General features: G+C 41.7%; 3 protein-coding genes across 6 annotated transcripts; 1 reads left to right on the top strand and 2 right to left on the bottom strand.

Moving 5' to 3' along the window:
* Positions 1-105,535: 105,535 nt before the first annotated feature.
* USP24 (ubiquitin specific peptidase 24) lies at positions 105,536-234,764 on the top strand. 2 transcript variants are annotated; one of them, XM_019742818.2, is made up of 68 exons: positions 105,536-106,191; positions 134,790-134,955; positions 136,285-136,352; positions 139,713-139,856; positions 140,522-140,644; positions 141,663-141,698; positions 142,053-142,118; positions 145,796-145,861; positions 148,058-148,132; positions 148,716-148,874; positions 150,073-150,187; positions 150,385-150,488; positions 153,903-154,010; positions 154,224-154,319; positions 154,415-154,576; positions 154,775-154,822; positions 160,127-160,234; positions 160,768-160,917; positions 161,538-161,669; positions 162,586-162,697; positions 164,391-164,467; positions 165,424-165,564; positions 165,739-165,792; positions 166,850-166,965; positions 170,113-170,179; positions 170,310-170,420; positions 171,133-171,231; positions 171,326-171,499; positions 173,381-173,466; positions 173,617-173,710; positions 174,634-174,789; positions 177,877-177,974; positions 180,759-180,854; positions 180,973-181,201; positions 181,932-182,091; positions 182,899-183,054; positions 185,337-185,407; positions 186,055-186,215; positions 192,512-192,573; positions 194,764-194,955; positions 195,931-196,048; positions 198,240-198,384; positions 199,410-199,529; positions 200,174-200,299; positions 200,928-201,026; positions 201,946-202,028; positions 202,401-202,542; positions 202,771-202,890; positions 203,294-203,514; positions 203,861-203,985; positions 205,053-205,194; positions 205,671-205,821; positions 206,786-206,881; positions 207,528-207,631; positions 209,176-209,289; positions 213,204-213,300; positions 215,596-215,712; positions 216,154-216,246; positions 217,826-217,928; positions 219,704-219,825; positions 220,685-220,798; positions 223,049-223,114; positions 224,924-224,990; positions 226,238-226,316; positions 228,590-228,665; positions 229,074-229,160; positions 229,531-229,641; positions 232,015-234,764. In XM_019742818.2, the coding sequence occupies exons 1-68, from the start codon at positions 105,868-105,870 to the stop codon at positions 232,075-232,077; spliced, it is 7,863 nt and encodes a 2,620-aa protein (XP_019598377.2). In that variant the 5' UTR covers positions 105,536-105,867; the 3' UTR covers positions 232,078-234,764. The 2 variants fall into 2 exon arrangements, with proteins under 2 accessions (XP_019598377.2, XP_019598375.2); XM_019742816.2 differs by having other exon boundaries at positions 105,726-106,191; positions 134,793-134,955.
* A 13,956-nt stretch (positions 234,765-248,720) lies between these two features.
* On the bottom strand, positions 248,721-260,313 carry BSND (barttin CLCNK type accessory subunit beta). Of its 2 annotated transcripts, XM_019742773.2 has the most exons (5): positions 260,268-260,313; positions 259,839-260,126; positions 253,901-253,995; positions 251,934-252,203; positions 248,721-250,985 (listed from the first exon to the last, which is right to left on the bottom strand). In XM_019742773.2, the coding sequence occupies exons 2-5, from the start codon at positions 260,013-260,015 to the stop codon at positions 250,574-250,576; spliced, it is 954 nt and encodes a 317-aa protein (XP_019598332.1). In that variant the 5' UTR covers positions 260,016-260,126; positions 260,268-260,313; the 3' UTR covers positions 248,721-250,573. The 2 variants fall into 2 exon arrangements, with proteins under 2 accessions (XP_019598332.1, XP_019598331.1); XM_019742772.2 differs by lacking the exon at positions 260,268-260,313 and having other exon boundaries at positions 259,839-260,261.
* A 5,319-nt stretch (positions 260,314-265,632) lies between these two features.
* TMEM61 (transmembrane protein 61) lies at positions 265,633-278,252 on the bottom strand. 2 transcript variants are annotated; one of them, XM_019742900.2, is made up of 4 exons: positions 278,062-278,252; positions 277,564-277,750; positions 272,944-273,293; positions 265,633-266,065 (listed from the first exon to the last, which is right to left on the bottom strand). In XM_019742900.2, exons 2-4 carry the CDS (start codon positions 277,609-277,611, stop codon positions 265,780-265,782), a joined length of 684 nt encoding a protein of 227 aa, XP_019598459.2. In that variant the 5' UTR covers positions 277,612-277,750; positions 278,062-278,252; the 3' UTR covers positions 265,633-265,779. The 2 variants fall into 2 exon arrangements, with proteins under 2 accessions (XP_019598459.2, XP_074190866.1); XM_074334765.1 differs by lacking the exons at positions 277,564-277,750; positions 278,062-278,252 and adding an exon at positions 275,344-275,565.
* Between the last annotated feature and the right edge of the window lie 10,106 nt (positions 278,253-288,358).

Raw genomic sequence — 288,358 nt, 5'->3', positions numbered from 1 at the left:
GGCAACCTTGTTGTTGAGAGCTTGCACTCTAACCCACTGAGCCATCCAGCCACCCTATGCACATTTCTAAATTTCTCTGAGCGCATTTCTAAATCCCTCTGATGAGGACAACCCCGTTAGTGCACTCATCAATAAAATAGGAGCGGGACCTATTTCCCAGAGTCACTAGGAAGATTAAACAAATGAGATAACAGGTGTAAAGATGGGGATTAAACCAATGAAATGACAAGTATAGAGATGGTGTGCAAACTGTCACGCACTGGACAAAAGTTTAGGATGTTCTGCACATCTTGCTTGTGCTGCGTAAATGCTTCACTGATGTCCACAGGGACAGGAAGCCAAGCACATTTGCTCCCCTGGAGACCAAGGGAGGAAAACTAGTATCTCCTGATGATGTTCCCAGCATGTGAAATCCCAGAAGTCCACATGCCTGAGCACTGGACCCTCTGACCTTCCTCCAAGCCAATGTCAAATGGCAGATGTACACAGCTTTGTGGGCCTCCACAAGCACGCTGTTGACATCAACAACCCTTTAAGTATAAGTGGCATTTTAGAGTCTACAGAGTAGTTTCACAGCCGCAAATTCTTTGGGCCAACGTGGAACCAGCAAGGTTGGCTGGGCAATTTGCATATGAAGTAAGTGGGGTGCTGAGATTCTGGGAAGTGCCACGACTTGCCCAAGGAGCTACATTATTTACAGGCAGGGTCCATACAACCCATATCTCTGGCCTCTATCTGGACCTAAAGTTTTTTCCGTTTCCCTGTTATACACCACCTGCAACCGAGGAAAATCCACTCGTGTGGGGCCCATGCTACAAAGCATAGCTCTGACACCTATTCATTCATTCATTCATTCATTCATTCAATAAACACACTCACAGAGGATCTATCTGTGCCTGCCCGTTCCCATGCTGGGCCCTGTAGAGACCAACAGGCCAGATGCAGAACCTGCGTTCAGGGACTCAGTCTGCTGCACCACAAGACCATGGAGTGAGGATCTACCATGCGAGGCACTTCACCTAAGCAATCTCTACTTCTTACAACGTCATGGGAAAGTGTATGGTTTCCCCCAAATTTTAGGATGGGCAATGGGGCTCGAGACACTGAGTGATTTGCTCAGTCTCTACGTGGCAGAAGTGGGATGAGATTTCAAGTCTGTTGGGTGCCGAAGCTCAGGCTCTTTCCCCAAGAATACAAAGGACTCCTCTTCAGTATAGAAGGTCCAGGACAGCATGACCAGCACCACTGCAACCCACTGCGTTTAATTACTAATACGTGACGTCCAGTGACCACTTCAACCAATTTATTTCTCCTGTTGATTTCCCGATTGGTAACTTTATATAATCATAGAATGTTAGAGAGAAAAAGATCATCTAGTTAAACCTCCTCCTCGTACAGATGAGGGAGCTAAAGACCAGAAAGCACGTCTTGCCTGAGATCACACAGTGACTTAATATCAGAGCTGGTATTGGAGCAAACGCGTGGCCAAATTTAAAGCCCCAGTTCACTTCCACTTCACCGTGCTCTGCATGCCTAGCCTGGGGCTTGGCATTTACTTTTGCATTATTTTTTACCTACAGAATACCACCTGTCTGAGGTAGGCAGCAGTTGTGGTTTATCTTTGTGTCGCCCGTGCCTGGCACTCTGAACAATGCCCTCAATGAGTGTATGATGATTGACAGATAAAGCAACAATCATTACCCCATTATACAGATGAGGAAACTGAAATTCAAAGCAAATAGAATCTCTGTCCACGGTTACATGGCTCCTGGTGGCCAAGTCAAGATTCAAACCTGCTCTTTTTGGCTCTAGAAGCCATACTCGGCGGCTGGCAGGGGGACCTCTGTAGGTACCAACATCACAGCAACCTGAAAAACAGGCACAGCATCCTTCAGTCTCAAACAAGGGCCCTGAGCTTCCTCCTCTTCGTGTTGGAAAGAGCCCTGGGGGTCAGGGTCCTGCAGGAGGACCAGGCACGTAGACGCAGCTGGAAGCTGTGACAAGTGTGCAGGGTGGAGAAAGGCCCATCCCAGCAAGACCCCCCTCACAGAGGAGCCTCAGGCTCAGATGGCCAAACCAGTCACACATGTTTGGAAGTCAGTGAAGAGCTTTGCTGGGGGCCAGGAGAAATATCCGTTCTGGGGGTTCTGCCAGGCCTAGCGATGAGGCTGCCAGAGGGAGGTCAGGACAGGGGGAGGACAGATGTGGCCCAGGCCCTGCCAAAGGCCATGCTGGCCCTAGTGAATCAATCCTCTAACCAGAGCCATAACTCTATTCCAAGCTCAGAGCGTTCCGGTTCCCAGATTAGACCATGGAAAAGTGATTCCATGTGGACTATTCAACTTGGTCGCTTATTCAACCCCCACCCCCACCTCCAGCCCAGAATCGCAGGGCGGCCATTTCGTGTCAACACGACGAGGCTGCTCTTTATTTTCTTCTCTCTTGAACACATAAAAATAACTCTGCCAGACCCAAGTATCCATGTGAGCGCTCAGAAGCTGGGCTTAAACATGTTTGCATGTCAGGACCAAAGCAATCCCACATGTGGCTGCTAAAATGGTGTGTCCTCTACGTGGCAAGTGGCTGCCTCCTCCAATCTCAGGGTTGCTAATGGAAGGAAGAAGGACCACATGTGCACCCTTTTCTCTGTTCTTTAAAAGGGTCTTCTCATTTAATTTATAATCTTAATTTTGCAGATGAAAAACCTAAGGCTCAGAGCAATGTGACTAGTTCAAGGTCACTCATTCACTCAACATTTATCATTTCCACCAATGTGCTCCGTATGGATTTGGACAGAAAAAAAAAAATTTTTTTTCTGCTATGTAAAAGGATTCACTAATAGAGTCCCTCGTGTTTTCCATGCAAAGTTTCCCAAAGTGCATAAAGTAAAAGACTATCTCTAGAAGAGCTTAATAGGTATTTGGGAAACATGAGTTTTATGTACTAATTAGCCTGGAATCGTTGATTAAACAATTACTTAGGAAAACACTGATTAAAGAAACTAAACAATGCAGGATTTTTCAAAGCTTTTAATTGGCTAAAGTGTATTTGACTCCCCCAGCAGAGTATAAAGTATGCAGTATTTTCCCCAACTTATAAGTTAGAGTTCTAAGAAAAACTGTTTTGAAGCACTTCGCCAATATATTAGGTTGAATAATATGAAATTGCTAACATTCAACTCTTTCTTTATCTATAAAACAGCAATTCCATATGGTTGAAACTAATATGCACAATAGGGGATTTTCACATGTTTCATGCCTCCTTTAACATATTTCATAATGTGATGTGGTTAATAGGCCCTGAGCTCCTTAAAGCAGACTTCATGTACAGCCTTTTATGTGCTCACTGTTACGGCTGGAAATAGCCCCGGGATGGAGGTTGGGGGCGGGGGAGACACAGATGGCTACTCTCTACTAAAAGTCATGCTTGTCTTTCCATAGTGTAGAGCTGTCATGGGAAGCAGCTGCCTATCCAGACGTTGCCCAGTCTCCTTTACATCCAGATGGCTGTGGACAGGGGGTGGGGGGCGGGGGTGAAGGAGAGGGTAGTGTCCACTATGGAATGTACTAGTGATAACATGCCACAGCCAAGCAAAGGCAGGTAAGAATCAGGTATGTCTTCTCCACCCTCTCCTTTTCCCATCTTCTGGCTGAATACAGAGGACTCCATGGTCCCAGAGATTGGAAGATCCCCAAGATGGAAGGGGAATCAGCTCTGATTCACCACCTGGTTAAAGCCCCCCACCAACCAGGAACACCCACATTGAACTATTAGGTGAGGGAGAAAGAAACTGATTACCTCAAGCCATCGAAGTTGTTTTTGTTTGTTTGTTTTGTTTTTGGTGGGGGGAATGTTGCTGGCATCACAGGAGAAAATAATATCCTAACTAATGCTGGGAGCAAGTGGTAAGAGTGGCTCTCCAGGACCATGAAGGTGGTGACATGCAGAACAAAAGAAAATCCACCTCAAAGGCTCACAGGACAAAGGGATTCCCTGGTCAGGATAGCCAGGCCTGGCTCACGTGCTTGGAAGCAGTCTTGGTCCATTTGGGCTGCTGTAACAAAACGCCATAGACTGAGTAGCTTATAAACAACAGAAATTTATTTCTCACAGTTCTAGGGGCTAGGAAGTTTAAGATCAAGGCTCCAGCCATATCTGATGTCTGGTAAGAGCCCACCTCTTGGATCATACGTGGATGGCTTTTCACTGAGTCCTCACATGGTGGAAGGGATACAGGGATCTCTCTGGGGTCTCTTTTATAAGGGCACTAAGGGCCTTCATGACCTAATGACTTCCCAAAGGCCCATCATCAAATACCATCGCATTGGGGATTAGGTTGTAACCTGTGACTAGTAGGGGGGAGGGGGCCGGGGAGAGGGGACATGAACATTCAGTCCATAGCAAAAGCCAATGCCATTTGTAGAAAGTATAATATGAATGAAGAACTGACTGATTATAAGAGCTGTTATTCAAAACACGAATCATTTGGTTGAGATGTACCTGGTGCCTTTCTCCCACTCGCATCCCCCATGTCCCATCAATCCTCACTACATGCTATTGATTCTACAGCCTCTGTCCCATGATCCTAACTCCTCCTTATCACCTCTGCCCTCGATACACTGTCTCCTTCAGATTTCCTGCATGTCAGTCTCACACCAACCCCTCCAAAGCCACACACAGGAGGCTCAAAGGGATTTTCTTAATACTGAAAATCTAACTGTATCTTTCCCTGTGTAAACCTTTAAGTGGCTCCCAATATGCTCAAGTAGGGTCCAAACTCCTCAGCCAGAGAATTGGACAGGTGAGTCCCCATCTTCTGAGCTGAGCTTACTGAGTGAAGTGAGAAGAGGGAGAATTTTAGAGACAGACGACTCTGGGTTTGCACCTTGACTTCACCCCCTCCTACCTGCCTGGCCACGCACACAGACCTTATACTTTTGACCTTCCATTTCTTCACCAATGAAATAGAATAGCACCCCATTGCCTTGTATGCAGAACGCGCTCCATGGTAATCAGCTTTCATCTTTTCACATGAATAAAGCCAAGGGCACTAGAGGTGAAGGTGGGAAGGCTGGCTCTTCTGCCAGGCTGACCACTAGCACGATAGTTGGCACAGAGTAGGTGTTCCATGCATGCATGCATGCCTGCCAGATAGTCAGTGCTAGGACCCTGACCCCCAGTCAGGCATTCTTCTGCTCTCATTGCTGTACCTGGGTTCAGTTCCAAGCATGAGGAGGTGTTTGTTCCCAGATAATGTGCTACATTTTGATGTTTCCACCAGGCAGAATGAGAGCGAAGCTCTAGAGGGGCAGAAGAGACTCTGCCCCCACCACACCAGATGTCCCCCAGAGAAACATCTTTGCACATCAGACAAGAAGACAGAGAAACAATGCTCATGCTAGTCCTGGGGTCTACCAGCAAATTAGCCTCTAAATTAAGCCGGCAAAATCTTGCATCCTTTCTGCTGATCTTTGAAAGCAAGGCAGAAGGGCAAATATTTATCTCCCCAAAGCAAACATCTGCTTTGCAGTTTGTGAGGGCAAGTCCGTGGAGAGAGCTCTCTGTCCATGAGGGCTCCCAGGAGAGGCCCACGATGTGTGGGGCATGTTCCCATAACGGAAGGGTGACATTCCCAGAGATGCCCCCCAGCCACTTCCCCCTCAAGGGTAATATTAAGACCCTCTTTACCCACCTGCTCTCCCTTCTGTGGGCCTGGGACAAATGCTATCTCTAAGGTGGCTCATCTCATTGCTGATCTCATTTTATGAAATTAGTGTTATATGTTCATTTCAGTCTCAGGGTTCCTAGAGTACAGTGGCCCCTTTATTCTATGTACTCTGCAGCTAAAATAAACTATAGGACAAGGGCAAGGGAAGGAAGTGGTTCTCATACGCATACCAAGTGCTCACAGGAACGGTGGTGGTTATATACTCGTACAGCAGAAAGCATCCTGATACACTGTGTGTTGGCAAATCATAAAATTATGACATCTCAAAGTTCAAAGTAACCATATTTAGCTTGAACTTCTACCATGTAATTCAACAACTTCCCAAGGTCTGTGTGAGAATTAAATAAAGGAAATGCCTCCATTACGCACTGGAGACCACATTAAAAGATAATTATCTGCTAACAATCTATCATGTATGATAGAAGCTATTGTTTAACTACCCAATAGACATTTCCGTCCCACTTTTTTATAGTGACATACACACACACCCACACACAGAGAGAGAGAGAGAGAGAGAGAGAGAGAGAGAGAGAGAGAGAGAGGAGAGATTAATGTTTTCCTAGCCTTCCTTGCAATGAGGCGTGACCATGTGACGAAGTTCAACTCGATGTATACAGAGGAATTTACCGGAAAGACGTCTCCCCTGATAAAGAGAGAGATGCCACTCTGGCATTTCTGACTATCCCTTGGCTTCCTGCCTTTGAAAATAGCCATTGAGGACTAATGCTGAAGTAGCCCTATTTAAATCATGCGGCAATAAGCCTAAATACAAAAGACAGCGTTTTGAGGAAAGAGGACTGGAAGGGTAGAAAGAAACTGGTTTGGTTTGGCAGGGGGAGGGTTGGTTTTTGTTTTTTGAACCACTGGACCAGCTTAGAACTGCCTACTTCTTAAGCCACTGTTAGTCAGGTATTCTATTACTGCACTCAAAGTATCTTAGCTGAGGCCTCATGCATTATCAACCCATCGTACAATAATATCTTGGGACATGGCGAGACCACATGGGGAGTAGATATTTCAGGGGTTACAAGTAGAAAATAAACCTTTACAAGAACTGGAAATATATATAAGTGAATATTTAATATTATTAATATATCCCCATGTGAATGCCTCTATTTGTAAAACAGGAATGATAATATCAACCTCATGGGATTATTCTAAGGATTTAGATGAGTTAGCACATACCAAGTAAAGTTAAAAGTGCTAGGCGCATAGCGAGTACTAGCTAATTACAGCTGTCATGTTAATCACTAAAACATAACTTTCTTTAATAAAGACTCTGAGTCCGGGCAGGACAATGGATTTGGCATCAGAAAACCTGGCTTCTGGACAAATACTTCTCTTTGATCATGTATCAATGCTTGTAGCTGTTTTAGGACAATGAAATCTCCGTAGAATATAGTCCCTGTGTCAAAGGGTGTTGAAAGTTTGATGAATCAGATGAATTTTGAGTTATTGCATATTGCCAATTGACTAATGAAATAAAGGTATTGCTGGAAGTCTTAAAAGACAAAAAATACGCTTGTAAATAAAATGGAACATTTGGTTGTGCAACTAAGCAAGAGCCTGGATGTTTTTAAATAATTTCATATGAAATTTGTTTTCCTTTACTAAAATAATAGCTGGACAATAACAAGTATGACCAGGAAAGTGGAGTAGGAGATGGACAGAGATCTAGTTTGGGCCCTATCACTAACCTGCTGATATGCTTCTGGGCAGGTCCTTTCCCATCTCTGGACCTCTTTTTCCTCGTTTGTAAATTGAAGGAGAGATCCTGGAGATAGAGTAGGACACTGGAGTCCTTCTCCAAGCTCCACTCCTCAGCTATGAGACTTGAGAAACAAGTCACTGTCTCTGAGCCCCATCTCTAAAATGGGGATAAAAAAATAGTAACCTCACAGGAATGTTTTGAAGGTCAAATGTCAGAGCATATGAAAATATTGGGGGCACAGGGTAGACCCTTAATATATGCTGGTCGGAGCATTTCCTATCCCAGTTCTAACATTCTACAATTCTATATAGAGTGTGGCCTGGAAGATGCAAAGCACCAAAAGAGAGGATGTGTTCTTTATCCTATAAGAATATACCCCAAATAGGGTGCCTTGGGCCCCACTAGGAGGCCAGGGCTGTAAACGATCAAAGGCTCTTGGCCAACCTTTAGCATGAGGCACATTTATTAGATTTAGGAGACAAAGAGGGTCCATGTGGGCCCCCTGGGTTCCAGTGTAAGGAATGTTGGACAATAAACATGGGGATGGTACAAGCTCTAAGAAATAGACTTCCATAGGATGTCTTTCGTGGCTCAGTTTCCATTACCAGAATTCTCCCAGGTATGAGGTCAGGCAGGGAAGCAAAGATTGAATGTGAAAACATTCACTAATGTACTCACCACCTATAAAAATAACCCTCATTCAAAGAGCAACACACACACACACACACACACACACACACACATACAGTTTGACACTAAAGATTATGACATATGAAGAAGTGAATAAGATGGGCACAAGCCCTTTCTTTCATGGCCAAATGTGCCACATCTAATAATACAAGGAATATACAATGCAAATGCTCTACAAAGTAGGCCTGCAACTTACAAAAGATGCCACGTACCATGAGTCAATGCAAAGGATGCTAAAGAACGGCGTGAATCACAGCAGAGTCGGTGAGAAACGATCATCTGACAAGTAGACCAGTTAGCCATTGAAGACAAGCAAGTCAAAAAGGATAATGACAGCATAGGTACTTGGAAGGGGAACATTTCTAATATAAAGCTCAAGGAAAAATGCATAAGACTTCTATTAGTTTTACACCAATCCCCTGCTTTTGCTCATGCTACAAAAATCACAAATAAACATATGGACATCTTGTGGTAGCGATTCAATGCTACCAGGAAAACTATACCAAAGAAACAATATTTGATTCATTCTTGGTTCGCTGTAAACCATTTGCTTGTAATTGCAATGCAATCTAAATTTCATTAAATAGAAGAGAAAATAAGCACATGATAAGTTTTCATAATAATTTCCCACCAAACCTTTGCCCTCTTTTACTCTTTACTATGGCCATAGTCCTTATTTTGTTTACTCATTTTAAGTGGCTAATTTCAAACATCAGGACCTTTTTTATATGGTCAGACAAATAACAGCCAACCGTACACCGAATTCAGCCCTTCCTGGTCTAGGCTCTGAGGATCTGGGAGTTGGGGCATGAGTATATCAGACAAAGGAAAGAACTTGGATGAAGGCCTTGGGCAGAAAAGGTTTTGATGCACTGGAAGATGTGAGGAAATGAGTAAAAGGAACAGTGGGACAGTATAAATGAAAGGGGTTCGCAGGGACCATCTCAGTCAGGTATGTCGGGTCTGTGTCGGGGAGTGAGAATAAAAACTAAAAGTACCCTGCTAAGTGACAAAAGAGTTTCAAGCAGATGTTCTTCCCTGAGCATTTGGTGGACAGAGGTGCTACTCCAGGAGATGGGGAGGCAGGCGCAGTAGATCTGGAAGGAGAAGCTGAGTTTATTGTGGGAGGGACGGTTTGAGGTGCCTGGAGATTTGTATGTGGACGTGCCAATGTGTTCAAATCAGAGAGGTATAACCGAAAACCAAGGTTCAGAAATTACTTGTTTGGAGGACACAGCTGAAACCATGCTTAGAGACGCAGTTCCCCAAAGAGAATATGTAAATGAGAAGAGAAACCCACAAATGGAAACTCCTGAGAGAGCTGACAAAGAGACTGTAGCCTGCCCAGATGACACTGGCTGGAATATTGTTACCAGATCCCGGAGCAGTGACAGCAAGAAATTGTAGATGCAAATGAGGCATCCAAGGGGACACTTTTATGACAATGGAGTATCAGTTCTATGCCCTCTCCCTGTCAGAAGGTTAATGTTATTAATGAGCTTGACTTAGTCCACGTTGCCAATTCAGTAATGAAATAAAAGCACTAACTTGATCTTTAAGAAATAACTTGAATTGGCCAAAATAACCTTTTCTCCTTGTAAACAAAAGAAAGTTATCTGATTGTGCAACTGGGTACAAGGCCAGACAACGTTAAATAATTTCACATGGAACCACCCCATCCCCACTTTTGCTCTAAATTAATATGTGGTCAGACAATTAAGTTCATGAACTCATCCTAAAAAAAGTGCTACATACCTCATTGCTGAATATCATTACGGTCACCTTTGAAGTTCTCCCCTTGGGAAGCTATGCACTGATGCCAGCATCTAATCCACCTTTCAAAGCAATTTGGGAACTCTTTTTTAGAATGGCCATCAGAACTGTCATTGTATTACCCTTGATGTCCTGAATGTCATCAAAATGTCTTCCTTTCAATATTTCCTTTATCTTCGGTTAAAGAAAGAAGTCATTGGGGGCCAGATCAGGCGAGTAGGGAGGGTGTTCCAATACAGTGATTTGTTTACTGGCTAAAAACTCCCTCACAGACAGTGCCGTGTGAGCTGGTGCATTGTCATGATGCAAGAGCCATGAATTGTTGGCGAAAAGTTCAGGTCGTCTAACTTTTTCATGCAGTCTTTCAGCACTTCCAAATAGTAAACTTGGTTAACTGTTTGTCTAGTTGGTACAAATTCACAATGAATAATCCCTCTCATATTAAAAAAAAAAAGGGTTGCAACAAGTTCACGAATTTAATTGTCAGACCTTATAGATCAAATGCAAGGTGTCAGAGTTGAGTAAGAAGAGAAATAAAAGAGGTGTTAGGAGGCCTGGGACCTAATTATTGCTCTGCCACTAATAGGTGTTGAGACCTGAGATAAATCATTTCTCTCTGTCCCTCAGTTTTGTCATCTGTGCAATTAGAAAAATGGGTTTGATGTTGACTTCAGTCTCTTACAGTGTTATGATCCTGCAATTCTATAAACAGAGAGGCTAGTAGACAGCTAACTTTCATTGACCATCTGTCATGCCCCAGACTCATACCTTGTCTTACTACACACAGCATCCCTATGAGACCAGCATTGTTGTTGCCAGTTTAGAAACAGGAAAACTGAAGGTCAAAAAAGGTTGTCAGTGTTCAGGTAGAAAGAATTTGGTCTTTGGTGTCAGACAAACCTGGGTAAGTGTTAACGGGTAATACTTTTTATTTATTGCTTCTCAGCTCCATACTCACCCTTCATTGCCTGGCTTTGTGATGCTGAGCTGGATCCTGTGAACACTTCTCCTTTGCCAGCTGGCATAATGTTACACTTTGTCCATAGAGGGCACTACAGGAGGGAGGGTCTTTTCTTCCCGGTTCCATGTGCTTTCTTTCTTCTTGTTCCTGTGGTGAATAGCAACCAGTGGGCAAAGGATACCCAATTTCAATGGTGCACACATCTCAGCAAGTTTCACTGGCACCCCAGAAGCTCCCCAGGGGGTCTTCATCACATTCCAGAAGACAGAGTCTTAGAGAGTTTTGTCGGCACCCCAGGGGCTGGTTTTCCACGTGTGGCACCTCAGCAAACCTCTCCGCCATCCAGGGGACTACCATCACACCCTCTCCAATGAGGTCTGAATCCTAACCAAGGAGTGAAGGTCCTCTTCCAAATGTGTTCCTCCCTTGCATACTGAAAGAAAATCTCTTGTTTTCCTCTACTCACAACGCATCTGACACCACATGGGGGGGAGGTGGCATTTCCCTACACCAACAAATTCTCCCACTCTCAGACACCAACTAAGTGTCCTCCCATTCATTCATGACATCAACTACCTGGAGTTAGCACGGACCCACAGGGCTCAGGCCCACAAGACTGCCTGTGACTTCAGATGCCAGTCACAAGTCCCAGCTTGTCACCTGGACGTCTGACTACCAGCCCTTTCCTCAAGTTTGACAATGTGCTATAATGGCTCACAGAACTCAGGGAAACACATTTACTGGTTTATTATTATAAAGGATATATAATCACTGTGTTGTACACCTGAAACTATTTTAATATTGTATGTCAACCGTAATTGAAAAATAAATTAAATTAAAGGATACAATAAAGGCTACAGATGAACAGCCAGGTGAATAGCTATATAGGGTGAGATCTGGAAGGGTTCTAAGCACAGGCGCTTCTGTCCCCATGGAGATGAGGTGTGCCCCCTCTTGACATCAACCTGGACGTTCTCTGAACCCCATAGTTTAGGCACTTTTTTCTGCAGGCTTTATCACATAGGCATGGTCAATTATCAACTGAAGCTTCCGCTCCTCTCCGCTCCCCAGAGGATGGGAGGTGGAGCTGAAAGTTCCAAGGTTGTAATCATGCTCTGTCTGTCTGGGGAGCAGGCCCCATGCAGGAGCCTACCAAGAGTCGCATCATTAGAACAAAAAATGTTCCCATCACCCAGAAAATTCCAAGAGATTTGGGAACTCTGTATAAGGCACTCCTATCTCCTCCATCACTCGGGAAATTATAGGGCGTAGGAGATTCAGGGGCAGAGGACCGTATATATATATTTCTTATTATTTCACAGGTACCCTGCTTCAACCCTAAAGGTAGAGACTGCAACTTAATCCTCTATTCCTGCATTCTTTAGTGTTATCTTTACCCTTTAGTTAATATTCTCTGTAACTAGTTTACAATTCTTTATATTAGACTTTCTTTATTCAAATTACTGCGTGGTTTCTAGCTTCTAACTAAACCCTGACTGATACACTTAAAGAAAGTTACTTAACTTCTCTAAGCTTCAACTCTTTCTTCAGTAAAATGGAATAATAATACCTCTTTGCCTGGATTAGAAAGACAAAAATTAGAGCTGCTGTAACATATACCATTTAGAAGAGCGTTAGTTACAGTGCTCAATAGTTGACTTCTTTTTTTTTTTTTTTTTTTGTTTCATTAATTTATACTAGTAAATGGTGGATCTGGGATTGACTCTGGATCTAAGTGATTCTAAAGAGCACTTTCGTTCCGCAGCTAAATGTTAAAACATCCATCTCTTAAGAAACATGAGCCCTCAGAAGGCAGTGTAGTGGTTAAGAGCCTAGGTCTGGGAAGCCAACACATCCGAATCTGGTGCCAACATTTCTCAATTGTGTATCCTCCAGCAAGTGACTTAACCTCTCTATGCCTCAGCTTCCTGGTCTGTACCAAGGGAATAATAGTAGCACCTACCTCACAGGGCTGCTTACGGATGGGAAGGGTTATTATGCAAAGTGCTCTGCTGCCTTGCCCAGAGTCATAACTCACCAGTCATTACTACGAATCTTGCTTCCCTTGCACTCATCATGCTTCCGGGAGCATAAGAAGCACTTAGTAGATGTTGTTGGCCTTGGTGCTAGTGTTGTCGTATATATTCAGCAAGTTTTTTGAATAAATAAATGAACGCACGAGGAAGAGCCAACTGATACAGAAATTTGCTTGTAACATGTTTGGGGCCAGAAAACATGCCGAAGAACTATTTTAATTGTCCACCCCTTGCATGCAGCCAATGGGGAGCAGCCCAAGAACCTGGAACTTTTCTCCTGGAAGGCAGGAGGCCACAAAGGCAGTGTGGCCAAGGCAGCCCAAGCCAGGAACACACAAACAGAGCAACCTGACCTTGGCAGAGAGAGATCAGATTCTGCTTAAGGATGTGTGAAGCGGTGCCTCTAGTGAGGGAGGGCAATGACACAGGGCAAGTGATCAGCAAACTTTTGAGGAGCAGCTACCCAGATCCACAGCCCACCTGGGCTCAAAATAACAGTCATCACTGTTTGCCAAGCCCCTGCCTGTGCCACTACTGCTCTAGGCCCTTGACCCATGTTGCTCATTTTTCACGCTCCTGAGAGATGGGTACTAAATCTGGCAGCTTCTACTCCAAACAGCTCTGCGCTGTGATTGAGGCTGGCTCGGTGACCTTGGATAAGGCACTTGACCTCTCTGAGGTGTTTTGTAAAACACAGGTGGAGGAAGATAGGCAACGTTAAATAGTAAACTGCAGCCTCCCTTCATAGAGGTTCCTGAATCTAAGTAAAACCTGGGGTAGGAGGTGGAATCTCACCCAAGACAATATGGCCTCCGTACAGAAGCTCTGAGTTCAGATTTCTTGAGGAAAACACTTAGGCCTAAACAGATTCAAGAATATTCTCTGGATAAAAATGGCTCTTCACCAAATTATGGAGGGGTGCGTGGGGGTGGGGAATAGCAGATAATTTTTATTGCCTACTGACTTTGTACCTGGCCAAGCATGTCACATGAAATAACTTATTTATCATCATAATAACCCTAGCCTACCCCCACTGATAATATTTATGTAATACCACATATCTGGGTAGTCCTTTTCAGTTAAAAGCAAACTTTCACATTCATAATTTTCTTTTATCCTCACAAGCCTAGGGGGTGGAAATTATTATTACCCCCCAATCTACAGATGTGGGAAGGAGCCCAGAAAGGTGAGGCGACTTGCTTTTGGTTGCAAAGAGAGTCAGTGACAGAACCAGAGAATGCAGGTCTTCATTTTTGGGAACCAGTACATTTTCAACTACAGGACACTTCTCTGTTCTTTTTTAACTTTTATTAACTGCTAACACAGTTTTATTAATTGCAATAGATATCATTTCCAATATATACCATTCACACACAAGCCTTTTTTATGTGCTTCAGTAAGACATGGGAGAATTTGGCTTAAGACTTTCCGGTTCTCTTTTGCAGTCAATGACTTGGAGAATGTGTCACAAAAAGCCTCCTAGCCTTTTTTTTTTTTTAATCTCTACTCACCTCAAATTCCCTTTGTGGTAATATGCATTTTGGGGGGTTCTACCATTTTTGGCTGCTTTTTCCAAACAGTGACAAAGTTTAATTCTCATTTTCCACTACAATGGCCTCTGCTGGCTCCATTGAATTGTTTTCATCCTCTAACTTGCTTTTCTTCTTTGCTTTTCATTCTAGGTTAAACTGAGAGATCCCTTCCTTTTTCTCTGTGATGTGTCTTAGCAGTGAATTACTCCTCCTGGCTAAGATCTTCACATCTTCATTGTTCATTGTTCTTCATTCCCTTGTTTGTCGATAAGAGAATTGCTACGACTGGTTGGCCCCCTCCTCTCCCTCCATCACAGTGGCTGATCCAGACAGGCACATGAGTACATAGTGGGGGCCACTGGGACGGCAAAGTCAGATTTTCCCACCACAGCCAACTCTTCTCTCTTCTTGACCCCCATCCTCTTCCCACAGATTCTGCTTCACCCCACCCCTGCTGCTGCTCTCTTGAGCAGTGCACTCCCTTTGCCTCTACTCCCTGCCATAACCCTCCTCACAGACTGTGTGCTCATTGACAGAATCTCAGGTCAAAGGTAGGCTCTGCCACCATTTCTGCTCTCTGACTCTCAGTAGCCTCATCTGTAAAACAAGGAGAGGGATTGTACTAAATTATTTCTAAGGGCCCTTCCAGTAATACTGGTCTGTGTAGAACACTGCCCATCAACTCATTTACACTAAGATGTGGCTGATTGATAAGGGGACTCGCTGTGTCATCTCATCAAAGAGAAGTTGCTTTAAGCAGGGATTACTAAAGGGGATATTATTTAGCCAAAGGAATGACTCTGTAACTATATAGAATGAAAGATAACTGGGGCTACCCAGTTGCAGCATTTTAGACAATTTGGGGAAGGGATATTCCTGAAATTTTTCAGTTCTGACCTGCCTCTGTATTCCTGTGAGATTCTGGGACTCTCACTTACACCCAGCTGTCATATCAGCATCCTTCGAGCACTGCAGAAGTCATATCTAATCTATGCTTAAGATTCTCTAAAACTCCCTAGAGGTGACAGCATAAACATCCCTTGCTTGCTCCAACCCCCCTTTTCCAGCTATATCCCACTATATGCCTTCGTGTTTTCTCTCAAGCCAAAGTGAATCCCATTCTTGTTCAACCATGAGCTGGCATTTCCCAACTCTTCATCTTTGCCACATGCTGTCCTCCTCCAGAATGCAGTTCCCTCCCTTCCCTTCCCTCTGTCGAACTCCACGTATAAAGAATCAATAACATCTAACATATCTGATCACCTTCACGAGAGTTAAGATCCTTGAGGACTGAGTCTGGCTTTTCTTTTGAGTTTGTACAGAAAATGTACCTGTAGACCTTCAATAAATGCCAGGTGAATTGGATTAAATAACTCTAAATGCCAATGAGCATTCGGAAGAGGCAATATGAAGTCATGCACCCCCAGAATTGGTTTGGAGCCACATCCCCCTGCCTCTTCAGGCCATTTAGAGGTCATAGCAATGTACCATCGATCTCCTTCAGGAGGCCCTATGAGGTGATCACCCCTGCTGCTGCCTTCTGCACCCACCACCATATGTGTGCTGAGGCCAGGCTTCCCTCAGCAGCTGCTAGCCAATGACTGGGTACAGCAGGATACTAGTGCCCTCCCACCCCTATCAGATACAGTGAATGACTGGGTGCAGCAGACAGGTTAGTGCCCGCCCACCACTAACAGATGCAACCAATGATTGGACACAGCAGAGTTGCTAGTGCCTGCCAGCCCCTGCGAGATGCAGGGCTCCTCCAGTGGGTGACTTGGTTCAAGAACCATTATATAAGCCTGGCCAAACTTTTTCAGAAGTTAGCTGCAGTCTGAGAATTTCTTACTCACCCCTTCTTCCTTCCTTTTCTGTTTACCCTGGTGATCAACATGTGTCACGTCTGCAGGCTCACCCTGCCTATTGCTGCTATCTCCCCTTTATCTTTCACAAGCATTTCCTCAATAAATCTCTTGAACATCCAACCTTGTCTTAGCATTTGCCTCTCAAAGGACCAGAGCTACCATTTCCTCATAGCTGAAGATATATTCACAGATAATCAGCAAGACTTGTGTTCGTCACCACTCACTGAAAAGAAGCAATCAGGGAGGACCCATATCTGTATACCATCAGCACTCCATCAGGCCTCACGTGGCTCTATTATCACACTGACCTTGGCTTACTTGCCATCCAGGCCACTCCCTCCCATAATCAGATTCCCTGCCTCACCCATCTCCCTCCCAGCCTCCAACCCAACTTCACTTCCTGTCACTGAACTCATCTTTCTCCCTCAGCTCCTGAAACAGGCTGAGCCATGATCCATCAGACCCATCCCTATGGCCTCTTCCACAAGTGAACTGTTTGAGGGACAGCTCCCCCCAATGCTGCATCCCCCACTTCAGTGGTGGGGTCCCTGGTGGGCCAGACCAGCCACCTATACCATAGTCTCCATCAGCTTCCTTCCCTCAAGGCAGAGCCTGGGGGACCCCAATGAGGTACCATCTGAGGGACCTTCACAGAAACCCAAAACAACGACATAAACCAGGATGGGAGAAGTCCATGGGTCTGAACAAACACCAATTCCAAGCATGGCAGAGGTGTCCCAACTGCAATAAGGAATCAGAAGCTCAAAACTAGAGGGAGGGCTCTAGAATGAGCAGGCTGGGATCACGCAGGAGAGAATGGGTTTCTGAAAGACTATCTCAGGCAGAGCTGGGACTGCTGTAGGGTCTAGAGAATGTCTCAGGGACAACGCCAGCCTGACTTAGAGGGCAGCTGGATAGTTTAATCAGTCACTGAGCCCCACCACCCAAGCCACAGCCCTTGGGTTACTCTGGAGAACATTGTGCTGCCCAGTGGCCCAGTGAAGCCTAGATGGACCTTTGTCTGCCACATTCACCCCATTTGCTCTACAGAACTGCCACTTCAATTTCCTGTTTGCCCTCTGTTTCTTGCCACAAGCTTCTCTCTGACTCTTCCTAGATGCTGCAGAGATCTGGACAATGACCCCCACAACCCCTGGCCCCAGTTAGTAAGTGCTGCTTTGTTCCTGCCAGCCCCTCCCCCCTACCCCCATCCCACCAGATGGGCGACAGTGGACACAGTACCACGTGTACGAGCATGCACTGAACCATTGCCTCCATGGCCACCTAAATCCTTCCCAGTCACACAGCCTCAATCCTTTCCAGCCATGGTTTCCCCCTGTTTTCTAGTCCAAGCCTCTGAGATCTCTGTAGGGCTCAAGGTCAAGTCTATGTGAGGTAAATGAGGTAAATGACTTTCCCCCTCTTGACCTCAGGCCCCATCTTATGTTGAGGAAGTAGGTCCTCTCTAGATCATCCCTCAGAGCCTTCCCAATTTAGGAATCCCACAGCCACTTGGTTCCATAATCTCATATCCACTTGGTTCCCATTATCTCTTGTGCAAACACTGCATCTCTTATCCTTCCTTGTTCCCATAGAGGGAAACGGACCAGGAGGTCAGGCCACATCACCCATCTCCTGGCATCTGTTGCTACCCAATTGCTCCATAAAGGGACTTTCTATCCAGATATAAAGAGGACTTCTCCCTGCCCCCACCCCACTCTACATCCCAGCAGCTGGGACTGTGTCCTCCTCGACCAGATCCACAGAGAGGAGATGAAAGAAATCCTACACAGTCATCCCTACTCACACGAAGACCACAGCATGCATTGGCAATGACACATTTACTGCACAGCTGCTCGTTCACGCTCACACAGACATACACTGACTCCCTCACACACATTCTCACACTCATTGCCTAATACATCGAACCGCTTCCATCTTCTGACACATACAAACTCTTACACAAGCCTCTCCCTCACATTCCTTCTCTCTCTCTCTCCCCCCACATACACACACATAGTTGGGTCATATTATATTATATATAAATCTGTATATTGCCTTTTCAGTTAACATTATTACATAAGAATTGTCCTATATGTAACTAGTATGACGAACAAATAGGACTTAGAGGATGCACTACCTTTGTTCTTTTTTGGGTTTTTTTTTGTTTTTTGTTTTTTTTATTAGTTTCAGGTGCACAAGACAAAGCAATACTTAGACGTTTATCATTTATATCCCTCACACTGTGTCAAGCCCCCTCCCCATATCCACTATCCCTCTGACATTGCAGAGCCATTACATTTCCACTGTCTGCATTCCTAATGCTGTATTCTGCTTCCTGTAACCATATACATACATATATATACATATATATGTGTATATATATGTATATATATGTGTGTGTGTATATATATATATATGTATATGTATATATATATATATAATTATAGTTGGCATTCATTATTGTTCAGCTTTAGGTATACAAGTACCTTTGTTTTTATTTCCTATAGCACTTAAAATTTATTCAACGTGGAAAATTCCTCCCCATCCTCTGGGTGAAAACTATGGCAGTTTTCATTAATCTTCTGATCACACTTATTTCATTTTTATTTTCAATACCCTATAGGTTTTTTAAATCACAAATTTAGTCTCCATTTGATCATTAAAAGTCCCATGGAATAATCAAAGCTCCAAACTTGATTCAAAGGGTGTTACTCCCTGCTCCCCATAACTAAGGACCTGCTTCTAGCAAAAGGTTTGCCTGAGCGGGGTGGGGAAAAGTAGACAAAACACATGATTCTTCTTCCTTTCTTCTCCACTTTATACTTCCACGTTTCCTCACCTTTCTCACTAAATGTGTTTTCTGACCCCACCAGGGTTGAAGAGAGACGCAAACAAGGCAAGATAAGAAAGGCAGGGACATTCTTAATGGACTGACACTGTCGTAAGATAACTTTATCACACTCTCAGCTCAGCAGTGTTTAAAGCTCACTCTTTAAACACGATTTCATTGCTTCTCAGAGACCCCACACCTGCAGTTTCCCTGATATTGCATTTCCCTCCGGCTTGTGGTTTACTAGTTCTACAGCTCCTAAGAATCCAGAAATTCACCTCTTGCCTCGTTCTGTTGAGTCTGTTCTCAGCTCTAGGCAGTCACCCCCACCAGCTCCCTTTTACCTTTGGCCCACACTTAATCCATGGGAAATACTCTTACATCTTTTGCTCCAACAAACTCTAGGAATGTAGGTATATTTTACCTGAGGCATAAGGTCAGTAAATGTCAGATACCAAAGTAAATTGTAAGACAGGACACCCTAGAGGTATTCATATTTGTAATTTTAATAACTAAATATGTCTCCAAATATTTATTTTCCTTTTCTTCCATACTTAACAGTACCCCAATTTTTTTGGGGGGACCCATTGTTGTGACTTTTTTTTTTTTTTTGCTTAGGTGCATTTTATTGGTTTTCTTTCAGAATCCTTCTACTAAAGAGCAAAGTTAAAATCTAAGTCCTAGAAGGGGGATGGTAGATGAGGGTAAAGGAGATCAAATATATGATGATGGAAGGAGAACTGACTCTGGGTGGTGAACACACAATGGAATTTACAGATGATGTAATACAGAATTGTACACCTGAAATCTATGCAACTTTACTAATAATTGTCACCCCAATAAACTTTAATTAAAAAAAAAAATCTAAGTCCCTAGCAAGAGGGTGAGAACGCTTCCCCTTTCCCCCCGAGCCCTCCACCCCCTCCTCATGTTCATGGGGTAGAGGGCTGGTTACTTTCATTCCCTTGATTCAGCTTTTACCATTGATACATAAACTAAGTGCTGCGTGAGGACGTCTAAGATGTCTCTTTAAAGTAATGGTGTACATGCTTCTTTGCTCCTTCTTCCATTGTATTGCTTAAAACCCGGATGTAATGGCTTGTGCTCCAGCACTCATCTTGAACCATGAAGACAGGGACCTCACTCTACAGTTATAGAGGGTCAATGCTGACATAGATCAGAAACAAGAAGGAATGCTTAAAATTCTCCTCCCACCCCCTGTCAGAGCTAAGGATCTCATAGTTGTCACATATGCAGAAGAGTTTGCGTGCTCAAATCTTGTGAAGGTAAGTGGCCTTCACATCTGACTTCCTGGATTCAAATCCTGGGTCTACTATCTTCTAATTGTGCAACCTTAGCTAGGTATGTAGCCTATCCTTGGCTCAGTTTCACCATCTGTGAAATAGAACAATGAGATTATATATTTTTTATGAAGGGTTAGTGAAATAACACACCCAAATTTCTTAAAACAGTACCAGGCACATAGAAAGTGCTTCATTAAATGTTTGTTGCATGAGGGTACAACATTTAACTCCTATGGAAACAGATTGCCCAAGAACATGTGGCTTCTTTATATTGTCTTTTCCTCCTAACCAGTTGAGTGTTTTGTATTTTTTCCAATGTTTACTCATTTCAAAGAAGCACATGTAGGACACTCATTTTATCTTACATTTGGGTGGATAATTAACGAGATTAACTTTTTTTGTCATATGTTTATCAGCTAGAATATGTTTAGAAGCCTTTCAGTAATAGCTAATCTTTGTCCTGTGAGTGGATTTGATTTTTGGAAATAGCCAAAAATCATTCAAAAGGACAACCTGATTACTTCCATGTCTAATTATGTTTGAACCTTAGTTATAACATAATAATATAAATGATCCCTTCAAAGAATGTTTACTTTCTAAGGGAAAATAAGGGTTTAGTCTCTCAAACATATCATTTTGACTCCCTTTCTGGTTCCTCTCCAAGATGACATCTGGGTATAAGGAGGGAGATGTGGGGCTTCAATAATCTCACGGGAGGTGAAGAATCATACCTCTAACTGCTCTGGATCCTCTGGCCAGGTTGCGTGAGTGTCCCCGCTGGGGTTCACAGCCAAAGTCTGTATCTATGAGCGCTGACAATTAAATTCACGAACTTGTTGCACCGATGTTGCCAAACTTTTTTGATATCAGAGGGATTATTCATTATGAATTTGTACCAACTGGACAAACAGTTAACCAAGTTTACTATTTGGAAGTGCTGAAAAGGCAGCATGAAAAAGTTAGACGAAAACAACCTGAACGTTTTGCCAACAATTCATGGCTTTTGCACCATCACAATTCACCAGCTCACACGGCACTGGCTGTGAAGGAGTTTTTAGCCAGTAAACAAATAACTGTATTGGAACTCCCTCCCTACTCACCTGATCTGGCCCCCAGTGACTTCTTTCTTTACCTGAAGATAAAGGAAATATTGAAAGGAAGACATTTTGATGACATTCAGGACATCAAGGGTAATACAATGACAGCTCTGATGGCCATTCCAGAAAAAGAATTCCCAAATTGCTCTGAAGGGTGGATGAGGTGCTGGCATCGGTGCATAGCTTCCCAAGGGGAGTACTTTGAAGGTGACCGTAGTGATATTCAGCAATGAGGTATGTGGCACTTTTTCTAGGATGAGGTCGTGAACTTCATTGTCCGACCTCGCACACTAGATTAACTTGTAGTCTAGGCTTTCCTCAGCGGGTCAGGGCCAGGGGATGCCTGGCTGGCTCTTCCTCATCCCAGCCCTCCCTGGTAATTCAGACTCCTCCATTGGCTCTAGACCCCCTCCCGTTTGCCTCGCCTCCAATTTGGCCTGGTCTGCGCAGTCTACCGTGCAGCCCTGGCTCCCGAGCACCTTGACCCTGACAACCATGGTGACCCCTACCGGCAACGCTCCCCAGACAAATTCCTACCATTTTCACTGGAAATAAGGATGGTTCAGAAAAGTTAAACCTTGAGGTCCTTCTGCCTGGCCACACCACGCTGCCATAGGGATGTGCTTACACCCCAGGATGACAATCTATTCCCCAGAGTCTGAAGTGGTGAAAAGGACAAGAACCCCCTCTGTTCTTGGTGAGAACCCCAATTATCCAATGTGCCTCCCCTTTCTGGGCCAAAGCTAAGAGAACACCCAATCTAAATTGATCTCTCACCTCCTCATTCCTCCTTTCTCATTTTCTCTCCGTCTCACTATCTCATGGGACCCCAAAAGGTCAGCTGTCCTTCCAACCACTATATCATGCCCTCCTTTTTCTCCAGACTCTTGGAGATGCCTTCATGGGTACAGGGGTATTTTTGTACACACTGGGGGAATTCCATAAGTTGAGTTAATTGTGCTTGATGCATTTTTCAAAAGCTAATGAGAAAGATTCAAGGAAGGTAGAATTAAATCCTCTTTCAAGATAACACCTGGCTTGTGAGGTTATATTCTTGCCAAATAATTCTATTTTATATGTTAGAGGAGGAATATTAATTTGTTCTTTCTTTTTGCATTCCTTCTGCTATAAATAATGATCTTCCCCCAGGATGAGGGATGCCTCAATTCAGCTAGAATAAAGGTTAAGAAAGGAAGGAAGTAAAATAGAAAAGTACATTAAGTTTTCAAAACACTACCTCCATTAAGCCATTTCAATTAGCGATAATTATAATTATCCTTTCCTTTCTTCCTCTAATTTGGCTTAGAGCTTCTCAACTCTATTATTATACATAAGAATTAGAGTGACTGTGTGGGCCTTGTTGGAATTCTGATTTAAACAAACCCACTGGAGAAAGATACTTTTTAGAAAATAAAGGAAACCTGTTTTTAGATGATATCAATAAATTATTATTAGTTTTGTTGGGTGTGATAATGGCATTACGGTTAGGTTAGAAAAAACTTCACTTTTTTAATGTAGACAAATTTCTAGGGCATAATGACATGGCATCTATGATTTGCTTTAAAATACTGTAGCAAAATAAAAGGTGGGGAGGCTCGTTGATAGGTGAACCAACTATGGGAAGACAATGATAGTTATTGAAGCTGAGTGATAGCTACTGAGAGATTTTCCCATATATAATTTATTTCTGTGAGTGATAGACATTTTCAAAACAAAAAAATTTTATATCAATTAGTATGGGGAATTATAAAACACAAATCACATGTGCTATACAAAAGGTCAGTTCAAGGAGGATGTGGATTACATGCAATTTTCACCTTACAGAATCAAGGGTAACTCCCATGGCAATGTCCATCTCACCATCCCATTGTCAGTACTGAGTTTTATCTGTTTCCCAACATCGACTAATTTCAAAAAATACAGTTGAGTTGTTTTAATTCACATTTGGGAGGTTTTAATGAGGTTAAATTCTTTTCATATATTTCTTACCCAGCACATTTTTAGAAGGTCTTTCAAAATGGCTAATCTTTGCTCTCCAGGAGTAGATTTTATTTTTAGAAATCATCAAAGCCCTTCATAACTACCTGGCTGATTTAACAGGAATAAGAGTCAGACCTCCTTTTGAATCCCCAAATCTTTAAAAGAATTGGCTCTGATTCTCTCCTAGGATTTCCAAACAAATGTGAGGGCTCTGCTCAACCAGAAGATGCAAATATCTGCCTCTGACAATGTCAACTCTTTAAAATACATGAAAAACCTCTCTAATGTGACAGACATAACACTCCTTTGGATGATACTAACAATATTGATGATGACAATTACAGAGGGTGCCAAAAAAATGTATACACATTTTAAGAAAGGAAAACTGTATTAAAATTGTAATACTCAACATATACAAAATAATAAAAGATGAATACAAGTGACGTTTGACTTCTGCCATTACAAGAGGTGCTCAAAGTGGTTACCATCAGCGTCCAGACACTTCTGATTATGGTAAACTACTGCTTGAGCAACATTGACCAAAGTGTCCACGTGTATACATTTTTTGGCACCCCCTGTATAATGTATTTTATACCAACTATGTGCCAGGCACTGTAGACACACGGTGCCTCTCAAATTTTTCTTGAAAAGTGTCCCTGATATACAGAATGAACATGAGAACCCAGCCAGATCTGAAAATATAGCCCAAAGACAAATGCAGCAAGTTTGAAAACTTGTTGAAGTCTCCTGTTTTATTTTTTAAATGAATGTGATATTTACCTTTTGTTCCACATAATAGTACTTACTAACATTTACTGAGTACATAAAAGAGATGTTGTTTTAAGCTTTTTACATGTATTAATTCTTCAATGTTTATGGTGTTCCTATGAAGCTGGTGCCGTTATTACCTCCATTCTGCAAGTAAGAAAACTGAGATCTAAAGAGATTAAGTAAGTTACCTGAGTTTGCACAGCCAGCAAGTGTTGGAGCCAGAATTTTGACCCAGATAGTCTGGCTCCGGAGATCGTGTCCTTAACCACTATGAAACATTTCCTCCCTAGTGTGTTCATGCTCTCTGTAAATTAAAAAATCAATTCTATCTTCCAATTAACTGTGCATCCACAGTGTAGAACATAATATCCATCCTGTGCCTTCTTGAGACCCTGACAGGTATGACTATGTAATCAGAGTTATGACTACCTAGCTAGAGAAGCACAAACATGTACTATTATCTTGTCTTCACAATGACAGAGCAAAAAGAACATTATTGTCCTGTGTAGAGCTTTACCAAATTCAGGAATGAGTCCTTTGTCTGGGACAGGCCTTTGATTCATTATAAAAATGAATGAAAATAAAGGAGTGAGAGATCAGGCAAAGGTTTATGCCACTATCCCCTTTGGTCATTACCAAGGGCAAACCTACAATGTTGCTGCTTCTCAGGTCTCTCGGATTCCAATGTCTCGCACGTGCACACGGGCACACACACACACATGTGCACACATACTCTAAGCTTAGGTCAGTTGGACCTAAGAGCAAGCCCCAGCCATGTTCCATGGGAACCAGCACAACTTCTGCAGATGACCATTAATAAATGGACACTGGACCCATGAATGAGCCCTGAGCCCCAATGAGTCAACTCTGCCCCAGATTTTCTCTTGAGTTTCTAATTATAGTTTTAAGCATCAAGAGCCCATTTTGGACCTTCTGAAGTCAAATTAGGACATTCACAGAAAGCATCTTCCCAATAAGCATTAAAGAGGCGGCATGAGGTAGTGGGAAGTCTGCCCCCTCGAAGTCAGTCAGACATGATTTGACACCCATCTCCTCTCGTCTTCAGTTCTTTGCCTGTGGGTGATGGTGTAGCTTCCCTCCCCAAGCCTCCTTTCCCTCATCTGTATAACAATCAAAGTGACAGACAACCAACAGACACCACACAAGGTTGCTACAGGACTAAATGAGAAAACGCATGTGACCATACTAGCATTTGACTGTGCTTGGTAAATCATAAGAACTCAGTAAACAATAGCTAAATAAAATGAATTTGAGGTGCATAATAGCATGAATATTGTACACATACCACACACACACACACATACACACACACACACACACACACACACACTTGTGTATATAAGGACTATTTTAGGAAACTATCCTCCTAAAGAGAAGGTTCTGGAGTCAGATGAAAATCGGATTTTCACACTATACCTTTTATACTGTTTAAATCCTGGGGGTGCCAAAAAAGTGTATACAAGTGGACACTTTGGTCACTTTGCTCAAGCAGGAGTTCGCCATAATCAGAAGTGTCTGGACGCTGATGGTAACCACTTTGAGCACCTCTTGTAATTGCAGAGGTCAAACGTGACTTGTATTCATCTTTTGTTATTACAATTTTAATACAGTTTTCCTTTCTTAAAATGTGTTTACTTTTTTTGGCACCCTCTGTATTTAGAACAATATCATATATTCCTCTCTCAGAAATATTTTTAATGTTTATTGTTGTTATTTGTTTATTAGGGAGCTTTTGAAAGACCAGATTTTGTTCTCTGTAGCCTGTTTCTTGATCCTCTTACCTCCATCTTCTCACTAGCAGATCCCCTGAAGGCCCAATTGTAGGATTAGACTATATCCACCTTGAATGTATAACCATTGATTGGCACATACGGTAACAGACGTGTAATGAAAGCTGATACTTATGTTCTAAGTGCCCAGCCAGGCTAAGCAATTTGCCTAGGGTTATACAGTTGGGAAGTGGTAGAGTTGAGATTTCAACCCTGGTAGTCTGGCTCCAGTTCCTGCCCCTAACCACCAGGCCACACTGCTGTCTCACCAAATAACAGTCACTGCTCCATGGTCTGACATGTCCCCATAGCCCTGCCTTGTCCTTTAGACTAACACGTTCCCTGATTCTGAGCCCATCAGCCCGAGCCCAGGGCTCTAGCTCACCCTCCCAGGGGCCTGGAGGTAGTTTTCATGGCCCTGCTCCCTCCTTCTCCCACCCCAGCCTGGCCTGCTGCAGAGTCCAGTCAGAGCTCCCCCTGGCAGCTCAGCCCAGTGCCAGCTGCTGGTTGCTCCAAGCCCACTCCCCCACCCAACAAGTTCTGGAATCAAGACTGATCCTATTACATCCTTGCGGAACCTCAGCCGGCTGTCAGAACAAAGGAGGTGACATTAACAATTCAGATGTTACTGGCTCAGAGCCCTCACCTGCTGATGGCGCTCAGTCTTCCTCAAAGTTTGCCCCTGGGATTTGCTGAGACATCTCACAAACTCTGGGCTCTGGGCTCCCCTCCATGGTACTGCGCTTGCAAGCTGCTAGCAGAGGGGTCCTCCCTGCTACCATTCTCACCTTCAGTCCCTTCCGCAGCCCTGAGTGGTTCCACATTCTATGCATCACTGGCGAAGGGGCCTTCTCCCCCAAAACCTGAGTCTCACTTTGCTAGCTGGGCTCCAAAGCAGCCCTTCTTGGAACCCAAACCTCACAAAGCGCTTTGTAAAAATCGTATCTTTAGCCTCTGCCTTGGACCCCTCTATTCAGAAGACTAGGGTACCTACACCTTGGACTTGGACTAGGAAATAGAAACAGCAGTGTGGTTTCATCAACTTCTCCTCACACTCTTTCGCCCGCCCCTCATCTCTGACTCCAGAGATGTGTGAACAAAACCTCCCCCTCAGCAGCTCCCGCTCTCTGGGCAGCAGTGGCTGCTGGCTCAGCTGGCTTGGATGTTCTAGGCTCCACTGGGCTGTACTAGATCCATTATGACAATAGGTGTTAATAACAGAAGTCATTACTGAGGGCCAGACACTGGGCTGGATAATTTACAGAAAACTGTCATTTAACCCCTTTCTGCAAATTAGGTAACAGTATCCCCAATTACACACAAAGAAACAGGCACAGAGAGATTTGGTGATGACTCCAGGGCCAGGAGGTCAGAAAGTGAACTTGAGATTCAAGCCCAGTTGCTGCCCTCCCCCCATCCAAACCCAGGCTCTTCCCGGCTTCCCTCTCCTATCCATTCTGCAGTCTCTACCTGAGAGTGTCTCCTCAGCCCCCATTCTATGCCTGGAACCAGGACGGGGATGGGGGCAGGCGTGGTGGGGGGAGGCCAGTCTGAGAGCATGGGTTTCTAGCTAGCTGATGTTTCAGTCCCTATGTTATCATAGGGACTTTTCCTTAGGCTGCGGGAAGTGTGAGGGGGAGGGGGCATAATTCTGAATTGAATCTTAAGAAATTCAAAATAGCCCCTCTCCCTAGGGACCAAGAAAGCATTTGGATTTCAAGGGATCCCAGAGGAGGCATTTGTCCGTTTATGAGATGCCGAGTGAGTTTTGATGTGTGAGGTTTATTTTAGTCAAAGAGAAGAAAAGGAAGAGGCAAGTGTGAGAGGGTCATGGGGAACCTAATGGGGGGGAGAACATTTTGGACTCTTGCCACCCCCTACAGTACCAGGCAGGCACTCCCCAAAACAGCTTTTCCAAGTATCAGGACGTGATAGCAGAAATCACTGCTCTCCAACCTAGGATTACAGGTTAGAGGGCGGCACCCAGGATGTCAGTAGGGTCAGGCTCTCAGGAAGGCTCGGTTTGAAATCATCTACTCATTAAACATTGATCAACATGTGCGGGGCACTTTAATAATACAGTTGAGTCCTCGCTTAATGTCATCAATGGGTTCTGTGACTTTGAGTGAAATTATATATAATGAAACAAATTTTACTATAGCCTACTTGATATAAACAAGACTGAAGGTTCTACAGCATCTCATCAGTGATGTAACAAAACAATTGCAAATGAAACGACATTACTCAAGGACCTTTTGTATCATGAACCATATGACCACGATCATATAATCATACAGGGCATGGTTATCCCTATTTTAAAAATGAGAAAACTGAGCTTTAGAAAAATGAAGTGCCAAGGTCACATAACTAGGAAATGTCAACATTGTAGTTCAGCCAGTTTTCTGTGGCTCCATATTTAATGTCTCCCAACACCTAGGGCCCTTCCCTCAGGGAGATCACATTCTAGTGAGGACACTGATATCATGGACAAGTATCATACCACGTGATAAGGGGGCCAGGGAAGCAGAGAAGTTTAGACAACAGACTTTGAACTTGGACAAGTTATCCCCAGTTCTGTGGCCTACTAGCTGTGTACATTTTTCTCACCTGTAACATGGAGATATCAAGTTCCAGTTAATAGGGTTGGTGAGGGTTAAACAAAATATGAAAATCACTTTGCCCAATACTTGGCATCTAGTAGTAGTTCAGGAAGTGGGAGCTGCTATATCACCATGAAATGGGGCATGTGCAGCGGGAGCATGTGAGACAGACATGTTGGACCCAAAGCCAGATCCCGCCGTAGTTATTCCTGTGCATTTGAAGTCCCAGTGGGATGGGGCCCCTAGTCTAGGGGTTGACAGGAATGTACAAACACCTGAGAAAAGAGGTAGCTATTGCTCTTTCTAGCTCCCACCTTCTGCTTGGAAGAGGGGACTCCAGGAACCTAAGCCTGAGCAGGACCTGGAGCCGGGCAGTGGGAAGGATGGAGCAGGTATCCCATCAAGGAGACCCTTTCAATGTACTCACACCCAGGCACATCAGAGTTGTGTCCCCCTTCACTCCATTCCTAGCTATGTGGCCTTGAGAAGGCGCTTAGACCCTCTGAGCCTCCATTTCCTCCTCTGTAAATTGTGAAGAATAAGGCCTATCTCACTATTAAAACAAAAAAATGCATACAAACCACCCAGTGCAGTGGCTGGCACGCAGACGTGCTGGAGAGACAGCAGTATATTAGCTGCCCGCTTCATGCTCTCTTGGCAAGCTCTGACCTCCCCACACCAAAGCATTCCCAGCCCCAGGTGACAGACGATGTCCTTCAGAAGCCTCCACACCTCTGTGCACACGCACCCACATACACACATGCAGAAGAAAAGATTCAGTCTGAAACAATCTCAGCAGATTTCTAAGGTCTGTAAGGTCGTAGGAAAATTATGCCTCAAAAAACAATGTACGCTTAAGACCAGACCAGCTCTACCTTCTGTCTCACAGCCAGTGCTGTGAGAAGTGTTGCTACACAGAATCTTCACATTGTCCCCTCTTCCTCCATTCAATCCCTACCCCAGCCCCCCACAAAAAAAAATAAAAACCTCTTCCTGATGGCCCTGGACACTGTCCAGTTTGGATAGTCCTGAGAAATGTTTTCACTTTGGCCAATTAAAGCACTTCCTATACAAGGTTCCTTTCTAATCTGTGGGAGAAGCTGGTTCCACCGCAGTTGTGCGGTGACGAGGGTCTGAGTTGGGAAAGGGATCAGGAAGAGGGTTCAAGGTGTCAGATAAAAGGAGGCGACAGGAGGCCACTTACTCAGGAGCCTGAGTAAAAGCCTTCCCATGCTCACCTAACATCAGCAGTTCGAGTGAATTCCTTTCCCTTCCTTGTGGTTATAGGACAACTGAGAGAGGGCCTTTCAGGTTCCCATCTCTTTTCTTGCCTTTGAGCCAGGCATTGTGTTCCCTGTCTTATAGACGGAGGCGCTAAGTTCAGAGAAGGGAAATCACTTGCCCCTGCCCGTATAAATAGTGAGAAACACAGTCATAGACCCAAATCTCCTGATTCCTATTCCAGGGCTCTCATACCAGGAGGTTTCCCCTTATGACGCTACAACAAAATAATAATGATAATAACAGCAACAACAATATCACAGAACTAGCATAAATTAAGAACATAAAACTTAGCTAATGGTTGTTAACTATCGTACTTTCTCCTACATCAGCCGAGGGAGGAAAGTATTATTATCTCCATTTGTGGATAAGGAAACTGAGACTCAAACAGTCAGGGTCAGCAAACTGACCCACAGCCTATTTTTATAAATAAAGTTTTATTGGAACACAGCCATTCTAACTCGTCTGTAGTCTGTCTGTGGCTGTTTTTGCACTACAACAGAGAAGTTAGTGGTTGCAACAAAGAATGTATGACACAAAATACCTCAAATATTTACTACCTGGCTCCTTAAAGAAAAGAAAAAATCTGCCAACCGCCGGGAAATTTGGACATGGACACACACAGAGAGACCATGTGAAGACACAAGAAGGCAGCCATCTACAAGCCAAGGAGAGAGGGCTCAGAAGAAACCAACCCTGCCAACATCTTGATTTTGAACTTCTGGCCTCCAGAACTGTGAGAAAATAAATGTCTGTTGTGTAAGCCACCCCAGTCAGGCACTTGGTGACAGCAGCCCTACCAAAGTCACACCGTTACCCACTCAATGCCAGACACTGTTCTGGATGTGAGGGAAAGATAAAAGGGCCTGGCACATTGTACTCAATAAACACCAGTTATTTATATCATTATCTAAACACTTGCTTATTTTGAGACATTTAATCCTCACAGAATGCCTGGTGGCTGAGTACTCTTTTATCCCCATTTTACAGATGAGGCATTTGAAGCCCAGAGAGGTTATATACTCACCCAAAATCACACAGCTAAGAGGAAAAGAATAAGACACAGCCTATCTTCCAGTAGGATTGGTATACTGGACAGTAAATAAATGTCCAGCAGGGAAATTTTAGAAGCCACTAGTGATGGCCACTGCCCCCTTGACTGGTTCAATGAAGCCCCTCTGTGCAGTAGGCCAACCAGAGGATAGAACCCATGAGATGTACCCTGTGCTTCAGTCCCCACCATCAATACCCTACGCTGTTCTAGTGACATGAGGCCAACTGGAATTTAAATTACTAGCTGGGCTCTGGATGCCTCTAAGTATCATTACCACCCCCATTCCCTGTTCATGGCACTACCTCCTGGCTTCTAAAATAATTAAATTAGAAATTAAATTTAAAAACCAGTTTCCCGACTCTGTCTCCTTCTGCAGATCAACCAGGCACTCAGGCTGCTAGAAGATCCACTAAGGTCACCTGCAACAATCTCCCCATTTAGTGCCTGGCACAGAGGGGACTCTGAATGGAACCACTTCCTACTCCCTTGTTCCTCGCTTCCCAAAGTGCTCAGATGCACTGCAAGGACAGGAGTCGGTGGCATGTAGCATTTAGTCTTCCAACAACTATTTACCGCGGACCTTCTCAGCTGGAGATAGAGCAATCAAGATGGAACGGGCTCCTGCCCTCATGGGGCTTACAATCTAATGCATGAGAGAAAGAGATTTAAAAACAGATGTGATGAGTGTTACCAAACAGGAAGCTTAAAGAGCAAGAGAGTTTAAAACAGGCCTTACCCTAGTGTGTATGAGTGTGTGGGAGGGCAGATCACTGAGGAAAGACTCCTCTACGGACATGTCATTTAAATGGGAAGGAGGGGACGGAATCAGCTACAAAAGGGGAGGAAAATCTGAAACGTGGACTGTGCTCCTGCTCTACCAACAAAGAGTAGTGTGACCTCAGACACTTGTTTCCCCTCTCTGGACAACCACTTTCCCACTCATACAATATAGGGGTAGCTTGGGTCCTACTAAGAGCTTCCTTCAAGTTCTAAAAGCCTTTGACATCAAATTCAGGCAAGAGAATAAAACGGTTCCCATCTCGCTTTCATACCCTAGAAAAGTACACATTACATTATCCAAAATAAAATTGGTGTATCTCTGTCCTTAGCAAGATTCTGAGCTCCCTAAGGTCAGTGTGGGGACAGAGCCCCAGAAAGCAGTTTCCAGGCTCTCGGCCTCACGTGGAAAGGTGCTGGCTCAGGTAGTAAATGGCCATCAACTGTGCTTGGATGGCCATCAGCTGTGGCTAGTTGGGCGTCAGCTGTAAGCAGTGAGCCATTGGCCACTAATATAACTGCTGTGGCTACGCTGGCAGGAAATGGGGGCTAGCAAGAAGATGGTGGCTGAGCTAGCAAGCGCGGATTGCAGTTAGCAGGGCGGATTGCAGCTAGCGAGGGGAGTCAGTCAGTTGGTAGAAAAGCAGACAGCAGGTAGCACGTCATGTGAATCCAGCCTCCAGTGAGACTATAGTGGTGTGACTCCCCTATCTATGGCTCCGTGGATGTTCCTTTTTGGCCTCACCATATCCTGTATTCTTATGTGGGGAGCGGGACCAGAGACCCCGCAGGTCACCCTACACGACAGTCAGGAATGGAGTCTATCCAACATGTGTGCCTTCCATGCCCAGGACAGAGCATGGCACACAGTGGGGACTCAAAGCCCCTTTGATCTATGTCTTTTAGAGACTTCAAGGTCACCTTGTAAAGTCAGAGGCATTAAAAGGGACCATATGGGAATCCTAAGGAAATTAAATGATTATTAAGATCCCTGCCCCATTTCCATGTTAGCACATGTACTTATGAGCACAGCCCTATGGGGATGTGGATTATCACCCCCACCTTCCCCCTTAAAGAAGAGGATTTAACATTTATAGAGCAACAGTTATGTACTTGCTGCTATGCTAAATCGTTACCTCATTTTATCTTTACTCTTCACCCCAAAAGCCAAGTAGAGACTATTAACCCCATGTTAGAGATAAAGAAACTGAGGCTTGAAGCAGGAAGATGACTTGCTCATGGTCCTGAGTAATAACTACTCCTCCTTAATCCCAAAGCTGGTGTTAATTCCAAGGCCCATGCCCTCCACTCATTCATGTAAAACACAGTGCCTGGCACTCAATAGGTGCTGCATCCCACCTCATGGCATTCTAACCCTGAAAGATCCAGAAGCAGAAAAGTACGGAGTAAAGGAGGGGTAAAAAGGCAGATGCATCCCTTCCCCACTCCAGGTCCCTTCAGGCCAAAGCCTGGCACGAACCAGGGAGCAAATAAATTCTATGCTGGAAATGAGATTGAAGTTCAAATGGATTAACTAGCTGAAAAATGCTCAGAGCTGAGGATAAAGGGACATTCCATCAAACACATCTGAAGACAATGATGAGAAGGAAAATAACACTGCTCCCTGCTGGTGTCTCACCCAGATCTACTGTTCAGTGTACTAATTATAAAAGCATGGGGCCCATTGTGACAGGAGAAGCACAGGGTTCGAGAGAGAAACAGAGCAGAGGATCAAAGCCCAGCCATCTGGGGTCAGACACCTCCTTGAGGAGACTCACAGGATGAAAAGTCAGGAAAGCCTTCTGGGCAGAGACCTGGTATAAAAACAGAGAGACATCTAATACGAGTCTGTGACAAAAGTGGGTATAAAAGGCTGGAGAAGTGGGGGTGGAAGGAACCAGAACAAAAAGGCCCTCATAGGTCAAGGTGAGGAATCTGGACTTTAGTCTAAGGACAAAAGAGAGCCTTTACTGGGTTTGACGCAGGGGAATAACAATCTGATTTGCATTTATAAAACATCGTCTAGATGTAGCATGGAGTAGAGATTGGGAAAGTGAAGATGCCAAATCCAGAAGCTTATGAAGAAAGCTAAGAGGTCACAGTGGCTTAGACCAAGGACAATGGACCTGGGACAGGAGAGGTGTGGAAAGGATTTCAAGGAGCTCAGCAGTCATCTATAGTGAAAGTTTCATCATTTATAATTTCTCTAGAGGAAATTCAGATATCAGGATAAATCTGTGTCACATTTGATTCAAAGACACTTGACTAAGGGGACCCTGGGCAAGCAGCTAGACTTTGCCCCTGACCAGGGACACTGGAAGCTTTGGAACACGGAGCTGGCAGGGAAAAGAAGTATCCCAATGACTGGAGAAAGGGTGGTATCTGGCACAGGCAAGATCAAGTAATAGATGTATAAAAATGTGAAAATGTAAAGATCCCTCATTTTATAGCTGAGGATATTAAGACTGATGTGTACTGGCTAAAGCATAGTCTCCAATATCCAACCGACCTGAGTTTCATCCTGACTTTACCACTGGTGAGCTGGAGAAGCCACCTGATGTCTGTGAGCCTAGATTTTTCCAGTGGATACAGTAAGACCTCTCTCATACAAGTCTTGCTGAGGCCTTGCAAAGTTTATATAAATTACTGGTAACTCACAAGTCCTGTCCATTTCCTTAGGCATTGGAGATGAGAGATGTGGACAGACCTGGAAGATACTCAGAAGTTAGGAAGAAGGGAAATTGGTGATTGTTCAGATACGGGGGGCAAGAGAAAGGGCAGAGGCCAGGACGATACTCAGATGTAGGGTGCAGGATCCCTCCTGCAGTTACCCCAGCCCGCTGGCCCCATGTGCAGGAAGCCGAGCAATATACTCCACTCCTCCCTCCCTCATCACCAGAAATTCCCTAGAAGGCTGGGCTCCCATAAAAATGAAAATACGTAAAACAAACATTCATCAAGCATTTGCTATATGCCCGCTGAGGACTTTACATGCATGTATGTCATTGAAGCCTCACAACCACCTGTGAGGAGGCAAGCAGTATTATCCCATTTTATAAGTGAAGAAACTGAGTCTCCGACAGGGAACGCAGCTCGCCCCAGCCCTCCTGGAGAAGAAGTACTAGCAGATCCCTGTTTCAAAGCCAGCCCTGACTCCGGCCCACCTGAGCAGCTAAGGTTGCAGACGCCCTTGCTGTGGGCACCCGGCCCTGCTGCTCCACACCTACACCGGGAGGTCTAGCCAGTTCTGTCAGGTGACTGATTTAGTGGGGAGGCTCGTCAGGAACAGCTGGGCGCCTGGGTGAATGTGTGACCCCACAACCAGGTGTTCCTGCTGCCTGTTGACAGCACCTGGATTACGTGTGGCAGGAAGAGGAACAGACCCCCAGGCTTTCGACACGGAATCATGGCACCAACCTGCTTCAGCTCTCAGGGATCACCTGCTCTCAAAAGTTTGTGGTCCCCAACAGCCTTGCCCCGTAAAGGCGGGCCATAGACCGACAGCCTTGGCTCATTAGAAATGCAGAACCTCGGGCTCCATTGGACCTTCTGAATCAGAATCTGCATTTGAACAAGATCTATAGGTGACTAGTATACGGGTCGACACAGCAGAAGGAGCACTGGCCCACAAGTGCGGAGTCCTGACCAGACCCTGGGAGGCTCTGCGACCTTGGTCAAGTCCCTTCTACTCTCTGGGCCTCAGTTTCTTCATCTGAAGGTGCTTAGATGAGATACTCTCTGAGAAGATGTAAGCCATTGGAGGGCACAGAGGCCTGGGAAGTCACATTCAAGCTCCATAAACATTTGAACTAAGTAATTAACATCACAGATTTGTACTGAGCACTTACTATGTGCCAGGCATTCTAAGCCCTGTTGATAACAAGTCTCTACTCTGATGAAGCTTATATTAATTGATTCTCTAGTTAATGACTTGGGGATAAAACACCACCTCTACTCCCTGAAGTTATATGACTTTAGTAACACGAGTTAACTCACCAATATCTACCTTTCTCACCTGTGAAATAATAAGAGCAGACAACATTTATTGAGCATTTATTATTTAATGTCAGGTGCTATTCTAAACACGGATTACAAGGATTCCCTGGGAGGCAATAGAGCATGAATTCTAATCCCCTTTAAAACTGTGTGACTTTGGGGCAGCTACTTGACCTCTCTGGCCTGGGTTCCTGTGGTGGATGCTGTGATGTACCTCCAGGTGCCCTTCAAGGAACGAAGAACTTAGTGCCCCCAGTAGCTGGGAGTGCTCCCCGAGACAGCCCACAACTGTCAACCCTCTTTTGGAATCGTCTTAACTGAAGAAAACTGCCTCTCCCAAGTTCGTGCTCACATCCAAGGTCCAATCAACACACAGTTACAAAGCTCAGTACCCTCAACCCAACTTGGACCAACTAAAAGACTATCCACATTCCAAAATGACAAATGGGGGAAGCTGAGGTCACAGCTCAAATTCACCCCCAGACCCTCCTGCCTCCTCCCCTTCCACAGGTGCTGGTCACAAAAATGCTCCCTGCATGCCCATCGCCATCTCAGAGTTGGCTTCCTGAGCTGACTGGGTTGCTTCCTGAGCAACCCAGCCTGCTATTTTCCCACCCATCCATCACCTGTCTAGTAGGACGTATGTGCTCACATCCAGCTCATTCATTCAAGAAAGAGCCACTCCACCAGAATATCCATCCTATGTCCAAAATAAATGTTTGTGTAGCAAAGAAAGGCAATAAGATTGGCTTGGAAAAATGTTTAGAACAGGTATGCATGGAGGTGAAAAAAGAGAAAATTTGAAGTCTTTTTTCTTTGGGCCTGGTTCAGTAATTAAGATTCAAGTGGGCTAACTTTCAGAATGCTACAAATGTATGTATCCTATGTCCCAGCAATTGCACTCCTAAAAATTTTTCCTACAGTTAAACCAGACTTATCATGAGGTTATTCATTACAATAATGTTTGTAATAATAAAATATTAGAAACAATCCAAAGGACAATCAATGAGGAACTGAGTAAAAAATTGATACATCTCTATAATGAAATATTGTAAAAGAAAAAGAATAATTAATTTTATTATGTGCTTTTATGGAAAAATCTCAGGAGATCCAAGATGGCATAGTAGAAAAATGCTGTGCTTGCCTCATCCCATGAACACATCAAAATTACAACTAAATTATTTTAAAAAGCAACCTAGAGAACCATTTGAACTCTAGCTCAACAGAAGTTTTATAACCAAGGATATAAAAATTAATATAAGACCCAGTCTTATTTTCGGGGAAACATGGTAGTTACCTACAAGGGAGTTCCCATAAGACTGTCTGCTGATTTTTCAACAGAAACTTTGCAGGCCAAAAGGATTGGCACAAAATATTCAAAGTTATAAAAAAAAAAAACAAGGACCTACAATCAAGGGTCTCCATGACAAGGCTATCATTTAAAATCAAAGGACAGATGAAGAGCTTCCAAAACAAGAAAAGACTAAAGGAGTCCATCACCAACAAACCAGTACTGCAAAGAATATTACAGGGACTTCTTTAAGATGGGGAAGAAAAAATGAGATAAAAAACACAAATAATAAAATGGCAATAACTACATATCTATCAACAATTGCTTTCAATGTAAGTGGATTAAATGCTCCAATCAAAAAATAGATAAATGGATAAATGGCTGAATGGATAAAAAAAACAAAGCCCTTACATATGCTGCCTACAGGAGACTCACTTCAGATTGAAAGACACTCACAGACAGAAAGTAAAGTGATGGAAAAGATTATTTCATGAAAATGGAAATGAAAACAAAAATAAAAGCTGGGGTAGCAATATTTATACCAGACAAAACAGACTTTAAAACAAAGGCTATACCAAGAGACAAAGAAGGACCCAGTAATACCACTTCCTAGTATTTATCCAAAGAAACCCAAAATGCTACTTCAAGGGTACATGTACCTCCATATGTTCATTGCAACATTGTTTACAATGGCCAAGATATAGAGGCAGCCTGGTTGTTCATCAACAGAAGAATGGTTAAAGAGAAGAAATATTGCTCGGCCATGGAAGGGAATGGGTTCTTGCCATCTGCAGAGGCATGGATGGGCCTAAAGGGTATTTTGCTGAGTGAAGTATGTCAGACAGAGAAAGACAGATGCAATGTGATTTCACTTATATGTAGAATCTAAAGAACAAAATAAACAAAACAGAAACAGACTCACAGATACATAAAACATTTTGATGGTTGCCAGATGGGAGGGGGCTGGGGGTGTGCATTTAAAAGGGGAAGGGATAAAGAAGTACAAATTGGTTGTTATACAGTAGTCATGGGGATATAGGGTATAGCATAGGGATTATAGTCAATAATATTATAATATCTATATTAGTGTCAGATGGGTACTAGATTTATCAGGGTTATAGTTGGGAGGGGGCTGGGGGGACAGGGTGAAAAAGGTGAAGGGATTAAGAAGTACAAATTGGTAGTTACAAAATAGTCATGAGGATACAAAGTAAAGCATGGGGACTATAATCAATAATATGGTCATAACTATGCATAGTGCCAGGTGGGTACTGGACTAGTCAGGGGGATCACTTCTTAAATTATATAAATGTCTAACCATATGCTGTACACCTGAAATTAATATAAAATAATATTGAATGTCAACTGTAACTAAACAATTTCGAAGGGGAGCAAAAGTAAAGGGGAATAAGAGGTCCAAATTTCCAGGTATAAAATAAGTCATGGGGATGTAATGTACAGCATGGGGAATATAATCAATAATATTGTGATAGCGTGTCTCGGTAGCGTGTCTCGGTGTCAGATGGTTGCTGGACTTATCATGGTGCTCACTTCTTCAGGTATATAAATGTTGAATAACTATTGTGTACACCTGAAACTAATATAATATTGTATGCAAACTATATTTTAACAAAAATCTTTTTTAAAAAAGAAAAATCTCAAGATATACTGCCAAGTGAAAAATAACTAAAATGCAGAACAATGGCGAACTGGGCTCTTTAACTAAAAAAATGGGGGGAGGGGAGACTAATACTCTGTGTTTGTGTCCTCCATGCTTATATGTACATAAAACATCTCTGGGGGGAAACTAGAAACAAGCAGCAGTGGTTGCTTGTTGGGAGTGCTGAGGAGCAGCATGAATTAGCAGATGAGAGGAGGAGGTGGATAGGAAATTTTTACCTTCTGTCATTCTATAGTTTTTTTTTTCATTCCTTTAAAAGCCCACTTCTGGTGAATAAAAAATAATGTATGTGACCAGATCAATTGAGGAAAGACATTATGACACGAGGCAGAGTGTACCACTCCTGTTTGTTTGCAGCTTGGTAAGAAAGCAGCTTCTCCCCAGGTGAGTGAAACCGAGCCTCCTGCCTCACGGAACCCTCATTCTATACTTTCTGATATTTAAATCTACAGAGCAGAAGTCTGGGAGCAAGGGGACATTCTATTGGTTAATTTGGTTCAGGGGCGGGAAGATGCCATCAAGATTCAGGTACCTGCCATCCTCAGCACATTGCAATTTCTCCTGTCGTCACCAAATGGCTGCAGCAGGGGTCGCTTAGAGACACATCATCCAAAAAAGAGGGCTTTTTTAATCCTGTGACTCTTTTCTATAACAATGAAATCCTTTCCCAGAAGCCCCAAATCAGGTTTCCTCTCAGGTCCTATTGATCATATGTTTGGTTGTGTATATGTCGATACCCAAACTAATCTCTGATAAAGAGTTTGAAACCTCCATGGATGGCTTAAGCCAATCATGATTCATCCTCCCGGGCCTGAGGGTAGAGCCATCTCCCCTAAGCACATGATACCCCCAAACTGGAGTGTCCTTAGCAAGGGGGGACTAAGGAATAACTGTTACGTGAGTATATGCACTCAACAATGTCTGTCCAGGTAGCAAATGATGTTATCTCAAAACAAAGTTGGACATAACCTGATTAAGATCATTAACAAAACTCGTTACTCGGTAAACCACTGCTGAGTGCCTACTGCGTGCAGGTAATATACATACAAGGTAGCAGGGGTTCTGAAATAAAAGGTGCGATCCATTAAGGCCCTTCCCACTGTAACGAGGAAAACAAGTAAAGAAACGAGTCCAACCCAGCCTGAATGGAACCGTGAGGAAAGGAGGCTCAGGGAACTGGGGGAAAGGGAAGAGGCAACTGGCCAATCCAAAAGCTTAAGGGCAGAATTTCAAGAGAAGGGACCCGTGAGCTGTGAACTAAAGGAGCTAAAGTTACAAAGTACCAGTCAGGGAAGGTAGTCCTGGCAGACTGAACAGGCCTGTGCAAAATACTGGAGATGGAAAAGAGCTGATTATATCTGGGAAACTCTGTGGGTGGGCCCGGGTGGAGAAGAAAGTGCTCCTGTGGACGGGGTTGGGAAGAGTGCAATAAGCAAGCGGCCCTGATGAGCCTTATACATTAAACCTTTATCCAAAAAGGTGAGGAATTCAGATAATCTCTAGTAGTGGACTGATGTCATCAGGTTTACATTTTTAAAAGAAAATGGACAAGAAAGAGGAAGAAGAGAAGAAGCAATGAATGGAGAAAGATTGATTAATTCCAAAAGTAACAGGGCCAGACTCTGTTGTAGGCACAGAGGGTCCAGCATGAATTGGGCAGAAACAGCCCTGCCCTCACAGTCCCATCAGGAAAACAGATGTTGACAACATGCTCAAAACCTGTAAACACTGATAACCACGGTGTCAGGGGAAGCTCTAAGGAGGAAATAAGCTTTAGGCTGAGATCCAAAAGGTGAGTAGGACTTACCTAATAAGAAAAAGGATGGAGAGGTATTCCAAGCAGGGGAACAGCACGTGCCAAGTCCCTGATGTGTGAAAAACTGGGCATGATCAAGGAACGGAGGCCCCCAGAGTAACTGGAGCTCAGAAAGCAAGGACTGCACGGGCAATGACAGCTCCCAATGACATGGGAGACAGTTCGAAGCCAGCACCCGTGGTTGTACTAAGGGGCTTACATTTTATTGAGAGAAAGGAATAGAAGAAACAAAAAGAGGAAGCAGGAAAAGAGAATTGGAAGGCAAATTTCCTGAGTTGGTCATTTGAGATCATATTGGCAGTTGAAAACCCCAAAATGGGATTTCAGAGCATTAAATGACCTTGGGCCATCCTAGCCAGCCAAGGATGCTGTAACAGCCTCCTAAAGGCAGGCATCAGGCCTTCAGAGGTGAGAGATTTGCCCTGAGGACCAGCAGCAAAGGGCATGCCCCTTCCCTTGGCAGCTTCCAGGAGATCCACTGCAGGTGGGGGTCATCAGAAAGATATTACCACAAGACCCTGAGACACCTGCAGGAGAGGAGCCTTACAGGTCTCCTAACTGGGAACTCCTCCAGCGGACGCTAAGGGAAGTAACCTGAGCTTTCTTTGGCTGGAGCCAGAGGCTCTGGAAACACATTTCCCTTTTGGGGGGTCTTTGCAAAATCTGTGATGGACTTGGGAGTTGCAGAATTTAAAATTTTCTAGCCAAAATATGTCTTCGGAAGTTTTGGATCCAACCCTTTAATTTTAGAAGAGATACCAGTAAACTAAAGCCAAGGAGGGAGAGTGAATTGCCCAAGGTCACAAAGCAAATCCCGGCAGAGCAAGTACTGGTATATGTCTGAAGATTCTGTTCAGTGTGCTTGCCATTTATATTAACAATAATAGCAGTATGATTAAATATCGAGCACTTACTATGTACTAGATTCTCAGTGTTTTGAATGTTTTAACTCATTTAATCTGTGCCACTCTCCCATCAGACTGGTAATAGTACGATTTCCATTTTACAGATGAAGAAACAGACGAAGAAGGTTTAAGTATCATTCCCAAGCTAGTGCAGCTGGTAGAGTTAGAAATGGAACTCAAGCAGCCTGTATTTTTAAAGACCACTAAGAACTGCAGATAGATGCCCAACCCATGAATTCCAATCCCACCTCCTCCAAAAGCCAGAATCTATTCACTGATGGGGACCCCACTTTTTTTTTAATTTGGTTTGTTTTGAACCTGAGTGGGTTCACCTCTCTTCTCCCGCTCAGAGCCCTCCCTCAGTTTGGAACAGCAAGTGGTCTGCACTGACAATATACCAAGGCAGCATACTAGCATTTTTTTCTCTATGCTAAATTAGCTCCCATCTCCAATAACAACAAGGTCACATGCCAATATGTCCGCTGAGCCCCTTCCACCACTCACCACCTCCCTGCATTTGGCTCGCTCTCTATCCCTACTGGTTAACTTGGATGGACTGCATCACAGGGCATGCTTGCCTTCTGGCCACTGGAAACAATGGGAAATATGATCAGGAGATTAGAAAAAGAGAAAAGAGAGATTGGGGTATTCCCCCAGTTTCCTCCCTTTCTGGTCACCCCAGGCTGGCTGTATCCCTCACCTGCAGGTCTAGCTGTTGTAGGGGTGCCCTTCCATACAGCCCTCTCTTCTAGGCTCCAGGAACCACTCCCTCCCCACACCGCTGCCGGCCTAGGAATGATAAGAAAGCCCCTCTATTTATTTACTCCAGGGTTCTACAACATCCCTGGTGATTTCCCTACACCCTGCCTTAGCGCCATGAGTGGTTCCTCTAACTTCTTGATGTACCCTCATTTGACAGCGTTGTTCATTTTCTGTCTGATGCATAGACGAGTCCCTGAACTTTTGGATTGTCCACTCTGCCATAACCCAGGTGAGCTGGGATGGACACAGGGCAGCTGGTCACTCACTGGCGACACGCCTCCTAAAAAGCTAACCATGATCACCATGTGAACCAGCTAACTTCAGGATCATCATTCGGGATGATTCGAAAGTCCAAAGTCTAGTCTCCAGAGCCATTAGCCTTGGTTACTGATAGTTTCCACAAAAATGGCCTGACTTCTCAGGCACCGAAACTGGTTGGAGTACACGTTCTCTAATCCTCACAGCCACCGTGAAAAGTTTGTGATATTACCCCCATTTTATGGACAAGAAACTGGGGCCCAAACAGACGGAGGTCAGAACTATAGTGGATGAGGCTCTTTTCTGTCCTACCTGCTCCTTTCTAGCACACCTGCACTAGGTCGGTAGGCTGCAGCAGGATGATCTGAGTGGCAAAACTCAAAGTCTGGAGAGACCAGCTTGAATGGGGGCATTCTGCAAATACGGTAAACTGCCCCTGCCAGTATGGAGCAATATGACATACAGTTCTTAGGCAGAAGGGGCTGGCAAGGGTTATACAGGGTTTTAGGGCCCAGGCATTGGAGTAGTGACCCAGAGCAGGTACTGGAAACACTTGGCAGTTTCACCTGCCTGGCATCCATTTCTCCTCCTGTCCTTACAGCATCCTTATTTCCCTTTGAGGAACCTTGACCTCTAACCACTTCCAGTCCAAGTGGTTCAAATAGGACTCCACCCTGACTCGGGGACTCTGCCATTGGAATCCTTAGGAGGGAATGGTCCTTTCCTGGTGATGGGTTCAGGACATGACTGGAGTTAGTACAAACAGAACCAGCATGAGGGCTTCTCTTCAAGCGAGGGCAGGAAGCTCCAGCTGGCAGAACATGAGCCAGGACCTGCTGGAGGCCATCTTGCCCTCGCTGGGGAAGCACCTGACTGAGAATGCAGTGAATACAAAGGAGCATGGAAGTTGAAAGAGAGGAAAAAGGGAAATTCTGACTCGAGCACCTAGTTTCAGTCCTGTTTTAATTCAGCACAAACCCTGGACTTTTCAGTGAAGGAGGCCGATCCAGTTCCTTTTGTGCTTAAACCAATTTGAGTTTCTGACACATGCAGTTAAGAGTCCTCACTAACGTAGAAGGTCTTAAACTCCATCAAAGATTTGAGGTACAGATCAGGGAAACTGAGGCAAAAGCCTAGGTGTGTAGGACAACTGAAAGAGGGCTGAAATTCTCAGCACACCTAAAAGTTAAATACATGGTCTCTGAAATCATGCTGTCTGACTTTGAACCCTGGCTAGGCTATTTCTTGGCTATGGGAGGCACCTTCTCTGCCTCAGTTTCCTCACCTGTATGACACAGGTATTCAAAACAGTACCTTCCTACTACAGATGTTGAGAGGATTCAATAGATTATCCCATGTGAAACACTTACAACAATGCCTGGTAGACTGTAAACTCTCAGTAAACATAGGTTTTGCCATCACCCTAAAGCAGACGGACAGCCTGGGGGACAGCCCCAGGCTCATTCCGGGGAGCAAGACTCCTTCCACACCCACAGAGGTGAGATAACAGCAAAGACCCAGGAGCTGGACATGCACCGCAGTCAGAATGCCTCAGGGACTCTGGGACGGAGCCTGTAGGAGACGCCTCAACACTGACCAGTTCCTCTGGGATTAGGGCAATGGGGGCCCCAGGCTGGCAATCTCATGAGGTCCCTGGACTGTCCAGTGCACACCTCAGATCTGGCTGCTACCGTTGCAGAGCCTGCTGGGAGACCACTCCCCTCCCCCACCATGATGACTGCAATTGTTGTGATGATACTTTCATACTCACTAGCAGCCCCAGTAAGGCAGGCAACAGGCCAGGGCCTAGCCCATATCCCCGCCTGGGAGAGAACATTGCCAGGTTGCCAATCAGTTTGTAGTTGTGGTGTTATGCCCAAAGATAGAACAGGATGTCTTTGGTTAGAAAGGAAATTGGGGATTTTGTTTGATTAAATTAAGAGTGCCCCTGACCAAGAAAAAGAACAAATGTGTAGTGAGAAAAATGCCTGGAGCAGATGTCCGGAGGCCCAGGCTCCAGTCCCGGTCTGTCACTGGCTCACTGTGGGACCTTGGCTGGTCCCTTCTCCTCTCTGGACCCCGGTTCCCTCAACTGTACACCCCTGGATGGGAATCAGCTGGAGGGGAGAGAGAAAAGGCAATTCAGTTAAACGGTCTTAGTGGCCTCCTTTCCATCCCACGGTTAAGAAATTCCCTTTTGTCACAGAGGCGAGTAACCGCAGTTTGAGAAAATGAACCTCCTTGGATCCTGGCACGGGTTTACCCTGCCCTGTGCTTTCTCACCATTTCCTTTCACCTCCCTGTGAGTCTCTCATGAACCCACCGTGATGCCCTTTCCTCCTTTCCTTTTGTGTCCTTTGAGATCTCATTGATAATTTTAATAAAGGACCAACATTTGCATTAGCCCTTTGCTATATAAAGCTAACTTCACATCGATTGCTTTGTTTATCCTGAGACGAATGGATGCCTATCGTGGTGCCGTTCTAGCCTAAGACTTACCCTTCTCTATTGTAATTGCTTGTTTCATTGTTTTCCTTGTGAAGTAGACTCCCCAGGAGTATGGGGACTGCTTCTACCTGGCTCACCACTGTACCCCCCAATGTTAAAACATGGCAGGCTCTCAATAAATATGTGTTGAACAAATCAGCCAGGCCTGTAGCTGGTTGAATATGGAGCTTAAGAAAGAAAGAGGAGTCCAGGATGGATGCAGAATCCCTCTCCTAGTGAGTGGCACCACTGATCCCCGTCCCTTCAGGAACAGCAGATTTAGAGAGAGGCAGGGAATCACAGTGGCTAAAGGACCCCATCAGGGATCATTGTGGCTTCTCCAAACTGATGACACGAAGATCAATGCCCAAGTAATGCTTTTGTGAGAAGTCCTGGGGGTGACTTTTATTGAACGTGATCATTCTGCAGCCTGTAACACCAAATCAGACAGGCCTACAGTACTTTGTTGCCAAAAAATCATCTGTGACAACAAAGGCAAGTCAGGGGAATATTTGGGTTCAGAACAATCTGGAAAAAAAAATTTTTTTTCATAGAAGTTTCAAGGAGAAAAAAAAAAAAAAAGAGCCCCATTGAAGCAAAGGTTTCTGACCCAGGTCAGACTCTTAAAGAAAACCACATGAATGTTCAGACATGTTGGTCAATTAGCTTAAAGGAACATTTGCCACACCTTCCAAATGCTTTCTCCTTTTGAGAGGACTTTAATTAAAAGGCCAGAGGAGATCTGGCATAGAGAATGACAAATAGGAAGGGATCACCTTAGAGAAGCCACTGGCACAGAAACAGAAAAATTGGGCTGGCTGGGATGTTCAGCATTTATTAAAATTCCCAAAGTGTGAACTCACGCCTGAGTCAGACTGTCAGTGGGCTGGCTGGGGAGGAGAGTGGGGCCCATAATAAATTCTGCAGCCAGAGGCTTTGCCACAACTCCAATTCCAAGAACAGGGCAGAATCAGGGAAGGCAGGAAACCAAAGCTTGCATAGAGAGCCTTAGGACAGCAGAATCCTAATACAGAACAGGACTTGCCTTGGTGGGTCATGCTACCTTGGGTGGGCTCAGAAAAGGGGCATATTTGGGCCTCGGCCGATAGCTAATCTAAGGAGAAATAGAGGCTGAAGAAACCATCCAGGTGTTGCATGGTTGAGTCCTAAGCGGAAGGAAGGCTTGTTATTGGGAGCCAGGGGACACGTAAAGGACCTTCATATGCTCTCCTTTGTCCATCCCATAAATGTTGGTGTTCTCCAGCATCAGTCTTGGCCTGCTTCTTCCCTCGCTTACTCCTCTCCAACCTCGCTCATGAGACCCAGACTCATATTTCCATCTGCCTGCTAGACTTTCCTTCCTGGGTATCTCAGAGGCCCTGCATACTCAAGATTCCCCAAACCAGACTCATCTTCCTACTTACTAAGCACTGCTCATCCCCAGAGTAGTGAGTGAATGGCAATACCATCTACTCAAACACCTGAGCCAAAAGCTGAGTATTGGCCTCAGCTCCTCTCCTCCCACTAGTCACCAAATCTAGTTCTGCCTCGTAAATGGGTCTCAAACCCATCACCCCTCACCACTCCTACCTAGAATGCCTCAGTGCATATAGGTATTTCCATGCACATCCTGTGGTAGGTCCAGCCCACTGACAATAACTCAAAGACTGTGGATGGTTCTGTTTGCTTCACCTCTTGTTGAATTACAAATGCCCTTCTCGAGCCTTGAATCTTAAATCCAACCCAATCCAGTCAGCTCTTATAGGACTCAAGATCTTAACTCTTTGCCCTAAGAATCCTTGCTTCTCCTTCAGATGGGACTCCTGACTTGGCCTTGGCCGGGAACCCCAATCCATCCCACTTTGCCCTAGATCCTCAGGCACGTGCTCGCCTCTTACCCTGGTCCTCAGCCTCCCCCTCCCCCACCTGACACTCTGAGCTGCTCTGCAGAGCCTCTCCTCAATGAGCCTCCAAGCCTGGGCTAGGAGGCTTCTCCATGTCCTCATGGCCATCTGCACGTCCCTATCACCACATTCATCTCACTGTATGAAAGTTTCCTTGTCACTTGTATAATTGGCTCCTTGGGAAGGGCCACTTAAAATGAGGTCAGTTTCTATTACATCTAGAGATGGAGGCAGTAAATCACTTTAGAGAAAATCACTTGAGTGCCTAAATTAGAGTTAACACTTTTAATGTGTTAAATTTCTCCTTAATGCCATAGCCCAGTGCAGGTTTTTTGGGGGGCGGGGGGTGCTCTATGTGTTATTCAGGAATCCAGACACCTTCCATGTAGGTCTTTGGAGTCCTTTCCATATAGCAAGTGGGTGAAAAAAAAGAGTAAGGATCACCCATGGGCCAGTTCCAGAGGTGATGCAATCACTTCCACTCACGTTCCCCTGGCTAGAGTCATTCCCAGTCACATAACCACACCTAGCTTCAAGGAAATCTGGAAATGGAGTTGAACTCCCTGCCCGGGAAGAAGAAAACAACATGAATATTGGTGAGTGCTAGGATTTTCTGCCATGCTTGGCAATGTTTATCAAACAAAATTTTGTCCATTTGACTTGTCACCAAGTTTAACCTTGGGACAGAGACTTAGCCACCCTTGAAGAAAGCTGGTCAGTAGCAGCAAGAAAAATAAAAAGAAAGGCCCCTTTGGAGTCCCTTCACCGCAAGCTGTTACACCAGCTCCGCTCTCCAAGCACTTGGCAGCCATCAGACCACGTCAAAGCAAGCCACCTCCTATGGAAGGTGGGCACTTCCTGCCTTAGAGAACAGGGTTTGAAGCCTGGTTTCTTGTGATGACCTAGGAGACAGCAGAACCAGACCTCCCCATATACACAGTAGTGGGTATCCAGGAGTCTAATGGGGTTACTGGAGGAGAAGGAATGGGTTTCTTTTAATAAGGGCAAGAGGAAGCAGCCAGATAACTCAGTTGGTTAGAGTACGAGCTCTGAACAACAGGGTCGTCGGTTCGATTCCCACATGGGCCAGTGAGCTGTGCCCTCCACAACTAGATTGAAGACAATGAGCTGCAGCTGAGATTCCAGAGGGGCAGCCGGATGGCTCAGTTGGTTAGAGCGCAAGCTCTCAGCAACAAGGTTGCCGGTTCAGTTTCCACATGGGATGGTGGGCTTGCAGCTGATGGGCCCTGGAGAATCACACTGTTCCCCAATATTCCCCAATAAAATGTATTTTTAAAAGAATAAATGAAAGCAAGAGGGAGTTAGAGAGAAAGAAGCTTGTACTCTGAGACACCCCGGGAAAGAGGGGGTGCATATCTACAGCCCAAACTGTAAAGTCAATCCCTTTCATTATATTAGTTGGTCTTTTCCGCTAAACTCTTACCTATTCAGAGGCAGAATCTCCATGTTTTTGTCATGTAGCCACAGGACCTGGGCAGAATCTGGCATGGGGTGGCTGTGAATCCAGCTCCTTCCTGAACCACATCACACCAGAATCTGCTCTGGGAAAGCCAGCTCTGGTGGTCTATACCAAGCAGGCCTCAAGGACAGGCCAGCAGAATACTCATTCAGTACCTGGCTCCATTTCCTAGATAAGGCACAATCCTCGAGGTGTCTCTATATTCAGTCCTTTTGATGATTGCCTGCTAAAGGTGGGTAGAAACCAGTCACTGGCCAAACTACAACTTGGGACATGATTACATATTCCTGGATGAAGGGGAAAGATATCTCGTAAGCCCTGGACTGGGTATATTTCATTCATTAAGTCATTTAATCTCATAAGGACTGTATAAAGTAGATATTTGGTTGCCCAAATATTTTGCAAGTAAATAATTTGCAAGTAAGAAAACAGAAGCTCAGCAAGCGTTTAAGTAAATTTTGCAGGTCACCCAGACAGTGAACGGTTGCACCAAGAGCGGAACTCAGATCCTGCTTCTTAAAACCTGCTGTCTTCGCACTCACTGTGATGCTGGCTTCCTCCCACCAACAGAAGCAGCTAAGAGTGAACCCCAGCTGAGTGGTCAGCACTACTGAGAAAAGCAAGGGGGTGCGAGCATTGCTTAAAGGAAAACCAATCTGCAAGGATGGCAGGAGGGGAAGGCAAAAGGAAAGAGCATTTGTCAAGGGCCAGCAGTGTGCCAGGCACTGGCTTAACACTCCTGCTACGTATCCTCTCATCTAATCCTCACAACAGCCTCCAAAAGAAGGACACTTATCTCCATTTTGCAGAGCAGGAAACTGCGCACAGAAAAGTTAAGTAACTTAGTCAAAGTTGCAAACTTAACAGAGCTGAGATTGAAACGTTATCTACCTAATTCAAAATGCACTGAAGATTCCATTGTCTGGGCCCACATCTGCTGCTGCTCTCAGCCAACTGTATAAAATCCAAGACACTGGCTGCTGACCCAGAAGGATCTATGAAGGCAAAATTCAGAGTGTGTCTGGCTAGAGCCCAGCCCTCCTCAGCAGCTCTGGACTCCAAGATGGTGTGTCCCTGTTAACACTCAGAACAATGGTATTGGGAGCTAGAAGCTTTGGGGAAAAGGCAGGACAGATCCAGGCCCCTCTCCTGGTCCCAGGCCCAGCCCCTGGGGAAGCCATATGGAAGCACTTGAACTGTCCCAGCGCCAATCCACGGGTGTGTTGTACTTTAAGAGGAAAACGCTTCAAAGACAAACAAGGAATAAAATTCAACAACACATAATACTCCAAGTGACAAGAATTGCTGTCATTAAGAATACTGCCTGTCATCTAGGATGCTGACTGGCTAAAATCTTTCTTCTCTTGCTAGTTGTGGTTCAAATGCCACCTCCTTTTGAAAACAGCTCCCTGGAAGGAATCCGTCTCTCCCTTGCCTGCACTCTGTTGTATGATTAGTTTAGAAATTATCATATTCATCCCCAAAACACATTATAGTTCTTAAACTAAATTGTAATCATATTGAAAGCAAGGACCCTGCTTTCTTTGCAGTAATAAAAATAAAGTAAAAGACACCATTTGTTGGGTGCTCACTACACCCCATATGTTTTACAATCATTATCTCCAATAATTCTCATGATACTCTATATTTGTTTCACCAGTTTGGAAGCTCATGTTCAGAAAGGTTACCCACAGGGTCAGGATCCAAACCCAGATCCAAGGCAGGACTCTTTCCCATATATGACAATGCACAAAGTACTTATTGAAAAAAAAATTGTTCAATATTTGTGAATTCATGGGTTTCAACCCTGTCACTTGGTGTGTCAACTAAAACTGAAATGATAGTACATCAGTTTTCTATTGCTGCATAACAAACAAAACACCCCAATTCTTAGTGACATAAAACAACAGTCACTTCTGTTCTTTGATTCTGAGGCTCTGGAATTTGGGCAGTGCTCAGTGGGGACCACTCCTCTCTGCTTTACGTAGTGTCTGTTTCCTCCTCGTGGCCTCTCTCTCCATATGGATTCTCTGGGCTTCTTTATATGGCAAATATGTTTCCCTCTGAGTGAAAGCAAAAGGTTTCTTAAAAGGCTTCTTAAATCTCGGGATGTCAATTCTGCCGCTATCTACAGGCCAAAGCAAATCACAGGTACAACGTAGATTTCAGAGGGTTGAGCAATGGACCCACCCCTTGTTGGGAGGAGTAGGTGAGGTCCCATTGCAAAGAACCATAGACCTAAGAGGAAAAATCCACTGGAGGGCCTTCTTTAACCACCTGCCAGATACAAATGATAGATTCTGATCAGAGCATAGAGCTGTGGGGTTAACTGTCCGTCCCTTAAAGAAATGGAGATAATTTCAGTTCTGATCTGGAAACCCAAGCAGCGCTGCATCAGACGAAGAACTTTCCATGGATTTGTATCGTTTCTCTATTTTGTCCAGGGTTTGCTATGATAGCCACCACAACCACTTTACAAAGGTATCCACAAGCATTATCACTTATACAGAATTGAACAGGCTCTGTGTTAGATCCTCTCGCCAACCAGGGTCTTTGTTGTAGCAGGAACAATCTGAGGAGGGCATAGCTGCTACCACTTCTGGACCCTGAAAACCATCACCGGCACCGCAATAGCCCTCACTAGACACAAGGCACAAAGCAGGCACCTCTTGTCACCAGAATAACTTGCCCCTGAGTCACTCTCTCCAGATTCAGAGCATTTAAAGTGGATGTTTCATTATCTGGAAACTTTCCTGTGTGGAAAATGCCTGACTGGGCAGGAACTGGAGGAGAAAGAGGCTAATAGGGAGATGCTTCAGATCCTGCAATGAGTGCTAGGAGAGAAAGAGCCTGTTCTTACCCAATCCACAGATCAATAGCAGACATTTGCATTCAATGCCCTTTTTAATGCATGTGACAAACAGCCTTACCAAGGTAGTTTATTACCTGTATAGTGAGTTACATGAGTTCTCGGCAGATGCAGGCAGTACAAGAAATCTGCAATGGGGGTAGGGAGTGAATAAAGATGTGAGCAGAAATTAAGAAAACCAACAAGGGATAGTACAGTGCCCTGGAGTTAGCAACATTTGGGCTGCCTAGAACTTAGCCAACCCTTGTCCTCCTGGCTGGCAGAGTACCCTGCGATATTCCTCCCACCCCAATCTCCTGTCGATGTGAACCATGGACTGAACCCAACCAGAAGCCAGAGGACAATGGCACCCATAGGAGCAGTCTGTCAGCGTCAGCTTCTGAGGGCACTGAGCGAGGTGGAGAAGAGAATGGAGGTGGAAAGACAAAGGACAGATAACCAGCGTACAGCCCCTCTGCTAAGCAGCTCACCATGGGGTGTTCCTAAAGATTGTTCCCCCTCACTCCTGACTTGGTAATCTTTGAAATCCAGTTTCACCAGATTATACATTTGTAGGGGAAAGAAGGAGGACAGTACACTGAGATTTGTCCAAGACGCATCCTCTAAGGCTCAGTGCTTGCCTTGTAAATTTCAGATAATAACTTTTAGTTTTTGAGGTTGCTGTGTGAGAATTCAAAGAGCTCATGTATGCATACGTTCCTTATAAAGTATAAAAAATATACAGACATGATCTGCTATATCTTATGGGGGGTTAGAAGGGCCACAGATATAAAGCCACGCCTACACAGTGAAGGACACATCCGGGCACATCTTCAACCAGGCCAATCCAGTACCATCACAGCACATCAATATCACATCACTCCTCCACGGAAGGGCCAGGCCAGCTCCCAGATTCCCTCACAGCTGACGTACTAAGCCAGCGAGGCATCCAGGCCAGGCCGCTGTAGCATCAGAGATGACAGCCTATATGGGCAGTCAGGGAGTCAATCCCTCGTCAGCAGGACTGATGAGTTGGAGATGCATGAACGTCATCTGAGTTTTGGTGTCAGGAATACTCTTCCCTCCAGAGATGCCTCCTGGGAGCATTTAAATCCACAAGGTTTATTTAGGGGCATATGAAGTACGTTGGGGATGCCAAAGAGTGCATTCCCCAGGGAACAGCCTTACAGAGGCCGCTGGCCAGAGAGATGCAAGAGTTGGCTGGGCCCAAGGCTGTCCCGCTGCATCCTCACAGGACCTCGCCAAACTCTCAGCAAGAATGGCTCCAGAATTTATGAGGCCAAAAGAGGCTCTTAAATGATTTTTATTTTATTTTTAAAAGAAATTGGAAGTGTGTAGTGGGAACGATGATACCCTTTTCAGAGGGGGTGAAACAGCATGAGAGCCAAGGAAGTGGCACCAAAGCAATTACCATGTGTGTGCCCACTTGACTAACCAGTAAAATTTCCATTTTACTCAGGAAGGAGGGCAGACTTCCGCTCTGCTTTCCCATCTAGTGGCTCCCCGCTGCCCACAAGACAATGCCCAGAGCTCCTTACTCTGGCGTCTCAGAGCCTCCCCATCGGGCTCCAGCCTACTTTTACAAGTTTATTTCCCAATACTGTACCTCATGGACTCACAATTCTGGTGTCCTGGGGTGGTCAGATGCATGGGCTTCAGAGCTGACGCACCAGACTTCTGTTCCGGACTCTGTGCTTCCTAAATGGTGTGACTTTGGGCAAGATGTCCAGCCTTCCTGACTCAGGTTTCACATCCTAAAAATAATAGTGTTTGGTACAAATTAAAAGAGGTCATGCACATAAAGCCTTAACACACTGTCCAAAACCCAAGTAAAAACGGGATCAGTAGCAGCGGATACCAGACCAATCTCCTGGTTCTGCTATGTCCTTCACCCCTAGAATCTGGCCTGCCCAGCTCCCCACCAACACAAGCCCACCCGAGTTCAACATCTCTGGCTGCTCCAACCACATGTGTCTCTGCCCCCCGACCTTGACCTTCACTCCTCCCTTAGGACCCCAGGGAACCACATTCACCTGCAAAGGCCCCTGCCACAAAATGGAAATATTGCTGGGTTCAGTGCCCAAAGACCCCAATTCAAGCCCCAGACGCTCCAATAACCTTCCACCAGTCACTGGGTCTCTCTAGATTTCTGTTTCCTCTTCTCTAAATTAGAGAGAACAACCCCATCCACTTGTTGTAGAAAGTCAACAGGATGATATATGTGAAAGGACTTTGTAAACTCTGAAATGCCATGGAGTGTTCAAAAAAAAAAAAAAAACCTATTAACCTTCAGGGCAATAGTAATACTAAACCATAAAAACTTACTTTTTTATGATCTGGTTCTACATTTATGGTCTATTACGTTTCCATTAGAAAACCTAGTGTACTGATTCAATTATCCAGGCCACTCCAGTTCACTGTCACTGATAAGCAAAATTTGCACGGACTCCCTATACTTCCCCCAGGCCCCTCTCTAAAAAGGCCAGTCACATTTGTTGTTGTTCAGATAATGGGAGTTCTAGTTCTCATTTGCAAGGTAATTTACAGTTTACAAACTGTTCATCTATCCCGGGGCCTAAGAACACTGCAGTTGACCTGAAGAGCCAGGCAGATTTCTTGCATCAGCCTGGGTCACTGTTCTACTTCTACAACTGAGAACTTAATGATTACTTGAAAACCTGAGAGCAACCCAGCCTCAGCCATAAAGGGCCAAATGCCTGTGGGAAATGGGATTCTTTCAAATGCCCGGTCACATGTAAAAAACCAAGCTAAAGTTCTCTGACCTGACAGGTAAAAGCGTTGTGTCTTTTGTTTTATTTCTTGCAAAGTGTAAATCTAGCCATTCTTCGTTCCTCTCCAGTTTACAGTCTTGAAACACACTCAGAGCCCAACTTGCCAACTCAAGCTGCCTGCCATGCTCTCTGCATATTCTAGGCAACAGTGTTTCTTTCATTTTAAACTTCTTGGCCAGCATTTCTTAGGCAACATCTAGTTCATAATGCTTGCACTTTCCATTTTCTTTGAGATAAGGAGAAATATATAGGGGAAGCAGATTAATCTGTAAGCACAAAAAGATTAGCCAACTTTAATGCTACCTAATGGAACCTATGGTCTTTAAAGTTCTAGGCTGCCTCAATGATTTCCATTTAAACAATGGAAATCCTGCCTAGATAAGAAAAAGGACATTTAAATAGTTAAGTCTGATTGGTGGTCTTGGGAGCTGGACTATAAGTGAGAAAAATCATTAGTCCCAGTTTTGCCCCTAGTTTATTGTGCATTTCTTTGCTGGTTAAATGACAGAGTTGGATTAAATGAGGGTAGAGCAAGTGCATGCCACACATACTCACCCACCCAAAGCCCATGCAGACGTTACTAATCAATGACAGCATCCTTCCCCGGTAAGCAGGATACAACACAGTACTTCAGGCAATGGCTGTAGGCCAGGGCTGGCACGTGAAGTAAATAAAACCTATTTGCCATCTCTAAGCTAGAAGATTTCTAAGGATTTTTTTACCAATTTTGACATTGTGTGATCTCTGATGGGAAAAAGAAAAAAGCAACAAAGCAGAAATTGGGAAACCTGGGGCCTAGTACTTACCCTGCCATGGGCTTTTAATGCCACTGAGAAAGTAACACAAAATCTTGATCTCTGTTTTCTCATCTATATATGTAGCGTAACAATTTTATTCTTATTATTTTCAGGATCTCTGTGAATGTAAAGATTAAAATCAAAAACATGTGAAAGAGCTTTCCAAACTGAAAGTCTGCTAATAACTGTATTACACTAACAACTTATGAAGTGCCATGCTAGGTACCTTCAGTTTATTTCTTGTCTCATTTAATTCTCACAGCACCACTGCAAAGTTGGGTTTCTGGCCCTCGCAATGAAAGAAGCTCTTATTAATACATGGTGAACTCCTCCAGAACATGACAGCTTCTTTCATATCTTCCTCCCAATGCTCAGCCTGGAGCCTTCAATAAATATATATTGATTTTATATGTTTCCCTGGAAGAAATTGTGTGGCATCTGAAGGAATAATGAGGGACATATTTTGGAAGATGACGCATGACAATTAGGATGCACAGATCTGACCTAACAGTGGTTTCAAATCCTATTTGAGGGTGTGATGTATCGACGTTCACCTCATGATCCCAAAATGACTGCTGCAGCCCTGAGCATCACATTCTCTCAGTGGTTTCCAAAGAAAGAAATCAAGGAGCTGGGCGAGGCAGTGAGCGATAGCTCTCAATGAATACTTACCTTCTTTTATCAGGGAGAGAGACTCTTTCCCCAACTGACTTCTCCTCATGACTCACTGGGTCATGTGGTCATTCTTGAGTACAAAGGAGGCTGGGAACATAAGCACCTGGGAAGAAGGCAAGCGAGGAAGGGTTAGGAATGGCTATTAAGTAGCCAAGCAGTAATGTCTGCCATAGGGAGTATCTCAGGTATTCTTCATGTATTAATTTCATATTGCTGCTGTAACAAATTAGCACAGACTTAGTGGTTAAAACAACCCACTTTATGATCTTACAGATCTGGAGGTCAGAAGTCCAAAATGAGCAGAATCAAGGTGTCAGCAGGGCTGTGTTTCTTTTGGAAGCTCTAGGGGAAAACACACTTCCAGCTTCTGCAAGCTGCCTTCATCCTGTGACTTGTGGCCCCTTCCTTCCTGTTTAAAGCCAGCAGCGTAGCATCTTCAAATCTCTCTCTGACTCTGGCTCCTGCTTCCATCCTTACATCTTCTCTGATTTAATGTTCTGCTCTCTCTTCCAGTTTTTAAGGACCCTTGTGATTGCATTGGGTCCACAAAGACAATCCAGGCTAATCTCCCTATTTCATCGTATCTACAAAGTCCCATTTACCGTGTAAAGTAGCATAGTCACAGGTTCTGGGGCTCAGGACGTGGGTCCCACATAAGTCCTTGCAAGCCTCTTCTTCCTGAACACAGACTAGCTGCTCTTGCAACAAGGTTGAAAACAAAGTGAAACTGCAGCCTCACCAGACACTTTATACATCTGCCTACTTAAATGTCAATAGTTACCCATTCAAAAGAGCACAGAAAGGGTAGTTCAGGCCATTGTCATCTTCTCAAGTTCTCCAAGTCCTTGAGAGGAGATACACAAAACCAATCTGAAAACCAAAAGAAACGTCAGTCCTGGGTGGAGGAAAATACTACTTTTTAGACTATCCAACAGCACCCCCTAGTGCCAAGAAACAGAAAGAGGAAACAAGGTGCTAGAAGTTTGCCAAAGAAGAATATTTAGTCCAATGGGTTCCGCTTGGCTGTGCCTCAGAATTACAAAGCACAGATGCCCACACCCCATCCTCAGAGATTCAGAAGCAAATGATCTAAGGCTGGGTCCAGGCATTAGAAGCTTAACACCCTAAGTGATTGTATGTTCAGCTAGAACCCCTGAGTTCAGCATAGCAATAAATATGGCCTGAAAGCCTACTAGGCCCTGGGTTTTCAAAAATAAATGTGATAAAGCTCCTCCTCTCAAATAGCTTCTAGTCTTGATAGACTACGAGAGCTGGAAGAGACATTGGCCACGACTGGGTGATGTAAGGCAAATTACTTAACTTCTCTGCCAGAGTCCTCGTCTGTAAAATGAGGGTAATAAGAGTCTCTGCCTTATAGAGTTATTGAGAGTTAAATGATATAATATGGTGTCTGGTACAACATAATCACACAAGTATTAGGAACTCCTAGCAAGTGCCAGGGATAGAAAATATGGGGCCCACATGCTGCCACTCCCCTGTCACTCAGAGCAGACACCCCTGATTGATCTGAACACTCATTCCTAGTGAATCTGGACAAAGCTTTTGAATTCCTCTCAATCTAGTTCTTCACTGGAGGTGGGGAGGAGGGGTGATCCAATTTGCTAAGCAAACTCCCTCTTTATTTTTCATTTAAGAAAACTGAGACTCAGGAAGGCCAAGCTCATTGGATGAGCCTATGCAGAGCTCTGAGGAGGGTCCAAATTTTCTGGGCCAGGTCCTCTGCGCACGTGGCTTTTCAGCACTCACCAGCTTGCTGGGCGCTGCCTAAGCCGCAGCATGCGATGCTCACAGGTTCATTCTGGTCAGGCCTCCTGGCTGTCTCTGTTCTCTCCACCTGCTGCCTCCCGGGTGTTCTGCCATCATAGCATGACTTCAGAGTCCCTTTGTGGGCTAGACACCCAGTTTGATATTATAAGAGGACACCTGCCTTTGCTGACTGCTTGATTATATCTGATGTTTCTCAGGTAACTTCATGTCAATCCTGCCAGTCAGGTATTTTTTAATCCCCATTGTATAGATAAGGAAACTAAGGCTTAAAGAAGTTTACTGTCTAGCCCAAGGTTATTAAGAAGCAAACAGGGATTCTAAACCAGGGCTGATAGCAAAGAGCTGAACCATTGCAGCATATGTGTTAACTTTACATACCCATAATTTCATGAAGCAGACCCATTAAACTTTGTTGTGCTCCTAAAGTTCCAAGGCTTCCCCCTCCATCGTAACATTTACCACGTGACATTGAACCTGTCCCGTCCATGTAAGGGTCTCTCTCCCATAAGACTGAGGTCCTTTAGTCACTGACCCCTGGCACACACACACGCATAGCATACACGCCTTCTCTACCTGTTGTCGTACTCATCTTTCAGTTTTATGCTTATAAGTCACTCCTCCTCCAAGAAGACTGCCTAGACTGTCAGGTGTCCCTGCCATGTGCACCAGTATCAAGCTGTATTTCCTTTGTCTCAACAATTGTCAAACTATATGGAATATATTCTCTGATTGCAGTGCAATTAACTATAGTTATTATAGTAAGTCCTCATGATATGTGAAAATTAAGAAACTAACAAATACTGCATGCCCTCACTTATATGTAGTCAAACTCATAGTAACAGAGAGTAGGTTGTTGGTCACCAGGGGCTAGGTGGTAGGGGAAATAGGGAAATGCTGGTCAAAGGGTACAAGCTTTCAGTTAAAAGATGAATACATTCTGGAGAGCTAATGCCCAGAATGCTGCCTAAGTTAATAATACTGTACTGAACATTTTAAATTTGCTAAGAAAGTAACTCTAAAGTGTCTTCACCACACACGTGAGCACGTGTGCTCATCAGCTTCATTGTAGTAATCATTTCACAACGTATATTTATATCAAAAGGTGTATTTGTATCATGTACACCTTAAATATATGTAATTTGTATTTGTCAGTGATACCTCAATAAGTGATACCTCAGGAGAGAAACACTAAATCATGTTTAGTAAAAACAGCTACCATTTATTGAGCTTTGTGTCAGGGCCTCACTATACTAAACATTATATATGTAGACACACATACCACATACCATGTTTCCCCGAAAATAAGATCTAGGCGGACCATCAGCTCTAATGCATCTTTTGGAGCAAAAATTAATATAAAACCCAGTATTATATTACATTATATTATATTATTTTATTTTATTTTATGTAAGACCCAGTCTTATATTATAGTAAAACAAGACTGGGTCTTATATTAACTTTTGCTCCAAAAGACTCATTAGAGCTGATGGTTTGGCTAGGTCTTATTTCCGGGGAAACACGGTACATTATATATAACCTCATTTAATGATTACTCCAAGCCTCTTAAGTGATTCATATCCCCTCATTCTATGGGAGGTAGGGGTGGGAGCTGGCAGAGAATGAGCCACAGAGAGGCTAAGTGACCTGCCCAAAGCAGTGCAGATATATATATATATATATATACACCTTTGTGGCAAAACCAGAATTTGGACCCAGGTCTGGAGTCTGAAGAGTCCGAGCTGTGGACCCCCAGGCTATACTGCCTCGATGCTGCATGACTTACGCTCGCACCTTTGTTCAAGAGCCAGCAGACCTCTGAGAACTCGCATAAGCCTGGAAAGTCGCCTCCTTTCCTCCTCTTCTTACCATGACTTCAACGACTAGAAAAGCTACCGGGTTGTGGACGGTTCACTGAACTCAGTCATTAGAATTTGCTGATAAATAGCAAAGTATTCCCAAAAATTAATCTGAAAGAGATCCTATGTTGGAGATGGTGAAAGAAAAGGAGCTGAGGGCTTGTTCCCAGTTCCAAAATTCGAGAAGGAGCTATTGAAGCCAGTAAAGTAAGATCCAACCCATTAGACTATATCTATAACTATACTATACATTCACCTCCCATCAGAATCTGGGCTTGATAAGAAACAAGACAGTTTTGTTCCTTGCTGATTCCCCAGAACTTGGAACAAAATAGGTACTCAAGAAAAACCACTATTCTAACCACTATGCTGTACACCTGAGATTAATATAAAATAATATTCAATGTCAAAATACATAAAGTGTTAAAAAAAGAAAGAAAAGAAAAACCACTATTGAATAAGTGAGTGAACTCATATTAACCCAGATGATGGCAGCACAGGAATGGTGGTAGAGATCATGGGTGACCCAAAATTACTGTTAAAAGTTGTCAGATGGGCACTTGTCTTATTAGGGAGATCATTTCATGGACGGTGTAGATGTCTGACCACTGCAGTGTACACCTGAGGCTTAAGCTGAATAATACTGAATGTCAACTATAATTTAATATATATGTATAGTCACAGGATGTGGAGTACAGCATAGGGAATAGAGTCAATGGAATTATAACAGCTATATGTGATGTCAGTGGGGTAGTAGATTGAGGGGTTATCACTTTGTGAGAGGTGTAAATGTCAAACTATTACATTGTTTTGTACACCTGAAACTAAAAAAAAAAAATTGTCCAAATATAGCACAAAAAGTTTTTTCGTGTAAATTTAAATGGTCAAAATTATATCCACTTTTTAGGAACACCTTTATCCTTTTTTCTTATCTCTCCCCTAACAAAAATGATAAAAATTGTTTAATATAAAAATATACTGATAATGCACAATACCTTCCTCTTATATTATCCCTAACAATAGTAATAGGGTATAAAATATACATATAATACACAATATATCACATACATTGTTTGGTGAAAATCAGCAAACAGATTGCTACCATCTTTTTTATGAAAAGGCAAGTGAAAGTCTGCTGAACGAAAGCAGACAAAGGAGCAGGTGTGGTAGGAAACAGGCCAGGAGGGTGCTCAGAGGAAGGAACTGAGAGAAGGCTCAGAGATGGGGGCAAGAGGAGGCTGAAGCCAGAGGAGGGAATTTCCAGCAGGTGGCAAGTTAGAAGAGATTTAGAAGGGGTGTCTATGGGGAGGGCAGGGGGGACGTTCTCAGCAGCTCAGCTGGATGCAGAAACTTTGCTCCCTTGTTCCCAGGACCTGGCCACTCTGCTCTTCTGGTTCTGCCTCCTAGGGGCTAATTTGTGGCCTTTTAAATTGTTTCCTACATGCTCTGCCTCATTTTTAATCATGGTTATTCTGCAAAGCAATTAATTTACCCCTCTCCCCTCATCATGGAGAGCTAATTCTAAACAAATTAATGAACTCAAAATAAGAATGCACAGGAGCTAGGAGGAGGTCTTCACTGAGGGCTGTTAGGGGAAAGGAGATGGCCATCATCTTCTGAGAATGGAAAAGTGCAGCTTTTCCTACGCTTGATTAAACCGCCTCTCAAAGCTTCATTCAATCCCTGCAGTAGGTGACAGGGAAGAAAAACTACAGAGACCAGGAAGTGACATTTCAGCCACGGTCAAAGCTGTGCTCATGTCCACAAGAGGGCAGTGGTGCATACAGCCAAAACCAAAGACCTCAGGCTGAAATCAGTATTAGGAATAGCAGTAGAAGATTCAGTCAGAGAGCCAGAGAACACACACACACACACACACACACACACACACGTATACATACACGTATAAACACACACATATGCATGCACAGGTCCTCAATATACACATGCACACATACATGTGTGTACATATACATATACATGACGCATACACACATACATGCACATACACACACAAGCAAGTTACAGATGGGGCACTGAGCCCAGGGACAGGACTCACCCACAGTCTCACAGAAACTAGTTGCAGAGCCAGACTTCCTGCTTCAGCGGTTTCCAGGTGGAATTCCTGCTAATGCAATGCTGGGTCCCACCCAGACCCAGTGATCAGATTCTCCAAGTGGGGCTCAGACATCAGTGATTTGCAAAGCACCCTAGGGTGAAGAAGTTTTACTCATTGCTGCCTCTCGACACAGGGATGCAAAAGAAAGAAAAATGTGAGTCTTCTATACTTCAACAGGTGTCACCACACTAAATGGAAAAAAAAGGCAAGAACATGTGTGATATTATGAGAAAATGTATATGAAACAGCACATAAGTGAAGGTGCCAGAAGAAAACAGATGTCTCATTCAAAATGGGTAACTTGGGGAGAGCTAATACAGGAATTACAAAAGTATAATCAGGCGGTAGAGAAACCACCAGGAACGGTGAGGGTCAGTACCTACAGGGACATTTACACCAGGCCAAAGCTAAAGAATGGACTGGTTCTCAGAACCTAGAGACAAAGCAGGCCAGAGGGAAGAGCTGCATGACTGGAGCTGTGGCTCTCAGAGGGAGGCAGCCAAGGGAATAAGCACCCAAACCCACTCCCCTCCATCCTCTGAGCTCCTGCTAGTGCTTCTCATTGGGCTAAACTCAACCCAAAACCCAAAGGCAAGGAAGCCATCGAGAGAGTCCTAGAAGCCAGCTTCCAGGATGTAGAGTGGGTCTGTGAGTCCAACCAAACACACTATTCAAGCATTTGTCTGTTCAACGGAAGCTGAATGAGCAGTGCTATATACAGACACCGTTGGATGTCAAACACCATGACTTTAAAACTCTATGGATGAGGAATAGATATTCTTTGCTGGTTTGAGTGCAATCTAGGCCATAGCATTCCTAGGAAAACAATAATTATATTTTAGTTGGGCATAAAGGAGGAATTCCTAAACAGTCTTACTTCTCTCTCTATTTTTTATATGGTAATCAGCAACTTTTCTTGGAATTGGACAACAGGAAAAGGTTTTCATTAAATTACAATAAATGGGTTTGGTAACTTCCCGGCTGGAATGATAGGCTCTCCTTTCTGAAGCTTAGAAAGAAAAAGAAAGAAATTCCTTGTATTTATTACACAATATCTGCCTTTCCAAAGAAGTGTCATGTATTAAGTCATTTCTAAAGTAGTATCCTTATTTACCATCTTGCAGGTGAGAAAGCTCAAATACAGAGAAGTCAAACCATTCTCAAAAGGCCAGCAGTGAACCAGGGGGAAAGAGACAAGGCCAGACCCTTTGATGTCACACCCCAGGCCCCATAGGCCCCCTGTACTGGGGTGTTTACCTGACCTGGGAGGTAGGGTCAGGGGGTTACAGTTCAGAACGCAGCAAAACTGAGTTCCAGCTCTAACATGACCTCACTGGGTAACTTTGAGTCAGTAACTTCCCTTCTTTGGGTCTCAGTTTTCCTGATCATAAAATGAGAGAGTTGGATTAGACTTGTAGTTTTTCAAACATTTTTAGCAGGAAAGTTTTTTCAAAGGGAGTCTTACATGGCAACTAACAATATAATAGATTTAGTAACTCTATTCTTTTTAAAGCAGACCCCCCCTTACCCTGTCACTGAAATCCCTGAGGAAATTCTAGAGGACTTTTCTAAGTCCTTCCGGGTCTGTGTTCTATGAAATATTAGTTTCATGAGATAACAGTATAAGCATTTGGGGGAACCCCTTTTCCCCAAACCTAAGGTCGCCACTTAATCAGAAAGTTCAACAGATTTCTTTACTGCAGGAATTTTCAGGGCCTTCAATATGATAACATTTTGTCACTCTCCAAGCTGGAGATTTAATATATAGTTGGGGAAACAGTAATCTGGACAAGTGTTTCTTAATCTTTTTTACTACAATCCACAGTCAGAAATACAATTTATACCATGAACATGCACACACACACAAACACACAGAAACAAAAGTTGTACAAAACAATATTTATCTGCTGCACTCTGATACTGTCTAGTCTATTTTATTTCCTTTTACAAATGTTCAAATTATGTATAAAAGCGTACATGAATGTGTCTGTGTGTGTCACCGGGTCATGATGCAAAATTTATTTCTCACTATAGACTGTAGTCAAAATGTTTGAAAACTGCTATCTTGGCAACTCTCAGCTCCACAACTCCAGCCGTGCAGGCTGCAGGCTGTTTGTAGGTCTTCCAGACACAAATTAACTGATTCTTTTTAGGGCTTAAAACATGGGAGCCTCTGTGCCTCTCCTCACAGCTGAGTTGGGCTAGAGGCTGTGGATGGGGTGGAGTGAAAAAAGCTGGCACTGCTCCTGTCTGGGAGGTACAGCTTGGGGACAAAGAGGGAGTTTGTCTTAAGGGCTGCCAATCCCGCCTCATTCACAGGCACTAAATTCATCCAGCCTCCGCTGGCCTGCAGGCATCCCCTCTCACCCTGTGGGCCTGCCAGCCACTTCTACAAGGGGTTAGTGTCAGGTCTGGGCAGCTCTCCCTGCCTGATGTGATGGGCATTCAGATCGCCTGTGAGAATCGGAAACGAACTCACTAGGGTCAGTTGAAAAAAAAAAAAAATCCCTCCCCCAAAACCCCATGTGCTCCCATCCTCACCCTGAAGGGAACCTAGAAACAAACATATCTTGGGATGTACATCAGTCATGGGAAAGGGCTTTGGCTGGTCTGGCTGTTGTGTGCAGGTCACCAAGGGCCATCAGTCTCCACTCTCTTTCCCTTACCCTATCTCCTTACTTCTTACTCGGAAAGGGCCACCTTTCCTATTGTTCACTCTAAGCAACAAGATTGGGAGAGGAAGGAGGAAAGGGAAGAAAGCCTACCTGTGCCAGGAAGTGCCCTGGGTACCTTCCATCATAATCTTAAGATATTCCCCCTTTTTATACAGATGAGGAAAATGAGGCTTCAAGAGGTTGTCACTCAAGTCTGTCTGGTTTCTAGGTTTAAGACCTACTAAGCCATGGGGAAGAGAGAGGTACCAGGGACAGCAGATCAAACCTGAGTGAGTCCAGGGTGCCTCAGACACAGGCACAATGGCCAGCTGCTCCCAGAATGAGGCCCCGAGGAGTCTACATGTGGGCAGCTGAAACAGACACAATGTGAGCCATGAGCTGAACGCTAGTGATGGTGACAATGGAGTCAGAGCACTCATTTTGCAACCACACAGATTCAGGTTGGTTTGTTGTTGTTGTTGTTGTGTTTTTTAATTAATAGACAATATTCTGGAGAAGTTTTAGGTTCACAGCAAAATTGAGCAGAAAGTACAGAGTTCCCATATATCCCAGCCCTCCCCCCACACCCAGCCTACCCCACCCCCCTTACCAACATCCCCACCAGAGTGGTCCATGTTATAGTTGATGAACCTACACTAACCCATCATTATCACCCAGAGTCCATAGTTTTCATTAGGATTCACTTCTAGTGTTGTACATTCTGTGGGTTTTGACAAACGTATAATAACATGTATCCACCATTATTGTATCAGATACAATAGTTCTACTGCCCTAAAATCCCTCTGTCATCTCTCCCTTCCTTCCCCTGAAACTCTGACAACCAACCAGTCTTTACACTGTCTCCATAATTTTGTCTATTAATGACATTAAATTCATTTATACTCTCCAAAAGCAAATATCCAGGCCCAGATGTTTTCACTGAACAATTCTACCGAATGTTTAAAAAAGATTTAACACTAGTTCTACACAATCTCTTCTAGAAAAATGGAAGAGAAGGGAACACCTCTCAGTTCATTTTATGAAGCTAAGATTACTCTATTACCAAAACAAGACAAAAACCAAAAAAAAACACAGAAAACCACCGACCAATATTCCTCATGAATATAGATGCAAAAATCCTTGACAAAATATTAGCAAATATAACTCAGTAACATATAAAAAAGAATTATGTGCCATGACCAAGTAAGATTTATTCCAGGGATGCAAGGCTGGTTCAATATTCAAAAATCTACCATAATCACAGGCTAAAGAAGAAAACTCACATGATTATATCGATCGATGAAAAAAAACTTTTGACAAAATTCAACACTCATTCATGATTAAAAAAAAATCTTCAAAAACTAGGAATAGAGGAAAACATTTCAACAAGAGCAACTATTAAAAACCTACAGCTAACATTATACTTAGTGGTGAAAGTTTGAATGCTTTCTCCCAAAGATCAAAATCAGGGCAAGGATGTACATTCTTATCACTCTTATTCAACACCATCCTGGAAGTTTTAGCCAGTACAATACGGCAAAAAGAAAAGAAAAGACATATAGATAAAAAAGGAAGAAGTAAAACTGTCCCTAATGACCGATGACATAATTATCTATGTAGAAAATCCCAAGGAGTCTACCAAAATAAATTTTTTTTTAACTCCTCGAACTAAAAAGTAAGTTCAGAAAGGTCATAAAATATAAGATAAACGTACAAAAAATTGATTATATTTGTATTAACTAATAAATTTAAAATAAAATTCCATTTATAATCACTCAAAAAATGAAATATTTAGGTGTAAATCTAACAAAACAAGTATAAGACTTATGTACTGAAAGAAATCAAAGAAGACTTATGTACTGAAAGAAATCAAAATGTGAGATATACAGTGTTCATGGATTGAAAGACTCATTGTAAATAAAGATATCAGTTCTTCATAAATTGATCTATAGATTTAATGTGATTCTTATCTAAGACTTTTTGTAAACATGGAGAAGCTTATTCTAAAATTTATATGGAAAGGCGAAGGAACTAGAAAAACCAAGACACTTTGAAAAAGAATAATATGGGAGGAATCAGACTGCTTTTGAGACTTACAGCTGCAGCAATCAAGACTGTGTGGTATATATAGGCTGAGGGATAGATACATAGATCAGGGGAACAGAATACAGAACCCAGAAACTGACCCACATAAATATACCCAAATGCAAAAGTAATCCAATGGAGGAAAAACAGTGTTTTCAACAAATGGTGCTGGAGTAATTGAATGTCCAAAGGAGAGGAAAAAATAAACCTCGACCCAAGTCTCACATCGTATACAAAAATTAATTTAAAATGGATTGCACACTTTAATGTAAAATGTTAAGCTATAAAACTTTGAGGAAAAACATCGGAGAAAAACTTCAAGATCCATAAAAGGGAAAATGTGTTAAAATGTGTTTTACCAATATTAACAGCCATTGCTCTGTGAATGACCCTGTGAAGAAAATGAAAAGACAAACTACAGACGGGGAGGAAATGTTTGCAAACCACACATCTGAAAAAGGGCTAGAATATGTAAATATCACTCAAAATTCAACAGTTAAAATAAAAAACAAACAATTCAATTAGAAAGTGGCTAAAGGATATGTAGAGACTTTTAACTGAAAAGAATATACAGACGGTAAATAAGCCTATGAAAAGATGCTTAAATTGTAAGGCAGTAGAGAGATGCAAGAGCACAGTGTGCTATCACTACACATCTATTCGAATGGCTGAAATTAAAAAAAAATGTGACAACACCAAATGCTGGTGAGGACATGGAGAAACTGAATCCCTCACACATTGTCGGTCAGACTGTAAAATAGTACACCCACTCTAGAAAATATTTTGGCAATTTCTTTTAAATTTAAACATGAAATTACCATACAAACCAGCAATAGTATTCCTGGGCGTTTATTCCAGAAAAATGAACACTTATGTTCATGTAAAAACATAAGTACAAAATTGTCTTTCAGCGGTGTAATCGTAGTAATAAAAAACTAGAAACAACCCAGAGGTCATTCTAAATGTTTTACAAATGCTAACAATGCCACTGTAATGACCATTCTTGTGACATGTCTCCCTGCACGCACATGAGAGCTTGGCAGACACTGCTGGATGCCTTTCCATAATCCATCCTCACCTTCTAAGGTTATTTTAATGAATGAAACAGACATGATCCCTGCTAGTATAGGGCTCACAGTTTGGGGGAGAGAGAGAGAGAGACAAGTAAACAAGTATTTACAATTGATTGCTTCCGTACCAGGTTGTTGTTACAAACCCATCAGTTCACTGCTACCCCCACCCAAAAATGTGCCAAACTCGGTAGCTGACTTCACCATTTTGCACAGGGCAGCCTAGGAGCGTGTTATATTTTTATGTAAAACTCATCACAAAACTTTCCAAAGGATTAGGTGGTTGCCCCAGGAACCCTAATTAAATTTATCTGACTTAATTAGAAATCCAAATGCTGCTAAAGTTCTCTGATCAACGGAGCAAGGAAAAGTTTGCCCAATTTAATTATTTTGTAAAAAGGCTGCTTTTCACCCTCTTCTTGGATCCATGTTTCAGTGAGCCCATAGAATAAATAAAATTATTAAGGGTCCCCACACTAGAGCCAGATAATGCCAGTTTCCCCACATAAGTGCCTTAAGCCTCAGTTTCTTCTCTTGTAAAAAGAGACTTCATGAACGTACCAGTCTCATAAGGCAATTGTATACATTAAATTAAATAACATATGTTAATGTACTTAGTACAAAGCACATAGCAATTTCTCTATGCTTTATATGATAATAGTGAATCATTTGGGTTATTTCCTTAGCATAATTCTTAGGAGTAGAAGTACAAATCAAAGACTGCAAACATTTTTAAAACTCCCTAAACATACTATAAATCATTTTCTAAGAATAGCTAGGCTAGTCTACATTCCCACCACCAGGGTAGACAGCACCCATCTCTCCTTACCCTTGCCAGCTTTGTGTGCTCTTATTTTAAAGCCTTTGTCACTTGCTAGATGAAAATGTGTATATTCCTTTCCTTTGTGTTTCTTTGATTATCAGCAAGGTTGAATGATTTTTTTTTTAATGTCTGTCAGCTATTGCTATTTCCTTCTGAGTGGATTGTTGGTTAATATCCTCTATTTATTAACTATCAGGGTCTAGTTTTTATTGATTTGCAGCAGTTCTTTGAATATGAAGGATGTTAATTCTGTGTTGGCAGTGTGAAATTTAATAAATATGTTTGGAAGGGGTGAGAGCAGTTCTACAGCTATGTCACTAGAATGTTGAGTCACGTTTATGAGTTCATGTATGTGATCTTAATGTCTTTTAATTCTTTATGAATAATAAGGCTACCTTTTTTTTTAAACTACCTATACATCATTTTCCATCCTTCATAGACCCGAAGATACAATTTCTGTTAATTTTCTCTAGGGCAGCCATAGTGATCCTGTCTATGCCCCTTTTCCTACCCAGTAAACGTGAGTATTGCTGACAAAATTCTCCTGCCCTCTTCTAGACAGAATGCCCTGGACCAAACAAGACCACCCTCACCAGACAGGTTACATCACTCCCTTCTCCACCTCACCTGTTCACAGGCCTCAGCCAATAACTGATTGGCATTTGGGTACAAAGGCCCACTCTCTTTCTCTGACATGAGAGTAACCCTGTGACACACTTTGTGCTCAGAGCTTCCTCCTAGGAGCAGACCAAAGCCCACTCTCTAGCTCAGTTTTTCTCCCCTGCCCTAGGCCACTTCCCTCCCTCTCCTTCTCCTGAGAGCATTCTCTCAGGAAATCTCTTGAACAAGAATCCCTGTCTCAAGTTCTGCTTCCAGAGAACCCAACCTAAGCCATCAACTTTTCCAGGACTAAATATTTCTGTTTGTACTTTTCTTCCCCCAACCATTCTGAGTCACACTGCTTCGTGGGTCACTCTGAATATGTAACTACTTGCTTTTCCTTGATGGTGGAGTAAACCAAGTGGTGAATGGTTTCAGTAGCTTGTCTAAGGTCATCCACTATGTTGGTTGATATTTACTGAGACCCCAGAGGCAAAGTAAACCTGAATGTGAATTTTTGGCCCATAGCAGCAGGGACCTATTGCCCCTGGTCCTGATGCTCTGAAATCTCACATCTCATTCCCAACCCCAGGGTTAGTTCCTTTTAAGCAGAAAATGATTCACACCAGCTGAGCAGTTCCAATACAGAAGTACAGAAATTGCTTCACCCAGAGGCCGAAGTCTGGGACGTACTGGTCTGCGTAATCATACATAGGTAGAGCTGAAAAACCCCATAGTCATTAGGTAACCTGACAGATGGGGAAACTGAGGCCCAGAAAGGTAAAATTACTTATTCAAGGCCAAGCAACATGGTAGTACTGCCACTGGAGGCCATTCCAGCACAGGGGATAAATATGGGTGTCACTGTAATTTCTTTGCCTTTGATTCCCCCATGATCTCCTAACCTAGCAGCCCCATTTTTATTCCTTCCTTGTTATCCAAGCTCAGCCCATGGTTGGTTGTCCTGAAAGAGACTGCTCCACTTCCTCATCAACCTTGCACTCCTGCCTCACCTACCTCACCTGCCTCATGTTCTTCTTGGTTCCTGCACCCAGCTCCCCAAGCGCTATTGGAGAAATGGCACTGGCAGACTGGTACCAGGCCTCCCCCTCAACTGACCCGGGGTTTGACAGCCTTTTGATAATTTGTAGTTGGCTCTCCCTGTCATTACCATCATTGCCCAATCCCTAATACACATGCTCTGAAGAACTTCTTTGAGAAAACAGAAGAGGCAACGTATGCACCCCTGAGCTTTCTCTCCTGCTGCAAAAGAATTCTCATCTGCACCAAGACATGTCATCTTTCGTCACCCCTTTTCCTTGTTACCCTGTCAACTCCTGCTCCCGAGAGACCTAAACCCTTGGAGTATACCGTCTTCTCTCCAGTATTCAACCTTGCTTTCTCACCTGTACCTTAAAGAAGCCTATACGCTTGCTCAAGAGCCTCCCATCCTAAAAACAAACCAACCAACAAATGCACGCTTGCTGAAAAACCCCTCACTCGAGTCAGTGGCCCAGAGGCCTGATCAGGTCCGAGTGGTTCTGACCAGTCCCTGTCTCTTCCCCGGCCCCATTAGCTCCCACTTCCCACTTCAGGCTTGCTCTTCTGGTCCCACTGACTTACTTGTAGTTCCCCATGCACACTACGCTATTTCTTGCCTTACAGTCTTTGCCTATACAGGTGCCTTTTTCTGGAACATTTTCCCCTTCCTGCCTTCTCTCTTGGTTCAGCTGCTTTTTCCTCCAGGAAGCCTTGTTTGACAGCCTAAGTCCCTCCATTTCCAAGCAAAGTGGAGGTCCTCCCTGCCTGCGTTTCCTGCTGGGTAGACCATCACTTACTGCATTCTAGCAGAACTGTTTATTTCTGTGTCTGTTTCACTAAGTGAGAAGCTCCAGGCGGGCCAGGGCTGTGATTTCTCCCTGTTTGAATAAGGTTCCAGCACATTGCACATGGTCAGTTCTTAGTACTTGGTTATTCTCCTTGCCCTCCCTGTGCAGGTGGTTTCTAGGACACCCCTGCCTTGCTTCTATCACCCCCTGACTGTGACAATGCTGTGGCAATACAAGTGAAATCATGACCCCAACCCTGCTACAAAGTGCTGCCACTGTCACTGACACTGAGCTCAGCCACCAGAAAGTGATTTCTAAAGAACTCAAGCCTTTTGTATTCTCTGACACCATGAAGGGGATTCTTAGAGTAAGAATGTCTTAAAATAATTTCCCTTCTTCTGTCTTCCATTTCCCTGATACGTCACAGTTGCTTCCATACCAGTGTCTTCAACACTCCTGCTTCATCTTTACTCTCACTTCCTTGTCGTTTTGACTTCACAGTGGCCTAAAAGCACAAGACTGGCAAAGCCAGAACCTCTGCATGGGGAAGAGAAAGAGAGGAAGGTGGCATTCTTTTTCTGGGGCTGGGGGCAGGAAACAAGTTGAGGGCACTCATTTAGTTTTGTAAGTGTGTCTTAACTTACCTACCTATTTGCCTCCTACTTTGGGTGTTCTGATGTTTTGCTACTATTAAATCTGTTTCAAAGAACATCTTGAAATAGAGATGTTTGCCCCAGCACCTCCACTAACTAGCTTTTTGATCTGGAACAAGTTCCTTATCCTCTCTGTGCCTCATTTTCCTCAACTGTAAAATGGGAATAATAATTCCCACCTCATAGGATTGTGTGAGGATCAAATGAAAAGTACTTAGAATGGTTTTTTGTGAGGTGGTGGTTGTGATTGTTCTTTTGTTGTTACCAAGCCTTTCTCTGCTGCCTTGACATTTTATCTGACCAGCAGGCTGTTATCGTGACTGGACTATCCCACGGGCATCTCAAATACATGATATTCAAGATTCTGTGATCACCAAGCACCAGCTCCCTTTCCACTTAATCACCCATTAGCCACCTCCTTCTGTGTCTTTCCTCTCAGTGACTGCCAGGGCCAAGCCCCTCCTCTCCCAAGTAAGAAGCCCAGGAGATGTCCAACCACCCCCAAGTTCCGTGGGACAGAAGAGCTTCTCAGAACATAGGACCTTCAGTTTTAAAACCAGTAAAGTTCCAGGCAAACCAGACCAAGCTGGTCACCCTAATTCTTGACCTTCTCTCCCAGTTCGCATATCCATTGGCCACTAACTTCTGTAAGCTCAGCCTCCAGAATCCATACCCCCATTCCTCTGCCACTGACAATGCCTTCTGCTAGAATTTCCTGTCTCCTGCCTCTGGTTTTCTTGCATTCACTTTTGCCTCCCTCCTGTCACTTCCCCTATGGCTACTAGAGTGACCTTCTTAAAAGACATAAGTCTATTGGCATAAATCTCCTACTAAGATTCTTCAATGGCTCCACCATTGTCTTACTATTGGTCTCAACTCTTTGCCACCACTGGGGTTCTAATTTGTCAAAACTCTACGGATAGACCACTGCTTATAAGCATTCTTATATGTTTTATAATTACATAGTTCTATAAGCGCTCCTTTTGTATAAAATGATATTCACAAATGTTGTACTGTCCTAGTATTCATAACTATAATGTGAATGAGAAAACATTTTCAGAATTCCTCTTAAGATGGATAAACGATCTTTGCTGGAAAAATACAGTATGCGCTTGGGTTGGGGTTGGCTTGTCTCCCTCATGTGAGACAGGGGAGGAATGTATATGTGGGCCAGAGGGAACGGGGGGTGGGGGGGGGAGAAATGGAGGAAATAGAATGAGAGGAGGCAGGATATGACCCTGACCTGCGATATCTGCCGCTGCCCATCTTCAGTAACATTGCTAAGTTTATGAAAGAATCAGTGTGTGTGGATTGTGAAACTTGGTGGAAGGGCTGGGCTTTGTCTCTGCATTGGCTTGGGCCAGCACAAAGCAGGAAGTGGAGGAAGAGGTCAGAGCTATAGAGAAACCATGTGGAAGCCTTGTGATGTCATGGGCCGTGGAATTTGGGTTCAGGTCAAGGTTACCCAGACTTCCCAGGGATGGAGAGCCCCAGCTGCATCCAGGTTGCACAACCCCCTTCTGAAACACATTTTCACCTCTGCACGTCTTGGTTCAAATGGCGCAATCCACAATCCAACCACAGCACAAAGAGCAGAGGACAACGACCTAAAAAAGGTCAGGCCTCAACAAAACTTGACCCTCTCTCTTTGATTCGGGTGAGAGCCTATGGTGTGTGCAGCTTTCACCTCTGTGCTCTGCTCAGGCCTTCCATTCCCCTCGCTCTTGTCAAAACTTATCTATCTTGTGTATTCATCCTCAGATTTCATCACCAAGGATCCCTGTCACTTCTGCTCCCCTCTCTCCCGCCTCTCACCCATATTTTAAAAGATTTTATTGACCAAAATGAATTTACTCACAGTTTATCTCTTTTCGCATATTTTGGCAATCAGAAGTTTGTACAATTGTCAATCAAGACTTCAGATTTGCTTGAGATAACAAAGTTAGTGTTGAACCGATACAACCTCAGATCAAAGCAAAGAAGCTTCATAGTTTAATAATAGCTCACGTTTACAGAAATATTACCATGTTCCAGGCAGTGACCCATTGAAGTTGGTGATATTATTAACCCTTCTTACACACAAGGAAACAAGAGATTAGCCTGTCCACCGTCACTTAGCAAGTAGGTCACAAAGCTGGGATTCAAACTCAGGAGATCTGATAACAGAGCCGAGGCTATTACATCCTTAACTATTACCAAGATAATTAACGTGCAGTTAAAATATACAATTTCCACCATGTTTTGTGAATTACAGCACAGATTGGGAGCCCCTCTATCACTATTCCTAAGAGTCCTCAAATTCGAGGTGAGAAAACCCTGTAATAAATAAATCTTCCTTGAGATAGTAATCACTTTTTGTTTCAGTGTTTTCCAGAAGCTAGTATTACCAATTAGTGGACATTTGGTCCTGTCCAAAACATCTTGGACAGAACCTTTTGGCATGGACCAAATGTCTCCATGGATGTTTTGGACAGGACTAACTGTCCTACAAAGGTTTTACCACTTAAATCTAGATCGTTTAAAAAGAAATCTATGTCCTTTTTAAAAAAATAAACAACAACAACTCAGTTCGATATTCTTTCTTTCTTTCTTTCTTTCTTTCTTTCTTTCTTTCTTTCTTTCTTTCTTTTTAATTGAACAGAATATTTAAACCATTTCTGCACAAAAGTACAACAAAGAAGCTTCATACACTAAACATTTGCATAACTATTTCTGAGGCTTAATGGTGACAGATACCAATTTCCTCTAACTTTGAGAAGTGCGTATATACACTTTGTGGTACTATTTTGCATCCCATGCTTTTTGCTAAATATAATTTCAGATGGTCTCTATGGACATGATTCAGGAATTTGTCTTTTGAAGTCTGCTCCATTGTGTTAATGTGTGGCAGCTTGGCTCTCCACCTTCCAATGTGGGGTCCTATGGCTATGTGATGAATATAAGCTATAGATTTTCTTTAACAATTGACCTTCTTTTCTTTCTTTACTTAGGATCTTTTCCCAAAAGTGGAACTGCCAGATCCAAGAATAGAAAGACCTAATAGGGAAAGTATGGCTATTGGAGTTAGGCTGTACTTGAGTCCTTTCCCCCACCACTGACTCTCAGGTGGCCTCAGACATGTTGCTTAATCTCTTCCTAAACCTCATCAATCAAGTGATAATAATACCATCTCCACAGGGTAGTCACCAGGATTAACAATAAAAGACATCAAATGCATAATAGACCCTAACTAACTGGAGGCAGCTGTTGTTAATGTTACTAATGTAAGGCTTTTTTTTTTTTTTTTTTTTTTTTTTTTTGCAAGTTACCACCTTACTTTCCAGCCTGCACAATAAATAGCTTAATTATTAATTAAGGCTTAATAATTTAGATTGATCATGTTTAATGTGTTTTCTCTTTAAGGTATTTTCTTTTTAATTGGGCCTCCCAGAGATAGCACACCTTAGCTCAAATGTTAACAGTGGAATTTATGAGCTAATAATAAAATACAGAAGAGAGACTAATAGTAATATTTGGGACTTCCCTTCACATCAATGCCTAGTAAAAGCTACCATTTATTTGTCACTATAGACATGCCAGGCACAGAAGCTTTTGTATGTTTTCTGACTTAATCTTCACAGCTCTATGAGTTATGAGTCACAACCACCATTTTAGGGATGAGAAAACTGAGTCACAATGAGGTTATATAAACTGCACTGGGTCGTACAGATAGAAGAAGCTGAGTTCAGTTTCAAACTCAGGTCTAAGTTCATGTTCCCTCTTTTACCCCAGGCTGCATTCCAGTGAACTGGAATAAACATCTAAAAAGTCATCATTGACATGTGGACACTTGGGGACTATCCTGGGCCATGCTTGGATCTCTCTAGAATCTGCTATTTTGATTATTACTCTTTACTGGTCCTCTGCACTGGAAACCATAGTGTAATTTGATATTCTCATCCCCAAGACAAAAATTTCAGCATGGGCTCTCCTATCCTCAGCGATAAGCCCATCTCTGCTATTTATTGACCTTGGGCAAATTTCTTAACCTCCTCGAGCCTCAACTTTCTAATCTATAAAGTGGGGATAATAAAAAATCTAACTCAGAGGGCTATAATTAAGAAAATTAAATGAGCTAATATAGGCACAAATTCCTAGTACAATACCGAGGACCTAAAAGATGTTAAGTAAATGTTATCTAGTTTTATAAAAATAACATATTATTATTAAATGAAGAACTAACTTATTCCCACCTAGATGTCCTTGCCCTGATCTCTTCCCTCCCCTGCATGGTTTCCCCATCCTATCCTGCACGGCACAAAAGCTGTTTGGAGACTATTTCTGCCCGAGGATAGGAATTTGGGAAGAAAACATAATTAAACTAATCAGGCTACAAAAATTCCTCTTTGCCAAGATGGCTTTGAGCCAAGCCTGCTGGCAGTCAGAATGTATGAACCAAGGGGAAATGAAGGGTACAATTCCCTTCAGGAAATGCCCCTGCCAGGATCAATCTCTGGCATGGAGTCAGAGCGTGCCTCTTCTGTGACAGGCGAGCTGGACTGGACAAGTGGCTTTTGTTGCCCCAGCGGCCCCTGCAGAGGTCAGGCCCAGATCCCCAAGTGTCAACCAGCCTGGTTTTCCCATCAAGAGAGTGAGGGCACAGCCAGGGCCACCAGGTGGATCACCTATCACAGGGCTGGGCAGGCCTGGCAGCGTGTAATACATCCATTCCCAAGCAGGTCAAAGGGGTGCTTCCCCCACGTACCCAGAGGCCATGTAACAAGGGTAGGTCATCAGAATAGTCATGACCAGAGCCAAGGTCAAGGTGGGGAAAGAGAACCCAGCCTTCCAGGCAGAGGGAAAGCAGGGGAAAGTCCTGAAGAGTCAGGTGGGTAGAAGAGTGGACAGAAATCCTCTATGAGCTGGACAGCAGGGAGCTCAGGGGAGAGCGGTAGCAGGTGAGGCTAATGGGGTGGGGGGCTCAGCCCGTGCAACCTATGGACTGTGCTGAGGATTTTAGTTTCTATCCTCCAGTAAATGGAACGTTTTAAGCAGAGGAGAGTCATGATCAGATTTGCATTTTTAAATAATTCACTCGACAAATATTCTTGAGCACCTACAAAAATTGCTCAGGATACTGAGAAGATTACTGTGAAAAAAATGACACTTACTAAGCACTCAGTTTAGCAAGGCAGTAAGACTACTAACCACCTGAATATACTATCACGTGGAAAGACAACGTGTCTTTAGAGAAGCTTTGTAAATGGAGTATATGGGATTCAAAGGCAGAAGAGGGTATTTCTAAGTGAGGGATCTGGAAAGCTTCATGAAGAAGGTGGAAGAAGCACTTATACATGTAGGTATAACATAGCTGAATGTTGTCGTGTAGGCACTGCAGAGTGTAGACACTGGTGTCTAATGGCCTGAGCCCAAAGCCTGGCTCTACCGCTTACGTAAGAGTTGTGAGGCCTTGAGCAAATTGCTTAACCTCTTTGTTCACTAGTTTCAGTTTCAGTTTTATTTGAGGCAGACCTTAAAAGAAATAGGATTTGGATATGCTGAGATGGGGGGGCAGTGGGAGCAAAGATGGAGGGGCACGAGGGAGAACAACATCAGTAAAGAAGCAGAGGGCTTGAAAGTGGAAGCAAAGCAGCTTCATTTGGCTGAGACACTGTACATTCAAGAATCGTGGAGTAGAGAAGGGTATTAACACCTTTTAAACTTTACCAGGTGCCAGAACTCTACACACATTAATACATTTAATCTTCACAACAACCCCACAAGGAAGGTGGGATTTCCTTCATTTTACACACAAAAAGTCTGTTGCTCTGAGATGTTGAGACGCTTGACCTAGCTTGTGACTGTGAGAGAGAGGATCTAAACCCAAATTGCCTTGCTCCAAAGCTCACACCCGCTCACTCGAATGACACTTTGGCCTCCCCACCCCCACCTCCAGAGTGGGACAGCATCTTCTCCTGAGCTAACACCCCACACTCCCCAAGCACATAGCGCTGCTCTCACTGGGGACATTTGAGAGCCTGATCCACACCTGGGAAAGTAGGTCTGGAAAACATATTCCAAAAAATGCTTTGAACAAAAAGATACTGTCAGGCCAAACACAGTGCCTTCCAAAGAGGAGCTCCGCGTTCATTTGGAAGTGTAAGATCTCTAACGGTTTTTAAAGCATCAGTCACATTACTTTATATTCACACCTCTATGTGACCTTGGGGTAGTAACACATTAAGCCGGAATCAGCTATTCACACTGAATGATTTTATAAAGCTGGCTTTGTTCCCACAGCTTGGCTACTTTAAATGCAAGCTACTTGCCTAAGGAAGCTGATATGGTTGAAACTGCATTAAAAGAAGGTGCACAAATCACTCCAAGATCCTGAATCGTTTACTTCCAGAATTCTTTTCTGACCAATTCTCCCAGCTCTCAGTCAACTAAAAAGAAGCAAGTATGGGCAAGAAAATGAATGTCACTTCTGTCTGAAAAGACCCATTAATAACTGAAGTGTGCCTTTTACATTGCAGAGTGAATTCTGCCAGGAAAAACAAAACAAACACACCAGCATGTCTTTGAGAACGGAATTGGGCAGTTGAGAGAGAATTGACATTTGGCAAGTTTAAAAATAGATATTCCAATAGAAAGAGCATCTGCCCGCTAAAAATATGAATCAACACAGGGGCCTGCTGCTCTCTGAGGGCTCTGACCAGGTTATTAGACTATTCAATAATGCCCTATTTTTAGAGCTGTGAAGCCAAGAAAAATAGTCTGGTTTCAGTGGCTCAAATAAACTTGTAACGTGAGGAGGACATGGAAGGCGGAGTACGTCTCCAGAGTACCTAGAAAGAAGGACTTGTAACACAGAACGGAGTTTCTGTGGCAAAGCGACGATGTGGTAGCTTTTGTAAGTTGCTGTGGTTCATAAAAAGGGGGTTGAGTTGATGACGGTACCCACTATCGTTTTGCTGGTGGACACATGGATTGTCAGCATTGGAGGGACCTTACAGACTGCCTAGGGCTGGACATTTGATGTTGATCGGCTTCTCAGGATGTGAACCCTCTGATTCCTACAATGGGGAACACTCCATTTTAAGAGGGCTGATGGTCAACAGAAGCTGCCTCCCTCTCTAGGAAGCTCTTTTTTCCCAGTCTTCCCCAGCAGCTTGGGCTCTCACATATGACTGAGCTCGGCGTGTCAGATGCATCTGCTCAGGTTTTTGAGTCAGAAGTAAGGAGAAGGGAGAATTCTTTCTGAGGGTAGCAGCAAAGGCAGCAACATCCAGTTCCCAAGGACAGCACGGCCAGTGGTGCCAACAGGGTGTCCAGTGCCCACTCCCGGCAGGGGAGCAAGCTGTGATGCTCCCCGTTCAATGGCACAGTGGCTGCAGTGGCCTCAGGGGAGTCTAGCCCCACAATGAGATTCTGGCCTGGGTTTTGCCTGTGCCACGTTCCTCATTCTTGCCCGTTCTCTACGTCTGGTTCTTCTGGCTTCCTGGTACTCCTGTGAGCCAGCCAGTACCCTTTTAATCAGTTCATTTTCTGTCTGTTTAAATTACCCTGAGGCGATGTTTGTTCTTTGCAGCTAAGAATCCTGACTGCGGTAACAATCCAACACTGTTATTTTACAGATGAAATTAAGAATGAAAGGGGAAAACTCACAGCTAATTAGCATCAAATCTAGGCCTTGAAAGCAGTGCACTGACATAGTTTAGTGCACTTTCCCTCACATGGCACCACCTTACAGAAGCATAGAGGGTGTCTATGAACTTTCCCTCTGTCCATGACATGTCCTTTCCATTCTCTCCTGCCCAGAGGTCACCACTGTCGTGGCTCACCCACCAAATCGTCTCCATCTTTCCCAAGTCATTTCAAATAACCTACCTACCCTCAGTCATGTTTTCTCTGGGCCCTTTCAGGTTACAAAGTCTCTTTTTATACATATATATATACATTCATTGAGAGCCTACTGTGTGCCTGACACTACACCAAGCACAAGGGATCCTATAGTGAGGAAAACAGAAATGGACTCATACATCATGAATATTACAGCATAGAATGAAAGACAGATATGAATCAAATAATCACACAAGCATATAATTACAAATTGACAACAGCTAAGAAAGAAAAGTATAGCCTGTTATGACAGCGTGTAACTGAGGGCCTTATCTAGCCTAGAGTTTAAGAAAGACTCCCTAAGGAAGTAACATTTGAGCTGAGATCTGAAAGTCCATGAAGCTAATTTGGTGAAAAGAGGGGAGGGAGATTTCTAGATCTTGAAGCAGAAGCACAAAAGTAGGAACAACTGAAAGAAACCCAGTGTGTCTGAGCAAGAGGAAGACTGAAAAGCGTTGGGCTGAAATGTGGGCAGGCGAAGCTAGATCATTGGGGGCCCATCAGCCTTGTTAAAGATTTTGATCATAACAACAGGCAACTACTAAATGATTTCAAGCACTAGAGTGACAAAATCATGCTGTATTTTGAAAAGATGGCTGTGCCTGCCCTATGGAGAATGAATTGGAGAAGAGGCAAGAGTGGACATATGCAAATAAATTAGCAAGCCACTGACATAGTTCAAGGGAGAAGTGATGGCAGCATAAGAGTTAGGAGACTGCAATGGAGAAGGAGAGATTGATCAGACTGGAGAGATACTCCAATAAATTCAACAGGACTTAGTGTTTGGGAGACTGGAGATAAATTGTTAAGAATGATGCTACATTTCTGGATGTATAGTAGCGTTACTGACAGAATAGACATTGTAGAAAGGCCAGATCTGAAATGGGACACCATGAGTTCGGTTTTAAATACACTGAGTTGGAGATGCCTTTTAGACATTTCAATGGAAATGTCAAGATATATGGACCTGAGTCTCAGGAGAGGATTGAACTAAAGATGTATATTTGAGTGTTATTATCGCATAGGTGATCACTGAAGCCATGAGTTCAGATGAATTCACTTAGGGAGAAAGTACAGAGGGACAAGAGAAAGAGGCTTAGGAAAAAGCCTTTAGGAATTACATTTAAAGATCATATCGGGGATGGAAATCCAGCAAACAGTACTAAGAAGGAGTAACCAAATGAGGAGGAGGAAAACCAGGAGAAAGTTTCACGAATGCCAAATTAGGAGGGGAGCTAGTGTCCATCGCATCAAACGTTACTGAGAGGTCGCGTGAGCTGAGGATTGACAGGATGCAAATTGGCTCAAACAACATGGAGGCCATCGCTAAACAGTGTGGATCATTCTGATTGCGCAACGAGAGTGGGAGTCAGGAAGTGAGCTGGGAAATGGGAAATGACTGGGAGGTGAGAAAATGATGATGGTGAAGAAAACGACAATTCTTTTGAGAAGTTTTACAAGGAAAGGGGAAACACGGAGTGGTAGAGGAAAGTGGGCTTTGGGGAGAATTCTTTCGGATGTATGGGCTTGAGCACCCTAAAATGCTGAAGAGAAGCATACATAGGAAGAAAGAAGTTGACCATTTTCTGAAAATTGATCTGGAAATTGTGAATGGGTAAAATTAACATCACCCACTTCCCCCAAAATATTGTTCTTATATAGGTGTTTGATGACTTAATCCAAGTAATAGATGACATGGGATTTGCTAGAGTCATTACACTGCCCCCAGCAAAGTTAACTGCTCTATCCTCTATACTAATACTTGATTTGTGCCTGCTACAATACTCCCAATGTGGCAGTGTGATTTATTGCCTGTCTCTCCCACTCATTGTATATTTCTAATTTTGTATGTTGTGCATTGTATGTTCTGTATTTTGCTCAGCTTTATACCCCTGGGCCAAGAATACAGGTTAACAGGGCTATGGCATTGCACACGTCAGGGTGTGATATGGTGGCCCTGCCTGACCCGTTGAATTCAATAAATATTTATTGAAAAAATGAATGGATAAATAACAACAAAAACAAGATAGAAATGGGTCTCTGAATGACAACACTGCCGTTCAGAAGGTAGCTTTCACCTTCCATGAAATCTCACCCACCTATACCAACTCTAACTGCATCCACACAGCTAGCCCTAATGGCAAGATAATTCCTAAGCAGTATAACATCTGATCAGCACACAGAGACAATGTCTGCCCATCAGACTTTGTCAGGAGCAAACCAGGAGGAGGACGCCACAAGGCTTGTCCTCGGGGATGGATGACCTAGTCAGCTAAGTCAGCTCTTCTTTGGCCAGGACAATATCTCAGAGAACCCAGGGCTCTTAAATCAAATCTTGCCTGAATTCCTTGCAGAACGGAGCAATATTTTGGCAGGAACAAGCCAGAAATTATCCCAAATCTGGTCCAATTTCTTTACATCTGGACTGCCTGCTGCCTCCGGAGACCAGTCTACAGTGTGCCATCTTCTCCTCCTTTTTCATTCCTCACATAGCCCAGATCTGGACAATTTCATTGCTCTTTATGAAAAAGAAAAAAAAAATTTTCTCATCCATTTTTTGAAGAGTACAAATATTTACAATAATTACTAAAAATTATTAGTTATTTGCCTTTGTGGATATAAAGTGAGCAGTATTTTATCAAAACATGAGATTATGAAAATACTGGGAGTATCAGTCTGAAATTTAAAAGATTACACTTTCTAATCTAAACTCTGGCAATTTTCACTTTAAACAGGAAATTGTTATAGAACTTCTTGTGAAATATCACTTGATTTTCAATAAAAATTATTTCACACAATACAGAAAATGCAACATAGCATCCTGTAACAATATTTTTGCATATTAAATTCTCATCTAAAATGTGTTTGAACAAAAAAAATACTTTTAATAAATTCCAAACTCTTATTTAAAAAACAAAAACAGAACTCTCTTGAATAGTCCTATCCAGAGGGAATCTGCTAAGTCAAACTTTTCTTTCACCTGGAATACCAAGCACACTGATATTATTTGGCAAGCTTCACTTACTTTGCCACCCCACTCCCACACCAAGTACACTCATGACCCTCCTGGGTGCTCTGTGCCCCAAGGAGCTAGCTACTACATATGGGCCTTATGCCTAGGGCTCCCTTGCCCTCTGGGTTCCACTTGGGTTTGGCTAATAGGAGGCACTGGGGGGAGATTGAAAGCTAGAGAAATGTGAGGTCAACATATTTTCCCTCATCCCTCCATATTCCACACATGGTTCTAGTAATGGTTGTGTCCTTCCACAACCTCAGCCCTCCTTGGGAGCCCTCCTTCTCAACTCCAGCTCCCATGGGGCCTACGGAGTGGCAGAGACTTCTGACTGTGGCTAAACCTGGGAGGCCTCACCAGCCCTTGTGTCTCCCTTAACCTGCCCTTACCTCTCTAAATCATCCCTTTGTACAATTCTCTTTCCAATTCCATCTGAGTGTGCTTCTGCTTCCTGCCAGGACCCTGACAGACATTGTTCCCCTAATAAAAAGGGGGAAAGGGGCTAAACAGTTTAAAATTAAATGGCAATATGAGTCCAACAATAAAAAATACATGAGAAAATATTAAACACCTGTCAACCAGGTGTTCCTTCGTCCTAACTTATGGAAGTGGATTCCCAAAATCTGTCTCAAAAATATTTTCTTGTGGGTTATAGGGGGTCATGCATGTTTTTCACCAATGTGGGTAAATTTCTGACTAAAAGCCATTTTCAAATGTCAGTTGACTTAGAATTTTTTTTCCTGCAACACTAAGCAACATTGATTAACACAGAGCGCTCTGTGAATTTTTAATGAATTGGTTTCTATAAATAGGCATTAAGTAAAATTCTCAAGTAAGTAAAAATCTGTGTTTGCCTTCCCTCCCCTCCTTTCATTCTACTCTGGGTCTCTGGAGCTCTTCTTCCACAGGAAAGCAAGGAGAAAAACTAACGCAGCAAGCTGTTAGTGACTCGTGACAGCTCTTCAGAATCCCAAAAGGATGCCAAACAGTGCCTCTGGTTTTTTCATATAGCAACCTCTCAGTCCTCTATTCTCCCACTCAGTCTCTCTCTCTCTCTCTCTCTCTCTCTCTCTCTCTCTCTCTCTCTCTCTCTCTCTCAGACACACACAGACACACACAGGTTAGCTTAACCTTGCCCAGCAGGCACAAACCAAACCAGAGAGACAAGAAAAATACATATATACATATATTTTTTATACCTTAGTAACAGTGTTTTCAAGTTTCAAAGTGTTTGGTTGGGTGTGAGCTACGGTTGAGAGAAGGTGTATTTTAAAGTGTGCTGCAAATCATCCTCCCCCATGACAACACTCTGTGTCACACATTGCCCCTGGTAACAGCAATTTCTGTCAAATAAAAACATTACGATGTGTCCTCATCCACCTTATTCACCGGATCTGGCACTGTGCAACTCCTGGCTCTTCCCTAAAATCAAAATGACTATGAAAGGTAAACATTTTGAATCAATTCGGAACATCGAGGCAGCCATGACAGTGCACCTAAAGACACTCACGAAAGAGGACTTCCAGAACTGCTTCAGAAAGTGGCAAGAATGATGGGATAAGTGTGTTCAAAGTGAGGGGGAGTATTTCAAGGAGGATTAATGGCAATGTATCTTTTACATAATATTTTTTTAATGTAAACATTCACCATAATTTTTGATCACACCACAGAGAGAATACGAGAGAGAGAAGGAAATAATGGGGAAAGCATCAAGAGAAAGCTGGATGTATCTGTTCAGCAATATTTGGTCAATGTGATAATTTGGTTATTGAGGTTCAGAAAAGAGACATGGTTTCAACTTAAAGGTTTTCTTTTTCAAGACTGCAGGAGTTAGGGGTACTGTTTATCCCTCATACTTTTGTATAATCATATTCCATCTAACCCATATTCCTTTCCTCTGATTCTGCTGACAATTACCTTTTTGTGTCTTTTATTCATAGCTGTAGCTAGACTGCTCCAGGCAATATATCTATTTGGCTCCCCAAAACTCTCATTTTCCATTAAAGAAAATGCTGTGGTGGTGCTTTGAAACTCATGGGTTATCTTTTTCTTTTTCCAATTCCACTTTTGATTAATATGGCACCTTACAGTAGGCATGTTAGGTGTGCTTTTATTATTTTTGAAACAAGAGAGTTGTGGTAAAGACATAAACTCTATTAAGGCTGATGGATTGCTTAATACTGTAACTGTGTTGAGTACCAAGGTGAGTTTAGTCATAGAAAAAGCAATCATTCATACCTCTCCCAAATAATGAAAATAGCACCTAGGGAAATGAGCAGATGAAGGTAGATTTAAAAAGGTGTTCAACTGCCCCCAACTTCACCTTGAACAGTTTCCCAATGCCTTGGCCTGGCATTTGAGATTTTCTATACACTGCCTCCTCCCTGCGTCTCTAACTTTACGACATTCTCCATCTGAGCCCTATACCCTTAGATCAGCAGGCCTACCTCTCTGTGCCTTCTTCCCAAATCCAATATGAAGAGGACTCACGAATTCATCACAGCCTTTATTTCTTCCCTCTTTAGTTCACAAAATATTTAGCATGCACATATGTTCCAGACATTGGAGAAGGAGGGGCTAATCCAGTCCAGAGCTGACTGGGACCCAATGGGTAAGGCTGCCTAATTCCATACCCGGTTAGTATTGCCTAAGCTCCACTTCCAAATCAGTCCCTATTGGAAATAGAGGTAGTATTTTCACTTCTGTCTTTGCCCTTTTATTTTATTTCTTGAAATTATTCAGGATCTAACAGGGGAAGAGAGCTGCTAGTTATTGTGAGTGTGGAGAGGGGAGATTTCCCTTGGAGCCCAGCACCAAGCACTGTCTAAATTACTAGAGAGAATGCTATGAATAAGACAGCACGGCCCTAGTGCTAAGAGTTTACATTGTAATAGAGGAAGACAGTTGATGAACACAGATAAAAGGTAAATTCAGATAGTGACTGGTGGTAGGAAGAAAGTGAACTGTTTGATGGCGAGTAACAGAACAGGGGGTAAAGGGAAGCTACTCTGAGGAGGTGACATTGAGGTGAGGCTGAACAACAAGACATGCAGATGAGATACACGAGGAGCTTTTCAGAAAGGAAATAGCAAGTGACACATCTCAGAGGTGAGAGAGCACGAAGAGCACAGCATGTACAAGAGAACATTGGTGTGGCTTCAGCTTAATAAGATGAAGAATGAGATGAGGTCGGTGAAAAAGAGGCAGGGAGCAGAAGCCATAAGTAAGGATCCAAGATATGCATTTAAAATTTTTTTTTCATTTTGAAGTAATTACAGATTCACAGGAAGTTACACAAAAATATACAAACAGGACAGATCTCATGAACCTTTCACTCCTCCTCACTCAACGTTAGCCTCTTATGTGACTATAGTGCTGTACCAACACCATGACCTTGACACTGTCACAATCCCCGGAGCTTATCCAGAGTTCACCAGTTATGCATAGTCTCACTTGTGTGTGTCTACAGTTCTAGGCAACTTTATAACACGTGTGGCTTTGCATAACCACCACCACAATGATGATACATAACTATTCCACCATGTTACCTCTTTGCAACACTCCTTCCTCCCGCCAACCCCTAGCCCCTGGCAACCACTATTCTGTTTCCATCTCTACAATTATAACACTTCAAGAATATTAAATGGAATCATACAGTATGTAACCATTTGAAATTGGTGTTTTTCACTCAGTATAATTCCCTTGAGATCCATCCAAGTTGTTGCTGTGTCAATAGTTCATTCCTTTTTATTGTGGAGCAGTATTCCATAGCAGTAAGGATATATCGGTTTGTTTATCACCTACTGACCAATATCTGGGCTGTCTCCAGTTTTTTTGGGTGTTATGAATAATACAAACATTAGTGTGCAGGTTTTTACATGAATGTAAATTTTCATTTCTCTGGAATAAATGCCCAGGAGTACAATGGCTGCATTGTATGGTAAGTGCTTTTTCAGCTTGAAAAGAAGCTGCGGTTTTCTAGAATGGTTATTTTACATTCACACCAGCAATGTGTTAGTAGTAAGCCATACCTTATTTATGCCCTGCCCTTTCTTCAAGATTCTACTCAAGTCCTAGCCCCTCCTTAAAGTTTTTCCAACCATTCCAGTCATTGATAAGTGTTCCCTCCTCTCACCTCATACAGCTGTTATTGTCCATGCTACTATTTCACTTCATTGATTCATTTATGCATTCAACAAATATTAGTTGAATGCCTACTATCTTCCAGGCACTGTGTAGATATGGGGACACAGCTGTGAACAAAAGAAATGCAGTTGCCTTCCCCAATGGAACTTACAGCCTAGTGGAGGACACAGCATTAAACAAAGGTTTACACAAGAATATATATTTGTGCATGTGTAGTATATGTGTGTATATATGTGTATATATATATATATATATATATATATATATATATATATATATACATATTACTTATATACACAATATGTCATATATATATACATATATATGTATATATATAAACACAGAGAGAGAGAGAGAGAGATACAAGTCAGGATAACTGCTGTGAACAGAAAGTATAGAGCATTCAGAATAGACTGCTCTCTCATTTTAATATTTGTGTGGATATTCCAGTTTAATCATAAGCTCCTTAAGAATAGAGACCATAGTTGATGTTACTTGGTGAAACACAGAATTTAACCCATAGTAGGTATACAATGGGTGTTTATTAATGATGTTAGTGCCAATAAAAGAGAACAGTATTGTTTGAGGAGACTCTTAAGTACCAGATGCTGAGGAAATTACACTTCTCTTTGCATCCCTGCAAAATAAAACCAACCTACAGAATGCATTTTTTATTATGTTGGTTTAAAACACAGGAAACCATCTCTTAATGTGTTCTATCTCTGAAAAGGCTCTGAAAATTGTTTTGAAATGCCTATCTACTTGACTCAACTACACACGGCATTTCCATCCTCTCTCCAAATTATTGTTTTCTAGGATTATGCATAGTGGTGTGGTGGTAAATATTTCACAACTAACTCACTCTCAAAAAAAAACTTGTAGCATTTGCCAATGCTCCCACCATGGCCAATTTAAAGCTATCAACATGCTGTCACAAAACACAGAGATGGGAAGAAATGCACAGTAGCACATTTTTTAAATACCACACAGATACAGTAGTCTTAAATAAACTCAAGAGCACAGTTAGTAATAAAATGAAATAAAATATTAAGAAGTGTGGGGAAAGAGCCAGGAGTGCAGTTTCCAGGCTCTCACCCTCACGTGGAAAGGTGCTCACTTGGGTAGTAAATGGCCATCAACTGTGATTGGATGGCCATCAGCTGTGGCTAGTTGGGCGTCAGCTATAACCAGTGAGCCATTAGCCACTGATGTAACTGCCGTGGCTACGCTAGTGGCAAATGGGGGCTAGAAAGGGCGGATTGTGGATTGCGGATTGCAGAGAGGCAGATGCCGCCGGCGAGAATATAGTGGTATGACTCCCCTATCTATGGCTCAGTGGGTGTTCCTTTTTGGCCTCACCATATCCTGTGTTCTTTTGTGGGGGGCGGGAGCTGAGACCCTGCCTGACACCATGCGTGACAGGAAGTAATGAGTTTTAAGTATTTATTACCTTTTTTGATGTAATTTTTTGAAATATAATTTTATATAATTCAATTTTTAGTGATGGCTGTATTTATCAACTGGTTCACAACATTCTTAAAATTTTAACAATTGGCTCTCATGAGATGGTAGAAGCCAACTCTAGCACACCATTGACTGTGCAGCTTTACAGACCCATATATGTTCCAGTTGGGATCTAGCTATCTTAAATTGGGCCTTTACTTAGACAACAGGGAGAAAGCAAAGTTGGATCTGGTTAACTGACCTCTAACTCCTTCCCCCAGCTCTGCAGTATAGCTGAAAGCCTCAGTGTGGCAATACTTCAAGTTAGCTGACCAAAGACCCATTCCTGACCACCTCATATGACAAGGGTTTCTTCCTCTACTGCAAAGGCTGGAAAAGTTAAACACTCATGTTCTCAATTTCCCGTGAGGGTGAGTAGCCAATAAGACATGAGAACCGCAGAGGGTAGATAGTTGTCTGGAAAAGCTTTCTGCTTTCCCGATAAAAGAATTAGATGGGTCTCTTACCCTTCCTTCCTGTCTTAGATCTGCATATGACATTTAGAGCTAAAGCAGCCATGTTGGAGGCAATATGCGTAAGGAAAAGGCCAAGAGAATTGAAAGCTATTAGCTGTGGGTTTAACGAGCTCCCAAACTAAAACCAAACCAGCAGATTCCATTAGACTTAATGTTATGTGAGGAAAAAGGCTCTTATTTCCTTAAGCTCTTATGTTTAATTCTCTGTTATTTACAGCCAAAACCATTCCTAGCCCATACACATAGGAATTTCATCTGTTCTGGCTTCCATTACCCTAAGAGCTGGAAAGGGAGTAAGAGAAAAGGCAACTGGTGCGCCAAGCATGGTGCTGGGTGGTTTCCACACATTCTCTTTAAGTTTCATAACAACACTATGAGAGATGACATTTATAAAAATTTAACATCGCTAAACACACTTTATGTTTTAAAGGAAGATCTGACAGAGCTGCAGTTATGTGGACTTTGAAAAATTAATTTCAGTGTAAATTTACAAAGGTTTAAACACTTATTCTTCTTCAGTAAATTAAAAGTACATCACATAGACATTTCCTTTGGATAAATTAGACACAAAGTGCCTACTAACTATACTTACTAGCTATAGCATGGCATCCATACCTACCTCCTGCCAAGGGAATAAGGATATTTGGTTTGATTAACAAACTTCAAGGAACACTCCCTTTTATCAAAGTTGGCCTAGCTTTCAAAGAGATTAAGAAAAGGTGTATCTCCCTTGGGACTGGGTGGTGACATTCACCAAGGATGGGGAGAAGTGGTGCTTTCTGTGGTATGGGCTGCTCCACTGTTAGGCAGGCCAGAGGCTTAAGTTTCCCAGGGATCTAGAACTCTCCCCATGAGTCCAGAGGGAAATGGAGGAAAGAACTGTACTTCCAGGGCTCAATTAGCCAGTCAACTGGGAGTTAGAAGTCCCTGGGCCTTCGTTACATATGGAAGCTGGAGACTTCCCTGGTATGAGTCAGGATGTCTGATGAGCTGCAGAAAGTGCCAAAGGAGAAAAAGGAAAAAACAGAGTGTCAGAAGCCACATTAGAAATTATGTAAACAGCAAAGGGTATATCCTATCTCGAGTAGTAGAATTCCTGCTGTTCAGTTATTCTTCAGTCATTCAGAGGAGGGAGGTGTTATTGAGCATCTACAATGAGCTAGTTCTTGGGAATGTACCAGTGAATTATTAAGCAGTTAGTGAATTATTAAGCAGACATAGGTCCTGATCTCATGGAGTTTATAGTCTGGTTCAGAAAACAGACAGTTAAAACAAGTTATAATAAAGTGAAATGAGTTTTACAATGCATGAATGTTATCATTTATATATATCCTCTTCCCTGTTTATGGTGTTACTATGTGATGACATGTAATGAAGAAAGAGCCCTGGACAAGACCATCCAGTGAGTCCTGGTTAGGGCACTTAACAGATATTCTACAGTTATATGTCCTCAGGTAAATCTCTTCTTCCACGTTTCTTTTTACCTTGTCAAACTAGATGGTTATGATTCTATTATTTATACTAAAAATAGTAGTGATAACTTCTAAGAGTAGCTCCTACCCTGTTCGTCAATGCCTTATTTTAACAAGTACCATTTATTTGTTTATTAGTGTGTCCCAAAGTTTGTTCCAAGGTCACACTATTTCCTGAGCCTTTTCTCTCTCCACGTGGCTCTGACTTGGGCTTCCTTGCCAAAACTGAAAGATCCACATCTGAGATTGATCAGTTTCTTGCTGGCAATACCAACATTCCACAGCAAAGCTAGATCTTTTGAACTGGTTCTTCTAGAGAAGTACCTTTTTGAAGCAGAATTCTTAATTCAAATTCTTAAGTAACTTGGAGAAACATGAACATCTTTAAAAGGCAAGCAAAAAAAAAAAAAAAGCATGCAAAATTTAGTGTGTGTGTATGTGTATGTCTATATTTGGGAGATAAAGAGTTCACAGGGTTCATCAGATCTTCATAGGTGCTGATAACCCAAAAGAATTAGGAGCCTGGCTCTCAAGATTATGGTAAAGTCACGATATGATCTCTCTGTCCTCTGAATGCCACGGCACTTGTACCTTTTACCACCTACTACAGGGTTGTGCATCTTTTCTACCAGACTATTCTTCCCTTAAGAGTGGAGATTGTATCTTATTAAAACAGCAAACTATAGAGGAAGAAATATATATATACTTCGGGGTCAGACAAACCCGGGTTCAAACCCCTATCCTGCCATTTTTCTGGCTATGTGGCCTGACACAGGTTATTTAACTTTCAGATTGACTTGTTTTATCTTAGTCTCTTTCTGCTCTTCTTCTGAGAACATATCATCTTTGTCCATAGGAGAGGGCATGAGACTCAGTCTGAACCAATCACAGTGCCCGATTTCCTTCCCATAGAGATGGGCAGCAGCAGGGCACATGACCTCTGCTGACCAGTGGACTCCCTCTCCAGTAACTTGCTATGTGGTGTTGGAAGAAAGGAAAAATCCTTTCCTTGCTGGCTGCAGAGTGGTTGGGACATGAACCTAAGCTGTGCACAGCCACGTCTCCATTCTTGTGAGGACATCTGTCGTTGAAGGGAATGACTAGACTTGGCAAGCGGAGGAAACCAGAGGTAGGAGAAAGAGAGACTTGCAGGTTTCAATGTTCCAAGCTTCTCAGTTACATGAACTGATAAACACCCCGTTTCACTCAAGCAAGTGTGAATTCAATCTGTCACATGCAACCAGTCTTGAGCTCATCTGTAAGTAAGGATAGTAATACCTACAGCTAAGGTTTTGTGAAGATAAAGTAATATGTGGTGAAGAACCTAGCAGTAAGCCTTCTCCCTGCTGTGACTGCCCCACTTCAACAGGTACCTTTTAATAGTATTTGCTCTTCAGCGTGTTCCAAGGAACACTAATGACACAGGCTGTTTCTGAATTTTGTTCAAGTTGAAAAAATGATGAAATAATTTGAGAAATGCTTGGTTAAACAAAATTCGTTCCCAAGGCACTTTCCAGCCTCCAGTCTTCTACTTTGCCTCATGAATTCCCCACTGGGCGAAGTAATATGACCACAGAAGCCTATGACAAGGAGAATATCTGGGCACATTTTGGGAACTGCGCTGTCTGTGGCTACTTCAGTAATCGTACTGTGGCAAACACTGCTCAGTGAGAGTTTGGCTGTCATCATCTGGTTCCTTTTCTTCCTGAGCAAAAGTCCAGCAGCACCCCCGTTCTGACAATTACTATCTGTAGGACTTGGAAAAGTGACTTTAATCCCAAGTCTCGGCTTCTTCATCTTCAATTGACAATATTGGACTCCATGACCTTTCAGAGCCTTCCAACTGTACAATTCTGTGCTTGCGGGATTATAAAAGGCTTTGGGAAGATTCCATGTAGAAGGGCCTATAAAATACAGAAAAGTACCAGGTTGTTGAGTGGGGAAAAGTGAGGGGACATGATGTACTGCAAGGAAGGTTCACAGCAGTCACCAGCACTACCTCCACATTTGGGAGATTTTATTCCAACATTTTAGTATAAGCAATCTTTGTATTATCTCAACTTCTTAAATGAGGTTTCTAATGCCACTAGATTCTATGAGTTCATACATTTTAGGTTTAGGTGGAACAAATCTAAAGCCTCATAAAACAAAAGGAGTCTTGCAACAGAATGTCTATCCCATGGAACCTCAAATGCCGAGAAAACCTAACAGAAAAAGATGGAGAGCAAAGATGGTACAATTCAAACTCTGACTCCTGAACAACTTCGGGTGTTTTATTTTCTTATTCAGTGCAAATGTAACCAAGACTGCTGGGAATGAAACCTCCTTCTCTTCTGCTATCCTCAACTAACCAACAGGAATCCTTCTTAGGGAAGCTTAGGAAGTGTAAATAAAATGACAGCGGAGAAGATCCTTTGAAAACTGCAAAGTACTCTGCAAATATGATATTTTTATTATTATTCATTACATTTTAAAGTGTAATTTTGGCTTTACCACAGACATGACTTCAGGCAAGTAATTCATCATCTCCTGCCTTCATATAAAACAAATGCAGTAGTGGATGGGAAAGATTAACTAGAAAATGATGGTTGGACACCTTTAAAAATTGAGGGTCACAGCAGTTCTTACTAATTAATAGTCACCGTACAATTGTGAAGCTATAAATAGCTCTGCATCGGAGCAGAATCCAGAGTTTTCTGCTCCTTTTTCACTTGTTGCCATTTTGATTGAGTCTACTAGCTCCACTAGCCTATAATTAGCACAACACCCTGGAAAATTAATGCAGCCTGGTGAGTCAACATCGGGGAAATTAAACAGACTTCTAAATAATGTTGAAGTTAAGCTGCAGCCTGAGAGCTACGTCCTCCTGCTTTCAGAAGTAACTAAAAGCCTCAAATCCTGCATTTGCAGCTAAAAATAGGGGAGTCTATATTTCTCTTTTCAACAGCTGAGTTTCAACACTGCTATCAAGATAAACAGAGTCCTCATCAGAATTTTCGATCAATCGGAGAATTGCAAGCTGTTACATTATGATTTATAAAATGTGGCCTTGGAGAAACTAAGCCTGCTAATATAATTAAGACAAATTGCCCAGATCTCTAGTATCGCCTGACAGAGATACCAGAGTCAGCCTGAGCAGGAGGGTTCTGAGGGACTGAGCTGTCAGAGGAAGCCTTTTATAAGGTAACGCGAGATTGCTGAAATTTGCAAGACCATGGGAAAAGGTATCCAACATGCAGGAAGGGGAATCACATGTTACAGGCAAGAGGCCACAAGCAGATTAAAAGCAGTATGGAAAGCTCGAGTATGGAACCAGCTACCCAGGAGCAGGGAGATGAAAATGAGGAACAGTGGGGCTAAAACGGGAATATATGCTTAGGGGCATGTCTCCCAGAAAGAGATGCTTTGCTTTTTTCAACTGGAATGTCGTGTCATGCGTAGGTGAGTATCCTGAGTTAAAGACCAGTTAAAGGCCAGGTCATCAGAGAAATAAACGAGTCCTTTCATCTATTTCTTTTTGTAAAATCTTTTCACTTTCCAAATTAAATAGCCCCAGTGTGTCCTTTCCTTGTAAATGCTTATCAGCTTTAACTGTTTTATTTCCAATTGTATTTACGTGATATAATTAGGTTAGTCTGCAGACAAACTCTCCTAGTTAAATGTCAACTCACCTAAAGCCAAAGTCATCATTTTCCCTTCCTGTCATACACTGACTTCAGATCATCCAGCATTAAAGAAAAGGAGTCTTCTCTTTTCCTTGATCATCAAATCCAATATCTTCAATCATGCCATTCCCTGACTCAAAACATTTAATGGCTGCCCACTGCCTAACAAATTAAGGAAAACTCCTCAGTTTGGCAGTCAAAACCTTGGCCTCCCCTCCCATGTCTCCTGTCCACTTGACAATCTAATAGCATGTGTTTTCTTTATGCTGGGGCCTGATGGAGTCATAGCTCATGTACTACAAGTGGAGCTCATGTACTACAAGCCTTCCAAAGTGGAGGCAGTGGAACAAATTTGCATGCCCAAGGGATAGCTTTACGCGTTAGTCATGGGGGCTCAGGAAAACCCATTGCTGCTGCTGGAAAAATACCCAAAAGCTAATAATGTCATCAGTTCAATTGCATCATCTTCTTAAGAGAAGAATGATACCACATTAACTTTTAAATGACACCCCATTTGGCAATATACTGTCTTTATTAAGGGAGGGAGGAACCTTGGACTTAAAAATTATCTTTTCCTCTTCCTTCTTCTAGCTTTCTCCATTTTTTCATACTGATTTTTTTGCAGTAAATAATCAGAATCTAGATTCTTCTAAAAGTAATTGCTTTCCTTCTCCAATATTATCACTGTTATTTTAAACAATACTAAGAAACTGACTCCAGTAACATATATAAAGTATTATATACCATGACCAAATGGGATTTATTTCAGAATGCTAGTTGGTTTAACATCTGAAAATCAATTGAAGCCATACACCATATCAATGGAATAAAAACCAAAAACCACATAATCATTTCAATATACAAAGAAAAAGCATTTGACACACTTTCATGAAAAACCACTCAACAACCTAGGAATAGAAAAAAACTATCTCAACATAATAAAAGCCATATATGAAAAACCCACAGTAAGCATCATGCTTAATGTTGAAAGACTGGATGCTTTCCTCATAAGCTCAAGAACAAGACAAAGATGGCTGATATTGCCATCAACACTGATGGCTGATATTGATATCAACACTGTACTGGAGGGTCTAACCAGGGCAATTAGGCAAGGAGAATAAACAAAAGAGATCAGACTGGGGTGGGGGGGTGGAGTAAAACTATTTCTATTCACAGATAGCATGACCTCACACACAGAAAATCCTAAGAAATCCACTAAAACAACTATTAGATTTAATAATCAAGTTCAGCAAGGTTGTAGACCACAAAATCAATATATAAATTTAAATACTATTGAAATAAAATTCATTTGCAAGCAAACAACCCAAATATGAAATTAAGAAAACAACTCCATTTCCAGTAGCATCAAAAAGAGTAAAATATTTATGAATACATTTAGCAAAATAAATATAAGACTTGTACTCTGAAAAGTACAAAACACTGCTGAAAGAAATTAAAGAAGATCTAAATAAATGGAAAGAGGAGAAGAACCAAGATGGCAGAGTAGATAAACACTGTGTTTGCCTCATCCTATGAACACATTAAAATTACAACTGAATTATAGAACAATCAGCATGGAGAACCATCTGAAGTCTAGCTGAACAGAAGTTTTATAACCAGGGATGTAAGGAAGAAGGTACATCAAGACTGGCAAGAGGGGAGGAGTTGCTAAAATGGGCTGGGTGCACACCTACGTGTGGTGGTTGAAAATCAGGAGCAATATCTCAGCCACATAGGTTCCCCACGAAGGAGTGAGGGACCTCAGCTCCCACACCAGGCTCCCCAACCTGGAGTACTGGTGTGGGGAAGAGGAGAACCCACACTTCTGGCTGTGAAAAACGGGGGATTCCAACCATCCATGTGGTACAGAGGCTTCAAAATACCCAAACATCCTATTAAAGGGCCCGTGTAGGCACTCACCCTGGGGTCTGGCGGAGGGACAGTGACTTTGGGGACATCGGAGACAAATGGGGAGAGACTTAGTTGTGCAACTTCAGAGCAAGGACTGAAGGGACAGTCCCCATTTTCCCTGTGTAGGGCCATCTTCTCGTGCAGCCAGCAGGCAGGCACCATCTTTCCTGTGTTGAGCCTACCCCCACAGGCCAAATCTGAATTTGATTGGCCTAGTGAGCTCCACTGCTCACCCTGCTGACTCACTGGGACCCTGCCTCACCCAACTTGCTTACCGCAGGAGGCTTTATCAGTAGCTGAACCATACGGAAGCCAGCAGGTGGCAGCAGGCCTCAGAGTGTCCTGGCTTTTTACAGAGCTACCTCAGACCCAGTACTGGTGGCAGCTGTCCCTGATTCACAGCATGTCCTCTCCCACTTGCCTCCAAGTACAGCACAGGTAGCAACTAACCATGGATAGCTTTGTAGCTCCTATCAGGTACTCCCCAGCCAGTCACAGGCAGTGACTGACCTGGGCCTGCACCAGAACCCCTCCCAAGAGGCCCCAGAACCAACATACTTGGAGGTTGGCTTCAGAGCACCACCCAATTAGCCCCACAAGCGGCACACCCAAAGGGCAATCTCAACAGGCACCAGAGCCCACTGGGGGAAATCCTGCTCCCTGCACAGCAGCCCATAAGCTGTGGATGTGGCAAAACCCCACAGCCAGTCAGCCTGATGGTCAATACCACCACCTGACATGCTAACAGCAGTCAAGGCTCAACTATAATAGGAGGGCACACACAACCCACACAAGGGACACTCTTGGAGCACCCGGCTCTGGTGATCAGGGCCCCACAGGACTTCTACTACATAAGGCCATCAGGCAAGACTGGGAGACAGAGCAGCCCTACCTAATACATAGAAACAAACAAAGAGAGGCAGCAACAATGAGGAAACAAATATGCTCCAAATGAAAGAACAGGAGAAAATTCCAGAAAAAGAACTAAGCAAAATGAAGGCAAGCAACCTACCAGAGACAGAGTTCAAAACAGTGGTTACACAAATGCTCAAGGAACTTAGTGAGAACTTCAACAAAGAGATAGCAAGCATAAAAAAGGACATAGAAACACATAAGAAAGAACCAGTCAGAAGTGAAGAATACAATAACTGAAATGAAGAGTACACTAAATGAATCACCAGCAGATTAGATGAAGCAGAGAATCGCATCAGCCATTTGGGAGACAAGGTAGCAGAACACACCCAATCAGAACAGCAGAAATAAAAAAGAATCCAAAAAAATTAGGAGAGTTTAAGAGACCTCTGGGACAACATCAAGCATAACAACATTTGTGTCATATGGGGTACCAGAATGAGAAGAGAGAAACCAAGGTGATTGAGAACCTATTTGATGAAATAATGACTGAGAAGTTTCCTAACCTGGTGAAGGAAATAAACATACAAACCCAGGAATTTCAGGGAGTTCCAAACAAGATGAACCCAAACAGGCCCACACCAAGACACATTATAATTAAAATGGCAAAGATTAAAGACAAAGAGAGAATCCTAAAAGCAGCAAGAGAAAAGTAGTTAGTTACCTACAAGGGAGTTCCCATAAGACTGTCAGCTGATTTCTCAATAGAAACTCTGAAGGCCATTGGCAGAAGGGATTGGCACAAAATATTTAAAGCTATGAAAAATAAGGACCTACAACCAAGAGTCCTCTACCCAGCAAGGGTATCATTTAAAATCAAAGGACAGATAAAGAGCTTTCCAGACAAGAAAAAACTAAGGGAGTTCATCACCACCAAACCAGTAATACAAGGAATGTTAGAGGGACTTCTTTAAGATGGGGAAAAAACATAAAAAAATGAATAATAAAATGGCAATAACAACATATCTATCAACAATTGCTTTCAATGTAAGTGGATTAAATGCTCCAATCAAAAACATAGGGTTGCTGAATGGATAAAAACAAAGCCCTTACATATGCTGCCAACAAGAGACTCACTTCAGATTGAAAGATACACACAGACTGAAAATAAAGGGATGGAAAAGCTTATTTCATGAAAATGGGAGGAAAAAAAGCTGGGGTAGCAATACTTACAGACAAAACAGACTTTAAAATAAAGGCTATAACAAGAGACAAAGAAGGACCCAGTAATCCCACTTCCTGGTATTTATCCGAAGAAATCCAAAACGCTATTTCTAGGGGACGTGTGCATCCATACGTTCACTGCAGCATTGTTTACAGTGGCCAAGATGTGGAGGCAGCCTGGGTGTTCATCAATAGAAGAATGGATAAAGAGGAGGTGGTACATATATACAGTGGTGATCACTTCTTTAGGTATATAAATGTTGAATGACTATTGTGTATACCTGAAACTAATATAATATTGTATGCTTACTATATTTTTATAAAAACCTTAAAAATAAATAAATGGAAAGAGATCTCATGTTTATGGATCAAAAGATATTTCATGTTTATGGATCAAAATATTAAGATACTGTTAAGATGGTAATACTCCCCAAACTTGTCTCCAGATTCAATGCAATCTCTATGATGTCCTCGTATAAACTGACAAGGTGATTCTGAAATTCAAATATAATTACAAGGGACCCGAAATGGCCAAAACAATCTTGAAAAAAGGGACAAAGTTGGAGGATTCACACTTTTACAACTTATTACAAAAGAACAGCAATCAAGACAGTGTGGTATAGGCATAAAGATAGACATATAGGTCATTGGAATAGAATTGAATCTCTAAAAGTAAACCCATGTTTCTATGTTTAATTGATGTTTGACAACAGTGCAAGGCCATACAATGGGGCAAAGAATACTCTTTTCAAAAATACTATTGGGACAACTAGATAGCCAAATGCAAAAGAATAAAATTGGACCTTTACCTCACTCCACATACAAGAATTAACTCAAAATGGATCAAAGACCTAAACGTAAGAACTAGACCTATAAAACTGTTAGAAGAAAACATAGGTTAAAAAACTCCATGATATTGGATTTGGCAATGATTTCTTCAATATGACACCAAGAGCACAAGCAACAAAAGAAAGAAAAAGATTGGATTTCATCAAAACTAAAAACTTTTGTGTTTCAAAGGACACTACCAAAAAATGAAAATACCACCCACAGAATGGGAGAAAATGTTTGCAAATCATACATCTGTAAAGGAATTGGACCTAGATTATAAAAACACTCACACAACTTAATAAAAAGACACACAATCCAATTGAAAAAGCAGCAAAGGACTTGCATAGACATTTTTCCAAAGAAGATAAACAAATGACTAATAAGCACATGAATTGATGCTCACCATCATTGGCAGGGAAATGCAAATCAAAAACCATGAGAAACCACTTCACACCCATTAGGATGGCTATAATCAAAACATCAGCTTATAATAAGTATTAGAGAACATGTGGTGAAATCAGAATCCTCATACACTGCTGGTGGGAATGTAAAATGGTTAGGCCACTTCGGAAACATTTGGCATTTCCTCAAAAGGTTAAACATAGAGTTGACATTTTACCCAGTAATTCCACTCTTAGGTATATACCCAAGAGAAATTAAAACATATGTCCACACAAAAACATTTTCATTTGTGGTTATAGTAGCATTCTTCACAATACCCAAATGGTAGAAACAACTCAACTGTCTATCATTAATGGATAAACAAAAGTGGTATATCCACATAGTGAAATGTTATTCAGCCATAAATTGAAATAAAGTACTGATCCATGCTACACAACATGTATGAAGCTTGAAAACAGTATATTAAGTAAAAGAAGCCAGACAAAAAAGATCACATATTATAAAATTCCACTTACATGAAATTTGTAGAATCGGCAAATCTACAGAGACAGAAAGTGGATTAGTGGTAGCACTGGAGGTAATGAAGAGAAAGAAGAGGGATAGCTCAAAGTTAAGGGCATTCTTTTTTTTTTATTATTGTGACAGCTCATTTATTAATTTTTAATTACTTCATCATCAGTATTATAATAGGAATAATAAAGGAATAATGAATTGGATTAGGCAATATATATTTCAGTTGAATAAGCAAAACAGAGTGCAAATTTATGTGAAGTATATACATTTCCCTCTGGGGCTAGACAGGGTGTTCCTGTTTTTTTTTTCTGCTTTTTTTTTTTTTATTAGTTTCAGGTGCACAAGACAAAGCAAAACTTAGACGTTTATCATTTATATCCCTCACACTGTGTGAACTCCCCTCCCCCCATCCATTATCCCTCTGTACATTCAAGGGCATTCTTTCTCAAGTGATAAAAATGTTCTAAAATTGTAATAATTGCACGTATCTATGAATATACTAAAAAAAAATCACTGTACACTTTAAATGAGTGGACTGTACTCATATATATAGTATATGAATTACAGCTCAATAAACCTGTACCAAAAAAAAGAAATCAATGCCCAAGTAGAGTATTTAAAGTATGGCCATTGATGTCAATTTTCTGGTGGCTATTTTTGTTTTAACATATATGGGTATGAATTTGCATCTATCAAAATTTGGTACATTAAATATCATTTTACTTAACTTTTTGAAACAAATTAAAGCTCACCTCACCGCCCCCCCCCATTTGCCAAAGTATTGTGATATTAAATTACAGTCATAATTAGGGCTCCATCCCCTGCAGTTGGGGGTGGGGGATTTATACAAGCTGCAGGGGTGTTCTGCAGTCTAAAGCATCAGGAAGGACTTCTAGTCCTTGGTCTATACTTTTTTTTTTATTGGGGAATATTGGGGGACAGTGTTTCTCCAGGGCCATCAGCTCCAAGTCATTGTCCTTCAATCTAGTTGTGGAGGGCACAGCTCAGCTCCAAGTCCAGTTGCCATTTTCAATCTTTAGTTGCAGGGGGCACAGCCCACCATCCCATGTGAGAATTGAACTGGCAACCTTGTTGTTGAGAGCTTGTGCTCTAACCAACTGAGCCATCCAGCTGCCCCCTGGTCTATACTATTTAACACTGAAAAGATCACAGTCTAATCCTGCATAGGCTAAGGTCCTTTGAGTGAAATTGGTTCTGCTGCTTCCCTGTCCTGCTAGATAGGGGAGTTTTGTGGAAGCTGGAAATCCTGGGGCTCAGACAGTCATTTCTTTTTAAGCTCTTTCTACTTCCTGAGGCACTGTGAAGCAGCAGGGCAAGGCTCTTCCTCCTCATGGTATCTCCAAAATATGAACCTCTTTCTAGTCTTACAAAATCTCCTTCTCTGTCAGGGCCTGCTACTTTTACCCCCTACCTTGAAGTGCTTTTCTCCATCTTCTTCCCTTCTGTGGGATGTCTGCTTCCAGCAATGACAGGTCTGCTTGTTTAAGACCATCCCTCTTACTGAGAACAATCAGACAAGCTGGGCAGAAATGAAGAAATATCTGTTTGAAGGCACTGGAAATTTTTAAGTGAGAACTTGAAAGTTTCAATTTCTCTTCAGGTAAGAAATCGAAGGGCCAAATTCTAAAGAGAATGTTAAGTACAGAGAGATGAGCCCATCATTCATCATTGCTTTTCCCTTTGATATATTTGCTAATTCTTAATCAGCAACCAAGAGGGCAAGAAGCTGAGGAGAGCTTTGGACAGTCTAATGGGGCTGAGGTAACAAAAACTGGTGATCAAGGGTCACTAAAGAGTAGGTGCCCAAGCTTTCATTTGGCATGGTGATCTGTTGCATAGGTGGCTCCCCAATGAACCGTACCTTACAATATTTATGCCTTTTGGTGGTCCTCTTCACATTGGTTTTGGACTTGGCCATGTAATTTGTTTTCATCAATAGTACATCAATAAAAATGACACAAAGAGAGATTTGATAAGCATGTGCTCACTGGGGTTTGTACTTTTGGAATTCTCCCTCTTAGAACCCAACCTCCATGCTTAAGGAAGTCCAGGTTATCGCAGTGGAGATCATATGCAGAAGCCCTGGAGGATGGGATGTTATGTGGAGAGAGAGGCCATGTGGAAGACCACCAAAATGCCGCCAGCCAAGATCTCAGGTGAATGCACCTTTATGAGTGATCCCAGCCAACACCAAATGGAGCAGAACTGTCTAGTCAACCTAGAGCACCATGAGTAATAGTACATCACTGTTGTTTTAAGCCACAAGTACTGGGTTGGTTTGAAATACAGCAAAAACAAACAAACAAACAAACTTGGAACCCTAAAGAATGCTCGGATTAAGGGTGAACCAAAAATAGGCTAACTCTCACAAAGACTGAGGGCTGGCTTCAAAAGAAATTTAAGAACTCAACAGGTAGACTTAACAGCAGATGAAATGTAGCTGAAGAGAAAATTTGTGAACTAGAAGAGAGGACAGAAAAAAATCCAAACTGAAGCACAGAGACAAAAGAATAAGAAATACAGAAACAAGCATAGGAGTCAGATGTGACTCAGTGAAAAGAACCTCACATTCATGTAACTGAAGTCCCCAAAAGAGAGGGGAGAATGAAATAGAACTAATATACATAGAAATAATGGCTAAGAATTTTCCAAGCTAATGAAAGATTTCAAGCCACATATTTAAGAATCTCTACAAATTCCACTGAAGGTAAATACAAAGAAAACCATCCCTGGACACATAATAGTAAAACGGCCAGAAAGCAAGAAAAAAAGACAAAGATTATAGATTGGATAAGAAAACAAAACACAGGTGTGTGTTTTTTTTTGGGGGGGAGACATATTATTAATATTTTTCTATTTATCTGATTCACTTCAAAATAATACTTTTAACAAAGCTTTTTTTCCCCCCGCCCCTCCAACCTACCTCCCCTTTGGCAACCATCAGCTTGTTCTCTGTATCTATGGGTCTGTCATGCAGGGACTCTGGTCCCCCTCCCCGCACATGGACTCAGGATATGGTGAGGCCACAAAGGAACACCCACGGAGCCATCGATGGGGGGTTCATACCACTATAGTCTCGCTGGCGGCTGGGTTGGTGACACAGGAAGCAGGGGCCACACGATGCACAATCCGCAGTCTGCTTCTCTGCCAACCAACCAAGCAACCTGCCGTTATAGCCACAGCAGTTACATTAGTGGCTAATGGCTCACTGGTTACAGTGGATGGCCATCTGACCACAGCTGATGGCCATCTACTACCCGAGCCAGCCCCTTTCCACGTGAGGTCAAGAGCCTGGAAACTGCTCTCTGGGACTCTGTCCCCACAGGGTCTGTTTTTCTTTTGTTTGTTTATTCATTAGTGTTTTAGATTCCACATATGAGACATAGTATATGTCTTTCTCTGACTTATTTTACTTAGAAAATACTCAAGTCTTCATTTTAAAGTGGTTATGTCGGTAAGCTGATTCGTCTTATTTCCTAACTGGATTCTCCACCTTTACTTTTCCTCCCTTCTAGATCATTCTCCACACTGCAGTTAGGTTGATGTAAAATTTAAATAACACCACCTCGCTCCTCTATATAAATGTTTCAGGGGCCTCACACTCACTCAGAATAAAGTTCAAACTTCTTATCACAATTTAAGTGGTCCTCTGAGATCTGGTGTCTACCTTTCTAGACTGTTTTCTCTCTACTGCCTCTCTAGAACTCTACACTCCCGACATACTACACTGGCTTTTAATTTCTCTAAATTACTTTCCGCATGCTGGTCCTATTCTTTGGAACTCTCTCCCCTCATTTCATATTCCTTTTCCCTGGCTTTCCTACTTTCTGTAAGATTATAGTTTAAATATCATTTACTCTTGGAAACTTCCAAAATTCCTAGACGGGGTAATTTACTCCACAGAGGGCAAAAAAATTGCCTCTTACATCCTGAAACTTCCCTGTCAAAGGACCTATTACACTTTATGATCACTGCTTATTCGTCTATCTCCCTGTAGAGATGGTCAGTAGAAACCATGCATGCTTTGTTCACAGTTCTCTCCCTATTCCTCAGCTTGACTCAAAATACACATTTAGTAAATATTTTTAAATTACTTATTAGTATTAGAAAACCCTCATATCTTATCAAGACAGTCCATCACATCTCTCTTCTAAACCTAACTTTTTCTTCTAGAAGATTCTAGAGGATAAATGTGAATTGAATGTTAATTTTTTTGTCCTTTTAACATTTTCAAGATTTTACTGCAATAAAAATGCAAAGCAAAAAATACAAATGTTAAGTGAAAGTATGAATATTCATACCATAGGCTCCTCCCCTGCTATCCCAATTCAACAGTTCATAGCGCTCACTTGCTTTCTTACATGCAAAAAAGTGTGATTATACTATTTGCATCCTTAAATGACACTCTGGCTTTTTAGTCACTCCAAGATCCGGTTCATAAATGGCCTTCCTTGTTTTGTGTTGCCTTGGTGGCTCCTTTCCAGTTTTATCACAGAGTTTGTTTTTCTCTGCTTCCTCTTCTCAGCTCAGTACAGCTTCCTCTGTCATGTTCTATAAACCTACCACTGTTGATGAAGTCTTTTTATGTGCCATCTGAATTGGTCAGCTTTGTCTCATTACCTCGAGTTTTATTTCGAATTTTAGTGGCAAACAATTTTTTCACCTGTTACTTCCTCACCTCTTGTAATTCATTTATTAATTTGGTCACTGACTTAACTCTTGAAACACTGGACAAAATTGAATACCATCACTTTGCCATAATCAAATTTTGTCTGCTTTGTTGCATCACCAGTGCCAAAAACAGTACCTGACACCCAATCAATACTCGGTACATATTTTGTGGAATAAATTAAATACCTTGGCATGTACTCGACAGGCTGCTTGAGATGATTTACTTTTGTTCTTTATATACCACAGTAACTATTAAAAACGTCATTTGGTACCTAAAAGTTGATAATACTTAGTAAAATTTTATTTCAGTATATACATTGTGACCAAATCTAATTACGGGTATTCTTCCTTAGTAGGTTCATTCTTTTGTTGTTGTATAAGAAGGATGTTTTTATTCACAAACTAAAGAGACTTTACTTCCTTTGGATATTTAGACCTAGTCTCTTGTTTATAATCTACCCTTTAATTAGCACAACAAATACAGCTAAGTCATTTAAATGTAAGCAACAGTGATAAATTCATCCTGTAAATCAAATTGCTGATGCTTATAAATATAGGTAGCAAGTACCAAGCAAGAAGGGCTTACGGTCCAGGAAAAAAAGCTGCTTTAACAGATAGAGTGCCAAGAAAATTTCTCAGTACTGCCAATAATTTAAGATTTGGGATAATGGAAATTTTAGTGACTGCTGGTTGGCAACACGCGGGGTTTCATGGAATAAGAAAGGTTAGTTGGTGGACTTCAGGGTTCTGGAAGAAACAGGGTGAGGGCATTCAGAGACGACCTAAGTTAGCAGGTGCGCAGTGAGATAGGAAAAGGCATCAGGACCTTGGAAGAAGGTGGGGAAAGAACCTAGAATAAGCAATAAATTAAAGAAAATTGAAGGGGGGGGGGGTTAATAGCAAGCGCCAAGGCTAAGATGGTGGATTGAGGACTCTAACGCTAAAGGTGTCGAGAGAAAGCAAATAAAGCAGGCCTTTGAGGGGAAGAGGCATTCTCACAGATAGAAACGAAAAGGGATGGAGTCCCCTCCCGCAAAGGGCAGAAACAAAGAGGGCATCCTGAGCCCAGGAGAAGGCCGGCAGTAGAGTGTGGTGGGTGGGTCAGCAGCAGGTGGGGAGCAGAGCCCAAGGTGTTCCAATGAGGCTGTGGCTGTGGAAGGAAGGAGTTGCAGTCTGGGTTTTTTTTGGTGGAGGTTTTCATTAAAGATCACTGGAATTTAGAGTTCATGTTGTAAAAATGGATTTCAGATTTTTAGGGTATTTTCAGCCTGAGAGTTTGGTACAGTTCAGTCAGGTTTTGTTGAGGCAGGTGATCAGTCGGTGTTGGATGCAAAATTCAGTTAAGGGTTGGGAATTTCAACCGGTTTAGGGTGATTTCAGTGAGAGATGAAGGGACTTTGGTCAAGTGCATGGAGGGAAATTTCAGCTCGGGTGGGTCGAGATGCCTGGTTTGAGCATAAATTTATGTGGCCGCTGGGGTGTATTTCAGGCAGCGTGGCGGGTGAATTTCCGTGGGAATTGAGTGACTTTCCTTCAGTACCGCATTTCAGACGGGGTTGGAGGTGGGTTACAGTCGCGACCAGTGAATTCCATTCTGGGCGGCGTGCGTTTCGTACGGTTCTGGGGCGAGCGAGTCCGGGACGGGGTGTCCAACGGGGGCTCCGAGGAGGCTCCGGGTTCGAGGCGGAAGGAACTGCCATCAGTGCTGCGCAGGATCCACGGCGAAGGGACTTCGGGGACGTTCCGCGTTGCGAGCTACACTTCACTCCCGCCCCTCCCGCTCCCGGGGGAACCTGTTGCTGGAGAAATGGGCGGGCGGCGGCGACGACGACGGAGGACCCTCCCTCGCCTCCGCCGGGGCCTCACGGCGGCCCTTTCACCCTAGAGACGTCCTTCGGCACGGCCCCCTTCCATCGCTCCTTTAATTTAAAAAAAGGGAAAAAAATCACCCCCACCCCACGCCGGTGAAAGGCGAGCTTGGTGGCGGCTCGTGCCGCTTCCGGGAGCGGAGGCGCGGCTCCGCGGGCAGGAGGCGGAGGAGGAGGCGGAGGCGGCGGCGGCGGAGGAGGCCAACATGGCGGCGCGCAGGGCTGGGCCGGGCCACCGCCGCGCCTAAACGCCGTACCACCCTTGCTCGGCCCGCGGCGCCCACGCCTGCACCCAACCTGGCCGGGCGGCTGCGGGGGGCGCAGGCCAGGAGCGCAGGGGCCCGTCGGAGCGCGGGACAGCGCGGAGGCAGCGCCGCGCCGCCCGCCAGGCCCGGGACCCGCAGCTTCGCCGCCCGCCGGCCGGCGCAACCCGAAGGCCGGAGCCATGGAATCGGAGGAGGAGCAGCACATGACCACGCTGCTATGCATGGGCTTCTCGGACCCTGCCACTATCCGCAAGGCCCTGCGCCTGGCCAAGAACGACATCAACGAGGCTGTGGCGCTGCTCACCAACGAGCGGCCGGGCCTAGACTACGGCGGCTACGAGCCCATGGACAGCGGCAGCGGCGGCCCCAGCCCCGGGCCTAGCGGGGGCCCGCGGGGTGACGGCGGGGGCGACGGCGGCAGCGGCCCCTCCCGCGGCGGGAGCACCGGAGGTGGGGGCGGTTTCGACCCCCCGCCCGCCTACCACGAGGTGGTGGACGCCGAGGTGAGGAGGGGCAACCTGACCTCCGCGGGAGAGGCCACTAGGCTGGAGGGGACACACCCCATTGGGCTTGGAGTGCAGAGGGACTGTGGGGCAAGGGGGTGGCACGGAAAGAGAATGGAGCACCGGGCACGTTAGGGACGGAGGTCACTGCACTGGAGTCAAGTGGGAAGAGGAACCCATAGGGGACGGTCTGGATAGGAATTAGGGGTGCAGGGCAGGGGTGCGCGGCAGGGTGGAGAGGGGTCTCTTAGGCTTCGGGCTGAGCATGCCCGGGTCGGGGATGGGCACAAGGGTCCAAAGCCAACATCGCAGTGTGGGAAGACAAACGTTAGCTTGAAGAGTGTGATGGGGAGGAAGCGTGTAGTGGGTTTCAGAAATGGGGTACTAGTAGACTAGGCCGAGATTTCGTGGCACCGGTTTCCGTGAATGAGTAGGGGAAGCACCAGGTTCAGAGTCAGAGAAAAAGTGGGCTGGACCAGCCAGAATAGTGGCTTTTGCTAGGGTCAGAAGAGGACTCCTGAGGTTAGGAATGGAGTTTGGGTTTTAGCCAAGGACCAGAAAGAGAGCAGATTGGGCAGGATCTAAAATGAAGAGGGACTGGGCAGAGGCCAGAAATGCCAGGAATTGATAAAAGGTGGGAGAGGGGGCTCAGCAGCAGTAAGTTTGGGTTGGGGGAATAGGTCAGGTATTATTAAAGCCATGGGGATAGGACTGAGAGAGGTTAGAGGTAAGAGGCCAGGGCAGGAATTGGAGCTGAAGAGGGACTAGGCAGTGATGGGGACTGGAATGGGAGGGTGAAGCTGGGACCAAGTCTGGATAAGGGGAGCATTGATAATAAAGTTAAAGATGAGGGGAAACTATCCCTGGAAGTAATTGTATGCCGAGGGATAGGGTGGGAGATAAATGGGTGTGAAGGAGCTCTGTTAAGGAGAAAGGGCCATCTAGCGGAATGGCTTTGATGACAGATCTCAAGTCTGGGTGGAGAAAATTAGGACTGTTTAGTTTGGTGTGTGAGCAAAGAACGGGGGGAAAAAATAGACTTTAACTGCAATTTAACAAATGATGAACCAAAAGCAACATGGCAGCTCACAGCAGGAATTTTGGTCAGATTCACTGGATCATGTATTTCAAAGAGTCCAGTAGAACAGGTTGGCCTGATTACAAAACAACACAGATCTTCGATTAGTGGTATGTTCTTAAATAGAGATAGGAATTTGGGCAATTCTTAATCAAGCTAAGCCTTCTGAAACGATCGTTCCTAAATAATGTTATATTCTTTTAATTATATGCTTTTGCAGCAGTTGCTTGGACTGAAGTAGCTTGGGAAAGAAGGTGGCATTTCACAAAACCAGGTTTCTTCACAAGATTTCTTGGTTTTCCAGACTTATATACACTTGATTGATTGCCCTCTCTGTAACTCAGCTGAATCATTGACTAATGTATGGAAGTAAAGATTGTTATTTCTAGTTTGGGAATTTTTAAAAATTCCATATAATTAAATAACTGTATTTAACTCTAAGAAATCAGCTTCTTTTTGCAAGCCCCCATCAGTCCTTTCCTTGTTCCTTCCAGTTTTGACCCAGTTTTGAAATCAAGAAGAAAGGCATTGCATTTTCTGAAGGCATTTGTATAACTCTGCAAAGCTCAGTGTATCCTCATTTTGTGAGAAATTTTCTTTTTTTTGTCACACCTTTTAATTTCTTTAGATTGAAAAATCAAATTATATTGCTTAGTGATACTTTACCATAAACTGTACTGCTTGTACATTTAAGTACAAGGAGGTAGGACTGGCTTCTTTTCACATGATGACAGGCTGAGGAGTTTGCTTTCAGGTAAAATCTATATCTTTTTGAGGAGTTGTGTCAAATTTTCATTTTCTCTTGACCTGTCAATTTGGCCTGGGGAGGCTGCACCATTTAATTTTGAGAGTTCACAAGGGGCTGGTGACTGACATTGCTTTACCCAGAAACATATTCGCAGGAATACAGGCAGTCACTTCCTGGTACACAAGAACCTGGTGAGATGTTTAACCCAATTTTTGCCTCTCTAGTTTTATAAATCTTCCATGCCACCTGTGCAGCTTGTTGGTCATCCTTGCTGTGGACAGTAGGAAACAGGGTTTTGATCTTGGGGAATAGGGAAAGATGCTAATTGTTGCTGAGCTCCTCCTACAGCATGTCAGGCACTGTATTAGGTACTTTATACAGTTTATTTAGTCCTCAGTGAAATAGTTACCGTGTTTCCCCAAAAATAAGACCTGGCCGGACAATCAGTTCTAATGCGTCGTTTGAAGCAAAAATTAATGTAAGACCCTGTTTTATTTTACTATAAGACCCTGTCTTATTTTGCTATAAGACTGGGTCTAATATATAATATAATTAATATAAATAATATATAATGCCGGGTCTTACATTGATTTTTGCTCCAAAAAAAGCGTTAGAGCTGATTGTCTGGCTAGTCTTATTTTAGGGGAAACACGGTAATAACATCACCCTTTTAGATATACAATTAATTAGTGGCAGAGTCTGAATTTAAACCCAAGCCTCTCGGACAGTGTGTTTTTCACTCTGCTCAGCTAATGGTTTTAGTATTACATTCATTTAGGATAAGAAGGAAAGAGACAAATTCTGAGGCTACTGTACAAGTCTAGGAATGATGTAGCAAGCGCTGAATCAAGGCATTAGGAATAGAATAATGGGTAGAATGAAAGGAGAATCATAGGTTTTTAAGGCAGAAGACTTCAGAAATTAGTAATTAGTGCAGCTATCTTGTTTTACAAATGCAGAATTGCAGGCCTCAAAGGGGAAGTGGTTTATCCCCACAGAGCCAGTTAATGGAAGACATCACACTAGAATTCAGGCCTTCTCACTGCAAGTCCAGTGCACTTTCTCCCTATCAGCTGTTTTCCTTTCAAAGGAAAAAGGGACAGGACTCAGTAATGAGCTAAAGGGGATAAAGAAAAGGGAAATGTAACAAACTGGGTGAAGTTTGTCAGGTCTTGTGTGACTTACCCCTTTTATTTCTAAAAAATATGAGTACCTTATTTTAAATTATGTAAAGCTTTATGTGATGCATAGACAATTTCAGTTTCAGTGTCCTTTTAAAAATGGGAATATACAAATTAAAATCTAATTGTTAAAAAAGAAAAAAATGATTATATGTATTTTATATGTGTAGTTTGGGGACAGGAATGATCCTCCCATTCAGTAAACATTTAATGCCTTCCATATACTGGTACTGGAGTTAGAGTGGTGAACAGAACATGGAGGTTACATTCTAGTGGATCTTAGTACAAGGCCTCTCATTTTACAAGAAGTGATTTCCCAAGGTCATGTAACTAGTTAGATAAATCAGTTTAGTAATTTGGGCCCATGCTATAATTAGGATTTGGTTTAAAAATTAAAATTTGGAAAATAAAAGCAGTTAACTTCTGTTTCAACAGAAGAAAAGAGGATGCAGATTAAAAAGACCAGATATCTAGCAGAACACACAAAACTGCACAGAAAGTCACCTTTTTAATATCCTCCAATAAAGTAAAGATATTGCTTTGCAGAAAGTTGTGTTCGGTTGTTACTAGTATTGTTGGGTGTAGATATATAATTCTTAGTCCCTGGGTCTGGAAGGAACTTTGAGAAGCTATTCAGTTTTGATTTTGAATAGCATTTCTTCAGAACCTTTCCACGGCAGATAAGAGTCTATTCTAATATTAAAGAGAGTGAGATCTCACAGCTGCTCTAAATAACTTATCCAGATGTTTAACACTCCCACCATCAGAATTCTTTACTCTTTCTTATATGGCTTATGTAAACCCCTCTGGCTAAGGGCATGCCCAATGATTCTGCCCTCCACAGGTAAGGAGAGTTGATCTTTAAGAATTGTGATCCTGTCCATGGGTGCAGTAGAAATTAGAACCAGGTACTGTTAGGGCAGCTTATAAAATTTAACAATCGTGAAATGTTTACCTTTTTTATGATTACGTCTCCTTGTTTGTCTTTAAAATATACAAAAATGGATTTTTTCTTTTTCTTTTTTTGTTTGCAAGGAGATTTCAGTTCACAGCTAGAAATAACTTTCTGTGATAATTAATGTTCTTAGAAGTGACATTGGATACTGTGATCTAACAAGTATTGCCAGCTCCTTGTTTTGTTCCTGTTTTAATGTGGACATTCCTTCTTGAGTTATTTTGTCAGAAGTATTTTGCAAGATTTCATCTTTTTTTGTTTTTTAAAGAGCCCCAAAGTTAGTCCTGCTATAATAGATCTAAATCACATAAAAATAAAAATCACATTAATTTGTAGTTCCTTAACTCATTTCTGTTTCTTTTTTTTTCCCCTTTGGTAATAAGTGGTAGTTATAAATGAATTAAAATTATAATACTATCAATATTTATAGTAAGTTTTATAATAAAATTCATCTTTTTCTCCCTAAAACACACAATCCTAGTACATTTGTGGAATAAATATCAAGTAAATTTTAGTTAATTATTAGTGACTTGAATATATGACCCATAGTTTGTGATTTACTATGATTTTGTAAATTTTTTTAAAAAGTCCGTTTAAAGGTTTTACAGTAAAAAATAAGATAATGCCAAAAGTCGGTTGAAAGTAGATGAAATAAAAAAAAGGAGTGTGAAAGATTAATTAGTATAGCCTAATTTTTTAAAGGAAATTTTCTTTATAATTTAGTATATATGTGTCTCCTTTGGGAATTAGGCCTATGAGCTCATCTAACAGTTAGATTCTTACCTTGTAATTACCTGGCCTATGTTATTAGAATGAATGTAATTTGGCATGATGGAATACCTTTCGTGTGTCAGTGAGTGTGTAGTTCTAGTGAAATCATAGTAGGTAGTGACAACTTTATACAGCATAATAATGCTATTAGCTTAGATTTTGAAAGCAATTACAGTATTAGAAAAGTAAATGTTGTAATGTTTTAACAATTTGAGGAAAGGGTTTCAACTTTAATAACAACTTAAATAGCAGACATTAGGGTACTACATATTTTTGTGCTTACTGCTTAAATATCATGTAACATTTTACTTGAATCTGAGTGTGAAGATGAAAAAAATTCACTTTTAGTAAAAACTATTATATTTAGAAAAAGTTACTTAAATAATACTTTTTATATCTGGAACTCATTTTTCCGGGATATTTTTTATTGGAACACCAGAGAGAAATAGGAAGTAAAATATAGAAGATTAAACCATTTCAAAACACCCCCATGTATTTAATGTACTAAAGTTGGTTACTTTTCACTCATTTGTTTAACTTGTTTTTTAAAAAAAACATAGTTAAAATAAGTTAATATTAGGTTTCCTTTCAAATTAGAAGTAGCAAATTAGAAGAGTCTTGTAGTGGTTCAAACATGAGGTTAGAGTCTGTTAGAGGCCAGCACATTTGACAGTAGTGAGAAGTGACAGGAAGAGCTCAATGCAGTGGTAGAGGAGGGGACAGGAACCTTTAAAAGCAGATTCAACCAAAGCAGCCTAGCCAATTAGTATAGGGTGACATGAAACAGTTTTCTGTGCTTCACGACCCTGAGAGGATAACTATTTTTAATGATGCCACACTCAAGAAAAAGTTCCAGTATGCTGTTTAAGAAAGTTCAGGAATGTGTGACACATTTTAGCAAGGTTTTAATTTTAAAAATAGAAGAAGGAAGTTGGGCATATAAAAAAGTAAGCTTCAGGTTTGGAAAATTCATGTATGAGGGACATTTCATTCTGGGGTTACTAGAATGCAGAGGCACTGCGAAGAAAGTTGTACTTCATTTTCAAAAGTGTACATTTCTTTTTTCACATTCTTGTAGGGAGTTTTAGTTTCTTTTTTAGGTTTGTATTTCTCATTATCATGGGAATTTTTATTCAGTATTGAAACATTTTTCAATCACAATTGATTTATAAAATTTTCTTATTAAGCTCATATCAGTAGTAGGTGACATTATTGTTTATTGTTGATAATCTCTGTGGTAAATTTTTGGATAGGATTTTATAACCATTTTGTTTTTTATTGTATATTTGAGTTCACTTCTCTATCTAACAGTGAGAAACCTGGGTTTCACCATTGGTGGCTTACATTTCTCTCCCCGACCGCGTGTGTGTGTGTGTGTGTGTGTGTGTGTGTGTGTGGTTTGAGGTGTGAGGGAAGTGGAATCTACTTGTTCTAAAGATTAATCTTAAATTAGTTAATGGAATGAGTAACTGTAGATTTGGTTTATTTTTATATGTTCTGAAGAAAAGAGCTAACACAGTTGAGTCAAAATTTTATTCTGATAATCTTTCCTGATTGAAATTGCAAAGGTCTGTGGAATTTTTTCCTAGGGCTGACTTGAAGATTTGGTTTTTTTTCTTAGAGATAAAGAACATTTCAGGTGCCCACCAAAGTCTTCTCCCTTCTAAAGATAATCTTCACTGTTCCGGCACACAGGTTGCTTTCCTATAGAACTTAGCTATTTGTATTGTGAAATTTGATTGACACTATTTGATATTGCTTTTACTTAAGTTTAAGGTGTTGAAGTTACAAATATTTTATTTAGAGTAGTTAGATACCGTATTTCCCCGAAAGTAAGACCTAACTGGAAAATAAACCCTAGCATGATTTTTCAGGATGCTCATACCGTGTTTCCCTGAAAATAAAACCGAGCTGGACAATCAGCTCTAATGCGTCTTTTGGAGCGAAAATTAATATAAGACCCGGTCTTATATTACATTATACTATATTATATTACATTATATTATATTATACCCGGTCTTATAGTAAAATAAGACCGGGTCTTATATTAATTTTTGCTCCAAAAGACGCATTAGAGCTGATTGTCCGTCTAGGTCTTATTTTCGGGGAAATGTGGTAATATAATCCCTACCCCAAAAATAAGCCCCAGTAAAGATCATCAGCCAGATGGATGCATTTAGTACATCCGTTACAACACACAACAGACGTATTGAATTATAAAATAATATTAATATATAATTAAATATAAATAAATAATATTATTGACATTAATACTTAAATGATAATATAAATTAAGTATTTGTAAATACCCAAGCGGGTGCCTTTGGACGAGAAGTAAACACCTTTGTAAACAGATGAACTCGAGACTTATTGCCGAATGATCAATCAGAGTATAGACACAACGCACGAATAACATGCGCACTTGATAATGAATGGACGTGGTTGTGTCTAATATGAATCTTCATAATTCAATACGTCGTGTGTTGTAACGGACGTACTTAATTCATTCGTGTGAAATAAATGTTTTCTGAATTTTAGTGCTTGCAATTTTTCGTTGCTTTTGTGTGGACCATCATTATTCTTAACTGTCATCATTTTTGTTGCCACTCCTGTCTCGTAAGTCTTCAGTTAACACTTGATTTAATGGTAGATTTAAAGGGAATAATATTTTGACCCCCAGACAAGATGAGTGCAAAAAGAAAGAGCTATTCCATCGAATACAAGAAAGGAATTGTAGAGGACTCCCGGCGCAAGAATCTTACAGCTTTCTGCAAAGAGAAGTTGGATCCCTCAATGGTCCAAAAATGGCAAGCAGAGTATGATAACCTCAGTCAACACGTGGACGAGGGAAATGCTAAGAAGCACAAGTGCCAGTCAAGTCGGCAACCATTATTTCCTGAGCTGGAAGACATCATCTGTGAATGGATTGCTGACAGGAGAGCAAAGGCTTTGGCTGCGCAGGGCTGATATTCAAGCATTTGCCCTTGCAATGGCACCACAGTTAGAAATAGCCCCAGAAGAATTCAACGCATCACAACACTGGCTGGAAGGCTTCCTTCAGCGATATGAATTGTCTCTAAGATCAACAACACTGTTCAAGCTGGAAGATACTGAAGTTATTAAACATGCACTTGCTTTCGAGTCCTTTGTCGATGGCATCGACTTTTCTAAATACCAACTCTCCAACATGACTGCTATGGATGAAACTGTGGTGTTTATGGGCCAAGGATCTCAAACGACAGTTGATCAGAGGGGTGCCTTGTCAAGCTAGAGTCCCTCCACTGGTTACGAAACTGCACGTGTTACCTGTATTTTGGCAATTCGTCTGGGTGGAAAGAAAGCCCCACCTCTAATCACTAAGGGCAAGAAAGATAAGGTTGAACGTGTTTCAGGCATTTATGTTCTTGAAACCGAAAAAGCCTAGTGCACACAAGCAGTTATAAGGAAGTGGGTCAATTTAATAATGCTGCCACTTGTTTTGCGAGGTGGCCAAAGAGTTCTGCTAGTCTGGGATTCAGCCAGCACCATGCTAAAGACGTGAAGAACTTCCTTGCAGAGAGAAGAATAGATCAAATAATGATTCCCACAGGAATGACTGATTATCTCCAGACTCTTGATAGTGCAGTAAACAAGCCATTCAAGGACCATTTTCACATGGAAATCAATGACTACATTGAAAACAGAATGGAGAGAAATCGTGGAAACTTTGTGAAGCCTAGCCTGCAAGAGGTCGTGACTTGGGTGAAGAATTCATGAGATAAAATCACTGACAGCTGTGTTGCCAATGCACTGCGAGCAGGCTACATGGGCAAGAAGTGCTCATTTAAGGAGAGCTCCATTGCTGGACATGAGAGATTGGGGCCAATGGTTCTACAGGAAATGGAGTCGCAAGAAATTCAAGCCGGTGATCGCTGCACTGTACAGCTGAAGCTGAACAATAATGAATGTCAACTACAATTTTATATATATATATATATATATATATATATATATATATATATATATATATATATGGTTACAAGAAGCAGAGTACAGCATTAGGAATAGAGACTGGAAATTTAATGGCTGGGTGCGATGTCAGAGGGATAGTGGATGGGGGGAGGGGGGTTGTCACTGTGTGAGGGATATAAATGATAAATGTCTAACTATTACATTGTTTTGTGCACTTGAAACTAATTTTAAAACATGTTATAAAAAAAAATTCAAGCCGGAATTCGGGGTTTGGAGAGTTATAATGATGTTCCAGTAGATGAAATGACTGTATTTGAATAAATGTAGATTTTTGTATATGAATAAATGTAGATTGTTGTATATGAGAAAATAAGACATCCCCTGAAAATAAGCCCTAATGCATCTTTTGGAGCAAAAATTAGTATAAGACCTGGTCTTATATTCGAGGAAATATGGTAGCTTATTATTTCTAGTTGTAAGAAAATTGCTAGAAATATGTGATTCAGTAGGACTTTTCAAATCTGTATCACAGTTTAAGCTTTAATGGAAGTTCTATTTAGTTATTTTTCCTGCCCTTCTCTTCTGCATGCTCCCCTCTGCCCTCACCTAATATCTCATAGCATTTTGTGTTAATTGTTTTTAGGATAATGTTTTATATGACTTCAGTGTGTTTTTTATTGGTCTTTAGATTACCTGCCAACTTTTCAATACTCAAAAGATCTGTGACTCTTTTTTAAAAACAGCCGTCTTTAGAGCATAGTTTTGTTTTGCTTTGCTAAAGGGATAGTATAGAAATGCACACCTGGCCAATGCAGCCTTCCCTTGTCACCTGTTTTCTGTGACCTGTAGTAGTGTCATGATGATTGGGCTGTTGCTAGGCTCCAGATCCAAATCTCATCTCTTGTTTTCAAGAAACAGTCCACTCACCTGACTCTGTCTTTTTTCATATACTTTTTTGTACCCTCTCATATCTATTTGCTCATTTTCAAGAGGGCAGAACAGCTATTTCTGGTATTTTTATTATATGGAAAATAATTTTTAAAACTCTAGATTTACATTAAAAATTTAAAAATCAAATTCCAATGATAAAAATAGACATTAAACTAAAAATGTCAGAGCAACAAAACAGTTAATAGCCCATTTAACAAAATAGCCATTCATTCATTAGGTTGGTGCAAAAGTAATTGCAGTTTTTGCGATTTTTAATCTTAAACCGCAATTACTTTTGCACCAATCTAGTAACAAGTTTTTATTGAACACTTATTGTGTGCTAGGCACTGAGCTAGGTGTTGGGAATACAGTGGTGAAGCAATCACACATAGTCCTTTCTCTATTACAGTTTCAAGGCTGGTGGATTTCATGTGCTCTAAGTTTAATAAATTATAATGATCTAAAAATCAGAAACTAGAGACCTTGAAGAGTTGTGGGTTAAATATGAAAGCGGTTAGATCTGTCTATCAAAAGCATTTGAATAGTGCCTTAAGAATTTTTTGTGATGTAATTTGATCTATAGTGGTATCCATTGCCAGGAAACCAAGTGATTTGTTTTTTCAAGATATATTTCTTTAATGCTATGGAATGTACAGAATTTGTATTTACTTACTGGTTGGATGTTTAATATTAGTACTTTGATGATTCTCTTAACTAGTATCTCTTTTAAGAATGGTGCTAATTATTTCAATTAAATCTCATTGCTTTTTACTCTAAAATCATGAGTGTTTTCATTTTTCCTAGAAAAGAGAAATTTCTCTAGGAATTTTAGACTAAAAATCTCTAATGATTGTTGATACAAAAAAGCTATTTTAAAGCTAGAGGAATGTTGTTGATTTTGGAAAGACTTATAATGGTGAAATTAGTAGTGACTCTGAATGAAAACCTGTCTAGGATTAGTAATATTAGGAATTCTTAGTTTATTATTTTGTCTTTTGTGGTCAGGATTATGTTAGAGTGGACTGTCTTTGCTAAAGTAATATTTTTAAAATGTTAGTAATTTTCATTTTGTAAGATATACTTCATGTGATATCTGCTTCATTTCAAATGTTTTGGTGAGTTATAGTAGAAACAGATCATCCTGTATTTCACTAGTTTATATGTCACATTTGTTTTTGAGAAAACATCAAGTATCTATTGAGCAATCAGTACTCTCAGTGTTGAAATTATGCCAGGCAAAGATCTCTCTCTCCCCTTCCCTCCCTCCCTCCCTCCCTCCTTCCCTCCCTCCTTCCCTCCCTCCTCTCCCTCTCCCTCTCTCTCTCTCTCTCCCCCCCGCATGTGTGTATGTGTGTATATATACACACACGTATATATGTATGTAATCTATATATGTATATATATCTATATCTGTATATATTGTAATCTATAGATATAGATTATATATAATGACAATTGGTTTATGATATATATACAGATATACTGATATCTGTAGACAATAACAAGGAAATCCCGTTTGCTTTTCATTACTCTGAGGGTGTTATGGTTGGAGTATAAAACTTATCTGTGTTAAAGGAATTCCAAGCATTTTTAAAGGGAGATTGAAGATCAGAATCAATGCTGAGTTGCCTTGGATTCACCTAGTTCGTAGTGATTATAATATGGGAGAGAAATATCAAGAATACTTAGCAAGATACACTCTATAAAACAAATATCTGTAGAACTGAGTATTTCCTGCCTTCCCCTCTCCCTATTCCAAAAAACAAAACTAAAAGTTTCAAATTTAAGGATTAAAATTGAAGATTTATTTCAGAGGTGGAGGGGGACCATGGGGATCTTATGCTATTAAGTCTTGTCAATTTAGGGATGAGGACCTTGACTCTTGGTGGATCATTAGCAAAGTCAGGAAGAGAACCCAGCCTTCTGCCTCACAAGGTATAATTTGTATACTTTGCTGCACTATTTTTCTGACATAAGGAAGTCTTTCTCTGTAGGTCATCTTTAATACATCCTCCCTCATAAAGTCGCTTCATTTTATAATCATCACCATTTCCTTTGTTATATATTAGTTTGGGTTAGGGGGACAAAGTTGACATTTGATCCATTTTTCCCCTCTTCAAAGGTATTTATCTTGTTTATCTTTCCCAATCAGCATTTTTTAATGTCAACAGTTATTAATAAGTTTATAAAAGGTAGAATTAAGGAGGGGAAGGTTGAACAAGCGCTATTACTGGTGAAGGTGCTATCTGTCTACTTAGCATCCTTGTAAACCTGATACGGTTTTAGTGAACTATCCACAGTTGCACATGGGGATTGTGTACTTAAAAATAAGCTTAACAGTCAGCATACTAATCTCTTGAAACAGTATACCACCTAATTTGTCTTTTTCAGATGTGTATCTCTTGCTTTCTTAAAACTGCCTTTTTGTTCCCTATCAAACACAGTGATTATCATAAATATTAACCGGGATGTACTATATACTTGTAGCTTTGAAATTAAACATTTTGAATGATACCCTGAAAAGGTGTCAGTATGCTAAAAGCATAACACTTGTCTTAGATTATATATTTTAATGAATACAGAAATAAAACTGTATTCTGATTAACTCTTAGAGGATACCTGAAAAAAAAATTAGCCTTAAAATATGCCAGGTCCTTTCATGACCCCTTGGCTCTGTACATGTTTTTTCTCCTACCTGGTACATCCTCCTTATCCCTCTCTCCCCTTCTCTTGCCATATTGGATCATGAGAGTTGGTCCACAGCGCTCTCTGTGACATCAACTCGATCCTTCCTTACACTTGATCCTTTCTCCACAAAGCAGATTTATTTAGCACAGGCTTGCGGTTGGCAGATGTAGGCAATGAACATCCTCCTTATTTCAGTCTAGCAGTCCCATGAGACTCCAGATACCAACATACCACATGTAGTATTAATCAGGTTTGCCAATGGCTTTCTATTAGAGTTTGATACCTTCCGTTGAAATTCTTGCATTCATTCTTCCACTCCTCCTAATCAAAAGTCCCTTCTTGAGTTTGAATAGAAACCCTTATATACCTAGCATTTATCCCATTTTACTGGAATTACTCATTTGTCACCCAGACTGAATTTTAAGTCTTTTCAGGACATTGTCTGCTCTTCTATATTTCCCATAAAGTCCACGATAGCATTTGACATAGGACATGCTAAATGATAGACTCTTATTTGGAAAATACTTAGTTTGCATTACCATTTTGGAACACATTTACCCCCATTCACATGTACCAAGTAGTCTCTTAATGTTAATTTTGCCTAAAATAACCTATACCATAGCTTGAAGGTGACAGATACTTTGGTAGTCTGACAGCAGATTTCTGTTGTCTTTACCTTGTTTTACAGTTCTTGGGAAGGAACTCTTTTTAAACTGTTGCCAATGTCTTTAGAATGGGTACCATTTTGGACATAGCACTTTAAGTCTGAACTTTGGCATTCAGTAACACTCCCTTTGCTTTATAAGTTTTGTTTTCCCTGTAGCTCACACAGAAAAATAGTGTACACAGGAAAGAACATAATAGATAGGACTGTTTGCCAGTCTATTTTTAATATACCGTGTTTCCCTGAAAATAAGACCTAACTGGAAAATAAGCCCTAGCGTGTTTTTTCAAGGTGACATCCCCTGAACATAAGCCCTAATGCATCTTTTGGAGCACAACTTAATGTAAGACCTGGTCTTTTTTTCAGTGAAACACGGTAGCTTTGTTACATGGCATAGTTGAGCTGTACTTCAGTAAGGAGATTATTTTCAGAGATTGTCATTCCTGGAGAAGAAGAAGAAAACATGCTACAGAATAATTAAAACATGAAACTGATTTTTGGTGTTATGTTGTGTTTTGGATTGTCCAATTCGCTTCATTTATCATTATAATAATGATTAATGATGTTACTGTTAATCCAAGTGAGTTTATTTTGAAGTAAAGCTATTGAGACACTTCATTTTTTTACCCCTCCTTTCTCACCCCAGTGTTTTAAAAAAAAAGTGTAGAGGGGAAGTAGGCGGAGAAAAGAAACAGTAGTATGAGAACCATTTGTTTAACACTGAACAAATATTTATTGAATGCCTTTGACTCTGGGCTGGTCTCTGACTGCTAAGACACAGTCCCTGCATTTAAGGAGTTCCTAGCCTATTGCGGTGGCTCTGAAGAGTGAGTAGGGCTGGCCAGCACCAGGCCAGAAGCACTGGGGTTGCTTTTTCAGAACAGGTTGGCCCCCACAGGACCTCCCGCTATCCCAGGAGATTCTGACAGAGTGGGGAGTATTGAGTAAAAGTACTTACTAAAGTACTAAAAAGGTATGTGTGTGTGCTATGGTCAACTGCAAATCCAATGTGTGGATGTAATTTGATTTGTATACTAGATACATTTTTCCCTAGTTTTTATCTTGAACAATTACCAACCTATGGGAAAGTTAAAAGAAGAGCACAAAGAACACTGGCATACCCTTCACCTTGATTCAACCCTTGGAAATATTTTGTCATGTTTTTATGTCTCCTCTGTCTCTAAAGACACACACACACACACACACTTGTTTTTAACCTTTTGAAAATAAGTTGGAAACATCATGGCACTTGACGCCTAAATACTTCAATGTGAATCTTATAAAAACAAAGATATTTTCCTACAGAACCACAATGCTATTCTCTCACCAAAGGATACATTAATATTCTGTGTTATTTAGTCCATATTCAGAGTTTCCCATGTCTATATCTTTAATAGACATTTAAAAAATAATCCAACATTGAATCAAAGATTATGTACTGCGTTTGATTATCATGCCCCTTTAATGTAGAGTCTAAAATAGTCTTTACATCTTTTTAATCTTTTGATACATTTTTTAAAACAACCCAATTTTCTTGTTTTTCTAAAAGAATATATAAATTTTTATTTTATTTTATTTTAGTTTACTGGGGAATGTTGGGGAACAGTGTGTTTTTCCAGGGCTCATCAGCTCCAAGTCGTCCTTCAATCTAGCTGTGGAGGGTGCAGCTCAGCTCCCAGTCGCGGTTAGTTGTGGGGGGGGTGGAGGCATAGCCCACCATCCCATGTGGGTTGAACCGGCAACCTTGCTATTAAGAGCTCGCGCTCTAACCAACTGAGCCATCTGGCTGCCCCTCCAAAAGCTCAGCTGCTCCTTGTCTTCAGTCTAGTTGTGGAGGGCGCAGCTCACTGGCCCATGTGGGAATCGAACCGGCAACCCTGTTGTTCAGCGCTCGTGCTCTAACCATCCCGGCCAGCCCTAAAAGGTTATATAATTGAATCATTTAAATTATACAAGGAAGTTTATCATCTGTTAAAGTAATAAGGAAAAGTGAACAAAAATACTAACTTCTTTCATGACATAATTTGTTCCCCCTTAATAAGACTGCACTTTCAGGTATCTTTAATCTGATAATCTTTCATTTATAGATGAAATCTTTCATTTATAGATGGAGATAACAAGTCTTATCTAATCTAAGACAGTGGTTCTCAACTAGGGGTGATTTTGCCCAAGAGACATTTGGCAACATCTGGAGACCTTTTTGGTTGTCACTGCTGGAGGGGTCCTGCTGGCACCTAATGAGTAGAGGCTAGGAATGCTGCTAAACATCCTACAATGCCCAGAAAAGCCCCCCTCAACAAAGGGTTATCCAGCCTAACATGTCAGTAATGTCCAGATTAAGATATGTTGGTCTAAAATCATACAACTGATGAAGAGAGATTTCAGTTGAATTTTTATCTGCAAAAAAGGAGCAGTCTCGAAATGTAATAATAAGCTCTTGATCACTAGACATGTTTAGGCAGAGGTTCTGGAATATTTCTGGGGATATTAGAAAGGATTTAGGTGTCAGATAAAAGTTTAGGCATTGGAAGTAGAATAGAAAATTAGACACAGCTCCTCATTGAATAACAATCTAATTGGGGCACGAAACCTGTAAAAAGATAAAGTTTAATACTACTTAGTATTTGATGTTATGGAGACAGAAGAAAGTGCTTTAAATACGGGTATGTCACACCCTCTCTTTGGGGCAGACCCTCACACGTGCAATTCTCTGTGCCTAGACTCCCTCCCCGCTCTCTTTTCACAAGTATTTATTAGGTGCATAACATTCATTCAGTCATCAAATATTTTCTGAGCACCTACTCTGTATCAGGGACTATTGGAGATAATGCAATAAACAAAACAAAAATTCTAACCTGGTTGAGCTTATATTCTAAGTTAGGGGAGACAGACAACAAACAAGATAAATAAGTAGGATGTATTATAGAATGTCAGATGATAATTGCTATAGAAGAAAATAAATCAGGAAAAGAGGGAAGAGCATACTGCACTAGGGGCTGTGACAGGGTTGTCTTCAAAGGCTTCACTGAGAAGGTCATATTTGAGCAAAACCCTGAAGGAAGTGCAGGAGCAAAGTGCATGGTTATCTGAGGGGAAAGCGCTCTAAGTCAGGGGTCGGCAAACTTTTTGTAAAGGACCACATAGAAAATGCAGGGGGTGCCAAAAAGAAATATGTACGCATGACTTGTATTCATCTTTTGTTATCCTCGTATATTGACTATTACAATTTTAACACAGTATTTTCGCTTCTTAAAATGTGTATACATTTTTTTGGCACCCTCTGTATGTTAGGCTTTTCAGGCCATATAGTTTGTGTTGCAACTCCTTAGCTCAGCTGTGGTAGTGCAAGAGCAGCCTTAGACCGATCCAGGAAACCTGCATTTACAAAAAGAAGCCATGGGCTGTCCTTGGCTGACTCCTGCGTGAGTGGAAGGAACACCTAATGCAAAGGCCCTGGGCAGGAGTGTCGGTGGCAGTTTTGAGGGGCTCCAGGAAGGCCAGTATGGCTGGGACTTAGTGAAGGAAGGGAAAGTGGGAGATGAGGTCAGAGGTGAAGGTGAGGGTAGCTCCTCACTAGGGCCTTGTAGGCACCTGTCATGCCTTTTTGTGAAAGTGAGGAAGGCAAACATTGAGGGTGCTGAACAGAGGTAACATGACCTGGTTGGAAAGTCTAGAGTTTGTTTTTGGACGTGTTAATTTAAAGTGCCTATTAAATATCCTAGTGGAGATGTCAAAGAGGGACTTGGATAGATGTATGGAGTCTAGGGAAGAGGGAAGAGCTAAAATGTGAGGGCCTTCAGCTTAGAGATGGCATTTAAACCAGTAGACTATGCATTCTCAACAGGACCAGGAGTACTCCAAAGGGGGCAAACATTGGTTCTTGGGGGGGGGGGGGGGTGAAAAAATATTTTAGATATTGTAGTGGTTTGCTCCAAAACTCAACTCTACCCAACACAATCTTATTCTTTAGTGTTTAATGGAGATAGAATGATTGAGGGGAGAAAAGAAAAAGTTGAAAAGCCTCCTTCAAGGAGTAATAACGAAAACAAAGTTGAGAAATACTGCGTTAAATTTTACTCAATGAGACCACAAGAGAGTGCGTATATATAAAGAGTTCTGAGAACTGGGCTCCAAGGTGTTTAGAGACGGGGTGATAGGGAGGAACCAGCAAAGGAGATTGAGGAGTGTCTAGTGAAGGTGAGAGGGCTAGGCTAGGGGTCTGTCTGGAAGCCAAGTGAAGGAGGTGTTTCGAGCAGGAGGGAGTGGTCAGCTGTGTTAGAAGTCGCTGATGCGCTAGGTAAGATGAGGACTGAGAATTAACCATGTGTTTGAAGTTACGGTGAAGAAGTTAGACGCTTACTTAGGTCTAAGCTTAAATGTCATTTCATTTATAGGCTACCTTTGACCATGATCAGGCTGGGTCCCCTTCTTATTTTTTTAAAATTGTGTTAAAAAACACATAACTTAAAATTTACTGCCATAACCACTTTTGAGTGTACCGTTCAGCATTGTTGTGAAATAGATCTATCTCCAGAACTTTTTCGTCTTGCAAAACTAAAAGTCTGTACCCATTAAACAACTCCCCTTTTTCCCTTTTCCCCACCCCTGCTAACCACCATCCTACTTTGTTTCTGTGAATTTGATTACTTTAGATACCTTGTATATGTGGAATCATCACAGTATTTGTCATTTTGTGACTGGCTTATTTCACTTAGCATAATGTCCTCAAGGTTCATCCATGTTGTAGCAGGTGACAAGATTTCCTTCCTTTTTAAGGTTGAATAATGTTCCATGGGTTCCCCTTCTTATATCTTTCATAACACTGTTATAACATGCTCCTTACAAGAAATTGTAATCGGTTATTTGTCTTCTGTGATAGGTATTGTATCTCCAAGCTTCAGTGGCAGAATGTGTTTGCTTTATTCATTAACGTATTCACAGCCTCTGGAAAATACTGAATGAGAATTCTGTATAAAAATAGAGGACAAAATACCTTTGTAAAGCGGAATCTTGAAAATTTTGTTGAGGAGATAAAATTTGAACTGGTTTCGAGTATGTTTGGTGTACTATATAACAAAATACTGCAGATTTATTTCTGACAGTTCTGGAGGCCAGGAAATGCAAGGTCAAAGCCCTGGCAGATTCAGCCTTGGCTTTGAGGACTCACTTCCTGGTTCATAGACGGTGGTCTTCTCACATGGTAGGAGGGGCAAGGGAGCTCTCTGTGATCTCTATTACAAGAGCAGAATTCTTATGACATAATCACTCCCCAAAGGCCCAATCTCCAAATACTATCACATTGGGGATTAGGTTTCAACATAAGAACTTTGGGGGGACGCAAACATTCAGTCTGTAGCAAAGAACAAGCAGTAATTTATTAGGTTGAGTAAGGGCATTCTAAGCATTCTAGGCAGAGGAAACAGCGTAGAGCTATGCAAGGTTTCATGACAAGGCCCTCTGCACTCAGGGGCCTGAGCAGTTCAGTGAGTTGTTCGTAGGTTCTGGTCAGATGGTGAAGAGCCATGCATGCCTGTGCAGAAAACTTTTCTTTTCTGGCACCTTTAGGCAGCGCGGAGCTAATGAGGGTTTCTGAGCCAGTGAGTGATGGAATCATATTCCTGTTTTTAGTTTTTGTTTTTTAAAGGACGATTACTCTGGTGGCATTTTGGAAGGGGCACAGGAGTGGGGATGGAAAGATGGCAGGGACAGCAGTATATGAGTGTAGCATTTGTCTAAGCAACGCACAGCTAGGACCTCACCTAAGGCAGCGGTTGGCTAGAAGAGACTTTTCAGGAAAAATTTTTGAGGTAGAATCATTGTGGTATGCTGACCAACTGGTTGGGAAGATGACTCAGAAAGTCTCAGAGATTAGGAATGTTAGAGAAGAAACAAATTTGAAGCAGAACAACACTGAGTGCTTTGTGGATGGGATAAATTTGAGGTGACTTTAGGGCACTGAGGTTGAAGAGTCTGGCAGGGAGATAGAAACACTCATCTGAAGCTTGAAGAGAGGTCTGGGCTGCTATTTATGATATGCCTGTTTGCTGTAGTTGGCTCCCAACGTGAATTATCTCTCATCTGCATATTAATCCTGCAAACTGAACACTATTCTCTATTTTTTGTTATGAAAATGAAGGCAGAAGCTTATTCAAGGTCACAGCTAGCAAGTGGTGGTGACAGTCAACATTTAGATCTGTCATGTAGGAATTAAGGTAAAGGAAATTTCAACAGAATTTAAGAATAAAAGGTAATTGCTTATGCTAGATTACTCTTTATCTAGAATTTTAGGAGTATCAGTGGATTAAGAAATATTAGTGCTTTGCAAGAAAAAGAAGTTTTAATTGGTAATCAGTCCTTTCTTACCTTCCCAAATCTTGGTTTAGGGTACGTTAGTTAAGTTTTTTTTGTTTGATTGGTTTTTTATAAAAACATTTTACCTCCATTCTGGAGTCTTTCCTTTTGGGACTGTGCCATTCTACCAATTTTAGGAGGAATTGGAATGCCTTCAGGTATTAATCTAGAACCTAAGATTTGGCAAAACCGTGACTTGAATTCTCATCCCATCCTGAACACGTGAGTGTCTGTTGGTGTTACGCAAGAGACCATGAGAAATATGACTTTGAGTGAGTAACTTGTCTTGTTTGAGCCTCCTTTGCCCATCTGAAAAATGATGATATTCCTTGCCTCGTGGAGTTTGGCGCAGTTCCTGATACATAGTAGCTAAGTACTCAGTATATTAGTTCTCTTGCCACTCACTCATTTTTCTCTCCTCTGAATGTATCTAAATTCCTTTTACCATCTGTCCTTCCTGCGGTTGAAACTGAAGGTCCAACTTCAGCTACCTACCTTTTGTTCCTGGCATTAATGACCTGTAAGTCCCAAATCGTAAATCTAAACGAAAGGATAAATTCTACATGTAAGATATCACCTTTGAATTATAAGACAACTTCTCATGAAAACCTTGATTCTGTATATTTTAAATACATGAATAACCACCAAGAATTATGAAAGAAAGGGACCAGAACGAATACCAGCTTTCGTAGAAAAGTTATGAATTCCAAGAAAACAATTTGCAAACAGACTTGAGACGCAGTGTGTATCAGTAACGTGGGGCTGCCTGCACTTGTCCATCGTGTCTTCTTTTTCCAGGAAGCAGTACTTGAGGAATCATTTTCTCTAGCCTGAAATAACAGAAGGAATATCAATCAGATCTGCATATAACTGTCTCTGAATTGCTTTGAAAAATGTTTCATAAATAAGACAATTTCAAGATTTAATGAAAAATATTATAAATGAATGACTTGGAATTAAATGTTCATGTTTTTCCTTAAGCACTTGACATACATGGTACTAATTATTTTAGATAATAGACAAATCCATTTAAAATCATGGAGAAATCAATTTGGCATCTTCATTTTTCTATACATTAATCAGAAATTTAGAAGCTCTTTTGAGTACATTGTTAGCTAATAAAAAAGTTGAATAATTGAATTTAGATTAAAATAAACTTTAAGGAACATTGGCAGTCTCATCTATTAAGCTGAATAATTTTCTTTATCTGTATTTGTTGAGTCAGTGGGCAGACTGCAGCTTATCTAAACTAACAGGCGGTACCCATTCGAGTAGGTTTTGCTTCTTTAAACAAAGAAGGCTTACATTTTAATAATATTTTTTGTTGAGTTCAAGAGCAAAAGGTTTGTTTTCTTTTTGAAAACTCAGTTAAGATAATTTTCTAAATAAATATTAAACTTTATTACTAACTTAAAAGCTTATGCGATGATATTTTAAAGCTCATTTGCAAGGATTAATTAAGTAAATTGTTTTGTGTATTCAGCTTACAATTAAGATATTGCCTGTATTTACATTGGCTTATTTGCATTTTTCCCACAGGCAAGTTTCGGATATGGGTAGTGACACATATGAACATGCCTAATTGTAAATACAAAACATACCATGCAGAAAAACATTTTTGCCAAAATAATCTACATGTTAAATCTAAAGATCTGTGCTAAACTCTGTGGGGGTAGATTCACACTTTACAGTGACAGCATTTATCAATTCCATGAAAAGCTTCATTTCCAACAATTAATAGTACTAAGTTAACCTTTTGAGTAAGTAAATAGTAAGCCTTATTCTGAATAGTTTGCCAGTAAGTGAAGTTATAATCACAACTAGATGATTTCCTAGCATGTTTATGACACTATCAAGTATTGTGGGAGTTACAGAGGTCTTGTTTATATTTTCTTTTTTATCTATGGCCATATTTAAAAAATATTAATAGCCTGAATTATGTATCCAACAATGTTGTTTTGATTTGAATCCTAAACTGACTAATTGAGAAATCATAATTTAACACATTAGTTTATCATTTTTCTTGAATGACCAAATATACAGGATTCAGCATCATTAGAAATTTTTCTGGTTAAAAGTCCCATTCCAGAGTTGTTTGTGAGATCATTTCTCTTCTGCCTTAGTGATAGTATTGTGCACCTCTAACCAATACTGAATTTATATTAACATTGTAAAACATTTTTTTCATTATTTAAAAATTTTACATTAAATTGACAGAATATCATAATAAAAAGTAAAGATACTGCCTCAAGTAGTACAAAAAAAGCTGACAACTTTGAGGTTTTATTACCTATCGCGTTTCCCCGAAAATAAGACCTAGCCGGACAATCAACTCTAATGCATCTTTTGGAGCAAAAATTAATATAAGACCCAGTCTTATTTTACTATAATATAAGACCGGGTATAATATAATATGATATAATATAATAAAATATAATGTAATAAATATAAACCAGGTCTTATATTAATTTTTGCTCCAAAAGGCGTGTTAGAGCTGATTGTCCAGCTAGGTCTTATTTTCAGGGAAACAGGGTAGTACACTTGAATAATAAAGTAATACTGGTTTTGAAATACTACGCCCTATAACCCTCTGCCTTGAATATTGTTTCCCTGAAATGTCTTCACTTATGCACGCGCTCATTCCCCACTGCGCATGCTTACACAACAGCCGCGGGCTGGCTTTGTGTGTTCACATTGTCCTGCTCTTTGAAGACAAGAATGGTGTCCCCAAGGCTAGGCACCTTGTCTGGAACATACTGAGGTTTTGATAAATGTATTTCTAATCAATTTAGAATCAGAGATCATTAACAGTTATTTGGGTGTCATTTGGATTTGGCATCTAATTAGAAAATACTACATTCCAGAGTTCATATTAAAAGCTCAATACCTTAGTCTTTTGAGAGCTATTTTGCAATAGAACAATTCTGAACTGCTTTGCGTGTATTCTCTTGCTCAACATGTAGTTTTTGCCAAGGACAGGCTCTACTCAAAGTGATGACTCAGAATATTAATCCAACCTAAATATGGGTTCATGTCACTATTTTCTCCTCTGTGATTCCCTATCTCTTTTATTGGCAGCACACTCCTCAAAATGTATTGCTGCTCTGTATCATTCATTAACCCTGGTGTACACCATGTCCATTCCCTCTTTTTCCAAGACCAAGAGTGAGATTTTTCACCTTTTTAAGGAGGCAGCATGAGAGTTTTCACCATAGGTCTTAAACATACTGCTTTTTAAATTGATGCTTTAAAACTGTCTAATGGGCATGTGTATCATTTTTATTATACGTAATTACGTACAACTCTTTTAAAATTCTTAGATATGATGTGTATATACTCAGTTATGTTTAGTGACTATAATCATTGAACTCATTTTTGTTCATCGACTTTTTAAAAGAACAGTTTTATGGAGCTGTAAGTCACAGAACAGAGTTCACCCTTTTAAAGTGTGCATTCACAGAGTTGTGCAACCATCACCACTCTTTAATTTTAGAATATTTTTATCACCCCAAAAGAAACCTTGCATTCATTAACAGTCACTCTCCTTTTCTCCCTCTTCCCATCCTCTAGCAACCACTAATCTACTTTCTACTATGCGGGTGGATTTCACCTATTCGAGCCATTTCATAAATGGAATCATGATCTGTGGACTTTTGTTTGGCTTCTTTTACTTAGCATAATGTTTTTGAAGTTCATTCATGTTATAGCATGTCAGTACTTTGTTCATTTTGAGGGTTAAAAAACATTCCATTGTATGGATATATACCACATTTTATTTATTCATTAGCTTTGATGGACATTAGGGTTTTTACCACTTTTTGACTTATTATCAACAATGCTGCTGTGAACACTCATGTACAAGTTTTTGTGTGGACATATGTTTTATTTCTCTTGGGTGTATCTCGTAGTAGGTATATGTACGAATAGAATTGCTATGTCCCGTTGGTAACTGATTAACTTTTGAGGAACTGCCAAACTGTCTTGCAAAGAGGTTGTACCATTTTATAATGCAGTCAGCAATGTATAAAGGCTCTAATTTCTCAATATTCTCACCAGTATTTGTTACTGACTTTTATTTTAGCCATCCGTGTGTGTGTGTGTGTGTGTGTGTGTGAAGTGGTTTTCATTTGCATTTCCCTGATGACCAGTGATGCTGAGAACCTTCATGTGCTAGTTGTTGGCCACTTCTGTATCTTTTTTGGAGAAATGTCCATTCAAATCCTTTGCCCATTTTTATTAGGTTATTTGCCTTTTTGTTGTTGAGTTGTAAGAGTTTGTTTATATTCTGGATAAAAGTCCATTATCAGATATAAAATTTCCAAATATTTTCTCCCATTCTCTGATTGTCTTTTTACTTTCTTAATGATGTTCTTTGATGCACACAAGTTTCTCATTTTGATGAAGTTCAAAATTTCTTTTTTTATTGTTGTGTTTTTGGTATTCTAAGAAATAATTACCTGTTCCAAGGTCATGTAGATTTACTCCTGTGTTAAATTTTGAGTTAATTTTTGTACATGGTATGAGGTACAGGTCCAGTTTCATTCTTTTACTTGTGTGTATTCAGTTGTCTCAGCATCATTTGTTGAAAAGGCTAACCTTCCTCCATTGAATTGCTTTTATGACTTTGTCAAAGATTAACTAAATTGTTTTGTTACCCTTATTTAAAAATCACAAATGTAAGGTTTTATTTATGAAATCTCAGTTCAGTTCCATTGTTCTGTATGTTTATCTTTATGCCATTGTCTTAATTACTATAGCTTTTTAGTAAGTTTTGAAAGTGGGAAGTGTGAATCCTCAAGCTTTGTTCTTCTTTTTCAAGATTATTTTGACTACTCAGGATTCCTTGCATTTCTGTGTAAGTTTTTTAGAGTCAGCTTGTCATTTTTTGCAAAGAAGCCAGGGGGAATTTTGACACTGATTGCATTGAATCTATAGACGATTTTGTGGAGTATTGCCATCGTAGCAATATTAAATTCCATTCCATGAACATGAGATCTTTCCATTTATTTAGGTCTTTTTAAATTTCTTTCCATAATGTTTTGTAGTTTTTAATGTACAAGTTTTACACTTCTTAAGGGTTTTTCTTTTTATGTTATTATAAATAGAATTTTCTTGATTTTATTTTAGGATTGTTTTTGTTAATGTATAGAAATACAATTGAATTTTACATATTGTTGTATTCTGCAACCTTGCTGAACTCATTTATTATAGTAGGGTTTGTTTTCTTCCTTTTCCTGGATTCCTTAGGTTTTTCTATATACAAGATCATGTCATCGGTGAATAGAAAGATTTGTTTCTATTTATTTCATCCTTTTTTATCTGAATGAATACTTTTTATTTCTTATTTTGCCTAATTGCCCTGGCTAGTCACTCCAATACAATGTTGAATGGAAGCTATGAGAACAGATATCCATGACTTGTTCCTGATTTTAGAGGAAAGCATTCAGTCTTTTACAGTTAAGTATGATGTTAATTGTAGGTCTTTTGTAGATGCCTTTCATTCAGTTGAGAAAATTCCCTTTTATTTCTTTGTTGAGGTATTTTTTATTTTATTTCTTTGTAATCATGAAAAGGTGTTGGATTTTGTGAATTTTTCCCTACATCTATTGAGATGATTGTAGTATATTATATTGATTGATTTTTGCATGGTAAACCAACCTTGCATGCCTGGTATAAATTACACTTGTTCATGGTGTATAATCCTTTTTATATATGTGCTGCTTAATGACGGAAATACCTTCTGAGAAATGTGTTATTGGCAATTTCATCATTTTTGTGCAAACATCATAGAGTATACTTACACAAGCCTAAAAGGGATCACCTACTACACCTCTAGCCTGTATGGTATGCTACTATGATAAATACAGTCCGTCATTGACTGAAATGTCATTTTGTAGCACGTGACTTTTTTGTTGGATTCGGTTTGCTAGTTTATTGTTAAAGATTGTTGTGTGTATATTCATAGGGATACTGATCTGTAGCTGTTGTTTTTTTCTTGTGATATCTTTGTCCATTTTTTTTAAGTTGTGACAAAATATACTGAACATAAAATTTACCATTTTAACCATTTTTAAGTATACAATTCTGTGCCATTAAGTACATTCATATTGTTCTACAACCATTACCACCATCCATTCCAGAACTTTTTCATCTTCCCAAAATGAAACTATGCACTCATTAAAAAAATAACTCCTCATCCTCCCTTGCTCCCAGCCCTTGGCAACCACAATTCTACTTTTTATCTCTATGAATGCTATAAGTATCTCATATAAGTGGAGTCATACAATATTTGTCCTTTTGTGATGGCTTATTTCACTTAGCATAACTCAAGGTTCCTGCATGTTATAGCATGTATCAGAATTTCCTTTTAAAGGCTGAATAATATTCTTTTGTACATCACATTTTATTCATTCATTCATTCATTGATGGACACATACTTGAGTTGCTTCCACCTTTTGGCTATTATGAAAAATGCTACTGTAACCACGGGTGTTTGTATATCTGTTCAAATCCCTGCATTCAATTCTTTTGGATATATATCCACAAGTAGAACTGCTGGATCATGTGGTAATTCTGTATTTAATTTTTAAGAACTGCTATACCGTTTTTCCCTATGGCTGCATCATTTTACATTCCCACCAGCAGTGCACAAAGCTCCAATTTCCCTACACTCTTGTGAACACTTATTTTCTGTGTTTTTGATAGTAGCCATCCTAATGTATGTGAAGTGTCTTTGGTTGTAATACGAGGGGAATACTGACATTGTAAAATAAGTTAATAAGTGTTCCCTTCTTTTCTTTTGTTTGTTTTGTTTTGTTTGTTTTTTTGTTTGTTTTTTGTTTTTTGCAAAGTGTGAGGGATTGAGATCGTCTTTTTAATTCTTCTTTAAATGTTTGGTAGAATTCACCAGTAATGGCATCAATATACGGGCTTTTCTTTGTGGGAAGTTTTTACAAAGCATTCTGTTTACTTGGTGTAGGTCTGTACAGATTGTCTGTTTCTTCTTGAGTCAGTTTTAGTATTTTATATCTTTCTAGAAATTTGTACACTTCATCTAGATTCCCTAATTTGTTAGCGTACAACCGTCAGTAGTATTCCGTATAATCATCTTTATTTCTGTAAGGTCTGTACTGATAGCCCCTCTTTCATTCCTAATTTAGGTAATTTGAGTCTTCTCTCTTTTTTCCTTGGTCAGTCTAGCTAAAGATTTGTCCATTTTGTTGATTTGTTCAAAGAACCAACCATTGGTTTTGTTTATTGTCGATTGTTTTTCTGTTTTCTCTTCCATTTATTTCCTCTCTAATCTTTATTTCCTTTCTTCTCCTTGCTTAGGATTTAGTTTGATCTTCTTTTCCTAGTATTCTAAGGTGCATGGTTTGATTATTGGTTTGACATCTTCTTTTTTTAAAAATTTCCCTCTAATTACTACAGCTCATAAGTTATGTTGTATTTTATTTTTATATGCGTTAATTCTATTTTGATCCTGGGTTAGTAAATCAAAGCATTTAACAAGTGTACAATTTTGAGACTATCGTAAATGTTTACTCTTTGGATCTCCTCAGTTCCTTTAAGTAAAATTGATTTATTTACAGAACTTATTAATTAAATGTATTTCTGAAAAGTGTTATACTTTAAAAAGTGAATTTTCCCAATACATTATTCTAAATCTACATAATCCACCTCCCCCCAATTTAATTGTTTTCTATTCCCTTTTTAGTTTTTCACCTTCCTGTTTTTTCTTATTTTCATCCCAGTTTAGACATGAACCTCAAAAAAGTAACATGTTGCATTCCTATAGGTATCATTCACATGGGACTGAGAACAGTCTTCTGTGTGCTTTTATCATCTCTGCTTTTTATTTATGGTCTTTTCCTTCATTGAGGCTAAAAGTGACTTTTTTTAAATGGAGTGATTTTATTTTGTAATGATTATAGAGTGAATTGTGGAAATATTTAGGTTTCTAAAGAAACTAGAGTAGGTATTAGATACTTTGGGAGGAGGGGTTCAGTTTGCTTCATTACAAATTAGCATAGTGAGACCTGATGGAAACTCTCGCAGTTACCCCATTAATTGAAACTTTGTTTACATGAGTTATTTTTCCATTTAACAGTGTGTATTAAATACCTGCTCTTTTTTAGGCACTAGGTTCTGGAGATACAGAAGTAGTCAAAAGCAGACGGGGTCCTTGTCCTCATGGAGCTTGGTCTAGTGGAGACAAACATAAACTAAATCACAGTTAAATGTGAAATTGTATCTGTAGTGCTATGAAAGAGAAGTTTAGGATGGTAAGAGTATAAAACAAAGGAATTTTATGTAGTTTAGAAGTTCTGAAAAGGCTTCTCTGAAAGAGTTATAGATATATAGGAGTTAAGTAGATTAAAAGGGGGGGAAAAGTGAGTTCAGGAATAGTGGCATCTCTGTGGACATGGAAAGAAAATGATGGAGCTGAGAGAAATTTAGGAGGTTTAGTCACCTGGTCTTAGGGGTGGAGATGTGAGAACGGGGTTCTAAGAATGAGTCCCTGATTTCTGGCTGTGCTGTTAAGTGAATGTGGTGCTATTGACTCGGTGGAGAACAGTCAAGAATAGAGACAGTAGCACTGAGGTTTGAGAAACTCCAATAATTTGATGGCTAGGAAGAGGAGGATGTACTAGTACCAGACGGGGTGAGAGAATAGAGCCAGCCAGATCCACAAAAGGAGAATAGGGAAGTGTCCTGTCCTGGGATACAAGGGAAGCAAATCTAACATATCAAGATGGGGGAGTGTGCAGAAGACCAAATATTCCTGAAAAGTAAGATAAGGACTGAAACATGTTCATTGAATTTAATGATACGGTATTTGATGGTGACCTTAACAATAGCCACTGTGAGAGAGCAGGAACTCCGGAACCTGTGTTGGTTGGTGTAGTGTCAGGAGTGAGTGAGTGGTGAGGAGATGGAGACAACAAATACAGATAACTCTTTGGAGAAATTTATCTCCTCAGTGAAAATAGGGGAGAGGATAGGATGGCTGTAGGTGAAGGTAGGTTTGATATTGAGAGGAGGAATGAGAGGAGCTCAACTTCTGAGGGAATGAGGATGCCACAATGGTAAAAGTTGAGAATACTTGAGATAGTCTTGGTGAAAGATGTGATTATGAGAAAGAAATGTGGAAGCCATATTATTGGTACTAATAGCTACCATCAATTAAGCATCTGCCCTGTGTTGAATTTAAATTTTTTAAAGTAGTCACTAATTGTTTTGTTTTGTTTTTTTTTTTAACCATAATCCCCTTTTGTCAGAAGAATGATGAAAATGGAAACTGCTCAGGGGAAGGAATTGAATTCCCTACAACAAACTTATATGAACTGGAAAGCCGTGTTTTGACTGATCATTGGTCCATCCCTTACAAGCGAGAAGAATCACTAGGCAAATGCCTGTTGGCATCTACCTACCTAGCAAGACTTGGTAAGTTCTCAGACTTCAGGACATCTGAGATTTTTTTTTTTTTTAATACAAGGCCTGGCTTTAATCTTAGCTCTTGTCGTTGCCTATCTGTATAATCTTAGATCATTTACTCTCTCTTACGTAGTCTTTGCTTATCCCGTGTGGAATAAAAGCTTTGAATTAAATCACCTGTTTTCCTCTACCTCCGATAGAGTGCAAGATTCTTTAAAATACAATTGAAAAGCTTTATAGAAATTGAAATTAACTTTTTTCACAGAAGCTTGGAGCATTTAAAATTAAGCCTTAATTCAGTGACTTCTTTTTTAAAGAGAATAAGGTAATATTTATTTAAGAAAACAGTCTGTACTTATTATGTGCTTAGCACTGTCTTAAGTGCTATACAAATATTAAACTAAGAGAGGAATAAAATACCAGTAGTTTGTAAGAATAGGTGTCAATATAAGGAAGCTTCTATACTGTATATTAAAGAGAAAATATTTTTCACATTGTTCAATTTTAAGAATTCGGCCACTGTTTTGTGATTTTTTTTTTTCCTTTAAAAGTGTTCATAGTTTACCACCTTGATTCAGTATGAGGCATATCAGTAGAAAGTGTTTTGACTAGGATTAGATTTCATCCTAATAGGCAATTTTATGGTACGTTTATTACTGGCTTCTCAGCAACAGCATTTATTGAGTGCCTATTAGGTAGGGTATAGGTACTGTGCTAGGCAGAGGGTCCAAAAAAAAGAGAAGGTATTCAGCAGTGTTCCAGTGATAAGCAAAACTCTGTTATTGAATTGTTGTTTCTTAAAATACATTCCAAAGGATAATTTTATGGTGGATTCATTCGTTCACTTAGCAAGTTTTTATCATTTTCTGTGTGCCAGGCACAGTTCTGTGCATTTTATTACACAGAGTTCATCAGTTTATTTTAGGGAAGAACAGTGATTTGGGCATTTACTGAGAATATTTCTGTTTTTATAGAGCTGTTTAGGAAAATAATGGTGAGTAAGTAGTTGCTATTGGTGTTTTAGTAGCTATTTAATCAGATCACTTGAAATTGCTCTGACATGGAAACATAAGTTCAACCATTTTAGTTCTAGTTAGTGTTTATTATACTATTAAATGTATATTAATGATTAATAAATATTAATAAATTGTGCTATTAATAAGTAAATTAATACTGTGATTGTTTCTCAACCAATTCCTTCATCAGAATGAATATCCCTTAAGAATCAAAGTTTCTATAATAAATAGTTCCAGATGTATGAATTTGGAATGCTACATATGGTCTATACATACTACCTAAAATCTAAATAAGGCATATCCTTTCATTTATTTTACTAAGGTCTTTCCGAGTCTGATGAGAATTGTAAGAGATTTATGGATAGGTGTATGCCTGAAGCATTTAAAAAGGTAAGAAAAATGTGCTCATCTTACTTTTTTTTTTTTTGATGGGGGTGAAGGTGAACAGGTTTTTTGTTTTATAGTTTATGTGTGAGACCAGTTTATGAATCTTGTTCAACTGAGGAATCATCTAATATGGAAAAAATAGCTCTAAATTTGGGGCTTATAAATGATTTACTTCTTTTGTATTTAATTTGAAAATGTCTTTGGTTGACTATCACTTTGACTTCCTTCTATTTAATTATTACTATTAAGACTTTATACGGGGAAATTATACATCTTATTGAACTAAGGACTGTGGCATTTACATAGATAATATTTACTTATCAAAATATAAGCCATCTTATACTTGTTATTGTACCAAGATAGAAGCAGACATTTTAAACTACAGAAAGTTTGACTTGATTGAGTATTCCTGTTGGCAAATTGGCATGTGGATGGCAGCATCTCTGTCAGAGCTAGATTGATACACTTGCTCCCATTCTGGTCACATCTCTCGTAAATCAATTTTTCTTAACAGTGAGAATAGGAGATCACAGGACTTGTGTTTCTAACTCAAGCAAGATTCGCTTTTCAGGACATGAGTCCTGAATTTCCCAAGAGCAGGGACAATGTCTTAGACACTGTTGTTTCCCCAGCGTGTAGCCAGCGAGCCTAGCTCAGAGGAAGAGCTCAGTAAATCTTTGTTGAATGAATAAATGAGTCTCCTGCTGTTTGTACTTCTGAGTCCTGACTTCCGTTTTTGTCTCACGTTCAAGAAAGTCACTAGAACTACAGATGGGTTAAGTTTGTCTTTATCTTAAAATCCAGTAAAATAAACTGTTTATTTGCAAACTGTCATTCCACCTTAATAGACAGAATCGCCTCTGAGTCAAGGTTTAAAAAAATAACAAAATTAATCATAGGAACAAAAGTAGCTTCACCTTGAAAAAAAGGAGACAATTTTTAAATTGCCATTTGGGCAGGGATCGTTTGGAATTGAGATTTATCTTCATTTGGATGAATTCATTGACCAATTTGTAGTTTAAAAATATTTTAAACTTTTAAGAATTCCGTTAAGAATTAACAGTACCATTGTAAATAGAGTCTTTATAATTTTACAGTAGCATTTTAAATAGCAGAGTTCTTATAATTTAACATGCGTGCATACATGTACAGAGAAAGAAAATACATGAATGTAATTTTCATGGCATGGAAACGGATGTGTTAGAGTAAGGAAAGGAACTTTAGGTTGATGATCTCCAGATCCAGAGAGCCCTGTGTCCAGTCAGGTTGCATATTGGGAATATAATACTCTATACAGAGATGCTTCAGAGAATTGTTTTATATTATGCCCTCAGCTGTTGGTAATAGTGAAATAAGTGGTCCAGGGGTTGTTTGGGTTTTTTCTGTAAAACTGCAAACACAAAGTTACACTGCATTATGTTGTTCAGTGTTGTGTATGTAAAAACATCCATGTTAAATTTCCTTAGCGTTTAGAGCTATTAAAGAAGTTCTCCTCCCCATCAGTAAGGCCTACTTTCTTTTATTAAATCAGAAGAGCAACAGAATTCTCTGTGCCTTTAGACTTGGCTGCCAGAAAACTCAGTAGTTCTTTATATTAATATAATTGGCCTTGATATCTTTAGCTGTGTTTTCTGATATGATGACTTTCCTTCCGCCCCCTTCAATAGGCTTTTCTTACCAGCTGCCTCAAATTTTTCTATAACGGTATAAATAATAAGCACTTGTATGAATAAGGTGCACCAAAGGAGCTTTGTCGTCATTTCTACTTTCTTCACCTCTCACTTTCAGGCCAGCCTGGATTCTTTACTAGCATGTTTAGGCAGGGGAAAAAAACTAGGTCTGGCCATAATGCGTGCAGAGTTACGGTTATACCGTGTGTGCATCTTCCCCACCAGGTACTACCCGTCCTTCTCCACCTTTTCTGGAAGGAAGACAGAACTCCATTTTCAAAGTAAAAACTGAACAGATGAGTTGGCAACAGAGGGAGTGGTGTTTAATCCACCTACATTTTTTTTTGTGTAGTCACCGTGAAGCTTTTTAAATGTTAATCTCTGCTTCATTTTGCTTTAACTTAATTTTTAAGTATAGAAAGCCTAAAAAAACTCTTCCAAAAAATAGTTAGCTCATTGGTTTATATAAAATCAGCCTTATGATTATTGCTCATTTGAGCAAATAGTGCAGCTAATTGGTATTTTTAAAATCTGAAACTGAGGTTTTCCTCTGCAGCTAAAGAAGTCTGAGCTCTTTCAGGCTGCTCTTGTTAAGCGCTTCTTAATGTGACCAAGATGAAATTTTTATCGCACAGTATTTTCCCTCTGAAGGGAAGGCTTACAAAAACCTGAAACCATCGTATCAATTTGCCATTATTTTATTAAGTGAAATCCTTTGGTTTTTCATTCCCTGTTCTGGCAGTTGTTCCTGAATTAGACTTTCCCCAAAGACTGAAAGACTGAGGGTTGGAAAAATCCAATGATGATGATTTTAGATTCATCTATGTGCCTTTTCCCTCCTGTTTAATGAACCTAATGTGCTATCTGAGTATAAGATGCACCATTGTTTTATATTTTATGCTTATATTTAAGAAAAATAACTGCTAAGTAAGCAGTGTTACAGTGCTTAGAACTATTCTAAAATAGTACTTAAACGTTTTTAAAAATTGAGTATTACTTTTATACCTACAAAAAAGGCAAATATAAGCAAAATAGATTAAGATATGTTTTCAGATTCCGAGTCCTGTCATCTGGTCAACAGGTGGGAAGATGCAGTCTTATTTCTGAGATACAAAAAACATGAGAAGAATGTGTATGTTAGAATCCATGAAATACAGTATTTGTTTATTAGATTCCAGGAATATTGGTTAATGGTGACAGCCAAGATATATTAAAAATAATACCCTACTAATTATAAAATACTTCCATATTTGGTATATCTTTTAATACTTGTAACATCTGTGAAGTTGGTAGAAATTTTGCCTCTGTAGAGGTGGGGGAACTGAGCCTCTGAGAACTCAGGTAAAATTTTCCAAGGCCACACAGCTAGAAAACAGTAGTAATACCAGGAGTTGATCTCAGGTTCTTACTTGCTTTACACCACTTAATCTTTCCTAGTAATAATGAAAAGCAGAGGGGCAAATTAAAATTTTCTTTCAAACCAACTGTAAGTAAGGGAATTAAAGTTCAGAAACAAAACTCAGTGTTGACTGTGAAACACATGAACAAAAGCTATGGGTCTTTTAAAGCAAGTCATCTGCATAAAAATAAGTATTATGGTAATAATCTCTTGATTATTTGAGATTGAACTGACAAACTATAGACGTTTTTCCTTTTTAAATTGGACTCTAAACTGCCCGTTATGTTTTTGTAGCTCCTGACATCAAGTGCTGTTCACAAGTGGGGTACTGAAATTCATGAAGGAATCTACAATATGTTGATGCTGTTAATAGAACTGGTTGCAGAGAGAATAAAACAAGATCCAATTCCCATTGGTCTCCTGGGTGTGCTTACAATGGTATAGTAGCTCTGAAATATGAAGTACTTTGTGTTTGGTTTTGTTTAAAATACCTACTGTCCTCTGACTTGTACTTAATAGTGAGTGATGATGATATTATCATTGAACATATTAACTTAGTTGTTAGGATCCTTGCTTTTCCTTTTAAAAGCGGAGCAGCCCTTCTGTGTTTTCAGTTTTAATTTTAATAGCTTTTCTAATTTTAATAGCTTTTTCAGCTCCTTAGACTGATTGAATAGCTTTCCCTTAAAGTCTCTCTGATCATTTACGTGATAAATACTTTCACGTAGGGTGTTCATGCAGTTTGCTTTGTGGCCTTTTCCCCTGACTAGAAACGGTAGCAAATGAAGAAGGCACACTCATGTTTTCCCTCCTGATGTCTGTCTTCCCTGCCTTGCTGCCCAGCCCTACCTGTGGCAGCTCTAGGATGTCTGAACATTGGCATCCTATGTTCCCTCACAGCAGATGTTGAACAGAACAGAAGAGCACCACTTGAGTCATTTGCTCTGCACCAGCTAAAGAATATGCTTTGTTGGGATACTTGAAAGATCCCATTAATGAAGAAGCCCGAGGCTGTATTTTTATCCTCTTTTCTAATGCTAATATGTGTTGTTATAAGTAGTAAATAGGTAATAAAAATGTTTCTCTGTTCTCTTTGAATCTAGGCTTTCAATCCTGATAATGAATACCATTTTAAAAACAGAATGAAAGTGTCTCAAAGGAATTGGGCAGAAGTGTTTGGAGAGGGAAATATGTTTGCTATTTCACCTGTATCTAGTTTCCAAAAGGTAAACATAGTTTTATTTCATCTTTTTATAGAGAAATTTTCTGTGCTATAAAAATGACAATTTACATGGAAGGATTAAAACAGTCTGTGAAAAATGACAAATATTCCATATGACTCATAAAATTGCTTAACTTTTTTTAGATATTGCAGATTTTCCTATAGCTGTGACCTAACGTCATGAAGAATTTTATAGATTTGAAATGTTTAGTGAAATGGAAAATGACTGCATGACATCGTTGCCCTGTTTATTGAAATATCAGAACTCCAGTTTAATGGGTGTCCCAGGTTCTTAGAGATGTTTGAGAGACTAAAGCATTTGAAATCATTTGAAATAACTAATTATACACAGAAGAAATAATCTAGTAGTTATTCTCATGTGTAATTTTCTTTTAAACTCCATAAGCATAAACAATTTAGTTTTTTCAAGCATAGAACCGGTATCTTTTTATTTTTTTTTTTAATTTAAAGTCCTACAATGTGCCAATAAGCAGTATACCCACAAGGAGTACAAATTTTAAATAATCCTTGATCAGATTGTTTGGTTTTTGAGCAAGAGTTGAAAGAAGTCAATTTAAGTAGGTAGAAAACTTGACTATTGCTTTAGCAAAGGCAGAGGTTTAGTTCAGCAATCATTTATTGAACGTTTACTATGTATCTGCCATTATTCTAGGTTTTGGAGATATAAATTAAATTAAAAAGTCTTTGTTCTTAATATAAAGAGTAATAATACCTGGTTCCTAACATGATTCCTACAGAATGGAGGAAATATGAAAACAAAAAAAATTACAGTGTAATAAATAATAGGTGCAGTTACAATGATACAGACTTAGAGACTCCTAAAATTGCATCTAGTTATGTCAAGGATTCACATTAAGAAACATTTGGGGGAAAACCTTTTGAAATATTTTTCAAATTTTAATCCTTTTTTCTCCAACTTTTTATTTAAAATAAAAGAAATATAAGGGTTAATGGGGAAATTTTTATATTGCCATCTCAATTTCTATTTTCTTTTCTCATAGGAACCTCATGGATGGGTTGTGGATTTGGTAAATAAGGTATACAGTTTTTTTTAATATGGTCATGTTTTTCACTTTCTAATGAGATTTCCTAGAGTTTGGTATTTTAAGTAAATGATAACTACAGAGAATAATCAGAATTTTTTCTTAAGGAGGTGGGTTTTATAGTTCCTTCCTCTTTCTTATACATGCTGTTTATACCCATGAACATTAATCTTAGGACTTAGCATATCTCCTGCACTATATCACAGTCGCATTAAAATTATCTTTGTTATGACTCTCAAAATCAGTATTATAGAGCACATTGATAGGGTAGAATGTTAGCCTTAGTCCCTTACTAAAATTATTAATGTATAACATTTTGAAATGAATTTGTATCTTTTTTCTTTTCAGTTTGGAGAATTAGGTGGATTTGCAGCAATCCAAGCAAAGCTCCATTCAGAAGATATAGAACTTGGGGTAAGATAAACCATTCTATGTGCCTGATATAGGAGTTCACTTTTTGGGGGGTTGGTATGTAACCCAAGGGACGTGATCTGGACACATTAAATTAAATGTTAAAGTGTAAGTTAATCTTTACAGAAGCAGCTCCATGGTTCTGATAACCACAGAAATGTTTATTACTGTTAGTCATAATAACCAAATTTCAGTACAGGGCATTTGGGTTGTTTTTTCCCCCCTCACTAATTTCCCCTTGCATGTGGTATTTTTCTCTTAATTTGTGGTGGTTACATGAAATTGTCTTGCTATTTAAGGGCAGTTGCTAAATGTGGCAAGTATTTGTGTACATAACAATTTTATGCCTCATTAAAATCAGAATGTATTTCATAGTACCAGGCACAAATAAAAGAGTTGAAGGTGGTTTAGTAAGCTTTCTGGTGTCACAGAGATTCACAGGTAACAGAGGGTTAGAACAGGAGCTGAGAATCATCCCTCAGGTGCAATACCATTATCTTTTCATGTCAACTTCATCTTCTCAAAAACATTTAACCTATGGTTCGGGGAATAACTTCATCTTTAATTTTTCCCAGATTGCTGACCTGTTTATAACTGAGAGCACTTTATTCTGTTCTCTAGTTAATTATTCAGTTAAAAATTGCTTACTATGTACTTGCCATATGTAAGACACTGTGCTAGAGCAGAAAATGATGTGGTAAATAATATACCTAAGTGACACAATTATGCTTAGAGTAGCAGTTATTTCTGTGGGACCATGACTAATCAAGTAACTGCCTTGGTCCTTCTTTGCATGAGGGAAATAACAGTCAAAGAGAGAGACTGATGGTATGGTTGGTAATAGACTGACCCTTTCTTGCCACCCACTGTTTATCATTAAAGATCAGATGTCTGCGAGATCATAAATACTTCTACTGACACTGATTAGGGAGCCCCTTGCACCTTCCCTGAACGTTAAGTAGATTGTTAGGCTGTCATTTTGATCCCCATTGAATGGATCAAGTATGTTAGAAATGACCTTATTGACCTGGAATATATTAAGTAGTGATTCAAAAAGCAAAACAAAACAAAAACCTATTCAGATACAGGATTTTATACACCTTACTTGTTTCTCAAGAACTAGCTGTATAGGTCATTGGGTAATATCAGAAATTCATTTTTTTAAAAGGTTAGAATATTCACTAATGTCTTGCAGAGTTAATTTTTAAAATACTGAGTAGCCCAAAGTTTCTACTCCACTTGGATGAAAATTGTCTAAGGATAGATACGTAGGAATCTGGGCTTATTCTCATTATCACATGTCTTGAGGTTAAACATTCCTCCACGATTTTTTCCTTAGGTCAGACCAGTTTTTCAGAACAACAGTGTTGTTTGTTGTAGTTGTTGTAGAATTATATTGCTTAGGCTGTATTGAGGAGATGACAAAATTCAGGCATAGGAGACAGATATTCCAAAATTGAGACTCTAATTTTAGCAAGCAAGTATGATAAAAATTTCACAATAAATACCTGATTTCTGACCACTTAAGAAGATGACTACATCCCAGAATAAATTTAGGCCATATTATAAGACTGAGTACAAGTAAATGTATTCATTTTACATTAACATTTACATTCACATTAAATAATTTTGTATTTGAAAAATACTGGGCAAAGAAACATAATTCACAATCTATCAGTTAGAAGTACCTTTACAGGAGTGGCCAGTTGGCTCTGTTGGTTAGAGCGTGGTGCTTGTAACACCAAGGTTGCCGGTTTGATCCTTGCATTGACCACTGAGATGCGCCCTCCTTAAAAAAAAATAAAAATAAAAAAAGTGAAGACATATCTATGCAGACTAAGAAATGAAAGTTGCCTTTCTTCCACCTTACCCCCACCCCACAAGTATACCTACCTCCTAGGAAATGGTTACCTACTTAATGCATAGCACCTATTTAATGCATAGCCTTTCTGTCTTTTTCCTAAATTTATATAAAATATATCTGTGTGTATTTTTTCTCTCTTTAAGACTAAATTGTAATCAAGCTATACCTAGGAGCATATTTTCATTTAACATTATATCATAGACATCTTTCAGGTTAGTACTATCAGGGCTTTTAATGGCTCCAATGTGTTCCTGCAAATGTTGTACCATGATGCAGTCATTTATTAATGAGCATTCAGTTATTTCTAAGTTTTTGCTATTGCAGAGAGTGTTCCATATAAATTTGTCTTTGTATATGCAGCCATTTCTGAAGGATAGATTCCTGGAACACAGGATTTCTGGGTTAAAGATTATATAAATTTTTAAATTATATTTGATAGTGCTAAATCTCTTTCCAAAAAGCCATGACCAATCTATACCCCCACACAGTCATTTCCTAATACTCCCATTAGTGCTGAATATTTTCAATCTTGAATTTTCCAATATAATGGACAAAAAAAAGTTTTATTATTTAATTTGCAATACTACTCTGATTTCCTGTGAATTTTAGTATTTCATCATATGATTATTGGCTACTTACTTTTCTTCTGTAAATTGACCTAGCTATTTAGGTCTCTTTTGGGTTGTTTGTCTTGGTAATTTTTTAGGAATTTTTTTTATAAGTATATCAAAGCCATGCCTATTTTATGTGTTTGTAAATTTTTTTCTCCCAGCCTTTTGCTTCTCTTTTCATTTTTATTGATGATGTCTTTTGCTACACAGACGCTTCAAAATTTTATGTAGTCATTATTTTCCTTAATAGCTTAAAAGATTCCTAACTTGCTTGGGGAATGTGCCCCCATCTCAAGGTTATTAAAGCACTCATTTTATATTTTATAGTTTTTTAAACTTAGGTCTTGAATTTATTTAAATTTGTTTATATATTGTGTAAGATAGAGATCCAATTCTATTGTTGTTTTTTTCCCAAATGGGTAACTAACTGTTATTAGATCCTCTAATGAATAATCCTTTTTTTTTTACTGTTTTGATTTGTTGTCTTTATCATATGTCAATGTCCCAGGTATACAAGGATTTGTTCCTGGACTTCAGTTCTAGTCATTCATTCGTTTTAATTATTGGTAGTCTGGTCAGCATCATTCTTTTCTCAAATTTTCTTTATCATTCTCATGTTTTTACTCTTCTGAATGTAATCAACATGTCAGGTTCTCCTGCAGAAAATCCCACTGAGATCATGTTTGGAATTGTGTTAAATTTATAGGTCAATGTGTAGAGAATTGACATTTTTACAGTACTGTTTCTTTTCATTAAAGAACATGGCATTTTCTCATTTATTTGGGCCTTCTTTATGTATTTTTATAATTTTATGTATTTTTATAATGTTCTTCATGGAAGTCCTGAATGTTTTCATCGTTGTTGTTAAAGGCACATTTCACTCTTTCCCCAACTGTTCTCTCCTTTTTCAAATTAAAATTTTTAGTATTCTATACTATGAACTTTAGAATCATTTCATCCAGTCCTCCAAAGAATTTTTATTGGCATATTGTGTTAAATTACATTAAATTTTTATAATAATTTTAAAGCATTGGCATCTTTATATAGTTCTTTTTATCCAAGAGTATAGTTTGTCCAGTTATTCTTTTGTGACTTGATCAAACTACTATTTAAAATTTTCTCTGACATTTTAAAAGGGATTTGTGTAATGTTGAAAGAAGAAACTCGGCTCACGTTTATTTCTAACCTTCATTGTCTTTTTCCAGGCAGTCTCTGCATTGGTGCAACCCTTAGGGGTGTGTGCAGAATACCTCAATTCCTCAGTGGTACAGGTAAGATTAGGCCATTTTACATTTACTTTAGAAGGGGATCTAAGACATACAAACAGTATTATCTTTTTATCAGGTTGTTCAGAATTATGTCTAATCCAGAGTAACTTCTAGTGAAAATATTACCAGAAGAAAAATAAAAAATGATTAATAATTTAAGGCATAGGAGATCGCTGTCGTTTAAGGTTGTTTGCCTTTGCAATTTATCATTTTTATCAAATATAATTTATATAGAATAGCATGTATTTTTCTTAATTTCTTTATAAAATAGGCTGCATATATCCCACCCCCCTTCACAGGATTATTTAAGGATTCAGGGCCATTATGTATTAAATTAGATCAATGTTGAGCAATCCACTAGGGTCGCTTACTAGCTAAGTCTCTCACTACTGAATAACAGCTTAACAGCATATCTTGTCTGATTTCCTGTGTCTGCATGTTTTAAGTCAACAGGTTATAGAATACTCAAAGCTGTGAGTGCTCAGTTTTGTAATGCTTAAGGCTTGTTATATTCTCTTGCTTCCTTTCCATTTCAATTAGTTTTACTAACTAAAACATCATATTGAAATATCTCCCATTTATTATTTTATTTATAAATAAGAGTGTGAAACTGATAGCTTTCAGAGATTTTTTTAAATCACTATAAATTGTTTTTTAAAGCATAGTGTGCTTGGGGGCAATGTTTTCTATGCACTGTATGCCTTCTTTCTAATACTGGATTTGTTTACTTACGGCAATTTTAACAAGGGAGACACGATTTTTTTTAGTAGGTTCTGAAAAGTTCTGCTATTTCTAATGTTAAATGCTTTCGTTACATGTCAGAGTAGTACTGCAAGATTTTCAAATGAAATAGAATGACTATTTCTTAATTCAGCATATTAAACTCTTTAGAAACATCTAGTGTTCTTTTAACTCGTTAAGCATTAAATATAATCATTAGTTGTGTAGCTGAAACACTTAGACACAAAGAGGCAAAATTATTTGACTTTTTAATAATTTAATAATAAATAGTTAATTTGATAATTGGCTTTTTAATAACAGGGCCAGGATTGGATTTTTGAACACATGCTCTCTACCCATGCATTGCTCCATGGAAAGAGATTTAGTGTAAATATTACAACTGCTAATTAATATTAAATTCTTTAGAAAGTCCAGGTTTTACATATTAGCACAATGTGCTTTTAAAAAGTATGTGAATTTCCAACTAAAGTATATTTAACTTCTTCTTTAACTATATCAAACTGTCCAGTCTTAAATTTAGCAATAAATTCGTACTATGAATTTATTCATACCATTTTCACATCATGTTACTTGCCATAAACTAACAATTGTCTCTGCCACTTGCTACTGTGTGAAGACTTATATCAATTCTGTGCTTTGGCTTCCCTAAAATGGTGATGATAATCATGCCTATCGCACAGAGTTGCAGTGAGAATTAAGCAGGGCTGACAAGAACAGTGTGACTTACCTCTTACCCTAACAGCTCTCAGTCCTCATTGTACAATTGGCATAAGTGTAAATGAAGAAATACTATTTGGTTCATTGCCTGATGTCATTTTAATTCTTTGCTAATGACTTCTTGGCTTTGAAAGCCAAATATTGTTAATCTTTTCTCATCACCAGATAAGTTTTAAAAATTATCTTACTTGTATGGAAGTGATCATGTAGATCTAGCTAATATTTGGCTACTTCTCGTATACTATTTAGAGTTGGTTATCTGATTATGCTACCATCTCAGAGCAATGTGTAGTATGAGTCTTGTCTGTAGGCCTCATTTATGCCAGCAAGCAAAATTAGTGCATATAATGGTTTTATTAGTGCATATAGTGGTTTTTGTGGTCTGCTTATATTCAGTCTTTTAAAATCATATGTAAAATATTTACTTTATTATAAAAATAATAGATACTCATGCTAATGTTTAAAAGTTAGTCCATGTGTCTTTGGTTGCTCTTTAAAATGACCCCTAGGAGATAGTAATGATAAGTATTGCACCCGTCTGTTATTAAAGAAGCTGAGGCACAGAATCAGTTAATGGTTGACTTGAGATGGTGTTGGCTAGTTAGTGCTGATTCTGATACTAGAATTCAGATCTTAATATTGCACTCTCTTCTTTGTGAAATGTGAATGAAGAAGTATCTCCTCTCTAGTTTTGGGACAGATTCAGGAGTTTTTATTAACTGTAGCGCTTTTTTTCTGCAGCCCATGCTAGACCCGGTCATCCTTACTACAATTCAGGATGTGCGGAGCGTGGAAGAAAAGGACCTTAAGGACAAGGTAAATGCTGTCTCCAGCCAGGTAGGCCCCAGTGCCTGTTGGTCCATGGAAGCAGAGCCAGGACTTGGGACTAGGTTCACACCCTATTGCTCTTTGGATTCTGGTCACATACAACCCACATCAAATTAATTTTACATTTTCTAACTGAAAATTGGCTTCTTCTGAAGCACCAGAGGTTGGTGTTACTCAGTCAATAGAATAAATATAGGGCTGTCAGTGATATCATTCAGAATTTTACTAACATGTTGGTTTTCATAGTATTATAATTTGTATAACATTGAAAAAGCTTCAAAATAATTCAAAACTAAAAGTTTATCCAAAGTTTAGGGAAATTTTAACATTTAAATTTAACATGATTTATTTTGTCTACCTTGAATTTCTCATAGGACCCTTCTGTTTCCTTTGCTCACCTATGTGCTAACTTATTTAGAAGCAAAATTTAGTTAATTGACCATGTGAAGTATCAGATACCACCAGACCATTGTTATTGAAAATGTCCTATGTTTCCTGTGTATAAGAATTGAGATCAGAATGTTTTCATGGTTCCTTTTTTGTTTGTTTGTGTGTGTGTGTTTAATAAAAGAGATTGGTTAGCATCCCCGAGCTCTTGTCTGCCATTAAGTTACTTTGCATGCGCTTCCAACCGGATCTGGTGACAGTCGTGGACGACCTTCGACTCGACATCCTACTACGCATGCTGAAATCACCACATTTTAGCGCTAAAATGAATTCCCTCAAAGAAGTAAGTTTTGCATTTATTTCTAGAAGACTTAAAGCACACATCCTTTAAGTTATACCAAAACTTGTGGTTATTAATATAAAAATGTTGGGAAATAAAGAATAATTTCTTGTAATCATATGGAAAAGAGATACCAATGGTTATATATGTAATGGTATATATGTTTACAATTGTCTGTTAATCAAGTGATTTTTTTTTATATGTATTACATCAAAATTCATTCTCTGAAATATTTAGTTCTTTTGTGAAATTTCCTAGAACATAATTTCTTGGCATATACAGTTTGAGATTTATTTTTTACCCTGCGGGTACAATTCCTTTATTGTATTTCAGATATGTGTTTACTTAGACCCAATCTTCTAACGGGTTGGAACAAAACCAAAATGACTACAACTGTGTTGATCTAAGCACAATTATGGAAATAATTTTCTATAGCTTCCTAAACTTTATATGAGCATAGTTGGTTTTGGTGAATGACAGGTGGAACCAATACAGTTCAGTCATAATTCCAATTATTTTTCCTTCAGTTTTGTATTAATTAGGCTTTTGGGCTATAAGTAAAATGAAGCTCATCTTAAGCCATCTTAGGCCAAGAGAGGAATTTAATGGAAGAAGTCTGGGCTATTTCACATGAATGAAGGGTTGACTAGCCAAACCATGTCAGCAGGGACACATATGGACAACAGGAACAATTAGAATTCGAGACCTGACCACTGCCAGGACTCCTTTAAGTTTTATCTCTGCTTTTCTGAGCATGTTGGCTTTGTTCACCCTCTACTGGCAGAGTGACATCTTTCATATGGTAAACATTATGGCCATGGATAGTTCCCATCCCCAGGGAGGGACTAACACTTTCTCCCTGGTCTCAAGTATAGAATTTGGAGGTCATGCCTTGATTGAAGTTTGGGTCAGATGCTCATCCCTGAGCCAGTCAACAGTGGCCCAGCGAATGTGAGCTGTAAAAATGGCTTCATATTTTTTTAAGAAGAGACATCATAAATAAGTAGTCTATTGACTTCTAATAACTGGCCTTTGATACATTTTTGGCTAATTATCAGACCATATTGTAACACTACAAAAGTCACTGAATATATATATATATATATATACACACAGAGAGAGAGAGAGAGAGAGAGAGAGAGAGATTTTGATTATCCGTATTTACATTAGATTCAGTCACAAACTAATCCTGTCTTTTTAGGTAACCAAACTAATAGAAGACAGCACTTTATCCAAATCTGTGAAGAATGCTATAGATACAGACAGATTGTTAGATTGGCTAGTTGAAAATTCAGTTCTGTCGATCGCACTAGAAGGTAAGCTGCTTTAAAAAATATATTACCTAACATAAATAATATACTTTCTATAAAAAAAAGTATAAAATTGTTGCTTTGCCTGCATTAGCCTTTAAATAATTGTATAGAATGTTAATATTGCTTTGAATTACTAGAATCGTATTTAGAAAGTCAGTGTTCACTGTATCTCCCTGTCCCTCTGGTGTTTCTTCTCTTAGGCAACATAGACCAAGCACAATACTGTGATCGTATAAAGGGAATTATTGAACTCTTGGGCAGTAAATTGTCTTTAGATGAGCTCACTAAAATTTGGAAGATACAGGTAAGTTGATTAGAATTATTTTTGCCTTTTTCTGATATTTTTGTCATAAGGAGAGGAAGGAGGGTGGTGAATGAGCAGGGAAATGGAACGTCTGTCTTCTTTTAACCAGGCAGTTTTACTCAAATCTGTTTTACAGTTTAGAGTTTCTCTTAAGATTGTGTGAAACAGTATAAAACAACTAATCTAGTCTAGTCTTCTCATTTTTCAGGTTTAAAAATGAAAAGCCTTACTGTGGGCTATATAAGCCGTTAGTGGCAGAGCTAGAAACAGTTATGTCTTTTGTTTATCAGTCCAGTGTTCTTGCCAGTACATTGTTTTTCAATTTTTATTAATATGTTTTCCCCATTTTATTCTATTAAATGAGGATGATAGTAATACTTAACTGAGTTTACAGATCTCATCTTACCAGGGTTCTCAGCAGCTATGACAGAATAGATTGTACCTTTAATTTTCTTTTTCCTTCACTTTGTTAGTAGTCCATTCTACTAGATTTCCTCCTACCTCTCTGGCATTCCTTCTTAAGTCTACTAGCTTACTCTCTCCTACCTTGTAAGTATGAGTTTTTTTCCAAGCCGTAGTCTTTAGCTCCTTTTCACTAGATAATCTTTCATTAGTCAGTTTCATCCACTCCTGTGGCTTTGACTACATTTGGATGCTGCTGACTCTCAGAATTGTATCTCTAATTCAGGCCTTTTCTTGGAGTTCCAGTGCAGTATGTCTAAATGCATAACTATTACACTTATCTCATACACATCTCCAATTCTGCATGGCCAAACCTAGTCATTTTCCAGACTATTTCAGTAATGGTATTATCCTTCATTTAGTTGCTAAGCCAGAAAGCAGCCTGGAGCTCACCTTGACTAGATCCACTTAATGACTGTATCAGTCAGAATTCAGTCAGGAAACAGAAACTATGTTAAGTATTTCATAGGGAATGGAATACAGGATATTGTTTACAAAGGTGTTGCTAGGGTGGAAGAGCAAAAAAGACAAGTATGAATGCTAGAGGAGCAAAATGGAAAATGGATACTAAGTCTAAGGAAAGGAAGCTACTTTTTTATTTTAATTTTTATTAGGGAATATTAGAGAACAGTGTGTTTCTCCATCAGCTCCAAGTCGTTGTCCTTCAATCTAGTTGTGGGCGGCACAGCTCAGCTCCAAGTCCAGTCGCCATTTTCAATCTTTAGTTGCAGGGGGTGCAGCCCACCATCCCATACGAGAATTGAACCAGCAACCTTGTTGTTGGGAGCTCACGCTCTAACCAGCCATCCAGCCGCCCCTCCATAAGCTCAGCAGCAGCTTGTTGTGTTGAATCTAGTTGTGGAGGGCGCAGCTCACTGGCCCATGTGGGACTCGAACCAGCAACCCTGTTGTTCAGAGCTTACACTCTAACCAACTGAGCCATCCAGCCACCCGAGGAGCTACTTTTTGGAGGTTCTTTCACTGCAAGCGCTGCAGCTGTCGAAGAGGTGACACTGCCACCAGGGTTTCTGGAATTCCTTGCTGCCACAAATGCCAGCACCTGCATCCAATTTCCTGGTATAAACCAGAAACACTTCTTTCTTCCTCCTGCCTCCTCATCTCCCAGCAATGCCTCTCACTGGTAGAACATAATGGGAGCACAGCTGGCAGAGGAAATGTAATTTGCAGGCTCCCAGCCTGGCATTACAGAGCAGACTACAGAAAGTTAGGTGCAAGACTGAAAGAAAAGTCCTGGGTCCTATGAATTTTACTTCCCATGTCTTGACTTTAGTTGAATGTTCCCATATAATTTTGTTTTGTGAGTATATGAGGTGCAATCAAACAATACGGTGAATATTTAAATAAAAAAAATTTATTACAGTAACAGACACATTGCCATTAATCCCTCTCAAAATACTCTCCCTCACTTCAAACACACTTATCCCATCGTTCTTGCCACTTTCTGAAGCAGTTCTGGAAGTCCTCTTTTGTAAGTATCTTTAATTTCGCTGTCACAGCTGCATTGATGTCCTGAATTGATCCAAAACGTGTTCCTTTCATGGTCATTATGATTTTGGAGAAGAGCCAGAAGTCTCACGGTGCCAGATCCGGTGAAGAAGGTGGATGAGGACACACTGTAATGTTTTTATTTGACAGAAGTTGCCATATACCAGAAGCGATGTGTGACATGGAGCGTTGTCGTGATGGAGAATGATTTACGGCACACTTGAAAACACACCTTCTCTCAACTGTAGCTCACACATGACTGCACCAAACAAGTTGAAACTTGTCACACAGTGTTACTAAGGTTCAACGCGTTGCTTTCTGTATTAAAGATCCCTGCCTTTCTGTTGGATGGCACTCAATAGCAGCATTCACTGTATGTTTTGATCGCAACGGAAAGGCTCCGTGTCACAGCTTTTGGTACGGCAGTTTCTGTCAAATAAAAACATTACAGTGTGGCCTCATCCACCTTATTCACTGGATCTGGGACCATGTGACTTCTGGCTCTTGCACAAAGTCAAAATGACCATGAAAGGAAAAGGTTTAGAATCAATTCAGGACACCGAGGCAGCCACGACGGCACACTGAAGACACTCACAAAAGAGGACTTCCAGAACTGCTTCAGAAAATGTCAAGAACGATGGGATACGTGTGTTTGAAGCAAGGGGGAGTATTTTGAGGGGGATTAATGGCAATGTATCTTCTATAATTTTTTTTATTTAAATACTGTATTTTTTATCACACCTCGTAAGCTTTGAATTCACATAGGTTGAAGATTAGAAACCATGATGTATATGTTAAATATCCCTACTACATTCAGTGAATGTATGTCAATAGAAAATACAGAGCAAATTCTTGTAGCATTAAATCTTTAAAATTCCCCCACCTTTCAAGTCTCTCACATTGTGACCAGTGAGGTATGATGGAGCTGTGATTTAAGTTATAAAATGAATTTCAACCATAAGGTTGACCATGGGGTCTGTATCTATGAAGCAGAGACTTACTTCCCACGGGATAAATAAATATTAATTGAAGTCATAAAATATCTATAAGCAAAATAAAAAATGAATCAGATAATACTCTCAACTGAGGTTATGATCATTTATAAAATGCCAAAAGTGAGTATGTTTGTCTTGTAATCAGTTTGATTTTTTTAGCCAGTTGAAAACATTTTGTTCTCTTGAAATGAATATGTCAGATTGAGAATTTGAGTTTCATCTTTTTTTACATTGTATTTTTAAAGATTTAATGCTTCTAGGATTTTAAACAAGGCCAACTGATAACCATTAATGGTTGCTTCATGTAGTCTTGCCAGTATTGTCATGGAAGTGAATGCTGATTAGACTAGAATCAGTTTATCTTTGTTTTGCTTCTGTGTATTGTCAAGGAGAAGACTTAGATTTTTCCAAGTTCTAAGACTTAACTTTTACCTACTGTCTCCTTTTTCAGTCCGGACAATCATCTACCGTGATCGAGAACATCCATACCATTATTGCTGCAGCAGCTGTCAAATTTAATTCAGATCAGCTTAATCATTTGTTTGTTCTCATTCAGAAGGTACGTGTTCAGTCAAACATGCTTACTCTTTAAGTTTTTCTAAAATAAGTTTATTTTGAGATCTCCCCCTCTCTAAATTAGTAGTATTTAAGTGTACTCTTCTTACTGTGTTAAACGTTTTTCGCTCAAGTTTAAAGCTTTTGCATATTTTTCCAGTTTCATAAAAATTGGATAGTACAGCTACTCTTGTGTCTTGTCTTTTCTGTTCTACAGAGCTGGGAGACTGAGAGTGATAGAGTAAGACAGAAGCTATTGAGCCTGATTGGACGAATAGGCCGGGAAGCTCGCTTTGAGACCACCTCTGGAAAGGCAGGAGAATCAAAAAATGAATTTTTCTAGCTGCAAATACTTAAAGCAGTTTTGCTTGCGTATTGGCTGGCTCATCATAAGTGGTATTATTGTAGGTGTTAGATGTACTCTGGGAACTGGCTCATCTTCCAACGCTGCCCAGTAGCCTTATTCAGCAAGCCTTGGATGAACACCTGACAATCCTTAGTGACGCATTTGCAGTGAAAGAAGCAATCAAGAGGAGCTACATCATCAAATGCATAGAAGATATTAAAAGGGTTGGTTTTATCTTTTGTCTGATTTTGTTGTCAGAGCAATAGTACTGAGAAATTAGAGCCAAATAATTTTCCTCCCCTATTAATGTAATTTAAACTAACTGTCCTGTCTGGAAGCTCTTACCTTAGAGTCCAAGATTGGGAAATTTTAAGTACTGCTTTTACCGAGTCACTTACATTTTTCTTAAAATTAATTTTCAGCCTGGAGAATGGTCAGGGTTGGAAAAAAACAAGAAGGATGGATTCAAGGTAAGAATTTGCAGATGGAACCAACTAAAAGGTATACTAACTTAATAATTCCTTTTAATAAGTTGCATCATAATTTTAAGATGACACGTTTTAGTGCTTCTTAGAGTAATGTGCAGATACAAACTGCTGTTTAAACATTTATGACGTATGCTGTATTATTTAAAGCTTGGGGAGTTATTAACTCTGAAAGGGGGGAAAAATCCAGAGTCACATTCAAAGAGTAGTTTTACTATATTATTTTCATAAAATTATAAGACCTTCAACTTAGTCTTTCTCTTTGAAATTAATTCCAAAACACACATAACTTTAGTAAGTTACAATGGATTCTAAATAATAATATCATGCCCATTTTTCTCCTGTAAGGGAGAAATGGAGGAACATTCATAGAGTAAAAAGAGAAAGAGAGAGAAAAATGAAGAAGGAGGTTCATTCAGTGCTGGCCATAGTGGTTTCTCAGGTGCTTGACTCAGATGTGGTCCTAACGTAATTCCTTAGACAGCTGGTAAGTGAGTGCCCGCTGCTGGGGCTCAGTTTTAGAAGGTAGGCTTGGATAGTGACTGTCAGAGGCACTGGCTCTGTGCAAGCCCTACCCTTCAGGGCTCTGGCCTCCAGGTAGCGGTGGACTTCTGGGCTGTCTTTTGAAAGGGCGGTTAGCCAAGTAAGCAGTGATGATTACTGCTATCCTGTGTCTACAGTCCTTAAAGGTCAGGTCTCTCTCCTCTAAGACGGCCAGTCAAATGGCTGCTGTCTGGAATGCGAGCCCATCATGGCAGCAGCCCTCACCAGAGCAGCGGTGTCCTCCTACATAGGCCCTCGGGTTGCTCAGACCAAACATAAAGCCTAGCAGGCAGGGGGATTTCGTATTACTATTAACATTAAAGGTTTTGGTAAATAGCCTAGTGGCTTCGTGCTTTCATTGGTAAATCCTTTTTCTTGGCTTTCACTAAGAAGTATTTCTTTAAAGATCTTGACTACTACTGATTGTGGTTGGTATAGTCAGACCGGCAGCTCTTGTTAGGAGGCTTTGGTGATTCAGTGGGCTTTCATTTCTTATGCTATATTTGGCTGTAAAGTTTAGTTGGGAGCATTTAAGAACTCAGTGTTTTATATTTGTGACATTGAAATTTGATCGAGTGAATTTTCTGTATGTTATCTAGCTTTAGAGATTTTAAAAGTCGTTTATGAACTGAAGCTGGTTGTGCTCAGGTTATGAAGAATTAGAATTACTCCTTTAAATCAACAACATTACTCTCTTTCTACTCAGATACAAATTGAATTTTTCCAGTTTTTTCAGCTCAGCAATTCAGATAATTTAACAGCCTCTGTTTTTATGATTGAAACTCATCCCAAGTTATTTAAGACGTTTAGATCTTTCAATAGTAATAGTAAGAGGAAGGTGGTATCTATAGAAAAATGGTCTTTTCTTCTTAGTAACAGATACATTTCTTTATAGACAAGAAAATCAAAGCTGAAGAGACTTTTTCCTCCCTCTGAGGAAATGGCTTTTGAAACCAGAAAATCCTTCCCGACCTCTGTTCCTTCCTTGTTACAGCTAAGCATTACTTAGCTCTTCTAGCCAATAGCATCACTACATCTTTATTGCTTCTCTTTGCAGTCACTTCATTCATGTCTGTTGTTTTATAACAAGACTCAAAAAGTAACAGGGAGAATTTTGGAGTCATTTTGTGAGTCTTGAAGGAATATTCTTCCTTTTTTATTTCCCACTGCTCCCAGTAAAGAAATTCCAATGTATCATTATTTCATCCCAAATAATAATGTCTTGCATTTATATAGCACTTTTCAGCTGACTGAGTGCTTTCACAGATACTCTTTTAAAGTACACATGAGTGAAGGGGGGCCGTGGGAAGATCGAAGCCCCCTGGACATGACTCCAGGCAGGGAGGTGAATTATATACTGCCACTAAAGGTGTTTTTCTGTGCTATGCCCTTTCCTGCCAGGCAGCAAGGTGGGCTGACTGGGGATTATGTCTCCCTGCCAGGCTACACAGAAACTAAGCAAAGGGTAAGACAAGATCACCCACCTCTGACTCCCCTCCCACCCTCAGCTGCCTTTCTTCCCCCAACTGATTCCCTTTCCCTCTGCTTTGGACACTCTTACAATTCCCAAGTTCCACTGTTGTGTTCCAAAATTCTGACCTTTATTTCTTACCTTTATTACTGTAGATTCCACCAGGATACCCTTGGCTTCCTCGATCCTCTTTCCTTTGCTTCCTTTATACCTTCCACTGTCTATCCCAACCCTCTCCATCTTATTTCACTTTTTTCCTTCAATTAAAAAGTTTAAATGTACTCATCAAAAAAGAAGAAAATTACTAAACCCAAAACAATGATTTTTACTCCATTTAGTGGTGTTTGCATATTCCTTAAGTCATTATCTTAAGGCCTCCTAGCTCAGTGCCTGGCAGCCTTTCAGTAAATGTTGTTCCCTTCCTGTTACTTCTTCCCCTTCACTCTACGAGGATACTAAAATCGTGACTTAACCATAGTTGAGTGACCTCTATTTGCCAAAACACGTAACTGAAAGTAAAAGTAGCAGGATGTCCTCAGTACAGTCTCACAGTGATATGGTTAGCACAGGAAGAAATACTTTTTTAAAAATGTTCTCCCATATAAAAATGTTTACTTTGATTCTAGATAAATGGTTAGGTATAGAAAAACAAGACAGATGAGCAAGGGGGGATGTTCAGCTTTGAGAAGAGAGAACTCAAGCAAGAATTTGAAAGCTTTCTTCAGATACTGAGAGGATTGTTATAGAGAAGGTTTATTCAGCTTACTTTTTATGTCTCCTAAGAAGTTATGGGAAGGCAAGTTTCAGTATGATAAATCAAATGAACTTCAGTGAGAACAGCCTGAACTAGAATGCACTGCCTCCTGAGTTCCGCATCGCTGGAAATACTAGGATACTAACTAGTCATTTAACAAAAATGAGTAAGAGGAATTTAGGCATAGATTTGCAGGCCAAACAAGTTGACCTCTAAGGCTTCATCTAATGTTAAAAGGCTAGTTTGGGCATAACATTTAACTCCTATTTATGAAATGGGCTCCATTATTAGACATTATCAGATATGTTCATTTCAGTTGTTCACCATCATCTTTTGCCCCTTTTGTGAGTGGAGAAGAGTAATTGAAATTTTTCTTGTAACTTAGCAACATAATGTCATAGATAATGATGGAATCAGTGATATCTGTCCTGTTTCCTAAACTTTAGAAAGGCCATATCAGAAGTACTTTTTAAATTCCAATTTGTTTTTTCTTTGAATTTTATTTGATAGTGAGCTACCTTCAAAGTATAACTTTGAGTGTTAAATAAAAATATTCTAACTATAATTGACTTAATTGGTCATAATTATACTTTTTGGTATACCTAATTATTTGCTAAAGGGCTTATATTTATATCCTAAGGTTTGTAATCCTTTTGGAAGGTATCAGTTTTAGACTTAAGCCTTTGCGTTTTAATCCCCATCATTTTGTAACTTAATATTTTAGCGGAAATATTCTAGCTGGTCTCGCAAATAGTTGGCCTTTAATACATACCTTATTTCTCTGATTCTAAGATGCTAGTGATTGCGACGTGCATCACAAATTTAATAAGTTTATAAAGAAGTGAAAAATAAACTACGTTTTACTTTTATCATTCATTTGTTTAGATTCACATTTAGAGTTTCAGTCTCAGTTTCCTTTTGACCAGTATGTACAGCTTCACTGCGGCACACTGCTTTTCATTATCGATAATAGTGTTTTTGACCTCTTTGAAATCTTTTAAGATTGTATAATTTTGAGGCATATTGAAGAATACGGAGGTTTGTGTCCTTGTTCTTTCTCGTAAAACTCAGGCTACTTTAAATTACTTCTCTGGAATTAGGTATAACTTTGGACAGAGGCATTCAGTGCTGAGTGATACAGCCCTTCACAGGGTATGAGTCTGTCAAACCAAATTCCCCTGGCTGAAAAATGCTGTAGTTTGTGACCACTGTCAGTTTTCTTTGCTTTTAATTGAATTGGCGGATATGACAGCCTAGTCACTTTTACCTGATAGCATAATCTTTTTGGTAGCATTTAAGTAACAAATCAGTGATCTAAATTTTAAGTTGAAAAGCCTTCCTTGTTTGGTGTTACCTATACCAAGTAATAAATAAAATGGCAGGTAGATTTGTATATACTCAGGTAAGGATAGCTATAACAAAACTCCTATGCCTAGTGGCTAGTAAGTTTCTTTTGACATAATTGTAAGAAATGTCAGTTTCAAAACTGTTGAAATTTATAAAACCTGTATCTTAGAATCCAGGAAATAATGGTATTTGCTGATTGGCTAATCCCTAGGAAAGCCAGTATGGTTTTGGCAATAACTTTCACATTTACATATTCAGTAGTAGATGGTGTTTTTCTGCAAAAGACATAAAAAGTGTTTTTCCGCCCCATAAGGGTCTTCATTTTACAGAAGGATTTGAAGAAGCTGGAAGGCTTTAAAAAAAAAAAAAAGAAACACGACAAAATGTAGCCTTTAAAATAAATGCTGTGTTTAAATAAAATTTGATATTCTTACAAATTTTATGAAATCTCATAGTTCGAACATGCTATTTGTTAAAAAGCAATTCTTACAAAGATGAACATCAGACTTTTCACATAGGTACTATGAAAATCTGGATTGTCCTGTACCAGTTTCAGAAATAATACATTTGAAAGTGTTTTGAAAAACATAAAGCATAAGTGTAAAGTGGCTGTAATACGTAATTACTAAAAATAGAATTATCTTACAAAACTTTTAACTAGGAAATACAAGCAGATCATGAATATTTTCTTTAATATTTAGACCACTATCAGTATCTTGATCATATCATTGGTGTCTTAATCACCTAATTAAAGACAACTATATTTTTATACCATTTTACTTCTTAGCCAGTTCAGTCTTATTCAAGTTAAACTTTTGCCATCAGTTTATTTTATTATGTCAACATGCCTAGCAGCCTGTGCTACTTAATCTATCCTCTGAAGTTGCTAATTCCTTGTTGTCTGTTTTTTGCTGATGTACCCCTGTACATTTGCTGTCACTTCACATCCGCTCCTGTTTGCAGTTCTTGACCTTAGGAATAATTGCATGCAGAATAAGAAGTGGAAGACTGAATTACAAATGCATGGAGATGAACTCTAAATGAGCAGTGTGAGGAGAAAAAGAATAGAATGTATAACAATGAAGCCTAATTGACTTGGAAATTTTTTATAGCTAATAATTTTGTCTGCCATTTATTTCTAAATTTAATTAATGTAACTTCTTTTTAACTCTAGTCATCTCAACTTAATAATCCCCAATTTGTATGGGTGGTACCAGCTTTGCGTCAGCTCCATGAAATCACCCGCTCATTCATAAAACAAACCTATCAAAAGCAAGACAAGGTAAGAATATAGCTATATTTGATTATTCTACAATTACTTCTAAAACCTTTTATAAAAACAAAACATGAATAAAATTGCTGAGTCTTGTAGTCAGTCTGTTACATTTTTATAGTTATTAATGTAATTCATTTGTGTTATATAATCTTGAGTTTAAAAATCCTTTTGCTTTCATTTCTCTGGAGCTTTTCTTTTGATATAGCTAGCTTATTTCTTTTTTGTTTCCTTAATTTATTGAAATAAGTAAACCAATTTTAAAAGTTAGAATGGTATTTTAGAAATTTGTTTGAAAAGATTTGAAAGAGTTCTTTTTTAAAACATATCCCTTTTAGAAGCAAAATTTAGCAGAGGTTAATTCCCTTGTAAAAGTACATAACCAGATTGATTTTATTTAATTCTATGTAGAAAATATGAATGAAGAAACCGTTATGTTTACGATCACTCACCTAGGACTGCATGTTAACATAGAAGTATTAAACTGACAAAAAAAAAGTGTAAATTCTCATACCATTTTTCTTTTTGTTGTTTTTACCAAGAGCATTATTCAAGACTTGAAGAAAAATTTTGAAATAGTAAAATTGGTAACGGGAAGTTTGATAGCTTGTCATCGACTTGCAGCAGCTATGGCGGGACCTGGAGGCTTAACTGGTTCAACACTGGTGGATGGTCGATACACTTACCGGGAGGTATGGGCACTATGCTTTTGTTTCATGATTTACAACATGCATTGGGACTTCCTGCACTTGAACTCTAAAAATAATATTTGTTGGATGTAACTCGAAAGAGGTAGCATGACTTATGTTTGGGGAGATGGAACAATTTTATGTCTTGATTATAATTATTTCAAAACAAAAGTTTAGAAAGTTGGTATTTGTGGGTAAATCAGTAAACCACCTAAGAACTGCATATGATGAAGTAATAAAAAATAAACATCTTTTTTTTATCTTTGATATGAAATACTAATTGTCAATTCTGTGGATAATGGCTTTTGTTTTCAATCAATTAGTACTATTATTTTTTTAAAATAGGAAGTAACCTTAATTCACTAGTTGTGAGTTTTTGGTGTTTTACTTTGAAATTGCTGAAATTATACTTTATTGGCATCTAAAGTCAACTGAATTTGTAAGAGGCTTGAAGTAACTTCTACTACGTTGTACTGTCAACTTATGAACAGATTTTTCACATTTACTTTACCCTAAATTCTCTGAAAAAGCATTAGATAAAACTTTTTTATTTTAAAGTACTTTCTAATTTTTCTTTTAGGTAGAAATGTGCGGAGTTAAATAATTGTCATTTCTTTTTGCAGTATTTAGAGGCCCATCTAAAATTTCTGGCATTTTTCTTGCAAGAAGCTACTCTGTATCTGGGTTGGAATCGTGCCAAAGAAATCTGGGAATGTCTTGTGACCGGCCAGGATGTTTGTGAATTAGATAGAGAGGTAAGAAGTTGGTATAGTGGATAAAGTAAGGCAGAAGTGGGACTTAATATTTCACTTTTTGTGTGTGTCCCACATCTTTAGTTCTAAGCACTTTTCAATTTACTAAGCATAGGTTTGTACTAGAAGGCCAGGAACTATAAGTGGTGGGCAAATATTTTATATAATGTGATATAAATAAATGTGTGAGTACTTTTGATACCATTGTATATAAAACCAAATTAAACTATGTAAGTACAGCTAAGGAATTCTCAATATATCTTTTAGTTCTCTTTGCCAGCACGTGAAACTAGTTTTAAGTTACCAAGAGAAAACTGAGTTCCTGCAATGATGTTGTACCCCAGAAACACCAAAGAGGAATGAATGCCTAAACAGATTTTTAGAACTATAATTAAACAGCTGAAAATAGATTAAACCAATAGCACAACACCTGTTTTGATGTTTTCTAACAGTAAATTGCTGTTTCCTCCTCTCATTTTACAGAATAATATTAACTACTTCATAGGTTTGTTGAAAGGACTAAATATGTAACAGTACCTGGCACACAGTAAGGCTTATTAATAAATGTTTGTGGAAAAACCCAAGTATAAAATTCAAAGCAAAGTATGAGTATATATTTTCATTATCAGTGGGAAAGATTGCTAGTAACTTACTGCTTTATTTAGTTCAGAGTTCTAACAATTTCAGTTTTGAGTGGTATTTTGGCAATATATAATAAATTTTTGGAGAATTAAAAATAATTTAACTGTCCCAATTCGGAATATATAAATACATATATTTATTCATATATATATATATATATATATATATATATATATATATATATATATATATTTATATATATATTTATTCATATATATATATATATATATATGAAATGGATTTTAGTTATAGAGTAATAATTGGTCTTGATCCACAGATGTGTTTTGAATGGTTTACAAAAGGGCAACATGATCTCGAGAGTGATGTGCAGCAGCAGCTCTTCAAGGAGAAAATTCTAAAGTTGGAGTCATATGAAATCACTATGAATGGTAGGAAAGAAATATAAAATCTTTTTTTTTTAGTCTTTGAAACATTTTATTCTTTCCTTTTCTTCTAAGCCAGAGTTGTCCAAACATTTTTCAACGTTTTTTACCAAGGGCCATATGTGGTAAAATACACAAACAGCCAGGCCACTCACTCGAGGTGAAGTACGTATTGCCTCACCTGGTTTATTTAAATAAACTAAATATATTTTTGGAATTTGCTGCGGGCCAATTAAAAATGGACTGTGGGCCGCAGTTTGGACACCCCTGTTCTAAGCCAACTTCTCAGAAGCAACCAGTTGGGAATATCTTTCAGGTCTTTTCCTTATGCATATAAAGATGTTTATATATACGGATAAATTCCTTTCTATATAAATGGTATCTTATAATTAACTTTTATGCCTGATAACTCAAGTTGCCAAACTGTCTTTTCATGAAGTTACTTAGTACAAAAAGGATTCATTTTAAGATAAATATGTGTTAAAGTATAGAAATCTCCCTTTTAGGTATTTCTTTTCATTGAAATATTTTTTTCTTGAGCTATGATTCACAAACCATTAAATTAACTTTTTAAAAGTATATAATTTAGGATATTCACAAAGTTGTGCAACTTTCACCCAGAACATTTCATCATCCCAAAAAGAAATCCTGTACGTATTAGCAGTCACTCCCTATTCTCCCTACCTTCAGTCTCTAATCTATTTTTTGTCTTTATGGATTACCCTAATCCAGGCATTTCATATAAATGCAATTATACAATATGTTGCCTTTTGTATCTGGCTTTTTTCATTATGCTAAGGAATGATGTTTTCAGGGTTCTCTCAGGTTGTAGTATGTATCAGTACTTCATTTCATTTAGGCCGAATAATATTCCATTGTAAAGATAGTTTATCCATTCATCAGTTGATGAACATTTGGGTTGTTACCACTTTTGGGCTATTATTAATCATGGTGCTATAAACATTCTTGTACAAGTTTTTGTGTGGACATAGGTTTTCATTTCTCTTGGGCATATACCTAGGAGTAGAATTGCTGTATTATATAATTAACATTTGAGAAACTGCCAAATAGTGCAGTATAGCTGCACTATTTTATAATCCCACCAGCAGTATGAGGGTTCCAGTTTCTCCACATCCTCACTAGTACTTTTTATTGTCTGTCTTTTTTATTTTAGCCATCCTAGTAGGTGTGAAGTAGTATCATGTGGTATTGATTTGCATTTCCCTGAAGACTAATGATACTGAGGGTCTTTTCATGTGCTTATCGGCCATTTGTATATATTCTTTAGGGAAATACCTGTTCAAATCTTTTGCCCATTTTTAGCTAGGTTTTATGTCTTTTTACTGTTGAGTTTTGAGAGTGTTTTTGTGTATTTTGCATACAAGCTCTTTATCTGATACATACATGATTTGCAAATATTTTGTCTCATTCTGTGGGTTGTCTTCTCACTTGCGTGATAGGCCCTTGAAGCACAAAAGTTTTTAATTTTGATGAAGTCCAATTTATTTTTTTCTTTTGCTGCTCGTGCTTTTGGCACCATATCTAAGACACCATTACCTAATCCAAGTTCTTAAAGATTTACACCCATGTTTTATACTAACCATTTTATAGTTTTAGCTCTTGATATGCTTTGAGTCTTTTCATTGATTATCTTTGTTACTTAGAGTATATGAATTTATCTGACATTCTGTAATTTCAGGTTTTAACTTATTTAAGACTTTTTTTGAAAATGTGAATCTCTGTGATCATCGATTGAAAAGACAAGGAGCTCAGTTGGTAAGTACATTATTCTCAAATCTAGATAATTTGGATAACCTAGTAAAACTTGATATACAGCAAAAAACGTGTTATAATTGAGATAAAACGAATTTTATTTATTTTTTTTGAATGGATATCCCCTTGCCTGCTGTTTTCTGCATTGATTACAGCTTCTCTTACAGTGTACTAGAGGCCCCCTTTCCAGCAAAACTGACTTCTCAAATCCCTCTGTGCTTCTTGCTGATCTGGGGCAGCCAGTGGCCTCCTGTGCCTAAGTGAATGCAGACTAAGATAGTTTCATCTAAGCTACCAACTCCTTAGATCCATCAATCCACACGTTCCTATAAAAACGAAAATCTTCAATTCTGGGATTTCAGTGGTAGGGATTTGGGTAGAAAAATTTAGGAGCAGACAATGATGCATGAAAATAAGGATCTATAGAAGGTATACAGATGATGTTTATATTTACATGTACACCTTAAAAAAGAAAGGCAAAACACAGCTCTTTTTTCTAAGACTGTTCCATTCATGACCTAGCTTCCTGGGTGGTAAGAATTTTTACAAGATTTTTTAAGCCCTTGGTAAGACTGAATTGAGCCCCAAGGATTAGTAACTACCTCTAGCTTGACTCCATCTCCTTTTGAAGAAAGCTCCTGAAGATGGTAGCCATCTCACTCCTGTGCTATTTCTGCATCAATAGCTCATCTGGGTAGACGTCTAGTTTAGATATAAGGGTATCTAGAGAAAAATTTCCATATCTATGCAAATTCCCTTGAACGTTGCCCAGTGTTTCTGTGGTTGGTTGTTTTTTGTTTTAAAGTTCCATATTGGTTCAGTAGTGTTCTCATATAGCTTGGTTTTTGTAGCCTTAATTCATATTGAACTGAAGAGGTATAGACTTACAGTGTAATGGAAAATAATTGCAATTTTGTGACCTTGGTGTGCTATACAATTTTTTTTTTTCTTTTGAACAGTACGTAGAAAAGCTGGAATTGATAGGAATGGATTTCATTTGGAAAATAGCCATGGAATCACCTGATGAAGAAATTGCAAATGAAGCTATTCAGTTAATCATAAACTATAGTTACATTAATCTAAATCCTAGGTTAAAAAAGGTGGGTATCCAAGGGAAGAAGACACTCATATACACAAAATGGCAGAAAATTATATATTTTTTATTTGTAAGTTGGCATTCCTGAAGATAGGCTTCTTTATTTTGACATTTTGTCCTTAATGATTACAGCTAAATGCCAGACTAATTTTACTTCCCATATACCTCTTATTTTTAGGATTCTGTATCATTACATAAGAAATTCATTGCTGATTGCTACACAAGATTAGAAGTGAGTAGCAGATTTTATTTAACCTGTTTTTGAAATAAATGCTTTGGTTTTTTCCTTTTATAATTTTATATTTTGAGATCATGTGTAATGTTGATATTTGTAGCTGGATCCTAGTGAAGAATTTGTGAAGCGTATCATATTGTACCAATTTATGAACAGACATTTGCCTTGATTCCCCCAATAAAGAAGTACACTTCGTAGGAAATTGTTCCTTCTCCTCCACCACAGCTCTTGCCTGTTTTACCTATCCCCCCTTGGAGGGTATGGAAACTATCTTCAGAAAACAGGTCTACTTTACATTCCATATTTCCAGTAAATTCTTTTTCTCCTTTTTATATATTGGTCCAGGAATTTTATACAGGCACTTGCTTCTTTTCCCATCCTTCCCCGTGTTTCCATACAGTTTATATTATAAATGCTATTAAAGGCCACAGCAGGACACTCAGTAGTAAGTGGTGTTGCTTTTCTTTGTCCGTTAGACGCCTGCTGTGTAATACTATCTCACATATATTTCCAATGCCTTATTTCCAGCCTAATGTTTAAAGTATTAAGCATTCACTTACTTTCTTAATGTGTGCTTACTTGTTTTACATCTAACAAAAATTATTCCAAAAACATAAAATGCTACTGCCCCCAAATGTCAGTATAGTAAACATTTTGGTGATGAATATGTGCTAGAATCCGTACAGGGTTTCCTAAGTCATGACTTCCATCCAAATCAGTCATCATAAAAACATTTAAAGTATGTAAGTGCCCCGAAATCAAGTACCATGGAAGTATGAACATATGTAGAACAGTAGTTCTCAACTGGAACTGATTTCTCCTCCCACGATTATTTGGCAGTGTCTTGGAGACCTTTTAGGTTGTCACAAGTAGAGGGGTCCTACTATGGGTAGGTTGTAAGTAGAGGGTAGGTTGTGAGTAGAGGTCACATGCTGTTAAACATCCTACAATGCCTAGAACACTCCTCCACAACAAAAAAGTTTCCAGCCCCAAATGTCAGTAGAGCTGAGGTTAAGAAGCCCTGATTTAGAATGATTATTTCTTATTTTTATAGGCAGCCAGTTCAGCACTTGGTGGCCCCACCCTAACGCATGCAGTGACCAGAGCAACAAAAATGCTTACAGCCACTGCCATGCCAACTGTAGCAACATCAGTTCAGTCTCCATATAGGTAAGTGATTACAGAAGTTACAACACATCCACAATGCATGAATATGTATCAGTTTAAACAAATAATAGGCACCATTTTCCCTATGGAGATCTCTCACTTGTTTATTTCCTCATTTTATTTCACAACTTTTGCAAACAGTCATATCCTGGGAAGTTACATGTTCCCTATTATATGTCCCTAAATTTGCATCTCTTAAGGATTTGTAGGTCATCTTCATAACCACCCAAGTATTGCTCTGCTCGGACCCCTCTATCTAATAGACAAGTTTTGTTGTTTTTTTAATTCATTTTATTTTTAATCTGTTTAATGAGTAACCTTTTCTATTATGATGGGATAAAGATATATTCGTTGTATAAAGAGTAATTTTTTTTCTTTCAAGTTTGAAATATTTACTTAGACGACTTATAGCTTTTCTCCTTGAATAGTCAAATCCACGGCATTAACAGCATAAGCAAAATAAAGGGAAAGATGATAAGTAATTATAATATAATAGTCAGTTAAAATATTATTTACTTAAAATTATTTTTCAAAATAATTTTTAATGAGAACTTTATCCCCAAATATTTGTGATAAATCTTTGAACTGATATTCTCTTAATTAACATTGCTGTGTTTAGTGTTTTTGAATATTTCCAGTGAAATCTGAGTTCAGTACTTGATATAGTTCTTTGATATAGTAAAGAGAATAGGTCATTAGTGAGAAACTTCAGATTGAAATAACTAAAACACTTTTGTGAGGTTTTATGTACCTTTCATTACTGGTAAGCAGCCCCAAATCACAGGTACACAAGAGAAGGGCTCACTGTCTGCTCGTCACTCTGCTGCCCTCTAGTGATGGGCACTCATATAGTCTTTTTCAACAGAAATAACTAGGTGTATATGTATTTTTTATTCACAGTTGGAGATATTCCTTTTCTTTTTAAAGCCTCCCTGTAGAAAAAGGAATCAATATCCTCGCGTGCATTGTCCTTTTCTTTCTTCATTTTTTTTTATTTTTTTTTTTCCATTAGAGTTGACATTCAATATTCTGTCTCAGGTGTGCAACATAGTGCTTAGACACTTACATATTTATCTTCTTTTTTAAAAATGAGTTCAGTACTGTGTAGTGATAACTTTATTAACGTGAAAGAAGCCAATAAAACTCTACCCTCTAGACTTCTTTTTAAAATGGAAGAAAGTGATTATAGATTGAACTAATGGTAAGAACACTAACATGACTTTTACATTCCCACATTCTCAGAAGTATATCTCAGATAGACTTTCATGAAGAATGTGTATTAAGAATTCCGTATTACATGTTTATAAGATGTAGCCCATCTCTATAACCTAGGTCCTTAATGATTCATTTGTCTGACAAACCAGAATAGAAATGTATTTGTGAACTATTGAATTGGGATTTCCAAACTACTATGTCTTTAAATAAGTGTGCTTTTTGTGTTTTTTTTTACTAAGCGCTTTTTATGTGAATCATTTCCTATTTGACTACAGAGCAAAACCACAATATAGTTTTTAAATATTCTCAGTATAAACTCTAAACAGAGTTAATGAGGATGTATAATGTCAAAGTTGCATTTGAACCAGGACATTGTTTTTATCTTATTTTACTAGTTTTGAAAGAACTTTTCAGTGACCATAATTGTTCCAACATATGAGGGAGGAGTTATTCTCTCATCTGTACAGTGTTTTGCAATACTGTCTGGGGTTTAATTTATTTTTGAGGTGTAATTAAAACAGTGCACTCAACAAATCACTTATTATAGCGCTTAGATATTTTCTAAAGATTTTCCATCTGAATATCAAATTCGGACTCCTGCTTATAGACTGAAAAAATTTAGAACTCTGTTAAATGTATTTAACAAAACTGTTAAAATGTGTTTAACCAACTCTTTTTTAAGTACTGCTAATGCTAATCAGCTTACCAGACCAATGGTTAGAAATTGGTAGTACCTTTTTCAGTTTTAGAAATACACTTATTTGAAATACCTAGACTTTTTGGAATACCAAATGTTTAAAGGCATTTGGATTTTCATCTCCCATGTTAACCCATGCAGCGTTCTCTTTAATAAAGCATAGAGCTGTGACTACGTGCTGCGAACGTTGGAGTCCTATTACAGTCCTCCCTTTGTGTTCGAGGGGGTTGGTTCCAGGACACACGCACACACACACAGTCTACCCCTCTCCACCCCACTCTACCCCGCTGTGGATACCAAAATCCAGGGATGCTTAAGTCCCTTATATAGAATGGCATAGTATTTGCATATAGGCTATAGCAGGGTATGCCTACCCACCACTTCATTCGTGTGGATTCAGTATAGTACTTGGCGCATGGCAAATTCAAATTTTGCTTTTTGGATATTCCTGGGTTTTTGGTTTTTTGTGGTTTTTTTCCGAATATTTTTGATCCACAGTTGGTTGAATCCGTGCATGCGAAACCCACAGATGTAGAGGGCTGACTATATTTCAAATGATAAGTAAGATTTTATAAGACTAACCAAAAGAGACCTCAGGTCTCGTTTTTAGTCTATCAGAGCTCCACACTCCCTTGCTGTGTGTTTCCCGCCCCAGAGATGTTTGTCTCCTAATGTGTGTTGAGTTTTTAAGTGCTTTGAAAACCCTTAGCGTAACAAATTCTTGTATTTTAAGTTTAACTAGGCAGAATGTTCACTTAAACCAGATCAACAATTGTTTGTCTTTCCCTTTGTCCTCATTCTTAACCTAATTGAAACAAATAGCAACTCTTATTTGTGGAATATTTCCTGGCTTGCATTTGTCTTCTAATTTTCAGGCGATTTAGAACTTTGTCAGAGTCCATGTGTTTACAGAATTATGTGGCATATTTTAGTTGTAAGATTATGAAAATCAAGTACACTTGATGGATTAATGGACAAATGGGCCTGGAGACCCCGGTCCTCCATTTACAGAACAAGTGTTTTAAAAAGAAAAAGAAAAAAGAACAGCAAAGGCAATGTGGGGAAGGGCAGGCTTCTCCTCCCTATTCCACCTATGTGCTACAGCTGATGAAAGGGAAGGTTAGTCTTTGTCCTTGACCAGTGAGTGCTAACTGTGTGGTTTGGTGAAACAGACTAGAATTGAGCTCAAGTCAGCATTCATTTCAAATATGTTTAAAAAAAATTTTTTTAACCCATAGATCGACTAAACTTGTAATAATTGAGAGATTGCTACTTCTGGCAGAACGCTATGTGATCACTATAGAGGTAAGCCTCTCTTCTTTTTAAAGCAACTGAATCTTCCTGTTACTAGACTTAATGTGTTCAGTATGTATTTTTGAGACGTTTAACAGTGGCTCTCTGTATCTGACCTGTTTGACTTAATGTCTTTTTCAAGGATTTTTATTCTGTTCCGCGAACTATTCTACCTCATGGTGCCTCATTTCATGGACATCTTTTAACTCTTAATATTACTTATGAGTCTACCAAAGATACCTTTACTGTAGAGGTAGGTTCACATTAAGCTCTACAGCCATTTCATAAGAACATGTTGATTAAGATATCTGCATGAGGGACTTATTCTAAAAGCTGTTTGGTAAACAAATACAGAATAGAGACCCGAAATGAAAGGAAATGATGGGGTATTATAAAGCAGACATGTAAGTAAATACATGATATACTATCAGGTGGTGGTGAATGTTATAAAGAGTAAATAAAATACAGCAGGATAAGTTGGTAGAGAGTGATAGGTATACATGAAATACCATTTTAGATAAAGATGGACAGGGAAGATCTCTCTGAAGTAGTGGTGTTTGAACAAAGACTTGAATGAAGTGACAAAGTAAGCCATTTCTGGGAAAGGACATTCTGAGCAAAGGGAGCAGAAAGGCAAAGGCCCTGAGGTAGGAGTTCGCTTGGCTTGCTCGTGACAAGCAAGGTGGCTGATGTGACAGTGAGGAAGGCAAAGAATGGAAGACCTGCAGTGGGCGAAGGACTTGCGATTTTATTCCATGCATGAGTAGGGGGAATTGGAGTAGGAAATAGAATGTTTACTTACAGCAGAAGGGAAGCCTCGCAAGGGCAGGGATTCTTGTCTTTGTGTTTTGCTGTGTTCTCAGCTTCTAGAACAGTGCCTGATAACACAATACATGCTCCCTAACAGTTGTTTAAGTGAATGAGTAAACGAATTACTCACAACAATGTCTAATTTTATGTTACAGGCTCACAGTAATGAAACCATAGGGAGTGTCCGGTGGAAGATAGCCAAGCAGTTGTGCTGTCCTGTGGATAATATACAGATATTTACAAATGATAGCCTGGTGGGTTTAAATAAAAAGTTCGTGGCACATTAGCCTGATAGGCATACTTTCCTCTTCCTTTCCCTCTTATTAATTAAGAAACCACTTTTTGCAGCTGACAGTGAATAAAGATCAAAAGCTACTGCACCAGCTGGGCTTTTCTGATGAACAAATCCTTACAGTGAAGACTTCTGGCAGTGGGACCCCCTCTGGGAGCTCAGCAGATTCCTCTACCAGCTCAAGCAGCAGCAGCAGTGGGGTTTTTAGTTCATCATATGCCATGGAGCAGGTATTGAATGCTGAATTTCAGTTTTAAAACAAAAATTTAATATCTTTTTGCCTTCAGCTCATAGAGATTTGGATGATTTTGTCCTTTTCTCTCAGGCAAATCCTTCAGACTGTATCACTGAAAAATGCTGAGCTTCTATTGGTAAAAAGATGTAGAATTTATCAATCTTCTGACCCATAGAATCTTGAGTCCCTGAATCATTCTGCCTGGCCACTGCTTGCTACTCCTCTTATACATCTCTCTTCATTGATTCATCATTTTTCCCTTTAGTGGGTCATTCTCATTAGCATTCACACGTGCTGTGTTATTTCTTCCATCTTTTAAAAAGCCTTCTCTCTTCACCCCAATTCCTCCTTCAGTTCTTGTCCCCTTCTCTCCATCCGAGATCAGCAAAACTCCTTGAAAGAGTTGTTGAAACTCTATTGCCATTATCTTTTCAGGCTCTTTTCAAGGTTATCTGTCACTTCCGCCTCTCGATCCTCATGTTCTGGATATTTCAGCAAAGTTGATACATGTGATCACTTCCCCTTGAAATACTTTCATCACTTGGCTTTCAGATCTTTGCGTGACTGTGTTTTTTTATCTTAGAACAACCTTGCTATGGATATCAAAGAACTCTTTAGGGTTAGTATTAGTATTGTGGGTTTTTTTTAAATAACTATACAGTACTTAAATATAGCAAGAATTTAGGAAAGAAATCCCATTCAGAGTGGTATTATAACAGTTAATTAGCAACAGAAACAGTATACAGAGGGTGCCAAAAAAATGTATACACATTTTAAGAAAGGAAAAAACTGTATTAAAGTTGTAATACAATGAATGATGCTGCATTCATTTGATTAACGCCATCTTTTGAATGAACGTCATACTACACATTGCTACCGTAATTCAACTCAACTTTGAAAAGTAATACATAGATAGCATCTCTTAAAATGTATACATGTTTTTGGCACCCCCAGTATATAGTATCTTCAAGTTTAACATTTTTACATTTTCATACTTACTTTTCATATATATTCATTAAAAATTTTCCCCTATATAATAATTCTATAGTAATGTCTAGTTTCTTTTTCCTCATAACCAGAAAATGTACTTTAATCATATCAGAATCTCTTTTCTCACCTTTGAAAAAACAAGGTGAGAACTTTGTTTTTCTCGACTTCAATTACATATATACGTATGTATTGTGCATAAGTGTATGTACATATATATACCGTGTTTCCCCAAAAATAAGACCTAGCCAGACAATCAGCTCTAATGCGTCTTTTGGAGCAAAAATTAATATAAGACCCGGTCTTATATTATATTGCATTATATTAAATTATATATTATATTGGACCTGGTATTGTATTGTATTGTATTATATCATATCGTATATATTATATAAGACCTCATCTTATAATAAAATAAGAGCAGGTCTTATATTAATTTTTGCTCCAGAAGACGCGTTAGAGCTGATTGTCCAGCTAGGTCTTATTTTCAGGAAAACACGATACTACTATAATTTTGCTTTTATGTTACTCATTGCCTTGTTTGCTCCTCACGAGCTCTGGTCAGCTTTCAGTGGTGCCCACACTCCATGTTAGTAATTACACCTGCCCTTTGTTTTACCTCTCTTCTTCTGCCTGTCTTTTGGCGCCTTTAGCCTCCTCACCAGCAGATGGGTAGGAGAAGAGAGCCCAGGTAATAAGCACACTAGAAGGTGTGAGATCCCTGACTCTGTGTTCCCATGTGTTCTTTAATGCAGGTGAGCACTATGCTCCCCTCGAGTTTTACAGTGATCAGTCTTCCAGAACTAACACTTTTAGTGTTGGTATGTTTGATTAAAAAGGGGGGAAATTCTTTTGTAAATTTGTGTTTATTTTGTTTTTTTTCCCTCAGGAGAAATCCCTTCCTGGTGTCGTGATGGCACTTGTATGTAATGTATTTGACATGCTGTACCAGCTTGCCAATCTAGAGGAGCCAAGGTAAATATAAATATTTACAAAGCTTGGAAGAAGTTACTAAGGGAACCAAGTAACTTCTCATTTGAATGTATTTTACTTTACATCTCACAGTAAATGACTGTTACTGAAACTGGCTTGTGTGAAAAAAAAATTTAATTTGAAAAATTTCAGGATAACTCTACGAGTTCGAAAGCTTCTGCTCTTGATACCCACTGATCCAGCCATTCAGGAAGCCCTTGATCAACTTGATTCTTTAGGAAGAAAGGTATGTGTGTCTTGGATAGTTATTTAACTGGGATGGAATTTTGTATTATGATTCAGTGAAAATACAACTCAAAATCACATTAAGGTTATTTGATATCAACTTTCCCATAATAATTTTTCTTCTTTTGAAAAGTGCCGTCTCTATAAATGGAAATCAGAACTTCATATTGGCTTTTAAAGTATCTAGATAGATTTAAAAACTATGTCAAATTTTAAAACTAGAAGAGCCTTTAATATCAATCTACTTCTACCTCCTTCATGTTATATATTGGGAAACCAAAACCCAGAGAGGTGAAGTGTCTGTATCTTGTCCAGGATCAGACTGTAGCTCTGATACTTCTATTATGGTGCCTCTCTGATTGTGATTATTGCATATGTTTGAGTTGCTTACATAAATGAATTTATCTTTTGATTTTTTTTTCACTGTTAATACATAAAATTCATTTTATTTAATTTTTCATATATTGTTCCTTTATGTATATATTGAAATAGAGTGTTTTATCTATAATGTTTATGTTTTCAGAATAAATTAATTTAGAAAAAAGTTGTTAGAATTAAGTTAATGAATTTTATATTTCAGTGGTTGAAGTCTAGATCAGCTCAGTCTTGTGGTATACGGCTTATATATTAATTTGAGAGAGAAGAGAACTAATGTAGTTATAAAATATACCATTAGCATTAGTTCAAAAATTCTTAAAACTACCACTTTCGCAATCTTATAATTTCATTATCAGTACTTAGAAGTACAGATTTTGAAAATACAGAAACAAATTAAGATGACCATGCTAGTGTTGCTTAGAACACATTCTCAGTGGCATTCATGTAGGATTGTAATACTGTTGAGCATTTACAGTTTGTGTGATGGAGTTTGATGTCTTGTTAATAATTACAGAGTGATGTATTTTTCATTTTTTTTAAACTTAGAAAACATTGCTGTCTGAAACAAGTTCTCAGTCTTCAAAATCTCCATCCCTTTCTTCAAAGCAACAGCATCAGCCAAGCGCCAGTTCAATTTTAGAAAGTCTGTTTCGATCTTTTGCTCCAGGAATGTCTACCTTCAGAGTGCTCTACAACTTAGAAGTAAGAAACCTAATTTATTTTTGTTTCGGTTTGCAGAATCATGCTTTCAGATGACAGAAATAAATGGACTTGATCTGTTAAAAATTAGTTTTTAAAAAGAGTAAAAAATAAAATATAAACTGAGACATTTGTTTTTTGCCTTTGTGAATGCTCAATTTTTTTCAATTTATACCTATGTACATTGTTATACTTGCAAAATAGCATCTAAATAATTAATTAGGAAGCCTTGTCTATAAAAATGTGTCGTTAACCTTCCTCTAGAAATTTTGCAAATATGTATTATCAATGACTAATCCCAAGCCTTCTTGTTATTAAAGGCATCTTAATTTTTTCAAAGCTATTGTAACTTGTTGACATTAATAAAGCTTTATGAGGAATTTATCAGAAGACAGGTTAACATTATTTCAAGATTTAAAACAAAAACACTGGAAGAATTTGAGCAAAAGAATATTTTTATTACCTTCCTCTCCCAAAGTAGCTTTAAACTAGTAGATTTAGTTCAGTAAACATTTACTAATTGTTTAGCATCTATAAGTCATTGTGGTAGTTAAAGGATCAAAGATGAAAAGACAAGACCTGTGCTTCAAGATCTTACGAGTAAGACATAGGAGAGGCTGGATATACTGAGTCTTGAAAGCAAAGCAATATGGGAGAGTGACCAGGTAGAAACAGTCCTGCTCTTGGAGGGTCAGGGGTCAGACTTTTGTGCCACATTAGGTCTGGAGAAAATAAAGCCCTGGATGATTTTGCTTTGACCTAGGAAGTTATATCCTGTAAGTTATTTATTAAAGAATCAAGATCAATGCGTAAGCAGCCTTAATTACCAAATTGTCATTTATCTCGACTATACTTTGATTCATAATTAAGATTATAATTGCTAAAGGGTGCCTGCTTGGGCATTTTTTTCTAAATTTTATTTCATCTGACTATAATTTGGAGTATGTAATTATATTCATTCATTTTTATGCTCTACTTGTTGCTTATATGTTCTAACTGTGATAACATTTCATATTTGCCTTAAAATAATTATTCTTGTCAAAAAATATGTTGGATTCAAAGGTAGAAAATATTTAGCATAATTTTTAGAGTAAAGTATGTCCTTATCTAATGTGGACATTTAAAATGCATGCTATCCCAAAACAGAATATTGCCTAGAAAGTTTTGGCCAGTTTAAGCTTATAAATTTTGAACCTTCCATTGCTGTCAGACTTGTCATTTTCTTTTGAATGATTGTCTCAAAAAAAGTTACAGTATAAATCTTAACACCCACATTTGAGAGCACCTAGAAAAACAGAATGGTCCAACAATGGCTCTAGCATTAGGACTTCTGTTCACTGGGAATTCCTTTGGTAGGTTGTCTTTTGCTTTAGACAACACAAACATTTGGAAACCCTAACACTCCCAGAAGCACTTGTTTTTACTGTTACCTGAAAGCTTAAATTCCTTAACATTTTGATCTTTGACTTATGTTTGCCTGCTAGGAACTTCAAAGTGGATATTCCAAATACCGATTCCTTTGAAGAAACATTCCATCTTAACTAAACTGTTGTCCATTAAGCGGGGGGAGTATGTGCATATGGCTGTCGACGCTCAAGAAGGATTAGAATTACTGAGGATTCCCATTTTCCTGTGTAATGCTCACAATCCGGGGCTAACAGACCTGTTACCCAGAAAACAATTTAGGAAAAAAGCATCTTTAAAAAAAAATCCTACACTAAAATTCTAAAATAAGCTCATAAAACCTCCATAGGTTCATAGAAGCAGATCTTTTAAAATCAAAACAACTAAATAAGCAATTGTTTACTCGGTACTTATTTTATGCCCGTGCTATACTGAGCACCTTAAGCTTGTGTTAATCTCATTTAATCCAAACAATCCTCTGGTAAAGATAATTTATCCTCAGCTAGCTGATGAGAAAACTGAGGCAAAAGGGAAACCTACGTGCCCGAGATCTGTCAGAGATCATAGAAGGTAAAAAAACCGGGCGTCCGCATGGCTCAGTTGGTTAGAGCTCGAGCTCTGAATAACAGGGTTGCCAGATTGATTCCCACATAGGCCAGTGAGCTGTACCCTCCACAACTAGACTCAAGACAATGAGCTGCCGCTGAGCTTCCAGAGGGGCGGCCAGAAGGCTCAGTTGGGTAGAGCACGAGCTCTAAACAACAAGGTTGCTGGTTCAATTCCCTCCATGGGATGGTGGGCTGTGCCCCCTGCAAGTAAAGATTGAAAACGGCAACTGGACGTGGAGCTGAGCTGCACCCTCCACAACTAGATTGAAGGACAACTACTTGGAGCTGATGTGCACTGGAGAAACACACTGTACCCCAGTGTTCCCCAATAAAAATTTTTTAAAAAGGCAAAAAACTAAAACATGAACTAGACTTTTGTAGTTTCAAATATATAGTTTAATCATTTATGTGAAATAATTCTCTGCCATACCAAAATATTCAGTTAAGCTTTCCTTAGGTAGGTATTGCAGTGTTATAAAAGGGCATGAATATTAAGAGTGAGACACATCTGGATTTGGATTCTAACCATGTGACCTTGAATGGAAGGTTATTAAACTCCTGGGGTCACAGTCTTTACCTGTAAAGTACAATACAGATGCCATGCATAGTGAGATGAAGAGATAATGTATGTTAAGCACCTCATCTTATGCCTAGTGCATCATTACATGCTCAATGAATAGAAGTTAGAATCATTACTAGGGAGCTTATCTAGCATTTTTAGTAAATGGGCTGTTTTATAAAACTCAGTGTATATACTTTTTCAAGAAAATAGCTAGCATATCACGTAGAATATCTGCTCTTATCTAAGCCTGAGAGCCTTTGACATTCACGTTTGCTGGTTTCATGAAAAGAATTCATTAGCTTTCTTCAAAACAAAGGTTTTTCTTGCTAAGTAACTAGAACTTGGAAAATGTGATTATTTTAATTGTGAAACATCAGCCTCTGTATAATTTTTGGGGAAAACAGCATGCAGCATTTAAAGAGATTCTGACTTGAGTCGTCTGATTGTTTTACTAAGTAAAGGAGTAATTTCTGCTGGAAGTGTTGGGATGATTAATTGTGCTTATGTATTTCCAAGGTTCTAAGCTCCAAACTCATGCCAACTGCTGATGATGACATGGCAAGAAACTGTGCGAAATCCTTCTGTGAGAACTTCCTCAAAGCAGGAGGTTTGAGGTTAGAGTTTCAGTATGTTACATGAATTCCAGAAAATGAATATATTTTAATTAATTTCTCTTGCCAAGCCTTGCTTATTCTACAAGGTATTATGTGAAGCATTGTGAGAGTTTTAATGAGAAGGAATGATGTTTCAGTCTTTGGAATATTTTAATTCATTTTTTGACTTTTCATTATTTGGAAAACTTGGAGAAGCAAGTAGTGGGAGAAGTTCTCGGGAAGAGTAGAGAGGAGGCTGTATCTGTTTCTGCTGATCCCCACATCAGCTTGTGATAAGGTGAATTTGCTTCCCAGCAGTCCATGTTGTGCAAAGCGTTAGTTCTGTGGCTGCAAAGATCAATTGGGTATTACCCCTGCCCTTGAGAGGCTCACGGTTTAACACAGAATGACAAACAGTTATTACAGGTATCAAAACAGAGGCTTATAAAAAGTGCTTTGGGGCAATAGAGGTTAAGGAAGAAAGTGGTTAAATTAGTTCAGTTTGGTTGGGGTCAAAGATTAGAAAATGCTTCACAGAAAATGACATTTGAGCTGTGAAATGAATAGTCATTCCCTAGGTAAATGAGGAGGGACAGGGGACTCTCAGCCAGAGGTGCGGCGAGGGATGAGTAAAGCATGAAGGTGCATGGCCTCTCTTGGGAACGACAGTTGCCTGGTAAGGCTAGAGCAAAGGATAAAGGGAACAAGTATGTAAATAAGGGTCACGGTGAGGATTTTCAACATTATCTTATAGAACATGGGAAAACAGGAGGTTTGTAAGCCAGGAATTACCTAGAACAATTAACTCTGGCTGCAGTGGAGAAGAATAGAAGTGGGAGAGACCGGAGGCAGGGAGAACTATTAAGAGCTGACAGTTATCCAAAGAAGAGATAACCAGCTCTAAATTTAGGGCAGTGGTAGAATGACACTTATGAGGTAAAATAGGCAAGTCTTTATGACTAGATAAAGGGTAGGAACGTTTATAAAATGGCCTGATGATTTCTACCTTGGAAGAGTGGGGAGATGATGAATCTTAGTCCTTACGAGGAATAAACATGGAGAGAGATGGAGGACAGAGAGGAAGTCAAGAGAAATGAATCTGATTGTATAAGAGGTTCCTGTGAGTCACATGAAGTGGATGGTTTGGATATGATGCTCTCCAGAGGAGTGGAGAATGGTGTTAGAGATTTGGGAAGGCATCAGAGTATAAGTACAGCCGTTAGGGCATAAGCAGCTGGCAGAACTGAGCGGCAAGTGTAAGAATGGGAAGTAGAATCAGTAAGCAGAAGTCTGCTTTCCAATGAGTGAAAAAAGGGGGGTGACAGTACTTTGATGGGAAGACTAACTGAGGGAAAAGTTTGCTTTTCTATTTGATTTTAACTTGTAGAGGTTTGATTCTCTAGGCTGACTGAAAGGGGCCGATGAAAAAGGAAAGTAGTAAAGAGCAAAGAAAGAGGGATGATCGATCAGTGGGGCTGAGTTCTACCGCAGTGTAAAGGAGATTTACTCTAGGCAGAAGTACACATGCCATTTCCTCTAGGAGTGAAAACCAGCTTCAAGTTTGCGCAGAGGGTAGTTGCAGGAATTCCTATTTGGAGGCCTGAGGGGAAGAGAAGTTGAGTGGGACCGTGAAGGGATAAAGAGGATGAGAAACACAGAGATGGAGCTAACAGAATTCCCAACCACGTGGAAGGAAAGCCTAGTGCACATATAGTTTCATTCTTTGTTCAACATTGTGGGGATGTGCCTTTGTCACAACTCACTTCAGTTGACTCAGGCAATTACAGAGCTGTGGTAATAAAGGCATTTTACTTCTGGCTTCTTTTTGTATGTCAGTTAATTTGCATGCCAGGCATTGTTCTAAGCACTGGGAACAGAGCAGTGAATAGATTATTCAAAAACCTGTCTTTGTGAAGGTCACAGTCCTGTGGGGGAGACAAATAAAAAAGGAAGAAGTAAAGGTAAGAGTGTTTGTCAGGTGATTGATAAGAGCTGTAGAGAAAAATAAGACGAGGAGGGGATGGAAAGGGTTGCAATTTTCAGTAGAATGGTCAGGGAAAGCGTCACTGATGGGGTGACATTTACAGAGAGCTGAAGGTGTGGGAGTGAGACCTTGAGATTCTTGCAGAAAGCTGTCCACAGGAGGCCAGTGTAGTTGGGACAGAGTGAGGAAGGTAGGGGAGGGGACATGAGGTTACAGGCATACCAGAGTTCGGGTTCTGTAGGATCTTACAGGCTACTGTGAAGACTGCCTTTTTTCTCTGTAGGAAATAGGAAGCCATTAGAGAAGTTTGTGTAGAGATGGAGTGCCATGATCTGACTTACATTTTTAAAGGATCGCTCTGGTTGATTGATTGAGACTCGATTTTGGAGGTGGAGCATCAAGAGTGAAAGCAGGAAGAACAGTTGAGAAGCTTTTGCAGTAATAGAGGTTATAGTGGCTGTGAAAAACAAGCTTTATTGAATACATCAGTTGTGGTTATATTTTTGAGTCGATCATTGTACTAGTACCAAGATCACTGAACTCAAACCAGTTAGAAGGAGAACTAGCCAAACACTGTACTGGGTATCTTTTTTTGGCTAAGCAAGGAGTCTAATTCTGAGTGAACCAGGAGGGTTGTAGGTATCATAAGAAATCATTGCGATAGAAATATGTATGGTCCCTTTATAAGTATGTAAGAATCTTATAGAAATTTTAAGTTATTGATAACATTTATTACTAATTAAATTACTTACAGAAAATTTCCTGTGAAAGATATAGAAGTCTTTAATATCCTGCCTTTTTTTCTTTTCTCTTTTTTGAAGTTTGGTTGTAAATGTCATGCAGAGGGACTCCATCCCATCAGAAGTCGACTATGAAACAAGGCAGGGAGTTTATTCGATCTGTCTACAACTCGCAAGGTATGTTAATATATTGCATTAGTCTCACAAGGCAATGCTGACTTTACTATTCTCACCAATCCCATCATTTTAAATAGTATCAAATGAGCTTGAATAAGTCTACCTTTATCTTTTTAAGATTTTTACTTGTCGGACAAACAATGCCCACATTATTAGATGAAGACCTCACCAAGGATGGCATAGAAGCACTTTCTTCTCGCCCATTCCGAAATGTCAGCCGGCAGACCAGCAGGCAGATGTCCTTATGTGGTACCCCAGAAAAGTCATCCTACCGACAGTTATCAGTGTCTGATAGGTCTTCTATTAGGGTTGAGGAAATCATCCCTGCTGCACGAGTTGCAATACAAGTAAGTGGTTTGTGTATTCAAGAATTACTAAGTACCTCCCATTTAGAAGGCACTGGTTGCAGGAAGGGGCCGTGAGGATATAAAAATGATTCACATGAATATTGCCTTCAAGGAACTTAGGTGAGTCAGAATGAGACCACTAGTGCAGACAAAAAAACTATAATTCAATGTGGAAAATATCAAGTGTTATAAGAGAACTACAAAAGGCAAACATTCTACGGGCCTTCAGAGGAAGTGGAATAATTACCTTCACTTGTGACTATCATGGATGGTTTCATGCAGGAGGTGGCATTTGAGGTCGCCCTTGAAGAACAACAGATAGGGATTAGATATACAGAGATAAGTATGGAGAGTTGGAGAGAGGAGAGTTGTTCAAGAAAAAGGGAGGGCGTGAGCAATTAGAGAAAACCAAAGCCTATGGAGGTCACATGGTAATTCGTCCAGGCCAAAATACAATGTGGGGCAGACGGGAAACAGTAGAAACCAAATTGGTGGCAGATAACTTAAAGCCAGAGCATGGAGATCAGAGTCTTTGTTTTACAAGTAGCAAAGAGCTATTGAGAGTCTTGGAATAATAGTACAGAAGCATATAAAAAGCCATCCTTCTGGATGACCTTGGAGAAAAGAGTCTCACAAAACTGAGACCAGTAGGAAAGTTATAGAAGTCAATGAGATGTGTTCCAATACTAGGGGTACGTTTTCTCATAACACTCTTTCCATACTTCTGTAGACAATGGAAGTAAATGACTTCACTTCTACTGTGGCTTGTTTCATGAGACTGTCATGGGCTGCAGCTGCAGGACGACTTGACCTCGTTGGGAGTAGCCAGCCAATTAAAGAAAGTAATTCTCTCTTTCCTGCTGGAATTCGAAACAGACTCAGCAGTTCAGGTACTGATTAGAATGCCTAAGGTAATTAGAGCATTGGGCAAGAAATATTATAGCTGTAAGAATTGTCTGTGTATACGTTGCTCAGAGTCACAAAAGGAAGAAGCCTTTTCTCTTGCTTTTGAGCATGAATTCATCATGCTATACACTTAAGATCTGTGCACATTACTGTATGTATGTCATGCTTCAGAAATAAAAAGCTTTTATAAACACATAGTGAGAAAATCAAATCAGAATTTTTAGCTTGCTGAGTGTAAACTGTTATGAGACCAATAACTGTGGCTATAATTAAAATTCATCTAGAATTCCTACTTGGAAAAGTCATTTTCTTGGTTTGGCCATGTATTTTCTATTAGGCCTTTACAAGTAGCTTTACTTTTCAGCTTCATTTGCTTTCCCTGCTCAATCTATGTGTATGTATATACCTCAATAATAAAGAAGTTATCCAAATATATGACATGCATAAAGCACAGACATGTTAAATGTACAGAATTGTTACATATGTGTAACCACATCTAGATCAAGATAAGGAACATTTCTAATAGCCTAAGAAGACTATCATATGCCTCCAAAATTTCACTGTTCTTCTGTCACGCGAAATTAGTTTGCCTCATGAACCTTTTGAGTGCCTCCAAGTATATTTTAAGTACAAAGCAGTCGAGGTCAAATAAAGTGATTGTCCCTTGTTCCTTCCTAAAGTGTCTTGAACTATTTAATTTCACTTGAGATGCTAGAATGCATTACAAGGGTGTTAGAATATCTTGCTGGTCCTGTGGGGTCTGCAGTAACCTTCTTCTTGCCTGTTTCCAGGAAGCAATTGCAGCTCTGGAAGTGAAGGAGACCCGGTCGCCCTGCATGCTGGCATCTGTGTGCGGCAGCAGTCTGTGTCCACCAAAGACTCACTTATTGCAGGGGAGGCTTTGTCTCTTCTCGTTACCTGCCTGCAACTCCGGAGCCAGCAACTGGGTATGCAGCAGGCTTGCTTGTGATCCATCTCTGTTAGGGAAAGGCCAGGTTTCTGTTGGGACATATTTACATTCCTTCATCGATAAGGTCATATTAATAGAAATGAAAAAAAGGGAAAAGTTGCCATGTGGAGTAGGTAAGAACAGTGCTACAATAATTAAATTCTGAATGAATATACTCGTATATTGAGCACCTTCTGTATACAAGGGTTCACAGTAGGTATTATAAAGGCAGTATGTCTGCCCTCTAGAAGTTTACTATCTAGTTGAGGAATTACAATAACTCAAATTTATAGTTCCTAAAGTATTGAATTAGAATTCTATATCAATTGCTAAACTGATGATGACTCCACTGTTAAAATTATGAAGCTTAAGATTTACCCTTTTATCTTTATTGTTGGCTTCAGCAAACGGGGGCTATTATTAATCATGCTTTTAATATTAGGACACCCCAGGGCTCCGTCCCTCGTCACTGTTTTGTCTCTGTCTACACTCATTGGTCTCAGCGATCTCATCTGCTCTCACAGCCTTAAATTCCCTCTATGTGCTACTGGTAACACCTAAATTTGGATCTACAGCCTGGACTACTCCCCTGACATCTCCACTTGGATGTCAATCAAATAGACTTCTCAAACTTCATGTGCCTAGAACTGAACTACGGATCTGGCCCGTGTCACCCGAGAGTTTTCCCAACTTAATTATTAGAAGTTTTGCTCCGGCGGAAAACCTCGGAGTCATCCTCGATTTCCTTTTTTTATACCCCACTTGTAATCTGTCAGCACATCCTCCTTCAAACCATATCTAGATTCTACCCCTTCACTGTTATTACCCTCTGATCTGCCATCATCTCTTACTTGGATTATAGCAAGTGCCCTAACTAATCTCCCTGTTTCTACCCTTGTAGTTTATTCTCCACACAGTAACCAGAGTGCACCTTCTTAAATGTAAGTCAGATCCTATCACTCCCCTGTTTAAAACCTTGCAGTGGCTTCTCAGTTCACGCTGAGTAAAAGTCAAATCTCTGCTGAGGCCTTCAAGGCCCGACACAATCTACCCCCTTGATATGAGTACCTCTGTGCCTTCACCTTCTCCTCCTCTCCTGCTCAGTCACTGTGCTTCAGCCACCCTGGTCTCCTTGCTATTCCCCGATATGCCAGGCACATTCCTGCCCCAGGGCCCTTGCACTGGCTGCTCCCTTTTCCTGGTATGTCCTGCCCCCATCTATCTACATGGCTCTCTTGTCCTCATTTCCTACAAGTCTTTCTTAATGTCACCTTCTGAGTGAGACATTCTCTGACCACCTTTTTAAAGAAAACAACACTCCCCCACCCCGGCACTACCTAAACCCCTCACCTTATTTTTTGCTATATCAGTTATCACTTAATAGCATACAATGTAATTTGTTTACTGTCATGTTTATTGTCATCATCCCCTCTGCAATTAGACAGTAAGCTCCATAAGACAGACACTTTTGTGCATTCTGTTCCTTTCTAAATCTCCAGCACCCAAACACTGCCCACTGCATAGTAAGTCCTCAGTAAATTTTTATTCGGTAATGAAGTCTTAACAGCTTCACTTTCAAAATTGTACCAACACATAGGAGTTCTATTCTTCATTGTTGTGTTACCAGTTCAGGCTGCCTGTTATGTAGAGTCAGTGATCATTGCGTGTTTAGTGTAACTTCTAAATTCACTATATAAGATAAATCAAGATAAACATATAGAAAAAGTTAGACAATTATGGCACATCAAAATAGTATTCAGAATTATTTACTTGGAGCAAGAGTGCCTTTGAAAGTTTATATGTGAGAAGTGTAAGTCATGAAATGCTTTTGGACATATGCCATACTCTTAGTTCAATTTTCCTACAATTGTTTAATTTTAGAGATATTTTGAAATAAAGATGGAAAAAATCATAACTTCCCTTTTCAAGCTTTTTTATCATTTGTAAGCTTGTGGTAGGGTCTATTTTATAGTTCACAAGTATTGATAGTTTATCACGGCAGGACATAATTTATTCTGTAACTGGTATGTGCGAGGCATTGTGCCAAAATGTGGAGGTACAAAGATGACCAGACATGGTCCTACTCTTGAGCACCTTAGAAACTCCCAGACGTGGAGTCAGTTGTCGAAGGTCCTGAATTCAATTCCATGTAAAAGAAGAGGTGAATTCCTGCTATCGTTAAGCTTAAGAAATTACTGAAAATTTTTGAAATTTTAAAAATGCATTTTCTAACTTAATTCCTCCCCATACACCCCCAATTCTCTTTATTCTTATCATTAGCATCTTTCTATAACTTGCCCTGTGTTGCTGATTTTATCATTGATATTCTGCTTGGATCACCAAGTTCTGAGGTAAGGATTGTTTACATTACTTTATGAAAAACCCCTTTGGTCCTATTCTGTCGTGGGCTCTCTGGATACCTGTGACATTGTGGAGAGTACAGAAGGAATGACATTCAGTCCTCTCGGAGCCATACACAGGGGCTGCCGACCACTCTGAATCAAAGTGGCCATTTGGACTCTCTGCCCTGCTTTCTATTCCATATTCCACCAGAAGTTAAGAGACGAGTGCTACAATTAATTTGTGTTTATAACCAATAAAATGTTAGAGCCAGTGTTCAACATCCATAGCTGGCAAAGGGCAGCTGGCATTAGCATCAGCATGTTGGTCAAAATCATGAAAGACCAACTTCAAGCCATGAACTTTCATTAGATTTTATCACTCTGATTTTCTTACATGAACTTGAAAATAACTTTGAAACACTCAAAGATTTTTCTTATTTTCATTTATATTAAATGATTTGATTAGATTTAGGAAATCTACAGACCACACTTGTTTTTAATTAGCCCTAATTTATTCAGTGTAACTACCATTAATGACTGAAACACTCACCCTTATAATATCCTTCAAAGTATAGACTTCAAAGGAAAATCAATTTTGAAGAAATCTCTAAGTGTTGGTTGATGTTCATTTTTTGCCACTAATGATGTAATTTCAGATTCGCCGTGTTGCCTGTGATCAACTGTATACTCTTAGTCAGACAGATACTTCAGCTTATCCAGATGTACAGAAGCCGAATCAATTTCTCCTAGGTGTGATTCTCACAGCTCAGCTGCCTCTCTGGTCCCCAACTAGTATTATGAGAGGAGTCAATCAGAGGTACGTAATAAAGATGGAAAAGCTCACGTGGTACAGAAAGAGAATAATGATTTGTATACTGTTCCCTAAAGTCCTCTGTGCATTATCAAGTTGACAGAAGAATTTCACCTCTCCTCTTCCAACATTTGTGTCCTGAAAGAGGTCATTTCGTGTTTCACCCCTTTCAGGACAGGAAAGTTAGAACAATACCAGGCTTTCTTCCCTTCAGTCACCCCCAACTCCCACCACCACCCCACCTGGTCTGCCTACCCAAAAGAGAAAGAGGAGCTCACCTGGTTGGTGAGAGCCTGACATTATTCCAGATCACTGTGTAGAGGTCACCTGCTCATGTCCTCTTGTTCTTGTACGTCACTTCCTCACCTCAGCATACTTCATAACTCCACATCTGGATGTCGCTGTGGTATCCATCTAGCATTCTTTCTTGGTTTTATACATGCCTCGGCATGTAAGAAGGCTTGTGATCCAGGCTCAGAGAATGACTTAAGTAAATCCATTCTGCCTCCCCATCTCATCTTTGTGTGCTAGCCTTCTTGCATGGGTGCCCCAGGCCAGACTGAGATTGGGAGATCACACCCCGACCTCAAGTGTAAGCCACTTTCTCCAACTTACTGCTCTCAGGGAGCTCCTGCTGTAGGGTTTATAAGGTACCACAGAAATCTGTGAAATTTATATCCACTTTGCTTATTTATATACTTTATAAATTAGAGCCCTTGAAGGGAAGAAATGTTAAAGCTAGTCCAAACCCCTAACATATAAGCATCCAAATTTGGTTGTTTTGTTTTAATGTGGTGAAATACGCGTAACAAAATTTAACATTTTAACCGTTGTTAAGTGTATAGTCAGTAGTATTAAGTATATTCACATTGTCGTGCAACCGTCTTCACCATCCATCTTTAGAATTTTTTCATCATCTTAAACTGAAACTCTATACCCATTAAGAAGTCATTAAATAAAAAAACATAAAATTCAACCCCATAAAAATTAAAATTTTCTATGTGGAAAAAAATAATATAAAATCAGTTAACACACTGTCTAAATAGATTTGTAACATGTGACAGCAAGCTAATTTTGTTTATATATATATATATATATATATAGAGAGAGAGAGAGAGAGAGAGAGAGAGCGATATATAGATATATATACACACACACACATCTAAAACTCATAAATCATTAAACAATGGGTTTTTTTTAGATTTGTTAGACTTTTTTTTTTACTGTGGCAAAATATACATAACATAAACTTTACCATTTTAACCATTTTAAGTATATAATTCATTAAGTACATACACATTATTGTGCCACCATCACCACTGTCCATTTCCAGAACTTTTTCATCATCCCAAACTGAGACTGTGCCCACTAAACAATAACTCCATTCTCCCCACCTCTCAACCCCTGGCAACCACCATTCTACTTTCTCTATGAATTTGATTATTCTAGGTACTCCATATAAGTGGAATCATACAATATGTGTCCTTTTGTGTCTAGCTTATTTCACTTAGCATATGTTTTCAAGATTCATCCATGATGTAACATGTGTCAGGGTTTCATTTCTGTTTGAGACTGAATAATATTTTCTTGTATATGTCGTATTTTGTTTATCCATTTATCTGTAGATGGACATTTGGCTTGTTTCCACCTTTTGGCTATTATGAATAATGCTGCTATGAACATAGGTATACAAATATCAATTTTAGTTCCTGCTTTCAGTTCTTTGGGGTATGTGCTCAGAAGTGGAAATACTAGATCATGTGGTAATTCTCTATTTGATTTCTTGAAACCATATTTGTTTTCCACAATGGCTGTACCATTTTACTTTCCCACCAGCATTGCATAAGGGTTTCATATTCTCCACATCCTTGCTAACATTTGTTGGTTTCTGTTTGTTTTTTGTATTTGTATGTTTTTGATAGTAACCAGCCTAATGGGTGTGAAGTGGCATCTTGTTGTGGTTTTATTTGCATTTCCCTAATGATTAATAATGTTGAGTATCTCATTATGTGCTTATTGGCCATTTGTATATCTTCTTTGGAGAAATGTCTATTCAAGTCCTTTTCCCATTTTTATATTAAGTTGTCTGGGGGTTTTTTTGTTGTTGTTGGGTTATAGGAGTTCTTTATTCTAAATATTAATCCTTTATTGGATACGTGATTTGCAAAATTTTCTCCCATTCTGTGGGGTTTCTTTCACTTTCTTGATAGTGTCCTGTGATACACAAAAGTTTTTAATTTTAATGAAGTCCAGTTTATGTTTTTTTCTTTTGTTGCCTGTGCTTTTGGTGTTATATCCAAAAAATCATTCCCAAATCCAATGTCATGAAGTTTTTACCCTGTGTTTTCTTCTAAGGTTTTTACATTTTAGCTCTTAAATTTAGGTCTTTGGTCCATTTAAAGTTTTGTATATGATGTAAAGTAAGGGTTTAACGTCATTCTTTTTTGTGTAAATATCCAATTGTCCCAGTATTATTTAAAAAAACAAAGAAAAAGACTGTTCTTCCCCGATTGAATGACTTTGACACCCCTATTGAAAATAATTTTTTAAATATTTATATATTCATTTATTTGCTCTTTTTTTCTGCCCCGTTGACTTGTATGGCTGTCTTTATCCCAGTACCACACTGTTTTGATTACTGTAGCATTTTAGTAAGTTTGAAATCAGGAAGTATGAGTCCTCCAGCTTTGTTGTTTCTCACGATTGTTTAGGCTGCTTGGGGATCCCGTTGAGTATCCATATGAATTTCAGGATGGGTTTTTCTATTTTTGCAAAAAAATTGGGATTTTAAGGGGGATTACATTGACTCTGTAGATCACTTGTGTATTATCAGTGTCTTACCAAGATTTAGTCTTCCAGTACATGAACATGAGATAGCTTTCCATGTATTTATGTCTTTTTAAATTTCTTTCAGCATTGTTTATAGTTATCACTGGACAAGGCTTTTGCTTCCTTGGTTAAGTTAGTTCCTAAGTTCCTATTTTATTCTTTTTGATGCTATTGTAAATGGAATTGTTTTCTTACTTTCTCAAACTGTAGTGTATAGAAACGAAATTGTATTTTGTGTATTGGTTTTGTATCCTGCAATCTTGCTGAATTTACTTAGTAGTTCTAACAGGTTTTGTGTGTATGTATGTGTATGTGTGGATTCTTCAGCGTTTTCCACATGTAAGATCATGTCATCTGCCAGCAGAGATAATTTTACTCCATCGTTTCCAATGTGGATGTATTTCATTTGTTTTTCTTGACTAATTACTCTGTCTAGAACTTCCAATACTGTGTAAAATAGAAGTAGTAAAAGCAATGCATCCTTGTTCCTCATTTTAGGGGGAAACTTTTCAGTCTTTCACCATTGAGTATGATGTTAGCTGTAGGTTTTTTCTAGATGGCCTTCATTATGCTGAGATAGTTTTCTTATGTTCCTGGTTTGTTCAGTGTGTTTTTCATTAAAGCGCATTAAATTTTGTCATTTTTTTTCTGTATCAATGAGGTGATCATTGGGGTTTTTTTTCCTTCATTTGGTTAATGTAGTATATCATATAGATTGATTTTTTTCATATTTTGAACCATCCTTGAATTACAGGTATCAGTCCCATTCATTCATGATATACAGTCCTTTAAATATACTGCTAAATTAGGTTTGCTAGTACTTTGTTGAGGATTTTTACATCAGTATTTATGAGGTATATTGGTCTGTAGTTTCCTTGTAGTTCTTTGTTGGGCTTTGGTATCAGTTAATGCTGGCCTCATAGAATGAGTGTTAACCTTCTCATCATTTTTTTAGAAAGAGTTTGAGAAGGGTTGGTATTGATTTAAATGTTTGGCACATTTCACAAATGAGGCCATCCAGTCCAGAGCTTTTCTTTGTTGGGAGGTTTTTGATTACTGATTTAATTTCCTTACTAGTGATAGATCTATTCAGATTTTCTGTTTTTTTCTGATTCAGTCTTGGTAAATGTTACATTTCTAGGACTTTTTCTATTTCATCTAGGTTATCAGATGTATAATTGCTCACAGTACTGTCTTTATAATCCGTTCTACAAAATTGGTAGTAATGTCCTCATTTTCTTTTCTAATTTTAATAATTTGAGTCTTCTTTTTTTCTTAGTCATATAATTGTTCATTTCAAAGACTTAACTTGTGGTTTTGTTGATTTTGTGACTGTTTTTCTATTGTGTATTTGTGTAATCTTTATTATTTCTTCACTTTTACTAGCTTTGGATTTAGTTTGTTCTTTTTCTAGTTCTTTAAAGTACAGAGTTAGGTTGTTGATTTGAGATTGTTCTTTTCAATGAAAGCATTTACAGGTCTAAATTTTCCTCTTAACACTGTTTTCGAAAGCTGTATTCCATAACTTTTGGTATGTTTTTGTTTTCATTTGTCACAAGATTTTCTAATTTCCCTTGTGATTTCTTCTCACATCCATCTCTGGCTTTTTTTAATATATATATTTTCTAGTTATAAGATATATAATCATCAGAATGTCCTTGAGTTGAGTTATATTTTTATAGATTTCCAAGTCTTCATGACAGGATTAAGTGTGTGTATCAACCTTTGTTATGTTCTCATGCACTCTTTCACATATGGAGATTCCTGGCCCACATATCTAAGTCTCAACTTAAATATTATTTTGAAGCATTTAACGTTCTATTTTAACAATCTAAATTTATAAATAAGGGAGAAGTCAGGATTTTGGTTTCTGAGATAAGATCACTGTGATTTTTAAAAGTTAAAAATTTAGCCAAAACTTACAATTATGTTACAGTTGACCATCAAGATTTAACCTGAATTAGATGTTAACTGTGTATTACTGGTAATGAAAAGTAATATTTTAGTGGTGTAAAACCAAATTTCAGAAAATGATTTTTTTCCTGGTAAAGACATCTGGATTAAAAGCTACAGAAATTTTTTTGCCCTTGTACATTTTTACTTTAGAATCCCAACTTTTCCTAGTTAAAATTTTCCTAAAATCAGATGATCCTTTTATTGTCTTGTAAAATCAGTGACTCTAGTTGTAATATACCGTGTTTCCCCGAAAATAAGACCTAGCCAGACAATCAGCTCCAATGCGTCTTTTGAAGCAAAAATTAATATAAGACCCGGTATTATATTATATTATATTATATTATATTATATTATATTATATTATATTATATTATTATATATTACATTATATTATACTGTGTTATATTATATTATATTCCCAGTCTTATAGTAAAATAAGACTGGGTCTTATATTAATTTTTGCTCCAAAAGACACACTAGAACTGATTGTCCACTTAGGTATTATTTTCGGGGAAACAGGGTATAAGCCATTTTTTAAAACATAAGTTATTGTGCTTAAACTTTGTATGTTTTTATAATTTGGAAAATTGTGTTTCACAACTTTTTTGATGCCCAAGTTTAGCATGTACTAAACTTTTTCCCTGATAGTAATAGTAGTGATGATAATAGCAGTTACCATGGACTGACTGTGTGCCATACAGCGTGTTAAATTCTTTGCATAGATTTATCATTTAAGTCTCACAATGGCCAAATGTGTTTGGCAGTTTTATTATCCCTACTTTTTTCAATAATCATAAATCTTGGTTTAGTACCTATTCTCATCATCAGTGCATTCTTGAGCCTTTTATGTATGTTTCTGTGTATATGTGCATTTTTATTTCTAATGCCCTAATAAGCATCTTCGAAATTAGAAAACCGAAGGAACTGAAATCGTCCCTGAACATCCAGCTACAAGTAGTAGAGCTAGGATTAAAACCAAGGTCCACCTGACATTAAAACCTGTGCTCTTCACTACTATAATTACAGAAAAAACTTCACTGATCATCTTAAATAAAAGAATTGACTTTTCTCTTTCTTTACTTTGCTTTATTTTTCTTCTTAGCGCTTATCACCAGTTGACATATGTATGTATTGTTTTATTTGTTGTCTGTCCCCTTTGTTCTCTGTTCCTCTAAAACATGTACAAGCATAGTCCTCAGTAACTATTGGTTGATTTTTGAATGAATGAATGTAATTGGTGCATTATATATGCAATCAGTATGTACGTCATTACAAACTGTAATAGATTTAGTAAGTTTCCTCTATTTACACTATTATTCCTATACTTTATCTGTACTAATAAAATCATTAGTATACCTCTTGCTAAAATATTGAACTCGTATTAATGTAAAAGCAGTTATTTTATGCTTAGGAAAATGCTCTTATTCAGTTGTTTTGTGAACTTCTTAATATAAGGAAAATGCTTTTTATTTTCAAATCAGCCTCTCTTTTAATAACTGAAATCTATCCTTTTTTAGACTATTATCTCAATGTATGGAGTATTTTGACCTGAGGTGCCAGTTATTAGATGATCTGACAAGTAAGTAAATGTCTAACTTTGATTTGTGTAGGGGGAAGGGGTGAGAAGGAGTAGAAAGAAAGCCAAATGGACATTTCTAAGTCTGACTTAATGTATCTCAGCTACAAGTGAGATTATAATTATTATTTGAAGTTGAATTTTATTTTCCTGAAAATAGCATGTAAACCCATGTGCCAGTTATCTGTTTTCCTGTTATATACCCAACTATTAATGTGTTGAGATTTATTGATTTTAGAAGTTGTCAAAGGCTCATGTATCATTACACTGATACAGAACTATCAGGAAGAGTCTCTCTAGTATAGTCAATTCTGACAATTTTAAAGGTTGATCATTAAAGGAAAGAGGGAATTTCTATTGAGGTATTTTGATAGTAGTACAAGTGAGTGATAGAAGTCAGTTAGTTAGTGTTAGATGATTGAAATATTGTTAGAAATTCTGTTGTTAAAGTGTTTAGATTTTAATCATCTGTACTTTCTCTTATATAATGCAAATGTATGTTGTAGTGCTCTGTGTAAATTTTAGTTGTTCAAGAGTTTGTTAGTTTATTTCCCACCCTTTATCCAAAAGATTTGCTTTCGCTTACGAGGAAATAAATAAAATAAAAATGAGAATCAACAAAAATATTAATTGGAAAAGAACGTGAAGGCCAGAAGGGGGAAAAAATGCCTTGCATATATGTGGGCTATAAAGCTGCCCACAGTCAGAATTTGGATGTGAGATTTTTGGAGGACAGACATATAAAGGAAACAGTGTATGGTTGGTTGTTCTCAGTACCCTAGAAGAAGAAACAGAATGGTTTCTCAAAAGAAGCAAATATTTTTGCCAGCACTTAGACCTAAAAGAAACTTCATCCAAAGGTCCAGATATAATGGACACATGAAGACACAGTGACGAGTAAGCCTCAGCAGCATCTCCAAGGCAAATGCCTGTATCGGTTTCCTAAGTGTCTCCTGAAGGCTGAGGACACAATGCTCTGAGCAGCGCAGTGACATTGGTTTTGCTGGAGCCTAAGATAGCGTAGTCTGAGTGTATGTCCTGACACAAGGATAAGACCTGTTGTGTCTAGAGAAGTGGATGGACTACATGTCCGTCTAACAGTCTAGCCTAATACTGCATTTTCCAACCAGGCTTCCAGGGAAAATTGGGCAGCAGCCAGCAAGGTTTTGCTCTCTGGCTTGGACTTGGAGAGGGTATTCTGCTTTGCTTCTTGAGGACTAGACTTGAGTTGGTATACACATACTTCAGAATGCGTGAACAAGTTATTAATGTAGAGCTTCCCTGTGTCATTGAGTATCAAATGAGGGACCCAGGATCCCTTATTGGGATGTTGAAAACAGGGTGGGAATATGTCTTGAAACAAGCAGTATTTGCCATTTTGGAGTATTTTCTATGTCCCAGTGCCTATGCTAAGTACTTTACACATAGCAACCGACAGTGCAGATGTTAGCTTTGTTTACAAATAAGGAGACAAGGACACACAGTGAGTAAGTGATAGAGACAGGATTCATATCCGGTGCCAGTCCAGCTCTGGCTGACCCTGAAGTATCCCCTTTTTACCTAACCATCCGGGACCCCGCTTACTCGTGGCTGTAGTGCAGTGGCAGTAGAGCACAATCCTCCTCCTCTCCTCCCCAATTCCAATTCCCAATATGAAATCTTGTTTTAATCTTTGGAGGGAAGTGAAATACTTCATACAAAAGGTCAGACTAATTCCCAGAGTTTAGCTCATTGTTTGGAAACCTGCTGCTCTGCTGTTGACCTCTCTCCTTTGCAGAAGTCCACCTCTCTGGGCTTGGGTAACACTGCGGGAGCGCTGGCTCGCCTCACCCCTCCATTCCTTCCTTCTCTAGAAGGGTTTGTTCCTGGGACATCTCCTAACACCCACCAAACCAGGAGCTTCTTTGGAACAAGGATTGTCTCCCTTACCTTTTATCCCCAGCATATTGCACAGTGACCCGCACAGAGGAGGCACTCAACATATGTGTGGTTTATGACCGAGAGTGGGTGAGGAAAGGAATAAATATGCATGAGCTTCACAGTCCTGTGGGCAGCAGCCACAGCCTGCTATTTATTGATGAGGGTTTTTTTGAGATTTGTGAAGTGAAAGATTGGGACTTGACTGCTTACTTTACTCTGACTCTCATGAAGGGAAATCCTTCTTTCTTAGAAATGGATTTTTTTCCTTCTTAGCTTCAGAAATGGATCAGTTAAGAATCAGCCCAGCTACCATGCTCGAGGACGAGATCACTTGGCTGGAGAACTTTGAACCTAATCGCACAGCTGAATGTGAGACCAGTGAAGCAGACAACATCTTATTGGCAGGGCACTTACGGCTCATTAAGACCCTTCTTTCACTCTGCGGGACAGAAAAGGAAATGCTTGGTAATTATTGCTTTATTTTACCATGTGACAGAATACCTCATTCTCAGCTATTGCCATAGTATTGTGTGTAATTGGGAAAATGAAATAGGTGCTCAGTGTTCCATAGAAAATTGACAATAGAAAGTTGTCTGAAATGTTAGTGGCTCACACATTTAAGGTGTATTTTACCTATGTCATTAAACTGCATAGAGAATTTTATAGTGTTCAAAACAGTTGAATCACAGAACTTCTTAATACCAAGTAAAAATTATAATTCAAAGTAGGTTTTTCTCTTTCTGCCATTATATACTTTATAAAATACAATCTGTTGTATATCTTACTTCTTTTAAGGGTAATTTTTATCTGGGGAGGTAGCCCCCAATCACCACCCCTGGATGATGTACATATGAGTCTCCTGGGGTACACATGTAATTTGTAAAAGCATATTCAGTATTATAAGGATAGTCAGAAAACAAATCAAAACATTAATTATCACTTTTATCACACAAACTAAGCTCTATAAAAATTTATTTCTATAAAAATGTTCCTGGAGATACATAGAAAAGAGTGATTCTAAACCAGGGTGAGAAGGGCAAATCATTTTTACTTAAAGAAGGCAAGATTTTAAAATTTTCAAAACCCTTACATGGACTCCCCCATGCCCAAATTAAGAATTAGTTATCCACTGAAACCATTCTGCCTTGTGGTATTCTTGGCATTTGTGTTTCTAAAGTGAAACTTGGACTCCTTTTACTCTTGTAAACTCATACAGGATGGTACCCTCACTTGTCGATCTTTGTATCCTGTCCCCTGACTCTGCCACCCATCCCCACACTTCTGCTCCAAGTGCTTAAAAATGTAGCATCAAATTAAATGGAATGCCCTGCCATTGGGTGGCCTTGGGTGCCTTTGCTGCTCTGGTACGAAAGTGCAAGACAGGGTCTTTGAATTAAAATATGTGTTCATCCTCAACATGAATATTATGCTCTATTCCAGGTTCATCACTCATTAAACCATTGTTAGATGACTTCCTTTTCCGAGCTTCTAGAATTATTTTAAATAGTCATTCTCCAGCTGGCAGTGCCGCCATCAGTCAACAGGACTTTCATCCAAAGTATGGAAAATGCACGTTGTGTTCAGTTTTGGTAAAAATTCTAATTCGAAACTTTAGTCCCAAAAGATTTTCTTAACTTGGAGTTTGTCTTCCATCTTGTGAGTGTGCATAGCTTATAAGATATTATCCACTATATAAAGAAATGCATGTAAAGAGTCCTAGGATAAAGTCTGCCTGGCACATAGTAAGTGCTGAGCAAGTATGCTGGAACCATTCTTATCATCAGAATAGAAGAGTAAGTAATAACATGGTTAACTTGGTCAGTAACAAATTCCAGGATAAACTGAGCTTGTAAAAATTATGTCCAAAGTGAAAGTAAATAGACTCGGAGTCTTGGAGGTTCCTTCTAAGAGAAAAGCGTACATGCTTTAGTGCATGAATCTTGTGATTTGCTGAGTATTGACTGTGTCATTGTTAGTGATTGATTACGGTGGTAATTTTAGAATCGAATTTTGTATCAGTTTCTGTAGGTGGAATTTTGGAAGATCCTTTTGTAATGCTGACCCCACTTGGGTGATGTTTATACTCTTGGAAATAGAAGGAAGCAGCTACCAGCTGCCATTGTATTTGCTCTGAATCTAACTTACTTTGTTCTTTTCTCATGAAAACTAAAGTTAATTGAGTAATCCTGAAGAAACTGAGGATTTCATATTTAACCAGTGAAAAAAATGTCCCCCTACTTTCAGTGGTTAATGAAATATAATAAGCAATATTTTATGAAATCTTAAGAGGTGTCTTATGTATGACTATAGCTCTATTTAGAGAATTCTTATTAGCAAAATCTGTTTTAGGTAATAAACCTTCATTAATCCTCTTAGGGTGTACCTCAGGCTTCCATCCTCACCCCTGCCCCAGTATTGTTCTGGAAGCTTTGGTGCTAGCTCCGTGGGAGTCTTTTATTATTAAAGCAGTAGAAATACATGAGTATTTCAATTTTCAGTGAACAGAAAAAATAAATCTTCAGTTCTACTGAAATTTTTATTGATGAATCCTTCCTTTATATTTATTAAAAGTAATACTTCCATCCACAAGAAGTTGTTTTTTAATCATGTACAATGCCTTGGATGGAAAAAGAAACATTTTGTTTCTTCTATCCCCAGTAGACTGAATGGTGTCCATTTAGCTCAGTGACTCCCAGCCTTTTCCCACCTAAACTAAACCCTAAAGCCAGAAAGAGATTTAAACTACACAGAAGCTCTTTGTACAAGGAATATATTCTTCTATCACACTAACAACAAAAGAACATGTTAATGTTTAGCCTGTGTGTATGGTACCTCCTGTTCTTTACCTATCCTTTGCAACCCAGAAGTCCCGATAAGAAGCAAAGGACAGTGCACACTCTATGGCCAATGTCCTCTGCCTCACACAGTGCTGACGTAGGAGCCCCACAGCCCCCTCTTGAACACAGCTCCAGCGCTCCATACGTGTCTCTCTCAGAGGTTGGATGTCCTCTTTTCTGTGTATCCTTCCTAACCTGTGATCTCAGTATTGCAAGGTTGGCATAGGTGACAGTGAGAAATTACTCTTTATCCCCAAAATGATTTCTGTTAAAGGTGAGCAGTGTAAGAAACCTCTAAGTTTCCTGCAGAATGCTTGCTAGTTATTGTTTGTTGTCATTTCAAACAAATTGGGCAAACTGTGTATTTATCTCCATCTTATCAGCAAAATGGAAAGTTAATTAGTCCTTGAAGAATTTTTTTATCCGCAGGCACGTATAAGATGTTTACAGGCATCTATCCTTATTTGTATAGCTTTCTTTTTCTGCCATTTAGATATTTGAATTTCAGGGTGATATCTACAAAACCCATTATTGCTACCAACTTTAATTGAAAGACAGTTATTCCCATGTTGTGGTTTTGGTAAAATTTTCAGACTCTATTTTTCTATCCTCCATTTTTGCTGATCCATCCCTTAGATAAGAAAACTCCAGAATCATATGTGAAATATTTTGCTACCATGAGGCCAGGAAGATAGCTAGCTCCAAACCATGTTAATCTCCACTATTCATGGCCTCTTCCTGTGTTAAGTAAGCACTGCCCACTAGATTTACTAGAGCTCTGCCTTCAGACCTGACTTAACTTTGTTTGAGGAATTGCAGCTCTGATACTTTCATTTCAAATATTGGTTTAGATTAATGATCAATTTAAGTAGATTATTCACTGTTGAATTGACTTACGGTTTTTGTTTTTAGGTGTAGTACAGTGAATAGCCGATTGGCAGCCTATGAAGTCCTTGTAATGTTGGCTGATAGCTCACCTTCAAATCTCCAAATTATTACAAAAGAACTACTTTCTATGCATCATCAACCTGACCCTGCTCTTACCAAGGAGTTTGATGTAAGTTTCTAGACCCTGCTGCACTTAATTTTTTCAGAATGATCTCTTAAACATACAGTTTTAAAACTATGTTTGCATTATCCTAATCACAGAGAAAGTCTGTATTACTCTTTTGCTTATTGTGTTGACATACTCAAATCAACTATAATCTACAGTGTATTATACTAGTACACTGTAGTATCTTACTAAATGGTATCCTTTTAATTAATTAAAGGGGAGACCTTTTCAAGTTGGTTGGTAATTACTGTCAATGAAAAGTAGCATTTCAACCATTTTTTTGTTTTGTTTTGTTTTTACTAAGTTTATACTTGCCACAGTGCAAACTCAAACATTGGCTCTGTCACAGTCAGGGTTTCCAGGTGGGAATTCCCGCCTGTTCTCAGGAATTTTTTTCGCTTTCCCATTACTGAATCCCAAGAAAAGCTGGTAGAGAAATCGGGAAAATCAGCTCCTTGAACCCACGTGTTTGGTAGTATTGGCCTTGGCTGTCCAGCTGGTTAGGATTCTTCATAGTAAACACTTCATAGAACCCTGTTGTTTTTTTTGTGTTGTTTTTTCAGACTTCCACCTCAATTTGTAAATATGTTAGTATATTTACTTGATAAATGCCTGTCTACCTTACCAGATTGTAAGCTCCTTGTGATCAGGGACCAAGTACATTTCTGTTCTCTCTTGTACCTCTGGCACAGTTTTTGGCACATAATAGGCTCTTATTAAATATTTATTGAGTGATAATCAAGTGACTGAATGCATGACTACATAATGAATAAACAAATACATACTATATGCTGAGTACTTCATGAATTAAAAAGAAGCATTGAGATAATAGTCATTTATAATTGTATGAGCATCTGAAGAGGTAATTCATGAACGTAGGTTTTGCTACAATGACTCATAAAACACTGGATGGGTAAATGTGTGAGTATATCCTTTCCGTCTCAGACGTCTCATATAGCTCTGAGGAGGTGTGTTGGTGGCAGAGATACTAATTCTCTCTTTCCTGTTTCTCCCCCTCTCCTTCCTAGTACCTTCCCCCAGTGGACAGCAGGTCCAGTGCAGGGTTTGTGGGGCTGAGGAATGGTGGCGCTACTTGCTACATGAACGCAGTCTTCCAGCAGCTGTATATGCAGCCTGGTCTCCCTGAGGTGATTCCCTTCCTCTTTCCTGTTTCGTGTGCTAAATAATGTGTACATTGCCTGAAAATTGTTCCACATTCATGTAGTGCATTTGGGGGCTTACTAAAACTAGACATACTTAGGGATACTTTAGTGGCTCCTGAAATATGTATAGACAATATTTGTTTATAGTCACACATTTTTATAAATCTACTGAGGTAATAGGCTGCCTGTTTGACAAATGGATTTGACCTAATGTGATTTTTGAACTCCTAAGTTATTCTCAAATTCTATTTCATAAAATTACTAATATTTTTAGTATGTTAGAAATATTTAGGCTCTATCATCAGCACTTTATAATAATATAGTAGTAGCTTGTGATCAAGCAGTAAATAGTTTTGAGACTATTCTATGTGTTATTATGTCACACTTACCTCTTACAGAGATCCTAGTGTTACTAGTTCCAGGTTTTCATAATCCAGCAGAGGCTCAAAGATAATTTGCTCATGATTACACCAGCTGAAAAATACTGACGCTAAACAGACGCAGTTACAGTTGTATTTAAACATACATAGCATTCTAAAAGAACAATATGTATACTCAGTGCATGTACATCAAAGTGTGCTGTAAAGCAGGTACATATTTCTAACTTAATACTTTTTGTTTCTTTTTAGGCATTACTTTCAGTGGATGATGACATGGACAATCCGGATGACAGTGTATTCTATCAAGTGCAGTCTCTCTTTGGGCATTTGATGGAGAGCAAGCTGCAGTATTACGTACCTGAGAACTTCTGGAAGGTATTTTATTCAGTAACTCTGCAGGTTTAAAGATGTTAGATATTTGGAGTTTGGCTACATTCTTTCTCTAGTGATAATTGTCTCTTGTCTTTAATTCTACACTAATCCCATTGCCAAGAACCTATAAAAAAATTGTTTATACCATTCTTATTGAAATTGGTCCTTGATTTCAAATTATTACAATGTTGAAAATAGTCATTTATAATTTCTAGGGAATTGCTAATCTTAATTATTTTGAATATTTTTCATGATTATTACTTTTGCTATTTGAAATATTTGTTCAGATCATTCCTCTGTACCTATGCCAGTTTCACGAATGCCTCTAAATAAAGAACATTCTTTTTTAACATTGCTTTACTGTGTTTCACAGGAGGAGTAGTACCTTGTGTTTTCCCCTTCATGGCCTTAGGTCTCACCCCGTATGGTTTCATAGACTTGTGATTACAAAGGGACCATGGAAAAGCATAGATGGCAGAACATAACGCTCATCTTACTTCAGTAAAAACTTCTACATCCTAATAGCAGACTTGGTTTTTAGAAAGATGAAGTGCTCCTTCACATTCTTTTTCTACTATATTCAGAAATTGCTACTTTTCCTTTACCAACATATTTAATTCTTGTTACATAGATTTTCAAGATGTGGAACAAAGAACTTTATGTGAGAGAACAACAGGACGCGTATGAGTTCTTCACTAGTCTCATTGATCAGATGGATGAATATCTTAAGGTAGAAAAAGTTTCATTTTCGCTCTAACCCAAACCCATCAGACTCTGTAGTATGAGAACAGTGGTTTCGCATTTGGGATCACTGTAAAACTGACTAGTTAGAAACTGATCATCTTCAATACCATAGGTATATATCATTTCTTCTGGGTTTGAACATCAAAATAAATGCAGATCTCTAAAATTAAAGATTTCTTAATTCATCTAATCCTTGATAAAGTATGTAATTATTAGTCTGTACTCCATAATAACAACCATTTGTATCTACATACTCTCACTTATATGCGTTGAAGTAACCTGGCCTGTAATCACTGATAAGTAAGGGCTGTAATCACTGATAAACTGACGGCCCCGTGCAGAGCAGTCTTGCTTTGTCAAAGAGGACAAAAGGAACAGATTAAAAAGATGTAATGTTTAAATCCAAAGCTTTCTACCTCTACACAGTAAAACATGTGACAAACTACCTAAATGGTATTGCCTTCTAAGTTACAGACAGCCTCCCATCACAGACAACATGTGCCTCTCCTCTCATCAGTAGGTACAATGTATCCACTTCTTTTTTAAAATAACTTATATAATATCATTTCTACAAGAAAAAAGAGAAAAGATTATGGAGAGTCGCTACTAACTTGGTAATTGTAGCATGAGGAGAGGGATTCAGAATTATCACAGAGAAGGCTGTCATTGTGATCAGCTGTGACTGACGCTTTCTCCTCTTCTGGTTATTTGCATTACTCTGACAGTGAGTCTAAGGGGTTATCATCCTTCCATTATTTCCCAGGTTAAACTACCAAAATGACTCATTTTATTTTGGTGGTGAAATTGACATCTGTGCTTTAGCATGGGTCTAAATAAAACTCTGTATTAAACAACCTATAAATTCTAGGGAGATCAACTAAAATTTAAACTTTTTATTCCAACAGAAATTGGGGAGAGACCAAATTTTTAAGAATACTTTTCAGGGCATCTATTCTGATCAGAAGATCTGTAAAGACTGTCCTCACAGGTTAGTGAAGATACCAGTGATATAAACAAACAATTATCATTATTGTTAAATGATTCTTCTAGTCAGCTGTGAATTTTGTGTTTGTTGAGAGACTTACACCTACAGATATATCAGTGGATCTATAAATGTTTATTGAAATACATTTTTTTGCTTTCAATTTCTAAAATTTGTTGAAATTCATCATTTTAAGCAACTCTGAATTGTCAAAAGTTGGTATTTTTATTTGGTTGTGTACTTTTTAAAAGATGAAGAAAGGTATTGTTAATTTCACTGGTTGTGAATATTGTTCTCTGTTAATCTTGGGTATTGTGATAATTTCAAAGTTTTTAAATTTCATTGTTGATCATTGTTTTTTCATTATTTCCTAATCAGATATGAACGAGAGGAAGCTTTCATGGCTCTCAATCTAGGAGTTACTTCTTGTCAGAGTTTGGAAATTTCTTTGGACCAGTTTGTTAGAGGAGAAGTTCTAGAGGGAAGTAATGCATATTACTGTGAAAAGTGCAAAGAAAAGGTATTACATTTGCCCTTGTTAAAAAACAAAATTAATTTGTCATTCATAGCCTTTGTCTTTAGATTTAATGTAAGATCAACACTAAGCTCCTGTTGTTACTTCTGTTAGACTATGTCATTACTTATATTCTCGTGGATGGGAAGGCCTCTAGAAATCTATGACCTTTGTATTAATTACATGACTGCTTTATTTTTTCCAAGGAGATAATTTGGTTTTGCTTTTCTTTAGAGAATAACAGTGAAAAGGACATGTATTAAGTCTTTGCCTAGTGTCTTGGTCATTCACCTAATGAGATTTGGATTTGACTGGGAGAGTGGACGCTCCATTAAATACGATGAACAGATAAGGGTAATTTCTTTTTCCTAAAAGTTCTATAATTATTACTACCTTAGTCCCTTCTCACTGTTTCCTTTTCATATTTTCCGATTTCATTTAAACTATGAAAGGCTATGATGTCAGCATTCTGAGGAGTTCGCAGCCCGTTGTCTTAAGCAGCTATTACTTGTGGAACTATATAGTGTTACCAGTAAACAATAACCCTCCTTTCTAGAAGGCATGCTAGTGTTAGCTGTGACATAAAATGCTTTCCTTAATGTTCAAACAAGAGGTTTCTTATACTTTCCCAGACTTGTGAGCCACCCTGAGATTTTGTACTTAAGTTGGAGAGGTGACAGTCCCCGCTTCAATTAATTGGGTATGGCAGTATGTGTTACTGATTCACATCAATGTGTTTTTTTTTGCTTTCAAATAGTTTCCCTGGATGTTAAACATGGAGCCTTACACAGTTTCAGGAATGGCTCGCCAAGATTCATCTGCTGAAGTTGGTGAAAATGGGCGAAGTATGGATCAGGGAGGTGGAGGATCCCCACGAAAAAAAGTTGCCCTCACAGAAAACTATGAACTTGTCGGCGTCATTGTACACAGTGGGCAGGCACACGCGGGCCACTACTATTCCTTTATCAAGGATAGGCGGTAAGGGCTTCTCTCCCCAGACCCTCACTCTGCCCCCCCCCCCAGTAGTCTCTCCTCTGCTCCCCCTGCCCCACCTTATCACCCACACTTATTATGGTGTAAAGAAGCTTTTGCATTGCTCTCTGATCTTATTTCATATTGGATTTTTAAAACTTATTGTAACTGTTTTTACCCCTTCAATTTGAAAAGTTGTTTTAGAAATTAAAATAACTGTTACTAAATTTTTCCTAGGTGTTCTCAAATGTAATCACCTGCTGTATTTGTAGACAATACAAAGAGAGAAATGCTGGGGATGGGGATGTTTGTTTTTTAACCTTAAAATTGTTGTTTCATCTCTGGGCTCTAGGGGATGTGGAAAAGGAAAGTGGTATAAATTTAATGACACAGTTATAGAAGAATTTGACCTAAATGATGAGACCCTGGAGTATGAATGCTTTGGAGGAGAATATAGACCAAAAGTTTATGATCAAAGTAAGTATTTACAAATGGCTATTTTCCATGATTTTTTTTTTAATTTATAATCTTCTATCAAATTGGAAGCAGTATTCTTTGCATAAAAATAGAATGAATTTTATTCTTTTTACATACTGCTGCTCTAGCTATATATAGACCCATGAACTCTGATAGCCAGAGTGAAAATGTGCAAGCTGATTACACAAATTTTTTTAAATAATTCCTTACAACAGCCTAGGGTAAGGGAACAGGGTTGGGAGTAAGTTAAGTGGAAGAAATGAAAATCAAAGAGAAACTAATGAAAGCAAAATTTCAACCTTAAAAAAAGTTCAAAAGAGGTAGTTGGCCACTAAAATTTTCAAATTTCCTTTTCACTTATATAGAGGTTGATTAATTAGAGAAGACATTTCTAGCACCTGTGTTTTTAAAACCATATTTATTACTCAGTGTGGCAAACAAAGGAATCTTTCCAAAACCCCCACCCCCAAGAGACAAAAATATAAGAAAAAATACATCACAAAACCCATCCAGAATTTGCTATTTGAAGAACAAACATTTCACAGAGACCTTAGCATTTCTGAAACCTGATTTTGAAATATTCTGGGGGCATTTTAAAATTTCTCGCTATATTAGATTCACTGTATTTTGATACCATATCATGGTAGTCATGCATCTAATGGTAGTAACCTTTAATGGTTGAATATAGTATCATTGCCAAAATTGACCTAGATTTGGCTGTTCTATCCAGAAATGGGTAAGTGAGGCCAAGTAGAATCACATCCTGTGCCACAGAGATTATTTTGAAACGCTACTTGCCTTTTGATTATATTTAGACTTGCCTAGGAATATTTACCTTCTTGCCTTTACCCTGTTACTGGCAAACTCCCTTACTCCCTGCCCATCTATATCACCTTATGAGTACTTCTGTGCAGTGCTTTAAAAAGACACACAGTTTACTTACATCCTGCATTTAACAAATTTAATAAGTAGTTACTTGCTGAATTTATGGGTCCTTTGTTTTAGATTGTCAAGACAAGAAAACTTTTTGTTTACAAAGACTTCTTTCTTAATGTCTTGTTATAAAGCAAACCCATATACTGATGTTCGCCGAAGATACTGGAATGCCTATATGCTCTTCTACCAAAGAGTATCTGATCAGAACTCCCCAGTGTTACCAAAGAAAAGTCGAGTCAGCGTTGTTCGGCAGGAAGCTGAGGATCTCTCTCTGTGAGTTTCTTTTCTGTGTAATTTGCTGTGCGATTTCAGTAGGTGATATTGTAATCTATACTCTTTGGGATTTAAAGGTAATTCGCTAAGATAAAGAGAGTCTAAAAAGAAAATAAGTCAATCACTCTATCCTTTTCCTTTTATTACTACTTGGTCATTATTTCTTGGCAAGAAGTTATTTTGTATTTAGAAAAAGCCATATAAGTTATTTCATTCTAGAACTGAATTTTTTTTAATCTGAGCATTTATTGAATATACCTTATGTTCAAAGTACAGTGAGTACTATGCCAGCACTGTCAGAAAGTGTTTTTTAATCCTATTCTCTGTGAATTTGCATTTAATATATTGAATCAGGAAAGTATGCAATCTATTTTTAAGTCTAGTACCCTGTTTATGTAGGTATGTAAGGTTATAGCAACAACTGAAACAGCAGCCACTTTATACGAGACAGATAGTTTTCTGATTCTGTCTCTTAGGTCAGCACCATCTTCACCAGAAATTTCACCTCAGTCATCACCTCGGCCCCATAGACCTAACAATGACCGGCTCTCTATTCTAACCAAGCTGGTTAAAAAAGGCGAGAAGAAAGGACTGTTTGTGGAAAAAATGCCTGTTCGAATATACCAGGTAAGAAATGTATAAAAAATTCTAAGGAAGAAATCCGTATAAGTGTCAGACTCTATCTTGCACATCCAGAAGTACTGCCGCCAGCCTTCTTGTGGACTTAGCTATACCTCTAGTGCCACATCGTCTTACCCGCCTTGTGGCATGAATCTTTCACGTACCGCGTCACAGATATGGCTGCAGACTCAAGATTGAGCAGCACCGTCACTGACCTGCTGTGTGACTGTGACAGCTGCAGAGAAACAGGGAAGGGAGTGGGCAGGAAAGGAGCACACTGCTGAAATTAACTTACTGTACTTGGAGAGAAAAATAAGTTAAGGTTCATAACCTGGGGCTAAACTAATATGGTAATGATGACCATTCATTATTGAACACCTATTTTGTGCTGCATGCTTTACACAAATCTCTAATTCTTAAAACACTCATGTGAAGTAGCAGGTTTTATTTCCATTTTCAGATGGAAAAAAAATGAGACTCAGAGAAGCAGAAATGACCTGCCTATGTCACAGAGCCAGGATTTAAATTCAAACTGTCTGACTACCCAGTCCAGACTTTATACATTAATCAAAAGCTGAATAACCAGAACCAGAGAATTTAAGAAAAATGTGGAACCTTTCATTAAGAGAAAGAAAATGAAGCCATCTGGTACAAGGAAAGCGTGGAGTTAGTTGTACTTGAGAAAGGTCTGTCTGTCCCTTCCTAGCCAAAATAATAGGTTAAAATTCAGTTGTCCTTCACATGGTAGTTTTCCTAAATTTCCCAAAAGTGTTTGCTTTAATGAATAATAATTCACCTTTTTACAGCGTCTTATATTTGAAAGGAAGATTTTCTTCTCTCCTTTTTAAAAATTCAAAGTTTGAGAGCGGGTTTCTATAAACCCTTTTTACCTAAGGTGTCACTAAAATGTCTTCCACATGTTAAATGTTTTACCCCTTTTTAAAAAATAATTATTAATTTTCTCTTGTAGATGGTGAGAGATGAAAACCTCAAGTTTATGAAGAATAGAGATGTGTACAGTAGTGATTATTTCAGTTTTGTTTTATCTCTAGCTTCATTGAATGCTGTAAGTGCTAACTGAATTATTACTAAAGAAATAAAGAATTATAGTTAAATATCACTCAGCTAAACATTCAGTGACTCATGCTCACTCTCAATTAACATTTAGATTAGATGGAAAAAGAAAATTTCCACAAATGTGTCACTTATTGGCTGATAATAAAATTCAGGCAGTGTTCAGAATGTATGATGCAGATTGTGAATGGGTGTGGGTTTCCACGTACTGGCTTTTTTAAGTGCTCTTGTTTAAATTTGGTAACAAATCTACGAGTAGCCATGAAGTGATGTCAGTGCATATTGGGCTTTGTGGAGATTAATTTTTTCCTAATTTGTAATCAGACATTACCAGACTCAAGATTAACTTCCAAGTATTTCTCTTTCTTGTCTACCATGATTATAATCTGCTAAGGGGAAAATTTTCTTAATCTATTAATAGATTACTTAACATCCTGTGGTTTAAAGACTCAACTTTGAGAGGGCTTCATAAAAGAAATGAAGAATATGTCTTTATTAACCTTTTCTAAAGTTTAACTAGAACATTTTCTATAATGAACTGGCTGGACTTTTCTTATTAGTATTTTGTCATAACAATGTGTAATAATCAATAAAACTTCTATGAAAAATATCCTCTCTTTTTTTTTCCTCTCTCTCAGACTAAATTAAAGCATCCATACTATCCTTGCATGGCAAAAGTGAGCTTACAACTTGCCATTCAATTCCTTTTTCAAACTTATCTGCGGACAAAGAAAAAACTCAGGTAAGAAGTGATATGTTTTGATTGTTGTGGCAAAAAGCACTGATTAATTCAGTTAAAGTTGGATTTATAAATTTAGCTTTTCAAGACATTTTTTTAGGTAGTTGATGACAACTACCTAATATTTTCAGATGATTAAGACATGGCTCCTATCTTTAAGGAATTTCTAATCCAGTAGGAGAGAGAGATTAAACAAAGCAGTAATGGGATGCAAGGCATAAATGCTGTACATCTTTGGAAAATCGTATCCAGATATGGGGATTGAGTAGGCATTAAAGACATCCATATTCTCAGAGGACTTGGAAAGGCAAAAGTAGAGAAACAGGTATTCTGTGTGGAAGGGAAAAGCTTGAGTAATGGGCAAGGCTTGCCTAAGGAACCGTAAAGGACTACTGTTTTATTTGTACATTTAAGGAACTCACTTGAGCTGAGACTGAATGTTGGGTTTGAATGAGATCACTGAGTGCCGTGAGTGCCAGGGAAGGGAGTTTGGGCTTTGTTCAGTGGGAGATCATGGAGGGTTTTTGAACAGGGGGCTGTATGTTCAGAGTGATGCCATAGAAACTCTCCACTTTGATTGCATATTATTCATCATTGGTTTTTACCTGGAAAGGTGCTTGACACATTTATAGGCTCTGGGTAAATAGCTGTTCTATGATGAATAAGTGAGTGAAGAGTGAAGATGGTTGTGCGTGGGTTTGTAAGATATACCTGGAGCAAGGGAGACTCAGGTTAAGGAGACCAGTTACAGTTAGAAGACCTGGAAATTCTCAGTCTTTTCTCTCTCACTAGCAGTGAGCTTCTCCAAGTATGGAGAGGTTTTTGGAAAGATTTTGCAATGAAGAAACCTGAGATGAAAACAAATATAATGTCATTTCATTTTTATATGTAATAATCAAAGATATATTAAGTGATATCAGTCTTTATTAATTGATTGAAAAAGAAGAAATAATGTGTTTCTTGTAATGTCTAGCATAGGATTGACTAAGGAAATTTATTTGGTTATTTTTTAATTGTGAAATTTGCTCAAGCTGTCCACACACTGCACACACTATTTCAATTTTGTTTATATTTACTATTTTGGGGAGAGAGGGACTAGAAGGGGTGGTATAAAGGCATGGATAGTATAGTCATTGAACCTTTTTTCTGTCCAAATATTTTTATTCCATAAAACAGCATATTAATAATTGTAACAATAAAGTATGGAAGTATTGAAAGTAGGCATTTTGTGAATGAAAATTAAGCAAAACAAAATGTTCAGGCGTTTTTTGCAATTGAAGTTTTTTGAAGAAGCTGTAGAAGATAGAAGTTCAAGTCTAAGACTTAAGTTTGTTTACAGGGGGACGGGAGGATGAGTCACACCACACGGACGGGCGAATGCAAAGCCCTGGCTTCTGGGTGTGTGGAGCCATGGGCGTCAGCAGCACTGAACACTTAACTTACCTTCCACACACCCCCAAATGAAAATTTCTTAACTGGATCGATGCTCCATGGGGTTAATTGCTGGGGTCCTACTCCTAACATCATTTTCTTTGCTGTTTTTAAAGGGTTGACACTGAAGAATGGATTGCCACTATTGAAGCATTACTTTCAAAAAGTTTTGATGCTTGTCAGTGGCTAGTTGAATATTTTATTAGTTCTGAAGGACGAGAATTGATAAAGTAAGTGTCAAGATCTTTTAATTAAAAGAAATTTGTGTCTCTTCTAGTGATTTGGAACTCAAGTTTCTTGTAGCTCTTCTTATTTCAGCTTGAAATTATTTTTCTGATTGGAATCAATTTTAAACTGTCTTCACTAAGGAAGCAGTAACGAAATTATTCAGATCACATCAAAATCATTTCCAAAACCATGTCTGTTGGATTAGATTCAGACAGGGTGTTCATTGAATGTAAGGAGAGCATGTGTGCAGATAACCAAGTGGTCACAGGCAAGCATGTCCTGAAACCCTGCTGTGACTCAGGAGATTCCAAACAGAAGTCTCTTCCCTCAGGGACTCACAGTCTGGTGGCAAGGTCAAGAGGTCAATAATCCTAGGTTACTACACAGTAATACCACCATATTGTCCAACTGTGTTTGGATTCTGGCTAAAGTATTTTCAAAAAGATGATAGTATAATATCTACAAGAGTATGTTTCCTATGTACCTATAATTTTTTTTAAATTTTGCTTTTTAGATTTGATATGCTCCAATCACTGTGAATGTTTTTACATCTTACTCCCAGTCATTCTCTATCCTCAGGGAGTTCAGCGTTCATATGGAGGCCCCGACAAGCGCCTCGATCTCTCTGGCCAGTCTCCTTTATCCACAGTGGGCTCTTCCTTCTCCCTGCCTCAGCTGTACCTTCTCACTCCTCAGACATGCCAGGCCCGCTTACCCCACTTCTAGCTAATGACCTTGCCTCAGACTTCACTGAGAAAGTAAGATTAACAGATGAGCAGACCCCATCCCCCATCACAAATTGCACACCTACCAGACGCTGTTTCGTCTTCTTCATTCCTTCCTTATCATGGAGGAACTGTCTTCTCTCCTCTCAAAATGAATCTCTCTACATGAGCAAACCTTCTCAAGGAAGTTGGCCCTTTAATTATCAACTCTCATTCCTGCATCATTACTTTCCAGAATTTTCTACTGGGTCCCTTCTGTGAGCGTACAGATATACTTTGGTATCTGTCACCTTAAAACAGACAATAATAGGGAATTCAGAAATGCAAGTTCCTTCCCATGGGGAGATCCAGAGTCTTGTGGCAACTTAGAAATGTCACTGAAGCTCTTGATCCAATATCCCCTTCACCTCTAGGTCCAAGCTTCAGACATTTGTTTATTTGCCTGCGTGGTATCTCTACCTCTCCTTCCTCTACTTCATACAGCAACAAAAGTGTTCTTTTTAAAACAAATCAGATCATGTTACTTCTCTGCTTTAAAATTCTTCAGTGGATTCCCATCGCATTCATCATAAAATCCAAAATCCTCACCATAACCCACAAGGCCTTGCTTGAATATGATCTTTGTCTGTCCTTCCAGATTTCCCTTGTTTCGCTTTCCTGCATGCTTATCATTCACTGACTGGTTGATTCCTTCAACACACTAAGCTTTTTTTCTGCCTAAAACCCTTGAGCCTGATATTCCCTCTAGCTGGAACATTCTCCCTTCCACTCTTTGCGTAGCCTTCTCATCCTTCAGCTGTCAGAGAGGCTGTTCACTCCTAATCACCCAGGCTGCCCTGTTCATCTGCTCTGTTGTTTTACCCATCTCCCTCACTAAATTTCAGCTTCTTGAAGGCAGAAGCTATGTCAGTTTTGTTCCCTACTGTGCACGGAGATCCTGGCAAACAGTAAGACTCCAGTGTTTGTGCATACATGCAGGTAGTTCAGAAAGAGAGAACATAAACATTGCCTGTCCCTTCAGAGTTTGCATTAAAGATAACCTTTTACCCATTTTTCCAGCTGAATTCCAAAATATCTTCCCATTGGAAGGACTCCTGAGTATTGTGTTAGGCAGTAGAATGTCATAGAATCATCCAATTTGGAGGAACATGGCAAATATTCATTCCGTTACATCCAAATGGGCTTGCTTTTAAATATCCTCAGAGAAGCTCAGTAATTTCTTTGGTATTAGTAATAGTATTTTTGATTTCTTAGAATTCCTGATGGTAAGGAATCCCAATGAATCACCTAATCTAAATTTTTCCTGGTAGAGTTTATTATATTTAGTCTTTCTTTATAAAGCTCAATCACTCATCAGTATCAATTCCTACGATTTCGTATTCTTCAGGAATTAATATTCTTTGTCTTATTACTTCTTTAGGACTTTTAAGATAGATTATCATTGTTACAGCTAAACAATAAACATATACTGTACTAATATTTTAGTAGCTGTAAATGTGAAGAGGGTGTTGCCTCTCAGGCCAGCCCCTCAGTGTCATCCTTTTTTAAGGCAATTTTTAAAGGTAATTATAATTGTAAAAAATTAAATTAGTAAATATTGCTTGCAAGTTGATCTAAAGGAATTAAAATTACTAACATAAAGGGTACTTTTAAAAATCTTTTTTTGTGGAAATTTTTAAACATACACCAAAGTAGACAGAATAATGAACCACTGTACCCATTCTCCAGCTCAGGTTGTCCACACTTGGCCAATCTTGTGTGTCTGTCCCAACTCCCACACACATACTCACATGCGTGCTTTGTTTTCCTCTGAAGTATCTAATCTGAAAGAGTAGATTTCAGGCATCATATAATTTCACTACAAAATTTTCAGCATGTGTCTCTAACAGGTAAAGTTTTTTTAAAAAATAACTTAAGCACCATTGTCACACTAAACAAAAATAATAATTCCTTCATACCATCCTATACCCAGTTTATATTCATTTTCCTCAAAAATGTTACTTTATGTGTTTGCATAAAAAATGTTTGTACAAATCAGGATCCAAACAAGCTCCACATATAGCATTCTATAATCCTTCCTTTTCCCCACCACCTCCTTTTTTGGAATCTTGGTAGATTTTGAACACAGTTTTATCTGTCTGGTTCAGATTAGGTAGTTAAAACATAGCATTCACACTGACATGGAGTGAGCAGGAATGAATCGACCTCAGAAAGCTCCACTTTCTTCTTTCTACACTTGATCTTAGCCAAAAGACCGAGAAGCGATCCACTTTCTGCTTTCTATTGAGAGAAAGAGGACAGTTACTGGCATACTCTTGGGAGCAGAGGAAGGAAATGCAAATACTGCACTCAGAGACCAGAGCCACTTTCACTGCTGTCATCTAAAGGAAGACTTGGGTCCTCAAAATTATGTTGTATTTATATCCTCATGGAATAATAAGAATGTCCTATAAAGAAATAGATACCTCAACTTACATTAGGGTTATGTCACAACAGCCCCAGAGAGCAGATATTTCTGCCTGACCATGCCCTCCCCCACATCTGAGGCTGCCTGTTCTACCCACTGGTTGTGTAAAGGATTGATTTACATGATGCATTTGTAGTACATAGTGTAGTATCTGACTGTAACATTAGAAATGCCAGATATAATGGAAGTGCCTGATAAACCTTAACTGCTGTAACCATCGTCATCATAGAAAGGAAGGAAGCAAGACCTTTTCAGCCTCCAAAGCTTCTATGAGGACTAAGTAATAAGGGTTGAGGAAAGGAAAGTAAAAAGATAGAAATATAGATGCACAGGGCAATTAGGAGGTGCTATCTTGACTCAGAACTTTAATTAATACCTTATTCTGAGAAATTGAAGGGGTGCTAGGGAGAGCTGCTCCTGAGTGAACAGAATTTATAAAATTCTAGGTTCTTTGCTTTCATGTCTCTTTAAGTCCAAATTTATACAGATACTCATTTTAGAGAAAGAAGAAGGAAAAAAACTCCATTTTTCAGTGTTTAGGGGTCTTGTTTTCCTGTTTGGCCTTCCTTCTTCATGGTGGCCTGTGAGGTGGCTATGCTCTCAGTAAACTTAAACTAAACATCTGGAGTCATCTTGTTTCTTGCATAGCAGGTGGGACCCATGTTGGGAAGGTTGACTTATAGAAATCTGTCCTGCTTTTTTACACCACACTTTTCTATTTTAGGATATTCTTGTTGGAGTGCAATGTGAGAGAAGTACGAATTGCTGTGGCCACCATTCTGGAGAAAACCCTAGACAGTGCCTTGTTTTATCAGGATAAGGTCAGTCTCATTTTTAAATTTTTATTTATACATTCTGTTTTTACTAACTGTTTTAAATTGCACATAATAAGAAAGAGAGCCTATGGTTGGAATCTGGTAATTTTGCCACATAAAATGCACTTTCTGTGAACCAGCTTTCTGATAAATGCCCGGGTAGAAGGCATTCTGACTTTTCTTCCTCATATCCCAGAAACCACCAAGGTAGGCCAGGAATTCAGGTCTGCTTTGGTCTGCTTCAGAATTTCCTCTCTAAAACCATCCCTTTTCAAAGTCTTCTCTCAAGAATTTGTATTAGCTCTCCCTGAACTGAGACTAACCTGGGCCTAGAGACTCTAAATCTAGATCCACAGACATTTTGAGCCACCCCTGGCTTTGTCTCTTTCCTCATGAGTTATTTTTATGACATAAACCTTCAGTTGTCAACCAGACCAAAGAATGTCAGTCACCCAAGGGCGTTGCCCAAAACAGTTCCTTCATTGGTCTCCATTATTCACTAACCTGTTCCTGCTCCTCTGAATTTCTTTTTCTCCTAATCTTATTTTCTATAACATATTTTCTGGTTCACAATTTCACATACACCAAAACAAATCATGGTATTTATTACCATCCTCAATCCCCAAAGATTTTAAGACTCAGGGAAATAATTGACATATATTGTAAGTCTGATTATTCAATGTGTTTTTAAGTGCTAGAAAATACAGCAGTTATTTCCCACCTTTGCTGTTTTAAACAGCTGACACTACATGGAAAACTTTGAAAAATGTTATTTATTTTCAGAACTAATTGGCTCCTTATAAACATTGGCTGGAGGCATTGCGTCTCAATAAACTAAATGCAAATTCTAGGAATTGCTGCTTCAAATTCAGTTGTTGACTTTGGAATGCAACCTTGAGCAAGTCCTTTAAAGGAGATGTTTAATCCGGATATAGCATTTGCACCCGAGCATTTTGTTCCTTCCACATGGCCTGAGTCAGGTGCATCGCTAGACCAGAAAGCCTCAGGAGCTCTGCTCAGGCCAGAAGGAACAGGAGGTAGCCTGTGACCCATAGGAAGGACCTAGAAGAAAACTGCCTTGTCAATTTCAGGAATCATAAAGAAGCTGAGGTTTACTCTATGGCCATGGTTTTTAATCAGCTTAAACTGCAGAACCATTTTCCAAACGAAACCTTATCTGGATGCAGAAGAAGATATAAAATAGGTCATTGGGAGCTGCTTAGGACAGTTTGGATACCGTTGCTCTGAAATACCCCTGTGGAAGTTTCCTGAGATATTTAACTTGAGGACCTTCTTCTTCTCCTCCTTCCTCCCATGTACCAACCCAGACAAAAAAAGGCTGAATGAGTGCAGTCTCCCTACTCCCGAGGCAGCATACAGGTGATGGAAAGGGAAGATGTGGAGGACGCAATTTGCCTCAGTAAATTCTACTTTCTGTCAGTTTTGCCCCCATAATGGAAATGGTGCCTCTTGTCACCCACTTTGTATTGTAAAGTACTTTGAAAATGAAGTGCTGTATAAATGTTAGATTTTACTGTATTTATAATGGGTGTGACAGGCTGAATGGGAGTATTTTAAAAGCCTATAAACACCATCTCTGGAAGAAATAAACTAACAAGAGTAGTAAGCCTGCTCTTAATTTTCAGATCATCACAGGTGAATTTCTAGGGACTTGTCCAAAAACAGTTGGGGTGGGAGGGAAAGAAGAAGCAATGTGATAACCAAAATGGTTTCTAAACAAATAAAATGTTTTTCAAAGCTTTCCATGAGGCGTCAGCGGGCTTTCAAGTAAGTTCACAGTTGAGTCGATATTGCCGTTGTCATTCTGTCAGGCTGTTGCTCTCCATTTGCTCCATTGGCTTGATTTCTAGCCCCTATGCCTGTGTCTGTGTTTTTTATTCTTTGCATCTGTGACTATGTGAAGAAGTAGCATAGTGGAGGGAGGGGTTCAGAAATATGTTCCCTCTAACCCCCCACCCCCGCTTTTTTTTTTAAGAGACAGAGAAATTGGCTCTGCAGAAAATGTGCTCAATAGGCAGTAGAATCATGCCCTTGACTCTGAAATCTAGGAAACAAAACCAGGCTTTCCTTTTAATTATTTCTATAGTACCAGTCTTCCCTGGAAGGTAAAATTGATCATTGTTTTTGCTCTCCAAAGCATAAATCCATCTGAATCTAAGACTGGATTGTGTGTGAACCAGACTTTCTTTTTGTTCTTATGATGACATACTTCAAATTAATCCTGTTACAAATGTCTGTCTTACATTTTTCTTCATGTAATTTCATTTTTCCTCTAACCAGTTAAAAAGCCTTCACCAGTTACTGGAGGTACTGCTTGTTCTGTTGGATAAAGATGTCCCAGAAAATTGTAAAAACTGTGCTCAGTACTTTTTCCTGTTCAACACTTTTGTACAAAAGGTAAATGATTTTTTAAAAATATCTTTTCCTAATACAGCAGATTGATAGTCTAAAGGAATTTTGTACATGGAAAGAATATAGACTGGTCAATATAGGATCTATAGGATATGGTTTTATGACTGTTTCTTCTTAAAAACCTTCATTCATGGATCATATTACTTACAAGAATTCGGATACAGGTCATTGTACTTACTTATTGATAGCAGAAGTCTGCATTAAAACTAGTGTGTAATTCCATGTTTTGTAGCCATTATGAAGCACTGGGAGGCTGTTGGAACTCAAGAGTTTTTTTAATTTGATTTTTAACAGATACTTTCTATATGTAAATTATAGCATTTAAAAACTTACTGACTCCTTAAAACTTCTCATGTAACTGTGTTTTTAAAACTAATTTTTGTCTGGATAGGAATATAATTTGTCATTCTCAATATCTTGTGACAGCAAGGTCTTAGGGCGGGAGACCTTCTTCTGAGGCATTCAGCTCTGCGACACATGATCAGCTTTCTGCTGGGGGCCAATCGGCAGAACAATCAGGTAATGCCTACTCTGGCAGCCAGTGAATGGCCATGGTTTTCATAGCCACTTTGTTTCTCTGTGGGTGAGACGTATTTTTCATTTCATTGTAGTCCAGGTACTGGTACTATGTAGACTTTAAAATTCTTTATATTTCAATTATTTTTACAGCTTTCTTGTAGTATTTCCTAGTAATAACCCATGGAAATAACTAACTGGAGTATCAGTCAAAATGTGAAGTGTCATAGGAAGGATGGGCTCTGACAGGGCAGATTCGAACACCTGCAAGGAATGGTGGCATTGAGTCTTCCACTTGCTCTCTGGGACTGTGAGCAAAGCTGTTTGGGTGATGGTTACTTCTGGGGTGCTGATAATAAGCCCAGATTCAACTGGGCAATTGTACTGTTACACACTGAAGGATGTTGCTGCAGATACACTGCAATTCATATTCAGAAAATGAAAGGGAAGTTGTTTTGTAATAATAGTATGGTTAGATATATGAAAATGACTCTCCTGTTTCAAGTGTCTATGTTGGTGTGTTTCTCCCATCCATTACACGTACATTTCTTTTGTTTGATAGATTTAAAATACACAAAAGGTGAATATGCAATAATCATAAATACTATTTATGGAGTGGAGTGCCTGTTGTGTGCCAGACACAACTGGTCACTGTATGCTATACCTCTGATACTCACAATTCAGTAAAATAGGCAGTTTCATCCCCATTCTGAGTTACAGCACAGAGAAGTTAAGTGACTTACTTGTTCAAGGTCACAAGCTGAAGCATGGAACCAGGATTCAGAACCAGCTCTGGTTTCCCTTGTATGTGATGCATCACACAGGAAAATTTTTCCTTTGTTAGGGGAAACAGACTTGCTGCTCAGGCCTCCTCTCAGCTTCCTGCCGACCACCATGCTGCGAGGACTTTTCAGAGTTAAAAAGCAAGGACTGACACCGTGGCCTGCTCTGTGTAGGGATATTATGTGGAGATTTACAATATCCATTGTTCACTTCAAGCTCTTCCACCTCAGGGACTCCATTGACAATGACGATTGATTTAAATTCACTAATTCAGCTTCACACATAATCAGTATTGTTTTGCATTTATGGAGCATATAGCATTGCGAACATTTTCACTTGTAAGTTGGCATTTGGTCCTCACAACCTCACAGCGGGCAGCACAGGTAGGTTGTGGCTGCCGTTATGCAAGGCGGTCCGGCAGTGTTACAGGAAAGAACTCGCCCACATCCACACAGCACAGTGAGCAGCAGGGCAGGGCCAGGCCCCCACTTCTCCGGCCGCATGGGTTTTCCCCATTACACTGACGTACAGGGAGATTACCTGACACGTGCTAAGAACTCACTACCTGAACTCAATACATGAATGGATTTGTTTTAGAATCGGAGTTAATAGTCTAAGGGGAAAAACTCTCTTAAGGTAGCTTAAAACCTGTGGCTTTTTATACTTTGACCTCTTTTACTGTCAAACATTGAGAAGTAATTGTGGCCCAAAATATCATGAATCAGCACATCCTTTCCCTTCGTCTTCATGTTATTTCTAAGTAAAACACAAACGTCCACTTTATGTTCTTTGACAACAGATACGTCGATGGAGTTCGGCACAAGCACGAGAATTTGGGAATCTTCATAATACAGTGGCTTTACTTGTTTTGCATTCAGATGTCTCTTCCCAAAGGAATGTTGGTAAGCTTTAACATACCGTTAATGCAGAAAAATGAAGAGATACCGAACTTGTCAATAATGCACGAGAGTAATAATGTTAGCAATGAAAAGGATATTACTTATTTCTCATTTGGCTGTTTGATATTTGAGGAGCACTTAAAATTTTTGTTTTAATTCATGTGAAATTTCACCTTATTTTACTAGCTTTTCTCAAGAGAAAGGCATTTACTTGAAGGAGGGGTAGTAAGTGTTTGGGAAAAAAAACACTCTATAATTAAGGCTAATTTGGACTTCATTCATTACCATAATTGACACAACTGATCTAATGGTAAAATACCCAAGGGGTGGGAGTCTCCTAGCTGTGAACTTGACCAAGCAACCTGACCTTTCTGATCCTCAATACAAAATGGGAGTTTTAAAAATAACCCCCCAGGTACACTGAAGATTAAGGTTAAAGTACTTTATAAAAACAGAGGGGATTCAGATGTAAATTAAGACATTGAAATGTATTTGAATATTAGATGTACTTGGTAGCATTTCCTACCTTGTCACCTAGAACCAATATTTCGGTCCTCATTTAATATAACAAAAACACAAACTGTCCTTTATTGTTATTCACTGTTCTAACCTGTGTGTGTGCGCTGTGTTTTTGGGTGTTTGTTTTTGTGTATGTTATGTTTTTATACTGTTTCTAGGCCTGGTCATGACGTCACCAACAATTGCAATAATAATACAACAAAGCAACTGAAAAGTATTGAGTGTTTTCTGTGTTCTGTGCCTTTCCGTGGTGCTTTAAGTTTATTCGTTGTGTTTATAATCCCCTCAACAAACCTAAGAGGGGGATAGTAGACCCTTCTATAAAAGAGGAAACTAAGAGAGAGGTTTAATAACTCCCATAAGTCTCACAGCTAGTAAGTGGCATAGCAACCGCTATGTGAATGCAAGCCTCTGACCCCAGAGGCTGTAGTAGGTTTTAGTGTCCTCTGACCAGTGAGATCTGAATACAGGAAACTAGATAAAAATCACTGCACATCACTCTGATCTTGAAATGCTTATTGACTCTCTAAAGGGACATTGGGGGAGCACTTGGATGGTTGTGAGGTAGAGTTTGCTTCTAAATCTGAGTTCATTCATCTAAAAAGACAGTTCGTAAAAGAAAATTACAGGGGGTGGCTGGTTAGCTACATTTGTTAGAGCGCCGTGCTCTTAACAAGGTTGCCAATTCGATCCCCACATGGGCCACTGTGATCTGTGCCCTCCACAACTAGATTGAAACAACTACTTGACTTAAAGCTGATGGGTCCTGGAAAATCACACTTAAAAAAAAAGAAGAAGAAGAAAGAAAATTACAGTATGAGTCTTCATTTTCCTAGCAAATGAGGTAACCCCTTCCATGTGGTTGATTCTGCTTAGCACACGTGGTGTTGGGCATTATTTGAGGACAGTTGTTTGAGGAACAAAAGTATCATGTTCAGTGTCTCTTCAGAGCCATAATGGACATTTTTCTTCACATATAATTTATATTTTTGCAGTTTTGAAAGATTGTTTTGGGTGGGGATCACTAGGAATCTAGAGATCTTAATAGTCAAACCTACAGCTTATGCAGACATTGAAAGAAATAGGTAAACAGTTTCTCCTTTCTACATGTCTGGCTTCCTCACTGGACTGTGAAGGAACAGGTTGTAATACTCAGCAGTTGTGTGTGTGAATCTTGAGAGAATCGCTTTAGCTTGTAGATGGCTATTTCATGAAATAACGTCAAGTGAGACAGGTTTCGTTTCTTTGGTCTCCTAAAGCTCCTGGTATATTTAAACAACGGCCACCTATTAGCATTGCTCCCTCAAGCCCTCTGCTGCCCCTCCATGAGGAAGTAGAAGCCTTGCTGTTCTTGTCTGAAGGGAAACCTTACCTGTTAGAGGTATGTATTTGTTCTTCTAAAACCATTTTATTTTTATTTCTCCTACTTGAGGAAAAACACCTTTTGTTATTAGTTACATTTTCTGATGAAGAAGAGTATTTTGAAGAGAAGAAATGATTCTTTCAAGTTAATTTTTCTTCCTATGTATGTGTCAGAAGGAATCAGTTGAAGAGAATCTTAGTCTTCTCTGCACCAAGAATTGGACCTCCATGTACAGCCCAGCTCATTGCCCCCTAGGTCCCAGGAAATAAATTGCACCTCACCAGTCACAGTTATTATCAGAGGGTTTTGCTCCCAATCTCTCTTGTGTGTCCCTGGTCCTGCAATACTACAGCTCTGAAGCACACGTGTTTTAAACTTCGGGAGTATGGGAGCCCTCACTGTGACACACGCTATGTGGCCTGTCTGCAATCCCGTTGCTTCCCATCTATCTAGAGCCACCCCTTCTTGAGAATTTAATCTTGCAATCCTATATGAGCAGTGTATCATACTGGTTTTTTAACAACATCAACAGTGCTATGCTGTATATCTCCTTTTTTTATGCTTAACATTATGTATTTTTTGGATCTATCAGTAATTATTTTAATTGGGGGGACATTTACCTTTGAAAATCTGATGAAAGTGACTCCCAAGAAAAATGCACATTTGCACAAAATTGTGTTAAATTTCAGACAGACCTAGATACCCTGAAATCTCTCCATAGGCCTTTAGCAGTTAAAAACCCCTATTTTGAGGCAAATATTTTGATGACAGTAATATTTTGATGACAGTAAATCTGAGTAAATTTCAGTTAAAGCCAGAAACAACCTATTGACAACTGACAGGAGAAAAGCTTACTCCTTTTATACCCTCCCACTAGGTAATGTTTGCTTTACGAGAGCTGACGGGCTCGCTCTTAGCACTCATTGAGATGGTGGTGTACTGCTGCTTCTGTAATGAACATTTTTCCTTCACTATGTTGCACTTCATTAAGGTAAGACCTCCCTTAAACCTAGTGATAGCCTGACAGCTGGCGCTTGAGACTCGGAAAGCAATCCTTTGCTCACAATTAATATGCTTCTTTTAATAACCTTAATTGTTTTTGCTAATCATAAAAATAATACAGCCTCCTTAAAAAAATGAAGACTAAAGAACTCAGAATCCCATCATTCATTGATAATCACCATGAACATTACGTTTCCCTTTTATTTTCTATGCATGTTATTTTAACATAATTGGGAATTTATTGTCTTTATGATTTGGTCTTTTTTCACTTGACATTATAAGTATTTCCTATATCATTAAAAGTTATCTGCAAGTATAATATTTCATCCTCTCGTGTACCATGATTTACCTAGCCACTCCCTTCCTAATGAGACATGTTTGCATTTGGTTCGGTTTTTGACTGTTAAGAATACTTTGTACTTCAAAATACTGTAGTCACCATTGTTGTGTCAAATGTTTTCCAATTAGAGATTATCACCCCCTGCAACATTTTAAAAATCAAAAGTAGGTTTTTATCACCTTCTGAAATAGTAATATAGTTCATTATGAAACGCTGATCAATATAGTAATTGCCACTACTTATGCTGTACTTACTGGATATCACACACTGTTCCAAGTATACTATGTATTTAACTCAATACTCAAGAAGTAGTCCTATGAGATAGATACCGTGTTTCCCTGAAAATAAGACCTAGCTGGACCATCAGCTCTAATGCATCTTTTGGAGCAAAAATTAATACAATACCCAGTAATATTATATTGTATTATGTTATATATATTATATTATGTTATATATATGATATGATATATTATATTATATTATACTATACCCAGTCTGATATTACATTAAAATAAGACGAGGTCTTACATTAATTTTTGCTCCAAAAGACGCATTAGAGCTGATGGTCCGGCTAGGTCTTATTTTCAGGGAAACACGGTACTATTATTATCACCATTTTACAGTTGAACAAATTGAGGCCGAGACTAAATAACTTGCCCAGGGTCTTACTACACAACTTGTAACCAGCAGAGTGGGGATTTGAATGTGGGCCGTCTGGCTATAGGGCTGTGCTCTTAACCGTATTGTTTACTGCCTTTCCAGGGATTACTAGAAAATCCTATAAACCTATGCATACTATTTTTATTAGTTTTTAATCTTTAATTTTTAATGACTGCATTCTTCTTGTGACAAATTAAAACATACAAGTAAGGACAAAGTCCACTTTGACCATCACCAGCCACTCTTTGTCCCCTCTCCACCTTACCCTAGGGACCAATACTGTCACATTGGTATGTGTCCTTCCAGGCCTCTTTCTGTAAATACACCATATGTGTAGTTTCTGCCCACAGAATTTGTGCCACACCCTCTTAGGTGCACCACAGTTTATAACAGTGATACATGTAGTGCTAACAAGTAGCGGGTGATTGATGGATTGTCTCCCAGCTCTTATTAAAATGTGTTTTGCCCTCAGCCTTTTCGGTATAGACCCGTATCAGAGGTGACTGAGTTCCTCTCTTTACTGTTTACTAATGATATGAACTCGGACAATTTCCTCCTCTGCAAAATGAGAGGAGGTATGACTTGACTTCACAGATTGTGAAGATTCAGTAAGGTGTGGTGTGTGAAGTGCTTACCTACTACCAGACCTGACACCTGGGAAGTGTGGTCTTGTAATGCAGTGTCCTTCTTAGTTCCCTATCCATCTATTCATAAGGTTGTTACCAAGCACAGAGCAGTGTGAGTTTTCAGAACCTTGCTTTCTTCACTTAGTGTATCTTGGCAGATTTTTCAATTCATAAGCTGACTTTTCTTATATATTATACTTCACTCATAGCATATTTATCTCAGGGTATTCTCATTTGCATTCTCATAGCTATACCAGCATATTCTGGAAAACAAAATAGGATGTACATAAATGAAATAGAAATATAAATCTGGGCCCATTTAGTGACTTAAAATTCTCTCCTTTTCTTTCTGCCCTTCCCCTTCTCTTCTTCCTAATTCCATAATAAAGCATCACAGAGTGTTGCAGCTGGGAGGACCACAGAGGTTGTTTGTTTCAGTTCCTAGATTTAGCATTTGGGGAAACTAAGGCCCAAAGAGAGGAATTGACCTCCCCAAGCTCAGCCAGATAGTGGTGGAACTAGGGCTTGAGTCCAGTATTGTTGACTGACGCTCCAAATGTGGTTTCCACTGAAGACTTAACTGGAATTGTTATGCTTTTTAAAAATATTTCAGAACCAACTAGAAACAGCTCCAGCCCATGAGTTAAAAAATACGTTCCATCTACTTCATGAGATATTGGTAAGTCATAAATATTCTGATTCATTTGTATTAGGTATGTATTAGTCAGCATTGTTTATAAATAAAAAGTTGTGTGTCCTTGTATTGTTTTTCTATTCATTTGATCTTCGCTTACTGAGTCCTCTTCATAGCAGTCATTTTTTGTGCACGACTGATTTAGAGGTGAGCAAGAATAAAACTCCACCTCATAGGGGCTCACAGTTTAGTGACAGAGCTAGACAGTGCACAAGCAATTGTGGTGCAGAGAGCAAGGGAGTAATGGATGGCCCTGCTATGGATAGGAAACTGCTAAGCACAAATATATCTTGTTTAAACCTCACAGTAACCATCAAAGGTAAATTGCTGGCTCTACAGATCATTGAAATCCTAAGGCACCATTGATTGGTTGATTGTCACCGTACGACTAAAAGGATTTTTTATGAGCCATGAAACTGAAATGTAACTGATGGTAGGATACGTCCCAGTTTTGGAAATACCAAGTGCAGGGCAGAGGGGAACTTCAGTTATAATCAGTGAAATACAGTATTACATTAGACACTGGAACTTAGAGAGGTGGAGTGATTTGCCCAAGGCCACTCTTCAATAAGTTACAAACGAGCACCTGAGCCAAGCAACTAGCCCCCTAGCCCATGCTCTCCACCTGGTTTGCTCAGTGAACTGTAAGTGCTATGAGTAGAAGGAGTAGGAACTGAATTAGGTTTGAGGACAGAAGTGCAGACCAGATCCGGAAGGGCTTCGGGTACCAATGCACGTGGACTTTTTCCTGTAGGCCAGAGGTTGCACACTGGTGCCTGGAAGCTAAGTTGTCTATATGCCTGTTTTATTTGGCCCAAACTGTTTTGTAACCTCTGCTGTCAGTCAGTGCTGGGGAAGCCATGGAAGGGTTTTAAGCAGGAGAGTTATGTGACCTCATTTATGTCTTAGAGAGATTGCCTGGCAATGATTTTGAAAGATGGACTAAAAGAAACAAGGTTGGAATTGGACGACCATGTAGAAGTCTGTGGCAGTAGTCTGAGTGCGAGAGCAACAAGGCCTGTACTGAGAAGAGACATAGTAGCAGGGGGCAAGGCACAGATCAAGAGGTGTTTGGGAAAGAGAATCAATAGAATTTGGTGACTGCTTGTGAGCTGATGAGAGACACTCGCATTAGATCCCTTTAATACACGCCTAGGCAAAGGGTAGACATTTAATAAATACTTTTGAATAAGGGACTACATCATGGAAACCGTTTATAAAAAGCCTGTCTTTCTGATCCTTTACCTCCTTTTGGTCCTAGTGCTTTTACAAACTTTGGAAGGTTGTCGCCGCACAGCAGTAGGGCTGTGTGTTGTTCTGCTCGACAACAAACCCGTTTAGTTTCCTGCACAGTGCACAGTGGCTGATGGGCACTAGGAATACAGCGAGAGAACAACGTAGATCCAGCACTGCGTTAGGGAACAAGCCTCCACATCAGCCTGCAGAGCATGCATTGTAGCAAACCTTGGACGTTTTTGGTAAATAAGTGAGACCTCTAATCCTTGGGGCCATGAAATACGTGTTCTTATAACCCAGAGAACTGTAGGTGTTGTTGGTAAGAACACATCGCTGGGAAATAAATGGATCTTCAGACATTATTTAATAGTTCTTCATTGTAAGTTTAAAATTTAAGATATTGTTGAGATATATGGCAATGGCATTATATTTGTTTGTATTAGGTTTTGTTAAGTGAGAAACGAAATTAATCTCTTGAATTTTTTTTTTAAAGGTACCAGTGGTTATAACACAAGTTCCTTCTTTTATTGACCAGTCTTTGTTTCCTTCCTCTCAAAGGTCATTGAAGATCCCATACAAGTAGAGAGAGTCAAATTTGTGTTTGAGACAGAAAATGGATTACTAGGCAAGTATGCTCGGCCTTAACAGTAAACGTTGCAGCTATAGCCTGTTGTCCTGTTGTCCGGTCTCCTCCCTGACAGGTCTGCCCCTCCCTGGCGCACGGCAGTGCGCAGTCCCGCAGAAGTAGTGCCATTGGGCTCCCTCATCTCGTCGTAAGGATTAAAACCAGAGGACCTATTCGCCCTGGACACTCCTACTTTTAGTCAGTGAAGTGCAACTTGAGGTCCTTTTACTGGATCAGATCAGATTCAGGGGTGCTGTGACTGTTTTCAACAAGCTAAAGGCTACTTTCTGATGCAGGAAGTCTTTCATTCCATTCTGTAGCCCCTGGAAAGGAAGAAACTAAAACCTCAGACTCAGGATATTGTCAAGTTCATGAGATGTGATTTTTTTTTTCCTGTGCTATAAATGCACCCAAATTTCTATTGTCTACTCGTAAAAGATTTTGAGCAGGATTTTGTTTTTCAGAAGGTTTAAGTGGCTTTAGTGAGCTATTTCTTAGAAAAAGTTTGGTTAGAAATAGTCTTATTTGGCTCCCACCATCCACATGTATTTCCACTTTATCTGAGCCATTTTAGATTTCACTACGTATCAAGAAAAGATTTAGGACCTCCTTTTATCGAAGAAAAGAAACAAGCTAAAAAGTTCTGTAGCTACCACATTCTAGGCCACCCCTTTGGAAACATGTGCTCTCCTCAGAGCAGCCCCAGGCTCTCTGGTGCTTACAGACCATACACTCCTGAAGAGCAGGGACCAAGTATTGTTTACCTTTAAATCCCCAAAGCCCAGAACAGGACGTATTTGTTGAACTGAACTAATAGCATAAATTTCCATTTATTGTACTAAAAGGGTTGTGACTACTCTTCTATCAGCGTGGTGGGTGGAAAAGTTGGGAGGTCTCTAGGTGAATAATCAGCTAGTATAAATCTTAGTTCTCCTCAGTTCTCCTGAAAGTCAGACTTTCACCATCACATATGTTTCTTGAATACTGTTTAGTGTTTCTACCCATTAGAATTTGGGGGGGTCCTACCGTGTTTCCCTGAAAATAAGACCTAGCCGGACCATCAGCTCTAACGCGTCTTATTCTCGGGGAAACACGGTATTGATCAGCACACCATGCTTTTAATGAAGTTCCTCATCTGCTTGTCAAAGTAGCTTGTTGTAAGTTTTCAGGACAAGAGAGCTGATACTGCTTGGACCCACTCTCAGTGTCGTGCTTTATTGTTGACATTTCCTCTTCTCTTCCTTCAGCTCTGATGCACCACAGTAACCACGTGGACAGCAGTCGCTGCTACCAATGTGTCAAATTTCTTGTAACTCTTGCTCAAAAGTAAGTACTGACTCAAAATGCAGGGAGGAAATGCAGGTGTTTTTAGTTACAAGTCAAATATGACCAGGAAAAAAAAAATCTGCCTTGTTTTAGTACCTAGAGAGTCTGACTCCGGGTATGCTTACTTGGCTGGTACAGAAATTTACTGAAATGATCTCAAAGAGATGTGAAGGGGAAGTATTAAGAGTAACAGATCCTACGGAATCCAAGGAAAAGGCTAACCCACCAGGCTTTGTGCAGGAAGGGCAGGAACCAAGGCATACTTGGGAACCTTCACAGCGAGAGTCCATGAACCTGCACTCGTGCTATCTTTCATTAATGTAAGTTAACTACCAACTCTTTCAGGTTCTGGGTCCCCACCTCCAAAACAGTCTCTCAAGAGACAAAATCATGTTACAGCTACTTACATTTATGAACCCAGGCACTGTGCTAAATATTTGCCTGTATTCTCATTTAATCTTTGCAACAACTGTGAGGTTAGGTACTACGATTAGTCCCACATCACAGGCAGCCGGAGTGACATGCCTGCGGTCAGAGCTAGGATGTGAGCACAGGCTGATTGATGGCAAGCAAAGGTTACTTTTTCTTTTTTATTTAATTATGGTAAAATATACATAACATAAAATTTACCATTTTAACCTGTTTTAGGTGTATCATTGTGCCATTAAGCACGTTCACATTGTTGTGCAGCCATCACCACCATTCTTCTCCAGAATTTTTTTCATCTTCCTCCCTGACAATCTGTACCCATTAAGCAATAACTCCCCATTCTTCCTCCCACCAGCCCCTGGCAGCCATCATTCTATTTCCTGTCTCTGAATTCGACTACTGGGTACCTCAAATGAGTGGACTCATACAGTATTTGTCCTTTTCTGACTGGTTTATTTCACTTAACCTGATGTCTTCAAGGTTTATCCGTGTTGTATCACATGTCAAAATTTCCTTCCTTGTTTAAGGCTGAATAATACTTCATTATATGGATAGACCATATTTTGCTTATCCATTCATCTGTTGATAGACACTTGGAAAGCAAAGGTTCTCAGTGTTAGAAGGAACCTCAGTGGTTTGCTGCTTTAGTGCCCCTATTTGCTACATGGGCAAACGAGACCAGAGTGACTGCATGATAACCCAGGGTTACTGAGCAGACTACACTGCCATCTCTGAGTCTTACACGGAGCCTTCTTTATAGCTTACTTTATTTTGTTCCAGATATTTGCTGAGTCTTAGACATGGGTATTGCCATCCTTGGACTTGTATCAAAATAAGAATGAGAAATCAGTTGGGCTTAATCTGTTGCATTTGAGCATCTTAAACAGATATAAATGAGAGCCCCACTGAAATAATGCATGAACATGGGTTTTCCAGATGATACAACATTAGCATTGTGGACACCGATGGAGATCCCTCCTGCCACAACTGTGGGTTCATTAATTAGGCTTGATATTGGCAGCGCATTAGCATAAGTACTTGCCTAAGAGTGGCATTTCCAAGTAGTGTTGGGGCTACAAAGTATGTCTGATGGCAGCAGACACGCAGTCCAGATAGCAGTGTCATTATATTAATATGTATTTCCATGTCCTTCACACGTACATGTTATACACACACGTGGTAATAGCACCATCAGTACTGTCTTCACATATGAAGGACAGCTTACTGGGTAGGCAAATAAAAATGGAAAGAGAAAGAGGGGCTCTGAGACCATGTTTACAAATAACACCGTTCTTATTCAAATCACAAAAATTAAAGACTAATTTGATTCTATCAAGAGATCATTTATTAAATGTACAATTGGTTGTGGGGGTTTTTGTTCTTTGTTTTTTGTTTCATTTTTCAACTTTGAATTTTAAATAGAATTGAACAGATGAATTAGAGATAGAAAAGAAACTTTGCACTTCATATTTACCTTTTACTGCCTTTTGAAGTTTAAACATGTGAACATACCCAAACCAAAAAAAAAAATAATAATATAAACATAACTGAACTTTAATGAAAGGAGCATTTGTGTTTCAAAATAAAAAGGTGCTATCGGGGCAGCCAGGCAGCTCAGTTGGTTAGAGAGCGGTGCTCTTAACAACAAGGTTGCCACTTATAGGCCCACATGGGCCACTGAGCTGCACCCTCCACAACTAGATTGAACCAACTACTTGACTTGGAGTGATGTGTCCTGGAAAGACACACTTAAAATAAAAGTTTTAAAAAAAAAGTGTTATCGATTAAACAAGTATATTTGCAAAGAAAGCATTTGGCCAATAAAACTCTCTTCCAATTGCCAGGTGTCCTGCTGCTAAAGAATATTTCAAGGAGAATTCCCACCACTGGAGTTGGGCTGTACAGTGGCTTCAGAAGAAGGTAATTGCATTTTGAACTTTTCTGGCTATAACAGGAATCAATAGCTGGATGTCTTATCAGGAAAGTTCTCAAACTTAATCTGAGACTGGCCTTAAAATATTTTCAGACTTCAGACTTTTTTGGTACAGTTGATACCTATTTTTATGCATTAAATTTGTGCCTTAACACATGTATCTTAACTTTATAGGTGAAAAAGTAGGGATGATTATATAAGAAGTAGCATTTTACTGAGCTTTTGAGAGTAGAAGTGAAACCTTCCTGGAAAGAATCTCCTGATGCGCTAGAAGGTCTGGGTAGATTTATCTGCTGCTTTAGATGCTTTTATACTCTACTACGTAATAGTAGAAGTTGTAGACTCCTGTGGGCTCATTTGTAATCCCTGATGGCCTTTTTCACCTTCCATCTCAGATGTCGGAACATTATTGGACACCGCAGAGTAATGTCTCTAATGAAACATCAACAGGAAAAACCTTTCAGCGAACGATTTCAGCTCAGGTGAGACTTGTCTTTTTTGGTTTTGTGTGCTTTGAAATCCGTCAGGTAGGATTAGTGTTGCTCAGAAGCTGCAGCCTCAGAAAAGAGAGGTACAGGTTGAAAATGAGAAAGAGCAGAAGACATGATTGAATTTCTGTGGCAAAACACCAAGTTGGTGTACAGTTTGCAAATCACTTGCCTAGAAGAAAAGCGGTCAGTCAGGCCCCTGCGTGCCACCGAGGTTGCGGGGTGCTCTGGGCACTGCCCTGAGGGCACCACCCTCGAGGCTCCCTGCCCCTCCCAAGGTCAAGTAAAGAAAAGGTAGTCTTGTTGGAGCTGCTGCCACTGCGCACCACCTAACCTTCTCTTCTCATGTTTCCATCTCCCGCAGGACACATTAGCATATGCCACAGCTTTGCTGAATGAAAAAGAGCAATCAGGAAGCAGTAATGGGTCGGAGAGTAGTCCCGCAAACGAGAACGGAGAGAGGCACCTACAACAGGTATAAACTGTAGGGCATGGCCCTGTGTGAAAGGGCAGCACCTGCTCTGAACTTTTCCAAAAAGAATGTTCATAATCAAGAACCAAAGGAGACACCAGCTCCGCCCTCCAGTGATCTCTGCTCAGGACTCACTAACAGTTTGCTTACACAGTGGAACAGTGCTGCATGTAAAATTCATACAAGGCTTTGACCTCTGTCGCTGGCTATTCTAATCCACTTGGAATAGTCCTGATAAAGCCAGGCCACAGCTGTATTCGTTCCAGCTTGTTCACTTCATTCTGCCAGGCTATGAAAAATCACCCCCTCCAGGTTTTGCTTTCACCAGCCTTCCTGAAAACATGGACCCTTGGAAAGAAGGGCTTCGTGCCATGGAAATGTACCTACTTGTCAGGGGAGTCAAAGAATAATTTTAAGCTTACTTTAAAAAAACAAAACAAAAAACATTTTCAATACTAACCACTTTAGTAGAAAAAGGAGTGAAATATTTATTGAACACCTACTATGTGCAAAAAAAAAAATGAAGCGATGTAAATGTAATAGCGTGTATGTGTCTTTCCTGTAGTCTGTAACATTCCGTAAGGGCAGTTTCTTCTGCAGCTCCATCACAGTGCTTGCCAGGGGCCTCATTAAATGAATCTTATTGATGTTGTGTGTGCCTTTTTTTCTAATCTTTTGGACCATGATAACTTCGTGAGATCCCTGATTTTATAGGAGGGAAACTGAGGCTCACCTACTTTATTTGCAGAGAAAATAAAAGTTATCGAATGAGTGTTCCTTCAGCTACTGGCTCCTAGACTTATAGCCCCCAGCAAGCCCCCTGTCCTCATCTCGGCTATCACAGGGTAGGGGGGGGCGGGCTCACCCTTCCACTACCATCCTGTAACAAACCTTGTATTAGCGCGCGCTCTCTCGCTCTCTCTCTCTCTGGCTGTCTTTGGTATCTTGTACCTCTCCCTCCTACAGTGTTTCGATGTACTCAGTTCTCTTCCATCTTTTAATAAAAACTCTTCTTCCCTCTTATCTCTGCCGTTTCCTCTTCTTCACAGCCTAATGCCTCCAAAGAATTATCAAAACTTAACTATTTTCATTTTCTTCTCTCTCACTCATTCTTCAGTCTCTTCCAGGCTGGCTCCTTCCCTCCCTCCTCTCCAACTCAGCATCTGGGTGACAAGTAGCCTCATCTGAGGTGACCATTCAGCAGCATCTGACTACCCGCCACGACTTCCTTTTTGAAACGCTCTCCCCAGGGCTTCCCTGACGCCTTGCTCTTACAGCTTTCCCACCCCTCTGGTTGTCCTTCTCAGTCTCCTCTCCAGCTCTGCCCCTTTGAGGCCACGAGTAGATGTTCCTCCGTCTCTGTCCTGTGTCCTCTCTCCCCTTTCCCACAGCCCCAGCTTCCTCTGAGTGCCACACATGATCATCCAGCTCTCTTCCTGAAGTCTGCACTTGATGTGTCCCAAATGCACCTCACCAGCATGGCCAGCCCCGCCCCACACCAAGGCTGGTCGTCCCTCAGTGTTCCCGACCTCACATGGGGTGTCACCCTGGACAGCTCCCTCACACCCTGCAGTCAATTTCACCCGTCCTGTCACATTGATCTTTTAAACATCTCCCAGCTATCTGTTCCATCGTCACAAGCACCTTAATCTCCTGAATGTCTGTAAGAATCTCCCTGCCTCTACTCTTGTTTCTGTCTAGTTCATCTGTTTAAAACTTTCAACAGCTTTTCATTGCTATTAGGATAAAGGCCAGAATCCTCAACGCAATCCTGCTTGATTGTGCCGCAGCCTACATTTTCCCTCTCCGTTTCTGATGCTAGGTACTGCAGCCTTTAAATTTATCACATATACTTCGTTTCTTCCACCTCAGGCCCCTCCCACTCACTTTGCAGAGAGACTTTCCCTGCCCCTCTCCACCCCCGTCCCCAGCTAGATCAGTCCCAAGACACATGGTAGGCCTTCAAAACTATCAGTGCATAAAGCAAAGGCCACACAGTTGGTGACAGGCAGAATTCAGACCCAGGAATGACCCAGAGCCACCTTCGGTGGTGTGGCACAGTTTCTGGCACAAAGCAGATGTTGAGACGTCCAGTGCCTCCCTCTGCTTTATCACATTGCCCCAGAGTTCTCATGAGAGCCACCTGCGTGGTTGCATGGTAGCATTGTGACTTAATGAGAACAGAGAAAGGAAAGTTTTGCGTAATCAGGAATTGCCAAATACAAGGTGTTATATTTTATTACCCTTTGGTAAACATTAACTTGTTAAATGAGGACATGTTTAAACTATAGAACATGAGTAAGTCAATTGGCGTAGAGAAACCTTGGTCTCTAACTTGACTATGTGTGAATTTAACTTCCTCTTCTTTTCTCAAAGGGTTCAGAATCACCCATGATGATTGGCGAGTTAAGGAGTGACCTTGATGACGTCGATCCCTAGAGGAACATGTCCAGCAAAGGATGAGGAGTCAATTCACAGTTATTGGATGCTCAGCACCTTTTTGAAATCAGAATCTTGTCCTTGAACCCGTTAGAAGAGCCTGGAGATTGGACCGGGAGAGCCTGCCATGGCTCTGGAGGTGTGTGTTTGAAGAAAGCACTCTTTGGCCAGAAGGTTTGGGAGCTATTTGGCAGTGGGAGAACTCCAGCCTGTGGGTCAGCTGTCCCAGGGCACAATCCATGTGTGGATTGACATTTCTGTGGAGAGTCCATGAAATCCAGCCAATGGCAGACTTTTTTGTTACATGAACATACAGGAGTGAGTGAGGGTAAAGCTGTTGCTTTCTCTATGATGCTACAGAAATAATTCCTTTGGTTTTTATATTTTAAAAAAAGCAAGCTGCCTTTAGATATGTGGGGACAAATTTTTAATCTTGAAGTAACATTGATTAGGGATATCCAATTTAAAATGCTGTAAAGATATGTGATAAAATTCCTTTTCGTTGTAAAATAGTAAAGAATTCAGTTTACACAGACCTTTGTATTTAATATGTCTCCCTATTTGTACAGAATTTTGGATGGGTCTGGATGAGAAGCCCTAGGCATAAACTTGGATCTTGATGAAATGTTACTAGGATCAAAAATTGGAAAATTATTAAGCTCTTTAAGGTATTTTTTCTGATATAATTGAGATTGAAAAGAGCAATAAAAATTTAAAAAAAATGCTGTGTTCTCCAGAAGTACAGGGTGCATTCTTTAACATCAGTCACTAAAGAAGTTATGAGTTTTTCCCAAAACAAATTTTAAAAACAGCAAAATAAAAAGCACTTTAAGGTATTTTATTGAGTTTGACTTCATAAAATTGTCTTTTTAATGCTTGGAGACATATTGAATAAACTGTAGTCTTAAATCATGTGATCTGCAATCGTTTGCTTTTGCTTAAACATAATTTCTGAAACCCTTGGTACTGGTTGTATATGAAGTTAAATATTTGAGTTGGGAGACACTGCTTTGTGAGTTTCTAGTGATTTTAATGCAGACAAGGAATTTGAGACTTTGTTTCTACTCAACATGAGTAAGTAATACTGAAAAGATAGGGACAGGGTTTATTTTCCCAGAAATAACTAGAAAGCAATTGAACAACCATCTATTTAGTTGTAATTCCCAAGTATAACACCACTCACTCATTCAGGTCAGATACCAGCTCCCCTTTTGTCAAGTGGAGATGGGGATATGCCAACATATTTCATGTATTTTGTATTTTGCGTTGCTACACTCATTTTCAGTCCTGTTTTGCCTTTGTTTTGTGTTCTACCTTGTTTTCACTCACCATGCACAGAACTAGGGGAACCTTAGGAAGTGCCAGGTTGCCACTGTCAGATTTGCCAAGTCAAAGAGGTGCAGCCAGCCCCAAGTGCCTTTTTGGTGGCTTCTGCATTGTGTGGACATGTGACAGGTGACAGGACAGTCACGTCTTCATGGTTGTGCACTGTCAATAACCCAGTCATTTCACTACTGAAGGTTGAAGTTACTGTGCAGCCAGTCTGCAGTGTATAATCGTGTTGACTTCCTACAGGCTAGTGATGGCTTTTGTCAAAGGCACTGAGTAGATGGAGGGACCCACAGGTACAAGCAGACCTGTGCCCTCAGAGAAATGGTCGGAGGCAGTTGGCAAATTTTTTATGGTTCTGATGTTCTTGCAATCTTGAATGTGGTGTTTTAAAATTGATTTTGAGTACGTAAATACTCCACGTCCTACTTTTTTCCTCTACCCCGCCCTCACCCTTCTCTCCATCACCATCCTCACCAAAAGATTGTGTGGGACATGACGTTGAAATGCCGGTGATGAGATATGTTGGGATATCATCGCTGGCAGCTGCACTCAGGAGCCCAAATTCAGGAGTGAAATTGCCACTTCTAGTCCCTTATTTCCTATGGAAACAACGCCTTCCACACCCCAGCACCTGCTGTCCTCCCTGGAAAGCTCCATCAGGACCGCCGTCACTATTATGTTCCTTTTGCTTACGTTGTTGCTACAGTGACCGTCCCCCTCACTTTGCCAGTAACCACTCGATTTCCAACGGCTGCAGTCGACCACCCTGCTGATGACTTTTTTTTAATGTAGTACAACAAAGTGACAATTGTGACAGGCTTACTCACCTGGGAAGAGTTGTCATTTTTACTGCCAATTTTTTGGATGAAGATTTTTTTATAAGTCTTTCAAAATGGTCTACACATCGAGTAGGAATTGCACAACTAACTCAATGCTGTGTGTTCTCAAGAAGCTCCCTTCGTGAGGCCCACCTCAGATGGCCGAGTCCGCGCGTTAGAGGCGTTCCGGGAAAGAAAGCAGTGAGCGTCCCAGCGGGCCTCACGCCCAAGACTTCCCCTGGAGTGCTCACACGGTCACTGACACTTAGGACGAATCGTAGGACCTAGAGCACCGCGTCATCAGACTTACCCGTCTCGCCCACCCTCCCTGCTAACATTGACGTGTGTGCAGTTACCTTCTGAGCTTGGAACAAGCAGGCTGGAATTTTCCTCTGCTACCTCTTGTGTACAAAATCTTGTTTATAAAATTTCAAAAGGAAGTAGATAAACTAAGGAAGAATCTTAATTCTAAATTTGGTTCATGAGTGGCAGCATTCTTGGCTTCTAAGGGTATAAAATAAATTTTTCAAAAATGGAGAGTTGGAGTCTCACCAACACTTTTCTGCATGTATCAGAAAAAAGGCAGGGCGGGGGTGCCAAGGGCCTGTGGCCTGGTGTGAACCGGCGCTGTGACTCTTTTTGTGCTTTATACTGGGGTGTGAATAAGGTCCACTCTTTAGTCATGAGGAGGCGATGGGTCTTGGTCTTCTAAGCCTTTTGCTGTTCTTCCCCCTGGGTAGCATGACCGTTTGGGGATCCATTGGCAAAGCTTGTTGAAAGATGCCAAACGCAAGCTGACTGCCAGCTGGCTTCTCCCTCATAGCTTTCACATCTGCCAGGGGGTCCTGAGCAGAAATCACATCCCTGGTCAAGCTGGGTTTCTTGCTAGACTCCACGCGTCTCAGCCTCACTCCTCATGTCCCGCATTTGCACACATGGTTCCCCTTCCCTGGGATGTTTGCTGCCCCAGTCCTCCCAGTCCTCCCCCACTCCCAGGGACCAACTGCCAACATCTGCAAGAACTAAGCTGTTCTCTCGAGTCATGGGCTGCCGGGTGTGGCTATCCAACGAACTGACACTTGATTCTGGGCCATCTTGGGAGGGGAGGGGTTCTCACATGGCACAGCAGGCAGAGGTGCCATAGATACTTCATTGTTTCTGGCATTCAGGCCATTTCCATCTGGCAGCTCTTGAACGTTTTCCATGACACTAAATTGTCAGAAAATAGAGTTTGGGAAGATTTTTGCTTTTGCAGGCAGATTCTCTTATTTATGATATGGGCTGTTCAGAGACAGGCTTTGCTGAAGACAGCTACTCACCAACCTCTCCGTGGGGGGCTGGGAGGTCCCACGTTGAATGGGATAATTATACTTTGCAAACTGGAAATTCTGAGACTGTTCTTAATTTCAAATCATGCAAAGTGATCATGAACGTAGTATGACTTGTTACAGGAGCATTGGACACTCACACAACTAACTTAGTCCATGAACACTGAATCCGCCAGGCCCTGTGCCAGGTACTGGGGAGACGAGAATTAAAAGAACACAGCGATCCCAGGGCTTGGTGGTGGACACAGACAACAGAGCGTCTAGAACGCTGTTGGGCACGTTCCCAAGGAGAGGGAACCCGACTACCTGGGGCGGCCTCAGGCCTGTGTCACCTCTCTCCTCTCTCCCTCCAATCTCCAAATTCCTCATCTGTTATTCTTTCCCTTCACCCCATAAGCTTTCTCAAGTCTTCCCCACTCTAAAAGTGTTCTTCAAAAAATTAAAAATAGAATCAAATTCCACTTGTGGGTATTTATCTGAAGGAAATGAAAACACTAGGTCAAAGAGATAGCTATGCCTCTGTGTTCATAGCAGTGGTACTTACAATGGCCAAGACATGAAAACAAACTAAGTGTTCGTTGATGGATGAATGGATGAAGAAGATGTGAGATAATATACATATATATAATTCAGCCACAGAAAAGAAGAAATCCTGCCATTTGTGACAAATGGATGAACCTAGAGGGTATTATGCTAAACGAAATAAGTCAGACAGAGAAAGACAAATACACCGTGTGATCTCACTTATATGTGGAATAAAACAAAAAGGAAGTTGAGGGTATGAGCAAGGACAAGCCCCATCAGGAAGTCTCAGCTGAGTAGAGGTGGGACATGTGAGGCGGTGAGAACCAGAGGTGCAAAGTCTGCAGCATCCGTGAACAGTAGGTGTGGTAGGTGTTGACAAAGGATGAGGGAGTTGGGAGGGGGCTGGAAAAAGGGAAAGTAGTGATCAGAAAGTGGGTGTTTGAAATGGAGGTTCTAGAGGAGACAGAACTACAGGTGGCAACAAGGTCAAGAGTATAATGGTGGGAGTGGGGGGCTGACAGAAAGTGGAGGTGAGGTCTTTGGAGGTGGAGGAACTGAGAGTCCAGAGCGTGTTGGACTCACCCCAACAGGAGAAACTGACCGTGAGCTAAGCCTCCAATACATCAGCGGTATAATCTGATGACAGGAGCTTCAACGTTGAGCATTTAGGAAGGACAGTGATCTGGAATAGGCAGTGAGGAGCAAGGAGGACCCTACCACACCTCAGGCCCCAGGTACTGGCTGTGGGAGAGGAAGGTGAGGAAGCAGTGTGCTTTGCGGACAGGGGGCCTTTAGGCGGAGCAAGAAGGGGAAAGAATGTCCTGAGAGGTATTTGAGGACAAGGGGGTTGCTAGTGATGGACCAGGATTTTTTTTTTCTTTTTTTAAGATTTTACTGGGGAAGGGGAACAGGACTTTATTGGAGAACAGTGTATACTTCCGGGACTTTTTTCCAAGTCATGTTGTCCTTTCAATCTTAGTTGTGGAGGGTGCTGTTCAGATTCAAGTTGTTGTCCTTTCAGTCTTAGTTGTGGAGGGCGCAGCTCAGTTCCAGGTCAGGTTGCTGTTTCTAGTTGCAGGGGGCGCAGCCCACCATCCCTTGCGGGAGTCGAACTGGCAACCTTGTGGTTGAAAGGACGCACTCCAACCAACTGAGCCATCCAGGAGCTCAGTGGCAGCTCAGCTCAAGGTGCCATGTTCAATTTTAGTTGCAGGGGGCGCTGCCCACCATCCCTTGTGGGACTCAGGAATCGAGCTGGCAACCTTGTGGTTGAGAGCCCACTGGCCCATGTGGGAATCAAAGCTCTAACCACCTGAGCCACCAGGCCAGCCCTGGACCAGGATTTTGAGGGAACAGTGAAGGGTTTCAGGAAGGGAGGAGATGGGCCCAGGGGAACATGGCCTCTCCCAGAAGTTTGCAGCCCCTGGGGAACAGTGGCCATGCCCAGCTGGGCCAGCAGAGGGCGATCAATGCACGGTGTGAGGACCCAGGGCCTAATCAGCAGGGCCTGGTGCTCTGCTGTAGCCCCTGGGATAAATCAGACCCTGACCTGCCCTTGCAGAGCAGACACGGAGACAGGTAAGAGCACAAGCCTCTTAAATGAGAAGAGGAGACAGTCACACAAGGAAGGGACAGGGCTGGGTGGTATATGGAAGCCCAGTTGCTGGGCACTGCATCCAGGCAGGCTTCTGAGAGGAGACAATTTAGGATTTATGGTCTCCCCTCTAATGAGGGGACACGGCCAGGGAGCAGTGCATGGCTTAGCTGGGGATAGTAGCACAGGAAGCTGGTTTCGTTTTATTTTCATTTTGTTTTGTTTTAATATTGTTCATATATAGCTGCGGGGTGTTTTTAATATTAATTGCATAAATTCTTTTTTCTTTTAATTGGGGAATATTGGGGAACTGTGTTTTTCCAGGACCCATCAGCTCCATGACAAGTCGTTTTTCAACCCATTTGTGGGGGCGCAGCTCACTGGCCCATGTGGGAATCGAACTGGCGACCTTGGTGTTACGAGCACCGCGCTCTAACCACTGAGCAAACCGACCGTCCACTGGCGGCTCAGCTCCAAGCTCAAGCCATTGTTTCTCACTGGCCCATGTGGCAATCAAACTGGTGACCCTGGTGCTATGAGCACTGCGCTCCAACCACTGAGCCAACCGGCTGGCCAGGAAGCTGGTTTTTACTGTCTCTTGAGGCTCCTTCCTGTGAGCGGCGGGGTTGGAGGGTGAGGTTCTGCACAAAAGGTGACATCCAGAGTGTCAGCCTCAGTAATGCTTTCACCAGCTCCCAAAAGGCCTACTTAGGAACTACACCAGTCCCACCACTCCCCACAAGCCTCCACCCCTCCCCTCTCTTCCCAGGGGGACCCTTGCCTGCCACTTCATGGAGAAAATGGAGTCCAGCGGCACCCACATCATGCACTGCCTCTCCACCATACACTGACTCTCTCATGCAGGCTTGGAAGGAGATGTCCACAGGCCAAGGGGCCCCAGCCCTTCCCCCAGCCTTTCCCCCCGAGTTTCCAGGACTAATTCTCTGACATCCTGTCTCCATCTTGTACACACTAAAGCTTGCTGTCCCCTTTTTCTGCCAGCCTTTGAGCACACTCAGATGCCTTCTACCTGAAAATATAAATAAAAATAAAACAACAAAAGCCCCCGATCACCTTCCACGTGCCAGGTACTCTTCTAGACACTGGGTTGCATCAGTGGGTTACATCAAGATAGACAAACTCCTGCCCTCATGTGGCCCTCACACTTGTGGTCCAGATAGCCCAATTCCACTCTGCATTCATCAGGCGTGTCCAAGCCTCCTCACATGCTATTTGCTTCTAGAGTGTCCTTCCCATCATTCTTCACCTGATGACTCCTACATATCCTTCAAGACCTCCCTCAGAGTCACCTCCTCCAGGCAGTACTCCCAGAATAGACAGGCCTGGGCAGCAGATGGAACGGGACCCAGGGATGGGATCCAGAACACAGTTCTAATTCCAGCTCTTCCACTAAACCCCTGCTGTGACCCTGGGCAAGTCACTGCCCTTCTCGAAGCCTCAGTTTACTCATCAGTGAAACAGTGACTCTAATTCTGACTTTTCCAAGGAGATATGAGGCCAAATGAGATGACAGTTCTGAAAATGCTTTATGTTCTCATAGCACAAGCAAAGGGGAGGGGACTCATCACATTAGACACACATGGAGGGAGAGGAAGGACAGTAAAGGGTCAGATGGCAGCCCCACTCCTCCACACAAACACCCAACTGTATCACCAGACTGGAAATTTGGTTCCAAAGACCCCAAGGGTATGCATCCAATTTGTGTCAAGTGCCCTGAGGTCTAGGGTACAAGGAAAGAAACTGCAACGGCCCCAAGCCCCAGGGCAAGTGGGGGTGGGGACCAGGAGGAACGTGCCTTTGGCAGCTTCTGGGGCCACCAGCCCTCACCCCCAGCCAGAATGTTTCCATCACCTCCTGGTCAGGGCGTTAATGGTGCAGGGAAAGCAACCATCTGAGCGTGGAAGAAGGGCCAGAAGCTCTGAAACCCAACGCAGCCAAAAGCACCTTAACCCCGCGCCCAGGACTCACAGCAGCCCTGTGAGGCAGGTAGGCAGGGCGGGGATCCCATTACAGGGGTGAGGAAACTGAGGCCAGGGAAGATCCCACAGGGATAAAGGAGTGGGGTCTGGACCCCCCCACACCCCACCCAGCAGAGAAGATCAAAGGTGCTCCTTGGGAAGAGGTGGCACCCTGTTAATTAGATCAGAAAACCGAGCTCAGGCAGAGAGCTCCAACATCATAATCCAGAGGGGAAGGAGGCAGAAGGGCGGAGGAGGCAGGAAAGGAAGAGAGACAAAACTGGAGTCCCTGGAGATAGCAGGCTGGGGATACCCCATTCTAAAGGAACATGAAGGGGGTGACGTACTGTGTTTCCCCGAAAATAAAACCAGGTCTTATATTAATTTTTGCTCCAAAAGACGCATTAGGGCTTATGTTCAGGGGACATCATCATGCTAGGGCTTCTTTTCTGGGAAACACGGTAGCTAATACCCAGCTTCCTCACAGGAGTGAGCTCTGATGCCCAGTCTCCCTACCCGTTAAGTGACCCTTGTCCTGGGTGCTTGTCTCTGCCCCTGCTCCTCCTCCAGGGCACTTGTCTCTGATCCACCTCTGATGGCACTACCTCCCAGTGAAGATCAAACTAGCTAACACAGGGACATGGTTAAGAAGGGCACGCTGGCCACACAGAAGAATACCGGCGGTTGTTAGGAAAGCCTGTGTCCCCACACAGTGCAGTGGCCTCCCAGACGTTTGCCGCCCAGAGACACCGTTCCCTTAATGTATTTTCCCTTTCGTTTTCTGCTGGCATTTTTTCCTTCTTTCTCCCACTTTCCCCCAGGGTCACTTTCACAGAGATAATCCCAGGTTTGTTGTGAGAAGAGATGGCAACCATTGCTTGTTGTAAACTTGTTTTCAGCCAATACAGGTGCTGCCCAACCATCTGCTCCCCTGCAGACTCCACAGCTGCCCCATCTTCCTGGGCCCTCGGACCCAGACCCCAGCATTGCCTTTCTTCTTAGTTATCCAGTCACTCACGCTGGGGCTGACTGAGAACCCGCTGGGCAGGGCGGCCAGCTGGAGGAGGCCCGCGGGCCTATTCTCAGGGTGAGGGCTGACATGTCCTGTGGAAGCTGAGGGACGTGCCTAGGTCAGGAACAAGGGGTGTGACCTCAAAACCCAGAGGGAGTGGTGGGCACTTCAGGGCTGCAGGAGGGCGTGGGAGTAAGAGGACACGAGGGTCACTGAGGGTGAGTCCTGGCCCCTCACAGCGCACTGGGGACCTTGCTGGGTTCACCTCTCCTCACAGAGCCTCAAGTTTTCCTGTTTCCCTGGATGTCCACCCACCTCCTTCATAAGGTTGGAATCACACATTGTTTTGGGTGGATCCTTTATAGGTCAAGTCCAACCTCACCACTTGAGTCTGTTCTCTAGCCCACAGGCAGTCAACGAGCTTTCCTCAGATTCCCTGATCCGATGGGAATGAGCTACTTCCTGGGGGCCCAATATTTTGTGGTGGTTGTTTTCAAGTAGAACCAGCATCATTGTTTATTTTTGAATGCAAAAACGTTATTTCCTGATCATTTACATGCTCATTACAAAAATTGCATAAAGAAGAATCTCATCACCCAGAGAGATCTCTTTAATTTTTTTCTATTTATATTTGTGCATAGATATACATGTATAGGAGATCATATTCTATGTCTGTTGGGCATGAGTTCAGCAGCAAGCAGAGTAGCTTAATCAAATAGGGGCTAAATTTTCCTCTCATGGCTACAAGACCAGTGGTTGCTGGCTTTGGTTCACCATTTAATAGGTCCAAAATCTCTGATTTTCTTGGCATTTCCCCCATGGTTGCAAGACAACTGCAGCCCCAGCCATTGAATGTGAATTCAAGGCCAGCAAACCTAATCACATTTACCTTTTTATCAGGAGACTTTTCAGTAGTGACCCCAACAAATTTCTTTTCGGGTCTGACTGGCCAGACTGGCAGTGGGAAACAGGCTTGTCATGACTGACTTTGGATCAATCATAATTTATCATCTGGGAGTAGGTATATCATCCCTCCAAACAAAATCAAGGGCATTCTGCTTTCTAATCTCTCTTTTTATTAATCATGTATCGTGAGCATCTTTCCACATCAAGAAATACAGACTCAAAGGCATGGGGAGAAAAGGGGAAAAAACAGAAAAAGTAGAATGGTTGTTGCCACCCAGTTGGGGGAGGGTGACAGGGAGTTAGAGTTTAATAGGCACCGAGTTGCAGTTTGGGAAGGTGAAAAAGGGGTGGATAGTGATGATGGTTGAACAACAATGTAAATGGACTTAATATCCTTGAGCTGTACACTTACAAATGGTTAATGTAGCAAGTTTTATGTATGTTTTACAACAATTTTAAAAAAAAAGCACTATGGACTCAGTCATTTATTCAACAACCATTTATTGAGGGCCTACTATGTTTCGGGATCTTCTCTAAGCACCGAGGACACAATAATAAACATAACAGACAGAGAGTCCTTACCTTCCTGGGGCTTAGAGTCATGAAGAAAGTTATCAGAGAAATTCACAAGTCATGTGAAATTACAGCCAAGATATGTGCCACCAAGGAGAGGTGCATGGCTCTGTGGGAGCAGGTAAAAGGGGATTTGATTCAATCAGGAGAATCACCATTTTAATGGCCATATACCATTCCCTGGCATAGCTACAACATTATTCAGCCAACTTCCTATTGCTGGATGTTTAGATTCTTCCCACATTTGAACTATCTTCAGCACCATAATAAACAGCACCATAATAAGCACCCTTCTATAAATGTATCTTGGCATACCTGTCTGATTTATTTCCTTAGGATAAGTTCCTACATGTGGGATTGTGGAATTCAGGGGTACTCCACATGCGGAGGCACTAACCACACACTGCTATATTGCTCCCCGCCAAAAAATCTTGTATCATTTCTAGTCCCACCAGCAACGTAAAACAGAACCCTGTTCCTCCACATTCTGCCAACACCACCTGTTGTTATCATCTTTACAAAACGTGTCCAGTGTTATGAGGTGAAACATGGTTTCTTGTTGTTTTAATTGGCTTTCCTTTGATTATCCCTGAGGTTGACCATTGTTCTTGTTTGCCGCAGATCTTTCCTGTGGCTAAAATCCTTTTCTTGTCCTGTCTGATCTCTCTCTCTCTCTCTCTCTCTCTCTCTCTCTCTCTCTCTCTCTCTCTCTCTCTTTCTCACTGTTAAGTTCTTTCGCTGTTAAGAACTGTGACCTCTGTCTGTCAGTGATTCTTTGCGCAGCTCTGAGGATTACAAAATCCTCCTTTCATGGAATCCTCGAGTTCTGTCCTTATCAATCCAACTGCCTGAGGCTTTCCCACATTTTCCAGGGCAGCGGCCAGAGCCCATCCTAATCAGGTCCCCGCTCCCCACCCATGTCCTCTCCAGCCACCCTCCACACTTGCAACCCTCAAACATGGTGGGTGACTTGGGGCTCCCAGCCTTTGTCCAAGCAGTTCTCCCTCCCCTTTCTTCCCTAGTGAAGCCATCAGGACATAGCTCAGTGCAGCCACCTCTCTGAGAAGCTCTTGCTGACTCCCCAGGTGGGGTCAGACCCCCATGTGCTTCCCTCTGCTCAGCACTGACCACACTGACCTGTAACTGTTCACTTTGCAGTTATCCCATGAGTGCCCCCGCCCCGCCCCGCCCCGACAGGCATCAGACATCTCTCCCTGTCCCCAGTGACTGGCATGGGATGAGGGAGCTTAGACAGATTGTAGCCAAAAGGAAGGAAAGAAGGAAAGAAAGAAGGAAGGGAGGAAGGAAGGGAGGGGGGAAGGAAGGAAGGAAGAGAGGAAGGAAGGGAGGGAGGAAGGGAGGAAGGGAGGGAGGGAGGGAGGAAACCCTACCCCTCTCCACCCCCAGGCGAGCTGATCAGGGGTCCAAAACCTGCTGTTGCCCGTCTCCCATCACCCTAGGTCCGTTCTTGTCTGGGTTCAACACGGAAGGTGTGCGGGTGGCTTGGGCATTCTCATCATCTGAAGAATCACCTGGGGGGCCTATTATCTGACCTGAGCACTTCCTGGCCACTGAGGCCCTCACTTGTGCGCCCGCTGGGCTGTCTTTGAACTAGGCACTGCCTTAGCCGTGGCTCTGGTGTCCTGGACAGAATCCCCCGCTCCGTTCTTCAGGGCTTGTGGTCAGCAACGACTCTGGGACGCTGGCTGGCTCCACTAAGCTTCAGTCCTGAGCTGGCATCTATCCAGCGCCACTCTCACAGGTGGAAAAAACCTTTCACAGGCCAGGTTGGGAATTGAATTCCTGCCACAGGCCATGAACCAGTCTTCTCGCCCCCACTGTATCCCTTCCATTCCCTTTTGCACTTATTAACCAGAATATGCCCTAAAGATTCCTTTCTTCATGTCACTCCTCTGCTCAAGAACCATCAATGGATCCTACTTGCCCATCAGATCAAATCTGAGCCATACAGCAGGAATTCCAGGAGCCTCATGACTCAGCTCTAGCCTCCCTGTCTGACCTCGCCCACCATCACTCCAGCCATGCTAGTCTCCTCCAGGTTCTCAGGACCGTCTCCTCTCCTATGGGGCTTTGCCTATACCATAACCTCTGCCTGAGACACCCTTGTTCCTTCATTACCTGTTTAGATCCCGGCTGGCAAGCCCCCTGGACCCCTCTGGGGACAGAGCCAGGAGAGCAGTTTCCAGGCTCTCAACCTCACGTGGAAAGGTGCTGGCTCGGGTAGTAGATGGCCATCAGCTGTGACTAGTTGGCCATCAGCTGTAACCAGTTAGCCATTGGCCACTGATATAACTGCCGTGGCTGAGGTAGCAAGCGCGGGTTGCAGTTAGCAAGTGGGGTTGGTTGGCAGAGAAGCGGACGGAGGGTTGCGGATAGTGTGGCTCCTGCTTCCTGTGTCTCCAACCCAGCCGCCAGCGAGAATATAGTGGTGTGACTCTGCAATCTATGACTCCATGGGTGTTCCTTTTTGGCCTCACTGAATCCTGCGTTCTCATTTGGGGAGCAGGAGCTGAGACCCTACATGACAGCCCCCTTCCAACTATCCCAGTCCTTGCAACCAATTTAAAAACAAAAGACTAAGCCCTTGTGTGCTTTAGAATCACCTGGCTTGCTTATTCAAAAGTCAGACCACCCCAGACCTCTCTAGGGTGTTTTCTAAGACACTGGACTTTTAAAACTCCACAGGAGAGTCTGATGCTACCAGCCCAGCCATGTCCATTGGCCTGCATTTGAGAAGTGCTGACGAGACAGTGCTGGATGCCAACCCCAAGCCTCCACTGGCTCCTGATGTCTGCACATTGTACACATCCCCCTCATGCCTACAAATGATAACTGCATTTACTGAGGGCTCCCCAGGCACCAAGCACACACTGAGCACTCGCTGTGCATGATCTCAGCTAATTTTCACAACATGCTGTTACGTAGATATTATTTTATTGATAAGGAAACTGAGAACCAGAAGGATGAGTCTCTTGGCCAAAGTTACAGAGCTTGGGGGGCGGGGGAAACGGGTCTCAAGCTCAGGCTGATTGTGCCAAAGCCAGTGCGCCTCATGCCTGCTATGTAGTCTGTGTGCGTGGGCCCACGAGCTTTCCCAGTGGGCACCTGGTTTAGTTCATTTCGGGTCAATTCCATCCTGTCCACCAGCACTACTGCCGCTTGTTTTTGCCTAGTCCTGGGCATAGAAATATGGGTAGGGGTAGGAAGAGGCCCGTGCCCTGGAAGGACCCCCCATCCAGGCGGGGAGATTGGCACATGCATAGCCAGTCACATGGGAAGCGCTGGGACCAGAGTGATGCACACCATTTGGGAAGGACAGGGAGGAGAATGTGGGTGCAGATGGGTTCAGCCCTGGGAGGGGCGAGCAAGGCCAATTCAGGCTCCAGGGAACGGGTAGAATTTGAGTCAAGCCCGGAGGGATGATAGAGAAGGGGAAGAAAGGCATCAGGCAGAGGAAACAAGCAGGACAGTGTGAAGGGTCAGGTTTACAGTGGCTGCTGCATGGGAGGAAGTGGTAGACACATTGGCTGGAAAGGGCAGTTGGGGACAGACCGTGTGGCCTCAGATGCCAGGCTCAGAAATGTGGCCTTATCCCGTGTGCAACAGGGAGTCATGGAAGTTGTGGGAGCAGGGGTGTGTCTGCCCTCAGCACTAGATCAGGAAAAGGCACAGGTAGGTGCTCGATGGAACCTTGCTGTCTGCTTGGTTGATATGTGTCTTTCTATCCTTACGAGGGTCAGAATCACCTGGGACTACTGGCTGGTTCCAGGCATGAATGGAAGGCCCAGTAGCTATACCTCTCCTCCTCCATTTAGCCCTTCTCTGGGAGGATGGGCAGATTATTCAACCTCTGTGAGCCTCAGTTTCTTCATCTATAAAATGGGCAACACCCCAGCCTTGCAGGTCTTGAGGATGAAATGCAATCAGGTGAACATAGTAGAGCTGGTGCATCACTGAGTCTTGTTACATGTGTGGACCAGGTGGCAGAGTGAAAAGTGCAAGGCTCAGAGGACCTACATCTGAATCCCAGCTCTGCCCCTGGAATAGCCCTCTCAGGGCTGGTGGGAGGATTAAACTCAGCAATCGAACACACATGGAGCACCCATTACCCAGCAGGTGATGAATAACGTTGGTTGCTGCCTGCCTGACCTGCTCCTCCTCCTTGCTCCCGGGACGCTGTCACTCTCACTCAGCACTCTGCTCCCTCCTCCCCATCCCCAGAAAGGTACTTTATTTGTGCCTTAGCTCGCTGTCACCTGACCTGCCCCTTGACACCTGGCACACTGTTGATTTTCTGTACCATTTGCAAAGAGTTTTTCGCCTTCATCTTCTTCCTGGTTAATCCACTAACTCACTATCGATTCATAAGCAGGACAGAGTTGATCCCCACTGAGCAGATAAAGAAACCAAGACCTGAAGAGGGGAATGAGACTAACATTGTTTGCGCACCTATGATGTGCAAGAGGCATTATACCCATTAGTTCTCCCTCACGACAGCCTGAGATTTAGGTATGATCCTCCCTACTGCATAAATGTGAACATGGAGGCTCAGAGAGGGGCAGTGACATGTCCAAGGTCACACAGCAAGGACCTGGCACAGGCTGAATGCACACCCAGGTCTTTCCGACTCCGGCGTCTGGGATTCACAACAAACATTTGAAATGTGGGGCCGATAGATCCGTCCCCAGGGCTGTTGCAAAGACCAGATAGGGTAACAGGCATGAGGGGCACAGTGCTTATGGAGTAGGAGTAGAAGTGCAATCTTGTCCACCTCCACCTAATTGGATAGACAACAGAGACAGAGTCCGGGAGGGCTGCAACATGCCCAAGAGCACAGTAAGCAGCCAGCAGAGCCCGAACTCCCTCCCCTAGGACATCTCTCTTTCCCAGTTAAGAGCAGGGGCCATCACTCCATCCCTCCATCCCTCCAGGGCCTTTTCCTCCCAGGCAGTGGAAACTTCCAAAGTTTCTCTGACCTGACAGGAGGGTGAAAAGAGCAGGAATTTCTGCCATGGTACACAACCCCGGAGCCTGGGGCTGAAAGCTGGAATTCCAGAGTTTGCAAAAGCTGTTCCTCCAGGCCCTTCAGCACCCCACCCACCCTGGGGACCTGCAAGAAGACTTCTCACCCTCCCAGTGAATCGGCCAACTAGAGGAGCCACCCCCAAGGCCTGTGTCCTTAGAGGACACTGAAAGGTGGCAATGCCGAGGGAACGGGCATGACAGGGGGATTGCATGTGTAATAAGCTCTTGAGGCATCACAGAACTCAGGATGGTCAGAGCTGCACGGAATAAGAGCCTGCTGGCCCCGGCTCTTCAAACTTTTAAAAAGCTACAGCCCCTTCTTTTCAAGTGAAATCCACAGCATTCTATTCCCCTTCTATTCCACAGTCACTAGCAGGCCCCCGAGGAGGACCCACGGAGCAGTGAGACCTGAAGGAGAGCAGCAGCCTGACCGCCAGGAGCTCAGGGCCCTCACCACTCGGCCTTGGTGTCCTGTTGAACGGGACCAAGTTCACAGAGCATCAGCATCAGACAAAGCCACTCTGTGACTGTGATGTCAGAATCACTTGGCAGCCATGGCCACTGTCCCAGCCATAACAGTGACCAAACATCACCCTCTCCTGTTGGAGGATGACTGCGGCTTCTCTGCCAGTTACCCCTGCAGCTTGGGTCTAGTCTTCCCTTCTTCCAGATCAGACTGATTAAGCTGCGCCATTACAGAATTAGCCCTGCTTCCTGACAGTATTCCCCCCAGAGCAGAGCCCCGCTTCCTTAGGCCCGCCCCCAAACCACCTGACACAAGCCCAAATCCCATAATAGGTCCCTTCTCACACTCTCCTACAGAGACACCTCATGGTCTCCATGGGTTCTGTTCCCCTCACTGCAATGAGTAATAAACCCAACTATTAGCTACACGGGAGCTCCTGGTGATCTCCTGCAGGCATTGGCAGTGGATCCCTCGGATACCCCCACCACCTAACCCCTGCAAAGGTCAAAGACCAGCACCCATCTTCTCCGTTTGCAAGTCCACAAAGGCAGCCGGACTTGCCCAAGGTCACAGAGTAGGGTGAATATATAATTCATCATTCAAGTTGGATGCCTTTGAGACTGAAAGGGAGCACGACTAATAACTAAGCAAGGACACTGGGTATAAACCAGGACTGTCCTGAGCAGACCCGGTGTGTGGTCTCCCCATCACGCAGCAAGATGGTGGGGAGCCAGAACTGCAGCCAAAGCCTGAATCCACCCATCTCTCTCTGCGGCCCCAAGCCCTCAGCGCAACTTCCTGGGACAAGTTTGGCATCTCTCTGCAGGCGGGCCTGGCAGCCAGAGGGTCTTGGTTCTCTGCTAAGGTCTGGGGAATGCCCACCTGTTGTGATTCAGGGACGTTGGGGCCACTTCTGAGATTCCACACCACACAGCTGTCCCACGTGGTCACGCCGCTGTGTTTGGTGTTCACTTTCCAGAGGGTTCCCATGATGGCTCATGTATCCTGTCTAGAGCGGGGCCAGGTGGTTTTACATAAAAGAATTTGCAGGCGAATAAAGGTGGCCCCTTTGAACATCGAAAACGTTTTTATTTCAGCCATTCGTGCTCGTGCTGTTTGTGATGCAGGCCCCCCTCTCTCCTGCCTTTGTAAACAGAGCGCAGGAACAGGCTACACCTCGCCCCAGTCTAATGAGTGGGAACATACTACGGCACAAGAGATGAGCCCGCGATGCCTTTCACTACCAAGGCTTTCACACTGGACATAGAATGACCCAGAAAGAAGAGGGAGTGGGTTCCAGGGGTGTGCCCTTCTGATGCAGCACAGAGGAGATGCCTTTCCCACTGCTGGGTCCCCCAGCCCTGATCGAGAGGCCCAGCCCGGGTGAAGGTCTCCCCCTCCCAGGTGGCCCAGAGTGCAACCTCTGAGAGTGTGGGCCTGGTTTGAGGTAGTGCCACTGTCCCTTCCTCTGAAGCTGCCATAGTCTCTGTGCTGAGACACGAAGGGGCTTGGCAGAGGTCAGCATACTAAAAGCATTACTCTGTGATGCTCCAATACAGTAGTTGTCTTCAGGGGCTGCTGCAGCAGGCTGGGCTATTTGTCCCTGCCTTCGCTGGCCCCAGATGATTGTGTGTCACGCTGCTGCCTCTGGTGTGCCAATTTTTTACTTCTCTGCTCCCACTTCTGCTCTGGATCTGCACTCTGTCCCTGACTTACAAGAAACCAAGCTCACTAGATTGTGAGCCTTTGGAGGGCAAGAACTGTTAGTTCATGTGTCTTTCCCCCGAAGGTCCTGGCTTAGTGTCTGGCACATAGTAGATGCTCACCACCTTAGATGCCACCTTAGTCAAACTGAGTTAAGCCAGGCAGGTTCATTTCACCCACAATCCTAACCCAATGCAGATGTATTCTGCGGGGAGGGAGGATACTCTGCGGGCTCTTTGCCTGGCTTTGTGACTCCTATGCAGGCTATTTGGAGGTTTGAATGTCAGAGAGTAAAGAGGCTGAGTCAAAGCGTTAGGGAAGTGGGAGAGGAGAACATTATCTGCAAAAGTTTCCTGGGTTCTGATCAGTTCCTTACACCCTCAATGACCGCTGACTCTGGGCACAGGCGATATCAAGGTGAGTAAAGCAAGGATGCTAGCCTTGAGCACAGTCATGCTCCAGTGATAAGTATAAAAAGGCCCAAAGGTGGCACCAAGGAGCCGGATCTAACTTGTTCTAGGAGGCGGTGACATCAAGCAAGGCTTTCAGAGGAGGGACATCTATGCCAAAGGGCTTCCTGGAAGAGGGGACAGACAGTGTGGGAAGGGTATGGAGCAGCAGGGGGAGCATATGGAGGAGAAAGGACATGGCCTTGGGATTGAGGAGCAGAGGGTGTGGTGTGGGGCGGACCAGGTTGGAAGTTGGGAGGTCAGCAGAGGTCAGTCATGGAAGGTTTTGGATCCTGGAGCAATGGGAGCCATAGGAGGGATGTGGGTGGTGGCGATGTGGTCAGCTCTGGGTGAAGACAGCTCACGCCAGCTACCAGGTGGACTACAAGACTCAACAGGAACACAGAGTCCTTCCCAGAGCGTCGTGGGCCCAGGCACAGCACTAAGGAGGGCTCCTGTTCAGAGGCCAGCTTTGGGGGAAGGCAAAAAGAATCTTGAGGACCCCAGCTGTCACAAGTCTTCACAACAAATCACATTTCACCTTTACCCCCACCCCCAAAATAACAGCTGGATGGGCGATGGTCCATTGAAAGTAATCACCTCCTCCCCGTGTGTTTTTTTACAGTTCTCCAAGTGCTCTAGAATCCACCATCTCATTTGAACCTCCATACAACCCCATTTCGCAGATAGGGAAATTAAGGCCCTGTGAGGAGTTCACACAGGGCTAGCGGCCCTGCAGGCTAGCACCCAGGGACAGTCCCATCTCAGCCCTGGGCATCGGGCTCAAAGCCCAGTTCTTTGTCTGGGAGGGGGTCCCCCGGGCTGTCCGGCAGTCCATAGTACAAGTCTTCCTCCTCCTGCTCTGGCTCTTCCACGCCTGCATCCGAAGCCGCCTCCTCCTCCTTTGTCCTCGGGGAACGCTGCCAGTAGCTGGGCAGGGCTGTGTCCTGCCACTGCCCCTCTGGAGGAGCATCCTCCGACGTGGGGGCGTCGATCAGAGCGAAGTCATGGAAGCGGTCCAGCCTGTACCTGCAGGCCCAGGGCTCCCGTGGCTGGGGGCCAGGCTCCTCCCCCTCAGGTGGAGATGGGTTGGGGCTGCCACTCTCACTGGAACCCAAGTCCAGGTCATCTTGGAAGGAAGCCAAAGGTGCAGGGGCCTGAGGACAGGCTGGGGGGCTGTAGGGACAAAGCCAGAGAGGGCGAGGATACCTCTGAGTCAGACTGCCTGGGTCCAAACGTCAGCAACTAGCTGCAAGGCCATGGGAGGTGAGCCCACCTGCCTGGGCCTCACTTTCCTCCCCTGTAAGGTGGGGGAAATAAGAGTATTCACTCCTCTGGTGTCTCTGAGCTTTACAGCAGATCATGTGTGCAAAGCGCTTTTCACAATACCTGGCACATAGTAAGTGCTCAAAAAATGGGCTATTATGTTATTATCCAAACCACGTCACGTCACTCCTCCACTTCTCCAATCACTCAGGGGTCTCCTCTGGGCCCTCAGGCCCCATCACACTAGGTACCACCGTCTGTTCCCTCATCTGCCTCTGCCATTGGACTGGGAGCTCCTGTAGCGTGGGGTCCTCAAGGCCTGGCAGGGAGTCGGTGCCCAGTAATGGTGGTCGGATGAGTGAATCAATAGATGAACGAGGAACCCACATCATAAACAGCCAAGCATGGAGTGGGCTGGGGAGTGACCGCTCGAGGCCATCGAGCACATCAGGAGCAGTGTGGATTTGAACACAGGTCCTCTGGCTCACTGCCCCGCTACCCATGACAGGCGCTCGAAGAGCACAGAGGCCTATGGTGTGCCCAACACTTAAATGCACTGTCCCAACCTTCACAACAACCCTCTGAGGTAGGAGTGATTATTCCCATGTGGGGAAACTGAGGCTCAGGAGGATAAGACACTTGCCAAGGTTATACAGCAGAGCTGCTAGGATTTGAACCGAGGCCCGTCTGACTAGAGCCCAGACTCATGCATCTGCTACACCTGCTGCCTCTCAGAGTGTCCCCACCCCCACTGCCCTCTCTACTCCCAAATGAACCCAACCACCCCTCAGTGGCCCACATCCCTCCTCCTCCACCCAGAAGTGGGCGCATCCCCCATCCTGCGCTCTACACACTCACCCAGGCCTGCTCTGAGTTGGATTTCTTTCTCCCTCATCCTCCTCTGAGCCCCTGTGGACGACCACGGCAGCCTCCATCCAGGCCTGAGCATCAGGAAGGCCCCCTGCTCCTCTCTCACTGGCTTCCAGCTGCTGCTGTGCCCGCTCAGGGACTAGCAGGGGGCGGGGGTCCTCACTGTAGCCCAGGACCTTCATCCGGATGTGGCTGAAGTCGGGCAGGCTCTGGTCATAGGCGGCTTCCTCCCACAGCCTGACATAGGGGGGCTGGAGGCTAGAAGGGTGAACGGCAGACAGCGGGAGAGAGAACAGGTGGGTGTGCAAAGATTCGTTCAACAGACATCAGTGCTGTCCCCTGGCCCGCCTGCTCTGTCCACCTGGTCTCCCTGATCTCAAACAAGCCTTCAGGTTATTTTTACTGGACCTGGTTCATGGATGAGGAGGCTGAGGCCCAGCAAGCGAAGGGAAGTGGCCAAGCTCAGACTCTCAGCCCAGTGTTCCTTTCACTGCATGTCCCCAAAGTTAACCCCAAAAGTGCAACTGCAAAATGAAGACCAGAAGACTGAGAGTTTGCTGGGTTCCAGCTGGTGGGCTAACGGCTTTATGCATATCGTCCCTTTTATTCTGAACAAGCAGAATGATGGTTCCTGCTTTTCAGATGAGGACTCCAGTAATTGCGCGGCTATTGCGAGCTTCTTGCCTGCCGGGCTCTGTCAGGCAGCCTCCCCGTAACTCTGGGAGATACTGGAGGAAACTGAGGCACAGAGACTAGCTGACTTGCCCATGTGACTGAGACACTGAGCATTGTGAGTGGGGCCCCAGGCGCCATGTTTTCTAATGCCGTCTACAGACCCTTTGGAAAGTGAGGTTCCCTTGCTTAGGACTGGGGACTAACCAGAAGGAGCCCAGACTCGGGGTGACCTGAGCCTCAGCTCTGTCACAGCAGCTCTCCCTGTGTGATGAATCCTGAGGCTGGCCCCCATGCCCACCCAGGTTCTATCGTCTCCTTCCCCTGAGACATTTGGTCACTCTCTGTGCCAGCAACAGAAAATACCATCACTGCCTCCTTCCCCAAGCAAAGTAGAGAGAGTTCCAGGGCCCCAGCCACTCACCCTGGACCTGCAGCCTGCCTTTCTGAGCATGAAGTCACAGCATCCAGGGACAGGGAGGGGGAACGCTGGCATGCTCTCTGCCATGGCTTGTGAGCCAGGGCGTAGCACCTCCAGGGACGAAGGCAGGTCTGATCTGGTCTGTCACTGACTCCCCATGAGGTTTGGGGGCCTTGTGATTATACTTCTTAAGCCTCAGTTTCCACATCCATATAAAGGGTTGGACAAACCCTTTCACAGAGTTTCTATGAGTACTGAAGGAGGTCATGGCTACAAAATGCCTGATTTGGTCTCTGATACATAGGAAATGCTTCTTACTAATGATGACAAACACTTACAGAGGGCCTACTGTGTGCCAGGTTCTGGTCTTAGCACTTGACTCATATTAGCTCACTGAACCCTCCCTGAAACTCCAGGAGGAAGGTACCATTAGTATCCCCATTTTATAAAGGGGACAAAGAGAGGTGTGTCATTTTCCCAAAGTCACACAGCCAGTAAGGGGCAGAGACCAGGGCTCTATTGTTTGCTATAGTAGTAGCAGTCACAGCTTTTGGGGATTTAGGGTCAAACCTGATTTTCATGTTTGGTCTGCCACTAGTGAACTAGTCCCCAAGCCTCAGTTTCCTCATCTATAAAATGGGGATAATAATGGCTGCCTCATGGAATTCAGAGTTCAAAACAATCCATGATTTCTAATAGTATATGCTCAGTAAGCAGGAAGGCCAAGCCGGAGCCTGGAGCAAGGGAAGGAGACACCATCCACCCCTCCCTCCCCACTCCCGCACTCTCCCCTCCGTAAGGGGAGACGGGCTCACTGCCCTCCCCTCTACCCACTCCCAGCCTCGGAGGGCGCGGCACCTACCTCTTCATCTCAGCCGTGAGCCCGTTCTCCAGCAAGCCCAGCGGCTTCGAGGACAGGATGCCCTGGAAGTCTGAGTCAGCAGGTACAAAGGCGATCTGCAGGGCAAAGGGGAGCCGGCTTTGCTGTGGCTGCTCACACAGGCCCTTCACACTGCTCCCCTCAGACCATGGGCCTAAACTCTCCACATGCCCTGGGAGAGGCCCACCTTGGCAGGGCCTCACATTTTGACAGGAGCGGATCCTGCTCAGGGCCCAGCACCAGTAAGTGGATGGATCCCTGGGCTCCTGCTCCCACTTGGCTCTATATTCTAATAATAACATTTATTGAGCACCTGCTGTGTGCCAAGCACACTAGGGGGCAGCAGGCAGTGAGACAGACATCCCTGCCCTGAAGGAGATCACATCTTGTCATTTCTCAGGGTCCTCATCCAGTATCCAGAATGTGCCTGGCACAGAGGAGGCACTTCATTCATATGGTGAATGAGTGGAAAGCAGGTTATTACCATGTGTTTCTTGGCACAGAGGCTATGGTGAGGGATGGAGAAGTGTATGGCTGGGGTTGCACCCACCAGTACCTGTACCTGAACTTTCAGGGATCAAGAGGTCTCTGCAAGTACAGCCCCATGGGGAGGGCACAGGGTTGCAGAGAGGCGGTGGGTCATAAGGAGGCAGTGGGATGAGGCAGTAGGAGCCCTGCTTTTGGGGTCTGGTCATCTCCCCTCACAGGGCCTCTCTGTGCTCCTCTGTAAAATGGGATTAGCCTCGAAGAGATATTTGCAACATTGTTCACAGTAGACAAGAGGTGGAAGCAACCCGACTGTCCACACACAGATGAATGAATAAACAAAATGTGGTATATACATGCAATGGAATGTTATCCAGCCTTAAAACAGAGTGAGGGGCGGCTGGATGGCTCAGTTGGTTAGAGCATGAGCTCTGAACCACAGGGTTGCCGGTTCGATTCCCACATGGGCCAGTGAGCTGTGCCCTCCACAATTAGATCGAAGGTAACAAGCTGACACTGAGCTGCCGGAGGGGAGGCTGGATGGCTCAGTTGGTTAGTGAGAGCTCTTAAAACTAAGGCTGCCGGTTCATTTCCCACATGGGATGGTGGGCTGCGCCCCCTGCAACTAAGATTGAAAACGGCGACTGGACTTGAAGCTGAGCTGCGCCCTTCACAGCTAGATTGAAGGACAACAACTTGGAGCTGATGGGCCCTGGAAAAACAAAGTGTTCCCCAATATTCCCCAATTAAAAAAAAAAAAAAAAAAAAGCCGAACGAAGTTCCGACATATGCTAGAACATGGATAAAAGTTGAAGAAATAAGCCAGTTACAAAAAGACAAATTATGGGGCCGACCCGGTGGCTCAGGCAGTGGGAGCTCCGTGCTCCTAATGCTAAAGGCTGCCAGTTCGATTCCCACATGGGCCAGTGCCAGATGGCTCAGTTGGCTGGAGCGTGGGTTCTCAACCACAAGGTTGCCGGTTGGACTCATAGACTCCCGCAAGGGATTTTGGGCAGCGCCCCCTGCAACTAACAACAGCAACTGGACCTGGAGCTGAGCTGCGCCCTCCACAACTAAGATTGGAAGGACAACAACTTGACTTGGTAAAGTCCTGGAAGTACACACTGTTGCCCAATAAAGTTCTGTTCCCCTTCCCCAATAAAAAAATCTTTAAAAAAAAAAAAAAAGGCAGTTTTGAAAAAAAGACAAATTCTGTGTGATTCCACTTATATGAAGTATCTAGAATAGTCAAATTCATCCAGAAAGAAAGTAGAATGGTGGTTACTACTGACAGGAAGGAGGGGGATTGAGGACTTATTGTTCAATTGGCGAAGAGTTTCAGTTTTGCAAGATGGAAAAGAGTTCTGGAGGTCTGTTGCACAACAATGTGAATAAAATTAACATTACTGAACTGTACATTTAAAAATGGTTAAGATGATAAATTTTGTGTTATGTGTATTTTACCACACGTTGAAAAACAAAAATCGGATGAGTGATGCCTGTCTCCCGGGGTTGCTGTGAGGATTCCATGAGATAATATATAACAAATCCTCCAGCACGGTCCTGGCACATAGTAGCTGCTCAGTAAATCATAGTTTGATGTGACTGAAGATGAAGCTGCCTTCTCTGAGTCTTGGTCTCCTCAACTGAAATCTGTTTAACAAATATTTGATGAGACCCTACTGCATCATAGGTTCAGCCCCCTTTTCCCTTCCCATAGAGTGCAGTGAGTAAGAGACACTTGTCTGCACTGTAAAAACGTCATCCTGCTGGGGAGAAGGGAATGGTGGATGCAGGAGTTCTCAGAACTCCTGGGAGGGGAGCTTCCCAAATGTCTGGACATAATGCAGGCACCTGGGTATCTTCCACACCCACTAAGGATGCCCTGCACTTGCCAGCTGGCTCTGTACTTCCTAGAATCTGCCCCTTCCTCTGCTTTATTATCTCATGGACAAGTAATCATCCTCGTCTTCCTCCTCATCACCATCATCACTATCACCACCGTCATCATCACCTCCATCAACATCATCACCACCATCACCACCATCACCATCATCATCATCATCGTGGTCGTCACTGTGAAAAGCCTAGAGGAGAAGGAAAGGCAGAAGTACCTCAGAACACAAGTCCTTTTAAGAGAGGAGGACAGGCAGAGTTGAAGCTGGAAAGGGGCGATCAGACCATGAAGATCGCAGAATATCAGACTAAGGAGTTCAGCGTTTATCCAGAAACAGTGAGAGCCCTGGAGGAGTTCTCAGCAGGAGAGTGCACAGGCCTATTTGTGTTTAGACAAATCCCTCCAGAGAGGGGAGGGAGTGAGGAAGGGCTCTGGAGAGGACGGATCAGTCACCACCAATCAGGGGCCTGATCCTGGACTCCAGCTGAGTAGGCAGGAATAGGAAATGGGGGGCCTATGGGCAGAGGCAGAAGCCAGACAGGAAGAGACCTTGCTTTCCCTGCCAATCCTTCCCTTTCTCCCAGCTCCCCTGCCCCGCCTCAGCTAAGGGGCAGCATCTCTACTGCCCCACTTACTAGACTTACCACAATTCCTCCTCCTCTCTCAAGCCTAAGACCCAGCTGACCACCAAATTTGACCAACTCTACTTGAGAAAGTCAGTGGGATAAGCTAAATGGTAGTGCCGGTGCCATGTCCAGCCACAGCAGGTACTGTACATTTGATGAGCTGGAAATGTCTTCCCAGTTCCTACAGTCTTGGGTTCAAATTCTGCCTTAACCTGGAAGACCATCATCTCTCACCTGGACCGGAGAAGGAGCCTCCCCTACTGGTCTGCTTGCCCCTGGACCTTCCTCCTTCCGATGTCAGCCTGATAACTTTCTTGAACTGCAAAGCTGATCATTTCCTTCTCTTGTCCCATCAACTAAAGGGTAAGGTCCAAACTCCTTAGCATGGCATCTGAGGCCCGGAGGAGTTGAGCCCTACCCCCTTTCCATCTTACCGTCCTCTCCCACCACCCCAGCAGCCATGCTGACCCACCTGCCTTGCTCTTTCACCTCGTGTCTCTGATCATGCTGTTCTTGGAATGTCTTTCCCATCTTCTCTGCCCAGTGAACTTGTATTTGGCCCACAAAGCCCAGCCCATCTTCTCTGTGATACTTACTCCCTCCCCATCAGGCAGAAAATTGTCTTCCCTGCAAGACTCCCAGCCCCTCAAAGACAGGGGCAGTTTAATTCATGTTGGTGTCGACTACCCCTTAACCCCATATCTTAATTGGTTGACTCCAGTCCCTTATGTTTATGTTTCTTTCAATCCAGGAAATTCCCATTTGTCAGGCACTGAGCGGCAGGGGAGGGTGCTGAGAAGGGGGATGGGCACCAGCAGTTGCTGAGGGCTGATGGATGGCCCAGGCACGGAGGAAACAATGTGGGAGACAGGCCCTGCCCCTAAGCCCGCCTCCCTGGTTTACAGCACACCTCCCTCCCTTCCCTTAGTGTGCTGGCTCTAACACCCACACAGACCCACACCTGCACATACACACAGAGACCACCCATGCCACAAACACCAATCCTAGGAATAATGCCTTCAAACGAGCTCTGTGCCAGGTGTGATGCTAGCTCCCCCACATACAAGACCCCACTGGTTCCTCCCACTCAGCAAGCCTGGAGAGGCAGGGGACTCCCTCTGCCAAGGTCACAGAAGTGGGGCAGGAGGGAGGAGGGATTTGAATCTGGGCTTGTTATAAACCAAAACGTATTTCCACCCCACCATACTGCCTCCACACACAGGAACACATGAATCTATCAACAGTTACTCATTAATACACAGTAATATTCCCTCTCCCTCCCCCCTCTCTCTCTCCCTCATCCCCCACTGCCACCCAGTCACTCTGCCCACCACCCCAGAGCCACCTCTGGTAAAGGGGCACAAGGTAGTGCCCCGCAATGCCCCCTTGCTGTCCCCCAGGGCCCAGCCTTGTCACTGGAAGGAGAATGACAATGGAGGTGGTGACGTGGGTAGCTTGGGCCCCAAGGACCTCTTCTCCCCGTGACCTCTGCTCAGGGCATTTCACAGACAGAGGCAAGTTGACTGTAAACTGCTGGGTAAATGACTACAAACCAGCCAGGACCGCCCCAGCTCCAAATATTCTGACAGCCTGGGGCTGACCCATGGAGGGGGCAGGGCTGGGGAGAGCCAGGTGCAGGTCCCCAGGGAGCCTCCTGCCTCCTACCCCAGCCCCTTCCCCCAGCACAGTCATCCAGACGGAGGGGAGGTGGGGAGGGGGCTGCCAGTGGTGGGGGCTGCCTGGGGACTAGAGCCCTAGATATCAGGACCAGCAAGGCCCTTAGATGCAACCCCTTTCCCATCCCCTTTTCCTGACTCACACATTGACTCACAAGTGAGGAAACTGAGGCTCAGAGAGAGAAAAGACTTGACCAAAGTCTCCCAAGCAGTTAGACACAGAGCCCAAGTTCGAATCCATGCTTCTATTTTTGTTTCCCTGAGTGTGACCAGCTGTGTGACCTTAGAAAAGCCACACAACCTTTCTGGGCACTAAAAACTTCCAACTCCTGACATGCCTATTCCACAGGGCTGTTGGGAGGATCAATAACAGTAATGGTGACAGCCCTTCACCTAAACACAATACTCTACAGTTTGTAAAACATTCCTACCTCCCTTCTTTTCTCTGTTCATAATAACTGTGAGCTGGGAGAAATAGGGGATTGGGGTCCCATTTTGCAGATGTAAGAAACTGAGGCTCAGAAAGATAAACATCATACAGAGAGTTTGGACAGAGCTGCAACTAGAACTCAGGACTCCCAAATCAGTGCTCTTCCTGTCACTAAGTTACATGCAAGGCTAGGAGTATACTGAAACTCCAAAGGATAGAGTACTGACCAACTCATGCCATCAAGGTTACACCTGACCCCCTCAGAACTCTCAGTAACTCTGAGGCACAGGGTTGCCCTCCGAGGTGGAGGCTGTGCCTTAAGTCACACATATCTGAGCTCCAATCCCAACTCTGACACTTAAGAGCCATGAGATCTCACCTTTCCGAGCCTCGGGCTTCTCCACTGTAAAATGGAACTACAGAGGTACCAGAAGCTCCAGATGAGGACTGAACTTCACCATGAACGCAGGAGTGCCTGACAGGGGGCAAGCACTTACTACCGTAACTTTGGCTTCAAGCACATGGATAATGTGTGTTGGGTTTTACTGTCTCCCCTGTGGTGCCTCGTTCAGGGCTCCAGATGCAGGGGGCTTCTGGTCAATCCTTATGATAAGGGAGGGAGTAAAGGTGGGATGGATGGATGATCAGGAATGTGAAGAGAAGAAAAGAGAGGTGAAAGGGGGAAAGAGGAAAAGATAATTGAAGGATGGGGCACAGCATATGCCTGGAATAGAGGCACAGCCTAACCTTCCTGGCCCCTGGCCCCTGACCCCCAGCCGACCTGCCCCTCCATCCCACCGCCTACCTTGGGGTAGCACTGGCACATGCTCCAGATGACGCCCCCAATCACCATGACGCTGCCCATGGCATAGAAGGTGCCATAGACCTGGGGCCGGTCATGGCTCATGAGGAACGTACCGAGGGCAAGCAGGAAGAGCCCCAACACAATGAAACCGATGCGGAAGGTCTTCTCGTCTGTCATGGCTGCCCCGCCAGGCCGCTGTCAGATCCGTGCACCGCCGTGGAGGGGCGCCGGTGAACCAGTGTGGCCAGCCACACACCACACACTGGGAGGGATGACACTCCAGAATCACTGCAAATTGGGACTTAAAGTTAAAGGGAGGGTAGGCTCCCTCAAGTCCAGCCACAATTGCAGGGCACACAGGTTCACCAGGCTGCGGGAGCTACGCTTGGATGGCCCCTGCCCCCACCATCCACCGTCATTCCCTCTCACCTTCCCTCTGGGCCCAGCCGGAGTGTGTGTGTGACTCTGAGTGAGGGACAAGCAAGGAGAGAGAGGGGGAGGTTACAGGGGCTGGGCCCCAGCCAAGCTTTGACATCACCTCATTTGCCTGTGTGGGGCTGAGCTAGATGGACAGGCGGACCCACACCACCCAGCCATGGGAAACCAGGTACAATGCCACAGCCAAAACACATCAGAATGCCACTGGAAGATGCCAGGCTCCCTCAGGCTGACATTTTAGAATCCCGAAGCATTCTAGTCTCTTCAAGGTCATGTGTCCATCCAGGGTTCAGGAATAATAACCCATATTTACCGGACAGTGTCTGCATGCATGGTGCTGTTTTAAAGATGCTACAGGTATTTCTCATTTAAGGGGAACCCCATGAGGCAGGCACTACTATCCCATTTTACAAATGAGCACACGGAGGCACAGACAAATAAGTCATTTTCCCAAGGTCACAAAGCTAGAAATGGCACAGCAGCTGGGATTTGAACCCAGAGGCCATGCCCCTAGCCACCATGTGATACTCCCTAGCTATAGCAGGGTGGTTGAAAGTGTGGGCTCTGGGGCCCAGGCAGACTGCCTGGGATTGAGTTTTGGCTCCTCTACCATGGGCAATGTGGCCTTCATCAAGTTACCTCCCTGTGCCTCAGTTTTCCTCCTCTGTAAAATGGGCATAATAATAGCACCTCCCAGGTTGGAGATGTCTGCAGATCTGACCTCCTTGGCTTCCTCTCTCTCCTTCTCTAATACTCTGTGAGCTGGCCCCTGGAAAGGCTCTGCTGTCTTAATGCCCCTGTAAGTTGTGGATAACTGACAGCAATTTCTATGCCTCTTACTCTAGGAAGATATCTTAATCCTAAGAATGACATTGTAATGGTGGAATTCCAGTTCTGGGGATAGGCTGATGGGAAAAAAATCAGGTTCCTTTACAGGATTATAGGAAAATGAGGACCATCAGTGTCTAAAAGAAAACATTAACTTGTCGTTTGTACAGAGTTAGGTTGCTGATGTGGAGTAATGGCTTCCATTTGGCATCCTGACTTAGGTCGGGGATTTTCCTGTTTGTCGTCTTCACCATCTTCCTCCTCTCCAGCAAGAGCTGTGCTTCCTGGGCATCATACCTCTATTCACACCATACCGTCTACCTGCTGCTCCTGCGCACACACACTTTTCCCAGCAGCAGTTGCTCCTTCACCAACCCTCAGAGCCAGCTGGGCTACATACACCCTACAGTTGGCAGAGAAGGTCCCCTATCACAGAGCTCAGGCTCCCAGTGAGAGGTTGCTGAGGAGTCCGAGAAGGGCTGAGAGTCACTGACTCATGTCCAGGTCTGATTCCCCAGGTAAACTTGGGCGGGTGGCTCCATTCTGGGCTTGAATTTTGTCACCTTTGGATTGAGGGTGAAATCAGGGCCACCTCTCAGGTAATTGTGCATATAAGTGACCTGCTGGTGGAGAAAATGCTTTGTAATCTGTGCTCATCAATAGGCCGAGACCCACCACCCGGGAAATACTATTATTATCTTATGGAGGCTCAGAGAAGGGAACTAATGAGTGCCCCTCCAAGAAAAGGAAACGGAGGCCCAGGGGGCCCTTAGCCAGCTCTCTCGGGTCCTGGCGTTCTGGTGGGCGATGGGAATGGATGTCCATGGTCGCTGTCCAGCAGGAGCCTCTCGCGCCCTCTTGTGGCGGTCGCCGCATGCTCTCGACAAGGCGCTTCCACACCCTCTCGGTCAGCCACGAGAGGTGCATAGGGGAGGGGTTAGCATGCCCATTTCACACGCGAGGAAACTGAGCCCAGGGAGTGGAAGGGACTGGCCAAGATTTCCCCAAACTGTGTTGGCGGCTGAGCGACGACCCGGACCTACACAGCCACAGCCCCAGTGTAGATGGATCTATCTGATCCTTCACCCTTCCAGAGAGGCCTCCCGGTCACCCAATCACTCTCCTCCTCTCCCCACCTTTTCTTCCCTCTCTATTACCCATCCTCCTTTCTCCCTTTTTTGTCCTCTTAAAATTTTGTTTTAAATGTGAGTGATGAGTAAGAAGCTCTGGGACAAGTAGATGCTCAGTAAAATGGGTCTAATCTAACCTCTTCCACTATGAGCTATGGTGAGAGGATGCAGACAAGGAATAGGTGTGTCCGGTGTATTGGAAGTGTTGGGTTATCCGTGGTTCCCGCTCGCCTCCCATGCGTCTTTGACTTTTACCTACCGCTTCCTTGCAAAGTGTGAGCAAGTTGGAACAGTGGTTAAGGTGTCTGACGTCTTCCAGCAGAGGGCGTGCTAACCACTGTTTTCCTCCTGTCCATGGAACTTAGGATCCTCCCAAGATGCTCAGAGGCAGGGAGGGGAAAGATCAAACCCATTTTACAGATTAGTTGCTGGGGTGGAGATGGAGAGTGGCATGGGAATTTCCAGTTGGGAAATTTCCAACTGATTTGAGGTAGAGAGCTGCAGGAAGCTGGATCACCAGGCAACCCAGAAGGTAACAGAAGCTTGGGAGGGCACAGGGAAAATGTGGGAGAGGCCTGAGCTCCAAGAGTCCCCGACGTCCCAGGCCTGGTGGCAGGTCCCAGATGTAGGCTCTGAGTGGTGAGTGAAGGGCAACTGAGCTCAGGAGGAAAGAGACAAGGAAGCAAACCGTTGCCTACTGGGGGCTACGGAGTGGCAGACCCAGCCTCATGTGGCTCCTCCACCCTGCGTCCTGCTAGTGGCCACAAGAGTCCCCAGTTAACAGCGAGGCCATTGCAGCTCAGAAGGGTTAGGTTAGGAAACTGGCCCTAGCTTAGTTTCCAAGGCGCTGGTGACCTTGAGCAAGTCCCTACCCCTCCTTGGGCTTTCACAGATGAGCTGATAGAGAAAGAAGAAAAGGGTTTTTTTGTCTTCCAGCCCTCCCCACCCTCTATACCTTCCAGCTCCAGCCAGGCAAAGGTGGTGTCTGCAAGTCACACCTGCAACTCATTAACTCACCTGCCTGGGGGAGATACCTCACTTTGGGGAGGCAGGCTGGCTCTGCTTTCCAGCCTGGAACCCATTAACCCTTTAGGAATTGCAGAGAGCCTGATAAAGCCCCTCGGGATACATACAGGAAACTGGTGTTTGTGTGTGTGTGTGTGTGTGTCCAGCTCAACGTCACACAGCAAGGTCAGGAACAAGGCAGAATTCAAACCTACGTCTTCATCATACCTGGGAAGGGCAAGGCACAGACAGAAGAAGAGAGGAAAGGAAGGAGGCACAGATGGGGATCCAGGATTTGGTGATGAGGGAGGGAAAGGATTACAGAAGATCCCCGAGATCTGGCTTCGGTGACTGAGAGAGGGTCCAATGATGATAATAAGAGCTGACATTTATTGATCCATTTGTTCGGTCAACAAATATCTACTGAGCATTTTCCTCATGCCAGGCACCATGTCTAAGCTTTAGGGATACAAATGTAAAGGAAAGAAACAAAATATTCTTGCTCTCAGAGAGCTTATATTCTGGTGGGGAGAAATACACAACAACTGTGGGGGCAGTTTCCAGGCTCTGGGCCTCACATGGTAAGGTGCTGCTGGCTCGGGTAGTAGATGGCCATCAGCTGTAACCAGTTAGCCATTGGCCACTGATATAACTGCCGGGGCTGAGCTAGCAAGCACGGATTGCAGTTAGCAAGTGTGGGTGGCGGATTGCAGATCGTGTGGATCCTACTTCCTGCATCTCGCCCGGCTGCCAGCGAGACTGGGGTGCAGGAAGACCCCCCCTGTTGGGGTACTGGCAAATTATCGTGTTTGTGTCTCGACCAGCCGCCAGCGAGAATATAGTGGCGTGACTCCCCTATCTACGGCTCCGTTGTTCTTTCTTGGCCTCACCATATCCTGCGTCCTTGTGAAGGGAGTGGGAGCTGAATCTCTGCATGACAACAACCACACAAAAAACATTTAAAAAGATAAAACATTAAATGATGACAGGAGTTATAAACAAATGAGGCAGGAAGAAGGCTGGAAGTGCAGGGGGCTGGTTGGGACTCGGTTTTAAACAGAGTGGTCAAGGACTGCCTCAGGAAGAGAGGGACAGAACAAAGGTGCAGGGAGGTGAGGAGTGAGCCCTAGGGAGGAGCTTCTGGCTGGAGAGAGGGAAAGTGCAAAAGCCCAGAGCAGGACTGACTGCAGCTGAGAGCAAGAGGGAGGAGTGGCAGTAGGGAGGTCAGACCCAAACACCTTGGCCCCCACTCACACCAGTGTAAGGGCTTTCATTATGCAAAGTGAGCTGAGAACCACTAGGGGTCCTCGACCCAGGAGGGATGTCATCTACTTGCGTATAATCAGGCCGGTCTGAGCTGAAAAGAGACTGCAGGGGACGCTGGTAGAAACGTGGAGACCTGAAACAGTCCAGGCCTAAGTGGGAGAATTCCAGCAGGGAGCCCCCCCCCCCCTCCGGCTTGAATGAAAACACTGGCTCTGCCTTTATGCCTGTGGTTTTACCTTTCTGAGGCTCAGTTTCCACGCCTGTTAAATGGAAACAACACCTGCAGCAGAGCAGCCTTGAGAATGTGAAACAATGGCAGAGGGCCTGGCCCAGTATACAGTGGGCCCTTGGGAAATGCCACCCTTATCCAGATGACTGAGCCCCAGGACTTTGCCCTCCTGCTTGCTATGTGACTCAGGTCACTTCATCTCTCTGAGCTGGTTTTATCATCTGTGAATGGGATAGTGTGGAGATGTAGGGATGCAGAATATAGCTGGACAGAAAGCAGACATTTCTGCCATATCTGGAAAGTAAGGAAAGGTTGCGAGCTCCCTATCATAGGAAATATGGAAGCAGTAACCAAACTTGCACTTGGTAGAGGGGGGTTACCTTTATTCACAAAATCTGACAATCACTGCATACTAACTAAATACCTGCCACTGGGCTGAGAAATCTGCGTTTGTTATTTGATGCATTAGCACTGAGCCTGCCTGGTCAATATGCGCTTACAATGTCAGCTGCTATCACCTCATTAATCTTCACAGCTCAGTTCTCTGAGGTAGGAGGTGGTGCCACTGTAATTCCCAATTCCCATTTTACAGAAGAGGAAACTGTGGCACAGAAAGGTAGTCACTTGTCCAAGATCACTCAGCTGGAACCCAGGCACAGGTAGTCTGAACTGAGAGTCCATGTTCTTTTGGTTATAAACTCAGTATGTGACCTTCGCCAGTCCTGGCTCTGCCTCTGGGCCCCAATTTTCCCATCTGCACTATAAAATCTCCCAGCTGACAGCCAGCACTAACTTCCAGCCATATGAGTGCCTTATCTTGGCCGAGCTGGGCCCACTAACATCATGTGGGGCAGAAGGACCACCCAGCTGGGCCCAGGCAACCCATAGAATCATGAGAGATAATAAAATGGATTTATTTTAAGCCACTAGTTACACAGTAATAGATAAATAAAATAGCATTCAGCAACAAACATTGGTTGAGCACCTACTGTGTTCCAGGCACTGTATTAGACACTAGGAAGAAACTCATGATTTGTCTCTGGCTTCAGGGCCTGCTAGGAGCCTTTAACTTCCTCTCGCTGTGGTCTGAGCTGACCATGCAGGAGCTGGCAGTGCCAGGTGTTGTCTCTCCAGGGATGGCATCAGCAGTAAGGATGATGCTCTCGTAGCTGGGTGGAGGCAGGGTGGGCTGGGTCCCGAGTAGGGCATCCCTGGAGGCACTGCATGTCAGGCCTTCCTCCAAGGGGTATGCAGATGGTGCCAGGAGCCCCTCAACCAATGGGCAGTGCACAGCCTCCTCATAAGTGGGGATGTCAACCAGCTTTGCAGTCCTACAGAGACAGAAGAAGAGGCTGTTAGCAGGGGCAAAGGCACTCTTTGCAGGCTCTCCAGGACCCCATATACATTCTTGGAGCTTGGCATGAGAGGCCCCTGCCAACCTCAGCTCTCCCACTCCACCCTCCCTGCCCCCTGCCTGCATGGGCTCACAATGCCTCCTCTGTTTTCTTGGCAGGGAAAGTCCTTCCCACCTCCCTCATGCCTTCCGTGTTGGTCAGTCCCCACTTATCCTTTGAGAGTCCTCTCAGAAACCTTCTCAACCGGTCCCTCCCCCAGCAAAGCTCCCATCCCCTGCTCTGGGCTCCCACATTGTTCTCCTCTGTCACCACATGAACCCCACCTGGTTGTCCTCTAGGGCAGGGACTGACTTTGAGTGTCCAGGGGACAGGTGCTTGGGGGTGTTTGTTGAAAGACTGAGTGATGGTCCATGGGCAGAAAGACTCCCAGCTGACTGTAACATCCCTTACAAGAGCCGGAGTTGTGGACGCCCAGAGCAGGATGGGAGACCTCAGTTCTCCTGCCCATCTGAATGCTTGAGGTCCTACTATGGTAAGTCCGCCAAGAGAGCACCTCTCCTTGTATACCTCCAGAGATAGAGTCAACAACATCTGTCTCAAAATAGCTTGGCTTTCCTGTGACTCAATCCCACTTCCCTTAAATGAACCACCCTGTAAGGACTTGAGGCAGAGACCACGTCCTCTGAGGCCCCTCTGACCAGGCTCTGCAGCTAGATTCCAAGAACAGAATCCCACCCACACCAGTGCTGACGGTGTAGGGAAGATGTTGAAGAAAATTTGTCTTCATTGGTTGATGTGAGCTTTTCTCTATTAGCTTTTATCTGTTCCTGTATGTGAGGTAATTTCTGTGCTGTGATCAGAGCAGGGGAGACATGAGATGAGGTTTTCTGTTTGGTCTCATCCTCCTGATCAGGGGAGATATGAGATGATGTTTGTTCTGTCCGTGTTGTGAGGTGATGGTTAGCTTAGGGTTAAAGAAATTCTTGATCAGGGGTTGAGAGAATTCCCTCATTGTTCTGTCTGTTTCGCCCACATCAGCAGATGAAGTGAAGAAGTAGCTAAGTTATCAGGACGACGTGACAGGCAGGTTGCCAGGCTTTGGAAGACCTTGGGCTGATGGTCCCAAGCAAGAACAGTAGATATTGCTTATCCGGATGAATTGGCCCTTTGGCCGGATGGGCAGCATTCATATCAGTAACTGCCGGACCCTCCCAGAACTGGCCATTCCCGGAGGGGGAGGCAGGAACAAGAAACTTGGCTCTAAGGTACATCTGAGAAAATATATAAGACAGACCTCAGTTGGCAGTATTAATTATTATTATTTCATCATGTGGTCATTTGTCACTGGTAATTTCTCATCATTCTAACATTTTGAAGACTTCCAGAAACATGCAGCTTACAACACCAGGGGACGTCCTGACTTCCAGCCGCAAGCCTGGTGAGGGCTGGCTGGTTCCCGGCCTCTCCAGTGTTGTCCCCGACGGTTAGCCTTCTTGAGAACTTGTCAGCATCTAGAAAACTTGTATGCAGCTTGCAGCTTACAGCATCAGAAGACGTCCTAACTTCTACCAACAACAACAATAGCAGCAACAGTCTTCAGATTGTTAACACCTTGAAACCTTAAATGCAGCTTGCAGCTTACAGCATCAGAAGACGCCTTGACTTCTAACAACAACAAAGACAACAGCAGCAACATTCTTGGGCACTTGTAAGCAGCGGTGTGGGAGACGCCTGAGCTTCTCTCAGCTACAGACCTGGCAAGGTTTTGATTTATGACGTTTCCAGTGTTGTTCTCCCCCAGTTTGGTGAGCTTTTGACATCTACTGTAATAGTCACTATCCTATAGAGCTTATTACTGCTTTTGGATGCTCCTTACTGATGTTATTTATGTATTTAGCCAAGTGAGTTTTGATCAATAATAAACATATGTTGGGATCTCTTAAATTTATAAGTATGTGTACTCCTTTGACGTGACATTGGTATCGATGTATATAGTTTAGTCTTAACCACCTTTACTTTCTGTCATTAGCACATTCTATTAATTGCCTTTGTCTTTTGCTATTGCATATTGCTAAATAAATTGATTAGATATTGCTAAATAAATTCATTAGCCCCACTCTAGCCTGTGTCCCTCCTTCTTTTCCCCGCTCGTCATTACAGATGGGAATGATACCGGCTCTCAGTCTTCTCAGGGCCCCAGTGGGTCACTTAGGGAATCCCTTTCCCTTCCCCTCTTAGGATCCTGTGGAGTGAGAGTGTCACTGATCCGAGGCCCGGGCTGCTTGTTTTGGGGATGATTCTGTCAGACACAGGGGCTGACTAGGTGACCTTGAAGGTCCCCTTCCACCCTGAGTCGCTTGGGGGCTGGTTATGAGTCTCATCACTGGCTGGTTCAACTCCCTCCTCTGCCGCATTTCTGGTGAGAGATCAGGGTCAGTAACTCCACTAATCTGGGCCTCAGTTCCTCCTGTAAGTGAGGATAATAATGGCCCCCACCTCACAGGACTGTGTGCAGATGAAATGCAGGGGGGTACTTAGCACATGCTCCATAAATGGGAGCCAGTCATAAAGTTTCAAAGGTCTCCGTGAGGAAGGGGTGTGGGAGCAAAACTCCTCACAGATCTCCCACATGGCAAGCCACCTGAAGGCTCAGGGAGGCTGTCACTCACTTAGGGTCACCAGTTTGGAAGAAGTTCAGTCATTACTAGTGGGCCTGCCTATCTAGAGAGGGGAGTGGCTGATAGCAGAGGCTGGCCTAGGGGTAAGAAGAAGTATAGGGAACTTTAATCCAGGATCTGGTGAGGTGGGAGGAGGTGAGTCTGGGAACCAGCTGATATGCTTCATGTGAGCACCCATCACCTGCTGGGCACATGGCCTGTCTCTAGGCAACATGTCTTCTCAGCCCAAGCCCACCACAGCCCTCAAAGTGGCCCGCTGGTGGGTAGGCTCACTGCTGCAGTTACAGACAGAGTCATGGAGCAGGCTGGGGAGGGCGCCTGGGGTTAACCTCAGCATGTGTGCCAGTCTGGTAGAGGGCACCAGCTATGAACCAAATCTGGGGCGCCCCATCCAGTGCTCTTGCAAACTTCTCTCACAGACCCTCCTCCTCTGGAAGCCAGCCCAGGAGCCTCAAAGCTGAGGAAGCTGATGAGGGCCCTCATCCTTCTCTGCACTCCCAGCATCCTTTGCAGGTGAGTGCAGGCAAAGATTATTGTTCCTGGAGGCAAGCAAGCCAGGTTCTATTGTTGTGTGACATAGGCTGTGTTCACACCCTCTCTGAGTCTTTCTCTTTGTTTGTAAAATGGGGGTAATAATTCCCGTTTTATAGATTCAGGACAAGGAAAAATGGAAAAAACTTTAACAACACTCAGAAAAATGTGGGTAATAAGGCTTCCAGAGCCCCACATCTCCTGTCTTGTTTACCTCTCAGTCACACCCCTGCCACAGCCACTTCTCCAAGCCCTTCAGATATGACACAGGCATTGGGTATGCTTAGGGTCACCCCAGCAGGCAACAGCTGGCAGGGCAGGGCACAGGTGAGCTGACTGCAGCAGGAAGTTTGCTTAGAGGGCAGATGTGGCGTGGCCCTCATACCACCTGCTGTCACCTTAGCAGCCAGCTGGGCCCACCCAGCCCCAAGTCTCCACGGTCATGGAGATTCTTGGAACTTGGGAACCATGCAGGGTGGCCATATCACACACTTCAGGGGGAGGGTCTGTTCATGGTGTGTTCTGGAAGTGACACCCTGCATTTGTGTGGGGCCAGCTGCCACTGTGGTCCCCATGCACAGGAAGCTCTACTGAGGTTGGGGCTCACCCACTCTCTGGAGCCTGGTTGGGACAGGAGACCTGGCCTGGTACCAGCTCCTCTGCCCTCAGCCGAGTCAGGCAAACATGGTAGGAAAAGGGGGAGGAACAAAGATGAAATACTATTTGCCCAACACTTAAGCCTTCTAATCTATTTCACATTTGTGACAACCCTGGGGGATAGCATCTCTCAGCCACTGGACAGATGAGCGAAAGTCACCCATAAACTAAGCAGCAAAACCCCCGCTCTATCCAATCGCAAAGCTCAAGCCAACTCCACCTAGCACACCTCTCCCCACGCAGCCCCTAAGCTTTCCACACCTCAGTTTTCTCATCTGTAAAACTGGCCTAATCCTTACACTTACCTCATAAACTGCTCCACTCACGAGCAGTTGAGGCTCAAATCAGTTAGTGAACATAACAGTACTATAAATTATAAAGCACAATAATAGCAGCGAAAGCTAATGTGTGCGTGAATTTTCCAGTGTATACCCTCCCCTACCTGTCATCTCATCTGAACCTAACAGCAATCCTAGGGAAAAGGTCTGTTGCCCTCAGTTGACAGATGAGGAATTAGACCTGGCTCAGAGAGTCCAACTAACATGCTCAACGACACACAGCGTATAAAAGAAAGAGCAGAGACTGAAACCCTCGTGTCTGATTAGGCTCATGCTTTTTCTGGTACTTACTGAGGATGGGGACGCCCACTGGGAGGCTTCCTGTCCAGCCACCTCATTTAGGGGATAATACATAAGATGGGAGCCCCAGAGGGCAGGGGTTTTGTCTGTTCTGTCTGGTATTGCATTGTCAGTGTCCTGCATAGGATCTAGCACACAGTAAATACTCAGTAAATACGGTTACATGTGTGAAACAATAAGTAGATGAATGTAATAGATGGAGAAAGTGAGGCCCAAGAGGGGAAGAAACCTGGCCAAGCCATGAGCATAGGAGGCCTTTGTCTCTGACCTGCATTTACCCACAGCCAGGTACTCTCAGAGTGAGGTGCCTGGGACAGGAACAGTAGAGTGGCCTCCCCCTGGGGGCCAGATGCTGGGCTAATAGGCGGCAGGGCAGGGCTGTCAGCCCCAGAGAGGGAAGAGCCATTATCAGAAGCAGCCTCCCTGACACCCAGCCACCCAGTTCTAAAACTAAGATTTGGGTCTCGAAACCTGATGGGCCAGGAACACCCTGCAGCCTCCTGGGTGGGCTTCCTCCCTGGCCCGGCTGGAAATGAAGACCGTGTTCTCCCACTTGACAGACACAGCTGTGGCCCAGACCCTGTTTGGTCAACATGGCTGTGTGTACAGACAACACCCACCCCTCCACTCAGGCCACACTGGGTGGGGAGGGTCAGGCTCCCTGCCAGAGTACTCTGAGGCCTGGCCTTGTTCCAACCGATCACTGACTCGGTATGTGACCAGGTAGGTCCCTGGTCTCTCTGAGACCCAGCCTTCTCATCTGAGAAGTAAAGTGTTTGGCTGGAGAGTCCCCAAGGCCCTGCCCTTCCTGCTAATAGTCGGGTCAAACCAAGGCCTGACCACTGAACTAAGTAGCGTCTGTTGAATATGCTATTATCTCTGATCGCAAGGATTCACAGGCCAGTAGTGGGAATAATCTGTTACATTCCTTAACTCGTAATGCATTTTCCCCTTTAACTAAGGGAAGAAGGGTGTCCAGGTCCCAGGCCAGTTCACAGATACCTGGTTTAGCCCCTAATACATCCAAATCTGGTGCTTCCAGAGTGGTATGGGAGAATAAGAGCTTCGTAGCCAGCAGGCTCTGCCACTTTCTAGCTATATAACCTTCACCTTCTTCTTCTTTAAATGGCAACAGTTCTTACCGTGCAGGGGACAGGACTGGAAAAGATGTATGCAGGCTACTGATATGTAGGTATACCCAATACTTGGTTGAATGAATAAGTACATATTATAATAAGTGCATACATAATTCACTTTCTCAACAGGGCAAAAATTGGATCTTGGTATCTTGGTGATACTCTGTTTATATATTAATATAAAGCACAGATATACATACAGAACATAAACAAATATATAGTATATCTGTGATATTTAAATTTCATGGGGGAGGATTCAGAAAAAATGGCTAAAAAGCCTCACAGAGGGAATGAAAATGAAAAATATGGTTGAGACTTATTGTCGCAATGCAAGATTTTGTCTCCACACCCCATCCTTTTGTATATGCTTTTCTGCCTGCCTAAATGCTTCTCACTACCTTAGCCACTTGAAGAAAAGTTAACATTTACTGTGTACCTACTATGTGCCAGGCATGGAGCTAAGTTCTACATACACAGCATCTCACTCAATTCTCCCTGTGTCCCCTGAACTAGGGAGTGGATGAGAGCACAGACTCTGGGTCCAAGACCTGGCCTTGACACATACTAGGGAGATGTCCTGGGTCAAGTTACTTAATATCTTGGTTCCTCAGTTTTCTCATCTTTTATAAATGCAGTTAATAATAGCACCTACTTCAGTGGCCTTTTGTAAGGATTAAATGAGTAAATATATGAAAAGCACTTAGAACAAGCCTGGCCCATGTTAAGTTCTGTACAGGTACTATTATTGCTGTTCTTATTATTATTCCTGTTTTATTTCAGATAAGCAAGCTGAGGCTGGCTCAGTGGGTTTGCACTATCTATTTGAAGTCCTACCACTAATTAGTGATACAACCAAGAGAGGATCCCAGTCGATCTGATTCCTGTGCCTGGGCTCTTAACCCCTATGCTACTCTACCCTGTATCATGCTGAGGCCAGCTGCCACCTCCTCCAGGAAGCCTTCTGAGATTCCATGTCGCCAAATGACAATGTCTGCGCCTCTCTCACAGCTCTAACTACACTGGTTTGTCAATATCTACCTTTGTCATGGGGCTTTAAACTCCTCCAGGACTGTGCTGATCAGCCTTCAAGTCCCCAGGGCATAGACAAAGCCTGGTCCACAGAAGGAACCCGGTGCGAGCTTACTATGCAAATGTTGATAGAATGGTGCCCAACCTGTGGCCCCCACCTGCTTCCCTCACCCTGCCCCACTGACCTGCAGCTCTCCTTCTCCAAAGGCTCCACAGTGAGGTAGTACAGGTCTCTGGAGAGGTGATATGGGTCCCACTGGGGTGGCCCCCAGGCGCTGGCCTTGATGGACCACAGCAGGCCGAGGAGCAGCAGCAGGCCGCCTGTACCGCAGCAGAAGAAGCTGACAGACCTGAGCAGGAGCCTGGGAGCGGCAGGCACTGGGTGCCCAGCAGGTGGGGCCGGCTGGCCAGGCTGGGCACCTGCATCCCCTTCACTCCACCAAGCGAAGCAGAGTATCCCAGCCACCAGAACCACCATGCCACTAACCATCATGCAGTAGCGGAGGGTGACGGCCACACGGCCCCTGTCACAGGTCTGGACATGAAAAGGAGAGAGGAGAGTAAATGGGTATGTGAGAGACCTGCCGAGTACTGGAGACCCAGCTTTCAGTCCTCCTCTGCCTGAGTTCCCTGTGTAACCCTGGAGAGGTCATTTGAGTCCTCTGTGCCTCAGTGTCCTCATCTGTAAAATGGAGCTCATGCTCTCAACTTTGTAGGGCTGCTTTGAAGGTCACAGATAACGTGTCCAAAGTTCCTAGCACCATGCCTGGGACCCAGTAGGAGCTCAGTGAGTGTGGCTATGTTCACCCCGAGCCCTTCTCCAAGCCTCAGAGGCCTCATCTGCCTGGTGGGTATAAGACTCCCCACTGTGTCTACCACAGGCTGGGAGGGAGGAGAATGAACACTAATTGGGTCCACAAGGCCTACCAGCATTGGGGCTTGCTGGTTACACATTGCCTCACTTCACCCCGGTCACATTCTCAAGAAATCGACACTGTCATTTCCATTTGACAGGGAAAGACACCGAAACCCAGGGCGAGTAAAGGAATATGTGACAGAGGGCACTGAGAAGTCTGAAGTTGAAACTCATGAAATGAAACAAAATTGTGCAAAAAGTTGTTCACCGTGGCCTTATTTATAATGATCCTAATTTGGAAAAAGCCTATATGTCCAACTCTAGGGAAATGGTGAGTAAACCATGCCATAACCTCTAGATGGAATATTAATAACTTATTTTTAAAAATCAAATTAAGCACAAAAGTTTAACTGGGGAAACACTATGTCTTACTTTTTTCAACTTAGTATACCTAATTATACATACAGTGTTATCTCAATTAAGTAAAGAAAATATACACAGGAAAAACAACACTGCGAGGAAACCTGGTCCCAAATCCCACAGACAGGAAGGGGCTAAAATCCACGTCTGTGTTTTCTCCAAAGCCAACGTCCAGGCCATCGTCCATGCTGTTCCCTCTACCTGATAACTTGCTTTATCTCCCCTCAAGGCTCAGCTTGACCCCCACCCAAGAAGCCTTCACTGGTAACACTTTAGACACCAAAGTCCCCTGGGCCTTCTTGGACCACAGCACTTACCTGTATTTAACTTTTTCTTTGCTGTCCCTATTGGCCCTCTTCACTGCTATATCCCCCAGTCCCTGGCACATAGTAGCCACTCGATAAATAATTGTTAAAGAAATTCTCTTAAATGAAAGAAAGTGTTGCTGGGCAAATGTTTATTGTGTGAAAAACCTGCCTCACAGCTGGGAGGAGCTGGGCAAGGGGAAGGAACACAGGATTCCAGCTGCTCCAGTCCCATCCATGGAGCAAAGGCCTATCTTTGGTCCCAACTCTGCAGTTCACCATCTGTGTCCTGGGGTAAGCCTCTGGTCCTGTTGCCTCACCTGTATTAAGGGCAGGCTCTCCAGCAGGCTGCTGGGAAAACTTAGGGCAACTCTGGCTCCTCTTCCAAAAGCTGAGCCAGTGAAAAATAGGGGGCTGGGGAACTCACAGACCTGAGAGCGACCTCAATGACCAAACATGGTACATCTGAACAACGCCCTGCTTTGCAGCCATTCAAAGGCATGCTCCCAGGGGAGCGGTGGGGCATGGCATACACAATGCTCAAGAGATAGTGGGTGAAGCTTTCAAAAGGACATGTTCCCACCGGAGCAGTGGGGAAGGGGCAGAAAACAGAAAGGGGATTAAGAAGTACAAACTTCCACTTATAAAATAGGTTATGAGAATGTAAGGTACAGCATAGGGAATAGAGCCAATAACACCACAATAATTATGTATTGTGACAGATGGTTACTAGACTTATGGTGGTGATCACTTTGTAAGGTACATAAAAGTTGAATCATTGTGTTGTACATCTGAAACTAATATAATACTGTATGTCAATTATAATTTTAAATAATTTTTTAAAGGGACATATTCCCAAATGTGTTTTAAAATGTGTGTGTATGTGTGCATGTGCATGTGTGAGAGAATGTATACAACTAACGAGGTGCTCTAGGAGTGGACCCCAATCTTTCTGAGCCCCCAGACCACCAAAAGCAAATAGGAAACCACCAGTTGTAAATTACCTACGGTTCTCTGTCTGTGAATCTGTCTTTGAGGCAAGTACTTCCATTCTCCAGCTCAAGGCATTTTCATAGGGGGAGAAAAAGAACCTGACTACCCCCTCCCCAAAGTCAGACAGCGAGGAGAGGCTCTCAAGAAGAGGCTGTCAAGAGAAAAAGCTGGAGGGGGTGGGTGGTTAGCTCAGTTGGTTAGAGTGTGGTGCTGGTAGCACCAAGGTTACCAGTTTGATCCCCACATGGGCCACCGTGAGCTGCGCCCTCCTTAAATAAATAAATAAATAAATAAATAAATAAATAAATAAATAAATAATAAAAGGGGGGGAGGGAAAGCTGGAGAAACCAACTTTAAAAATAAAACAAAAAAAATAAAAACAGCAAATCAATAATAGTAAGCTCTGGCCTGTATATTATGGCACTTGATGGTTGCCCTTCACACCCAGTATCTCATCTGACTCCCCACAACAGGGCAAGGAAAGAAATTCCTGTTTTGCAAATGAGGAGACGAAGTCCAGAAAGGTGAGGGACTTTGCCCAAAGCCAGCTACGGCTGGGTTTCTCAACACATGAAGAACTCATTCTTACACGAGGTAAGTTATGATGCTTTTTACTTTCTATAAAATTAATAGTTGCTCATTGTAGGAAAAGGAGAAAACAACAGAGGGGAATAAGAACGCAAAAATACAAATCATCATTCAGCCTGCGTCTCAGGGATAAGCATGATCACCAAGGATGTTTCCCTTCCGTTTCTCCCTTGGCTTACATCCGTGATGATGGGGGCAGCAGGTGTGTGCTGGGCATTTACACGGGCTGGGCACCACACCAAGCACTTTCCAGAGATCCTGTCACTCATTCCTCACAGCAGCATTATGTCCTGAGGACACTAGGGCTCTGAAAGTGACAGTCTGTCTGAGGTCAGTGTGAATTTGAACTCAGGTCTAGTCTGACTCAAATCCTTGTGTGTGTGCACAGCTAGATCTAGTTATATGTTGTATAAAGTTGAGACCTTACTGTGAAGAGATGTTATCTGTAAGTCTTTGGTACAGTTCTCACTTTCTAGAATGCACTGCTCTCCTCGGACAAGCCCCTGGAATTTTCCCTAGCATGGTCATCTCCCTCTGTTTGGATCTCCCTCCTTCCATATGGATTCCTGCCCCCCACCCCCACCATGGGCAGGCAGGGCACATGTTAACCTGTCATCCCCAGGGGGTGGAGGGTGTCTACATCCACTGGATAAAGAACAACCTGTTCTGTTGCTGTGCGGTGGTTTTCATTATTATTACCGGTCAGGGCTCTGACTACCAGCAGGGTGTCCTGGCCCAAGATTCCCCCTGGCCTGTTTCAGAGAGTGGCCTTCAGGCAGCTTACTCACCTCTCCCACTCATGTATCCAAAACCCTGATGGAGGAGGAAGAAAGGGCTCCCTGCCCTGGAGAGCATAACCCCAAACCCAGAGAAGTCCCACTCCTGATCCTGGCACTCAGTCAGGGCCTGCCAGGCTGGCAGCCTTCCTCAGTTCCCTCATACCCAACCCCCACACCCAAACTCCTGTCATCTGGGGACCTCTACACTTGTTCCCTCAGCGTGGGGAGCCCGCTGTCCCCATTGGGGCCCTCATTGCACAGCCCCACCCCTTCAAGACCTCACCCTTTCCACACCATCTCCCAGAACCCCTTCTGCTGCTGCCACCCCCACCTCCCACCAGCTAAAAGAGGCCTTTGCCTGCATCAGATTTATTGCTCCCTCTAATTAACTCTGTGAAGACTGCTCAACATCTTTGGGCTCAAGTTTCTGCCTCCCAGGGAGGAGCAAATTGTGAAGATGAGATGGCAAAGATGGCAGGCTGTAAGTGAAGCATGGTGACACAGAGCTGGACAGAGGACGGACCCGGCTCTGACATTGGGCAAGTTACCTGGCTTCTCCATGCCTCCCTTCCCACAGTATTGTCGGGCTACTAACAAGGGAACTTTAGGTGCCAGTGTTCTGTAAAGAACTAAACCATCTGAACAAGTGGCCCAAACCAGCTCCATATAACCGCTGGGTAAACTGAGGCCGTGAAAGCCAGGGCCCCAGGCCCTCCAGCGAGTTAGAACACAGGAGACCTGGCTGTCTAGACTCTGCCCACCAAGCCACCCTGGTCAAGGTGAAGGGAAGGGGTCTAGGCGGGGTCGGCGTTACGCGGAGGTGAGATTGTCCTGAAGGAGGGAGACAAGGAAGCTTGTACCCACCGCTGGCGCAGCCATCACGAGGCAGGAGGTCAGGCGCGGTCCAGGCATGGGGAGCCAGGAGACGGTAAAGGCATAGTGGCCAACGGACTGGAGAGCGGGTGCGAACTTGGGAACAGCGCGTCCCTCGGGTCTGCAGGAGGTGCCGGCCGTTCCGGGGCGGCGGTCCCGTACACCCGCTCTCTGCGCCCTGCAAAAGTGCTAAGGTCGGGCTCCGGGCTCCTCGCGGTGTCTGTCCTGTCCCTGACCCGCCGCCCCAGTCTGTCCCGTCGCTCCGCCGCCTCGCACCCGGAGCGGAGGTGCGGAGCCCGGCTCCACCCGGCAGGCGCCGGTTCCCCCGCTGAGCGCTTCCGCAGCGGCTTTGCAACCCGGCGGGGGCGCCGAGCTTCGCGCAGAGCCCCAGCTTAGCCCTGGACTCCGATAGTGACCGCCCTCCGACCCCGGCTTGTTCGACTGCGGCCGGGCGCCCTGGGCTCGGGCACCGGGCGCGGCCTGCCCCACCTCTCCTGGGATCCGCGTCCTGCGATCCGCAGGGTCCTGCGGAGACTCGAGGGCACTCGGGTCCGGGAAGCTCCAGGGCGGTTCCAGGTGCTGCGCCGCCGCCCAGCCCGCCCCGCCCGACCTTAAAGCCACAGCGCGAGCAGGACTGGCAGGGGTTAGGGTTTCCCAGCGCCAGGGGAGCGGCGGACCGCTGTTACCCGGAACCGTCTGTCCTTGGGGCCACCCCGCCCCCACTATCCCACTGGGGCGGGCCTGGAAACAACTTCCGATAGCCATCAATAATCAGTCAGAGAGGGCTCTAGGATCCCGGAGCCCACGCCGCCTCACTCCCATTTTATAGCAATGGAAACTGAGGTCCAAAGAGGGAAAGTCACTGTCTAAGCGGTTTTACTGCGTACTCCGTTGACAACTGGCTTTTTCTTCCCACAACGGTCAATTTGAGAGCAAGCCCTCCAGGACCTCACGTCCAGAGGTGGAACGCATTACAGAAATAGTGGTCCATCGTTTAAGTGCTTCCCACAGCCCCAGTTGGAGGTTACCCCCCCCAGGCAGTGAGAGGCCAGGGAGAGTGGGGCTTGAGGGCAGGGCCTCCCACCTATTGTGTGACCTAATTTCTCTGAACCTTCTTCCTCCTGTGTCAAAGGTGTATAAGGATCCTAACTCACAGGTCTGTGAGGACTGAATGATTTAAGCAGCGAAGGTCAAGCCCTGGACCATTTAACCAGTGCAGGCTAAAAGCAGTTTTTGTGGACAAGTGATCTGAGCACCTGGAGCAAGGGTTAGGAGGGTGTGTGTGTGTGTGTGTGTGTGTGTGTGTGTGTGTGTGTGTGTGACTTCTTCTATGGGAGGACACCTTCTATGGGACAAGGGGGCATAACATCCAGGCTGAAGGAAGAGCATGTGCAAAGCCTTGACAAAGTCACAAGCTGGTTAAACCTTGACAAGTTCATGTGGGTCAAAGCAAGCCAGGTCCCAGACCAGCCCAGGTCTGTTTTTGTCCTTTCCTGCTGCTCCAACAAGGTAGGGGACAGGTTCTAAGTCCCCTCAGCCATGCCAAGGAGTCCCCACAGAGCTGGTGGGGTGCACTCTCTCATTACAATGGCTTTATTTGAGAATCTCCTTAGTCAGTGGTGACCTCCCTGAGGGCAGGAACTAGTTGTGACTTTCTCAGGACTCAGCCAGACCAAGCAGGGCCAGGACCATTAGGACTGGGTCATCATTGGAACCCAGGGATCTGGCCCAGTTATTCTGGCTCTGTCTTCCTCTTCCCCACCTTTTGGGAGGCCTGGGACCCCACAACTTTGGGCGTACTTGCAGGCCTTTTCTGAGCAAGCAGCCTTAGATGTTTGCTGGCACCAGGTGGCAGACTCAGAGGAGAAAATTGATCACCAACTTCTGCTTCAAGGAGCTAGGGAAGGGGGCTACCACTTGCACCTACTTATTACATGTCACCAGCCAGATGCTTTTCTTGCTTTTGTTTTATTTTTCAATTACAGTTGACATACAATATTATATTCATTTTTTTTGTTTAATTTTCAACTCAGCAAAATCATTGAGGCCGAGAGACAGACAAATGCCTTGCCCAGAGTCGCACAGCTAATGAGTGAGGGGTAGAAAGTGGGGTTGGGAAGAGGAGGTGCTAAAATCCACATCGGTCTGAATCTTACAGACCCATATGCAGAATCTTCCCCTCCACAGATAAAGAACATTTGCCAGCCCTGTAAAGAAGAAAAATATTTCCATAAACGCAGCCTCATCTGCACAGACTCTGCCCACCCTCCCACCCACCATCTTGGGCAGGTGACTCTGGGGCCCATGGCTTCATTTGGCAAAATGGTGAGAAATAAGCACTGGAATCAGGACTCTTAGGGTTGTTATGAGGATAAAATGAGTTCTTATGTAATGTACTTAGCAACAGTTCTTGGTTTATAGTAACTACTTAGTAACAGTGGCTATTATGATTATTATTTTATCTGTAAGTAGAAGAGAAGCAGTGAGAATCCATGGTCTTCTTGGCAAAGCGCCCTCCCTTCCCTTACCACCTCCTGCCTCCAGGACAGGGGCTGTGTCCTTTCCCAGGACCACTACCTAGAGACAACCAACCACTGTAACATTTGGATGTAACTCTTTCCAAATGTGTACATTTTACTGGACATACATTGCTACCATTCTAATAGCTTTTATTTTCATGTCACACAATTCCTCATGAATATCTTCCCATATCTCACTGCATTTTAATTCTTTGCTTCCATATCTTGCTCTCTATGGACAGCATCTTGAGGGCAAGTATGCACATTTTGTGTCCTGTCCCCACCCCACCCCTCTCATGGCATCTCAGCTGGCACACATTGGCCCACCATGAATATATGTTGGGAACAGCATGAGATGTGCAGTGGTGGTGGGTTGTTCTGTCCCCTGCCTAGGAGGGAATAAGACTCGTGGGAGGGCAGTGGGCATTTCAAGTTCTGCCAGCAACGCAGCCAAGGCCGATCAAGGCCTGGGGGTAGGATATCTTTAAAGAAAGATCTCTGAGCACATTCCTTAACGACAAATAGCAACAGAATTCTGAAGATTTAGCTTCATGAAAGAGGGAGTTTAGGCCAATGTTCTCAACCCAGGGTGATTTTGCCACCCCCAACCCCAGAGGACATTTGACAATGTGTGGACATTTTTGGCTGTCACACTGTGATAACTGCAGTAGGGGGCTACTACTGGCATCTAGTGTGTAAAGGCCAGAGATGCTGCTAAACATCCTACAGTGCACAGGACAGCCCCCTTAAAATTTATCCCATCCCAGGTGTCAAGTGCCAAGGTTGAGAAGCTCTGATTTGGATAGCTAGACTTTGGAGACAGCTGGACCGTGTTCTGCAGAGAGAAGGGAAAATAAATAAATATATGATATAAAGAAATATAAGAGAAAATAAACCTGAGAGTCTATAAATTCAGCCCTGTTTTCCCATAGGCCATAGAAAAGCCTCAGAAACTCCAACAGACAACTTCTAAACCATACCTACCATTGTGTCTCTTGTATATAAGGAGCAGAAAGGGTGGAGTGGGCAGGAGTAGGCAGGGACCCTGGCACCCCTCTCAGCCAGTCAGTATGTGCCCTTTTTGTCAATTTTTGATGCTAGAGCTCTGTGTTAGTTTTTCTCTGGAGAAAAAAAAAATCGTAGGACTGAGGGATGAGGGGAGAAAAGGTTTGAAAAACACTGACCTGCTTGGATCTGTTTTTATAGGGCTCAGGAAAGGAAAATGAGTTGCTTGAAGTGACACAGCAAATCTGAAGTATAACAAGGACCAGACACAGATTCCAGAGCCCTTGTTTTTTTGTGTGTGTTTTTTTTACCAGCCTCTTAGCTACTAGTATATAGAATCACCGATGTCTGGGTTAGGAGTTGGGCACCTGGGGTTCAAGGGTTGGCGAACTGTGTCCTGCAGACCAAACCTGGCTCACTGCTTGTCTTTGTATGGCCTACTCACCAAGAATAGTTTTTTACATTTTTGTTAATGGTTGAAGAACATCAAAAGAAGAAGAACATTTCATGATCCATGAAAATTTTGCAAAATTCAAATTTTAGTGTCCATAAATAAAGTTTTATTGGAACACAGCCAAGCTCATTCTTTCCATACTCCTTTTCGCTCTAATGTTAGAATTCAGGAGAAACCATGTAGCCCATAAAGCCTAAAAAATTTACTATCTGAACCTTTACAGAAAATGTTTACTGCTCCCTGCCCTAGCCTCTGGCTCAGCCCTGCCACTAACGTGCTGTGCAATCCTGGGTAAGGGACTTGCTCTTACCCTGTAGCCAACCCACAAAGGCCTGCAGCCCTCGTATCTAGTTGCTCTGTGGGTTCCTAGAATTCTGTGCTTAGGAGACAGTCCATTCATGGAGAAGCAAGGAGCTGCTGTGTCCTCTGAGATCATGTTCTGAATGAGGAAACTGCTGTCTGTGGGTAAGAAAAGGACTAGAACCTCAAGGCCTCAGCTTTCTTGGAAGACATTTTCTACCCAAATGAGATGGCCCCATGCTCTGGGAGGGCCCTTGGCTGATACTGGACCAGCAGCTCTGGAGCGGGAGAGATGCAGGCCAGTCGGAGGAGGAACACTTGTCTGCCAGCCACGACAAAGGGCTGAGAGCCTGGAGAGTGGGTGGATGGGGGGCTGGTAACAGCCTTGACTCCAGGGGTGACCTCTGGGAGCTCAGGCAGACACATGAAAGGGCTCAGATTCTGGGAAAGAGCCAGCTGCTACCTCTGTTTCCAGAGATCCTGAGAAAGATACAGCAACCCAGCTTTCAGTGTGGGGAGCTAGTCTCCATATGTGAAGTAGGGCGGGAGGGAGGGAGCTGGCCAGGCAGACAGGAGGCCTGGTTTGGGTCTGACTCGTGGCCTTGGCCAAGTCATTGTCCCCTCTCAGCCTCAGTTTCCCTATCTCTAAAAAGGTTGGGTCCTTTCAAGCTCTGGGACTCTATTCTGGGGCTTAATTTTTTTCTTCCTCTCCTTCCATTTCTCCTGAATTGGACACAGTAATCAGCAAGTCTAATAAAAATCCTGGACTCTGATTGTTTAGAGTCAGCGCTTTCTTTACAGGTAGATAGACTGTTCTGGATTCATCTACTGCTAACCCAAGATTTTTGAAGAGCCCTGTTTCCTGCCTCAACTCCTGCCTCCTCTACCAATCCATTCCCAGTCCCAGCCTCCACTCACCAAATGGCTGATGTCCCCTAAAAACGTCCCACTGAGCCCATTCAAACCAAATCATCATGTCCACCCCGGGCTGCCCTGTCTCCTGTGGTCAATGCTCACTAAATGGCACTTCCACCCACCCAAGTGAAGACACTAGTGGAAGCAAAGCCAGACTCTGGGAGAAATGCAATCATCCACTATCCTTTCTGGGCCTGGTTCCTCAGCAGTGAAATAAAGGGTTGCACATGACAGTATCTGCATTTACTGACATGCCTGAATGCTCTGCTTTTACTCCCAAATCTGCCATTTGCCTGCAGAGTGACCCTGGCCAAGGCATTCCTCTCCGGGGCCTCAGTTTCTCATTAGTAATTGAGATGGTTGGACTAGATGGGTTTTGGACTAGGGGAATTGGGAAAAGCACTGACATTGGAGGCAGGAGACTTTGCTTCACTTAATCATCAGTTCATCTTGTCGCCCTGGGCCAGTCCCTTCCCAGGTTGGGTCACTGGGCCTCCATTTTCCACATGTCAGATGGAGAGGGTGGGCCTACCTTCTCTTCCAGGGCCTGACATTCTGGGACTGCAGAACTAGGTCCCTCAGGTCATTTAGTTAACAACTCCAGGATAGGTTTGTTTTTGCTCATCACTCTGGAAGCTTCCAGATTGTTCTTTGGAATAATTGAAGGTCCCTTAATTACTGTGGGTCCCCAGGCAGCTGGAGAAAACTTGGCCCGCAAGAGCTTATAGTCCAGTATTTTAAACGGAAAATTTTATATTGTGTTCACAGCCCACCTAAAAAGTCCAATCAATTTTCTAAATATCACTACAACACTCTTAAATACGTATTTAATAAATCACTAAGGATTTCCACATAATACGAAATATATAACCTCTGCCTAATATGTATCATTGACCTCAATGGATGTTATTGACACGCAATGACACTGTACAGTATTGAACACATTTTATACAGTATTGAATACACATTTTAGTTTCTTTCGGTGAACATGTACTATAATGTAAATTACAATGAAATGACATATCAAATGTGTATTGAATACAAGAACCACCTAGCATAATAAAATAAATAAGTCAGCCCATCTGAATAATTCACACTAATCAATAGGAGAGTTGCCTGAGTGCGATGTGGGGCAAGAGGAGGAGATGGTAGCTGTAAGGCATACGTAAGGTTGCCACATTGAACCGTTACCTTTCCTATGCATGTAACTTTGCACATGCTGTGTCATCCTACCCAGAATGCCATTCCCCTACACCTTATCCAGGCAGCTCCTGTTCATCCTTCAATACACAACTCAATGTGCCTTTTTTGGTGAACACTTCCCCACCTTTCTTAGGCAAAGTTAGGTATCCCCCATGATGAGCCCCTCAGTTCAGCAAACATGTATTTCATGTGTCTTGAGCAGTGTGAGGTTCAGATGAAGCAGACACAGTCTCTACCTCTAAAGCCCCTTTTCTCAGTCCTCATGTTCTCACTCTTCCTTTGTTGACTGGCTAAATGCAGAGGATCTGGACAAAGGTGGCAAGGTCATTAGATGAAAGGACCCTGGGGCCTCAAGTGATTGTTTGGAGTAACCCCCTCACCATACTTGACCTGCATTAAACTGTGACAGGAGTGAGAAATCTCCAGTGTGGTCAGTGTTGACATTTGAGGGTTATTTGTTAGTGTCATTTACTCTAACACTCCCAGTGTCTGTGCTGAGTCCCAGGTCAGACAGATTAGAATGAGGGAGGTACTGAGAAGCAGCTGAGGGCCTAGGGAGCTGGAGCCAAAACACAGGGAGGACAGCCTGGGGGCTGAGTACTTGGTTGCTCCTCTGCAGCAGAGGTGACCTGGCACCAGCACTTCCTCACAATGAGCCTGTTTCCTCATCGGCCAAATAAGGATGAGAGTTCCTATCTTATATGGCTATGAAGAGTGTCACAAATTACATACATAAAGTGCTTCAGCTATAATGCTGCTTTATAAATGTTTCCATCCCGTGCTCTCTATTGCATCCCCATCAACAGGGGACAAATCAAGGCAGGTGGAAGATCACAGAATAGCTCACACTTACAAAGCATTTATTATATAGCAGCACTGTTCTCAGCACTTTACAAAATGAACTAATTTAAATTCTCGCAGCAGCCCATTTCGCAGATGGGGAAACTGAGCTAAATAAAGTTATGTCACCTACCCAAGCTAATAAACACTAGAGCTAGGATTTGAACTTACATAGTCTGGCTAACCACAGTGCTGCACTTCTAAGCTCTGGCCTGTTGAAAAGGGACAGGAAGAGCCACTGATACCAGGCACCTGCAAAGAGCTGGTTACAGTCAAATCTGACTAGTAGTCATTCCCTAGCAGAACAGACATCAAAGTAAAGCCAGGCTCACTTGGTGTCTCTTTCCTAAGAGGAGAAAGCAGACCAAACGTCTGCACAGAGGGGAACCCTTCCTGGGAACTTTATTCAAGGAGAAACACATCACATGGTTCACCATCCAGAAGGCCCTGAGTCACCAAGTGGACAATGGTTCCTATTATAGTTTTGCAAAGGCCCAGACCTGCAGGAAACCATGTCATTTCTGGAAGTAATCTGACTCTCCTTCCTTGTAAATCCCTATGTTGCAATGCAAACTGGAACCTCACTCACCAGGACCAGCCACCCAAATGCCAATGTGTTAGCAGGCACTGGGCAAGTAGGTATCAAAGCGAATCTTGCTCTACCTGGGAGAGCTGAAGTCACTGTTCTGAATTCCTGTCTCCTTGGACTGGCAGTTAGGACCTTAGGGTCCAGCCCCGGATGGGCCACATGCTGGATGTGTGAACTCAGGGGCATCACTCACAATCCTGGGCCCAGGGAGGAGCCGTCTTCATGGACCATTCCCCCAGGTTGTGGACACCAAACTGCCTCACATTCATCTTTGCCCCCTCGGCAGCCAGCACAGGAACAGGTACAGAGTGGGGACTCTGCAGTGCTGGTTGGAAGGTAGAGGTGGTTGTGTAGAGCTGGATTTGAGGGACCCTGATAAAAAGAATATACAGTACTGCTTCCATTTGTTCTTACTTTCCCTGACAACTGTATGAGAGAGGAATCATTATTATCCCCATTTTCCTTTTTAGGAAAGCTGAGGTCCCAAGAAGTAAATGACTTGCCTGAGGTCATACAGCCCACCAGAGTGTTGCATTATTGTGCCACTGGGGACTGCCATCCAAACTGAGTTGTTGAATGAGGGCCTTGATTTTGGTCTAGGAAAGCTAGCCTGTATTTCCCAGGCTGGGGGTAGTTGAAAAAACCACAGCACTTGGAGTCAGCCTCCTAAGTTGTGAAGACTAGGTCAGGGTGCAGTTCTTTCAGCAACGAAACAAGAATCCCAAATTTGTCCCGGGGGATGGAAATTAAAAACAAAGAAAAACCTATGTGCGCCACCTTGTGGTAAGCTCCGCCATCATCATACGTCTAATCGCGGTGCTTGGACATTTGAGGACACAATGCAGTGTGGTTCCCAGGCCACAAGGGCCTCAGGAAAAGTAAGGACTCCAGTGACCTCCCCACGGCCATGTCCCCAGGGCCAGGAGCCCAGTCTTCCAGGCACAGAGCGTTTACAAATGGCTTTTAATGACCCAGGGCCGAGGCCCCAATCACAGCCCAAGCTCTCTCAGACACAGTGGAGTCAATTGCCCACCTGGTGGTCCCTGCTATGCTGTCTCTCAGGGCCCAGAACTTTAGCTTTTACTCATTCCACATGCATTTACTGAGGTGCTATGCCAGGCTCTGTGCCGGGCACTGGCTGCCTGGTGGACCCCAAAGCCTGATCCCTAAGGGTGCCATGTCCTGCCAGAGCCACTTCTCTCCCTGCCCCAATCCTCATCCTCCCAGTCTCACATGCCAATTGATGGCACCCACTTCCATCTTGTGAATCCTCCCGGAGCCTCCCCTCCTTCCTAGTCCTATCCCCAATTCCCACAGCTAAGTATTGTGGGCACCCCTCCATGACTCTCCCTTCCCATCACTGCCCTAGTCCAAGACACCAACAGCTCTGTCCAGGACAACTTTCAAGGCCCACTCACTCTGGCCTCCCCACCTCCAGTCTTGACCCCTGAACTTGCTGTCTCTACGATGACCAGAGTCGACCTTCTGGAAGGGAAATCTGAGCAATGAAAATTTCTCTGTAGAAACCTTCCAGGGCAAATTCTCAGCTCTAAAATGACGAAAGCATGGTGGGGAGAGACAAAGTAGGGAAAGTGAATGAAATGGATATACAAAGGAGGTATAAAAATTAATATGTAAAAAGTTTTGTGTGTTTTTTTAAGTGCCCAGTGTTTGGCACCTAGAAGATCTTCAATACACACCCACTAAATCCTTGCTCCTTAAAGTGTGTCCAGGACCAGCAGTATCATATCCCAGCGAGCTTGTCAGAAATGCAGAATCTCAGCCCCACCAAGACATGTGATCCAGGATCTGCATTTTAACCCACTCCCCAGGCTTCGTGTGCGGTGGGCATTCAAGACCCCTACACAGAGGGTGAGCTCCTTGGGTGCAGGCCCTGCCTTAGTCACCTGTGTATCCTTTACTGCCAGCACTTGACCACGTGGCAGGCGCCTGCCCCAGGACTGCCACCACTAGGCTGGTCCTTACCACTCTCAGACGTGGACAGACCCTGCCTGGTGATGCCACCAGGCTCAGAGGGGTCTGTTTTACAGGCTTAATCATCTTGACAGCCACCCTGTACAGGGCTGAAGGATGGGCAATGGCAGCTGCAGACACACTGAGAAGCCACCAGTCTGTCTTGAAAGCTTTCTCCTTAAGAAAACAAGAATAAAAAGCACCATCAAGTCTCCCTTCCAGAAACCAGAGAAATGGTCAAACCCCTCTCTCCATCGCTCCTTACCAATCCCCCCTCTTCATCCTCCAGGGTCCTTTCTGTGCTTTACTGTGGCTGGTACTGGGGGGAGGGCTCTCACAGTTAAATACACTCAAAGTTCTTGATGACAATTGTCTTTAAAATCAGGAGATTGTGGTAATTGAATGGGGCATATTGAGTGGAGATACGGGGGAGTAGCGCTTGGCTTGCTGCGTGACCCACAGGCCACTGGCCCTCCCTGGGCCTTGGTTAACCATACAGTAAAACACGGGCAGGCAGCAAGGGTGGGTGGGCTCCTTTTCCTTTCTTAGGTCCCATCCTCTGCCACACCCAGGTACACCTGTCCTACATATGAACAATCAGAGCACTTCTCACACTGTGTGGAGAGGCCAGGCTGGTCTTATTCACTTGGGACCCAGCCAGGCCTGGGAGTCTCTGGATGTTGGTTCAAAGATGAACAAATGTATGAGTGATGAGGTAAGTTGGGGTAAATACCATTATTCCAGTTTTAGGGGTGAATAAATGGGGGCAGGGGGCAGCTACATGTCTGTCTGCTTGGCATCCTAAGGTAGGCGGTGGGGGAGCCCATACTTCCTGGTTTAAGGCCTTCTGTTGAAGCCAACCAGCACCCTCACTGCTCCCCTCCAGGGAGAAAGAAAGGAAACCTTGGGTCTCGCTTTGATGTCCTGCTTTGTGCTGTACCTTATGTCTTCACAGGAAGAGCTTTTATTATTTTTCACCCCAAGAGT

The sequence above is a fragment of the Rhinolophus sinicus genome, linkage group LG06, assembly GCF_036562045.2.
Source record: "Rhinolophus sinicus isolate RSC01 linkage group LG06, ASM3656204v1, whole genome shotgun sequence".
Taxonomy (NCBI): domain Eukaryota; kingdom Metazoa; phylum Chordata; class Mammalia; order Chiroptera; family Rhinolophidae; genus Rhinolophus; species Rhinolophus sinicus.
This window is presented reverse-complemented; position numbering and strand designations above follow the sequence as displayed.

Excerpts from the sequence above, each read along its gene's own strand:
- USP24 (XM_019742818.2), top strand. The coding sequence starts at position 105,868 with ATGGAATCGGAGGAGGAGCAGCACATGACCACGCTGCTATGCATGGGC. Across the intron at positions 160,918-161,537 it reads GTCGATACACTTACCGGGAG|TATTTAGAGGCCCATCTAAA; the intron begins GTATGGGCACTA and ends TTCTTTTTGCAG. Across the intron at positions 173,467-173,616 it reads GCCAATCTAGAGGAGCCAAG|GATAACTCTACGAGTTCGAA; the intron begins GTAAATATAAAT and ends GAAAAATTTCAG.
- BSND (XM_019742773.2), bottom strand. The coding sequence starts at position 260,015 with ATGACAGACGAGAAGACCTTCCGCATCGGTTTCATTGTGTTGGGGCTC. Across the intron at positions 253,996-259,838 it reads TGTGCCAGTGCTACCCCAAG|ATCGCCTTTGTACCTGCTGA; the intron begins GTAGGCGGTGGG and ends TTTGCCCTGCAG. Across the intron at positions 250,986-251,933 it reads CCAACTCAGAGCAGGCCTGG|CCCCCCAGCCTGTCCTCAGG; the intron begins GTGAGTGTGTAG and ends TTGTCCCTACAG.
- TMEM61 (XM_019742900.2), bottom strand. The coding sequence starts at position 277,611 with ATGCCTGGACCGCGCCTGACCTCCTGCCTCGTGATGGCTGCGCCAGCG. Across the intron at positions 273,294-277,563 it reads TCGTGATGGCTGCGCCAGCG|ACCTGTGACAGGGGCCGTGT; the intron begins GTGGGTACAAGC and ends TTTCATGTCCAG. Across the intron at positions 266,066-272,943 it reads TTGGAGAAGGAGAGCTGCAG|GACTGCAAAGCTGGTTGACA; the intron begins GTCAGTGGGGCA and ends CTGTCTCTGTAG.